This window comes from Mytilus galloprovincialis, chromosome 5 (assembly GCF_965363235.1).
Source record: "Mytilus galloprovincialis chromosome 5, xbMytGall1.hap1.1, whole genome shotgun sequence".
NCBI lineage: Eukaryota > Metazoa > Mollusca > Bivalvia > Mytilida > Mytilidae > Mytilus > Mytilus galloprovincialis.
Window position 1 is genome coordinate 98,022,677 of NC_134842.1, and position 288,358 is coordinate 98,311,034.

General features: G+C 32.5%; 9 protein-coding genes, 1 long non-coding RNA gene and 1 pseudogene across 11 annotated transcripts; 7 read left to right on the plus strand and 4 right to left on the minus strand.

The window, feature by feature from the left end:
- Positions 1-24,749: 24,749 nt before the first annotated feature.
- Positions 24,750-25,916, plus strand: LOC143074222 (uncharacterized). The gene has a single exon (XM_076249772.1). The coding sequence runs from the start codon at positions 24,825-24,827 to the stop codon at positions 25,914-25,916; it is 1,092 nt and encodes a 363-aa protein (XP_076105887.1). The 5' UTR covers positions 24,750-24,824.
- Positions 25,917-26,428: 512 nt separating this feature from the next.
- On the plus strand, positions 26,429-28,841 carry LOC143074223 (uncharacterized; annotated as a pseudogene).
- A 20,484-nt stretch (positions 28,842-49,325) lies between these two features.
- LOC143074876 (uncharacterized) lies at positions 49,326-68,917 on the minus strand. Its single transcript, XM_076250101.1, has 9 exons — positions 68,878-68,917; positions 65,884-66,016; positions 64,009-64,252; positions 63,497-63,564; positions 62,580-62,634; positions 56,290-56,369; positions 54,447-54,549; positions 52,268-52,376; positions 49,326-49,765 (listed from the first exon to the last, which is right to left on the minus strand). Exons 2-9 carry the CDS (start codon positions 65,997-65,999, stop codon positions 49,605-49,607), a joined length of 936 nt encoding a protein of 311 aa, XP_076106216.1. The 5' UTR covers positions 66,000-66,016; positions 68,878-68,917; the 3' UTR covers positions 49,326-49,604.
- Positions 68,918-88,419: 19,502 nt separating this feature from the next.
- LOC143076849 (E3 ubiquitin-protein ligase RNF10-like) lies at positions 88,420-122,359 on the minus strand. Of its 2 annotated transcripts, XM_076252743.1 has the most exons (18): positions 121,963-122,359; positions 109,357-109,517; positions 108,020-108,222; positions 107,535-107,625; positions 106,929-106,986; positions 106,072-106,198; positions 105,389-105,528; positions 104,725-104,840; positions 103,987-104,031; positions 103,261-103,383; positions 102,260-102,605; positions 100,394-100,527; positions 99,372-99,489; positions 94,845-94,958; positions 94,184-94,321; positions 93,684-93,745; positions 92,738-92,939; positions 88,420-88,966 (listed from the first exon to the last, which is right to left on the minus strand). In XM_076252743.1, the coding sequence occupies exons 1-18, from the start codon at positions 122,057-122,059 to the stop codon at positions 88,860-88,862; spliced, it is 2,382 nt and encodes a 793-aa protein (XP_076108858.1). In that variant the 5' UTR covers positions 122,060-122,359; the 3' UTR covers positions 88,420-88,859. The 2 variants fall into 2 exon arrangements, with proteins under 2 accessions (XP_076108858.1, XP_076108859.1); XM_076252744.1 differs by lacking the exons at positions 109,357-109,517; positions 121,963-122,359 and adding an exon at positions 108,902-109,022.
- A 21-nt stretch (positions 122,360-122,380) lies between these two features.
- On the plus strand, positions 122,381-132,903 carry LOC143076850 (uncharacterized). Its single transcript, XM_076252745.1, has 8 exons — positions 122,381-122,490; positions 126,270-126,440; positions 126,998-127,102; positions 128,271-128,394; positions 129,454-129,677; positions 130,352-130,398; positions 131,677-131,787; positions 132,344-132,903. The coding sequence occupies exons 2-8, from the start codon at positions 126,309-126,311 to the stop codon at positions 132,534-132,536; spliced, it is 936 nt and encodes a 311-aa protein (XP_076108860.1). The 5' UTR covers positions 122,381-122,490; positions 126,270-126,308; the 3' UTR covers positions 132,537-132,903.
- A 6,865-nt stretch (positions 132,904-139,768) lies between these two features.
- Positions 139,769-148,039, plus strand: LOC143076848 (nucleoside hydrolase-like). The gene is made up of 6 exons (XM_076252742.1): positions 139,769-139,879; positions 144,421-144,625; positions 145,446-145,620; positions 146,611-146,727; positions 147,061-147,203; positions 147,656-148,039. Exons 2-6 carry the CDS (start codon positions 144,443-144,445, stop codon positions 147,983-147,985), a joined length of 948 nt encoding a protein of 315 aa, XP_076108857.1. The 5' UTR covers positions 139,769-139,879; positions 144,421-144,442; the 3' UTR covers positions 147,986-148,039.
- A 12,021-nt stretch (positions 148,040-160,060) lies between these two features.
- LOC143074225 (nucleoside hydrolase-like) lies at positions 160,061-185,030 on the plus strand. Its single transcript, XM_076249773.1, has 4 exons — positions 160,061-160,238; positions 162,808-162,924; positions 164,652-164,788; positions 184,938-185,030. The coding sequence occupies exons 1-4, from the start codon at positions 160,112-160,114 to the stop codon at positions 185,028-185,030; spliced, it is 474 nt and encodes a 157-aa protein (XP_076105888.1). The 5' UTR covers positions 160,061-160,111.
- Positions 185,031-186,772: 1,742 nt separating this feature from the next.
- Positions 186,773-200,867, minus strand: LOC143076852 (uncharacterized). The gene is made up of 3 exons (XM_076252746.1): positions 200,642-200,867; positions 194,554-194,593; positions 186,773-191,017 (listed from the first exon to the last, which is right to left on the minus strand). The coding sequence occupies exons 1-3, from the start codon at positions 200,717-200,719 to the stop codon at positions 186,912-186,914; spliced, it is 4,224 nt and encodes a 1,407-aa protein (XP_076108861.1). The 5' UTR covers positions 200,720-200,867; the 3' UTR covers positions 186,773-186,911.
- Positions 200,868-205,026: 4,159 nt separating this feature from the next.
- Positions 205,027-212,960, minus strand: LOC143076853 (uncharacterized). The gene is made up of 5 exons (XR_012978808.1): positions 212,905-212,960; positions 209,426-209,480; positions 208,741-208,913; positions 205,911-206,332; positions 205,027-205,204 (listed from the first exon to the last, which is right to left on the minus strand). It is a non-coding gene; the product is annotated as an uncharacterized LOC143076853 (long non-coding RNA).
- An 18,937-nt stretch (positions 212,961-231,897) lies between these two features.
- On the plus strand, positions 231,898-236,416 carry LOC143074877 (nucleoside hydrolase-like). Its single transcript, XM_076250102.1, has 4 exons — positions 231,898-232,015; positions 234,351-234,467; positions 235,040-235,182; positions 236,017-236,416. The coding sequence occupies exons 2-4, from the start codon at positions 234,449-234,451 to the stop codon at positions 236,344-236,346; spliced, it is 492 nt and encodes a 163-aa protein (XP_076106217.1). The 5' UTR covers positions 231,898-232,015; positions 234,351-234,448; the 3' UTR covers positions 236,347-236,416.
- Positions 236,417-250,570: 14,154 nt separating this feature from the next.
- LOC143074878 (nucleoside hydrolase-like) lies at positions 250,571-256,476 on the plus strand. Its single transcript, XM_076250103.1, has 5 exons — positions 250,571-250,782; positions 251,314-251,485; positions 252,918-253,034; positions 255,604-255,740; positions 256,085-256,476. The coding sequence occupies exons 1-5, from the start codon at positions 250,603-250,605 to the stop codon at positions 256,412-256,414; spliced, it is 936 nt and encodes a 311-aa protein (XP_076106218.1). The 5' UTR covers positions 250,571-250,602; the 3' UTR covers positions 256,415-256,476.
- The last annotated feature ends 31,882 nt before the right edge of the window (positions 256,477-288,358 follow it).

Sequence of the window (288,358 nt, forward strand, 5' to 3'; positions counted from 1 at the left end):
ATCATTTCATATTTAATCTTATATTGTGAAGACCTACATCTGAATGTGCAATCTCTGTCGTGCAAGTCTTTGTCATATTTTAAACTAAATGCTAACTCAAAAACTGTAAAAAAGCAAACCAAAGTGAATTTAATCAATATATAATTGATGGTACGATAAATAGGATTAATCAATTTACATTGAAACACCTCACATTATTTTCGGAGACAACAAGACAAAATAGAAGAATCATCGGTTTCAGACATATTCAATTCTATGAGATCAAGACGTTTTTTTTAAAGTTTTTTTTTCAATCTGAAGTTAGTACAAACGCCATAGTTGATACCGTGTATTTGGTAATGAAGTTGGACAGGAATCTTCACAGACCAGTCTTATAATACCAAAGGACAAACTTCAATTCATTGCATTATAAAAACGTAAATGTATGACTTGGATGGAAGGTAGTCACATTGACACTCATACCTCATCTTCTAATATCTATGTGTAGGGTACTATTGATAAGGCCTTAGAACATCAACTAAAATTACCGGTTAACCGGTTAATCGGTCGAACGATTATACGAGTAACCGGTTATGCAAAAGTGTACGATCTGACAACACTACAGATAAGACGTTATTTTTGTAAGGGTTACGTCCCTTTAATGCATTGTTACAGACTTATTATCGTGACGTTACGTTACCGTAAGTTACATTCATCCATGATTATCACAAAGATGTAAAACAGGTTGGAGAAAAATGTAGAGAATTAAAGGACGTTAAGAGTATTTCGAAATTTAATTTTATTTATATTTTTACTAGTGTGGACACAGAATTCAATTTTTAGTATAAATATATATATATATATATATATACTATATATATATAAGTACGTCTGAGTCAGTGACAACTCTACAACAGATGTATCCATTGGATCGCCATCAATGATGGTGATAAATGGCTGTGTACATTATGTATATACAACTCGTCTAAACATCAACCCAACAATGTTATATATATATATATATTTACAAACATACAAAACATACCATTTGTTGGAAACAAAAGATTCCATTGAGGCCGGTTCAATATTCTCTTCAATTTCAAGTCATCAAGGGTGATGCGGTTTGCATTCAGTTCTGAAGGTAACTGGATTGGCGGAAATTCTTTTTCAAAGTAAGTGCGAACAGCTCTTGGAGAAACCCCTTTTAATAACAAAGCCAACCGTACATAATTCTCTTCTTCTTCTGAAAGTGGTGCCATCTTTTAAAATCTTTACTGTTGCACAATAGAAAACTATAACATCTTATCATTACAGCTCATGGCTTCCTAAAAATTGAAAATCTTTATATATAAATAATATATATACATTTATGATATTTCAAAAGAAAAAAAAAGAAAATTTCCCTTTTTATTCAACTTATATACATAAATATATAAATATATATATATATATAATTGGGAGACATACTGACAACACAGAAAGAAAACAACCAAAGTACAAACAACAGCATATAACATAAAACAAGGGTACTAGCAATGCAATACCTGAATGGAAATAGAACAAGGAAAGTTTAATTCCTACCTTCTGATGAAATATTTTTTGAGCATAAACAAGTTGCAGCAGTATTATGACATCAACGGTTTGTGACATCGCAGTTTCTGTGTTCTGGTAAAGTCTACTAGACTTATCCCTCGCTGATCCGCTGAAGAAGAATGACAATGGTTTAGCAAGGCCGATTTGTCAAGAGTAAAAGGAAATTGTGCTCAGAAATTGATGTGTTCTGAAATGGAAAAAAATGTTGTTTGTTTTTTAACATCACTTCACAATTAATAGGCTGATTTGAAAATTTTCACATACTTGCATTTGCTGAATCACTGAGATGAATAACTAGGCATAGTTTTAGTTATACACGAGTAATGTGCCCAGACTGTCACGAGACTTTGGCTCAATAATGGATGACTGGGAGTTAAATAGATTAGCTTCTGCATCTGACATGTCTGATAAATCCATATCATTGGAATGTGTTTTTTCCGAAATATATTAAAATGTATAAAATCGTCAATACCTCTCTCTCTCTCTCTATTTTCATATATATCTAGATTTTTTTGTGCATCCATGCAAGTGTGTCCACACCAGCCTAGTGTATATACATTTGTACATGTATATATTTATCAAAATTTCATAGACCTTATGTCTAGATATAGTCCATTCCTTCACATCAGCCTTTGAATACCATGTTTATATATTTATCCACAGAAAAACTTTTTCACTGCTATGAATATTGATGTAGGCGCGAAACAATTACATACAGTCATACTCCAGCGTAAGTTATACAATTATTTTAGTAAAACATTTACTACTTTTTAGCACACTTTTATACTGATGCAAATACATTGACATGTACTAATACAAATGTATTTATTGATTCAGTGGTGATGGTTATAAACACTGAAAACTTTTTAGTTTTGAATCAGGCCTCGACAATAACGCTTGTCCGATTGTCCGGCACAGGCACTTGTTTCTATCCATTGGAAGACCCACTATCAACGTATATTTACAGGCACTTGTTTCTATCCATTGGAAGACCCACTATCAACGTATATTTACAGGCACTTGTTTCTATCCATTGGAAGACCCACTATCAACGTTTATTTACAGGCACTTGTTTCTATCCATTGAAACACCCACTATCAACGTATATTTACAGGCACTTGTTTCTGTCCATTGGAAGACCCACTATCAACGTATATTTACTCGTAAATATACGTTGATAGTGGGTTTTCCAATGGATAAAAAAGTGCCTTTGTTGTCCGGTACCAGAGGGAAAAAATGTCGGACAAGTAAAAGCTATATCAAGCTTGTCCGACGGGACAAGTAAAATTATTCTGCAAAAATAAATTTAATCCAACTTTGATGAACAAAGCAGTTATCATGATTTTAAACAAAAAACTAGAAAAAGAAGATAAAAACAATAAATTTGACATGTTTACTTGCAAAAGGTGTAACACCACTAATTCGGGCCCGGCCAGAAAGTAGTACATATTTAACGCAAAATAGTTCCTACGCATGAGTGTATAAAATGTCGAATTTTAGGTATTTTTGGCATCAAAATGAAAGCTGAAGGACTGGTGATCATTGTAGAACACTTTTGGACTTTTAATTTTAAATATTAAAAAAACTGCACCAAATTTTAAAAAGAGGGTACATTTGGTCTGTTTGTCAGATCTGAAGTACCTGTTTTGGTACATCCGAAGTTCCGGGAACTAGTTTTTTCTTATATGTCATTAAAGGTAGGTTGATTTTTTCAGTAAAAGACACCATAAAGTGTTGCTTTGACATGCAAAGATTGCCACTTTATTTGAACTTAAAATGAAAGAGGTGTGCCTGGTTGAAATGGAGGAATTTAACATAGAAAGTAATGGGACCATGAATTAGTGGTGTACTTCCAAAACGATCATTTTAAACTGGTTCTTTGTCAGGTACTTTTTTATAGGTAAAAGGCATAGTATTCTTGGAAACCAGTTTTATTGATCCGAATCAGCGATGCGCTTTGTAGAAAAGGTAACTTTACAACACAGTTCGTCACCAGCTCGGAAACGATTCGGCTCCAAGTTTAATAGACAGTTTGGCACCGTAGAAGACATATTTAATAGACATGATTAAGGTAGCACTCCACAGTTAGAAAATAAAATTAAAAATGAACCACAAAATGTTTCATCCTCTCCTATTCCTGGATTTCTAATACATTAACCTTACTGTTTGTGTTGTACATGTGCATATGTATGTAATCAGTATCTTCCATAGATTTGATTTTCAAAAGTTAAAAGGGTGAACTATAATTCCTTTAATATGTACCCATGGCAATAATCTGCATTTATTTACAATAAAACATTACATAATACTAATGGTCATATAAACCCAATAGGAAGGCTATTTTCATCCTCAGCTATCCAGAAATGAATTTATTCCACACTAGCTCTCATCTTTGAAAAATCCACAGGGGCCAAAATGCGAAACTACACACCAGTTCGGAAATGATTCGGCTCCAAGTTTAATAGACAGTTTGGCACCGTAGAAGACCTATTTAATAGACATGATTAATAGACAGTTTGGCTTCGCAGGAGACATTACGGGACCAAGACAAATCAGTACCTCGTTTTCCTACCTTATTTTGTTGCTTTATAATAAATACCATACCAGTATTTTTTTAACAAAAATATTTTTTGAATAAAAATGAAGAAATTATTTACAATAAAATTCACAAAATCATATTTGATTATATGTAGAAAGAAACAATACTTGCAATACGGTGACCTATAGTTGTTAATTTCTGTGTCATTTGGTCTTTTGCAGAGAGTTGTCTCATTGGCAATCATACATCATCTTCTTTTTTTATTGATTGCATTTGAATAATCGTGTTTTCAACTTCAACAACCAGGATACAAATCCAATGAGTGTACATTGACAGGCCTTTCAGACGGTGCCTCATGTGCAGAGTCTGATGAGACTTTCGCATTGATGAAAACTAGAACCTAAGCTCAGTGACATGACTAGATTCAGTTGTTCTTGACTCATATTTTTAAAAAGTATTTCAAAAGATAGAAATCAAATTCTGTTCTATTGTTTTAATTCATATTGTTCCTTGAATCAACTTAAAATGCAAAAAATTCGTAAGGGTTCCACGGAACCCAGTGTCTCGCCTACTTTTGCTGTTAATCGCAGACTCAACAAAAATGAGGAAAAACATCAATAAAAATTTCCCTCTCGATACTGTCTTTTGATTGAAAGAAGCTTCCAAGTTTGGTAAAAAAATCCAGGATAGTTTATGAATCTAATAAATGTTTTATAAACTTTAACTGCAGACTGTATGTAATGTTAACTGGAAGAAAAACTAAGTCCATTTATAAGTAAAATACGGAAAAAGTGATTTTTTTTTTTACAAAATTTACTTCTGAATAATATCTTATGATCATAAACAAGCTTTTGTCTAAGTTTGATAGAAACCCAGGATAGTTTAAGAACATTATAAAAATTTTAAAAACTTAAACCACAGAGTGAATGTTTTGTTTCTGGCAAAAAAACTAAGTCCATTTATAAGTAAAATACGGAAAAGTGGAAATTTATTTTTACAAAATTTTCTTCTTGATACTATCTTATGATCATAAACAAGCTTCTGTCCAAGTTTGGTACAAATCAAGGATAGTTTATGAAAGTTATTAAAATTTTAAAAACTTTAACCACAGAGTGAATGTAATGTTTCCTTGCAGAAAAACTAAGTCCATTTATAAGTAAAATACGGAAAAGTGGAAATTTATTTTTACAAAATTTTCTTCTTGATACTATCTTATGATCATAAACAAGCTTCTGTCCAAGTTTGGTACAAATCAAGGATAGTTTATGAAAGTTATTAAAATTTTAAAAACTTTAACCACAGAGTGAATGTAATGTTTCCTCGCAGAAAAACTAAGTCCAATTATAATTAAAATACGGAAAAAATGGAATTTTATTTTTACAAAATTTACTTCTGGATAATTTCTAATGATCATAAACAAGCTTCTGTCCAAGTTTGGTAGAAATTCAGTATAGTTTAAGAAAGTTATTAAAATTTCAAAAACTTTAACCACAGAGTGAATATTTGTGGACGCCGCCGACGACGACGACGCCGACGACGACGGAATGTAGGATCGCTTAGTCTCGCTTTTTCGACTAAAGTCGAAGGCTCGACAAAAAGGTTATTATTAAGATTTTTTTTTTGACAAGTTACAATTTCATTCGGACAAGTAAGTTTTGGGTTGTACTTGTCCTACTGGACAAGTTGAAAAAAAAGTTATTGTAGAGGCCTATTAGACATGTATTTCTTCACCTGTTAACTAAAATAAGGTGGAAGTTTGTTCTTTTTTGAAGAGAGAGGCACTCAGGATGTTTTTATTTGTGCATGTAGTACTAGTGACATCTACTTATACTTGCTTTTTACTTAACTATTTATATCAGAAATTTGTATTTGAGTTTTATATACATGTGCATAGACATATTATATAATTAATTGACATGTCTACTTTTAGGACCTCCGATCAATGCAGTTAGGCATGTTTATTTTTGGTGTTCAAGAATTATATCTATGGATTGAGCTCTCTGTCTAAGTGTATTATTAAAGTGCTTTGCATTAAGCTCAGTTCATTGTTATGCCAATGCATTCATTCTGATATAAACAACTAAGGTAAGATCGTTGAAATTGTCACCACCAGGAATTATTGAAGCAGCATCCACAGAGCATGAATAGTTTAAGATAGATTTAATTATTTTATATACATTTGAAACAAACACTTTGCATCCAGATAGCCAAATAAAAAAAGTACATTGAAATATACCAAACGTTACTACCTGGAATATGATGCTAGGTGGTTTTGTCACCTTTTTAACCATTTGCACTATCTACTGAAGAAGCCTGCGTACAACTGGTCATTCATTCATACATATGGATTAAACGCATAAGGCTAACTAGACAATACCCGCGACATCGCAGTTCCTTGACTGAATTAAAGAACCTACACCTTAGTTTTAGCCTGGATTTTTAGAATTCGTATGGTCATTTGGTAAAGTCACGCTGATTATAAGGTGCACAGTTATTCCCTGTATAATGACGAAGTTCAGGTGTGATTATTACCCGTGTTTATAGCAAAACAAAATACACCGTTTGGTTGTGCGCCTGACATGTCTACTTTTAGGACCTCCGATCAATGCAGTTAGGCATGTTTATTTTTGGTGTTCAAGAATTATATCTATGGATTGAGCTCTCTGTCTAAGTGTATTATTAAAGTGCTTTGCATTAAGCTCAGTTCATTGTTATGCCAATGCATTCATTCTGATATAAACAACTAAGGTAAGATCGTTGAAATTGTCACCACCAGGAATTATTGAAGCAGCATCCACAGAGCATGAATAGTTTAAGATAGATTTAATTATTTTATATACATTTGAAACAAACACTTTGCATCCAGATAGCCAAATAAAAAAAGTACATTGAAATATACCAAACGTTACTACCTGGAATATGATGCTAGGTGGTTTTGTCACCTTTTTAACCATTTGCACTATCTACTGAAGAAGCCTGCGTACAACTGGTCATTCATTCATACATATGGATTAAACGCATAAGGCTAACTAGACAATACCCGCGACATCGCAGTTCCTTGACTGAATTAAAGAACCTACACCTTAGTTTTAGCCTGGATTTTTAGAATTCGTATGGTCATTTGGTAAAGTCACGCTGATTATAAGGTGCACAGTTATTCCCTGTATAATGACGAAGTTCAGGTGTGATTATTACCCGTGTTTATAGCAAAACAAAATACACCGTTTGGTTGTGCGCCTGACAGAGGCGGAATGTACAGATTATGTAACAGGGATCAGGTAATTTTGTGACATATACTATTCGGTATCGGATTCGACCCGCATTTTTTTAATTATTAGTAATATTAATTATGTGAAAAACAAAAGGGCGTGAATGGTGTAATTTTAAATCTGCACCATTGTTCTATATTATTTATATATAAATTTAAAACCTGTGGGCAGTACGTCGACTGAGCATGCGCGAAAGCGTATAAAATGCGGATTTAGGGGGCAGGGGACCCGGGCCCCCCTTTTGTGGGAAAAAAATTGGTTGATTATATAGGGAATCACTGAAGCATGACTGGAGCGGGCCCCCTCTTAGGCAGTCAGTGGACCCCACTTATGAAAATTTCTCGATTCGCCACAGTATAAGATACGGATCGATAACGGTCTCCAAATTTAGATATTGTCTCAAAAATTGGCATTTTCTGTGGAAAAAAAAATGTTTCAAAAACAAATTTAGGAAGTACAAAATATTACATTTATACGTCATATCAAAAATATTTCCGACTTTGTATGGTTTCAGAGGAGTTGCGGCTCAATGAAATATGTCTCTTCCTTTAGAAGTATAGAAGTGACAGTTCCTAAATTATCAATCATTGTTCAACTTTTATCATTCATTCGTTTTTTCTGAATTTGTGTTGATGTTAATTGACGGATTACAGCACTGTTTATTTTTATACCATGGCCACAACAAAACTGCATCCTACAAGTTTCATTTATATTTCTATCCACATAACAAAAACTTGAAACAAGAATAATTCTGCATAAACCTTATTCATATTTTTTATAGTCTAAACTATTTAGAGAAATTAAGAATCATAAACAAATAAACTGGATATACCATGTTATTAAAATTATTTCATTCTGGTAAATTTGTCTTTTATTATGTTTATATAACTTCAATCAAAGATTCAAAGATAAAGAAAATTTCAAAGAAAGAATTAAAATATATATGTAATATTACAGAAGTGTACTTTCTTGCTCATCTAGCCCCATGTGCATGCCAGGTATTATCATCACTTAAAACTATTAGACGTCTTCTAAGAAACAATATTGAACATGTAAAGGGAATCTTTTACTAATGATACTGGGATGATCCTTGATTACAGTGTTCCAAGTAAGAAATGCCCACCACAATGGACATAATTAATCATAATAATCATACGAGAAGAACATACATACAGGTTTTCATAAACCATCTTGCATATCAAAATCAAATACAATGTAGAAATGCAGCTTCCTCTACTAATTTTTAGTATTTTTTTTATCCAAAAGCAAGGTAGTGGAACTCATTTTAACAGAATTATTTGGTAATCCATATATTGTGTACATAAAAGTGTCTCCTCCAAGATAATCTTGAACATAAAACCCAAATATTGAATAAAAAAAAAAAAGACAAAAAAACACTTCACATTTTTAGTGTTTGGTACTTGTCTGATATTGAGGATGGCTGTCACTGTGGAACACTATGGAGGAGAAACGGTGTTTTTTTACCAGAAAACACCGTCAAACATTCAAAAATATTATCCACATTGATTTGTGTCCACATTTGTATATATAAAATATTTTATTAGTGATTTTATTTCCGGTTAATTACATCTTAAACTTCAGGGAGATGTTTATTGAAGCAGTCTTAGGATTATAACGTGCCCCAAGACAAACTTAGGACATATGAGCCAGTCCATGCGAAAAGGTACAAAAAGTCCTTTTGATAAACTTTACAGGACAAGTTATCAAAGTTTGTTATAATATTTTTGAAAAAAGGTTTTATCCGAAAAATATTACATTAATGTAAACATTCATAAGATTGTCAATTCTATCCCGAATTAGTCAATTAAAACAGCAAAAGACGTAGAAATATATGAACTTTTGGTATTTGAGCAAGTGTAAAATCATTTGTTCCCCGGACTAATGCTATACCGACCAGAAACTTAAAATTTACGACACTAAACAGACAAAAGTCGATGATTTTCTTCCGTTTTACCGGTTTAAGGAAAGTAAGACAACATTAAAACATGAGGGAAAATACAAAAACTATGACCTCTTGTGTTTTAGAAATTGAAATTTAAGTTAAGTTATTTAATATTATATAAATTGACTATAGTTGCACGGGATAAGTTAAGTTAAGTTAAGATATCTAATATTATATAAATTGACTGTAGTTGCACGGGATAAGTTAAGTTAAGTTAATTATTTAATATTATATAAATTGACTGTAGTTGCACGGGATAAGTTAAGTTATTTAATATTATATAAATTGACTGTAGTTGCACGGGATTCGAACTGTTACCCAGTCTGACTGCATTGATATCAGCATCGTAAGCGAGAGCGTTATCCCCACTGCTACCGGAGTTAATATTAGTAATTGGCAAATCAAGCCATTTAAACTGTACTTTGAAAATGATTTAAATATATGAAATAATTCATTAAAAATCATGATAAAACTAAAAAGGGGGGTCTCAACACTTGCAGGTGCGTGTAGCTCACAGCTTAAGGATATGAGGAAAAGTAAATGTGTTTTATAAATCACAAGTCTACTACCAAAGATTATGCACACTTTTTAGAATTTCGTAAAATTTTCGTTTTTGTACCTTTTCGCATGGACTGGCTCATATCTTAGTCCTATTGGGTAAACAAAAAAGTCGCAATTTAGAAAAGTCCTTAGAAATTGTCCTATCTATAATATTCCAAATTTCATACGTTGATAGTTTGTTTAATTCTAATATAAAACGTAATTATGTATTTTTGAATTATCAGTTGTGTCATAGAGTTTAAATGTACATTTATAGTATCAAAATTAATTATTACGTTTAATTTAAAACTCATAATTATTTTCTTATCATTATTTTTTTTTTTAAATCATAGTAATTGGTTAAATTTGATACACTATTTCAATCTTTTCATTTGCTATTTTCTTTTACGTCAATACTTAGGACAGCGCTTATGACATCCTAGCTAAGATAATCCTACGATAGCTTGGATGTGCATGATGAGACAGATGTCGTAAGTCTGTCCTAACTTTATCATAATTTCTGTGCGAAGAGTATCTAATAGAACCGATCTTAGGACAGTTTCGATAAACAGGCCACAGTTATCATAATGTTATTGTGTACACGGCCGACACTCGGCTAACCGAGAGTTTGGTCGGTTAATCTATATTGAGTATGCGGCTATATCGGCGGTTGGTCTGTTTATCGGGTTGGTTATACGTCTGTTAAGAGTAAAACTCACAATTTAATGTTAAACTCTTTTAAATATACAGATTTTTGCCATATTATGAGAACCACATCAAAAAAAGAAAAGTGTCTGACAAAATGATATCTATCATAGAACATTTTCCACCAGTAAAAAAAATGCATAACCTGCGCAGTTTTAAGTAAAACGAAAAGGCGTCTCGCAAGTATGTGGTTTTTATGCTTGTACGCATAGCAATATATTGGATAAAAAGCTAAAACACATTTTTATATATGATTTAAAGGACACAAAATAGTACTTTGGTTCTAAAAAAATAATTGTCATTGATAAATATTTCATAATTGTTATATAAGTTGAATAATACCACATTTTAATGAATCATATTAGGGGAATACAGTCTGTTAATGGGTTGGACAATTTAAATCGTGTCAGTTAAGAGTTATTTAGCCACGACAATAGTCTTACTACCTTTAGTTTATATTTTCACATTGAAAAAAATGAGATGTACTTGTGACGAAAAAATTACAATACGGTGCAACAGTATCCTTATAGAAAGAGAACTTTTATTTTAATTTTCTTCTTTGCATTTCATTGAAGGGTGTGTCACTTCAATATAGCGTTATATGGACTGATTGGCCGCTCGAATTCACACGAATTTATTATTTACGCCAAGTTATCAATCAGCCTTATTTTTTTTGTCTGTTCAAAGTCTGTAACATCTATGAATCTGTCATGTGTTGCAATGCAGCTGGTTAAATTTCATGCGTTTTCTTTGAAATACTAAGGCTTTTCTACCTCAGGAATAGATTACCTTATGCCGGCGTCACACATTGGCGTATAGACCGGCGTGCACCAAACGTACAGAGAAAATTGACAAAGTCGGTATACGTTAGTTGCATGCCATAGGAACGCTTAGCAATCGTTCAAAGCACGTTGCATAAGTTTGTAGTACGTCGAAATACAAAGGTAAAATTGAGAAAGGAAATGGGGAATGTTTCAAAGCGACAACAACCCGACCATAGAGCAGGCCAAGGCCACCAATGGGTCTTCAATGTAGAGAGAAACTCCCGCACCCGTAGGCGTCCTTCAGCTGGCCCCTTAAAAATATGTATACTAGATCACACAAGACTAACAAAGGCCAGAGGCTCCTGACTTGGGACAGGTGCAAAATTGCGGCGGGGATAAACATGTTTATGAGATAATCAACCATCCCCCTATTCCCCTAGCCAATGAAGGAAAGTAAATACGCTTGATGAACGCTACAATCCCAGGAAATTGTATGCAGCATAAAAAAACATACAACATACGCCAACATACGTTTCTAGTACGCCAAATACACGCTTAAAGCTCGTTTTGCACACGTTACAAATATGATTGACAGGTTAAATGCATCCAAAATTACTAGCGTATTGGCAGCGTAAATGATTTTGAACACGCCAGTGCTATACGCTGATGTGTGACGCCGGTATTAGTTGTGTTTCCTCAATGCTTTTCAACTTCGTATTTTATTTGGCCTTTTAAAAAAAAATTTCGTCTCTGATGAGTTTTTCGTAGACGAAACGCGTGTCTGGCGTAAATATAAGAAGTAAATATAAAATTTCAATCCTGGTATCTATGAGGAGTTTATTTCCGGTATGTATTGTCTTTTGAAATTAATATTACTTTGATATTACACTTTTTGAAACCATTTCTATCAATTTTCAGATTCCATTGTCTAAACTTATATTTCATTGTTCATGTGTTGTTTCCATATATTGTAGCCACTAATCTTGAGTCGATCCCTTTATTCAGATAACACCCCATATAGCAATTAAATTATGCTTGTAATGTCATTCATTACTCTTAACAGACCAATTAACAGACCGAATTTTATACATCCGACCCATTAACAGACCACATTTTTATCAAAAATTGATTTATGTCACCAAAATACAGTTTTTCGTGTAGATTTTTTACATATTGATGTTAATATGGTAAACAAACATAATGCCTGTCTTTTTTCGATGTTCAAAATATTGCATGCAAGTAAACTCAACCAACTTGTCATTTTTGTGTACATTTTGTGTGTGTAAAATGTGTATAAATTTACTGATGAGTAACTCGCCTTTTCATTTTATAGATCGTTTATTGAAGCTAGAAAAAAATAATTACACCACTGGATTCAGTACTCCAAATCGTTTTGTCAGACATGAATAGTTTTTATGATATGCATATAATTAAAAAGTTATACAATGAAACATACTGATCTTGCAATGATTTTCTCGATAACACCTGATTAACAGACTTTAGCCAACCCGATTAACAGACCAACCGCCGATATAGCCACATACTCAATATAGATTAACCGACCAAACTCTCGGTTAGCCGAGTGTCGGCCGTGGTGTAACAAATATATTTTTATTTAAATGAATAAATGACTTTTATTTACTCGCACTTAATGCCTGCACACAGTTTTCAGGATTTATGCTTGAATACTAGGATTTAAGACTAATGCCTAACATCGTTTGAATGTGACCTACCGAATTAGACTATTTACCGGATTTGTTATAACATGAGCAACACGACGGGTGCCACATGTGGAGAAGGATCTGCTTACCCTTCCGGAGCACCTGAGATCATCCTAGTTTTTGGTGGGGTTCGTGTTGCTTATTCTTTAGTTTTCTCTGTTGTGTCATGTGTGCTATTGTTTGTCTTTTTGACTTTCATTAATATATTTATCAAAGGTACCAGGATTATAATTTAGTAAGCCAGACGCACGTTTCGTCTACATAAGACTCATCAGTGACGCTCATTTCAAAATATTTATAAAGCCAAACAAGTACAAAATTGTAGAGCATTGAGGATCAAAAATTTCAAAAAGTTGTGCCAAATACGGCTAAGATAATATATGCCTTGGATAAGAAAATCCTTAATTTTTCGTTAAATTCAAAGTTTTGTAAACAGGAAAATTATAAAAATGACCACACTATTGATATTCATGTCAACACCGAAATGTTGACTCAGTGGTGTAGATAGTTATCAAAGGTACCAGGATTATAATTTAGTACGCCAGACGCGCGTTTCGTCTACATTAGACTCACCAGTAACGCTCAGTGGTGTAAATAGTTATCAAAACATAAAATATAACAATCAATCTCAATACAATAGTTGAATAATCAAATAATCTGTGTTAAGTACGCTTAAATAGTAATAAATATCAATAGATTGCCAAATATAAATATAACTGGAAATCTGTAGGTAAAATTCAAATACGTACTTTCGATAATTAAATACTCGATCTAAATGGATCCCCAATTTAGAAAAAGGCTTTGCTTTCAGAAAAATATCCGATCAGCTGGGCATTTGAGTTTTAGCTTCCCAAGTTTGTTTTCCCGGTTGACGTCAAAGCACGCCCATTTTCCCGTGAAACCAAATGACTCGTGGAATTTATGTCAATAGGAACTTAAAGTAACTAAAAGAGGGAAGAAAGATACCAAAGGGTCAGTCAATTTAAAATAATACACAGACTAATGTAATCGATTCATATCATTTAGCATACAATATTCAATCAACAATGAACACACATTTAACCGGTTTATTCATTAAAATATTTACCATTCAAGAAAACATAACTCAAAACATCGGTTTTTTTTTTTAAATACCGGACAACGATCACGTACCGAAATACAATCACAACATTAAAACGATTATCAATAGTATATATTCATATATTATATGTAAATCGTATCCCAAATCAATATGCAGTTATCAAACGTAAATTCATTTCAATATAGGATGTCATTGAAACGGAGGGTTATTCAAATAAATAATGTTGCAAAATTATGACCCCTATGGTAGGTACATACCCTTATACCCAATATCCGAAACCACACACCCCTCATCCCACCCGTGCTTAGGACAAATGGATTTTTTTTCAAATTAATTTAAAACATGATTTTTTTTTGCTTCCATAATTGTTTTTTCCCTCATTTTCGATGGAAGCACACCATTTTTACGCTTGCCTTCTATATTGAATAAATCCTTTTTCAAAACATTTTGAATCAAACATTTATTTATGGGCGGCCTTCATCGAAACCTTCAATGTTTCGTGTTACTGTCGAGTTGAGGCTTTGCAATATATGCACGGAACCATAATAACAAGCTGGAACCAAATGTATTGCACCTAGTTGATGTTCAACTAATCTTTTATCCAAACTAATCAAATTTAATGTAAATTTGGATTTTATTAGAACAATACTTACCCTCATAAATTCTGAGTGTACCCCAACTGCGTCATTAGGTCAGATGAAATAGTCCCGACTAAAAATAAACGTACTCTCACTAGTCCGGACATATACCCCTGTTTACCCATATTCTCCAGTTTAACTTCCTCAAGACACAAACGTGAGGAAAGAAGATGAAGGGGAGGTGGAAGGGACCTATAATTTTTTATGATTAGTATTTATCTAATAAAAATCCAAATTTACTTAAAAATTGCATTAACTATAGTTATAAATACGTTACTATCATAACTTCTGAATCTAAATCCCGTGTAACAGACGAAACAGGAGGAAAGTTCAATCTTTGTGATGAAACAATATGTCGAAGAGAGTATAAACTCTCGATAATAGTAGCCATAGATTGGAGGTAACGAGAAATAAAAGAGTTCTCATTTCTCCAGACATCTGCAGACAGTACCTCTTATCAAGATGCACTGTTAAACAGAGACCAGGATGTAGAGACACCCATAAAATCACGAGGTTCAACATTAAAACTATCTAAAAGTTCTGCCTTATTAAAATCATAAGCTAAAGATATGCATTTGCATATCCAAGTAGAAATAGTTTTGACAGACAGATCTAAGATTCCTTTGTTAATAGGAATATGAGTCTTGAGTTAGAAACAGAACGTAAACTCTTCGTTCTGTCCAGATCGATAGGAAGGCTTCTAACTAAACATTAAAGTACAGATATAGTTAAACTAGGGAGTGCAGAAATCACGACTTGTTCTGCATCCTTATCTAGAATCTGATTATTTACCAAAAAACGCAGGATCAGTTAAAAGAGTAACCGAATATTTATCCCTGTTCAATCGAAGGCAAGCATCAGAAATCAATAAGGCATGGATTTCATTCGTTCTCCATCCAGACGCCAAAGTAAAAAGAAATATAGAATGTCTGCTGGTTCAAAAGGAGAAAGTTTTATAAAGAATAAAACTAGTCCAAGGTACCACTTGGGAATTAATGTTTTTTTGTCTTAGTCTTTCAAGACTAAAACTATGAACCAAAAGAGAAATATGCTCATTGTTTCCAAAATGTAAGACACTAGGAATATTAATAGTTCTTGAAATAACTAAGCTATATCCATAAATAGTAGAGGGACATAATCCTTTGGATTCAAAATGAAAAACTAGAAAGTCTGCTTTTTGGTGTACGGAGACTTAAAAAGGATCAATTTCCCGCTCACTACACCAATCTGAAAAAATTGACAATTTTGCATAAAAGACAAGGATAAAGGAGTCCCTGACAGACTTTGTGAGATGCTTGGTTGCTCCTTCAGAAAAAATCTCTTTCTGAAGCTAACCCTTAGAAAAGCCAGGCTTGTAAATGAAGTTTTTCTGGATTTTGATAAAGAACCTTGCCAGAACTGATTTCATTTCCAATACATTGATATGCTCTTTCAAAAGATCTGAATTTCAGACTCCCGAGATAGTAAGCCCCTCCAGATATGATCCCCAAACCGCGGGTGAAGGCATCTGTGAATAATGTCTGATTGGGAACTTAAGGGGACGGAGATAGACCCCTCATTACATTTTCCCGTACTGACCACCATTGAAGATGTGGAAATAGATGCTGAGTGATTGGAATAAATGCTTCCCATTCTTGTGAACTGGAATCCAAAACTTTTGCAGATAAAATTGAAGCAGACTAAGTGCAGGCGTCCCAATGGAATTACATCTGCCAGAGAATTCAATAGACCCAAAAGTTGCAAGAATTGATGTACAGACTGATTAATCAGTCAGTAATAAATGTACTTTCTGACATAATTTGGAAATATTTCCTCTGGTGGGAGAACTAGGCCTAGATTGGTTAGGAAATGTTCTCCGATGAAAGCAAAGTCTTGAGAAGGAACAATCTCTTACTTTTACAAGAGATTATGAACCCTATTGACAGAAATCAATTGATGACCAAATCTGTCTGAACCCTCAATTTGATTTGGCAAAATTCATTGAGAATGGAATCGTCCAGGTAGTAATGAATTTGAATAGACAGGGAATGTTGTTGAGCTATAGCTTCCTGTATGATTTGGGTAAAAGCCAATGGGGCTCTAGACAGGCCAAAAGGGAGAGCCTTGAACTGGAATTTTTTTTTGTTTCAAACGAAGCGAAGATATTTCCTGTAAGTATGAGAAATGTGAATGTGGTAATTAGCAGATGAAAGATCCAGAGAAGCAGTCCACTTTCCTGGAAGGATTGAAGCCCTAATTGAACTCCCATTTTGAAATGGGAAACAATCAGAAAATTGTTCAGAATAGAAAGGTCTATGACCGTTCTCATTCCTTCCGTGTTGTTTGAAACCAGAAAAGACGGAAATAAAATTCCGGAGTTAGTGTTAAGAGCGACACATCATCTACTGCAGATTTTTGCAACATTGTGTCCACTTCTACTGATAGAAGTTGACACTTGACTGGTTCCTGAGTATGAGAAAAACTTATTGGAACTACAAACAGATGAGGTGGGTTCTTGAACTGTAGTGTTAATTCCCTCGAAGTTTTGACTGCACATAACAGTCTGAATTAATTTTCTTCTCCTGATTTAGGGAAAAACCTTACCTCCTCCTACTGGTATTGATTTTTGAAGAAACTGTTGTAAATTTCCCCCTGGGGAAGCGGTCAATAACGTATGAGGGGGAATAACCTGTGTTGGAGCCAGGTTTCTTTGGACCCTTAAAACAACCAGAATGCTAACCTGAGCTCTTACATGAGTTATGGGATTTTTTCTGAGGTTTGTCGTTGTTATTCTTCCTTTTCTTAGCAGAAGAAGGAGCCACCAGAAGCAGAAGTACTAGTAGATCTAGATGTTGCATTAACCGACATCTTGACATTGTTAACTTGTACACTAACTTTGACTAGAGGGGGATTTTTGCTGAGTTCCTCTAGAACCTGCTGTACGGATAAACCAAACATCTTGTCGGTAAGTGGAGGTTTCAGTGAATAATCTTTCACAGATTCATCAACAGAAATGATTTCACGAAACTCTGCTTTGTTAGATAGGGTACAATTAGCAATAGAACCCATCAAAAGCAACTGAGATGAACATAGAGCTTTATCCAAGAAGAAGGATTGTACTTCTGCTGGGACAACCGAATCTTCGCCGTTAAGCAAATGTCCGGTTAAGGTTGCAGCTAGAAAAATGTCCGGCTGTGCCAAAAACTTGAGAAGCACTTCAAATGAGATTCTCAGTTTTTCCCCAAACAGGTTGAGTAAGACGAAGAGTGTATACTTTTTATTCCAATTAAGATTAAAGAGATTTGTCACAATTAGGAACCATTCTACCCAGTGAAGTATCAAGGATATCAAAATCCTTGTACTTAACCTTATCAGAAAAGGAAGACATACCAAATCCAGAGATATTGTTATTAGCAACCTCTTCACAAGCAGAATAATCGATACTTAATAAATTGTAAAGTATAACCATATGGCCCCATTCAGGAAAAGAATTGTGAAAAATCACAGTATCCTGAGAAATTCTACAGGAAGCTTCAAAAGTTGAAAAAGGTCACTTCAGCTTAGAAGGAGAGGCGAAAGGGATATGTGCTTCATCCCTCATCAAGATATACAACTTATCCCTAAGATCCTTCAAGGTTGGAGAATCCTCAGTCTCCTTGGTGGGAGGTTGCTGATCTGACTTAGAAGGAGGCTAAGGGTCTTCGATCCTATCAACATCCTCATCAGTGAGGAAAGCCATTTCATGACCCTTAGGGGTAACAGAAAGCTTGTCATCCTCATTCTCGTCATATTCTCCAGATCCAGATCCAGAAGAAGAAGAAGAAGTTTATTTATAGTATATGTATGTTCATAGTATACAGAAAAAGCGGGAAAATGTATGTCCTGTCCCCAAGCACATATGAAAGAGGGTAGTAATGCCCTTTAACGTCAGGCGTCAAACAATAATTTCGGCTACCGTTAGCGTTAAATTAGTTAAATTTACTGTGTTTCGTCAAAATATCCGTATTGTGCTTGGTCAGAGGTATCAAATAATTATCGTTACGGTTATTTTTTGGAAAAAAATTAACGTGGTTCGTCAAAATCAGTCGATGTTTTTATCGTCTAAAAGAAAGTGTACATTTTATTGTCAAACACCAAAAATTACCGTTTACGTCATTAGGAAAAAACTTACATAATATCGTTATCGTCATGAAGATACCCTCATGAAAACTACATGTATATGTTATTTTAAACCGTCCTAAACGGAAGTCTAGTCTATTACTTTAAAGTCCAACCGATGACGTAAATATTATCCATCATTTTTCTCCCAAAATAACCCAAACGGAATAATCATACGCAAGGATGACAAATGCCACTATGCATGGTAACTATAGGACAAAAAGGCATAATGATTACTTAATTGTGGAAGGAAGAGAAGTCAGGTCATCTCGTTTAATAGTATACATATGAAAAGCAATAAAGCTATAAAAAAAGTTTACAAACAAATACACATTTCTCTGTTGAATCTGTAATAATTTACACGTGTGTCCGATGTTGCAGATGGAAATAGAATGTAAGAATATGGGTAAACAGGGTACATGTCCGGACCAGTGACAATACATTTATTATTTTTGTCGAGGATATTCGAATTCCATCTGACCAAATGACGCAGTCAGGGTACAATCAGAATTTATGATGGTAACATATTTATAGCTAACAAATTGGGGGTTTTGGTGGCCGATTGGTCTAAGTATTCGAACTACTGTATCACTAGCCTGTCAACACTTATGTTGGTAGTTCTAATCTCGCACGTGCCATTACAACGATAAGAGCACGTCATAGAAGGACGTTTCGACAGCATATAATGAGATAGGCTGAAGCAATTTACACAATGAAATAATCACATAGTATAATTACACAACAGCATCATATTAAAATGTTTGCAAATACCACAAGGGAAAACAACATCATCTAAGAATATCTAAATATTTGCACATTTGAAAATCAAATAAGGGAATACACTTCATATAGATATATTTGCACATCATCTAAGTATGTTTGCACATATGAAATGAAGTTTGCACGTGACATAATAACAAGTGCTCATCATGTAATGGTAAAAGCACTTCATTTCATGAAAATGAGCATAATAAATCAGGTTTGGTGTTTAATACACCATGTAGTCTATACCGGTGATCAAAAGTTATCATGTGTCACTTTTGATTCGAAAAACAAAATTATCATATACCTTGTTTTGTCTTACTGCTAGTACTCTCAAATACCGGATTTGTGACTTTTGTTTTGATGTCATTTCTTTCCTGCATACGATCAATTGCAACTGATTTTACACTTTTGAGTTTTATGTTCTGCTTTTATACCACTGTTTGATTAGAGGGAAGGGTAAAACACTCCCCCAAAACTGTAACCCAATCACAATTTGTATGTGCTTGTCACATGTCAGGCACCTGTAGTTCAATTGCTTTCGTTGTTTTAAGTCTGTAATATTTGTTTTCTACAAATTGTTTTTATTTTAAACCATGCAGTTAGATTGTTGTTGTTTTTTCGTTTGAATTGATTCCTATTTTTCATATCTCGACCTTGTACAGCCCACTGTAAGATATTGTTTTTTTTAATTGTGGATAACGCATCATAGATACCAGGATTGCAATTTTCTATTTACTCCAAACGCGTGTTTCGTATACAAAATATTTATCAGTGATACTCGAATATAAAAAATCTTAGAGGCCAAATAAAATACGAAGTTGAAGAGAATGCCGAACGTTCACTTATTACAATCGAATTTTAGAATAAACGAAAGATTAAACTATTATCGCATTCACAAATTCAAGATCACTATCCTCATATTGATTGACTTTCATTCAAGAATAAGTCATACTTTTGTTAACATTGGGATGTTTGGAGGAGGAGAAGGTAAATTTTAAATTTGTTATTTTGTAAAACGGCATATTTTTTTATATATAAAAAGTAAAATATGCTACACAGAAAAACAAGTGATCAGTATGGTTTCTTATCGACAACATATTTGTTGAATTTGGAGGTAGACTATTACAACAAATTGTCGGTATTTCTATGGGAATGAACTGTCCGGATCTCTTCTTATCTTCATATGAGTGGGAGTTCCTTCAGACACTCTTCAAAAAACAAGAAACACATCATTTAATTTCACATTAAGATAAATTGATAAAGTTTCTTTTTTCATTAACAATCCAAACTCTCCCTTCTACAGTGTTCTGGAAGATTCCGTGGTATATATATACACCTCGCCAACAGTTAAGCAACACCTGATAATTTTTCAGATTCGTTTCTTACTGAATTCATAACTATTCGAAATATCGATACAATGAATTAAATTTGTGTTTTTATAAGATAACATATAAAATATGAATTGAAAAGTCAAAGTTTGGACTGTTTTCATGATTGAATTTTTTACTATTTCATTTTGGGCAAATGGTTGTTAAATGGCAAAAAGAAATACAAGATAAAGTTTCAACTTGTACTGATATTTTTGAAAATTTGCTTATTCTTTGTTAAAACTCGAGAGTGACAGTTTGTGAATACATTAAAGTAACATTTAGGTTACTAGCGAGTGTATCCTTTACGCTTCCAGACAAGTTCGTTTACACGTCGTCTCATGCTTTGAACTAAGCGTCGTAATGTTCTAATTTGAATTCTTTGCCGTTCTTTAATCAAGACTGCTCGTAATTCCTGTTAGTTCGTATTAGCAGGAATCCTGTTGTTGATTTTGCGACCCATATCATACCAGACATGCTCAATGGGATTCATATCCGTGACATGGGTGACCAAGGAATAGTATCCGTTACCTCCTTGTGTAAATAATCTGAAACTATGCGTGACCTGTGTGGCTTAGCATTATCGTCAATGAATATTGGTCTAGTTGCAAGATTGTAATGTCAAAATGTGGCACATCGATATCCCGGGTATGTTATCGCGATAATTTTGACACGCCATAGTCCTATCAAGAACATAAAGGTTCATTTTCCAGTCTAATTAAAACTTCTCTAAACTGTCAAACCCTTACCACCAAATGCTGTAGTTCTAGGAATGTACTGTTTCCTGTATGCTGTATTCCGATGACGCCTTACGCGCATGCGCTAATCAATAAGATGTTTAAGGAATCCTCTCTCGTTAGACCAATGGACGTAACGCCACTGTCTCAAAGTCCTATTGTGGTGATCAAGTGACCACTGATGTCGTGCTTAACGATGCCTACGAATCAGCAATGGTCTTTTGACTGGTCTACGGGCACGTAAATGGTCACAATCTAGTCTGCGATTAACAGTTGCATTCCATTTCACGAAACTTACAAGGAGAAAACTTGTATATAGCTTTATAAAACCTGTTTTAAGGTACCTAGGAATAGAGTTTGTACCTGAATTCTTACCTGTCGATTAATAATAGATTAAAGAAATATATGGAATCAAAGCAGTATCAAATTTAATTTTAAAACAAAAAAAAACATTTAGGTGTTGCTTAACTTTTGGCGAGGTGTACATATACAAACACCAAAATTTGACTTATTCAGAATGATACTTGTCTAGTATTCTTTGAAGATCTCTGGAGTTCTGGGATTGACACTTTATTAACTTTAACCATGTTAATTACATCACACTATTGTGTTAATTTATTGGACATATCAATATTACATTTGGATTTCAAAACAGTTATTTTGAATAAAGAAATGTCTGACACCGGAAAAACAGATTGTTTACAGTTAATTCCACATTTCTATATAAGGAAAGACTTAAATATTTTTTCTGTCTAAGAAGACATGACATAAAAAAGTGTGGTGCACACTGAATAACCCACGTGGCGTGTTATTTTAAAGTGTGCACTGCATTTTTTATGTTATTTCGAATATACAGAAAAATATTACAGTCATTTCATAAAATTTAATTCTAAATTCCGTTTTAAACCGGTGTAAACAATGACAAAACATTGATGACGTCACGGTCACGTGACAATAGTATGTCTACGAGTTGATAAACAAAACAACGTCAGCCAATCAGAAGACGCGTTACATTTGGCCCGAGAACACAGTTATTTCGTAGTGCATTTCTTTTAAACAATAAATTCAAATTAAAAAAAATCGCACCTGCTCTTTCTCAAAAAGATTTTTACAGTGTAGTGTACCACCAGTGAGACAAATAATATCAAAATTATAGAAACTTCTACCAGCTCTTACTCACAATATTGACAATTCTGTGTTAAGGGAGTGTAAAATTCAGTTTGACAGCTTCAGACGTGAAAAAATTTGATCTTTTTGAAATGGACCAAATCACTACTTAACATAAAGATTCAGCACCCAAATTTTTTTAACATGTAATTACATCCCCCTGCTTAATATTTCATGCATTTAATATCAAGAAATAAATTGGGAAAATGTATTAAATAAAACATGCAAGTTATACACTGTTTACACTAGGGTCTATATTCGTAGACAACGAAAACCAAAGGACGATAACTGTGTCCTTGGACCTAATAGGACAGAAAGACTTGACCAATCTTTATTAAACTTTACATAACATAAGCTTAGGCAATTATAAGATAGTTTGCAAAGTTTCATGGCCATAAGGCATATATTAGAAAATTAGGGTTTATTTAGTATTGACATTTGGATATTTATTTTTGACGTATAAATTAAATATCTTCAACTGTCAAGATTTTGGCCTAAAATTAGAAATTTTGCAAAAATTTGCTTTTTAAATGCTCTTCAATATTATATATTAAGTATTAAAACCATCTGAACACTCATTTTATTTATCATATGTATTGTGATCATTCAAAAGTCAAATTTACATTAGCCTATGCCTGAAAATAGAGATTTTCCAATTCAGAGAAGCCTGATATAAATATGCATTTTTCTCAGCCAATTTGAAGTTTTTGAAGTTTTTTAAATCTAAATTATTCTTTCATATATATTAAATGCACTTTAAATGTATAGAAAAGTTACAAAAAGCTTACCACATTAGTATAAAATGGTCTTGGGCCATGTAGTACTGAGATTTATTTAGAGCCGATTTAGGCGGTAGCCCATATTGACATGTAAAAATGCACACAGAAGCTATCAGAAATAAAAATGTGTTACTTTTTGCTCATTTCTATGCTAAGGTGTTATGATACAAGAAGTCTAATTGCAAAAGGACTCTTGCATTTGAATTTTTTGAAAGACAATATGGTCTGATGGCCAGTTTTTTCACTTTTCAATGGAAAACTTGCATTTAGTTTTAGTCTCAATAGGCATAAATTTAGACCACTTACTATAATACAGAAAAAAATATGGTAGCCTATGAAAGGAGTAAGGTGTACTGAATATAGCAGACCTGCCAACTTTTGAAAATCTCCATGGGGGATTTAGTGCGCGACCAGATTTTTAAGGGACAATTTTTGCGGCGTTTCTGTGTGCACTGTTTTTTACTCTTAAAATAGTTTCATGTCTCTTCTTTTTTCTTTTGGTATACTGATGATGATCTAATAAGCCTTGATTTCTTTCTTTTTTTGCATGATTCTTGTACTTATTTTAAAATTGACAAAATAACTTAAGAATAGAAAAAAATGGCATTTAAAAATAAAGGATACTTAGTGAAAATCCCCCTTTTCCCCCTCCAAAAACCTTCTTATCTTTGGACCATGCCTCAAAAGCCCTAAACCTATATGTCCTAAAGTTAGAAGGATAAATACAGATTTTAATTAAGTCTATCAGTATTAATGAAAAAATGGATAAAAGTTGAGTTTTCTTTCTTTGTGTTCGGAGGTGCTCTTACCGGTGGAGGTTTATTCACAGTAAAAGAATACAAAATGGCGTCGATTTTAAATCAACAGACACATGTCGAATTTCAAAAATTAAATGGATTTCAAGATAAATTGTGTTTTCCCGCGTTTCGTTTAGTATAGCGGGAAAATATTGCATTGACGGGTACGGGTCGTATGCATATATAATAGGGTCACACGTAGTGACCAATGGGTATACTTTCTGGTAGTAAAGCATAGGGTCACTTTCTAGCTGTCGTGCAATGAGTTAACACTCAACTTAAGATGGACGCCGAAATTCGATCCGAAATACAAAATGAAGTCCAAGCTGCATTGCAAACCACCCAGACAACAATTTTGGATAGCAAGACCACCCTTCTAGATAACCGCCTAGAATGTTTCAACAAAAATTTCCAGTCTACTCAAAAGGCGTTAGCGGAATCCCAATTGGCAAAGCTAGACGAGACGTTGTCCGATAATTACAAGTTCAAGAAAAGGGGGAACGAGGAACAACACAAACATAACAGTAAAGTTTTGGTGAAGTTGAAGGAAGCTAACAGTGAATTAAATCAGGAACATCTCACAAAGGACAATATCGAGTCGGCTAAGGACAAGATAACAGAAGGTATGAGTTTAATAAGAGACAGACAGAAGTTAATAAAGCTAGCTGATTCATCAGAAGCAGGTTGGAGAGTTGTGGCAGAATATACCGCTTATCCGTTAGCTGAAAATTCAGAGGACGAGAAACGAATGTACAAAGCCCAAACAAGAGCGGAGGCGAAAATAAAGAAAGAAAAGTTAAAAAGAAAACCAGCTTCTAGTTCAACAGCTCCGTACACTATTCCAACAAGAACATCTCATATCGACAGACCAGGGAAATGTTTCAACTGCAACAAGACGGGTCACTGGAGAAGAGAATGTCCAGAGGTGACGAGAAATGCAAGTCAGAGTCTGAGTGGACCAAGTGATAAGATAAGTACTGTTTTTCTGTTTGATATTAAGGACAGTAATAGTAGATATAAATACAACAAAAATGCTTTGAGACAACCCCTTTGTTATGAAATGAACAACCAAAACAATGAAATTGACATCTCAAATGTAAACATTACATCGCCGGCAGGTAGATTGAGAACTCACATTACAAAATGGTTATCAATAGGCACAAATGAATATATTTTAGATGTTATAAAAAACGGATATAAGATACCGTTCATGGTAATACCAGGAAAGGTTGAACTTGAAAACAATAGGTCAGCGAAGGATAATCCTCAATTTGTTTTAGGGGAAATAAACAAATTATTACAGAAAAAATGCATAAGCGAGGTTAATTATATTCCACATGTCGTTAATCCTTTAACAGTGGCAGGAAAAAGATAAACTTCGATTAGTTCTTGATGCAAGACACATTAATCCGCATCTTTTCAAATTTCGTTATAAATATGAAGATGCTAGCACAGCTCGACAAATCTTTAATAAAGGTGACTTCTGTTTTTCATATGATTTGAAAAGAGCATATCATCACGTGGAAATTTGTTTTTCAGATAGAACATATTTAGGTTTTAAGTGGGAAAATAAGTACTACGTGTTTAATGTATTACCTTTTGGTCTGTCAACAAGTGGGTTCATTTTTTCCAAAGTCATGAGAGAACTTGTTAAGTATTGGAGAAATGACGGTTTTAAAATAGTAATGTATCTAGATGATGGTCTAGGTGGAGGTAAAACCTATTCTGAATGTTGGAAAGCAAGTAAAAAGATCAAGTCTGATCTTGCAAGTTTTGGTTTTGTCATAGCACACGAAAAATGTATTTGGGAACCGGCACAAAAATTTACGTGGCTCGGTTTTGATTGGAATTTGATTGATGGTTTAATACAATAAAGTGGAAAAAGAGTCGTAAAATTGAAGGACTGCTTCAACAGTTTGTTTTTGCAAATAGGATGCAATATGAACGTTTTGGTGAAAGTTCGATTTTTAGCTTCTATAGTACGTCAGATTATTTCTGCACAAGCAGTTATTGGGGATGAAGTTGGTTTGAGAACTCGGTTTTCATATGAATGCATATTAGCAAAAGCCAGTTGGAATTCTTTGGTGGTATTGAATAGGGAGGCAATTGCCGAGTTTGAGTTTTGGTTAAAAAATATAGACAAGCTCAATGAAAAGGGTTCTGAACTAAGTCAGTTGACGAAAGTTACATCTGAAAATGTGCAGATGTTTTGTGATGCCTCGGATGTAGGCTATGGTAGTCATTTGACCTTTGATTCGACAGACGAATCAGATGAACTAGATATGTTTGGTAGTTGGTCCATTTCTGAAACGAAACAGAGTTCAACTTGGAGAGAGTTAGAGGCGGTAGACAGAGTTTTTTAGAACTCTGTCAGTAGGATAGAGGGGAAATCTGTTAAAATATACACAGATAACAAAAATGTATCACACATCCTTAAAGTAGAAAGTAAAAAACCCTATTTACAAGAAAAAGCTATGTCTGTACATGATACATGTAGTAAATATTCAATTGACATGTCATGTGACTGGATTCCTAGAGAATCGAATACTAAAGCTGATAGATTAAGTAGACAGTCAGATTGTGATGACTGGGGTATCCAGTCATGGGTTTTTGAATATTTAAATGATCTATGGGGTATTTTCACATGTGACCGTTTTGCATGCGATTACAACACAAAATGCAAAATGTTCAATTCTAAGTTTTACTGTAAAGGTACATCAGGCATAGATGCCTTTAAACAGAACTGGACAAATGAAAACAATTGGTTAGTTCCTCCTCCTTCACTAATTACAAAGGTTATTAACAAATTGACAGTAGAACGTTGTGAAGGTACTTTAGTTGTACCGTAGTGGAGGTCAGCACCGTACTGGTGTATGTTAACACAAGACGCAAAATTTCAAAATTTTGTAGTTGATTACAAATATTTACATGGATATGAGCCAGTCCATGCGAAAAGGTACAAAAAGTCCTTTTGGTAAACTTTACAGGACACGTTATCAAAGTTTGTTATAGTATTTTTGAAAAACGATTTTATCCGAAAAAAAATTACATTAATGTAAACATTCATAAGATTGTCAATTCTATCCCGAATTTGTCAACTAAAACCGAAAAAGACGTAGAAATATCTGAATTTTTGGTATTTGAGCAAGTGTAAAATCATTTGTTCCCCGGACTAATGCTATACCGACCAGAAACTATAAAATATTATGACACTACAGAGACAAAAGTCAATAATTTCCGTCAGTTCTACAGGTTTAAAGAAAGAAAGACAACATTAAAACATGAGGGAAAATGCAAAAACTATGACATCTTGTGTTTTAGAAATTGAAATTTAAGTTAAGTTAAGTTATTTAATATTATATAAATCAACCTTAGTTGCACGGGATTCGAACCGTTGCCCGGTTTGTATGCATTGATGTCCGCATCGTAAGCGAGAGCCTTATCCCCACTGCTACCAGGTTTAACGTTATCAATTGGCAAATCAAGCCATTTAAACTGTACTTTGAAAATGATTGAAATATATGAAATAATTCACTAAAAATCTTGATAAAACTAGGGGGGGGGTACTCAACACTCGCAGGTGCGTATAGCTCACAGCTTGATGATATGAAGGAAAGTAAATGTGTTTTATAAATCACAAGTCTACTACCAATAATTATGCGCACTTTTTAGAATTTCGTAAATTTTTCGTTTTTGTACCTTTTCGCATGGACTGGCTCATATAATTTGATTAAGAAAGGAAGAGGCCAAAATGGTTTATTTGGCAAACAATCAAATAAAATTAGACTTGTTGCTTTGAGAATAAAATTTTGATTTGTTATTTTTATATTTACAATAGGTTTAAAGATTAATGAGCATGTAGAGACAGCTGTTTTGGAGAGTGGAGTTACACCAGACAGTCCTTTATACCAGCTATACCCTAAGATGTGCAAGTTACTGCTAGGAAGCAGAAGTGACAATACTATTAAATCTTATTTTTACGCATTTAGACGTTGGGAACAGTATATAACTAAGCTAGGTTTTGCTGCTTTGCCAGCCAAACCGATTCATATCGCACTTTATTTTACTCATTTGCTTGATCAAGGTTCGACTTTTCACCCTATTGACAATGCTAAGTACGGAATTAAATGGGCACACGAGATCAATGGTTTGACTGATCCTACAGAAAACTCATTTGTTTCATCCATACAGGAAGCTGCAAAACGTACGGCTTACAAAACAGTTACTAAAAAAGAACCGGTTACTACTGATATGTTGATACAACTTTGTGAAATATATTCAGATTCAGAAGATTTGTTGATTGTAAGGGATTTAACTATGACTTTATTAGGGTTTGCAGGTTTTCTAAGATATGATGAATTAAGCTCTTTACTGTTTAGCAATGTTAAAGTTAAAGATGATTTTCTAGTTTTGTATTTAAACAAAAGCAAGACTGACCAGTATAAGCAAGGAAATGAAGTGTTGATTTCCAAAGGTTTTTCAGTGGCTTGTCCTTTTAATATGTATTTGAAATATGTTCGGTTAGCAGGTTTTGTTGAGGGGTCAGAGATGTTTTTGTTCAGTCCTGTATTAAGATCAGGGAATACTTGTAAATTAATTTACAAAAATAAAAAAACTTAGTAACACGTCAGCTAGAGAACATTATTTCTAGACTTAAATCAGTCTCTGGTAAGATGTGACACGGGAGATGGAAAACTGAGAAAAGTAAAGATAGTTATATTGTGGACTCTATTGAAAAAAGGCTTAAAGTGTCACAAACTCTGGGACTGTAACGTTACTTTTTTCCTGATCCCCCGTTCTTTGTGTTTTTCTATCGAGCATGACGGGCTGTCGGCAAACTAAGATTATGTTTGCGTTGTTTATATGTATGTAGTTAATACTTGTGTTTTCCCGCGTTTCGTTTAGTATAGCGGGAAAATATTGTATTGACGGGTACGGGTCGTATGAATATATAATAGGGTCACACGTAGTGACCAATGGGTATACTTTCTGGTAGTAAAGCATAGGGTCACTTTCTAGCTGTCGTGCAACGAGTTAACACTCAACTTTAATTTCTGATGTACATGTATATACGTTGATTTTTTTTTTCTGCATTCAATTTGCCAGTACACACATGTTTGAGGTGTAGGTCAGAGCACCTGATCCTGGAGACGGGATTGTGCACTTGGCATCCACTGACACAGGTTTCTAGAGAATTTTGGTCGATTATATCGTTTTATCTCTAGTTGTTCCTGGCCGGCCTTGGCCGTCTATGAAGGGGTGCATTTAGTCGGAAGTTTGGTTTTGGTGTATTTAGGATAATACGTACATTTGAATTTTATGATGTTTGAATATGCATTGTAATTGTATTAATGATGATAATAATATTTGTAAATATCTATAATACAATCTGGAATTTCGGAGGTGCTCTTACCAGTGGAGGTTTATTCACAGTAGAAGAATACAAAATGGCGTTGATTTTAAATCAACAGACACATATGTCTGATTTCAAAAATTAAATGGATTTCAAGATAAACGATGTTTTTTAAGAGTTCAATACAGTTCTAATCTTTAAATTAATTACGATTTCGTTATGGAACTACGGTAAACGTTGCAAATTGTGCTCGTACATGTATGATAAATTGATTAAAAGTGAAAGGCCAACTGACTTTCTGTTTACAAATAATAATATTAATAATTTTGAGGATTGTTATGACCCATCAGGTAATCCAATTACTTGCAACAACAAATTATGACAACTGTTGTGACCGTTGATTAGCGTAGTATTGTAAACTTGTCATAATATGTCCCCAGGTAAAATTATAGATTATCAGAAAAACTTCAAAATCGGAAACCAAAAAATTTTTTCGGGTACATTTTGTGAAAATCGGGATTTTGACTTGTTTTAGAATCCCGATATCGGGATTGGGGTTGAGGGATGAAAATCAGGTGATACCGCGAAAATCGGGAAAATTGGCAGGTCTGATATAGTAAAGTGCTTTTTTTTTTACAGATTTAGTGAAGTATTTGTGATGAACTAAAGATTTGATGTACAAAGCTCTTCACATTTTACATAAATCAATTAAGCCGTTTAGCCAGGGCCATGAATACAAAATATGCTGCACTTTTTTCTGTGATAATCTACATTTCTCTATATTCAGAGTTCACAAATGGCTATTTGAATTTGATTTAAGCATAGAAACACAAATATCAGGAACAAAAAAGCTGTCAGATAGAAAGTCAGCATGCCTCTTAGGCATAAAATGTAAACTGCTTTAAAATGCTTATTATAGCCGTAGAATGACAAAATGGCACATTTTAACAGAATGTCTGTAAACCAAAGATGTAAATCCTTTACTTTGATTGAGTTTGAACAAGAATGTGTCCATAGTACACGAATGCCCCACTCCCACTATCATTTTTTTATTTTCAGTGGACCGTGAAATTGGGGTCAAAACTTTAATTTGGAATTAAAATTAGAAAGATCATATCATAGGGAACATGTGTACTAAGTTTCAAGTTGATGTAACTTTAACTTCATCAAAAACTACCTTGACCAAAAACTTTAACCTGAACTTTGCACTATCATTTTCTATGTTCAGTGGACCAAGAAATGGGGGTCAAAACTATAATTTGTCATTAAAATTAGAAAGATCATATCATGGGGAACATGTTTATAAAGTTTCAAGTTGATTGGACTTCAGCTTCATCAAAAACTACCTCGACCAAAAACTTTAACCTGAAGCGAACGGACGCACAGACGGACGAACAAACGAACGGACGAACGAACGAACGGACGAACGAACGAACGGACGAACGGAGGCACAGACCAGAAAACATAATGCCCCTCTACTATCGTAGGTGGGGCATAAAATTTGAAACCAGCAAATCATTCAGGAAAGTTGCAAAAGTACAGAATCTAGATTTCAGGAATCCATCTCTTAGGCCCGAGAACACAGTTATTCGTAGTGTATTTCTTTTAAACAATAAATTCAAATTAAAAAAATCGCACCTGCTCTTTCTCAAAAAGATTTTTACAGTGTAGTGTACTACCAGTGAGACAAATAATATCAAAATTATAGAAACTTCTACCAGCTCTTACTCAAAATATTGACAATTCTGTGTTAAGGGAGTGTAAAATTCAGTTTGACAGCTTCAGACGTGATGACATTTGACCTTTTTGAACTGGACCAAATCACTACTTAACATAAAGATTCAGCACCCAAATTTGTTTAACATGTAATAACATCCCCCTACTTAATATGTCATGCATTTAATATCAAGAAATAAATTGAGAAAGTGTATTAAATAAAACATGCAAGTTATACACTGTTTACACTAGGGACTTTATTCGTAGACAACGAAAACCAAAGGACGATAACTGTGTCCTTGGACCATTTAAAATTGAATTATTTGTAAATATTTCTTGAAAAAATTGTATCATAACAAGCATTGTATGAGTATTGCATGGCAATACATAGTCCCTAGTTACAAATGCATTGTAATGGAACGAAATTCTAACTTGATCTATAATTTTTCATGATGTAAACTACATAAAAAACAAACAAGCCTGCAAGCAAATTGTACAAAAGAAAAGGGAAAAAAATTCAAAATGTCATTTATCTAAATAAAATGTTTTTATAAATCTTTGGAAAAAATGAGTTATTTTCCTTTGAACAGAAATCTAGTAATTGATAAGTATTTCATCAAAAATGTAATTCTAGGGAAAGTTGAAAAATAAGTTATTTCCCTTTGAACAGACATTTAGTAATTAAAAAGTATTTCATCAAATATTTAATTCCAGGGAGAGAGCTTTAATTGAAATAGGCGGAAAGGTAGAAACAGGGAAATCGGACTTGACATGTAACTTGTGATTATTAAACAATACACCAAATATCAAATCAATATCTTCAAGCATGAAGAAAAAAAGTCTGGAAAACTGATTCACCGGTCTTTCGGCCGGACAGACGGACAGACAGACATAGTGCAACGCTAATCAAACTTGTTAAATTTATAAAGGTGATTTCTTGCCGTAACAAAACGTTGCGACAAATTAATACATAACATACAATATCTATACTATTAAACGAGAAGACCTCATTTTGTGTGTCGCTTCTCTTCCTTCCACAATAAATTAATCATCATGCCTCTGTGTACTTTAGGTAACATTCATAGTCGCATTTGTCATCCATTCTTATGATTATTCAGATTGAGTTATTTTGGGAGAAAAACTACTAAATAGGTGTCCGGATATTGTTTCCGTTATCAGACTGACTTTTAGTCACATATAAGACTTCCGGTTTTAAACAAGCACAAGAACAACAAATCAGTCAGGATCCTACTTCGTCAGAATTATCTCCCCATTACGCCAGTTCATTTTCACAATCGTAGAAATGGAAGCCATTGTAGGGATGACGCGCTACCAATTTTGCTCATAGAAACCGATAAATTTATCCACATTGCACCATTATGATCCTTATATGTCAGTTGTATTGTAAAAGACAAATGTATCAACTAGCTAATGATCATCAGTTAATGATCTTGTAATTACTTAATGCACAGCTGCATCACATCTGTTCATTGCCATAGCAACAAGTGTTATCAATCCAAAAAAGCCAACTGATTCGATGTTTTTTTAAATAAGTTTTTGTTAATTAGAAATTGACTTTTGCTTTTAAATATGTGTGAAAGTAAAATATTCATGGAAATATACCTTGTCCTGTTTTATGTGTGCCAATAATTATCTGTCCTATAACTGTGACTGTTGGAAATATTTATTGGCACTGAATAAAGGTCAATCTGTAGTCTAAATTAAACTAAGCATTTGACAATTTGTCTGCCAGATGATACATATTGGACTGATTGTGTGTTAAATATATTCATCAAGGTAACCAATGGAAAGCAATACTTCCTACTGGTATACGTGAATACATATATCTTTAAAATGACTGCTTTTGTCTTCTCACGATATTTAATTTAGATAATTGATTGTTAAATTTAACTTGATATCTATGTGTAATACGGTTTGAATATTGTCTTTAATAGATAAAAAATATTGGCAAATGTCTGAATGACCGGAATGACTTGTTTCGATTGTTGATGTAACAATGAAGGGGTTTATTCCTTATCAAGACAAAACATAATAAACTATCGTAATAAATAAAGGCAACAGTAGTATACCGCTGTTCAAAACTCGTAAATCTATGGACAAATACAAAATCGGGGTAACATAAAAATAAGCTCTTAAGGTTCATGAGGTTTGCCTGTACTCATAGTAAATTTTGAGGTGAACTTCGGCCATTTTAACCATAGGGTCCACATGAACCTTAATAACGGATACATAACATATATCATTCATACATTTACCAAAATGAGTAAAGTGTTGTAATGTATCCATCATCGCTTCGGAAACAGCAACTAAACAAACAAAAATAACAAAAGTGACCTCAAGATGTCAGTATCAAGTTTTACTGAACTTCCCATCGTATTTAATTTACAGTTGTAGGGAATTCTAATGTTCTCGCGAGAGCTACAATATAATGACTCAATGACGACCACAATAAATTATAATGTTCATATACATAATATATAAACAATCATATTAAAAAACAAATATATAGAAAAAAATAAACCACTGTACATGCATAGCAATTACAAAGTAAACCAATATGTAAAATTTGATTTATCGTTGCTAGATATTATTTTGTCACCGTAAGGGATCAATAGAAACCGTAGTTAACTCTTTGATCCTTTTTTTTTGCAAATTATACATCCTTCACTGCCCAATATGCTCACGAACGTATATTTTGATATATAAACCAGGTCAATAAAAGTTGTGGATAAATTAAATAGAACCAACAGAACAAAAATAGACACGAAATTCCTCGAGAAAAATAATAACACAGCCTCGACCCAAGACAACTAATCACTAAAGGGCTCATGCCTGGATAAGACACCTAAATGGATTTGTGATACATTTCAATTTCTAAAAGAAATTTTCTGGATTGGTAGTAAGTGATATTAAATAATTTCGTCTAAGACAGGATAAACATGTATATTGGGCCAAAAAAAAGGTAGGATAATAAACCGATTTTTCATGTTAAGAAGGTGTATTTGCGAAAAATACAGTTCGCGAGCCTTAAAAGACTGGTATCTTTCGCAAATATTTTTTGCAAATACCACGGCAGAGAGGGTAAAAAAGGCATACATATCCTTTTGGCAAATACCCTGTCGGCGTTAAAAAATTAACGATATTCATTTGATAACAGTAAATTGGTAAAAAAATCACTAGCTATCAACCAAACAAAATCCAGGATTCTTACATAAGGTGTAATTATACGAGAAATGGTGCACAAGAATAAAAAAAAACAGTTAGCTATATAAGAAACAAAAAGTAAAAACACCGAGTACTGAACTCCTTGAAAATATAAAACGGAAAGTCCCTAATCCTAAGCTCAAACACATGAAACAAATGGACAACAACTGTCATATTCCTGACTTGGTACAGGCATTTTTTTTATGTAGACAATGATTGATTAAAACTAGTTTTATAGCTAGCTTAAGCTCTCACTTTTTTTAACAGTCGCATCATAAGAGAATTGATATCTCGGATGCTTTGGTTAAAATAATGTACTGGCCCTATGAAAACCATATGGTTGTCCTCTATAAACTTGGCTGAGATCCAGACCACATTTTCAATTTTAAGAGATTTTAGACTGTTTTAATCTCAATCAAAGAAATGACATAATAACTGCACATGCCCTCATTAATTGATGAACGGGTAAGCGGAATGGTTATAATAAAGACTTAATATCTTGATATTTAGATTATTTTTGTTTTAATCAATTTGATTTATGCAATTGAATAAATACCTTTGTATATGGTATTGCCACAGACTAATATATATGTTAAACTGAACGCTCATATTAATTTTCTGATGAAGGTAAATCTCGTAAAGTGCTTCAATCGTATTAAATTCATAAAGTGTTGTTTTATTTTTTCACAGTTCCGAAGTAATCCAATGCGTAAATTTTGAAGTCCCTTGCTGAATCAGTAGAAATCGTAGTTGATTATATTTGAACCATACACTCGATACAGTGTTAATGACCAACACATACATTAGGTTCATGGATATCTATAAATAGTTCAGATTTTATAAAAAATGTGAATAAATTGACTATAAGATCTGTCATCAACAACATTTTTTTCGAGAAAAAAAATCTGAACTAAGACAATTCCTCATTATGGATTCAGACAAGGTAAACAAGTTATCAAAGGTACCAGGAATATAATTTAGTACGCCAGACGCGCGTTTCGTCTACATAAGACTCATCAGTGACGCTCATATCAAAATATTTATACATAATAAATATTTGATATGCCCGAGGAAGCTATAGAGGTGTCAGTAGTATTTTGGAAGATAATATTCAGACGTGGCAATAACTAAAAGAAATTCATTTCGACAAAAACAGGATGAAAATTAATATTCTATTAAACCAAAAAAAATGTAGTATAATGCAATAAATAGTGTACATAAGGACAAATACGCAACCGTTCTAACCATATAAAAAAAGTACTATTGTTTGCAAACAAAAAAATCATGCTGACCTCAGAATATCAATGGATGTAATTATTAAGCTTTTGTTAAACATGTTTAATTCAACTTTACATATACTTGTTAATAGATATCCCTATTTGATTTATGGCTCCCTTTTCATGTGAATAAACCTTGACATATGTTTCATTTTTGCAATGAATTAACTCTCTTTTAACAGACTATGTTTTTTAATATTTTTTTGCCCAAATTTAGTTTTTATTAATCTAGGTTCTTAAATTAACTCAGCTTTTGTCAACTTATTTTCGATGAAATTTTGACTCAAAGGAATGTGAGGTTCATATCTACATCATGTTCATACAGGTAACATATAGACAATAATGATTGCTGAGCATTATTATGTAACATACTTTAGATATGTGTTAATATTTGGTCGTTTTTTGACTGTATGAAAAGTTTTTTTTTATTGTTCACTCTACCACGCATTGTAAAGATATATATAAATTTATATAAGTTAATCAAAATACCAAAATGCATTTTTCTTGTACTATTAAGCAAAATGGTAAATGACCAAATGACTTTACTCAATTTAAAAGTCAACTATATAAGGATAAATTATTCATCAACGAAATATCACAAAACAGCTTATTGTTATAAGCTTTAAATAACAAGTCCATTTATATATTTATGTATCATTTTGCCAAATGCATGAATGACCAACATTTTTTAACATAGGTTCGTTATGTTTTAACTAGAGGTATGGCTTTACTTCCTACGAATGTCTTTTAAAGAAATTAAAATCGATGAATAAAAGGATATGTGAGTACTCTGCCTATGAGACAGCAACCAAACAAAAAAGCCATCATTATATCACAAAAGCTTATGGTTAAAGCGTTTGTTTGAACATTTAAATTGATTAACAGTTTTGAGGATTTCAATTGAAGTTGCTTGTGTAAAAATAGTTATTTTTCATTTTTTATAGATTATAGATTGATACATTTGTATTTTAAATAACAAATGTTTACTTCGACTCTATATATGCTCGTTAATAAAAACATCAGTATAATAGTATTACTCTAGAATGCTATATATGAAACCGAAAGTATACTCGCTGTTCATGTGAATACAAATTGTCCTGTTTCCTTATGGCAAAAATAAAATTAACCTTCTACCGATAATGTTAAAACTATTGATGGTATTTCGTTGTGTGTTTGGCTGTTTGAGCCATATGAGTGGAAATGCATATAAACATGAAAAACGCCATTTTTAAAACTCAATAAGCAAAACGGAAGTGATGAACACAAATTACAGATTTTTGACAAACGAAACGAATAAATAAAGTATAATCGTTACAACTGGCACTGCATAAATACATAGATTAAGTTGTGAGTATGAGTACCAATGAGAGAACTCTCCATCTAGGTCCCAATTTCTAAAAGTAAACCATTATACTAGTAAGTCAAAGTACAGTCTTCCACACGGATCATTTGCTCACACCGCACAGCAACCTATAAAGGGTCCCACAAATGACTTGAGTAAAACGTAAAAGCATTCAAACAGGAAAAAAACGATCTGATCCATATAAAAACACGTGAAACGAGAAACCCTCATAACTACTTCAACAAACTACAACCACTGAAAAACACCAGCGGGTTTAAAGTTTGTATTATGCTGGAGTTTTATTTAAATTTAGCTTTTGATAATTTGTCTGAAAAAACTTCTAATTCTTAGTGAAGGTGGTTATTTGGCGGAAGGTGTAGTAAATATTTTCATAAGGGTAACTAATTTAAAATCAATACTTATCATAATTCTAAATGGATACCTATTTCTTTGCCTTGGTCTTTTTCAACGACTTCCATTGTCGTCCCGGGATATTTAAATAATATTATCCATTGTAATATAGTTCAATTCGCTTTATAATTTAAAAAATGATCATAAAACGGTGTATACTAAGCGTTGTAAAAGGTAAATATCCAGATTTACCGTAAGTAAAATAACAAATGCAGTATTTAGAAAAATGTTAAAATGACCGCGTGACTCCGTTTAAAGATTAAATCGACTTTATAAGTGTAAATTGCTGATGAAGACAAAACCTGAAAAGACAGAGAATTAAAAAAAAGCTCTGAATAACGAGTCTATTATTTATATATCATTTAGCAAAATGTTGAGTGATCGAAATTTTTCAGCATGAGCCGCTTTAAAACAATTTAAAAATGTCTGTACCAAGTCCGGAATATAACAGTTGTTGTTCATTCGTTAGTTGTGTTTTATCATATGATTTTGACATTTGATTAATGACTTTCCGTTTTGAATGTTCCTCGTAATTCAGTTTTTTTGTGATTTTACTTTTTCCCAAGTTTAGCCTTTTATACTTTTTTTGTGAAAAGGAAAAAAAAAACAAATCGATGAAAAAAGGTACGGGATTAATCTGCCGTTTCCTAATAGACAACAACCAAACAAACACAATAAGCCATCAAGAGGGCACCTTAGGACTTACAGGGCATTTGATGAACATTAGAATTAATTGATTTACAGTTTTATCGAGTTCTACATAATGCCATTGTCAATGAAATGTTAAGGGAATGTATACACTCTACAGTTCAGCTGTGTAGTTTCGCATTTTGAGCCCTGTGGAAATTTTAAATATGAGAGCTAGTGTCCAATAAAATTCATTTTAGATAGGTGAGTATTAAAATAGCCTTCGTATTGGGTTTATATGACCATGAAGATTATATAATGTATGTAATATAGGCTGTTTTCTGTATAACAGTCCGTATTTGTATGTCCATACTATACATTGGTCTGGCAATTACTGTAATGGTTTTTTTTCCAACTTTTTGTCGCATGAACTTTGTGAATAGATTTTACGAAAAAAAATGAGGTGAAAGACACCCATTTTTGTTTATCAGTAGGAAGATAAATGTCAACAGTTTCTTCAAAGGTATCACTCAAAGGCATTAGAATTCTTGTTTGATTCAAAATTTTGGGGGATATGTGACATGTTCACCCCCTTTTTGCAATATTTTATGGTAAATAAATGCAGAATTTTGCCATGGATAAACATAAAAGAAATTATTTATCACTTTTTTTTTACTCTTGAAAATCAAATATATGGATGATACTAATTACATTCATATGAACATGTTCAGCACAAACAGTTAGGTTAACGCATTAGAAATCCAGGAATAGGAGATGATATAACATTTTGTACTAATTTGATTTTCTAACTGTGGAGTGCTACCGAATCCCGAGCTTAAAAACACCCGATCCCGGAAAATCATTAGATACGCTCGGATGAGTATATGGAGGGTTCTGTAGGATTTTTTAAATTAATGTTCTGTCTCAGAAATAACTGCAAGATTTGCATTTAACAGGACAAAATAAATAGTCTGCCAATCATTATGAAAGGTAATGAGGAAATAGTGTACAAGGGTGAAAATAATTACTCAAGGTAGAAACATAACAGAAGATATGTCAGTTGCAAAATTAAAATCCTACTCAATCTCCACAAATCAAATATTCGTCCTCTAAAACAGTGGCTAGTACAACATAGTTATTTTCCTCTTTTTTTAAAGATTGATAGTTTCCATAAAATGTTCAACGTCTTCATATAGGTTACCCAATAGAAGTTATCATTATTTTAATTGGATACCTTGCATTTCTTTGTGACTTCTTAATCAACGACTTTTCATTCATGTTATCCTTTGTCTAATGACTTTATATGTGTGCAATTTCATTTCTAAGTGAAAAACTTTAAAGAAAAATGGCTTGCATTAAAGCCTTTTAAGAATATCTAGATTTACCTCAAACAGAATAACGAATTCAATGTTGTAGTTCTTAGCAGATAGCTAAAATGACAATGGGACTACTTTTTATACCGTCGACACTATGTGGATAAATTAATTATCCAGAGACAAGACGATATATTACAAAACAATTAAAAACTAGTGCATTAAACCAGGTCTGTCTGAGTAACGAGTCATCTACATTTGTATATAACATTTGTCAAAATATGCATTTATTAGGAAGTACCTATATTTTTCAAAATAGGTTTCCCAAGTTTAATCTTCAAGTATGGTTTGTACACCCTAGCATATCTTTGAAAATAAATACAAATCGATGAAAAGGATTAGGGCATTGGAATGTCGTACCTGTAAGACAACAACCGTACAGAGAAAAAAAATCATTAGGATATGTTAAAAAGTTTATGCGAAGTAATCTACATGCTGATTTGTAATAAGCTTTTGTTAAATCATCTGTTTATGAATTAAGAAATCAGAAAAAGACTAGCTAGGGTGTCCATTTACAAATTTGACCCAAGATAATTTAACTATTTCTAATTCTTTTTTTTCTGTAATATGCCTCTTCATCTGTTTTTTTTTTATTATGCATCCTAGACTTCCATATATTCGGCTTTGACTTTCCTTATGAAGGTACACTCTGATAAGCGCGTCTGACGCGTGAAATCTAAAAAGTCTTATTCTCACTATTTGCAAATTTATACGAGACAAGTACAAACCAGTTATTTTAAGATTTTATAGATTCATATGTTTACCTTTTGTTTAATTCAACTCAATATACATGATATATGCACGTTAATAGATATACTCACTGGTAAACAAGAATTGTCCCGTGCTGGTATATGTAAAACCGAAAGTATACTCACTTTTGTATGTGAATGAACCTTGTCCTCTTTTTTTTACAATAAATTAAACTGTCCTTTAACCGCTACTGTTAAAAATATCTATTATGGCACTGCATAAAGTCTGTATTAATCTGTTTTCTTAACTAAACTCAACGTTTGACAACTTGTCTTCAATGACCTTCTTATTCGAAGAGAAGATAACTATTTCGCTGTCGTCATCAATGTTATTAATGAACATCAATACTAATATCATTAGTATAATTGGATACCTATTTACCTGCGTTAATCTAGGTCACTGACTTTTTTGTCGTCTCGAGATATTGAATTCATATGGTATGTTGAATTATAATTTTAGTTTTTGCTCGATCAACTGAGGGAAAATCAAGGTTACAGCTGATGTAATATGGGTAAAATTAAAGAAAACTTTCAAATATGCAACTTGCATCACCTAATTTTATTTTATATGATTTAACAGCAGTTCAGTATAAGTAGAATAATTGAGTAAGTTCAGTTTTACTTCAAGGCCGATTGTTGTTAAAGTTGGATTGTACTGTGTCTATATTATATTAATTATAATATTGGAAACTATTGTGTCTACAAACAGACAGAAACGAATAAAAAATAGATAAAAATAAAATCATTGAATTGTTTTTGCGATTAAGAATGTGTATAAACCTATATTACAGTAAGCGCCTATTTAGCACGGAACACCATAGAATATCCCAAAATACAACAGAACACACTTTGTATACCAATTTGATATATTAATATTTTAGACCTTGTTACTGTTGTTATTGTTATTTCTTTCTATAATTTGACGTTTGTTATTCAAATAAATTCAATTTTTCTATATACGGTTGTCTCACTATCACCTGTCCCAGAATTTACTCGGCTTTTGATCGGGTTCATAACAAATTAATTAGATATAAGAAGATGTGGTATGAGTGCCAATGGAACAACCTTCCAACCAAGTCACAATTTGTTAAAGTAAACCATTATAGGTCAATGTATGGTCTTCAACACGGAGCTCACAACGAACAGAAAGCTATAATGGGTCCATAAGTGACTATAGTGTAAAATCATCGAACTGGAAAACCAACGATCTAGTCTATATAAAAAACAGAAACAAGAAAAAATTATGAACCAAACAAACAAAAGACACTTAACATCAGGTCCCTGACTTCGGACAGGTGCAAACAAATGTAACGGGTTTGAAAAGTATGATTTGCCACTGATGAGTATTGTGTAGATAGAATACGCGATAGTTTACAATATAATTAAAAGCTGGTTTAGTTTAAATATATTTTATTATTTAAAAATGACAAATGGATTAGACACAAGTTTTTCAACTAAGTAATGTCTTCTCCAAATAGCTGGTTACTTTGATAAGTTACCTTTTCCTACGTTTGTTGGCTTCATTTTTTAAATAAAGGTTGAAATCATTCTTTTTATCTTTCAAATTTATGTTTAAAATGAAAATACTTTTAATTTTTCTTCCACATGTAAAAGAGTAAAACTTGAAAGGAGTAATATCTAATGAGACGTAATTATGTTTTTTAACTTTAAATCAATAAGACTTATCTAGCAGAAATACAATTGAGAATGGAAATGGGGAATGTGTCAAAGACACAACAACCCGACCATGGAGCAGAAAACAGGCGAAGGCCACCAATGAGTCTTCAATGCAGCGAGAAGCTGGCCCCTAAGGAACAAAGACTGGCGTCCAGAATATGAACCAGCACATAATAAATTGAATTATGTGAAAATGATAAATCTTTGAATTTTGTAAATCAGCCGTTATTGTCTTCTGGTGCTTTCTTCCTGATGAAAAATCCTCTGTCATGATGAGTCCATGCTATGACCACGATTTGTTCACTTCCGATGTTTCAAACAAATTCACAATTTATCATGTTTGCAATGCAACCCAACACTGAATCACTAGAAACAACGACTTTGATTGGCTGATCATGATTGTTTACATGGGAGAAAGTTCAAATTCCGACAATAATGGAATTTGATGGGACTGGCGTACAAGTGAGAGGTTTGGTGCTATAAAACCTGGTTGAATCCACCTTTTTCTACATACGAAAATACCAGCTCCAAGTCAGGAATATGACAGTTGCTATACATTCATTTGATGTGTATGCGCTTTTGATTTTGCCATTTGATGAGGGACTTTCCATTTTAAATTTTCCTCGGAGCTCAATATTTTTGTGATTTTACTTGTTTTTGTTTTGTTAAAAATGTAAAATCGGACAACGCGTATTAAAAGAATACAGCATGCCAGTTAGGAGAGAGCGGGTGAAAACGATCACATTTAAACGCTGTCAATGCTAGATCTATTTTTTAACCTTCAAATTAAAAAGACGACGGTAATACGTTGTGTAAAGTCATTATGACATTTGACTTAGTCTCGAGATCCCGATTTATAACGTGTGTACTGATTTTACGATAATTTCATGAATGAAAAAGAGCAACTTTACCTATTTCATAAAAGAAACACGAATTAAATAACATTCAACAATCGTACAAGATAACAATCAGTAAAATTTTCAATATTTAAGCACAACCGACACTTACTAACAAGTTTCAATATTTTGATGAAACGTCTCTAGAATTGCATGTTTAAAAATGCACTTTCTCCCTCGGCCTTATACGTTGTTTGATAAGTGAAACGATTGTCCTCTTAAATGCAAAAAAAAACATCTACAAGAACATATATTGAAACTTCAAAACCCCACTGCTATTGTTCATCTGTTCCAATAAATGTATTCCAATAGACAACATACCGCGGATTTTAAGAATGGTAGAGAAGGAATCAGTTTTATCTGCTTTGGCTTGATTTATCTGACGTCACAAAGATGGATATGCGCCATGACATAAAAGCAAGCACTTGCTTTAATCAAAGAGCTGATAGCTCTGAAGTGGAAGAAGGTGAATAAAAGGTAACTTGAATTACCATACATGTAAAAGCAGCCCCACTTACCCAGGCTGCTTTGTTCCATTATCGTTAAAATGTATTTTTTTTCTTCAAACAAGAAAAGGTCATAAGTACATGGATTTCCCATCCGTACAATCATTTTCTATGTTCAGTTGACTATGAAAATTAGGTAAAATCTTTAATTTGGCAGTAATTAAGAAGATCATATCAAGAGGAACACATGTGTTCTAAGTTTCAAGTTGATTGGATTTCAACTTCATCAAAAACTACCTCGACCATAAACTTTATAACCAGAAGCAGGACGGACGGACAGACTAGAAAACATATTGCCCATAAATGGAGCATAAAAATAGTAAGACTTGTTACATACCTGCCAACTTTTGAAAGTTCCCATATGAGTTTTTACTGCACAACAATTTTAAAGGTCTGGATTGTCTAGAAAAAGTGTCATATTTGTATGATGAACTTACATTCCTTTTCCTTAAGTCTGTTTGCATGATTCTAGTTATATATTAAATCGGTAGAAAAAATATACATGAAGCTAGCAGACCAGGGTTTATTTTCCAGATTAAGAATATTAGATGCTTGTTGAAATTTCCAATTTTGAATTATGCACAAAGATGGACCTTTAACAGGTTGGGAACAACACTCCAAATGAGGGTAACCTAACTGGAAGATCATCCCAACCCACTGTAAAAAATGAACACAAAATAGAATTTTTCAATAAAATGCTGAAAATAGGCTTTAAAGTATTAAAATGCATTGCAAAAAACAAATATTTCATTAAATAAATTTAAGTAGAATATTCCTATGTTATTCCTTTTCATATTGGATACAAATTTTATTGAGTCTACTGCAGACACTTTGTAGTCAAAGTGTTTCAACTGAGGTACTACACAGGCGTCAAAAGGCGTCATTATGGAGTAAAGGGGGTGGCGTCAAAAAGCGTCATTATGGAGGAAAGGGTTAAGTACTGAATGGTCAAAACATCATGTTTTTTTATCGACATAAATTTTGTCATAAATGTAACCAAATGATGTAGAAATTGTGTTTTTTCTTCAAATTTCCATCAAATTGTAATGTTTATAGTTCCATTATTGCCTCTCTATTTGAATAAAATAAAATAATAAGAAGAATCTGTTTCTTGTTTTGTTTTGTTTTGTTTTTGACAAATGATTGTTCACTGCTAGCAAATGAATCATTATATTTATATATCTTATCTGTATATATTTTTGTTCATGTCTTCATCTCCTTATCATTTGTAAATGTATAGACAAATAAGAAAGACATAAGCTCCACATGTATATTTGCAACATCGTAAATTAATTAAAAAAAAAACACTCTATTGTAAACAAAATTATGATATAAACTTCAATTTAATCCTTGAAAGGAGGTCTAGATTGCTAAAATAATTTATAAATTTTAATTTTTTTATTTGTCCAAAATCATTTAAATTCATTTAATCAACATCCTTTTATGATTATTTGATTAAAATATTAATCATTTATAGTCTTTTTACAATTTACATTTTTAAAAGCAAAATAACTGAAAACAGGATAAAACAAAGGGAAGTAACAAAGAAGTATTTCAATATTCCCAATACACATCGTTTTGATAACACAACGGCAGTTAGCCGGAGGTAAACATCGTTGATTACCAGTATGTTTGACACCCAAGCTGTCAAGTGAAGCCATATAATTATACATCTTCTTTGATGTTCAGGTAAAATTTAACACAGATGTCAATTACACCCGTACAGTAGAAAGAAATGATCAAATATGGCGTCTGAAAAATTTCATACACGGGAGTTTTTTCTCCTAAACGGGAGGTTCACATGTATGTTACGAAGGGCATCTAATTCACATGACAAAGGAAAACCATGAATAAAGACAACACTTTATATATCCTTTTTATTTATATAAAAACAAAATCTTCTTGTCTGCAGGATTGCAAATTCGTAACGTCAAGGGCGAACTTGTAAACAGGGCGAGTTGTCCCGATACCAAATTCACGCATGCGTAATACAAATATCTACAGTTAAAACATCCTGTTACAAGTAAACAAATAACGTTCATGTGGATGAGATGAAATCTAATAATTTACATAAATAAAAGGGTCATATTTACGATAGTGATTGTTTTACAATCATAATTTACAAATTAAATGATTCAGATGCCTAATCATGTGTAAAAATCGGTGTCAGGAATCTAAGTTGTTTTGAAATTGTAATACACGAAATGAATGCGGCAGACGGAGACTCAATGCCAATGGTCAGCCCCTTAAGTCTTCAGAAGACTTGACGTCTTCTTCCACTAAAAATTGTCTTATTCTTTGAACCAGGATAAAAAAAATAAGACTGCATGCATTCATTAATATTCGGATTATTTTCATATCTATATCGGATTCAAAATATCACTAAAGCATTTGACATAAGTTTGAAGTTTCTGGTTATTGTGTTCTTTTTTTTTTTGTGTTTGAGCGTAATACTATGTGAATCTTATGGGTGTTTGAGTAAGGGGTTGTTACACTTTATATATTATTTTGTCATAAGGGAATCAAGTGATGCAGATAAAGTAAGACAATATGTCTGCTTCATTAGAATTCTGACATAATTTTGTACACCATATTGAAACAATAAATGTTTTTTCAAGTAGCAGGATCAATGCTGTTGGAGGTAATGCGGAATATGAGATGTGTGTATCTCCCTAAAATTACCTATAGTATGAAGTATTAAAGGATGTGGTCAAATTCCAATGATATTAGAGAAAAATAAGTGGAAAATGTTATAATTGATAATATTAATAACAAATCATATCATTAAAAACATAATCATGATAGTAGATTTAGGACTGTCTTTCATCAGCTCTTTCGGTTCTTGGTTTCTTCTCTGCATTGGTTTCGTTTTCATTGCCTTTGCTTTGTTAACAACCAAATACAATCCATCAGAAGTTATGACATTGTCATGTTTTCGTTTCTTACTTTTATTTAAGAACTTACTTTTTTCTTGTCTGGTTTAGTTTTTTAAATATATCGTCAGCGATAATCTATTGTTTGTAGGAATTGACAGGAATCTAATCTTCTAAATGGTGCTGATTACAAATTGATGAACAGAAAGTCAACCGTGAGACAGTATGTTGACCAAATGTGGAGCATGCTGCGTGGAGCTTCTATGTGACAGCCACTTTCATCAATGGTTCATATATTCTGAGTTAATGTTTGTTCATAGGATGTTTGATGCCCAAACGTCTATTTGCTGCATTAACACACTCTCGAACTCTTGGTTTAATATTTCGATAACTGCGACTAATATAAATATAAATCCTTAAGTTGTGCACTTGCAATTTGTAAAGTTCATCAGCCCTTGCTATGCCGTCGTCATCTAAAATTGCGTTGATATTGGATTTGTCTTTCTTGTGTGCTGACACCAACCAGGAACATATATGTTTTTAGATACATTGTATATTGTTCCTAGCACCAACACGATTTTGCAAGTAATGCTGCACATTGACCTTCAAATGTTTTCTTCATAACCGCCGTTTTACTATTGGAAAAGCTTTTTCTATGGCATTGGTCAGCGCCTTTTCGTTGTCACTGCCAAACTCTATATTATCATGGAGTCACAAGTTCTAGTGAAGCAGAATCGTGGGGATAAAAAGCTATATAAGCATCCTTATGTAGCAGCATTCGTCCTGCGTAGATTTGGGCCTTCAATATATGCCATGTTCTAATTTGATGTGGTTTCGAAGGTAATCATACAACCGTTAAACATGGACAAGAGTCTTCAACATACGTAATAATCTAAATTAAGTTGGGTTTTAAAAGAACCAATACGTTTTTATTATTGACATTATACCACAACATATGAAATGTAATGTTCAAACTTTAAATGAGTCAGAAATGTTTAAAACAAATTTAAAAGAAGAAACAAATTAAAAATGTATGGCAAAGTTAATCGATTACAAAGAAATAAGTTCAATTGTAGAAAATGCCCTTACAATGATTTTTACATCATATCAGTTTTTGTTTTATTCTTAGTTACAAAAATCAATTGACATCAAAAAAATTCAATATTGATTAAGTCACTGGACCATGAAAATGAGGTCAGGAAACTATATATATCAAGCCATGCAGATCTCTATAATATAGTCCGCAAAAAGCTAAGCATCACCGTAATATAACTAGCAATATTTTGTGTATTTATAGCGAACAAAATATTAATGTTTGGTGTATTAATTGCCTTAGACATACCCTAAGAAAATGCATTACCACCAAAAAGTTTGAATTTCGTCAAACCTGCCAAGCAACTTTTTTAGTAAAGGGCATCTGCGCTTTTATAAATATACTGTTTCTGTACCTTTAATTCATTTTCTTACTGTCCTCGTACAGGTGAAATTTGACCTTCATCAAATCATTATGTAATATGGCATGTCGTAGGCTATCTGTAGTTGTACGTTTGGCAAGTAATTGGCATGTCAAATGCCAGTAGGAGAACTAGGAGCATAGGTAACCGTTTCAATGTTAATCCCACCGTCATTGTCAACCTTTTATGTCATATTGACACAGAAACTGTAAATGATAGACCAAAGTACAGAAGACCCCTACCTGTCGTGATGACAGACTGCTTATTTGTCATGCTAATGCAAACCCATTTACCCCTGCCCTACACTGGCCTCCCGGTGGTTGTGTTAAGTGTTGGAACATTGGTCCGTCGACTTCATAGATGCAACAGAAGAGCATGATGTGTTGTCAAGAGACCTGCCTTAATAGCCAGAAACTGTACAGTTAGGTTTCAATGGGATAATATCTATCGATGGTTGAACATTAGGATCTGGCAAAAAACTCATTGGTCAAATGAGTCCGTTTCTGTTACTAACATTAGACGCCATAATACGAATTTTGCGGAAAATAAAACAACCTATGACCAAAACAACATTTACTCAACGACTGAATTCCGTGTTGGTGGTGTTACGGTATGGGGTTGCTTCTTGTACCGTTGTTAGCTGCATATTCTGCAGGGTAACATAAACGGACAGACATACAGAGATTTGGTGCTTAGAAACATTGTAGTCCTTCATTTTCATAATCACCCTATTGCATCAACATGGTCAAGACCCTTGTTCAGGGACGACAACGCCAAGTCCACACAGGGCAAGGATTGTAACCGAGTCCAAAGAGCAAGAGCAGAAATCTCAATCGCAGAGATCCACCTTTACAAAATCTTGGCAATTTAAGAGTTGCAATTGTTGATGAATGGAATAAATTTCCTCAACTAAAGTTCAGAAGGCTTGTAGAGTGTGAGTATTGCTACATGAATGTTTTTTTTTTTCTTTTTCGAGGAATAATTGATATTTTAAAATGGAAAAAAAATCGATGCAATAAAAATAGGTGGGGCTTAACTTTTGACAGGCTTAATAAATGAACTGTTTATCTCTTCATTGTTCTAACATGTAAAGCTTTGTACAACTAGTTAATGCAGTCATTGCCACCATCTATGTATAAGCATACCTTTGTTTTACATTTAACAACATGCATTTGGACATAACATTTAATCTATTTACTAAACAACGAATTTAATAATCATAGTTTTCACATATTTTATTCAATTAATATGCAGAATCACATTTTTAAAAATTATAAATATCCTATGCAACATTCGTACTTTGCTTGATAATAAATTCCTTCGTTCCATTAGTCTGTTCATTTGATTTTGCTTCAAATAGAACACATTTGATGTAGATTCAAAGAGAACATGATTGATGTTACTTTAAAGAGAACACATATAATTGATGTGTCTGTGTAAATGTATATACAGTGAAAAGTGTCTAACACAACCACTATATCATAAAATATTGTGAATGTTCTTTGGTAATTTTTCACCTGCTTAAACATAACACAAGTCTTATTCTCAATCATACATGGGTTTAGTTCAGACATGTTCCCTCTATTATGATTTATTCCTCTTAGTCAAATGATGCAATATAATCCCAGTAGCTACGGAAACATTTAATGAGTCTACAAGAGGGTGCACATTGTGAGCAGGATGTACACATACATGATCATCACACAACAAAGATATTTTAAACTTCATTCCTTTTGCTTCATTTCCTACAAAAAAAATATATACTGAGTAATGAGTTTAGTGTAAAAAAAAAAATAATAAGAAGACATGTTATTTCAAAACTGTCAAATGAATGACAATATGTTATAGTGTAATTAATCAAATAAATATGGTACATCATGTCCTGCTTATATTATTGAATTTTCATACTCAGTGAACTGCATAATCTGGGTAAAAACCCTAATTTGGCATATATTTTGAAAAGTACAACTCATACAGAACGAAGCCATGAACAAAACCACTTTGTAAACGTAGAGCATGTAGAGTGTCTGTGTCAGAAATAAGGGAATTCAGTCATAAAGCTGATGATCTACCTTTAACATAGAACTTTATTCCCATTCATCCCCATAGTCAGAGAATCATGAAATCAGAACTAAAATCTGAATTTGCCATATATCTATTTTTCTAGATCATAAGGCCAACATTAAAAATATCTTTGTTTCCCCTCTCCCGACTGAGGTTGTTAGGGTATGCATGGTATGGGTAGGTAGGTAGGCAAATTAATTTATTTTATTTTTTTATATGGTTTTCTATATTGAATTTGTACAAAATTCAACAGGTAAGGCTCAAGTCAAGAAAAGTGGGGTATTCCCTGTATTCTAATTCAGTGTACACCACAGTTTTCTGGTGTTATAAAAAACAGTATACAGGGACTTTCTTTTTTTTTCCTATTCATTTAATTTAATGAAATCTACAAAAGCGCACATTCTACTTGTGATACTAATGCCTATTGATAGCAAGTGTTTTTTTAGTTAAAAAATCAAGCTTATTTCAAGTCTAATTTGATGTATAACTCACAACAAAACAATTCCTTTGTTCACCAATTCATACCTTGATCATTAATTATGAGATGACAAAAAGATACAAGTATGTTAATCACTTGGAAATTAAATTTAAATGAATAAAAATTTTCAATAGAAGTGAACATAATTCAGTTATGTTCAGTTACACCTGGATCATGCAGCTTGGTCAATTGATTCCCAAACAAAGATTTGTATGTTTTTTTTCGAGTTCTAGACGAAACAAGGCTTCCCTTTATATTCATGTTTTGTATTTCCTAAAATACTTTTAATAAGTATTTACGAATTCTACTGATGCAGGTATAACGTTAAAACGTGTCCTTTTGTAATTTTCATGCCATAAATTGAAAAAGGAAATCCCATTTAAACTGGTTTTTTTTACACCAGAAAACAGGGACGTTCCCTGAAAGCAGGGAATACATGTATCCCACATTTCCTGACTTGTGCCCAACCTGTTCAAAGACAAAGTAGATAGATTTTAAAGCACGAGTCAGACCATTTTTACTCAAAGTCTTAAAGATTTTATCCTTTAAACAGGAACAGAAGTTAGACACAAAGCAAATCAAGATGCACTAAGCGGATTGAAAGATGCTTCATTTTTTTGTTTATTTTCAAAAAAAGATCACCCTTGCAAACAAACAAATCGTGTGGGAAAGCATTTTGTTTGTTTTCCTTGATTCCGAATCATGTAGACGCTTCAATGCAAAAATACCTTGATTTAAAACGCTCGTTGACTACAGCATCAGAAAGGTATCCCCAAAACCCAACGATCGTTGACTTCAGCATCGGAAAGATATCACCAATAACCAACATAGCAAAACACAAAATAGTGGACAAGAATGGCCAATAAAATTTTTCAGGTAGCGGTGATTTTACCGGGTTAGTCATGTGAGGGGAAACAAACAATATTTTATTTTTGGCCTAAGAACCTGTTTATTATAAATATTAAGGTTGAAAGTTGACATTAAAGTCATATGAAACCTCAAATTAAAATAAAATATGCATCTGTTTTTTATAACTAAATGGATAGTTTTCATTATAAAACTTTTGTACATATACTTTTTTCTGAGGAAAATTCTTTAATTTGTCCACATTTAGAAGAAGTTTACTTATTTTTAATTGCTTGCTTCCAGGAAGCAATTCGCCGACATATTTTCCGTATGCATAGTGACCTGAGCGTAACCCTCCTCGTAAAAATCCGGTGAGCGCAATACGCATGAATCTGTCATTAAAATAAACAATTATCTGATTGTACATGTTAAGCACGTGCTCAATACCCATGCTTTTTGTTATTTATTTACTATAAGGTGACAATCGGTAAACTTCGGCTTCAAAACACGGCATTTAATGAGCAGCCATATTTGTTAAATCATAACAGACAGAGAGAAAAAAAATTGACGATTATACGATATATTTGCGTAAATAATGATAAAATCGTGCACAGAGGACTTATTTTGTGATATATACATGCATTGGTTCAAGAATTGGAAAAACATTATTTTTCACCACTCACTCGTTTCATATGACTTTAAACACAATTTCATTTTAACTTAGTACAATTTGAAAGAATGGACAGAATCACATATAGATTTGAAATCAAAATAACCCCTTATAATGTATGCAGGGAATAGAAAAACATTTAAAAAAAATTCCAGTTTATCTCTAAAACTATTATATAGCAAAACAAACCAATGATCAGTAATATTGGGTGTTTGACTTGGTATTGTTCTATAGGTATGCTTATGTTTTCCTCATCTAAACTTGCTCCAATAACTCTTCCTCCAAAATCTTTCCATTCCTACATTATATATAAAAAGACATAATACTGAGTGACACATCATGCTATAGGATTTCACTTACATTGCCTTCTTAATTTGTAGATCTAGCTTTGCAGATCATTTTTGCCGTCCACATACAATTATAATCATCTGTAATGTTTTTTCAAGATAATTTTCAACAATGCAACAAATAGGTAAACATTTTGCTATAAAAATCAAAACTCTGATCTAAGGACAATCACTACCGGTTTTCATATAAGTAAAATATAAATTGTTAATCATTGGAAGGATTGTGCCTGATATTCATATGACGAAATCATAATTTTTCAATCAGTTTAATTGAAGTCTGGAGCTGGCATGTCAGGTAACTGCTAGTAGTCTGTTGTTATTTATGTATAATTGTCATTTTGTTTATTTTCTTTGTTTACATCTTCTGACATCAGACTCGGACTTCTCTTGAATTGAATTTTAAATGAACGTATTGTTATGCGTTTACTTTTCTACATTGGCTAGAGGTATAGGGGGAGGGTTGAGATCTCATAAACATGTTTAACCCCGCCGCATTTTTGCGCCTGTCCCAAGTCAGGAGCCTCTGGTCTTTGTTAGTCTTGTATTATTTTAATTTTAGTGTCTTGTGTACAATTTGGAAATTAGTATGGCGTTCATTATCGCTGAACTAGTATATATTTGTTTAGGGGCCAGCTCGTTACATTGAAGACCTGTTGGTGACCTTCTGCTGTTGTTTTTTCTATGGTCGGGTTGTTGTCTCTTTGATACATTCCCCATTTCCATTCTCAATTTTATGTTAATCAGAACTCTTCCATAAAAACATACATGTGACCCAGGGAGAGTACTGTAAAATCTCAACAAGGGGAAACAGTCAGTGAAAATTAATATTTGATACCGCCTTTCCTGGGCATACATGTGATTTTTCCGATGGGAGTCAAAATCTCCCGTTAAAATTTGAAATCTTCTGCTTTTTGAAAATATCAACCTTGTAAAATTTTCAGAACACATTTTTGTTTACAAAATTGATAGGGACAGAGGAAAAGTCAGAGAAAAACAGAAGTTTCCTGTTGTGTCAAAAGGTAATATGAGGTCGTAAAATAGATAAATCAGCCTGAGGTGTTTAGGATTAAACTGTATATACAACCATAAATTAAAGATTATAGGCAATTACCTGGTGATCAACTAGCTAGTTTAAGACACAAGCCTGGTTGATTAAAAGTGAAATACTGACAAAGGATTAGATTGACTAATTGTACAAGTTGTATACTATAAACAAGGATTTATTTGATGCTGTTGAAACATGGAACATTTACTGAACCTCAAAGACAAATGAAATCATCTCAAATATGATATTTATGGCTTCTTTTCTATCCAAGCCAATGGAATACCTATATAAGTATAGTTGTCTTGGACTGTTCTAAAATTTTAGAATTTAACAAAATGCAAACCGTATTTTATCACCAAATACCCCAGCAGCAAAAAAGGAGACAAGGTATCTAGCCAAATTCAACGCTGCCTGGAGATCTGATTTCAAATGGTGCTGATCCAGTACCAAGGGTCAAGACCATGCTTACTACACTTCATGCAAAGCTGACTACGGTGGCCCTAATGACTTGACCAAACTTATGGAGACAGCTACCAACCAGCAAGCCTACAACTCTATAAATTTAACACCTTCTGTTACAAGCATGTTCAGTAGTGGTATCAAAGTTGACAATGTAGCTTAATCAGAGATACTTTTTGCCAACTATGTATGATGGCTAATCACTATATCTTGAATTATACATAATAAATGAATATTTGAAAACCCCTTATCTTCTATTTTTATCAAGTAAAAATGGATATGCAGGTGTTTAAAGGTATGGAATATTTGTTTTTTAAACAAACAAAAGAAGGAAGATATGCAGTTTTAACACACAAAAAACTTTGTGTACGTCAATAAAAGGGTTGATAAAAAATCTCCAGTTATGAGACCCAAACTCCAGCTGAAAATTTCCAAATTTCCAGTTGTGGCTTGAATGTCACATGTCTGCCTGGGTCCTATGTATATTATTTTTGACAGAGCTCTAACATGAACTTACCTTTATAAATTTTATTATAGATTCATCATTTCTAACTTGTGATATGTTCATAACTTCCATAGCACCAGAACTAGCTTTACTGACCATTGGTGTAAGAGAACATCTTTAAAAAAATAACACAGAAAATATAGCATGAATTTAAAGTACAATAACAATTTAATCACAATATGAAAAATAATTAAAATTAAAAAATCAAGTATCCATGAAAATATAATTCATATTCAATCTACATAAAATATGCAATCCACAAGAAACAATTTTAAGTATATTTAAATTAAATTAGGTTCATATACAGTCAGGGGCACTTAAACAAGTAACTTTTTTTCGTTACTTATGTAGGTAATTTTTGTTTTTAAAAAATATAAAATTACTTAATAGAGTTATTTTAATTTTCAATAGAAGCAGGGACTAAGTGTAGTTTTCATGAATTTTTACAGCATTTTATATTATAAATTTAAGAATTTGTAAGATTTGAGAGGAGAACAAACATAAACGGTTACTTTAAAAATAATGACAAAAATGTTACTTGAATAAGTTATTTTGTACATCTTTGAAAGAATTAGTAATAACACTTATTTAAGGAACATATGTAATTGTTTTGAGTTACAAATTATAAATAACTTCAAGTCTTAATTAATTCATAAGTTTCTATCTATTTATATCAGTCTATCTTCAAGATTTTGAAGGAAAACGATATTTTAATAGTCCCAAGAGAGCAACCTTTGACCAAGAAGCGTCGATATCAAAGATAAGTGCGTCAGAAAAGCAATTAGTGTTTCAGAAACATTAGATTTTATATTTCATGGGGAAAAAAAACAGATGACTGTAAAAATTTGTTAAAACTAGTAAAATTTGTATAATTGGTCACCTATAAAAATAATATTTAGAAAAGTTACTTATATAAGTAATTTTTAAAATAGCCTCATTTTCAACATTAAAATTTTAAAAGTTACTTGTTTAAATAATGCCCCTGACTGATATATATAGAAATCTTTTATTCAATATGCAAAACAAAGGCAGTCATTTCACTGATTTTCTTACTTTTTACAATAAATTCATTTTATAACATGAGGTATTCATTGTAGCAATTCATATTTCCATGTTAAAACAACTGAGAAAGCATTATAAAACTTTGAGCTATGCTTCTTCAAAAGACAAAAAAAACTTGGGAGAAATTTAAGAATAAGTCCCTATCATGAAGGTCATCAACCCTCAACTTAAATAACAGGGTTAAATCTACATTTGTTTTTAGTGAGGAGAATTCTAGAACTTAGCACCCTACACCTTTCCATCACAGGCTACATAATTTTATAAGAGAAAGTTATAATGGGATTCCACCGTTACTGATGAGTCTTTTGTAGACGAAACGCGCGTCTGGCGTAAATACAAAACTTTATCCTGGTATCTATGATGAGTTTATTTATCAATATTGGTGTTCTATTTTGATGGTCTAGACCTTGTTAATAATGGCCCTTCCATAGTTCAGAAATGTTATTGTGGTTTGCACGAACTCTCTGAAAATATAAAATAAGGGTTGAGACATTCAGAAAGAAGTTTGACTACAAGGTTTCATTACCCCAAATAACCCCTCTCAGGGACACCTTGGCTACTGGTCTGAGAGCTATATTAATTTGTCAGATAGAAACTCACTCAATCATAAATTTTAATATTTAACTTTATATGCTAGGAATTATTGTGATCATGTTAAGTTTGCCTGACCAAGCAATAATTTTAAACATTTGAGTAAACTGTAACATATATCAGTGATGACAGTAGCTTAACCAGTTCTTTTAGACCAGATAATCTGACAAACAAAAAAAATACAAACAAAACTGAATCTTACGTATGAACTGTTGGTAAGACAACATGTTCCACTCCAAGGAAATGACAGGACCTTAGTACTGCTCCTAAATTATGCACATCCTACAACAAAATCAAAGCACCAAAGGCGCTGTAGGCAGTTAAGTAAATGATTGTACAGGGCTGAACAATCCCTATGGAAATAAGATGTGCCAACACTTATACAACTGCTTACCAAATAACATTGACTTTTCATAAGTTGTCCCCTTTAAACAAACCCTAACACATAGATTGCTGGTTTCTTAAACTAACATAATTATAGTCAAAGTCAATAGATCATACATAAATTATGACCGAAGGGTAAGGACCAAATATCCTCTATGGAAATGAAACGTACTAATGTTTCTTCACCTACATGGCAATCATCATTGACTTACGACGATTGGTTTCCTTCATAGTAAAATAATCAAAAGCTTTATGAAATTTCAAAGTAACGTAAGTTTCCAAGTAAAAAGAGAATAATTTAGGGGGCAGGGTCAAATATCCTCAATAGAAATTGAAAGTGACAAAGTTTATACAACTGCACACCAAATATCATTGACCATTCACTAGTGGTTCCTCAATAACTCACCTAATCAAAAACTAATGCATGTAAACTAAGTTTCAGAGTCAATTGACTATGACAAATGGGGTGGGGCTAAATATTCTGGTAATCAGGTAATGAGATATACCTATGCTAAGACAACTGCGTACCAAATATCATTGACCTCCCATAAACTAGACCTAATCACACAATCACAAACTACATTTTTGTAATACATTGTTGATGCTGACCATGCTTACAAAACAACACTACTATATATCCCTGTATGCCTCTCTTTTTGACAAAAATTCCAACAAATTTGATACAAATATTTTGTCCATCTTTTTTAATATTTCTTTATTCTTATTTTCTTAAATAATTCAATGCTGCATTTACACATAATTCGATATCAATTTGAAACGTTTAACATGTTTAATGTCTACTTCAATACGCTTCAAAATCACTTCACTGTCCAAATGAGCTTATTTTTTAACTCAATCAATAATATTCATTTGTTGTAACTGCTGGCAAGTTTATAAATAATTCCTGTCAGAAAGCTGAATCAAAACTTGTTGTATTAGTTGACATGATTACACCTTGCAAAAACAATCTTCAAAATTGATCATGTATGTAGATTTACATGTAGGTATATGTAAATATTTTCATAACATCGTACATGTAGTAGTCTAGAGTTTCATTGTTGTTGTTGAACTAAAGGGGTGAATAGACAATCCAGTTGCTACAGAGAATCATGTATTGTACATATACATGTACATGTATGCCTTGCCTCTTCTTGTATTAGCCATTGCAAAAGATTGGAATCAAGCTGAAATAAAAACAAATACAAATAGGTATAATATTCATTATTGCTTTAAAATTTTTACATATACAATGTCACAGTGTAGATACTATTCTGTACGCTATCCGGAAGTCGCGATTTTCGAAGCGCTGATTTCCAACTGGCTAACAGGACGGTTTTGACTACGGTAACTTTTCTCATCATTTGTTTACTCCTATATCTACAAAGTACTTTGAACATCTTTTAGGTATATATAGCATCATAAATATGAGTAACTGTAACAAAAACATGCATTAGAATATAAAATATACGTGTGCATCACATCAACTTGGTAGAAAAAAGTTAAATTGATGGGCAATTTTGCTCTCGTAGTACAAAGCAAATAATCTTTTATTGCAAATATTTGTATCAGTTTACAGTTAAATATATACTGTTTCAATATTCTTTTCGTATTTAAGTAGAATATTTGTATTTCCCATAAAAAATATGTTTTCCTTGAGGATCCCAAAATAAATTACTGTACGATCAGTCTAGAACTGACTGTATTCTAGAAGCGATTTCAGATTTTTTCACTGTATGACCAGTCGTGATTTTGAAGAAAAAACAACAGCAATTTGAAGGTATATACGTGTAAATGTGATATTATGAACTATCCAGGGAACTATAACATGTAATTACTTTCATCAGACAATACAAATATATTTCTGATGAATTTTTTAGACGGCAAAATAATTGTAGTTTTGTTCCATCAGTCTAATTTAAAATCAAATGCCTAAAAAGTAATGCATGATTCGCTTGTGGACTTTGTAATAGTGTATTGTTACAGTTAACTGTTTAGCTATTACATTTTTAAAGATTATTTACACCGTCCGCCGTTGACCAAATGATGATAACATAAATCAAGCTTGTCTCTTTTAAAATAACCAAAAAATGGATAAAGACAGCTTTGCGCAAGGGGATAATTCATGTGATATAATTTTGGTTAGTTTACAGAAATAGAAGGTCCATAATGCATTAGTCGAGTAAAAATGGAGCAATTTCAGAAAACTTTAATGATTGGGTTAGGAGGTGTTGGAAATACCTGATGGGTGCCCCCATATAATGCAATGTTCAAGTCCGTACATGTATCTTATATAGAGTAACCCCATAAAAGGTTTTTACTAAAATTCGAAATAGACGGTGCACAATACAGTCATTATCATTTATGATAAGGAAACCGAATAAGATTAATTTATAGTTATATCAGTGACGGATTAAAAAAAGGGGGATCCGGAAGTTTGAAAGCCTTTTTTAACTATCAATGCATTTGTATGGGAACATATATTTGGAATCCCCTTTTCTCCTGGATTGGACCCCCTCTCCATTTAAAAATGGCCGGCACCCCCATTGTATATTAACTGTTTTATGAGAAGATGCGCTTACAAAACCGGCGAAACATATTGTACCGGTCCAACGGACGAACGGAAAGACGGACTTCTTTATCACTATAACCCCTCACTTGACAAAGTGGTGTACAATTGAGTGTCAAAGAGACAGCTCTACATCTTAAACAAAGTGAAGGAACTGTGATATATACAGTACGGCCTCGAATGTGTGTAAATACATGCATTTTTATGTAACAACTAAATCTGTGTTTTTGTACAATTTTAAGAATAACGGAGGACATTTCTGAAACTTATATACTAGTATACATCAAACCTTCCTCTTATGTTAGCAACATTTAAACATCCTTATACTTAATGTAGTAAGTCGAGTACAACCTATCAAGCTAAAACATGTTTCATAAGTTTTCAGGATGTGAATGTATTGAAATATATTTGTGTTATTTAGAAAAATGTCACCTTCTAATGTATCGTAAATAACTTTGAAATAACCACTAGAATACAGTGACATAAAGACTGATCATACAGTTTTAGAATATACAAGTGAGACTGATCGTACAGTGAGAAATTCAAACAAGTGTAATTTTCTTATTTCTGGCTTCAAAAATCTGGTTGAAACTTTTACCACCACTTGAAATATACTTCATTTAGTTAATTAAGTCAGGTTTTTACGTTAATTTGTACACTAAGAGGGTAAAAAGATTGTTTTTAGGTTCGCCGACTGATTTTTCTTAGTGATGCACTTGAAAATCTCTTGATTAAGGCAAAGATGCGAATAATGAATGTGCGGAATTTAATTCTTAACCATTTGAGAATATTGATTTCGGCTGAATTAATCATTAAGCAATATACAGATGATCAACTTACCGTTTAATTCAGTATACCCATCAAATTTAAAATGTGATCCAAAAAGTTCTCGCTTCGAAAATCGCGACTTCCGGATAGCGTACAGAATAGTATCTACACTGTGAATGTAGCATAAAGGCTTCCTGTCACGTCCACTTGTATTTTTGTCCATCTAATGAGTTAACTTTTTTCAACTGATTTTTATAGTACGTTCTCATGTTGTACTGTTATACCACTGTCCCAGGTTAGGGGAGGGTTGGGCTCCCGCTTACATGTTCAACCCCGCCACATTATTTACGTTTGTGCCTGTCCCAAGTCAGGAGCCTGTAATTCAGTGGTAATCGTTTTTTTATGTGTTACATATTTGTTTTTCGTTCATTTTTTTTTATATAAATAAGGCCGTTAGTTTTCTCGTTTGAATTGTTTTACATTGTCTTATTGGTACCTTTTATATGGGGTATGGGCTTTGCTCATTGTCGAAGGCTGCACGGTGACCTATAGTTTTTAATGTGTGTCATTTTGGTCTCTTGTGGACAGTTGTCTCATTGGCAATCATACCACATCTTCTTTTTTATATATTCATGTCTTAAATCTTTATGTATTAGTTTTGTCCATGTTCATGTTCATTGAGGCCCTTATAATTACATTTGTAATGTTTAAATTCTCTAGGGTCCCAAGTCAGGATCGTCTGGCCTTTGTTAGTCTTGCATGATTTTCAATTATAGATTCTTGTGTATAATTCTAACTTATGTTTAGTATGACATGAACTCCATAATCATTGAACTAGTAACTTTTGTTTAGGGGTCAATTGAAGCAAGCCTTCATGTTTAAGAGTTTCTCGCTGCATTGAAGACCATTTGGTGGCCTTCGGCTGTTCTCAGCTCTTTGGTCGTTTTGTTGTCTTTTTAGCACATTTCCCATTTTCATTCCAATTTTATTTGAATTTGTTAGTGAAATATCTTGATCACGGATTCGCTGTCATCCATTGCCAATGTTATAATAAAATAATATATCTGTTCTATAAATAATTGATGTAGGAATTAAGAAAAATACTGTTTGTAACTTGTTAAAAACGTAACTTCATAACGCACAACGTTACCTTCTACAGGCTTCTTTTCGTACCATGCAAGTTTTATTTCGCAGTAATTTCATAGAAAAGTGGTTTACCAGTATCAAGTTGCTGAAGGAAACGAAAAGTTATGATTCCTGAAAATTTCACGAATGCTCAAATATCCGGAAAATGAAAAGTGCTTGTAAATCCAAATCAATTAATGCTTGGGAAGCGTCAAAAATTTCGTACTTAATATTTTACAATTATATACTTTTGAAGTGAAATAATGCTGTCCATTAGCAAATTATTGATAAAGTAGTAATCTTAATATTTTTTAAGCGCCTTTGGCTATATCAAAGCACATGTAGCAGTCTGTAACACCAAAGCCTTAACTAAAACACGATTAAGGAAACCATCTTGAAATGACCTTGACATCGACAAAATCTATAAATACGTATTCAAATGAGGTCCCGATTAAAATTGCAAAGGCCCTGATCGAGTATAATGTTTGGGGGTTTCCACGATACATAGCAAGTACAGAGAGACACGATGACAAATAATAATAACATCAGCTTGCATTAAATAATTAAATAAAATACATATCTTCATACAATGTAGAAATAAAATAATCAAGTATTCTTACAAATTCAAGACTTATACAGAGAGGAAGTAAGACAATGCTTTTAAATATTTACCTTTATTGGGATGGAATCCACCAAATTCAACGGCGTCACTGATTGAAAATAGCCGCAAAATTATATCCATGCGCCATTTGGCAAATTTTAATGCCTTCATTACAAACATTTTCGGCAATGAAATTATTCTTACAATAACTCACTTACATCTTCACCAAAAGCACAGACGATAAAAAGCTATGCTTAACTTTTTAATTAGCACTTTTTCAAATGGGGAACATCAATTGTTTTGGGAAAATCAACGATCATTTAAGGTAATCTTCCTTATATTTATTGTTTTTCATAATAAAAAGTGTGAAAAAAATGTCTAATTAGTTATAAATAATCTACCAGACCTGCCAGATCAGAGAAATGGCACTTTTTAAAAAATTCCCAGGGGGGGACCAAAATCCAGGGTGCTCGCATAAGGCAGCTTAACTGCCTAAAAATATATGTCGTAATCTTTCAGTTTTTAAGTTAAGTTGTGTGTCTGTATCCACTTTTAATAATTACATTTTTCCCATTTAATTTTTGTCAATAGTTTTGTAACTTTGATTTACTGATTGATTGGCCTTTAACACCACTCTCACCACCATTGAGATATTTTGTAACGATCAAATTTGGTTGGTGGATGAAGCCAGAGTGCCCTAGAGAGAACCACAGACCTTTGGTAGGAAAACTGACAATCCTATTTAATAAAGATGGAGTCAAGTGCACCTGCTTTGTTCAGGATACCAGCTTACAACCTCAGTGTTTACAGGTTAGTAATACAGAAGATGAACTACTTCCACCAAACCAAGAGGCCCCTTTAAAACTTTATGAATGAAAAAAATATAAAGTTGAAATTGTCTTTGAAAGAGATAAGAACACAGTCTATGTTGGTAAAACTTTTTGTGTGTCTATTGATCCGTCACTAAGAAACATCATTATAAATCAGTAAACACACTCAACAAATACTAGTGAAAGAAGCTTTTTTAATTTTGAGATCTTCAACATACCTTTACTCTATAGGGCAGTAACCAAACAGGAAAATTGTTATTCATATCTTCTTTCCTGAAAAAATCAAAGAAGGTTTAATGACAAAGGTTTTTCATATCTATCAATCTTTGAAGTTTCTATAGTATTAACATGATTAAAAAGTAATCTAATAAAAATGCTTAAGCATTTAGTGCTGAACATGCTGAAAGCAAACAGTTTCATAGCAGATCTGGTCAAACCAAAGATAATACATTCTACTTGGTAAACACAAATTATTTCTGTCCTGAACAAAAATTGATAAGTTGAGAGTCAGGACTATGTATTCAGGCAGAATCAAATGTTTATGCAATACATGTATAGGAAAGATGTACTGACATAAGAGGTCTCTAAACACATTAACTCCAAATGGAGCTTTTGTTAGTAGAAGCCATATTTATTATATGTGCTTCAGCTGGGGGAAAATGTAAAAGCATAAAAATAAAGTAAATATGCCAATACACATAATTAACAGCGTTTGGTGATGTTTCATAGCCTGACTGGTTTCGGTCCAAAACTCTAGCTACTGGATACCGAATCTATATAAATAGGGTGTAAACATTAATCCACCATACTGCCTCTGATAAAGGTCTTTTTTGGACCGAAACCGGTCAGGCTATGAAACATCACCAGACACTGTAAATTATGTGTATTGGCATATCTACTATATTTTTATGCAGAATTAAATGTTTATTTGTTGACTTTGAAATTGTCAGTAAGCAAACATGCTGATCTTTATATTCCAGAGGATTTTTTCTGATAATTTTTTTATGCTATAATATCATTAACATTTTTTCTGTACATATAATAATAATGTTGCCTTTAAATGTGTGTCTAATACCTCTCTCAACCTTACAAAAAGCTTTTCTTTATATCACAACATAATTACTGTTATCCATACCTCGTGTTGACATACTTTAGGAAGTCTAGTTCTGGAACTATTAGAGGACTGGCATCTAAACATATTCCCTGAAAGAATAATGTAAACATTTGACATATCATTTTTTTTAATAAAAATCATGTTTACATAATTATAATACTGTGAACTGCCAAAGCATAAAAATGTCTGTTATATTCGTTTTTTGTAACCACCATGAGTTTTTTAGTTGGGCACCAAATGTAACCAGAGACTTATGTTTCTTATTTAAAAAGAATATCACATTCTTTTCCGCTGGGTCTTCAATCCCCAACCTCTGTTTAACAAGGCATCGCTCTTACTAAATGAAACCAGAATGTGTCCATAGTACATGGATGCCCCACTTGCACTATCATTTTCTATGTTTTAAGTTGATTGGATTTCAACTTCATCAAAAACTACCTTGACTAAAAACTCTAACCTGAAGCAGGACAGACAGACGGACAGACAAACAATCTGGAAAACACCAGGCCCCTAGTTGGGGCATAAACAAATACCTGATGAGGCTTGTCCTCTGACAACCTATCTAACATCTGTTTGTTTACAAATTCTTTTCTCTCCACCAGACCCTCAGCACTTAGTGATACATTGATAAATGACTGGTTCCCGGTCTCCTGATTTGGTGTATTCTTCACAAATAAGGTGAACAGTTTTCTTCTCCTTGCCGACAGTGCTAGTTCTATTGGATGTATCCCGAATATAATCTCTCCTTTAATAGGAAACGGTAACTTTTTCTTCTTTCTGAAAAATAAATATATCGAACATTTTTTACTTTTAAGAAAAATAAATGTGCAATGTCACATGTAAACATTTATTCTATTTAAAAAATCAAGTTAAAATGCATGTAATGAGCGAACAAGTACTGCTAATTACAGTCTAACAAATAAGAAAAATATGTTCCAAACAGCCATCTACATTAATTCTAATTAACAATTTGTTATATAATGCTGAAGATGCCTTACCTATTCAACCTCACCAGTGTCACTGTGGGATCATCTGGAGAAGCAATACTCAATACAGGTCTCGTAGTCAAAATGTATTTAAGAGTCTCATTCATGTATATAAACAATTGAAAAAAGGAATCAGGCTGAAATTATTTTTTTAAATGACAGATTTTTACTGTTCTAGTCCAGTCAAACTAAGTTTTAACCACAAACTAATTGCAACAGAAAATGTTTAGTTCTAAGCTATAGCATTAAGCCCTAAATATACACAGAAAAAAAGTCCCATCAAATCTAACTTCAGGAAAACTCAAAATCAGCATTTTAAATTTCCTGCGTATGGAAATTAACATTTGAAGGGGAGATAACTCCGCAAAAATGAATCTTTTTTAGTCTGTTTTTGGTTGATTTTGGATGTAAAGTATGATACTTTGATGGGGTTATAAGTTCGTATTTGATATTATCATATAATCGTAAACTTATGTTATGTACAAAACCTTTTTATTTTTCCTCAAGTTTTATTTTATGGGATTTTTTTCCGTAAAATTGAGAATGGAAATGGGGACTGTGTCAAAGAGACAACAACCCGACCATAGAAAAAACAACAGCAGAAGGTCACCAACAGGTCTGTGTATATTTGAGGTATAATGCTAAAGATTAAAACTTAAAAAATCTTCTGTTGCAATTACTTTTAGGTTAGGGTCAAATTTATGCTAGATTGACTGGACTGTGTGGATTCATTTATGTTCGTGGGTTGAGGAAAAATTTTCATTTTTACATGGATATTTGATTTCAGGGTTTTGCCAAAGTCTGCATACATTTCTTTATAACATTTGAGCTGCGTCGAATAGAAATCGGCCTAATGCTCATAGGCATATCAATGCATTTGTAAACTTATTTCGGGTTGAAGAAAAACTCTAGATGCAAAGTTTTATACTGTTTGAAAATTGAGTTGCCCCACAAAATAGATCAAAAGTAATCTTTTATTACGTATTCGAATGTTCAAAATCAATCAAAGAGATATACATGTACAGGTTTTTGTTGCATGAGGTCGATTTCTATCTGACGCAGCTCATTTGTTATTGGTCATTGAAATGTGTGGTTCCTAGGTAACCATGATATCCTGGAATGTTGGTGTCCAACGAATAATAATATCTCCACAGAAGTCATGATAGAATGGTGATTACTGAATACTTTTTAACTCAAGCTTGGGGGTTTAAAAGTTTTACTATAACTAGATTTCATAAAAATGGCTTAAAGACTGTTTAAATGGCTGATCTAAAAACTTAGAGATTTGCAAACTTTCTCAATCATACATCAAAGTCTTGTAAATGGATTTAAATGTATAGCATTGTGGTATTTTTAACCTATCTTCCAAGTTATTTTTTTTTCTGTTTTCATATTGAATCTATACAATCATCATGATCATACTTATGATAATTTGTTTTCACACTACTGGTTGCCTGTCTTAGCTGGATCCTACTTGGAATGAATGTTCTTTTACACGCTATACAGAATGATTCTCTCAACAGGGACCTCATAGTCATAAACTCTTAATCCAAATCTAGAAAAAAATAAAAGAAAGTCATTCATCATGTTCATTGAAGCTAATAATACATGTAATTCAGTCATTTGTCATTGGTTCATATCTGTTATATTTGTTTTTGTAAATTGTTAAAAATGTATAGGCCGTTTGTTTTCTAATTTGGATTGGTTCATATTTTTCATGACTGGACCTTTTGAAGCAAAATATACAGTCATGACCGACCGGTATCCATGGGCTTTTCACAATGTTAGTGACTGTACAGTTGCCTTTAAACTGATTACATTTGCTTTATTTAACATGTTTAAACTTTGGTGTATATATATTTTTTGGATCCTCTATCATTGGCAATCATACCTCATCTCCTTAATTTTATAAAGAATTCTAGCAAAAATATCTCCTTAGACATGACATGACATTGTATGAGGCCCACAGAAAAAAAAAGCTTTTTATAGAAATATCTTGACAATTTAGTAGAATTTAAAATACAACTTGCATTTCTTTTCAATCTCCAATACACATGATACACAAGCACTTTTCTCCAAAAAGTTGTACCGATATACTAAGTACAGTCAAACCTACTCAAGAGACCACCTGTATCAAGCAAAAACCTGTGAACATACACCTAAGGCCACACCAATTTGATTCCTTGTTCGACAGACCCGCCCGCAAGTATATTTTTCAAAACAGAATTTTTTTATTTTTATTATATTCCCGCTTCCCGCATCCGGAAATGTAATTACGTCCATTTCCCGCACTGTTTTTTTTTGTAAATATTATAAAAAGATATCAACATTTGTTTTTAAAATCACAGTCTAACCTGTATATAACGATTTCAAACATAAAAGCACCCCACCACACTGTGTAAATATCTGTGAGCATATTTGTTTCAGCATGAAACCTATTTATCCAAAGTGGGAGTGCTCCAATATAAATTTATAACAGCGGAATACTTGTAAAGAACAAAATATTGGTTTCTTTCCCCCTTACTTATATTCCCTATCAAAAAATGTTCGTTGTTAGAATAAATAAAGTACATTTATAGAACTTCTGAAGGATTTGCCTTCAACTGCAATTATATTGTATGCTGGCGAAACAAAACTATCCATAGCCGCTGCATGTTTATGCACCTGTCCTGATTGATTCAGGGGCCTGTCGTTCAGCAGTTATTGTTGTTGATGTTGTTCATTGGTATTTTCCCGTTTGGATATATAAATTAGATCGTTGGTTTTCCTGTTCGAATTGTGTACGCTAATAATTTTGGGGTCCTTTATAGCTTGCTGTTTGGTCTGTATCAAAGCCCTGTGTTAAAGGCCGTACTTTGACCTGTGTTTGTTATTATCAGGTTGAGAACAACCCTCCCTCAGACAAGGGGTCATTTTACTGATGTAGAAAAGAAAATAGAAATACCAAGGATTTGTATAGTTCTTCTATACAAAACCTTTGAAAACTTAGAATTTTGTACTCAAAAAGAGGAGAGTTTCATCATATTTTAAACAACTTTTTCTAAAAGAGGGGTCCATTATTTTGAATAATATTAAACTGTTAAAGTAAATGTGTTAATTTAACATGGTTTAAGTCCAGGAATATTACAAAATTCTTGGACATGTTTTGACCATTTAATACCAGATAGATATATAGTTCTTTGAGAAAATATGAGCCCTTTTGTACAAACAAATATATTATTACTTATATTGATCCCTCATAAAACATGTAAAAGGGATATTTATAACATTAAGGGGTTGCCCCAAAACTGATTACGACTTGGAGGGAGAATTGTCTCATTGTCAGTCACACATACATGTACATAGACCAGATTTAATTATTTCTTGGTGAACAGGGAAAAAATACTTCAGAAATTAAAGAAATGTCAAAGTACAAGTGATAAATCAAGTTTTAATATTGTCAAAACCTACTATTTTATGTTTACAAAAAAAATTATAATCGCTCGCCTTTACTTTTCAAGCTTCGCCTCAAAAATTTGCAAATTAAATATTTTTTTATTAAAATTTTCAAATCGCTCGCTCGCCCCAAATTTTGGAGTCCAAAAATCCGTAGAACAAGAAATTAAATTGGTGTGGCCTAATTGCTCTTTATTCGGCCATTCCGGATAAGTTCTAAAATTACACAACTTTTTCATTAGTTGAAGCTATCTGGGACCCTGTTTAAACAATGCACCATGCATGATACAGTGTACTTTTTAATAAGACCTGTTTAAACTACCGTAAATACTTCAAACAAAATATTTGTTTTACTTCAATTTTAATTTCGAAAAAGTGGATCATACTCTATCAAAGTTTTTTCATGGTGGGTTTCTAAAGTTTTTCCTCCATCAGCTCACTACTGATGACCTATATTTTCCGCGGCATGACCCAAACAGGAAGTTCTGTAAATGACTGCTTTTCCCAGATTGGACTAAACAGCGATATAAAGGTGTATTATAAGACCACCAATTGTAGATCCCTCTGTAAAATATTTCATATAGATATTAAAAGAGACCACCTGTCTTAAGAGTTTTTTGCTCTCACTTAAGTGGTCTCTTAAAACAGGTTTGACTGTAATTTGATTTTACCTTTTAATAGAGACAAATTATAATGCCTGTGGTCCCCCCTTGCAAAGTTACTCATGCAAAATTATTGATACATGTCGTTTTACACATTAGTACAAGACTTGAATTTAGTAGTTGATATAGAGCTAAATTCATGGTCAATATATAGACTTAAAAGTCTTTATAAACATGATAAATGTCACACTCCAAACGTTGCTTAGTTTGACCCCCTCCCCCTTTTCAAAATCGTTGAACAGCATCTAGAAATCATAAAAGACATGTGCCTTTGACAATTCCTTGTCAAAACAGAGCCATTTACAGTTAAACTAATCACTTTTATGATTGTAATAACGGCTGGTTTAAATGTGGCATCTATCTGCATCGCTCTTTTAAACACATGTGCTGTTCATTTTTTTGTAAACAAGGGATACCATTGGTAGGGGGAGTGAAACTATTAATAAATTGTTAACGATTCAAAAGATTTTGGTCATAATTAATGGGGAATTTGATTTATATGTGATTATTTGGTTATTTTTTAGTGATTATTTGATTACCACGCCAATTATTTCATGATTATGATTTTTTGAAAATCTTGGACTGGATTTTTTATTATTTGATTTATATCTTGTTTTACAAAATAATTAACTGATTATATGATTATCTGGGCAAAACATGCATTTTTTATTATGTGCCAGCAGGCGCGTAGCTCCCTATACGCCAACACGCAGTTGCGTGCACATCAATTCGGCATGCAAAAAAAAAATGCAAAATAAAAATTTATAAATTAAAAATTTAAAGGATACACATACGAGTATTCAAATGATGTAATGTCATTAAATAGCGGCATTTGGTTTCAAAATTAAAGTTTTATTGCAGATGACAAAAACGGACAGTAACTTGAATCTAATTTAAGCACTCTTAGCTAATGTTTTTCGTCGCTTTTTACCTACATGATCAATCTGTACTTTTTTAAAGTTCCAATTAAATAAAATAAGACTTAAATGGGCACTGGCTGGCAAATTCATGTTCACCGATTTGACTCAAATTCTCATATTCGGCTTAAAGAATACTTAAATGAATTTCCAAATTAAAAAAATCTAAAATAAACAATGTATGATAGATATTTTGTATCAGCATTTCATCATCTAATTAACCGTAGAGGTGACCTTCAGTAGATTGCCGACGGTTATATCAGTCCCGTGGTAAACATAAACATAGATAAGATTTACATAGAAAGAGAACTCGTGCAATTGGATTTTTGTCGGTCTGTTTGATTTCATATCATAGGTTAAAACAATATGTTAATATTCGATTTAATTTGTATAGGAATAAGGTTTTGTATATCGAATCAATCAGACTTTTAAATTCTCGACAATGACAAGATTTAGGCAGTGCGATCGAGTTTACAAAAAAAAAAGTTTTCTTCAGAAGTTCAAAAGTGAAAGTTTAGAATATATATATCTCCTCTTGATAAGCAACAACTGTCATGTTACATGAACTTTCTGCTGATTTTTCAAATCAATGCAGAAACAGTTTGCAAGCATACTAAACAAAATCAAGAATATATTTTTTTTAAATTTACATGATAAGAGGTCCTGGGTACGATATATATGTGTGTCTGCTATGTCGGTATAGGTGACATGACTATAATTATCAAATATTAAATCAGTTTGTTTTTCTGATTTGTTACTTTTTCTTTTTTTGTTTGCCTTAAATAGGAGAACTGCCTACATGAATCTACGGTTCTGACAGGGGCGGTTTGTTGGCTTTAAACAGGAGACAACTGCCTGCATGACTCTACACAATTAACGGGAGGCAGCCATTTATAAAAGGGGGCTCCCAACCCAGGATAAAGGGAGAGTTCCAACTATATGTCCCTATTCAAATGATTATGCATTGATTGTCAAAAAGGGGTGTTACAACCCCTGGACCCTCCTTTTGTATCGACCACTGCCCGAGTCACTGCCTGACTTTAATGTCTCTGGACCAGGACCTATAGGGGACAGGGCCTCGACAAAGTTTTCAAATTGATATGCAAGTTTGAAAGTAATGAAACTTTATAGAAATTATCGCAAGGAGTTTCTTATCAAAGAAACCCGGCCATAACAATTGTTTGACGCTATCGTCAGCGGAAAAGCAATAAAATTAATATGGCTTGTCTTTCACGACTTTTGTCGCAGGCAAGACAATAATATTGCTAGAAAGGATACAATGACGAGACAAAAAGCTTAAACTAAGATCGAAACGAAGAACATTTCACTTATTTTAACTATATTTTGACCATTAAAAAATAGGTATATTAAAGGACCAAATGCAAATGACCAAAAAGTGACTTGGATAACCGCCCACAACACAGCAAACCAACGAAACAAAAACTAATTAAGAACATTTAGAAGTCCATGTCAGACTGAACCAATAAAAGATTACTATAAGATATCACATGCTCTAGATCGAGTCTGAAATGTTGTAAATACGTATACATTAAGACCTGTTGGTGACCCTCTGCTGTTGTTTTTTATTTGGTCGGGTTGTTGTCTCTTTGACACATTCCCCATTTCCATTCTCAATTTTAAATTTTACATTAAGTAGAAATTATAACCAAAGATCTACTATCAACATCAAATACTTCACACAACATATGACATAAGACTTTCTCAGTTAATCACCAGAAACTAGGCTTTCAGTGCATGCCACACTACTGAATGCACTAGATCGCAAGAAATGAAAACGAGATTCATGAATGGTGGAGGGATTTTTTAGCAGCACAGAATTTTGAATGTTTAAAGTGTTACATTGCACCCAAAGTCTTAAACTTACATTTTATTAGTTACCTTACACACTTTGAACTGTAATATAGACCATATAAACTGTAAATAATAATTTTATGTCCATGTAACTGTCTCAACCGCGCGTCGTGGCGTGAGTGTTGGCTACGGCTTGTCTACCCTGTGCCTCTTTATAATCATCTAGATTTTACTATTATCACCGCTTGTGCATCATTTTAGTGATATTATAAACTTTTTATTAATTTACCAGAACTTTTTATGCCAGCCTAGTAAATCCAATATGGCGACCCACTAAGTCCGTGCAGAAATTTGGCGCCATTTTTTCATTGAACATTTGTACAATCATCTCATACTTGAACATTTCATTGCCATACTAGTCTTCATATCGCTTATATATTATAATCTGCAATTTACTAATGACAACAAACAAACTTAGAAAATACATTGCAAGGCAGCAACCTACAGTACAAGGTATCCAAAGAAGAACTCCTATCTTGTTATCTGATAGCAAAGGAACAAGGCTTGAAAGAGAAATCCAATCGGACAACTCAATCCATGACAAAATTGTCTTTAAATGCAAACCAGGGGCCTCTACACAACAGTGTGTTGATTGGTTAAAAGAAAATTTTAAAACCGAGATCAAAAACTTTGGAGATATTCATCTATATTTATGGGCAGCTACATGCAACCTGACTACTAAACACCGAGGTGGCTCTATATCTCTAACATCTTCAAATAATAGTTCAATAGATCTAGTACTAAAACTGTACAGAGACATTATAAGCTTCATTGAAAAATTTCCATCCTGCCGGGTTACCTTCCTGAATATCCCAGTATACTCCATATACAAATACAACGAAAGTCTAAAGGTACCCAATCCTGAGGATGTAATTGAACAAGACCATAACTTACTCCATCAGATCCACATTCTCAACGCTGAGATTAACAAACTAAATCGATCATTGAGAGTCACATCTCCAGACTTTAATGTAAACCTATGTGTTAACCCTAAACACACTACACGTAGAGGACAAGGAATTGCTTCCAAATTATCCTATAACTTTGAACTTTATCAGGACGGGATTCATCCCAGATATTTACTAAATACAGTTTGGTTACATAAACTAGTACTACAAATAAGATTTGATTGCTGGTTTGTTTAAATTCTACCTTAAAGTACTCTATAAAGAAATATATTGTGGTCAGTGTGGATGTTCCCACGCTACACCAATACCAACCTACTTACAGAGATCCAAGACATACTGTAGACAACTCTTAAGTAAGTGTATATAGGATACCTAATTTTACAACATTTTACCAATTTTATCAATTTTATCCAAGTCTGTGGTAAGTGTGGATGTTACCACGCTATACCAAATCCAATCGTAACTGATTTGCTATTAATAAAATTTAAGTAGTCCCATTAGTCATCAGTGGTAAGTGTGGATGTATCCACGCTAAACCAAAACAGATTCATCAATATAATCCGCCGCCCTAGTAACTTTCAAACAAAAACAAAAAGCTGTATCAAGATCTCACTTAAAGCTGATTTATTACTAAGCTTCTCTATACCAGGAATTAAATTGTGCGCTACACAACACTGGTAAGTGTGGATGTCACCACGCTATACCAATACCTATTTTACCTGATTTGTCAATAAAATTTATGTGCCCGTAGTAGCTTTTCCGAAAAAGCAGCAACAATATTTCACTTACAGCATAATTCATACTAATTTACCATATATATACCAATACTTGTGCATTGCATAACACTGGTAAGTGTGGATGTCACCACGCTATACCAACTCCATCTCATCTATCTGATTTATCAATAAAATTTGTATCCATAGTAGCTTTCTTAAAAAGCTGTATCAACATTCATATAAAACTGAACTTATTCTATACCAGAAATATAACTTTGCGTTACATAATACTGGTAAGTGTGGATGTCACCACGCTATACCAATTCCATCTCATCTCTCTGATTTATCAATAAAATTTGTATCCGTAGTAGCTTTCCAAAAAAGCGGTATCAAGATTTCATTTAAAACAGAACTTTTTCTATACCAGAAAAATAACTCTGCGTTACATAATACTGGTAAGTGTGGATGTCACCACGCTATTCCAATTCCACCTCATCTATCTGATTTATCAATAAAATTTGTATCCGTAGTAGCTTTCCAAAAAAAGCGGTATCAAGATTTCATTTAAAACAGAACTAACCAAGCTAAACCTATACCAATTTATATATAATTAACACTGAAACTATAACTCATACAGCATCATTACATGGTAAGTGTGGATGTTACCACGCTATACCAGATATAATTAATCAAAGGAGGTAATTTTAACATCATCTTCGTGAAAGATAGAATACTTCTGTGGCTCCCCTCGAAACAATTATAGGACACATTAACTCAAACTGCATCAGGTATTAGACTCAGGTGTTGTGGTAAGTGTGGACGTCACCACGCTATACCAAAGATACACATATAATCCAGGAAATCTTCAGCTAGCCTCTCATTCTAGCTAAAACACAGCTGACTCAATATTTACAGACCTTCTTATTGTGGACATTGTTAATATCTCTAGTGGTAAGTGTGGATGTCACCACGCTATACCAAATACGGGAATATATAGTCTAAACGCTAAGCTTCTTATTTCAAACACATCTGGCTGTAATTACACTTAACTCCTCTCTTGTGGATATCAGTATTACGTTAAGTGGTAAGTGTGGACGTCACCACGCTATACCAAAATATTCACCAAAATATTCATCTTTTCACAGATATTATTCTAGAGGTCCGACCTGTTGTGGAATTAGGCGAAATTTTCTTGTCTATTACAAAATAAAAATAAATAAATAAAAATCAATTAACAGCAGCTCTAAACAACGTGGTAAGTGTGGATGCTCCCACGCTATACCAATATCTTACCTTCGATACAACCCAACTTCAACTTTGTTCAGAAACAAATATTCTCCTTGGTAAGTGTGGATGTCACCACGCTATTCCATCATCTCAAGCTTCATCTGATAAAAACATATATCTAAAATCAATCATTCTATTATGGCAAGTTTACGACCAACTAGAGACCGGATACCTACACAAGTCTTCACTCCATCTAAAGTCAACGTCTCAGTAAAATCCTACTTATTGAATGAGCAAAAAGCCATCGGGAAAATAGTGGACGCCACCATACGACCAACGGATGTAGACTTACAATATAAACATGGTAACATTATCTTGGAATTCTCTGCAGCAACCTATCTGCATTTCAGCAAAACTCTACTTCAACATCTTGAGGCACATACTGATCTCACATGCAGCATACATGATAAACAGGACAAATCTGGTAAGGTGGTAGAACAATCTATTGCAGTTAAATGCAATCAAAACTTGCGTCAACATTACAGAATCAACCTATATAATACCACCTGCAGAGTGGAAGTGAATGGACGTAACCACCACATGTTTTTTGATGAATTACAGGCTATATCCAAACAAATGGACAGCATCAAAGACTACTCATCTGTCAATAAGAAAATTAGGGAAGAATGTATTAAATTGCAACAAACATCTGCAAAGAAAATAAATAAAACATCTCCTCCTGCTATCCTGAACAACAGTGCATCCGAAGATCAATCTGTGACTACCAACACATTCTCTAAAGAGCTGACTGTGGCTAACAAAAACCACCAAGACACAGTTAACAAAGGCACTGACAGATCAGTTCCAGACAATATTTGTCCTAAATGTAACCGAACACTACTTTCACGAGGCGTCTTCTGCATTAAAGGCAGCCATTGGATTCACTATGCCTGTGAAAAGCTAAAAAAATCAGAAATTGAAGAACTGGAAAAAGAGTCGAACAACATCCAGTACACATGCACCATATGTAATGCAAGAGACTCTATACCAGCTGATGGAAATATACCAACTAAGCAAACACAAAAAGTCAAGAAACTTATGCCAGTTGTCATTCCAGATGTAGCATCACCACTTTCTTGTGTCTCCGCTGCCAGGGCTATCTTAAATGAGGAAACAGTCATCAGAGATCAAATAGAGGACCTGCCTCAACCAACTGAACAGTCACATCTGTCACTTACAAACAGAGTCCCAATAACAGGCACAAGAAATGACATTTCCTTATCTGACAAAGAATTACGGCATAAGGAAGGCAAACTGCGTAAAATGGAAGAGGAATTAAAAAAGGAAAAAGTGACTATTAATGATGCACTGAAAGACCAGGCACACCTAAAAACATACTCCCTCAGTCTGGAGGCCAAAGTAAAAGAACTGGAAAGCTCAAATAAGATACTGAGGATGAAAATTGTAGGTACACAACATTCAGGCTCGACTGAAACCATGAACAAACAACCTCCACCTATCTTTCAAGAAAATCAACCAGTGTATACTCCTCAACACACAAATAGTATGGATACTTATATCTCATCATTGGAAAATAACATCATCAAAGATAGAATAACCCATATTGAAAATACTCGTCAGTTATATAGACAAATGCACGACATGGAACTGCAGTCCATTCAACAGAGGCTCAGAACTCTAGAACTGACATTATCACAATCAGCTAGGCCACACTATCAGCCATATCATACAAGCCACTTCCAGTACCCAATTCCACAGGGCCCTGCCTACATGGCTAGACCACCTACATATCCCCATCAGTGCAGACCAATGAACACCAATTGGCCAGGTCAACCACAACACATGCCAGTTTACCTTCCAAACATGCATGGATTACCTCCACATCCTTCCAATATTCCGCCTCCATCTTATTTCCATCATCAAACAATGGTCAACAACCAGCATAACCGTCAGCCAGCCCAGCAAACATTCACAGGAGCAAACCTGCACTTCAGGCATGACAACAAACACAATCAAACCGTAAATACCGATATTAATTCCACAACAGGGCCTCAAGCAACCAATACTGTCAATCATCCGCATAAATCTGTCACAACTACACCTCCGACAGAAAATGCAACTTCAAACATGGCAACATCTCCAACTATTTTAAATTCTACAGCTACATCTGTACGTCTTAACACAGTAAATGAAATCAAAATATCACAACAAGAACTCCAAACAGAACCTGAGAAAGTCAGCAGTACGTTACACAAGGATCAAGACTGCACAAACAAAGTTAAGAAATCTATACCTGACAAAGAAGTTCCAAAGGTTGATAGAAATCAAATATCACTGGAAGTTATTGAGCCCAGCTCAAACACTGAGGATTATCCAACAAATAAGCCGGACACTTTTTTAGGACTTTGCCAGAACATCCAGAGGATCACATAGCACATGATGCCTCTACTTCAACTCTACTTAGAATATCCTCCTTCAATTGTAAAAATGTATATGTAGGACTCTAAAGTGCGATGGTACTCTAACGTGCGATGGTCACGCTAAAGTGCGATGGTCTACGCTAAACTACGACGGTGTCTCACGCTAAAGTGCGATGTTGGTATAGCACGCTAAAGCGCGATGGAACAAAAGAGAAAGGTTCAAGGGCACTAATGTCAAAAACAAGTCTTTTTGCAAAATCTAGTTTGCAATGATTTAACATATAATGCAATAGGCTTTTACTTTACCGGTAGTCTTATATGTGACTGTTTCTAAATTTAGAAGACTGACCTAGTAATCATTGCTAAAAAGGTTATTTAGGTGTCACAAAATACTATATTTCATTGAAATGATTTTTTAACAATTCGGGCGTATTGGATTGATTGTTGGTTGCTTAACGTCCAGTGACAAATATTTAATGCATGTTCAGGACGAGGGGCGTATTAAATAATTGGTGTAGCTTGCCGTTTACGCAGCCTATTAATGTGAACATCCCCTTGTCAGTTGCAAATACAAAATTCGGTCATTGTCGGAATAAATTAAATTTATTTGTACAAGCTTTGATTTAAATACGAGAGAAGGGGGTTGTTGTTCGAGCTTTCCAGTTTTTCGTAGCGAGTGTTATGTTTTAATACAATGTACACACTGAAGTTTTAATGGACAAGTTATGATTTACGCTTGAAAACGTGTACCTTTATTTTACCGACGTTTATACTCTGCAATAAAATCGACAATATTTTAACGTAAACCAAGGATTTGTATAAACGAAAACATTAATATGCATCTGTTTGCTTCCATTATTTATTTCATTTTCCGGCATGTTCATTTTTAGTCTGTTTCCCGGCTGTTATTGAAATATTCCGAAGGCATACTGAATGTTTTACGGAGGGGACCAACCTAGTTCATTTTTGGTTTGTATAAACGACTGTTAACGTCATAATCCAACTACGTTTCGTACGTCTATATTTTCCCGGACCATCGCACTTTAGCGTATGAAAGCATCGTACTTTAGCATAGACCATCGCACTTTAGCGTGACCATTGTACTTTAGCGTCCCCATCGCACTTTAGAGTCCTACATATATAACTCCCAAGCTTGTATAAAAGACATTTTAGATTTTACCGATTTTATATGTATTCAGGAACATTGGCTATTCAAGTTTGAACAGGACAATATTGGAGAGCTCTTTAACAAAACATCTTGGACATGCAAGTCAGTTGACGAAAACAACCCTATACCTCCAACACAAAAACCTAGAGGATATGGTGGAGTAGCCATACTTTGGAAACAACATCTAGATCATCTTGTAGAAAAAATTAATGATGGCTCAGAGAGAATTATATGTATAAAGATAAATGTAAAACCAAAGCCGATCCTGTTAATCTGTGCTTATATGCCATGTAGAGGGTCAAAACAGGCAAACGAACAGTTCAAAGAATGTCTCGACCAGCTCCACGAGATAATTCTCAAATACTCCGACACATGTACACCTGTCCTATGTGGAGATTGGAACTGTGATCTGATGAAAACAACTAATAAATCAGCACGGATAAAGGAACTCGAAGACTTCATAAGTTCTAAAAAGCTAATGTTTAAACCAACCCCATTAACATTTATTCATCCAAATGGCAATGAAACATCAACAATTGACTATATCTTTGTACACGACAGCCTAGCCGAAAAAGTCTACAACACCATTAGACTGGATATGTTGTCAAACAACACCTCTGACCACTATCCTCTTTTAACGGAAATTGAAACCGAGATTGTTAGCAAGAAAAAACAAGACCAACCAGTAGTGTCAAATAAAATCAAATGGGATAAAATAGATTTACAACAATACCAAGATAGTTTAAACAAATGCCTTCAAGAAAATCCCATAGACTACTTGAATGATTCGACCGCAATAACAAGACTTATGGAAACCATAGTTACAGCTCAAAAAAATATAGTACCACCATCTAAAATTTCAACTCAACGAAACAGACATATCTGGAATGATGAAATTGAACACTCACTGAAAATGAATAAATCATCACTTGATAAATGGAAACTGGAAGGAAAACCAACGGCTGGTGAAACTATGCAAGAAAGGAAAAAAACTAAAAAGCAACTGCGCAAAGCGCGAAGACAAGAAATTGCGCGACAACGAGATGAATCGCTACAGAAGATCATGAACGCTAAGCAAAGAGATAGCAAAATATTCCATAAACTTGTAAATGCACAAAGGAAAACCAAAAAATCTTCCATATCAGATCTGACTGTAGAAGACAAAACCTACTCTTCTCGGGAAGAAATACTAAAAGGTTGGAACGAGCATTTCAGCAAGCTCGCAACACCTGAGTCTAATACCACAAACTCCGATCATACCAACAAAGAATTTGACATAGACATTATCGAAGAAATCTGCAAACAAAATGCTGTACCATTAACTTTCACAGCTGAAGAAATTGACAAAGCCATAAACCAACTGAATACCAACAAGGCACCTGATATATACGGTATTACAGCAGAACATATCAAATATGGTGGAGATACATTACTGCAGGCAATAACATCTATAATCAACAACATCTGCTCCTCTGCAACCATACCAGACTGCATAAAACATGGAATCTTAACACCAATATTCAAAAACAAAGGACTACCAAATGAGGCAAAAAATTATAGAGGAATCACTGTACTCCCAATTATTGGAAAAATCCTGGAAATACTACTGAGGAAATTGCTAAGAGACATCATTGATATTCTCCAAAACCGATTACAAAGAGGTTTCACTCCTGGGGTATCTCCTCTATACAGTGCCCTCATCCTCCTAGAATCCATAGCAGAATCAATGGACCAAAAGATGCCTGTTTTTGTTGCTCTGCTAGACGCCAAATCAGCATTTGATGTTGTCAATCTTAACAGCTTACATCGTAAACTCTTTCTATCAGGAGTAGGTGGGACCCTCTGGCTACTTATCCGCCAACTGAGTACATACGCCACAACCTCTATTAAATGGAACGGTCTAATGTCAAAACCATTCCCTGTACAACAAGGAGTAAGACAAGGTGGGATATTAAGCACTGAACTGTACAAAGTTTACATCAATGATGTATTGGACCAATTAGAAAACAGCGGCCTTGGTACCTACATCGGAAATATATACTGTGGATCCCCGACTTGCGCAGATGATGTTGCTCTCATTGCCAATTCTCCTAATGACCTCCAAACAATGATAAGCACGGTTGAGAATTACAGCATGCAAGAGAAATACTCACTCCAACCAACCAAAAGTGTCATATTAAAACACGAACCACCTTCAAAAGATTCAGGCTTCAACTTCAAAATTAATAATATAAAAATGAATGAGCCAGATTCAGCTGTGCATATTGGCATAAAACACAGCTCTGATTTAAAAAAAAACTATCAGCATTCACGTTGATGAAAACATCTCAAAGGCAAGACGAACTATGTATAGCCTGATGGGGGCTGGTCTGCATGGAAAGAACGGGCTAAACCCACTAACTTGTCTTCACATTTTCAACGTTTATGTTCTTCCAGTTCTTATCTATGGAATTGACATTCTTCTTCCAGACAATAAACATTTAGAGCCACTAGAAGTATTCTATCGAAAATCAATTAAACAAATCTTGTCGCTTCCCAACAACACTACGGATGCAGCAATTTATACTATAGCAGGAGTTATACCACTCCAAGGCATTATACACAAAGCAGCCTTAAACATATACAACAAGATTTGTGGTATGGAATCATCTCTCGAAAAAGATCTGGCAGAAAGACAACTCTCGATATCTGGATTTAACTCCAAAAACTGGTTTTCTAAAATACGTTGCTTACTTGCACAATACAATCTACAATCAGCTCATGAACTTATACAGAACCCAGTCAGCAGATACAAATGGAAAGCAAGTGTTAAGAAGGCAGTGGACAACGTTTGGCATGAACAACTCAGGACAAAAGTATCATTATTCAGCTCTCTTCGCAATTTATCTGCAAATAATACTCTATGGCACAATACTCATCCATGTCTTGCAAGTGTTGGTACCTCTGCACAAGATATTAGCCGCCTACAACCAAAATTAAAGCTATTAACAGGAACTTATTACCTGCAAAGCAATAAGGCTGCATTTAACCAAAACTCAATAGATCCAACGTGTCTTCTCTGCAATGAAAATTCAGAAACTGTTGAACATTTTATTCTAGACTGTAAACCTCTGAATAACACTCGTATACCATACTTGCATGAATTAGACTGCTTTCTTCGTAGCATTAAAAACTGTGATAAATGCTTTAACCTAACCAGCTTAGTAATAAATAAACAGCTTATTTTAGATCCAAGTAGATTATTATGCGCATGTGGCTGTAGATGCAAATGTATGGACAACTGCTTCAAAGTAGAGTATATAAATAGAAAACTGTGCTATGCTTTACATACCAAAAGAAATGAACTTTTGAAAGCTCTACCGTCAAACAAACGAAAGGGCCATTGAATGTAGCCAACATTCACCCCACGGGCGTAGATTTTTGCTTTTCTTGAATACCGAACACCCCTGTAAATATAGTCCTGTAAATATATATTGTGAACTTTTAAACCGATTCTGAAAAGAAGTGCTCCTTTAAAGGAGGGAATTCCTTATACAGATACAGATACAGAGATAGCAATAGTATAATTCGTATATCAACATTTCACAATCTTTATGTTAACTTTTTTTCAAAGTTCTCCATCATTTATTTTCCTCTCCTTTTTAATACTTTGGTATGAACAAATACCCATAATTTCCTTGCTTTGAAGACGTTTAACTAAACCAATGGTTTGGTATAGCTCTGATTTAGTAAACTAAAGCTTAAAAGATACTAAACGTTTGAGTACTAGTATCAATTAACTACAATTTATAATTGAAACCACTTTTATTTTGTTCATATCAGTATAAGCTCCAATCAACGGTAACTTGTTTGTTTGAGGTGTTCGAAAAGTAGAAATTTGAAATAATTTTAAATAATATTGAACTCATTAAAACAGACCAGCCTCTACAACATATGGGAGAAGTTGCATTTGACCCCAAGAATAGTGAATTTCAATTTGTATCTACTATACCGACCTCCTCGTCCCGTTTCTACAAAATAATCACAGGTTTGAGCATTTGTATTGAGTTGAAATATCTTCCTTAACATTTTGTAGGTCAATATTATGTATGGAGGAAGATTGGATATATATGGAAAGAAACAACCTTTCCGTTTTCAAAAATATTTAGAATGTATGAATGAAATGGTATGTTTTCCTAAAGATTATTAGAACTTGTACGCTACAGGTTAACAATATCACTCTTACAGTATGTTATCTTCTACAAAGCAGGTTCATTTTCATATCAAATCAATATGATATTGAATAAAATGGAGAATGGAAAGAGAGAATGCTATATTTGCTGATAGAAATGAGACACACGTCCATCCGTCAAACCATTTTTAAATGTCAATCTCTTTTAAGGTTAGAGAATATGTGCACCATTCGTGGGGGTAACCTGTTGTACAGATACATTTCTGTCCACGACTCCTTACCTTCTATGCCCTTCTTATCAAGTAGCAGGCAAAGCTTCATGCATTCTCTCTGTTTATTGCTTAATTAGATATATGTAACTTGTTCTCATCTTAAATATATAGCTTGCTGTTCGGTGTTAGCCAAGGCTCTGTGTTGAAGATCGTACTTTAATCTATAATGGTTTATTTTTATAAACTGTAACTTTGATGGAGAGTTGTCTCATTTGCACTCATATCATATCTTATTATATCTAGTAAGTTCATTAAGCAACCAATATTCTTCAATCTGAACTTTAATTGTTTTAAGTGTCAGATCGAGACCTTTATAACTTACTAGGGGTATGGGTTTTGCTCATTGTTGAATGTCGTATAGTGATCTGTAGTAAACTTCTAGGTCATTTGGTATCTGGTCGAGAGTTGTCTCATTGGTAATCTTGCGTCCTACATTTAAGTTTGCCCTCCGAAAATTCTTTCTTTTATCCTACTGGTTACAGTTCAACTCTATTGATATGTATCAAATTATCAAAATATGCCACTGCACCACAAGCTAATGATATGCTGATAATTGTTTCCAGAATGAAATGGAATGTTTAGAAAGGATTCTTGTTGAGTTAAGTAAATGGTTTGGTAGAAGAAATATTAAGAAGCATCATTCGGTATGAATATCATCTTGTATGATGACTTGATTATTTCCATCTTAGCTAGCAAAGTGTTACGATCTAGCCCCCTTAGAAGGCAAAGAGGGAATAAGTCCCAACAACTTTGAAGAGAAGAATTCAAAATAAAAGCAAGGCTGCATTCACCTATTTCAATAAAATTGTAAAGTTGTAGTTTTTTAAAGTCTGAAAGGACACACTAAAATTTTCGCAATCAAAAAGGACCTTCTTTTTATCAATGTCAACAACCATGTATGGTTTTGGTGAAATTCATCAAATACAAAATTGACAGGTCTGAGGATCTGACTTCTATCAATTCTAATTCTAAGATAAAGTTTCAGTACATCGTGTTGCAGGAAAGCTGTGAAAATGTCAAATTTTTCATGTCAGAATAAAGTACCATGATTATGTAATGACAAAATTGGATTTTTGACTAATTTGTAAAAGTATAAAGAAAGTTTTCTACTATCTTAATGAATTATTAAAATTTTCATGAGAATTGATAAAGCAAATTTAAGTTATGGTGTGAAGTGTTGACATACAGACGGATGTCTCACTATTTTTAATGTATAATAACTTTGATAAGTGTTTGGTATGTCTGTAAATTTTAACTTCTGTTCTCAAAACTATGAACAACAAAAAATTTTATTTTGAAAAATATTTCCTTACACCACGACTGTATACCTTACAACAAAATTATTTTAATTTACCTGTGTGCATATTTTTTCCCCCCAAGGTTATGGTTGTCTCATTGTGTCATAGATCAAATTTATTCATTCAATGTATGTTCACTTGTTTTTGTTTATATGTCTCTTGATTGAGTAAATCCATTTCAATTGATAATTTTATAGTGTCTCTCATCTATTTTGTGTTTCAGGTAAGAGTGAAGGTTTGTATTTTAAACCTGCTGCAATTGTTTGCACCTTTCCTAGTCAAGAACCTGATGTTCAGTGATTGTCATTGTTGATGTGATTCATAGGTGTTTCTTGTCTTTTATATCGATTAGATCGGTGATTTTTCTGTTTGAATGGTTAAACACTTTTCATTTTTGGCACCCTTTATAGCTTGCTGTTCAGTGTGAGCCAAAGGCTCCGTGTTAAAGACCTACTTTGACCTACAATGGTTTACTTTTACACATAGTGACTTGGATGGAGAGTTGTCTCATTGGCACTCATACCACATCTTCTTTTATATATTTAGAGGTTTGCCATAGTACGAAAATAACAACCTATTTGCTAGGATCTACACAGAAATATTACTTTAATTGGGATACAAGTATTGCCTGAAATCTATGATGGTATAATTCTGTGTTTGAATTTTCAAACAAGGAAAACAACAAATGATAAGCTCAAACTTTTAATACTCAGGGATGCCTATACAGAACAATTGGAATAACAAAACAAATATTACAGGCAATAATACCATGCCAATAAATAACCAAACAATGCTTACAAATATACAAAATAACATTGCTTCATAGATACGAATTATTGCTATGATAGATATTCACTACAAATATCTTTTAAAACAATCGATGAAAGAATGTTTAATGCCATTCTATATTTGACTTGACATTTTGTAAGTTGTATAAATTAATAATCATTTGTGGAGTTGATAGATCAGTCCAAATTAACAGAAGAAACATTTCATCGTTTCAAACTCCGATATTTTTCTTCCATTTTTGCAAGCAATCATTTTGTATTAATTATCATATCTATGTCACCCAACAAATTTACCCAAATTACAATTAAAATAATGTATTCTCTGATCTATTTCTTGTTTTTTTTTTACATGTAGTTAAAAAAATAAATCATTCTATATTTGCCAAAAATACTTATCACAAATGCAAGTTACAACATGTGCCTTCAAAAAAGAAAAATAGAGTTCTCTTAAAGGAAATAAAATACTGGTTTCACTATGATTAACTGCTGCACCCAATTTGGCAGCATATGTACAGTGAAGCTAGATATTTCAAAATATACAAACTGCACCCAATTTGGCAGTTGTATAACAACTTTTAAATAAACTCATTATAAATCTAAGCTTTATTCTCACTGAAATGCTAGTAGTTATTACATAAATTTTCAAAGCACTCTTCAACATTTTTTTGTTTTATATTTTTGAGATGACAAACTGTTCCTGGACTATTATCAAGTTAGTAACAAGGTGGCTTGGTAGTATTTCCTGGCCCATAAGGGATAATGAGAGCCTTTTTAGAATTTTCACCACTTTCTAACACTGCAAAAAATTCTACATTCACAGTTAACTGAAGTACTTTCATTTTACTATTCAGAAATGAATTTAAATATGTATCATGACCGTTTACTTTTTTTACTATTTTCAAAAACCTAAGGCCACTAGTACTTTTAAGTCTTTTATGGTGCAGTGAATACAAAATTAAAAAAAATTCTCAAAAAATCATTTTCATCTGTATGTAAAATTATTTCATATTTTTCTACACCTGATTCATCCCTCAGGTTGGGAAAGTATGTTCAGTTGATACTGTATTTTTTGTCCAATCACACTGTTTAGATACATTTACCTAAGTAGGGTACACAAAAGAGCAACCTAAATTCTGGAATGCAAATACTACCTTGCCACCAACAGATGTCAGATTTATTTGTTTTAATTACTTTACATAAAGTAAAAATAAACAAACACTATGCATAGCATGAACGTACATCCATTTCATATTTATCACTTGTAAACAATTCACAATATATAATGCAATGATGAATTCAATTCAATTTGATCACAATGTATAAATATTTAGTATTAAAATTATGCACCAATCACAAATTCTATAACAAAAACTACAAATGTAAGCAATAGGATATGATAATGGTCACATCAGTATAATGTTCAGACACACAATTAAGATAATTAAAATATTATGTGTACTGAAATTGAATGGACCTTTTAATGAATGAGTATAATTTTTTCTCTTTCAAATAACTTTCTATTGTTTAAATCATTTCAATTATTTGTATGTATTTCTTAAATCGTTTCAATTATTTCTATGTCTCAATTTAAAATGTATCTATTGCAATTAAACACAAAAATAAGACCAGAATAATTTTTTTTGATATAATGTCATTTATTTTGCAATATGTTATAAGAAAAGTATATGAATGGAAACATCTATTTTTTAAGATTTAAGTGATTCACTACCCTTTCAACATACCAGTATCATTTGATTTCTTCATTTAATACTGTCATGAAAAACATTAAGTACAGGGATTGTGAGGGGACAATGTTCCTATATATTGATGGAATGAATAGGAAGAGGGTCTAACTTAACGTGACAATGATATTAATTGCATTATATAAAACGGATGGTTTTTTATACCACATAAATATTCTATGTTTTGACAGATGAAAGATCTCTCTGAGGGAAACTTATTTCATACAATTACTATAGGATTTTAACCAGGTGCTCCGCAGGGCGCAGCTTTATACGACCGCAGAGGTCGAACCCTGAACAGTTGGGGCAAGTATGGACAAAACATTCAAGCATGATACAGCTCTGAATTTGGATTGTGATCAAATTTTTGACATTACATGGTTTTTTTTTACACAAAACAAATGCCAAGATTTTACAAATCAATTAAAGATTTCTTCTTCAAACTTTTTAAATCTAAAATTAAATAGTTGACACAGCATAGGTTTCTGACACAGAATGAATGTGGTCTAATGAACTTAAAAGGTTTTTTTTGCCTTTCAGCAAATCACTATGCTGTTGAATATTAATCCTCTCAAAAAAATGTTTGAAGAAATTTTCTTTTTATTTATGAAATCTGAAATGAGAAAAATTTAACCCCCCCCCCCTCTTTTTTTTCACATCCCCGTTTCCCTTTTTCAAAACTGATATCAATTCAAATTTCTAATGGAGTTTGCAACAATAACTACTCATTTAAATACATCATAAAATATTAAGATGTAAAAAAACTGCTTGTTATCACTGAATGGTAAAGATTATTTAAATTTATCAGTTGGTAGTAAAAAGTGAATACATTGTATATTGTATATAACAAAGATTTAAGTTGATTCTGGACAAAGAAAGATAACTCCAATTAAAAAAAATTCTTGCTATTGCACAAATAGGATATTTCTTGCTTACTATTCTGGACAAAGAAAGATAACTCTAATTAAAAAAAAATTTGCTATTTCACAATATTGTGCAATTAGATATTTCTTGCCATTGCACAATACTGTGCAATTGAAAAGACTTGCTATTGCACAATACTTAATATAATAATTTTAGATCCTGATTTGGACCAACTTGAAAACTGGGCCCATAATCAAAAATCTAAGTACATGTTTAGATTCAGCATATCAAAGAGGCCCAAGAATTCAATTTTTGTTAAAATCAAACTTAGTTTAATTTTGGACCCTTTGGACTTTAATGTAGAATTTGAAATTTGAAAACAGGACCAAAAATGAAGAATCTACATACACAGTTAGATTTGGCATATCAAAGAACCCCAAGGATTCAATTTTTGATGAAATCAAACAAAGTTTAATTTTGGACCCTTTGGACCTTAATGTAGACCAATTTGAAAACTGGACCAAAAAAACTTCAATAATCAAGAATCAAGTACATTTTTAGATTCAACATATCAAAGAACCCAACCGATTCATTTTTTGTCAAAATCAAACTAAGTTTAATTTTGGACCCTTTGGACCTTTTAATGTAGACCAATTTGAAAACGGGACCAAAAGTTGAGAATCTACATATACAGTTAGATTCGGCATATCAAAGAACCCCAATTATTCAATTTTGATGAAATCAAACAAAGTTTAATTTTGGACCCTTTGGGCCCCTTTTTCCTAAACTGTTGGGACCAAAACTCCCAAAATCAATACCAACCTTCCTTTTATGGTCATAAGCCTTGTGTTTAAATTTCATAGATTTGTATTTACTTATACTAACATTATAGTGCGAAAACCAAGAAAAATGCTTATTTGGGTCCCTTTTTGGACCCTAATTCCTAATCTGTTGGGTCCTAAACTCCCAAAATAAATACCAACCTTCCTTTTGTGGTCATAAACATTGTGTTTAAATTTCATAGATTTCCATTTACTTAACCTAAGGTTATTGTGCAAAAACCAAGAAAAATGCTTATTTGGGCCCTTTATTGGCCCCTTATTCCTAAACTATTGAAACCAAAACTCCCAAAATCAATCCCAATCTTTCTTTTGTGGTCATAAACCTTGTGTCATAATTTCATAGATTTCTATTAACTTAAACTAAAGTTATGGTGCGAAAACCAAGAAAATGCTTATTTGGGCCCTTTTTGGCCCCTTATTCCTAAAATGTTGGGACCAAAACTCCCAAAATCAATACCAACCTTCCTTTTATGGTCATAAACCTTGTGTTAAAATTTCATAGATTTCTATTCACTTTTACTAAAGTTAGAGTGCGAAAACTAAAAGTATTCGGACGCCGGACGACGACGACGACGCAGACGCCAACGTGATAGCAATATACGACGAAAATTTTTTCAAAATTTGCGGTCGTATAAAAATTCCTCATATGTTCAATTTTTGTTTATTTATTTTTCAATTTTTACAAGCAAACTCAAATGAAATAGTTTTCAATCATGTGACAGCAATAATTTGTTCTCTGATACAATTTATAGTGTTTTCCTATATGAACAGAATTGGTTTGCTTGGTTTGCTATTATCAAACAAAAATAAGAAAGTATGAATACTATGACATTTCAAAACTGAAAATTCTTCAACAGAAAGTAGAATAAAAGGCCTTCAATGTCCAAGCTGGTCAGTCGTATCGCCACCAACATGCAGAAAAAACTTGTTTAGTCAGTATAAAAATATCATGTGACATTAAGCTGCAAAATAACTTCTGTAAGCAATTAATCTTTTGATGACCATTCTAAAGAATACTGATTATTTTTTCTTCAGCTAGGTTGAACTATAGAGTATCCTGAATGATCAAAAGTATCTATTTCCCTCCTCGAGCCATAGATGTTGTAAACAAGAGAAGTTTCTGCTGTTTCTTTTTCTTCTTTCCACCAGACTTTTCTGTTGTTTCTACAGGTAAGACATCATCTGGCAAAAAAAGAAATGATTGCGTTATTATTAATCAACAATAAACAATACCAGTGTACTGTGCTGTTGTCTGTAAATAGTTTTAACTTGAAGCTGGTCCAAAATTAAACAAGTGTGCAGTAGGATGAATAAAATTGAGAATGGAAATGGGGAATGTGTCAAAGAGACAACAACCCAACCATTGAAAAGACAACAGCAGAAGGTCACCAATGGGTCTTCAATGTAGGGAGAAATTCCCACACCCTTGTTAAAGAACTGAATGTCCTATGATATAACATTTTTACTTACTTTCAAAATTTTTATTTACTTACAAAATCAAAAGAAAATGCAACCAGTCATACTTAATCAGTTTGGGAATGTCTCTCATCATATCTGATCAGTCCATATGAATATAATAACAAAATGTCTACATAGTGTATTGCATTAAGCATTCTTTATTAAAAATAAATCACATTATCAGTTCAGATTTCGTATGATTCAGAGAAAAATAAAAAATGTAAAAAAACAAATTACACACAAGATAACCTCAAAGATTGAGTTTTGAAAAATGACCATGTCTCTACAATATGTTAAGCTATGAAATGTAAAACTAGAGGCTCTAAAGAGCCTGTGTCGCTCACCTTGGTCTATGTGAATATTAAAGGAAGCAGATGGATTCTTGACAAAATTGTGTTTTGGTGATGGTGATGTGTTTGTACATCTTACTTTACTGAACATTCTTGCTGCTTAAAATTATCTCTATCTATAATGAACTTGGCCCATTAGTTTCAGCGGAAAATGTTAGTAAAAATTTACAAATTTTATGAAAATTGTAAAAAATTGACTATAAAGAACAATAACTCCTAAGGGGGTCAATTGACCATTTCGGTCAAGTTGACTTATTTGTAAATCTTACTTTGCTGAACATTATTGTTGTTTACAGTTTATCTCTATCAATAATAATATTCAAGATAATAACCAAAAACAGCAAAATTTCCTTAAAACTAACAATTCAGGGTCAGCAACCCAACAACGGGTTGTTCGATTCATCTAAAAATTGCTTTGGGTTTTGAGTTATAAGCCAAAAACTGCATTTTACCCCATGTTCTATTTTTAGCCATGGCGGCCATCTTGGTTGGATGGACGGGTCACCGGACACATTTTTCAAACTACTAACCCAAAAGATGATTGTGGCCAAGTTTGGATTAATTTGGCCAAGTAGTTTTAGAGGAGAAGATTTTTGTAAAAGATTACTAAGATTTACGAAAAATGGTTAAAAATTGACTATAAAGGGCAATAACTCCAAAAGGGGTCAACTGACCATTGCAGTCATGTTGACTTATTTGTAAATCTTACTTTGGTGAACATTATTGCTGTTTATAGTTTATCTCTTGTCTATTATAATATTCAAGATAATAACCAAAAAGGGCAATATTTCCTTAAAATTACTAATTCAGGTCCAGCAACCCAACAACGGGTTGTCCGATTCATCTGAAAATTTCAGGGCAGATAGATCTTGAACTGATAAACAATTTTACCCCTGTCAGATTTGCTCTAAATGCTTTGGGTTTTGAGTTATAAGCCAAAAACTGCATTTTACCCCATGTTCTATTTTTAGCCATGGGCGCCATCTTGGTTTGATGGCCGGGTCACCGGACACATTTTTCAAACTACTAATCCAAAAGATGATTGTGGCCAAGTTTGGATTAATTTGGCCCAGTAGTTTCAGAGGAGATTTTTGTAAAATATTACTAAGATTTACGAAAAATGGTTAAAAATTGACTATAAAGGGCAATAACTCCTAAAGGGGTCAACTGACCATTTCAGTCATGTTGACTTATTTGTAAATCTTACTTTGGTGAACATTATTGCTGTTTACTGTTTATCTCTATCTATAATAATATTCAAGATAATAACCAAAAACAGCAAAATTTCCTTAAAATTACTAATTCAGGGGCAGCAACCCAACAACGGGTTATCGGATTCATCTGAAAATTTCAGGGCAGATAGATCTTCACCTGTTTAACAATTTTACCCCATGTCAGATTTGCTCTAAATGCTTTGGTTTTTGAGTTATAAGCCAAAAACTACATTTTACCCCTATGTTCTATTTTTAGCCATGGCGGCCATCTTGGATGGTTGGCCAGGTCACCGGACACATTTTTTAAACTAGATACCCCAATGATGATTGTGGCCAAGTTTGGTTTAATTTGGCCCAGTAGTTTCAGAGGAGAAGATTTTTGTAAAAGTTAACGACGACGACGGACGACAGACGCCGGACGCCGGACGCCAAGTGATGAGAAAAGCTCACTTGGCCTTTTAGGCCAGGTGAGCTAAAAAAATGATGGTTGGTTGATTTATTCCCTGTTGAAGCATATAATTATTACAAAGTCTGTGTTGTATCTAAAAATAAATAACCTTCATTGCCAAGAATAAAGTTTATGTAAGATTTATTACTAATGGCAGATTTTACAATAAGAAGGAAATATTGTTTTTTTGTATCCATCAAAAAAGCAATTGCTGAAACTGTGAAACAGACTGTGTAATGGAGTAATGCATTATGTTATTGAATAAAATGTGTCTTTCTGAGTAAATAAAAATAAAAATTGCTCTGTGTTTGTGTTTTTTGTTAGAATTAGAGGATTTTCAATTTCAAAATATTGGACATGGAATAGACATCATGACCTACTTTACTGACATCCAGCTTATTTGGAGTGGAATTTTGAAGTATTATTTATAAGTGGAGCCTAATAACATGGACTTCTATTTTAATAAAAAGTCTTCTTTTGTGTTTTAATCATAACTTTAAGGCAGATTTTTATTGGTAAAGGCTAAAAAAGGTAATTTAATAATATTGTTGCTAACGTCACGTCTTTTCCGTCCATTGTGGTATGTCACGATCGCAATTTTCTTAATGGTTCTCAGACAGCCCATTGTAGTTATTTTTATCCCGGGTTTTATAAATAATTGAAAATAGCAATCATATTAAATTTGGATGACGTAAGGGGTTCAAAGGACTTGAGGAATCAATATCATTGGCTGTTTTATTTTTTGCGAACGTTACTGCTCGACGTTTCCGTCCAAATCAGTGTCACGTGAGCAACATATATTTATATCTGTAACTCTCCTGTATAGGAGTTACGATATCGCCCTTTGCAGAAATAGATTTGGAGTCAGTTCCTTCACATGATGGGGAAGCAAAGAAGGTAAGTTGTATGTAATATCGTTACAAGAGGACCTTAAATGTATTCCGTCCACCAAAAAGACGTTCGCAACAAAATGTAATGTCATGATAGTAGATGTTGCTAATGTTACTATTACGAATTGGTTTCTTGTGTATTCATTTGATATAAAGTACACCTGCCAATGACATTCTGTATATTTAGAAATTCTAAACCAGACTGTACAATTTTATTACTCCAGGCGTATATTAAACATCACTGTGTGCATACATTTTAACTTTTAAAGAGGTTGTTGCTCATGTGACATGTCCAAATGTCGCTAACGTTACTCATTTTTTGGTTTCTTGTGAATGCATTTGATATAAAGTACACCTGCAAATGACATTCTGTATATTTAGAAATTCTAAACCAGACTGTACAATTTTATTACTCCAGGCATATATTAAACATCACTGTGTGCATACATTTTAACTTTTAAAGATGTTGTTGCTCATGTGACATGTCCAAATGTCCCTAACGTTACTCATTTTTGTCTCTGTCACGTTAGCAACATGAAAGTAGGAGACAGAACATAATACTGTAAAATCTGCCATATTCAAAATAAATTTACCTTTAGACTTGGCCATGTGTGAATCTAATGCTGTTTGTATGGCATCACCAAATGATTCCCTGAACATAGGTATGGGCACCTTGTCTTCATTATCACTCTCATCACTATCCTTAGACCTAGACACACTGCTGGGTATAGGAGCCTCAGCTTTAGTTTTAGCCTTGGGCCAAGTGGGAGTCTTAGACTGGCCAGCTTTTAGCATCTACAAAAAGTTTAGAGTTGAGTATGAATGAAATCTTAGCAGATAAATTCTTTGAAGTAATGTTAGAGAAATATCTGTTGTTAATATGTGTACCTTCAGTTCTATCTTGTTTACATTGATTTGGTACTTTGTGTCTGTCTTTTATTATATAATTGTTGAGTTTTGAGTTGATCTTACTAGTTAAGCCCTTTCCAATTGATTTGTAGTTTGTTTTTAAGTTATAAATGCTGTTACACCACTAACCACTAAGCAAGGTTAAGGTTGAGTTTGGACACTCACAAACATGTTTAACCATGTCATAATCTGTAAGTGCCCAGTCAAGAACCTGTAGTTATTATCTTTGATTGTTTTGGGTCAGATTTGTTTTGTTGTTAGTTGTTATATCATGCATGAAGCAGTGTGTTTTCTCACTTCAATTGTTTGTAATTTACGTCATTTAGGCACTTTTAATAGCTCACATTACAACAATTGGTTTTGCGCATTGTTACATCCACTATATATGGTCTCTGGAAGATAATTCTCATTAGCAATCATACCACATCTCCTTATTCCATTTTGATTTAGATCATCATATTTTGTATCAATACAATGTTCTTAGAAAATCCTTATTTCAATGTCTGATGTCTGTTTATTTGATGACTTTGTACTGCCAGTCCTTCAAGCAACTCTGAAGATTAAGAAGCCCTTTGATTATTTTGATTTATTGATACTTTCAAAAAAATAATTTGTCAATAAAAGATTTACCTGAGCAAATGAAAAATTTGATGTTTGAAGTCCATCAATATCCTCTTCACCAGCAGGATCAGCTGAAATAAGGAAGAAAAGTTCTTATGAATACAAATATATGTTACATAGAAGATAACTTCCTGTTTTTAACAGTTTACTAGAAAATACCAAACATGACAGATGAAGTAACAAGTTAGAGGCTCTATATAGCCTTTAAATAGTAACTTATCTGAAAAGCCACTCTCTAACAGTGTTTCAAATTTAATTCTGGACTAAAATCTTAATTTTGTTGATTTTGTATTGCTGAACATTTTCTCTGTATATATCTCTTTCTAGACTACTATAGTTTTTACTCCCCCCCCAAAAAAAAAAACAACAAAAAAACAATGGGAATACCAGTCAATTTAGGGCAAAGTTGTTGATCTTTTTGTTGATCTTACTGATAATTTCACTGTTTTAACATTAAGTTAACCATGCTAATTCTACATCACAATTTAAACAAAACACTAGTTACTCACCTAGTGGTGATCCTACAGGGGTGTTTATGGATGACATGCTATATGAACTATCATCACTTTTGCCAGCAGGTGAACTTGGTCTGTTTATTGACATTGCTGTTGGCATGAACTGGCTCTGTACAATTAAGGAATCAGTTCCTGAAATTAATTACCATTTCATTATTCATACAATATAATCAAATAAATTTCATGATTAAATATACTTGAAAGTGCTTACTCATTGATCTTGTTTTCACTAACTATTAGTTAGCGGTGATGAATTCACTGCCTGGCATGATTTACTTATCAGTGCATCCAATGCTCTGTTTGGCATTCATTTGATTCCTTATAGGTTTTTTCTCAAGGTTAATGTATTCAAAATGTATTTATTTTAAGTTTTGGACAGTTAAACACATGTTGCCTCTTATTCTACAAACCTTAATGTTCTACAAATGGCAGTCATTGTTATTCAAGGATTATCACATGATGTTATTTATTGAAAGTAAGTCTATTTTGTTAATTATAGTAAAAGCAATCTATTAACATATTGAGAAACATGTAAAGTTGATCTTTCTTTTTCAAAACAGATAATTGTACCTTGTCTGCTTGACCCAATAGCAGTTCCTATGAATATGATAAATACATTAGTTTATGTTTAATTTAACTACTTTAATTCAATTACCATAGATATTGTATTTAGCCATCTTTTTATTTTCTTCATCTTGTACTTTCCTGGTCCATCTTTTCTCTTCTCTGCTTTTCTTCTGACGTAAACGTCTTCTCTTTTCAATTTCATCTACACGTAAACAAATCAATAATTTTACTTTCATTGCTTTTTTGTTTTACTTTGAAAACTACAAGACCTAGATCTGCTTTTATTTTAAACCAGGTGCTCCGCAGGGCGCAGCTTTATACGACCGCAGAGGTCGAACCCTGAACAGTTGGGGCAAGTATGGACAAAACATTCAAGCGTGATACAGCTCTGAATTTGGATTGTGATCAAATTTTTGACATTACATGGTTTTTTTTTACACAAAACAAATGTCAAGATTTTACAAATCAATTAAAAATTTCTTCTTCAAACTTTTTAAATCTAAAATTAAATAGTTGACACAGCATAGGTTTCTGACACAGAATGAATGTGGTTTAATGAACTTAAAAGTTTTTTTTGCCTTTGAGCAATTCACTATGCTGTTGAATATTAATCCTGTCAAAAAAATGTTTGAAGAAATTTTCTTTTTATTTATGAAATCTGAAATGACAAAAATTAAACCCCCCCTCCTTTTTTTCACATCCCCGTTTCCCTTTTTCCAAAACTGATATCAATTCAAATTTCTAATGGAGTTTGCAACAATAACTACTCTTTTAAATACATCATAAAATATTAAAATGTAAAATAAAGTGCTTGTTATCACTGAATGGTAAAGATTGGTTGGTAGTAAAAGTGAATATACATTGTTTATTGTATAAAACAATAAAAAAAACTTCATCAGCAACATTTTATATTGGCAAATTTCCAATGAAGTTATTTACATAAAGTTATTGGCAAATAAAAATAGAAAATGACATCATAGTCATGTCTGGCAAATGTCCAACATACATTATCTAAAAACATTTTAGATAAGATAAGGAAAAAAAGCTTCATCAGCAACATTTTATATTGGCAAATTTCCAATGAAGTTATTTACATAAAGTTATTGGCAAATGAAAATATAAAATGACATCATAGTCATGTCTGGCAAATTTTCAACATATATTATCAACTACTATTCTATACAAAGAAAGATAACTCCAATTGAAAATTAATTGCTATTGCACAATATTGTGCAATTAGATATTTCTTGCTATTGTGCAATACTGTGCAATTGAAAATTTCTTGCTATTGCACAATACTTGATATGGAATCCTGATTTGGACCAACTTGAAAACTGGGCCCATAATCAAAAATCAAAGTACATATTTAGATAAAGCATATCAAATAAGCCCAAGAATTTAATTTTTGTTAAAATCAAACTTAGTTTAATTTTGGACCCTTTGGACCTTAATGTAGACCAATTTGAAAACTGGACCAAAAATTAAGAATCTACATACACAGTTAGATTTGGCATATCAAAGAACCCATTTATTCAATTTTTGATGAAATCAAACAAAGTTTAATTTTGGACCCCCATTTGGACCAACTTGAAAACTAGGCCAATAATTAAAAATCTAAGTACATTTTTAAATTCAGCATATCAAAGAACCCCAAGGATTCAATTTTTGTTAAAATCAAACTAAGTTTAATTTTGGACCCTTTGGACCTTAATGTAGACCAATTTGAAAACGGGACCAAAAATTAAGAATCTACATACATAGTTAGATTCGGCATATCAAAGAACCCCAATTATTCAATTTTTGATGAAATCACACAAAGTGCAATTTTGGACCCTTTGGGCCCCTTATTCCTAAACTGTTAGGACCAAAACTCCCAAAATCAAACCCAACCTTCCTTTTATGGTCATAAACCTTGTGTTTAAATTTCATAGATTTCTATTTACTTATACTAAAGTTATGGTGCAAAAACCAAAAATAATGCTTATTTGGGCCCCTTTTTGGCCCCTAATTCATAAACTGTTGTGACCTCAACTCCAACCAGATGCTCTGCAGGGCGTAGCTTTATATGACTGCAGAGGTTGAACCCTGAACGGTTGGGGCAAGTATGGACACAACATTCAAGCTGGATTCAGCTCTAAATTTGGATTGTGATTAAATAGTTGACACAGCATAGGTTTCTGACACAGAATGAATGTGGTCTAATGAACTTAAAAAAAATATGTTTGCCTTTGAACAATTCACTATGCTGTTGAATATTAATCCTCTCAAAAAAAATGTTTGAAGAAATTTTCTTTTTATTGATGAAATCTGAAATGAAAAAAATTGACCCCCCAATTTTTTTTTCACATCCCCCTTTCCCTTATTTCAAAACTGATCTCAATTCAAATTTCTAATGTAGTTTGCAACAATAACTACTTATTTAAATACATCATAAAATATTAAAATGTAAAAAAAGTGCTTGTTATTACTGAATGGTAAAGATTATTTTAATGAACTTAAAATTTTTGTTTTCTCTTAGAGCAATTCACTATGCTGTTGAATATTAATCCTCTCAAAAAAATGTTTGAAGAAATTTTCTTTTTTATTTATGAAATTTCCCCCTTTCCCTTATTCCAAAACTAATCTCAATTAAAATTTCTAATGGAGTTTGCAACAATAACTACTCATTTAAATACATCATAAAATATTAAGATGTAAAAAAAAACTGCTTGTTATCATGAATGGTAAAGATTATTTTAATTTATCAGTTGGTAGTAAAAAGTGAATATACATTGTATATTGTATATAACAAAGATTTAAGTTGATTCTGGACAAAGAAAGATAACTCCAATTAAAAAAAAATCTTGCTATTGCACAATATTTTGCAATTAGATATTTCTTGCTTACTATTCTGGACAAAGAAAGATAACTCTAATTAAAAAAAAATTTGCTATTTCACAATATTGTGCAATTAGATATTTCTTGCCATTGCGCAATACTGTGCAATTGAAAAGACTTGCTATTGCACAATACTTAATATAATAATTTTAGATCCTGATTTGGACCAACTTGAAAACTGGGCCCATAATAAAAAATCTAAGTACATTTTTGGATTCAGCATATCAAAGAACCCCAAGATTTCAATTTTTGTTAAAATCAGACTAAGTTTAATTTTGGACCCTTTGGACTTTAATGTAGAATTTGAAATTTGAAAACAGGACCAAAAATGAAGAATCTACATACACAGTTAGATTTGGTATATCAAAGAACCCCATTTATTCAATATTTGATGAAATCAAACAAAGTTTAATTTTGGACCCCGATTTGGACCAACTTGAAAACTGGGCCAATAATCAAGAATCTAAGTACATTTTTAGATTCAGCATATCAAAGAACCTAACTGATTCATTTTTTGTCAAAATCAAACTAAGTTTAATTTTGGACCCTTTGGACCTTAATGTAGACCAATTTGAAAACGGGACCAAAAGTTAAGAATCTACATACACAGTCATGACAGTTAGATTCGGCATATCAAAGAACCCCAATTATTCAATTTGGATGAAATCAAACAAAGTTTAATTTTGGACCCTTTGGGCCCCTTATTCTGTTGTGACCAAAACTCCCAAAATCAATACCAACCTTCCTTTTATGGTCATAAACCTTGTGTTTAAATTTCATAGATTTCTATTTACTTATACTAACGTTATGGTGCGAAAACCAAGAAAAATGCTTATTTGGGTCCCTTTTTGGCCCCTAATTCCTAAACTGTTGGGACCTAAACTCCCAAAATCAATACCAACCTTCCTTTTGTAGTCATTAACATTGTGTTTAAATTTCATTGATTTCTATTTACTTAAACTAAAGTTATTGTGCGAAAACCAAGAATAATGCTAATTTGGGCCCTTTTTTGGCCCCTAATTCCTAAACTGTTGAAACCAAAACTCCCAAAATCAATCCCAACCGTTCTTTTGTGGTCATAAACCTTGTGTCAAAATTTCATAGATTTCTATTAACTTAAACTAAAGTTATAGTGCGAAAACCAAGAAAATGCTTATTTGGGCCCTTTTTGGCCCCTAATTCCTAAAATGTTGGGACCAAAACTCCCAAAATCAATACCAATCTTCCTTTTGTGGTCATAAACCTTGTGTTAAAATTTCATAGATTTCCATTCACTTTTACTAAAGTTAGAGTGCGAAAACTAAAAGTATTCGGACGCAGGACGACGACGACGACGACGCCGACGCCAACGTGATAGCAATATACGACGAAAAATTTTTCAAATTTTGCGGTCGTATAAAAATGTTAATATATCAAATTTAAAACATTTTCTTCACAAGTTTTATTTTCTGTAGATTTGTAATTAACTTTATTAAAAGTCCACCTTGTAAATAAACAAAAAGATTTGGACAAAAAGTACTATAAAATGTGAATTTATTTATATCTGAGAATACTGGTTTTTGTGGACTGAGGAACAATCCTTATCTTGTAGATATGAATTATTGTGTTTTTGAAACCAATTCTGAATACAAACCATTAGGAAATTTGTTTTGTTTAAAGAGATTTTGGCTGTGTTCATTGTTACAAATCTATTGGAAAACCCTGTAAATTGCTGACAAGGACCAAACACAGTACTTACCAGTGAAATATTTCAGTGTCTCTTTTGACAACACAGGCGGCTTTAATGTCAATTCAGCTACTTCAAATTCACATGTCAATGGTAAGTGTCCTAGGTAACGTAACCTCTTTCTCAATTCCTAAAAAAAATAAAGAAAATCTAAATTCCCTGTCATCTTAAAAGTTTTTTGCAATTAGTATAAATTAAAATGAAAACATCAGCCAAATCATTGTCTCTGTACAGTATTGTTCGTTGCAGTTAGTCTTTAAAAAGAGTCATTCAAGAAACAAAGTGCACAAGGGAATATGTAGGCATGTGCTTAAAAAACTTAATCAATCCAGTGTATCCCAAACTCTGTCTGACCGAAGAAATGTCAGACAAAAAAATCATTCAGTCAGACAGAAATTTAAAACAAGAATGTGTCCATAGTACACGGATGCCCCACTCGCACTATCATTTTCTATGTTCAGTGGACCTTGAAATTGGGGTCAAAATTATAATTTGGAATTATAATTAGAAAGATCATATCATAGGGAACATGTGTACTAAGTTTCAAGTTGATGTAACTTTAACTTCATCAAAAACTACCATGACCAAAAACTTTAACCTGAACTTCGCACTATCATTTTCTATGTTCAGTGGACCATGAAATTGGGGTCAAAACTATAATTTGGCATTAAAATTAGAAAGATCATATCATGGGGAACATGTGTACTAAGTTTCAAGTTGATTGGACTTCAACTTCTTCAAAAACTACCTTGACCAAAAACTTTAACCTGAAGCGGGACAGACGGACGAACGAACGAACGAACAGACGGACGGACGCACAGACCAGAAAACATAATGCCCCTCTACTATCGTAGGTGGGGCATAAAAATTTCTGTTGAACATATAGCAGAAAATGTCAAATTTCTTTTTCGGTCAGACAAACCATAATACAGTTTGGCACAGACTGCAATCTTTTGAATCTCAAACAAAAACCTACTGTCTAGAATACTTATTAAACTAAAGCTCCCATCTCAATGCATTCCCCATGTGCTTACCTCAGACATAAATATGTTTTCCATCTGTACTATATTAGCAGTGATAGTCTCTGGACAGTTAGACAGGGAACCATACTCCTTCACTAGACACCTGGCATTCAAGGCATGCAGGTAGATATGCTGTCCATCTGAAGCTGAAAGTTAAAAAATATACAATTTTGTTTCTAATCATAAACTCTGATTTCAATATTCTACAGTTGTGCAACATTAAAACCAACAAGGTACAAAACGTTCGGATGCACAACAAGAAAATATTATGTCCCTTCACTTTAGGCAGGTCTTAATAGAAATATTCTACAGTCAGCTTCCTATATTAAGTAGATTGTATAATGAGGGGGGTTAGGAGGGGCCCTGATCCCAAAATCCCGGGCTTAAAAACACGAAATCCCGAAGTCCCTTAATTCGAAAAATAGAATACCGGATCCCGAAAGGGTCAATCCCGAAATCCCGAGCTTAAAAACACCCGATCCGGGAGTCCAGATAAAGGTCCTATCCCCCCCTATAATACAGCAGGTTGACAATGATTCACTTTTTAATATTGTAAAATCCTGTATCTTTTAATAAATAGAAATCTTTTTAAAATCTTAGAACATTTTTCTGTGCACTGTGAATTACACAATTTTCAAATCATGTTAATAATAGACAAGAGTGCACACGCTGAAATGTCTCGCCTTCTATACTAATCATTGATATTATGTTGATAGTCCTAAGTATAAAGCTAAGCTTTATTACAACTGTCACATAAACTTAACATTAACCAAGATAACTAAACAAAGACCAATGAACCTTGAAAAAGAGGTCCAGGTCAGATGAACCATGCCAGGCAGACAGGTACAGCTAACAATGCTTCTATACAACATATATAGTTGACACATTACTTATAGTTTAAGAAAAATAGACCAAAACACAAAAACTTAACACTGTGCAATGGACCGTGAAGTTAAATAAAACCTGCTCGACTGACATAAAGATCATAAAATATTTCCATACACCAAATATAGTTGACCTATGGCATATAGCATTAGATAAAAAGACCAAAACTCAAAAACTTAACTTTGACCACTGAACCATGAAAATGAGGTCAAGGTCACATGACATCTGCCCGCTAGACATGTACACTTAACAATCATTCCATACAACAAATATAGTAGACCTATTGCATATGGTATGAGAAAAACAGACCAAAACACAAAAATTTAACTATAACCACTGAACCATGAAAGTGAGGTCAAGGTCAGATGACACCTGCCAGTTGGACATGTACACCTTACAGTCCTTCCATACACCGAATATACTAGCCCTATTGCTTATAGTATCTGAGATATGGACTTGACCACCAAAACTTAACCTTGTTCACTGATCCATGAAATGAGGTCGAGGTCAAGTGAAAACTGTCTGACAGACATGAGGACCTTGCAAGGTACGCACATATCAAATATAGTTATCCTATTACTTATAATAAGAGAGAATTCAACATTACAAAATTTGAACTTTTTTTTCAAGTGGTCACTGAACCATGAAAATGAGGTCAAGGACATTGGACATGTGACTGACAGAAACTTCGTAACATGAAGCATCTATATACAAAGTATGAAGCATCCAGGTCTTCCACCTTCTAAAATATAAAGCTTTTAAGAAGTGAGCTAACGCCGCCGCCGTAGCCGCCGCCGGATCACTATCCCTATGTCGAGCTTTCTGCAACAAAAGTTGCAGGCTCGACAAAAAACAAAAGGTATGAATTCATGACACATAATCAGTACATGCACAACAAAAAAAAAACCAACACAATTCGCAAAGGAACAGCTGTTCTTCATCTTAAAGTCACTGCAAGTTTAAGACTAGCACCCTTTGTGAGATAAAACTTACCTTGGTAAAAATAGAAAGCATTGTCATTGAACTGTCTCTTTTTACTTTGCTGGTCTTCAGTAACCACTGGCATCTCTAGATATTCAGCTGCTTCCTCAACTGGTAAGGAATCAGGTAGAACATCAACAGGTGGTGACTGTCTTGGGTCCTGAGGGGAACCACAGACGGCTGACAAGTCTTCAGGTTCAGGTTTACTGGCAATCGCCACTGCTTCTGAAGGAGGACTAGGAGTTCTTTCTTTATCTGGTACAGTAACTTCAGCCTCAGAAGGGCTTAAGCTTCTGTCTTGTGATACATCCATACTGTCTTCTTCATCATCAGAGAAGGCAGATGCATAGTTTTTTGCCTGAAAAATTAAATATATGTATTGAATATTCCTTGTAAATAATTCATTTTTCCATTTGATACCTGAACAAAATACTACAATCTATCTATTTTCATCAAATTATTTGAAAACGTTTTCTTTCTGGTGAATTAAGGTATCCAGAACATAAATGAGCATAAAAGACACCTGTATAGACTATAGTGGTTATTAATGGATATAATCAACCTCTTTAGAACTCTGGTAGATAATTTGGTTATCATACCACTTCTCCTTAATCAACCTCTTTAGAACTCTGGTAGATAATTTGGTTATTATACCACTTCTCCTTAATCAACCTCTTTAGAACTCTGGTAGATAATTTGGTTATCATACCACTTCTCCTTATTTTTACATCATAACTGTAGACCAGCTAATATTATACTTAGCAGATATTATGACGCATCAATATCAGAAAATCAAAAACAAGTTTTATCTACAGTAGTAAATATCTTTGGAATCATTTAGACATATTTCTATATTAGTTTTTGCTACTAGAAGACTTAAAATATGTGTAAAACAATATAATGTGAATGCCATATGATTAAGAAAGTGATACTTAAAATTGGCCTTTAATTTTTTGAATTCTCTTCAACAGTTTTAAGTATTGTAGCCATGGTAGATATAATAGAGTATTTACCTTAGTAGATGGTAGCATTTTAGGTACAGACACAGCAGACTCTGGTATTTCTTCAGTTGAAGATTCTGATTCTGATCTACTGCTGCTATTGTTGCTTGAACCATCTGTTTTCTGCTGTCTTGTCTGTAATAAATTATATGAACTAGATATTTTCAGGTAAGGTTGTAATTGTATGTTGGAAGGTACTTCTTTTAAAATTCAAGTGTCATTTATGGGTGGAGATTATGTATGGAAATTATCCTCAACAATTGTAAGAAAAAAATAATTAATGTTTTATTCATTGCAGATCTGCTAAAATAAGTGACCTCCTCAAAATTTTAATTTTGAAACGGCCCTTAGCAGATGTGTTGATTTTAAATTTGTTGAAACTTCCTACCATAAGCATAAGGGGCATTTTTTTTATATGGTTTACCTTTTTCTTGGACATTAATATTATCATAGCAAAGCTGTAACAATATATCCTTTGTCTGACGTATCTTTTTTGTCTTTCTTAATCTTACATTTATATATCATACATGAATTGTTTTACACTAGTAATTTTTGAGGCCCTTAATAGCTTTCTTTTTTGTGTGAGCCAAGGCTCTGTGTTGAAGGCACACTTTGACCTCTAATGGTTTACTTTACAAATTTTGACTTGGATGGAGAGTTGTCTCATTGGCACTCATACCACATCTTTTTATATTATTATATCTATGTAATATCTATTAGAAACAACAACAAACTTACCTTCAATAAATGTAGTGCAGAATCTATAAAAGCAACTTCTGATGTCTGAAAATTAAACAAGATCAAATGAATTATAACCATGTATAAACCTATCCCAATTATTTTTCAAATTTTGCTCAAACTGGAGCTAGGGCCTGTCTTAAACTTCCAATAAAATGAGACATTTTTTGCTCTACACTACTGTATATTCATTTATTTTTGTGGGTATCAATTTTCGTTGAGGAAAACTTGCATTTTCATGGATATTTGATTTCGTGTCAAACATATTACATACAAAGTCTATAGTACATTGTAGTATATTATATATAAAATTTGTAATTTGTTGATCATTTAATTTTGTGGTTCACCTGTACCCACAAAAATTGGTATCCAACAAATAAGGAGTCCACAGTATGTTGAAGGCCCCACCGTGACTTAAACAGAAAGAACATCAAAAAAAGCTATTTACTTAGCTTATAATGTGTATTTACTGTGTCTGTTCTGATTTTGTATCATAAATATCCGTTTTTTTCCTTCATTATGCACATTCAGCAAAGACGTATATATCTCATAGAAGAAATAATATATGCGTATTTTGTTGGCAAAACTAATTTAGAAGAATTTTTTCATTGGTCTTTTTTCATGGATGATTTTGTTTGGAAAAAAATTAACCTAATTTTTTCTTGGAACACCTTATGAAGTTCAGCAACTATTTTCAGAACAACAATAACATAAATCCATTTAATAACTGATGTTTACCTCTGCATCTTTAAGTTTATTCTGTAATGTCAATCTCTCTGGTTCTACAACAAACTTTTGAATATCTTCCTCTGACATAGATAACAACTTCAGGAAGTTTGTTTTGTTTACATTATCTAAAATAAGAATTAAACAAAATAAAATTCCAATAACTAAAAATGTCATCTCCTCTGACCAAAATTAGCACTCAATTCACTTTGGATAATCATTAAATTCCTGTTTGGTTAATATAGACAAATTTACATATGGATGTAAATTTTCAGCCATTGCTTAAAGTCACAGTTCCCTTAAAATATTTTATTGCAAAATAAACATTTTATCATTTGATGTCATAATTTTTCGGATGTAGATATATTCTAACTTAAATTCAGCAAAAAATATAACATGTCTATTTTCAGAAGTGGAAAGCATTTATGCATGACCAAATAATCTGTGCAAAAATTACAACCCAGTTTTATAATATCCTGCAGATATTCTACACAACAGAGTGTTCATTAAACAATAACTTCACCATATGAAAAAGCCCTCTGAAAAACTGAAACCTAAGATCAATACCAACATCAATGCTCAGATCCTCTCACATGAGCTAACCCCTGCTAATATTAATATATACTGTTAATTTGTATCTGAATGAATGACATGTCATATGAAGCTTAATTATCACCTGTGTAACTATGTATTTGTCCTTCCTTCTTCTCCCACAGAGCTTTGGGCAAGGCATAAGTCATTCCTTTCTCTCTCCTCATCAGTGTCATTGTAATTGTCTCCCCTGTATTGTATTTATGAACTTCCTGTGTTACAACACTACAAAGAATACACTGTATGTTCACAACAGTTGTCAAACAAGTTCAAAATGTTCCCTTCATCTTTTCAATTCTTGTACAAAACAATAGCTTTATCCTCTTTCTTCTGATATTCAAAAACTTGAACTCTGCATATAAACTTTTAAGTCAGTTTGACCAAAGGTTAAGTCTACTGATGTTAAATCCATAGTTCCACGAACTTGTCATTTTTGTCCAGCTTTAAGAAGATTAAATTCTATTGACATATGATGTGATTTCAGTCTCATTGACAAAATTAAGCAAGGAAATGACATCAAATTTGATTATTTTTTTTAAAACCTTTGTTATAAAATGACAATAAGTGTGCTCAGTTGATACATTTTTCAATTTTTCTGAATCTTTGGACTCTCAAATATTGAAACTGATGAGTTGCAACAGATTTGGATGAGACAGAACTCATGGACTTGCCTTTAGTAAGAACCCTTAACTCAATGATGCTTTTGTTAAGTATATTGACATAAAGTGAGTGGTGATGTCATGCATGATCTTAAATAGTTAAGCCTACCTTTTCAAATCCTTATCATGGATAGCTTCATAACATATGGGACATTTCCTCCAAGTTTTCTCTCCTAATGCCAGATAGTGGAGAATACATGGCCAACAGTAAATATGGCCACATCTGGTCATTTTGGCTGAAATTAGTCAAATAATTTTTTTTATAAAATATATGAACAAATAGTTACAAAAATATTAGACACTCAAAAGTATTAATCTTATAAAATTCATGTTTACATGTTTATAGTTTAATCACATTTCTCAACTACTCAGTAACCATGATTACTCAGATCAAGTATATGTATGTAACCTGTTGGTGACCTTCTGCTGTTGTCTGTTCTATGGTCGGGTTGTTGTCTCTTTGATACATTCCCCATTTCCATTCTCAATTTTATTGCTATTGCTCATATCTTCTAAAAATTTTATACTTTAATGAAGATCTGATTTTAAACTAGGTCTAGGTCCACTTAATATTGGAACAGTCTTTAACTTCCTCAGGTACACTGATTGAAAAGTGTTTAAAGCCAAATATATAAAATATTTTAATGCATTTCATTGTGGAGTTCAACTTAATTTAAAATATCTAATTTTCATACCAAGGCCACACAAATAAGAAATTGAAGTATCAGATGTTTATTAGTCATCATGCCTATTTGATTAAAAAAAAACTTCTTCAAATCAGGACAATAAAAGAATTTGAGTAGGCAGCTTTTTTCTGGGTAGCGTTTTGGCAAACAAACCTATTATTTATTATGGCCCAATTTTGTCACAGCTAGAACAATTGACTACTGATCTGAAATACCTCGGATTTAGCACTTGTAAGGAAGATAATCACACATATTACACATCAGTATTTCTCTTTCTTACCTGCTAATGGTTTGTCCAAACATATAGGACAAGATGATATTTCATGACTGTTTACTTTCTGAAAAGAACAGATATTTAGTTAAAAGCAGTTGTTAATGGAAGTGCAATGTGTCTATTTGTAACTTAAAATATTTAGAGAAATGTATTATCTTAAATAATGTACTTTACTCTAGCCATATATTATATCTTGCATTCTCCAGATAAATTATATGGAAATAAAAAAAAAGGAATAATTTACAGCCAATTTGGAGACAAATAAATTTGATCAAGCTTTAGTTTTTTTTTGTAGTTTTGATTGTTTGTGTTATTTTTGTTGTTGTGTGCATTTTTCAGTAATTGTCAGTTAGTGATTGTCTTGACAATTAACCACAAATCCTATACCAAAAGACTTTTGGAAAAGAAACCGCAGTCATGACAGTACAAGCCATATTGTTTTAATAAAATTTGATGACACCCCTAATTTTTGATAGTGTAAGTAAATTTTTTTCATCTTTTGTTTGTTTTCACCACTGTGCAATTTAGCAGTATAAATATATATTTCTTCATCAATCTTCCAAATAACACAGAGTTTTCAGTCAACTCAAAATGGAAAGTAGAAGTACTTACAATGAGTTCCACATTATCCCAATCCACTAATTTATCTGGATCAATGTTATGTATGGCATAATCCCCAGCTTCTTTTACAATAAACTGATAGCTGTTAAATAAAAATAATTAATGAAAATTCTATAACATTTCTGTAATAAAATACGTTGAATTTTTTTTCCCTTGGTTTCATTAATTTAAATTTGTATATGTATACAGTACCTAACATGCCTCTGACTGATTTATGTGGGCTGTCCTGATGCTTTTTAAATTTCCTGTGCTGTTTATAAGTTTTATCAATTTCATTTGATAATTTAGTCCGAATATTGGAGGCACACAAATGAAATAATAGTAGGTGGTTGCATTTTTTATTTTATTTAATCATGATAATTGGTGGTTAAGGTCTAAAAAAAAGGTGCCTCCTGTGCATTTAATTCTGGAACAGGATTTATTTCAACAATACATTCCTATGAATATAATTATCTAAATTGGAAAACTACACTTACTTTGCTTGTAGAAACTGTTCCTTGTTATAGCTAATTCTTCCACCAGTCCTTCTCCTGACATTGCCCCTTCCCCCTGCACTCCAGTGAGGGGGTTCTTCATAAGAATCATTCCGAGCATAGGAGAAATTGAGTAAATGGTTTAAATTAACCTTTTTTCCTTTTAATAGAGGTGAACCATAATCAACAGGGTACTCCTCGTTCACCTGTCAAAAATACAAAAATAATCATTCAGTTTTTTTTTCAATTTGAAAATTTTAATTGATTGTGGTATCTCTGGATTGATTGTTTGATTAATTAGCAATTAAAATCATTTTCAAAACTATTGCCCTATCTACAACAGGTCAGTTTTAGTTGTCAGAGGAAGCAGAGTGCCTGGAAAAAACATAACCTTTGGTCAGAAACCTGACAATCCTAGTTAATTAATATTGGAGTAGAGTGCACAGGCAAAGTGCGGGATTCAAACTCACAACCTCAGTGTTTACTGGCTAGTGAAACAGTAGATCAACTACTAAGACCACTCAGCCACAGAGGCAGGTCCCTGTATTTCTTGAAGTGTTGCTACATTGATCTTACAATATTTACCTGCAGAATATATGTGTTCTATTCAAAATTAAGATATTTAGAAATGTTCATTTTTTAAAATAATTTACATACTGTCAAATTATGTATACATACTATGCCCTATAAATTATAGTTCATTTCGTAAAATTGTACTTCCGACATACTTGTTTAAATCAAAATCTAAAGTCATAGTACTTTTATTATGTAGACTGCAAACAATTTTAAAAGCATCTTTACCAACAGTGAAGTATTGAAAATAAAAATTATAAACTAACCCAGTAAAAGTTTATGTTCAAGTACTTCAAAAAATATAATTCTTACCCAATAACAGTTCATGTACTAAGAAGCCACCACAATAAATAATACTGTTATAATAATAGTTTGCAAAATTTAGAATTTTCAACCAAAAAGTCATCCCTGTTCCTTCTAATCCTCTTTCTTTCAAATCAAACTTTGAAATTTTTCAAAGGAAGTTGCAATATGTTGTGCAATATATAACTGTTTACATTAATAACATAGTTACTTCCCTTTTCCTATTCAAATTTTAAAGGTCAAAGTATGTGTTCAGATTATTTTTGAAGTATTTTAAACTATTGATTAAATTTCTCTGAATAACTGAAGATTAACTGTTAAATTTTAAAATACTAGACACATATCAGGTTGAAAATCTGTTTAAAATAATTTATGTTTCTTATACTAACAAGGTATTAATAATGAGAAATTAAACAAACTATAATCAAGCAAAAGTGTAAATATAATGAATTAAATTGAATTACGTCTTCTCTTGGATATCCTCCTCCTCCCCTGGGTCTAGGTCTCTTATCCACAGCATATTTATTTTTCTGTGGTGTTGGACGTCGTGGACTTGATTCTTGATAATATGATTTACTGCTATTAGTTTCTCTCCTTTTTGCATATTTATTTTGATTTCCATTGTCTGTAAATATATTTTTAATATCTATTAGTAACTTTATAGCTGAAATTAACCTTTCTTCATTCTATTTTTAGTTTTGATATTTTAGCTACTTTTAAGCACCGCATTTAGGCTATTTCATGGCGGCCAGTTTTTATTGGGGGGGGGGGGGGGGGGGGGAAGCTGGAGTGCCCAGTATATGCATCAGGCCCAGGATTTAAACAAGCATTCTGTGAGTATTGCATGGCAAAATATAGTACCCTACAAGTTCAACATTCATTGTAATGGAACGAAATTCTAACTTGATCTATAACTTGTCATGTTGTTAACTACAAATGTACATAAAATAACAATGAAACCTACCAATAAACTGTTCAAACAATTTACTTAGAAAGAAAAAAAATCAAAAATGTCATTTATCTTAATTCAATGTCTTTTACTAATCTTTTTGAAAATAAGTTTTTTCCTATGAACAGTACATTGTAATCTAGTAATTAAGGTGGATCGGGACTATTCAAATGCGCATAATTTCACACATGAAGTACCATACACAAAAAGTTTGTGACTTAAAATCACTATTATTTTTTTAAAATATTTTGATTGATTTAAAATGTTAAATCATTGTACTTTTGTCACTAAAAAAATATTATCGTTATTATGCGTATCTGTCATTTTCTGTGAAAGACTCAAAATGACATTATACCCAATTTCACTATTTTCTGCCAAATTTTGGGTTTTCAGGCAAAATATATTTCTACATGTAATGCAGTACGAGCTAAGGCCAGGTTTTTTTAATTTGTTGGTTTAAGGATCTGCAAACCCTTTTTTGCCGATTTTCAGAATAAAAATAAAATTTACTTTTCATGCTTTTTTAATTCCCGCCAACCCTAACAAATACATTATCCCAGAAAAATAAATAAAATATTCTTTTTTATATACACTAAGTTAACAGAATTGATAACACTTTCTTTTGTGAAAAAATAAAACTTCCAATTTACGTATCTAAAAACATGAAAAATAGAAAATTCAATCATAACTGACCTTGAAATGTCGTTTGCGCAAATAATTTTGCAGAACAAAACCTGTTTTTAAAACCCATTACACCATAAGTTCGTTTCCCGTATTAGTCATCACTCCGTAAGATGCAACAAGTTAAAAGTACTAAATAAATGTAAACAAATCATTTAGAATTTTCTTGTTTCAAATATAATAAAAAAAATTCGTCCATTTGAATATAAAAACAGGAATGCAAGACAACTGATGACCCCGATATTCTTCTTTTTCCAGTGGATGAGTCTATTACGTTTCTGACATGTGCATTGAAAAAAGTCATTTTTGTACAACGTTTTTGCAATTTTTTCTTTAACAGTTTTCGTGCTTGAAGATCATAATTCACCAAGTTTCCTGAAATTGATTAAGAGCTACACAGTTCTGGGTTTTTTTCTTTCTTGTTAGTGAAATGACGATTTAATTTTGTCCGTGGACACAACCCCCCTTTTCCACAGAAAATTTTAGACGATGTCATGCGATGTTTAGGACAGCTGAGCAATAATATTTCATCCAACTTAAATTTAAGAAATGATGACAAATTAGCATATCAAAAATATTGTTAGAAAGGGAAATATAGTTTTTTTGCATATTTTTCTTTCTTAAAGGATTTTTTTCCCCCGACCAACCCAACTTTTTCATAGGGAAAATCCGTAAAACAACAAATTAAAAAAGCGTGGCCTAATGTTAATTTTTCATAAAATGTATTGGTTTGCGAGTTTCAGTTAATTTCATGCATCTATTAGTGAACAAATATCGAAGGTACAATACAGAAATTTGACATATATGCCATTGAAACATGCATGTATTTATGTGACATAACAACAATAGCTTGTACTGCATTACATGTAACAGTATTGTCCATACCAATTTTCAACAAATTAAGTCGTCTAGGAGGCCTCCAGAATTTTATGAAAACTTGGTGTTCACCCCAAGAACCAGTTTGGCCACAACATAACAATTTCATGTTTATTTACAATTTACACAGTGTGTATATGTTAAGTATGTTCCCATAGTTTAGGACTTAATTCATTATAGAGGGTCATAATACACCTTATCGCTATTTGTCCGCCATTGCTGGATTATCACACACTTTCCCGTAAAATGTTGACTTCATAAAACAAAATATCTGACGCCACAATGGAAAAGTGATTGTTGTTGACGTCAAAAGTTCAAGCGGCCGGGTCAGCCAGGATTAGCGATAAGGTGTATGGGGGTACCTTCATGCTAATAACAGTAAAAATTCTTTTTTTTTTTTTTATCTTTTATTTGTTTTTCAATAGTCAGGATTTTACACACCCCATTACACTACCACCTGACAATGGTATCAAGGGGTAAATACAGAAGAAGAAGAAAATAGCAATATACAAAATGAATCTCTGACTAATTTATTTTTAACAATATTTTAGGTTACATATAAATTGTATTTGATTTATCTCTCCTCTCTCTCTCTCTGACTTACTCACATACAACACTAATACTTTCACTCATCTGTTTTGCTACAATATGTATCATGACTTACTTTTTAATACAATTTTTTTAAAGAAATGTAATTTGCTCATAATTTATAAATTATTTCTTTTCTCTGAACTAAACATAGATAATATGAAAACAACACTTAGTTAAATATTACATGTAAAGGAGACCAAAATTTTTCACAAACTTGGACTTTATCATTTTTCTTTGCAATATGGTTTTCAAGAAATTGGTATTTCTTTATTTTATTCTTTAACTCAATGATATTTGGTTTTGTTTCATTTAATTTACATTTATATATATAATTTTTTGTAATTATGATTAGCAGATTCAATAATAAACTTTCTTGTTTGCATCCAAGAAACACATTCTCTTTGTTGAGATCAAAATTTACAAAAAAAAGTTTCACAATATTGGAAAAAGACTGCCACAATTGAAAAGTTATTGGGCATTCAAAAAACAGGTGTTCAATGGTTTCTTCTCCAAGTTTACAAAAAGTACATAACTTGGTATCTTTTAATTTGATTTTATACAAAAAGGTATTAGTTGCTATAATTCTATGCAAAAATTTATATTGAAAGGTTCTTAAATAAGCATCTCTACAAGACTTTTTTGTTATCATGAAATACTCTGACCATTCTGTAGTATCAATAACTAACAGTTCTTCCCATTTCAAAAATTTGATTGTTGGTAGTTGAATAACTTCATCTACTAAGTTTTTATATACAAATTTGGCTTTCACATTACACATGATTTTTTTTAAGAAAGTATCACTAGTGTTAGACTTATCTATATCTTGATTTAGACAGTTTTCTTTAAGGCATTTTTTCATAATGTTAGGGATTTTTGATATCAAACCATAATATTTAACAAAATTGTAGGTTTGTACTTTTTCTTGAAATTGCTCAAATTTATAAAAAATCATATTTTCACGATTAATAAGGTCACTTACTGACTGCACACCCCCCTTTTCCCATTGAATGTAATATGGGAAATCATCCAAAGAAGAAAAGTTCAAAATATCTAAGGATAAAATGTCACTGACAGAAATCTCAGTAATAGGTTTTGCAACGGAAAAGCATAGTAAAACATCCTTCCAGAAAGAGTTTTTACATCTTTTAGAAATCTCAATCAGCTTTTCTTTCTGAAGATTTAAAACCCTTTCACCCCCATACTGCCTAAGGTCTGCCAGTAACAACTGCTGCCAGCCACCACTAGGGTTTGCCAGCAGTCTTTTTATCCAACTAATTTTCAAATAGATATTAAATGAATGAAGATGTACCATATTAAGTCCACCTTGTGAAATATCACCAATAAGTGTGTTTCTCTTGATTCTGTCTGGTTTTCCATTCCATATGAAATCATAAAATAATGAAGTGAGCTCTGTTAACCTGGAGTGTGATAGGTTTGGTAATGCAGTCAATAAATGGACCAACTTTGAAAGAGCAAGTGATTTAATTACTGTAATTTTTCCTAATAATGTGAGTTTTCGATGTTGCCAGCTCTTCAGAATTGCAGAGACCTCTTTAATTTTCTTAGCAAAATTAATTTCTGTGATACAGCTTAAATCTAAAGAAAATTCAATCCCCAAAAGTTTAAAATTTGAATGTGACCAATGAAGTTTTAAGTCGGGACATAAAATAAGATCAGAATATTTTTTACTTCCAACCCATAGTGCTTTTGTCTTTGAAGCATTTATTTTCAAACCTGAAATTTTATAAAAAGATTCAAAACATGAAAGTGTTTCCCTCAACGATATTTCCCTTCCATCTAACATAAGGAATGTGTCATCTGCGTACATGCTTAAAAGAGATTCATTATCATTGATGGTAATTCCCCTTATGTCAGGATTACCTTTTAATTTCAAAGATAATAATTCAACCCCAATTATAAATAAATAAGGAGAAAGAGGATCTCCTTGTCTGCAACCTCTTTCTAAATGAAAAAACTTAGACATGTGTCCATTATTTATAACACAACTTGATGCCCCTGAGTATAAAGTTTCAAACCATCTACATAAAGAAGGCCCAAAATTAAAGCTTTTCAAAGAATTTTTTAAAAATAACCATTCCAAGGAATCAAATGCCTTTTCAAAATCAACAAGTAATAAAAGACCTGTCTTGTTATTTTCCTCAAGATAGTGCATCAAATCATATAAGAGGCGTGTGTTCTCACCCATAAATCTGTCTTTAATGAAACCTTTTTGTGTGTCACTTATGATAAATGGTAAAACGGGTTTAAGTCTATTAGCTATAACAGCAGAAGCTATTTTCATATCAGTATTCAGTAGACTAATAGGACGCCAATTACTAATATACTGTCTGTCTTTTCCCTCTTTAGGAATGCAAGTTATTATACTTTGATACTGAAAATCAGAAAATTTACCCCCCGCATATCCAAAGTGAAGAGATCGAAAGACAAAAGGGCCAATATCTTTCCAAAAAAATTTATAAAAATCTACAGAATACCCATCAGAACCAGGACTTTTACCATTTGTCATAAATTTTAAAGATTCAGCACATTCTTTAAAAGTTAAATTTCCTTCACAAAGATCACTTTGTTCTTCTGTAAGCTTAATGTTATGATTAAAAAATGATGTATCATTGCAATCTAATTTTTTGCTTGAGTACAAATTTTTATAAAAATTTTGTTGTTCCATCAGAATTTTTGATTGCTCTGAAATATGCTGACCTTTATCATCAATAAGTTCTGTTATGGTTTTCTTAATAAAATTTTTCTTTTCTAATTTACAAAAATAATTTGTACACTTTTCACCATTCTCATGCCAGTTAGCTCGGGATCTAAGCAGCAAGCCTTCAACTTTCTTTTGTCTACAATTTTCTAGTTCAAGTTTTTTTTCAAATAAAGATTTTTGAACCTCATCATTTGGAGAAAGATTCATAATACTTTCAAAATATAAAATATCATTTTCAAGTTTGAGAGTGACATTTTTTTCCTCTCTGGATTTATTAATGCTGTAATTTATGGACAAGGATCTAATCTTCATTTTTAATATTTCAAAAAATATTTGATCATTACATGACAACTCAACAGAAAGAAGATTTTCCATATCACCTGACAGATGGTATTCCAAAATAGTATCCTTAATACATGATTTAACCTTTTTTATATAATCTGCATCTCTAAGTAACTGAGAGTTAAATTTCCAATAACTTTTGCCCCGTTTCTCTAAACAAGCTGAGAAGGTGAAAAGAATTGCCGAATGGTCTGTTCTATAACCAGGAATGATAATGGTATTCTTCATAAGTGAAAAAAGGTCTTCTGAAATTAAAAAATAATCAAGGCGACTTTGTTTTATTGGTGAGGACTGACGCCAGGTATATTTCCTATCTTCTGGATAGCATGTACGCCAAGGATCAAGTAGTTCAAAAACATCAATGATTTCATCAATTTTTTTACGGGAGTTAGGGTTTCTATTATGTTTGATATTATATGTATCCATACATTTATCTAATACAACATTCCAGTCACCACATAATAAAACACTTGTGTTTTTAAAGATTAAAATATTCTGCATTATTGTGTCAAAGAATGAAGGTTCATCTGTATTATAACCATACAAACATGCAAAACTTAATCTTTGTGAAAAAATTGTTATATCTAAAATAATGTAACGACCATTATCATCAATAATAGAATTATGCACAACAAAATCCAGACCCTTTTTAAACATAACAGAGACACCTGCACTTTTACTGTCTTTATGACTGAAAAAGCACTTATTTCCCCATTCATCCTCCCAGTATTTTTCAATGTCTTTATTGCTATGAGTTTCCTGAAAACACACTATGGAAGTATTTTTACTCCTAGCCCAATCAAAAACATCTGCCCTCTTTTTGGAGTTTGAAAAAAGACCCCTCACATTCATTGATAATATCGTTACATTATTATCCATGATTATATCTGAAGTGATGATTTATAAAACATATAAGCAAGTTCATAAGTACAAATATACAATTGTAACAAATAAGACATACACAAACATACACACATACAAACATAAGATGTTGCATATTATTTTCTTCATTCAACATTGAATGTATAAACTAATTTACAGTATGGCATTATATAGTTATGAATAAATCTAGCAAAGGAATTGATGTTTTAAGGGGAGATAAGATTATATTAATTTCATAATAAATGTTAGAGTTATTTCCCCTATACTCTACAGTGACAGTATAATTTATATAAATAAAAAAAAAAAAAAAAAAAAAAAATATTAAAAAAATCTCATACTATTTACTATATATACAGGATTTTGTAATTTGGAATTGACATGACACACTTTAGTATTTATATCTATCTATTTATACTTATAAAAACTGTACATTTTCCAAAAAATATTAACAGGTGTAACAGACTAATATGATAACTAATTAATTTCCATCTTTTAATTTCTTTTTAATTTTTTCTTCTACATTGTCAAATAGATCAAATCTTATTCTGCTACTAGTTTCAGTTTTGGCATACACATTACAGTTATAAAACCATACATTTTCAAATTTTTCAGTGTTTTTAAGTCTTGCCATTAGTCCAAGATTGCGTTGTGATATGTCATCATGCAATTTCACTTCATTTTTCAGGGATCTTTTTTGTCGCATTATCCGTATTTTGGTTTCAGTATTCTTTACCTTAACAATGACAGGCTTCTGATAACCATCTTTCCCAGGTATTCTGTGGATGGCTAGTACATCACTGGGCTCAATATCTACTTTACAGTCACTCTTTAAAGTTTCAATAAAGGCTTTTCTCAAATTCTCACCCCTTTTTTCAGGAAAGTTTAGCATTCTTATATTATGTTTTCGACTGTATTGTTCATTATAATTGGCTAACTTCAATGCATCAATAGATCTGTTATTATTGTCACCAACCTTTTCCACTAAGTTTTCAATAACTCTATCTTTTGCCCTGATTCTTTCCCTCAGATCCTCATTCTCAATCATCAATGTATCTAACTTATCATCAAGTTTTCCAGTTGCCTCCCTTATTTTACACTCAAACTTACTGGTGATCTTCTCTTCAAAATGATCTAATAATTTCTGGACAATGTTACTAACTAAAGTTTTTAAGTCCTTTTGTTGTACCAAATTAACCATAGCATTAGTAAGGTCAGACTTTGTAACTGTGCCCTGAAGAGAGTAAAAATTCTTGCCCAATTACGTTAACAGTAATTTTTTGGTGAATGACAGCAAAATGTATACTTTCTTTTAAAATAAAAATAAATCAACTGATTTTTACGAATCACGTTAGTATTTTCCAAAAATGACAATAGCAATAACACCTAATCGCTATTTATTCCATTCCGGATAAGTTCTAAAATAACACAACTTTTTCAGCCAGTTGAAGCTATTGGGGACCCTGTTTAAACAATGCACCATGCATGATACTTTTTAATGAGACCTGTTTAAACTATCGTAAATACTTCAAACAAAATATTTTTTACTTCAATTTTAATTTCGAAAAAAGTGGATCATACTATATCAAAGTTTCTTGATGATCACTTTCTAAAGTTTTTTCTCCCTCAGCTCACTACTGATGACCTCCATTTTTTGGCCGGTGACCCAAACAGGAAGTTGTATAAATGACTGTTTTTCCCGGAATGGACTAAATAGCGATAAGGTGTATTATTTCAGACCTCTGACCATGCTGACGAATCAAGAGAAGGAAATTTTGACAAATCATGGTAAAATTTGAACCTATTTGACCCAATGGTAGCCTTAAATGACTTTTTGACACTGCACATTAAGGGCATACGATACAGTTACAGGGGAGGTAATGACGTTGCTAACGTAAAACGTTATTTTAGCGACGTCAAAATTTGACATATCGGGAAAAGATGCATTTTTCGACTGATTTTATTTGAAAACGAATGCATGGACCCCTATTTTTTAAAATGACATTTTGTTTCATTTTGCAGGAAGATTATTATGTGGACCAAATTTTATAAAACTGTAAATAGTGCATTTTTTTTTAATTTTGATAAATATATGGACCATAATTTGGTATTCGGCCTTTGGTTTCTTTTTGTATCCTTTTTTATAAGTTCTAAAACTTTAACTTTTATTCTGTGGGTTGTGTTGGTGTTAGAATAGTATTAAAGGAACAATTGAGTTTTTCAAGAAAAAAATAATACATTTTGATTCACCGTTTACATGACAGGAAACCAAACAGGAAACCAATCTTTATTTTCTTTATTTTGTACAATATATTTCAAAAGACATAAATGAACACCATTACTAGTGTTACTTGCTTCATGTTAATATTTAAAATTTATTTTCAATGTTTAATTAAAGTTTTTTTTAAACGCGACAGGAAACCATAAGAAACCGAAAGCATTTTTTTAGTTTTATTTTATTGCAAAATCTGCTTAAAATAGTCTGAACAGTATACTTTTTCTTAAAATCCATCTTAAATGTAACAGTATTATAAAACTCCTAAATATGTGCTTGTTTTGAAAACAATTAGTACAATTTATTCAGAAATTTCCATATTTTCTTCATTGATACAGGATACCATAATCGTTGTATCTTGATGTTTTAGCCAAAAAAATGTATTTATATTTGGTTTTGAAATTCCAGTTATATACAATTTATTCCAACTCATTGGCAATGTAAAATTCTTTAAATCCAGTAAAGAAAAAAACTTTTAACTTGGAATTAAAATCTTTAAAATAGGCACCATGTGATATTTGTGACCTGTACACCATGTACATGGTTTCCACATTTTAACCTACTTTAGGCCAGGGTTTTTTAATTTGTTGGTTTACGGATTTTACCAATGAAAAAGTCGGTTGTCGGTCGGCAAAAAAAAGAAAAAAAATATCTTTCAAGACATAAAAATATTCAAAATCAATATATATTTTACCTTTCTAACAATATGTTTGTTATGCTATTTTGTCATCATTTCTTAGATTTTAATTCGATGAAATCAGCTGTCATAAACATCGCATGACATTCTAATAATTTCCCGTAAACAAAAAGTGGATGAGGATTGCACGGATATCGTCATTTCACAAACATGAAAAACAGATTCGCATAGCTCTTAATCAATTCCCGATAACTTGGTGGGCTTGGTGAATTACGATCTTCAAGCACGAAAACTGATAAAGAAGAAAAAATGTAAAAACGTCGTACGAAAATAAGTTTCAACACACATGTCAACAAACGTAATGGACTCATCCACTGGAAAAACGAGAATATCGGATTAATCTGTTGTCATGCATTCCCGTTTTTTTGGCCAAATGGACGATATTTTTTTATGATCTATGAAGCAAGAAAATTTCAAATGATTTGTTAATATTTTAGTACTTTAACTTGACGTCTTCTACCTGTCCACATTTGGACAAGTCTATTTCTATCAGATGATGCATCTTACGGACTGATGACAAATACGGTAAACGAATTGATTGTGTAATTGGTTTTAAACACAGGTTTCGTTTCGCAAAATTATTTGCGCAAACCACATTTCAAGGTCAGTTATAATTGATTTGTCTATTTTTAGAAACGTAAACTGGAAGTTTTATTTTTTTCACTACAGAAAGTGTTATCAATTTTGATAGTGATTAATGCATTTCATTTCATAAAAAACGAGTATTTTAATTATTTTTTAGGGATAATGCATTTGTTACGGTCGGCGGGAATAAAAAACATGAAAAGTGAATTTTATTTTTATTCTGGAAATCGGCAAAATCGGATCGGCGGATCCATTAACCAACAAATTAAAAAATTCTGGCCTTAGTGGGCTAAAATCAATAAAGTACTTCCTTTCAAGACATGCATGGAAAAGTTTACTTCTCCTTTGACAAGTTTATTGCGTTTCTGAAAAGTGTTTGCAGAACATGAATAAAAAAAAAATAACTAAAAATTGTGACAAAGATACCAACTTTGTACACTCCAAGTGTAACGGTATATTAACATGTATTTTTTATTAAGTTATCTTTATTCACCTAAAATATCCAGTAATATTTACTGCTGAAGCAAAATCAATCCAACGAGCATCGGCACAATGATAAGATACGTAATGTCGATTGAATTTTCCAAGGACCCTTTACATTGTTATCAGGAAACAAAGTGTGTCATAACGTCTGTCAAATCTGAAATCGATTTTGTCAAGTCATTGGGCATATATTTTCACACAAGATCGTATGTAACATTATGCACATAGGAAAAACAATAGACCCCCGGTGCAATCTCTTTGAAAATTGTATTTTCCTTTTTTAAACAAGACAAAACAAGTCTACAGATTATGTTTGCTAACATCCCGTTGGAAACAAAAACAATGTTTAGACCTAGTATTTCATACATCCGGCCGTAAGGGCGTGATCACATGTTAGTCACATGTTTCACGTATGACCGGAAATGATTAGAACTTAACGACAAAAACAATTTTAATAAAAAAAAGGAAATAACTGGACTTCTGTTTTGTTTGAAATGTAACGCATAACGATAACGTCATTTTCTAACTTAATTATTACGAAGAACAAAACTAGAATGTAAATCATCTCTGATTTACCTGTTTGAACATCTCGCAAGAGTTCATATTTGCATATTGTTATAAAGAATTCTATTACAACAAAGCAGATTACATCATCTAAAATTTGCGTTACGAAATTGGAAACCAAAGTAACGCTAGTGTTCTTACACCTGCTACAGAAATACTTATATAGTTCTCGGCATTTTCTTCTGACTATTCTTATTGGTCGATGTTCTTTATTATTTGAAAGCAAAAGTTACGAATTTGCCGGTGACGATTATCTATAAATCAGTCAGCGTTATGCACTTCGGAAGCGAAAAGTAACGCAAGAAACGACACAAAATTACTGTCGTATAATTTTTGAAATTTGTTAATTTCAATTTTCAATTTTTTTTTCTAGAGAAGAGTAGCATACACTTGTATGTTGATAAAAATAAAGGCATCTTTAGATGTAGTTACAACTTTTCTTACAGTAATACACATTTTTATCACTTTTCTATCGTTATAGGAAACGAGCCCAATAGCAAATTATGGTCCATATACAGCAAAAAATGACGTTTTTTCTCAATTCATCACCATTTGATAAATATGAATTATTTCTGAATAAAAAATGCATAAATTTTTAAGATACTCATAAAATACAGAAATTACAAATTATCTAACAAAAAACAACTTGTTTATCTTTAAAAACAAAAAAGTTATGGCTTTCTGTCGAAAGCGAAAATACGGCCACAAATCCGAAATTTGAGCAAATATACAAAATTTCGACCTCGTTTAACTCAAAAAGTAGCACATGACGGTATATTTTTTATTACATATTTGATTTAATCAGGTTAAAAATAGTCTATATGCAAATTTTCATCAACTTGTAAATACAGGATCAAAACAGTATCGTATGCCTTTAAAGGGCATTACTACCCTCATTATACACCTTATCGCTATTTGTCCGCCATTGCTGGAAATCACACAGGTTCCCGTAAAATTTTGACGTCATAAAACAAAATATTTGACGCCACAATGGAAAAGTGATTGTTGTTGACGTCAAAAGTTCAAGCGGCAGGGTCAGCCGGGATTAGCGATAAGGTGTATAGCCTATAGGTTGAAAAATACAGCTGAGGTTTTGATGTTATTGAAGTGCCCTATATTTTGACTTTAATGGAATCTTCAGATTTATAGTATGTTTCTGGCCATAGCTTTCTCTACAACTAAGGCAATATTGGTTTAATTTTATTTAAAGAGAAGCAACATCAGATGACCGAGAGCACCCCCATAGCTAGTCCAAATAATTATGACGTCTTGAAAGGCTATTATATTTTTTTTCTTTGACGCCTTACTTCGTTGATGTAAGGCGTCAAAGAAAAAAATTATCATAGCCTTTCAAGACGTCATTATTATTTGGACTACCCCATAGCTACCTCTTTGACTTTGAGTTCAAAACTATAAAGATTCTCACCAGCTTTTTTAGATTCTGGACCATTTTGTTTTTGTGGAGCAGAAGAAGGACGATTGTTTGATTTCTTTTCCATTGTTATAGCACTCTCCTCTAACATCAATCTCTGTTACACCGAGGTTTGACCCACAGGCCTTTCCTTTTGGAATTTGACAGAAATAGATTTTCACAGACACCATTTTTACAGCTCCATGATTGCACAATTCAAGAGAAAAAAACAAAATTCTTATAGAATTTTGATCTATGAAATGTAAATATTTTGAGAGTTAGTGAAATTTAAATAAACAACTTGGGGAACACGAGCCCCCAAAAGCTTTGATGCGCTTTGAATTACGCAGTTCAGCGATCTTTGATCGCTTAGAAATCGTACAAATGGCGACCATCAATCGCCAAGTAACCCGGATGAGACAGTTACCTCGCGTGTTTTATCTCAGGTGCGAGAACCGGAAATGGCGGAAATTTTGAACACAGATTTTTAGTATTTCATTGTTTTGTTGATATTATGATGTTTATTTAGTTGGAGACAAGTATGTAAGCTTTGACACCAGGCAATTTCTAATAATATAAAGACATGATCGGCAGCACACAAGAAAAGTTTTTGAATATAAACCATTTTTTCTGAAATAAATACAAATCAATATTATGATATATGGTAGGGGGTCTCATCGGTTGGGGGGGGGGGGGGGGGGGGTCTCATCCCGGATCCTGCTTACTGTTTTGTTAGATTCCTGTATCCCGCTTACACTATGTACGTAAGCAATTCTCATTATTTTGGTAATTTCCCGTGTCATGCTAGATTTTATTTCCCGTTTTCATGGCACAATAATTTGACTTTCACGTATCACGCTTACAAAAAATCGTCAATCCCACGTCACACTTTGACCCCAATGAGACCCAAATAATACTTAAGAAATAATTCATGGGGGCTGGAATATATCGTGATTTTACCACAGGTTGGCCCTTTATCACAGGGGTACTACTTGTACAAGTGTATTTTATTTACTTGAAGAAGTAAAAAAAAATATACACATATAAGTGAATAAATAATGTTTGAATAATCTCCCCTTAATTTTCTAAAAAATTTACTTGTATAAGTAAATTTTTCTTACAATCCCACAAAAATCCTCAAGTTTTGAGATGTAAAATCATGCCTTTAATGATTTTTCCCAGGTTTGCTCAAATTTTTCCATTAAAGTTCAATGTTTCATCTCATTAGTTCATCAAAGAAACTGATTGAGCAAAGATCTTGTATATTTGCGCAAGGCAATCAAAAATTGCTCCTTTGGGGCTTGTAAATGAGCAGTGTTATGAAGATAACAGACAAATGGGATTTTCATTGTCCATGAAATTACACTTAAATGATTAGTAAAGACATCTGTAAAGGGTACACAATTTAAAATTCTATTAGAGCAAAGAAATCTTAAGAATTCAAGAAAAGAAGAAAGGATGATTTTTTTACTTATACAAGTAAAAAATTCTGAATGCCTAAGGGACATAACTAAGCCAATTTTTTTTTTACCTATACAAGTAAATAAAATTCACTTGTATAAGTATCCTACAAATTTACTTATATGTGTATATTTTTTTTTACTTTTTCAAGTAAATAAAATACACTTGTACAAGTAGTACCCCTGACTGTTTATGAAAAATATTTTACCCTGAGCGATAGCGAGGGGTAAAATATCGGCATAAAGGGCCAACCCTTGGTAAAATCAAGATATATTCAAGCCCCCATTAATTATTTCGATTCTAATAGGAAAAATACGACAATTCTTTTGGATCGAAGCGCTCTAGGTGATGACATTTATTGCCGTTCCCGTAATTTTACGCACTATTAAATTGTCGTAAAAAAACGGAGCAAACTGAATAAATGATGATGCTTAAACTATTTACAATAATAAATTTAGATAAGTTTGGATGAACCTACATCATTGTACATGATTATTGTACTTACATGTCTCGTATGTATACAAAAGTGGCTAATATAACACATTTTAGCATCAGTTGTTTACAATTCCTTGTTGTGATGATTTTTGGTTTCACAAGCATGTACTTTCCCGTAAAATGCTTATATTCTGACGTCATTGTTCTATGCCGTCGGATAGCTAAATCATAAAAAAAATATATGACTTGGGAGTACAATCGGAACAGCCCTAACAATATATTCATATTTTACCACAGGTGTGTACTCAAAGCATTTGAAGGACGTCATGTTAGAATGATTGATAGTCATTGATAGGAGACAGGTTCTATCTGAAGTCCAAATAGTTATGATTTCTTGACAGGCTATTTAGAATATTAAAAATAATTTATGATGGTGTCACATCAACAATGATCAAAGTATTTAAAAAAATTGACAAATGATTGAAGAAAAGTATTTAAAAAAGACTTATAGAAAGGAGAACATAGAAAAGCTAGACAACTCAGTTAACTGGCTCCACTATCAATTGCCCTAGTTTTCCACCAACTCCCCTAGTAAAAGAAAATTGGCCACTTCACCATGTTCACGGCACTTGTGAGTAAGTAGTCCAAATAATTATGACGTCTAGCAGGGCTAGAAAAGAAGGCGTCCCAGAAAAAAATTAAAATAGCCTTGCCAGATTTCACAATTATTTGGACTAGTGAGTATGGTAACAAATAATAATTATGACATCTTGAATCAGAAATGCTATTTTAATGTTTTGCTGCAACACCTGCCTACATCTTCAGGTTCATACTACATGTACTATCTAACAAAATTAAAGAAATTAATATTATCCGACATATCCTGAACTCGCATGTTGTAGTAAAATCCCTACGATTAGAATTTGAATGATAAGTACATTACACTTATATCTGAGGGTTATGGAAGTTACCAAAATATAGTTGATTAATTGCTCAATGTCCAGTGACAAATAGTTCATACATGTTCAGAATAAAACTAAAATTAGACTGGATTTCTTTAATTCTTTTTCATAAGTGGGCGAGGTGGCAGGACAAAATTTGTCAGGATTTTACTATATATGATAATTGGGGCAAGTTGGATGACCTCACGATCTCCTAAAGGTTACTCAAGTTGCCAGGAAGGTTTTGCATCATCCATATTTGTAATTAATTATTTAATTTTCAACTGCAATGTCATAAGTCTCAACATGCTCAATTTAGACAAAAAAATGTTCACCTTTTGTTCAATCCAATTTCTATGGTCATGATGGTCCAATGTACCATAAATTATTTTCATAAATATATCAGTCAGAGATATAACTCTATAGGGCTATTACAGAAAATAACTTGCGTGTGTTATTACAGATACTTTTACTTAAATTTTCTAAATCTGTAATAACATACGTTTGTTATTTGTAAAATTATTTAATCTATAGTGGACTCTAGGGAACTCTTGAGACTTTGGGCAGAAAATAAATGCATAGCCTTGATAATTAATTTTTAAATTGAATTAATACATTTTTGATTAACCATGGTAAATTAATGAGACAAGGCTTAGGGAATTAACTTAGCTGTGATAACAAGGCATAGTTATTAAAGGAATGTAACTTATTATAAAAGGCACTTGGGAATTACTGAGAAACTTGCGCAGAACCTCATTACATGCTCTGGTCATTATTTCTTACAATAAATTAAAATACATTGTAATTAAGCATGATTTATGTCTGAACAAATGCTTTGAAGTGATATAGAGAAGCTGTGATAACACCCTTTAGTTATTACAGGCATATTTTTTCTGTAATAACATATAGGTGTACTATTCAAAATTGGAATACTATATATGAACTGTTACATCTTTCAATAGTTAAGTATACACAAAGACAATAGTAATATCAATAGAACTTGTATAAATTTTAACTAAACTTATGATGTATATTGTCCCTTTGAAACATGTAACATACGTATGTTATCACAGTTCTTTGATTTTTTAGTCCACAATAACAAATGTATGTTATTTTCCTGTAATAACTCTATAGAGTTATATTCCTGACTGTATATAAGCTATTGATAATACAATAAATTTACATTTTTCAATGGGTATTTTGCTGAATTGTCTTCTAATAGCCCTTGATCTTTTCTGAAATATCTTCTTATGACCCCATATTATTGTCACCATGTTGTTGAAGTTCTTAGAGTGCTGTTAGAAAATGTTTAATGGTATGACTCCAGTTAACCCTCCTATTTATTCTTTCTTAGGAGCATATATATGTCAGATAGAACATACATTGTTATATGGTTGATTACAATATATTATTTGTAATTTCTATAAACTAAAGAAGTGTATTATTTTATTTATATTTCTTTTTCACTTTTCCTTCCTTTCACAGAAAAAACATCAGTACTGAATCATTAGTCAATATCTCATTATGGAAGACAGCAGATTAGAAAATTGTGATGAGTTTGACGAAGCCTTTCCCATGAAGACTGGGTTCTGTCAACTGATAACAGAAGAACAGTTTGAGGATCAAGCACAGACTGAAACAGAAAAGGCTTTACAGGTTTGTTGTTGGTAACAAAAGTCTTGATTAATTATGATATTAATATAAAATGGCACTAGGTACCATATTCATTATTTTAAGGATTCAATCATCATTTTAATGTTCTTTCGTCTTAGGACATGGATGAAGGTTGTCTTTATTGACAGTGACAAGTGTATAATAGTTCTTGTGATGGAATCCGGGTCCATTTGCCCTGACTCTCATTCGCCCTAGTACCTGTTCGCCCTGACATGAAGGTAACAGAATGTCAACTTAAACCTAAAAAATGGTGATTTTCTCTCACCCCCACAAGTTTATAGCCTTAATTTTGTCTGATTTTAGTTCTAATTTCTGTTTGAAGTTTGACTTAATTAAATAAAAAATCTGAATTAACAAATAACATAAATCATACAAGACTGAAGTTTCAAAAAAATTTAGTCACAGTCCTACATTTAATATTCATGAACTGAAAATGAGAAGGAGTTTTGTTATAGCTCAAGAATAGATTTTAAGATTTATTAGATCATTAGAATTTAACCTGCTCTTCAATTGTAATGCACAAATAACTTTCTTTGTAGCAATTGATGGAACATTTAGACACCAATCCTGAACTGATACAAGAATTGATGAAGAAAAGAAAGAGAGAAGAGGAAGAAGAAGGTGGATTTATGTCCTATATGAAAGTAAGTACAATCATGACAATACTAACTATACTTGTACAGTAATTGCCTTCCCAGAATTTATAGTATGGTGATCAGTGCTTTATCTACAAGAAATTGATAGGTGCCAGGTTCAGAAAACTGGGGGTCCTGTCGATCCTGATCAAACACTTTTGATAGTTTGGAGTGCAGTGGTGGTCTAGCGACTCATTTCACAAAAATCTTACAATTAAAATTGATAGTAAGTTATACTAAAATGTGTATGACTTACAAACTTTTATTTTTTTCTCTTAAAAGGAGTAGGTCCAGTAAGACCCCTTTTTGGCCCCAAAATATAGCAGTTTTATAAAGTTGTTAAAATGTAAACTTTTAGTTATTTATTGGACAGTAGAATGCTTCTGCTACATAAATATGGGCTGTTTTTGACATAACAATGCACATATATCAGGTACTAGCACCATAAAGTCATGCTAAATTACTGAAATCTTCACAATTCTAGCATTTTGGTTAAATTTTAGACGGTTTTCGTGTAAAATGAAAGTGGCCGCATTCGTGTTCATTCTTTATATTGAAATGCAAGTTGTATTTTATGATAATACATAACATAAATAAAGGTTGAGGATGAACACGGATGCGGCCACTTTCATTTTTGACAAAAACCATCTGAAAAGTGACATTTTTTGGCATATTTGGTAGATTTTTCATATTTGAACTTGAATCGGATCGTTTTTAATGACTAAATCAGATAAAATCTTTCACATAAACTAATTGATTCAAACGAAATAGACACTTAAGTGTTTAAAAAGTGGTCAAAATCTTTCGTCAGATGAACCTGAAATTTGAGGCCAAAATCGATCCTTACCGGACCTACTCCTTTTTGTGAAAAGAGCCGTTGATGTCCTGCTAAGTGTTTGTGAAAGTTCCTAATTATACAAAAAGTAAAATCACAAATGTATACCAATATTTGATATGGAACTATATCATGTATATGACTATTGGCCTAATCTTATTTATACCTTCATATAAAAAAATATTTGATAGCAATGATTTCTGAAAATTCAGGCCAATCAAATTTCTCTTTATTAATATACAATTTATACATTGAACTGCAAGAAATAATCTTGAAACAATTAGCAAGAGTTAACTAAATTACCATATTTATATGCATGAAATGTGGTTCTTTTTTTTTTAGCTAAAGATGTTGAGTATGATGGGTAGAGATATAGATGCTAGATATGCAGTAACAGAGAATGAATGTGAAGAGAAAATAAGTCAGCTAAAGGATGGAATGTCCAAAGCATTCATGTATTCATTAGGTATATATATATATTTGGTAGATATAAAACAGTCAAACATGCATTATAGATGCCACTGAAAAGGAAAAATCTGTCTTGTATCCTTGTATTGTGCGACTGTAGTAATATTATTGTATACGTTTTGACCAACTTCAACCTTTATGTTTTTAAAATGTAATAGACAACTTACGAGTTCGATGCATTTCCGTCAAAAACTCTGGATTTAGTGAATGTCATTTGTGCGTTTAGGGGCGTCGTCACATCCATTCCAATGTTGAAAAAGTGGTTGGAAAACTATAATTCTATATTGTACAACTTATTCGGCAAATTGAATTCTTAAAATTGAAAATCAGCACTTCTGTCATTAGGGAAGTGTCATTAAGTACCTAAAGAACAACCATTATTTCTAGTTTATCCTGCACAATGACGATCACTAAGACGCTTGATGAACGTAAATAGTGCAGGGATACAGGCGATCCCCTATATCTGGTAAATGACGTCATAAAGGCACGTATAATTGAAGAGTTTTTTCCGGTGACCGATGAACTTCAAAATGGTCTATTGTTGTTACTAATGTTTGTGGTCCATGAATGCCTTATTTAACAATGACATTAATAAGTGTAGTAAATACAAAATTTTTCTTCAGGAAAATGCAGGATATTGCAATTAATTATTTCTACCCTCTGCACCTTCAAGTACTATACTATACAATATAGGTTATGTAATAAATATAATGTGAACACCTCAAATTGAGCTAACCTTAACAGAACAATATTATAATGAAACAATATAATGGTAGTTTATAATGTGATTATTTTTCCATGCTGTTTTATGATAAAGTAAAAAATGTCATAGCTATGCTTAGAAATTAAGGGACCAAATTTACTTCAGGCTTTTATTTTCTATCCGAGTGGTGTTTGTGTCACCCATACAAAGACATTGATTTTTCTTTTCTGTATATATTATTTGAAAACAGCAGGCAACACATGTCATCTTTTGACGAATCACACATTTGATATTTCTTGAACTAGTGGCACTAAATAGAAACATTTGTTTTATCTTGCATCAAATTTTTTACAGAATCCAAAGGAAGACGGTATTCAGAGAGGTTGGCTGCCAAAAAACAGAAGAAATCTTCATCATCATCAAACGATGAAAATGTGGCTCTGTCCATTCCTGTTGCTCCACCTCTACCTCCTCCACCAGGGTCAAAAGTTGAAAAGGTCGTCAGAAAGACAAGTCAGTCAGATAAAGAAAAATTCACTCCGACAAAGTTGAGAACTCCATTAAAAGATAGAAATCAGGTATAAAATGGGGGATAACCTAGCTAGTCAAATAAAAAAAAGTAAAATCATGCAAGAATAGACAAGATCTGTATTAACATGATTAAGACTTGTTAGAACTATTATGAATAAACACATTGAGGAAAACTTTAAAAAAGTTCTAAAAAGGGTCAAACTGCAATAAAGTTTGTAATACCTCTTCAGTTTTCTCAGCCTTTCTGCCATTGTATTATTGATTTCGTATTTTATTTCCTAACCATAATATAGAATATTCTATTCAATTTGATAAACATGATTGAAATATATTTGTTGTTTTTATCCATGCAAAAATACTAAAATTATGAAAGTAAAATATTGAATTGTTAATCAAGAAAAAAATTAATACAAACTTTACAGGCTTAGATTTAAAAAAAATTTACCTTGCACACTTGCAAATTGATGTTGTTTTTTGATATAATGTAAATTTCGGAAATTATTGCAAAGTTTTTATTATTGCAAAAAATACAACAGTGGTATAATCACAATAATTTAAACTCGCATTTTGAATTATTTTACATGTATATGAATTAAACAGGATTGTTCTCAATATCACAACAATTAAATCGCATTGTGGTCAAAAATGACAAAATCACAATAATAAATGCATGCAATATTTCTGAATTTAAAGTATATGTATTTCAATAATTATTTTGTAGATAGACACACCTCAAAGCTTGAGAGTAAGAAAAGAAGACAAAAGAGGGTAAAATTTAATATTGATACTTTAGTGAAGAAGAAAAAAGGTTGATTGGTTCCATTTCTTACATATAAATCAGTTATTTTAACTTTCTTGTCTATTGACCATTTTGGACTACAACAGTGCACTGAAATAAGATTCTGACGGATGATTCATTCTATTGCAATGTAATATTTTCATTTTCCATTCGAAATAATTTTAGACATGGTTACCTCTTTCTTTCCAGCACAATGGCAATGCTACATAACATGATAGAATTTGGCATTACTGTGACCATTGAATGACTATAATTTAATTAAGAATTGAATGCTGCTTTTTGTAAATTTATTGGGGTGTAAAAGCGTTGACCGAAGTACATTTTGTATGAAGCGCGGAATATTTTTTCTGTCTATTCGAAATAACATAAAAAATGTGGTGCATACTGTTAAATAACCCGCTACATGCGTTATTCAATGTGCACCAAATTTTTTATGTTATTTCTTCATAGACAGAAAAAATATTACAGTCATTCCTTAAGTGGATCCAATCATTTTCGTGGGTACTAATTTTTGTTGATTGAATGAACTTTGTATTTTCGTGGAAATTTTGATTTCGTGGTTTTACTAAAGACTGCATACAAGCGTACACAAAATTTGTATTTCGTTGAATTTTTCAATTCATGGTTCACCTGTAACCATGAAATTAATGAAAATTAGTATCCCATGAATATTAATGAATCCACAGTATAACTGATTGAAAGCACAGAAAATGCAAAACAAGGGAGGTAAAAAAAATCTATTGAATCTTTTACCATGCATGTGGTATTTAACACTTGTTGCTGAGCATAGGTATAATTGTTTTTTTTTGTGTTTTATAGTTGCTGTCTAATTGATGTAAACCAGATATCCGAAATAAAATATTCTATAATTACTTATCTAAATTCTTTTATAGATTAATATTATTGCTCAGGGCTGTTACAGAAAATACTATGTCCCTCAATTGACGTCACTATTTTTAAAACTCCCCCACCCACAGAAATAAAAACAAATTAAAACAACACACCCTTTGCATTTTGGTTTATCAAATACAACCAACCACATAAGATTAAATGAAATTGACTTCCCTGGGCGTGGGAACATAGTATTTTATGGAACATCCCTCAGTGTTAAGAAATACATGAAAGATAGAACACTAAAATTGAACTTTTCTCACTACAGGTCTATAGCCTCGATGGGTACATGGCAGTCCATTGGATCATTAAGTAGTCTTCATGAAGAACACTAAAATTAAACTTTCTCACTACAGGTCTATAGCCTCGATGGGTACATGGCAGTCCATTGGATCATTAAGTAGTCTTCATGAAGAACTCCTGTCCATCAATCCAAATAAATTGTTGAGACCAAGTATACATCCAAGGTAGGATTAATGTGTTGGATGAAATTAAAATATTGTGCCTGAAATTCTAAAGTGACAGCATTTATCAAATTGAACAGCAGGGATTTCCCTGAAATACTTAACAGTATAACAAATTTCACAAAATAAGTCTTCTTGATCATGTTGATATTATTAATTGGTACAAAGAACTTGTGCATGAAATATTTCGTATCTTTTATTTATTTTTGAATATGCTGAAATAGCCTCAACCTGAAATTTTACAGAATTATTACATGCTGAACTGTTACAGATAAGTGTACACACAATGCAAAATATGGAAAATAATTTCATAGTATACTTTTCTATATATTAGTTATAACAAATTATAATTTTCAAATTTAGACAATTGATAATAAATAATATTGTTACTTGACTACATGTAATTAAAAATATTCTAGCCTTAATGGTAAACTACATTTAATACTACCTCTTAAAATGAATACCTGTTAGTGTTATTTTTCAAAAAACAGACTTTATATTATGGGCTATTATTGTTATTTTTCAAGAAACAGACTTTATATTATGGGCTATTTTTTAGGTCACCAGGTGGCACTCCAAAAAAGAAGCGAAGATCACGAGGGAGTCCCTCTAGTACATGTAACGGCTACAGTACAGCAACCCCTCTATACAAAGCATTAATCAATGGTATGCATCAGAAATTCAGGAATGTGCGTTCTCCAAGTCCGGCCGTGTATGATAGCGACGTATCTGGAGGGGGGTTTACTCCATGATGTGTTTTATAAATATTAATAATTATGTTGAATTGAATCTCACTATTAAATGTTAGTACATGAAGTACTCTAAATTCAGAAATTATTGCGTGCAATTATTATTGCGATTTTGTCAATTGGAACTAAAATGTGATTTTATTTTTTGGGATATATTGTGAAAAATCCTGTTTAATTCATATAAAAAAATTTTAATATGCGAGTTAAAATTTCTGATTATAACCCAGTCGCATTTTTCGCAATGATAAAAACATCGCAATAATTTCTGAATTTACAGTAAATCGGTCTGGAAGTCATTTTGCTAATGTTGAGTCTCGTTTCTGATCTAGACACTACTTTATTATTAATAAAAGATTTTGTTTATAGATGATAGTGAAAATCTGTATCACATTTATTTTTAATTGCAGAAAGAGAATGAGATGTTATCCTTTGAAATAGATAAATAAGAAACTTTTTGAAGTGTAAATATGTTCTTAATAATATTTTGGACTTAAAACTAAATATTTGAGAATTTAAATTGCAATTCCTTAACAAAACATTCAAGACAGTGCATCTAACGAAAGTAATATAATATAAGCCTAATAGTGGTTTTTTTTGCAATAGAAGACAGATTAATTTTTCTCAATAGAATTGTAACTGGTTGTGAGATTTTTATAAATATGAAATGTTGACAAGAATATAATTTTTGTTGTCAAAGGAATACTATTTTTTAGTTTTGTTTTATTCTAGAAGAATTGTATATTTGTAATAAGTAATATTTTTATTTGTATATTATAATTAATATTAATTCTGTTTTCTTGTAAAGATAATTCATTAGCAATATTTTTATAAATTTATAATGTTTTCATTTCATTTCATTTCATCTATATATAAAAGCATTTATTACATCAGGGTATGTGCATACTGATATTCTGTTTTTATCTTTTGTAATATTCTAAAATAATTGAATACTAACAACACATACATAGCTTTATATTTTGTGTAGACTGTATTTGATAAAGTACAAATAAAAGATTAAACATTTCCTTGCTTGACTCAATTGTGCCTTCCACAATATAAACAGAGGAAATATATATCAAGTTATTATTTCAACTTGGAATTATTTCTAATTATGGAATTTGCATAATTTATTGTGGTTCTGTCATTATAAATTGATAGTTTATAGATACCAGAACTAAAAAGAGTTCAAGAAAAACAAGTCTGATTGTTTGGTTTTTGAGATGCAATTTATTGAAAATTTGATTCTTCATACATTTGATTTAATACAAAAACTTAAAAAAAAAAAAAAAAAAAAAAGGATTTAAAAAAAATTCAAACATTTAAAAACTACTAGTACCTGCAATACAATAATGAAACAAACAGTAGTTGTAATTGTGCAAAATTTTGATTGACAGTAAATGGATAAAGCTAGAGGATTCTGAATACTGGTATTTAACAATAAATAAAAACATTATTTATTTAGATATGACAAAGCTGTTTTCTCTTAGTTCTGTATACATTGTTTTATATAATCTTCACCTATGGGCCAGGTGTGCTATTGCTATGAATTGGCATCCATTGCTGTTGTCCATTGTCTGTCGTTATCTTATACAAAAATCTTCTCTTTAACAACTGGGCCAATTTTAACTGCATTATCTGTGATCTTTAGGATATCTAGTATAAACGTTGAGCTTTTTGTTCCTGTCAATCAACCATAAGGGTATGCATAGTCTTATTAAATCATAAAGCTAGGCTTTTTTTTTGCCTTTTTATGTTGAAACACTTTTATAGATAAGTAGAAACTTAAACAGCAAAAAAGATCATCAATACACATTCAACAAAATGACATTATGAACAAAACCATTAAATGACCTCTAACAGGAGTAATTCCCTTCATAAGAATTATTTTCCTTTTTTGTAGCTTTTTGTTATAACCTAGGTGTGCACTTCAGATTTCAGTCGGGGCTAGAAGTAGTAGGAGATCTTCTGTTATATAAGCTAGAAATAACAGGTCGTCCATCTACTAGTATACAAGATTTCATTTTTTAATTCAACAGCTTATTAAGGTCGGTGCTAAGACATTCTCCATGTTTGATCCCATATTGGATGGCAAAAGTTGTTTAACTTCATTATACCATAATCCCCTTTGCCTAGATATGGCTCTCTGGTCTAATATATATGGCAGGGTCCACAGCTGTAAATTGACTCACGACCAAGAAGATCATCTGTAAGCTTGAAAGACCTGCTACATCGAAAGGCAGATTTTGCATCTATGAATGTGACATGACCTGATGCAGTGGTACTGTCACATCCACAGCTTCTTGTATATGCGCATATATTATACAGGATCAAATAACAGAAGAGTGGTGAACTTTTATAGTGTGAATTTTCTATGCAATCTGTTTCATAAGATGTCAATAAGTGCTCTCAGGTTAGTTCAGAGTAGGAATTACAGGGAATTTCCTATAAGCAGCATATATCTCGATAGTCTTTTCTTTTAAAGATTGGATGGCGAGTATATGCCATTTTCAGGAGTTCAGGGATATTTTTTTACCTCACCAAAGCTAGCTATAATTTGTTAGAAATACATGAGGTCTGATCCATTCTTAAGCTGATCAGCTACTAGCCCAAATACGTTTGGTGATTTATTTCTATAATGTTGTTGGTAGTTCTATGTATGTATTCTAGTGGAATTATTTTTTTTATTGATATTGGTATTCCCTAATTCCTAGATTCAGTTGTATATAATTGAGGGTTTATATACCTTAAGTTGTCTTTAAGACTGTTCACTGTTTAGTGCATTATGTGAAGCTAGATTATTGTATTATATGAAGTTTGATAATCATATGAATGTATCTAGCAAGTTGATTGTGAGTGATAGTGTTTCCCATATAAGAGGGGGAGGACAGGGGTAAGGGAGACGGGGAGAAAGGGGGTGGGAGAAAGGAGAAAGGGGGTAGGAGAAAGGAGAGGAAGGCTGGGAGAAAGGAGAAAAAGTTGGAGAAAGGAGAAAAAATAAAATATCTCTCCTTTTAAAAAATGATCTAATATTTCAAGAAAAAATATCTCAAAAGGAGATTTTATTCTAATGGTAGAAAGGAGAAAGGAGAAGAGGGTGGGAGAAGGGAGAAGGGTACCCCCTGTCCTCCCCCTCATATAAATGCTGATGTTAATTTTGGATTTAAAAATATTTGAGTTAGCTTTTCTCTCTTCAGCCCTCCGGAACTTTTCGGCTAGCTAGCTAGTTCTTTCTGCCCGGAACTTTCCAACATCGGAACAAAAGAGCATTTACACTTTCAAATGTAAAGAGTATAATTTCAACCTATACAGTGGCGGATCCAGGGGGGGGGGGGGTTCCGGGGGTGCGCACCCCCCCTTTATTTTTGCCGATCAATGCATTTGTATCGGGACATATGTTTTGCACCCCCCCCCCCTTTTGCCCTGGGTTAGCACCCCCCCTTTCGAAAATTCCTGCATCCGCCCCTGCTATACCTGTAGATCTATTTTAATACTATCGTGCGTTTTCTCTAACTGGATTTTCTTTAACCGAAACAGACGAATTATGAGTTGAAGAGCATGTGTTACGATTTTCTTAAGTTAAGTTTTAACTTATTTTTACTTAATATTGTCACCTTATCCCCCCTTCCCCCAATTTTTCGAAAATTAAATGAAAAGTAAAATCACAAAAATACTGAACTCCGCGGAAAATTCAAAGTCTTTTTTAAAGTCCCTAATCAAATGACGAAATCAAAAGCTCAAACACAGCAAACGAATGGAAAACAACTGTCATATTCCTGACTTGGTGCAAGCATTTTCTTATGTTTACAATGATGGATTAAACATGACTTTAAAGCAATCCAAACCTCAACTTGTATGCCAGTCGCATCAAATTCCATTATATTGACATCGATGTGTGAACAAAATAAACATATATATATATAATAGTTAAAATAGGGGTACAGCAGTCAACATTGTGTTATAATTTTAATCACTATAAAAACAAATAAATTATACGCAAAAAAAGAAGCACACAAAGACATATAGACAAGCATATCAGCAAAAACGCCATTTCCAAAAAAGATTGTGATGAAATATTCTAAAAAGCTCAACATATATACATATATATCAACGTTGACCTTTGCACTTTTAAACGCCTACATACGATACATTTTTTACTAGGAAAACACAAAGAGTAACATTATTATTATCGAGATTATAATAGAAGCACAACATGTCTATAAATGTGGCGTCATTACAGCAGATTTCAGTCAGTATGTAGCTAATCAGTGTATATAAAGTGCGAATCCAGCTAGTTCATTTTTACTGTTATATGCGGGTATGTCTATTGTAGAATAAAGGATCATGGAAAACTGTATTTGTTTACGTTTTGAAAATATCAAGTTAAAGGATTTTAAGTTAAGTTTTAACATATTTTCATTGTGATATGTCTTTATAATATACAAACATAGCATTAAACTTCAAATAAGTGTTATAAAAGCATCATAATATAGCATATCGATTATTGAAAGCGATCCATTTTAACTATAAATGCGATGAATTATCACTGTTAGTGCAGTCATTATTAATGTAGAATTTTCAAAGATGCGAGGAATTTTTATTGTAGAATTATGTGATAAATGCACTTGCAACAAATGAAAAAAAACTTAGTTGATGACTTTAGGATTTATGATACATGTATTTTCCAATTGAAATACAAACTCCTCATTCATTCTTCATCAAATATATAGCTTTTCAAACTTGTAACAAAAGCGATTCTCAAAATGTCATATTGTATTCTTCAGATTACGTTTCTCCTTGATTTTAACTTATATAGTGAATCACTGGAGCGTGACAGCAGCGGGCCCTCTTAAGCAGTCAGTGGGCCCCTACTAGATCCGCGAATGGATACTACCACAGAGGTAAAACCATGCACATTTGGGTTATTGTACACGAAATGCATGCTACAATTCATTTTTGTTGATTTTAAACCCTTTGGAACTCTATGTGGGCTATTTCAGCAACTAGGCAAAAAATCCCCAAACTTGATACATGGTCAGATTCAGCATGTCAACGAATTCCAAATATCTATATTAAAGGACTTTTGTCTATAAATTTGGACCCCACAAAATTGAAAAAGGGACCAAAAATATGAAAAAATGCATGCATCGGATACTTTTGTTATTGAAGGCATGACTGTAACAATAGGATGAATATACAAACATATCTTTTTCTGGGGTCTCATTGGGGGGTTCTGATCCCGGATCCCGCTTACTGTTTCGGCAGATTCCTGTATTCCGCTTATTGTTTTGTCAGATTCCCGTATCCCGCTTATACTATGCAGTTCTAATTTTTTGTAATTATCCGTGTCCCGCTAGACTTCATTTCCCGTTTTTCTCTACACAATCATTTGACTTTCACCTGTCACGCTTGCAAAAAATCGGCAATCCGGCGTGACGCTTATACCCAAATGCGACCCACTATTTTACTCTATTTTGACTCATATAAAGCCCATTATAAATATATTAAAAAAGTAGCGTAGATTTTTTCATCCCTTTTTATCCCGTCTCGTTTCGTTTTTGAGCCATATAGATGTCGTATGTGACAATGAGACAACTCTCCATCCGAGTCATAATTTATAAAAGTAGACCATTATACGTCAAAATACGGTCTTCAACATGGAGTCTTGGCTCACACCGAACAGCAAGTTATAAAGGGCTCCAGTGTAAAACCTTTTAAACGGGAAAACAAAGATGCAATCTATATCAAGGTGTACGTAATTAGTGGTGAAGTGTCATGGAAATGGATAAAAAAAAATAAGGATAAAGATCTCTATACGCTTTATAAGAAACTAAATGGAATACATTTGAAATAAATGTTATTTCTATTGAATTTAGTAGAGTGTTTTAAAACCAAACTTTTATCCGTAAGTTAAATTTTATCAAATCTTTCTCTTACTTTATCTATTATTTGAGCAAGTCGGCTAAATTAAGGCTTTACAGCTAATTTCCTAATGCATGTAAAGCAAAACTTTGGTTGGCTTGCTTGCTTTGTTTGTATAATTGTTTATACAAACTTTGTAAATAAGATTGACATTTTTAAACAATATGAATAGGCATAGTTTAACCTGTATTTTTAATATTTGAATTAAATTGGGTGTTATCATAATGATTATCCAATAAAAAAAGCAAGCAAATCAACTAAAGTCTTGCTCTACATGCTTAAAGAAATGAGCTGTAATAGATAAAAAAAATAATAATTATACAGTGAAAATGCACCGCATATACAATACTAATGATTCGCTCCACAGTTAAAATGAAAGAATAGTATCACTATTCGACAGTAAACATGACTAGCATTACGAAATCATCATAGTGGAATTTAGTTAAATATGAAGAAACTGAATGACAAAACATATTCTACGTTATACAACTTTAATAATTGTATTAAAATGAATATTTTTTACTGCAACAACATCTCACCTGTTAGTTATAAAGCACCTGCACGATCTGTTCGTGAAATGTCCTAAAAATTCACCTCTTTTGGTATATATTTCACAGTTGGATGGCTTTAGGCGCGATAAATCCCGCTCGCATCTCTTACTTTGTTTTATTAGTATTATGTATTTCTGAACATATACATTTTAACTATTTTTCTTCATTTTCTTCAAAAATTAAAAAAAGTTCGTCTGTTTATTTATCATTCTACATTAGACATTTATGGCATATACAGTAAAAATGATATTTTAGGATCCGCACTTTACATACACTGCTAATGGTAATATCTTTGGTTAGCTTGCTTGTTAGCTGAACCGTGAAGTCATTGTTAGGTAAGGTATACTACCCTCCTTTTAAAGTAGCTTAGTCCTACAGAGAGATAGATTTTTTATCTGTTGGGCTAGTCTTCTATTAAAGGAGGGAAGTTTACCTTACCTAACAATGACTTCACGGTTCAGCTAACAAGCAAGCTAACCAAAGATATTACCATTAGCTACATACTGACTGAAATCTGCTGTAAGTATATTTTGCATCCTGTTCTGTATACAATTATTGATTATCAGGTCGTACCTGGCCAAGATGTCCATGCTAAAAAAAAAATCCTTTTTTTACCCCATCCCCTTCCCCTCCCGAAAATCAAAGGATCAACCCCTTACAATATAATCTTTGTCTAATGACTGGAACATTGACGGGTTATAGATCTATAGTTTTTAAAAGATGTATTGAACGATAATGTATTATTTGTATTCACTCTTCAGTCAGTGCGTACTGAACATGCTGAAGTCTCCGAATAGGTTGATCACAGTGGATGATTGACGAACCTGTGATTGGATACTGACAATCCACATGTGATATACTGTGTATTCTGTTAGGGTAAAGTATGTATTTCATATGATGTATCAAAATATATATTGCTATACTACTTATTGTGATGACATTATGCATATCTCACTATGTTTATATTGTCGAAAACAACTCAAAAGAAATGACATGTAAACTGCTATTGATATATTTAGTAACCAGTGCTCAATTTTCAAATTCAGTTTACTACCTATATCTATTTAAAAAGAAAAAATGCCGTTTTAAAAGATTTTGTAAAGTACAGTAGTAATTTGGTAGAAAGAATAAATCGATAGTCACCACAAAAAGTAAGAGTTATAACTAGGTCGAGTATTAAATAAATGTTGTGTACAATAAAGTTATGGTGCGTCATGAGTGCTACTAGATACTATAGATAGATGCATGTATTAAATCAACACTGCTTTTCTGATAATTTTACATCGAATAACATTTGGGTTATAGTTATTCAAGATAAAAGGTATGAATTTGACAGAATACATGTGCAGATACAATAAATTACAATGACACAGATATAGCACTAGAATGATTTACATGATTACTATATAGATAATATAAAAAGAAGGTGACGTACTGAGTCCCCTTCTTTTTAACTATTTTATAAATGATCTAGTAGGTAATCTTGATAACAAACATACGGATCCAGTTGCTATTGGGGATACCTCTTTGAACATTCTTTTATATGCAGATGATATTGTTTTACTATCTGAAAGCAAAGAGGGTCTACAAAAATCTCTTGATATTTTACATGAATATTGTTCAACATGGAAACTACAAGTTAATACTGATAAATCAAAAATTATGATATTTAATTCTAATGGCAAGACATTGTTAAACCATTTTACTTATGATAATGCATATCTTGAAACAGTAACAAATTATTGTTACTTGGGTATTGTTTTAAAGTATAATGGCAATTTTTGCCTTGCTGTGAATACTCTAATGGAAAAAGCCAGGAAGGCATACTATAAAATAAAGAAAACTATAGGTCTCAACAACCCATGTAGACTTCTTGAAAAATTGTTTGATTGTTTAGTTACTCCCATTCTTACATATTGTAGTGAAATTTGGGGGGTGGAATCACATTTTAAAGACTCTGATCCATTTGAAAAACTTCATGTTAAATTTATCAAAGACATATTAGGGGTTCACTGTAAGGCATCTAATGATGGATGTCGAGCTGAACTTAATAGAATTCCCTTGAAAAATAAAATATTATATTCAATATTCAACTACCTGAACCATATAGTTTCTTCGGAAAATTCTTTGGCATATGATATATTCACTAAATCTGTAGATTCAAACCCTTGGGTCATAAAGGTCAAGAGTTTTTTGAATGAACTTGGAATGTCTTATATCATCAATAACTTTAATTATGTTAAAGGTAATTTAAATTCTATTAAACAAAGAATTAATGACCAATGTTTGCAAGTTCAAAATGCAAAATATTTGAATCCAAAAAGTTAGACTTTTTCAAAAGTGTCTACATAATGGGCAGAAGACCACCCTATGTTGATATATTAAAAAACAGAAGTGACAGAGCTGCAATATGTAAGATCCGTATAAGCGCTCATACACTGATGATTGAAAGAGGGAGACATCTAAATATTCCCAGAAATGAGAGATACTGCTCTGTATGTAATTCTGGTCAAATTGAAAATGAAAAACATTTTCTTTTACATTGTGAAAAATACTCAACTAAGAGGGACATATTTTACCATAAAGTTTCAAATATAATCGTTGATCCTACAAAATTTCAAAAACATGAAAATAATATAATCTTTTTATTAAATAATAATTCATACACAATCCTAAAATTAACTTCCTCTTTCATCTCAGACAGTTTGAACCTGCGTAAAGCAGAACAAACTCTATAAAATTGCTAATAATCATTGTTCATAATATTACATATTAATATTGTCATTATTTGCAATACTTAATATGTTTGACCAACTATGTAATTGATATATTTTTTTTTAATCATTTACTGTTGATGATATTGATATCGTTCGATGATATTGTTCTAAATATGCCTATTGATATTCTATGCATTATAACTATTTGTATACCAGTTGTATGGGCCATTGCCAATTATTGTAATTAATTGTGTTTGTGCCAATAAAATATTTGTATTTGTATTTATTTGTATTTGATAATAATTTAAAAAATAAAATGATGAAAATTGTGTTAATATGAATAAACTATATTAGAAAATGAATGAAATCTTAATCTAGACGAGATTTTCACTCTAGTCTAATACCTTAGGATGACCCACAAAATGTACATATATTGGAGATTGTTTAAAAGTTGTTAGTCAAGTAGAACAGTTGAATCATGTATTATGACATTAAGGTCAGGGTACAGTAATAAGGAAATACTGAGATGTATAATTGCGAACTTCTATGGCATTTGGTCTGAATGCTCGAGTCTGCGAAAGGAGTGTTGTCTCACATTGGTATAAAAAGTTCATAAATTTGTCTTAAAATGATCAAATCTCAAATGTTAAATAGTGCGTAGAATGTGTCCCATACTGACCCATGCTTGTGGTGTATGACCTTATATTTTACAACTATAGGTTGTTTGCCTGTGTGAGAGCTTTCACATGGTTATTATTACTTCTTCTTATATTTATATATATAATATGAGGCAGGCATTACCTGTAAATGGGGACGAAGTCTGTATGAATTATTTTTTTGTAACTTAAATATTTGTTAAAAAAATAAAACGGAAATACCGTAACGTTTCCGATTTTGGTTCTGTTGTTAGGGATTTTAGTTGTGACGTTATTTAAATTATGACGTCATATGCAATGTAAACAAAGAAACGCTTTCATCAGGTAACGTTTTTTCATAACAAAGAATTATTTTAAAAAATGAAATTGGTATTGCGTTCCTTCCTATTTATACTAGACTGATAAATATATATTTTACTCAAAGATTCATAACGAGACCGGAAAAAGGAAGTATATTGTAGATTTCTGCGCCGGTCCGGGATTTCAAAAAGGCGACAAAAAAAGATTTGAACGATTTTGAGTTCATTAGTACAATGAAAAATTCGGGAAATTTTCCCGAATTTTTTTATTTATTGAATTTTCTACTGTTATTGGCCGGGACTTCGTCCCCATAATATGAGGCAGGCATAACCTGTGAATGGGGACGAAGTCTGTATGTATTATTTTTTTAATTCAATCACGTTGATAAAAGAAACCGAAATACCGTACGTAACGTTCCCGATTTTGATTCTGTTGTTAGGGAATTAGCTGTGACGTTGTTTAAATTATGACGTCATATTCAATGTAAACAAAAGAAACGCTTCCATCAGGTAACGTTTTTTTCAAATCAAACAATTATTAAAAATGAAATTGTATTGAGTTCCAATCTTATATTTTACTAGACTGATACATATAATTTTCTTTTCAAAGTCTCATGCAAACAAGACAGATTTCTGCGCAAATGCGGGGAAAACCGGAACAGGAACTAGATCTGAAAAAAAAAAGTTAACGATTTTGAGTTCATTAGTAGAATGAAAAATTCGGGAAATTTTCCCGATTTTTTTTTTTTTTTTTTATTGATTTTTCTACCGTAATTGGGGACTTCGTCCCCATATAAAATAAATGTTGTTTATGTAATTTCGGTAATTTGATAAAAATCTGTGACAAAGATTATTGTAACTGAAACTTACTGCATTCCAAACTTCTAAACCAATCATGTTTGATTCTAGAAAAAAGAAGACATAAGCATGTTAAGGGAAAACTTAAAGAATGAGTGGTCCTCATGATTATGACGTTGGACGACAGTATTTTAAAAAAATCATTGGAGATACTCAATACACCTTATCGCTATTTGTCCGCCATTGCTAGAAATCACACAGGTTCCCGTAAAATTTTGACGTCATAAAACAAAATATCTGACGCCACAATGGAAAAGTGATTGTTGTTGACGTCAAAAGTTCAAGCGGCCGGGTCAGCCGTGAGTAGCGATAAGGTGTATTGACAGGGAGGCTTCAAAATAAAAGTTTTTTTTAAGTAACCTCTAAACGTCATTATTGTTTGGATTTTCTTTTGCGTATCGTACTGAGAGATGGGGGGGATGATGGTTTGGAAATTTTTATTGTATCTATATCTATATCTAGGTCTTTTTAATTATGTATTTGACGTTTAAAAGCTTAATTTAATATTAGAAATCGTCGATTATTACAAGAAACAGGTACATATATGTAGTTATATGCAGTCACATTTCTATAGACATAACATTTGTGAAATAAGTGTATTTAAGGCTCGAAAACTTGTCTTACATAAAAATACAACACAATATAAATCTTTCAGTTTGGAAGGCAATGAAACCATATCACCACTTTTTGAATTAATATAACTACCGGATTGCACGTTATGCGCTAACACTTTTAGGAAGTACTTATATTTATAGAAATTTATTCACAAGCACACGATTGAATAATTAAATTTCCCAATAATATATACCACATATGTAATAGAATAATAAGGACAATGATGTTGTACTAGTATACATTACTTTCTTATTATCTAAATCTCCGATTAGGATAATATAAACTTAAATCAAGATGGCGACGATGAAGATGATAATAGATGTGGACACTGGTGTAGACGACGCTTCAGCCATAATGTTAGCACTGTCCAGACCGGAAGTAGAGGTGGTGGCAATAACTTGTGTTAATGGCAATGTTGCAATTGATGACGTATGCCGCAATACTCTCAGAGTTTTGAAAGTGTGCAACAGACTCGATGTAAGTACATGTATATCATAAAAAGAAATGTTCTATTTCTTGGTCCTATGCCAATGGAAATTCTTTATTTTCACTGCGTTTAACGCTCGATGGGGGACTTTGGCGGGACTCTTAATTGCTATGTAATGAGTAGCAAGTATAATCTGATAGAAAACGCACAATGGACGTAGGCGCTCTGGAAGGGGAAGCAATTCTTGTTTAAATAACATTACCACCCTTCATGTGTTCAAAGATGATAAACGATTCAGGCCTAGTTGGTCTCTTTCACGTTTACCCAAAATTGCTACATAATTATTTTTTTTTAGTTTTGTTTAGCTCTATGTAAAAGTTACTTATATAATTGTGCTAGATATCGTGGGTACTATCCCTGGCCAAGTCAATTCAGGTTTCATATTCATATAACACATTTAAATTGTCCTCATCCTGATATGCGTTATATTTGCCACTGGTTGATAAGAACCAACGTATCATCATCCATAATATCCATTATATCTTTTTCTTTATATACCTCTGAGCAACCATGCGATTCATGAGAATCAACCGAATAGTCTTAATCAAGATTATTGAAAAAAAACAGCTTTCGATAATTAAAATTGTACATTGTAACCATATCAGCATTTATCAAATCCTTTCTCAATATTCCAAGATGATTAATTTATGAATAAATTGTTGCTCTTTAACTTGATTTCATTTTTTGGCCAATTAAACTTTTTGATTCGAGTATCACTGATTAGTCTTTTGTAGACTAGACGCCCATCTGGTGTAATAAAATATTTGATCATCTTTGATGAGGTTATACTTATATCATATTTGCTCGTAGATACCAGTTTACAAAGGAGCAGAGAAATCTATTTTGGGCGAAGGAGAACGAGCTTCACATTACCATGGCAACGATGGACTAGGCGATGCGCAGAATCACGAACCTGTAGATATTACCATGATTAAAACGGAACATGCCGTAAATGCTCTATTACAATTGGTTAACGAGAATCCAGGTACGTACGTATAGAGGCAAACAAGAGAATATATAGGATATATACAAGGATTGCAATTGACACATTGACTCATATGCTTCTCGTGGTTCATTATAAAAAAAGAAGTTGTGGTATGATTATAAATGAGACAACTCTCCACAAGGGACCAAATGACACAGAAGTTAACAACTATAGGTCACCGTACGACCTTCAACAATAAGCAAGCAATAAGTTTATGACAATTTTTAATATTCTATATAATGACAAATATATACAACGTAAACCCAAAAATTGTCAAGACCCATGCAGATGAAGGGATGAAAATAAGGTGCAAACATCCATCCTGTGAGTAAAAATCTGTTAAAGTCTCACAAAGTCAGGTACAAAAGTGGTACAGTAGGACAAATTAACGAACGGACGAACGAACGAATCACGTTATGTGTATCCTCCGCTTTAGCAGGCGAGCTAGAGTCACTTGTCTCACAATGTCATTATGTAAAAACTTACTATTCTCTAGATTACGACGATAAACCAATGGTCATACCAAACTACAATCTTAATATCGCCCCAGACCTAATTAATTTTCAAAAGAAATAAACATGCACTGCTGAAATCGAAGACATTTTGTGAAGGGTTTTATACAGAAAAACAAATGTAGAACGTTGAACATATTTGTTTTCTCTGTAGGCTATTGTTATGTATGTTTTAATCAACCTTTTTCATAGCCACTTGCTATCTTCGGATCTTCTCTAAAATGTTTTCTTCGAAACAAAAACCATTACTGTCATTATTGTGTGTTTAAAAGAATGCACCTATTTTGACATATGATGTTAGTAAAAACCTTCACTATATTATAACTTATAATTTCTAGTACTTGAAATCACCAGGTGTAGGATTTTCACACCTTCGATACCGTATGGTAATGTTGTAAGGCACAATTGGACAGATGAATTCAAGGGAACTAAGAAGAAAGATTACTCATTAATTAAAACTTGCAATTTCTGATTTTAGGAGAAATAACATTAGTGGCTTTGGCGCCGTTAACAAACATTGCACTAGCCCTTAGACTGGACCCTGATTTCGGCAGCAAGTTAAAAGAAGTCTTCATTATGGGAGGAAATATAGAAGGTATACATTATGTTAAGTGTAAATCATTACATAATTAATGCAGTATTTCAGATCAGACAAAAAAAAGAGCGATAAGTAAAATTCAATGAATCAGAAACCCCAAAACAACAAAGAAATATGCCAACATGCACCTGTTTATACAACGGACTCTTAATCGTCTTTCGTGTTTATATATTGAAGACAAGATCGAGCAAATATATGTCAAACTGCTCTTTGAATCTTTGAATCTTCTAACAAGATTTATATAATAAACACATACTCGTTAACACCAGAAGCGGATAATTACAACCTCCTCGACACGTGGTTATTAAGATCACTTTTTATTATTTTAAGGAAAAGGAGGAGATAGACTTGGAGCTGAATTTAATTTCTTTGCTGATCCAGAAGCGGCCTATGTCACATTACAAGAGCTCCATTGTCAAACTACGATTGTTTCCTGGGAACTGTGTAAATCTGTAGGTGCAGGTGTTTCTTGGGTAAGTTATATATTTGTGATTTTGAGGGTCAACTTTTACACGACAAGTTTTGTTTTACGTTAACACATCATAAGGTAGTATAAAATCTATAAATCGCCTCCCTGAAAGTGATTTATACAATGTAAAGAATACGTTTTATATTTGATCTATATACAACTTTGAATTTAATAATAGCTTTTCGGATAGCTTTTCGGATATATTTGGTACTCATTCCAAAACAATTCTATTACAAAGAATAAGCACCCTCGTAAGTTTGATAATCTTATTTATAATATTGGATAATGATTATCTATGAATTGTATTTATGTTCTTAAAACTTCTGGAATCCCTCCTATGTTTTAGTTTATAATTCAACATTTATTTTTATTTATTTAAATGGAATTAAATCATTATGATTTCTTAAGAAATTTGATGAAATGGAAAACAATTTCATGGCTGGTTTCATTTCACAGGATTGGTATAATCAATGGGTTGAGGTGGACACTAATAAAGCACGTTTCTTTAAAAATATCTGCCGTATGACAGCTGAACGGAACAGAAATATCATCAAAACAGAAGACTTTTCGTTGTGTGACCTATTAGCTATGGCATTAGCTATTGATAATAATATAATAACGGAGTATTTACATGTATGGTCAACTGTGGAATTGGGTGGAGTTCATACCAGGGGTCAGCTAATTTCTGACTGGAGAAATAAAACCAAAAATCCTCCAAACGTCAGAATAGTAAAGAAATTTAGTATCGAAAAAGCTAAAGAATACTATATGTCCATGGTTCTGTAACCAATGTAAGTCTGTAGTTTATACTCTTTGAATAAAGTTTAGACTGTCAAACAATGGTAATTTTTTTTAAAATGTCTACATTAAATGAAAGACAACCATAATAATTGATCAACAGCATCATTTTTCATGTCACAAGTAATATGATTGGTACCTAAAGCAGGACCTTCTCTAATTTTGTTGTGTCTTGGTTTAGTACATTTCGTTAACGTATGGTTTCTTATTGCTTCCTTGGTATCTTACATTTTTCAAAGAACATGTTGGTTTTTGGTTTGTAGTTTTGGTTTCATATTGGTTCCAAAGTTTCTAAGTATTTATACAACCCGGAATTTCTTAGAGTTGTGGCTTTGATCGTTCAAATCGTAGGTAAATCCAGGACAAGGTCTTCGGACAGTGATTCTTATATATTTTTCAATTTTATTTCATCCTGTTTCTTTACATACAATTTGCTGTCATTGAATTGAACTTTTTTTTAATCCAGAAATACTATTAGTTTATCGACGAGTTTATCAAATCTCGTAATTTAATTAAGAACATACAATCAAGATTAAAACATATAAGGCGTAGTGCACCTGGTATCAAATATGTTTACTTCTAAACAAAGAACTCACGAAAAGCCAAAGCTCAAATGCATATGGCCATCTCTATATATCTTGGCATTTTCATGTCCCACTGCTATTCAACGAATGTTTCTAGCGATTTATTTCATATCGCAATGAGCTAGTAAACAAAGTATGCTGGAAATAAAAGCACAAGATATGTTCATTGAATAGCCTGGTTCAATAGACACAATACCTAATATATAATAAAACCAAGTCAGCCTATATTAACTTTTTAAAATGTTGTAACCTCTGTTTTGACGACGGCCACAATGACACTGAGGAATGAATTTCAACTCTTTTAAGTTTTCATCAACTCTTAAACAAAACATGTCTATCATATTTCAAACTCAAATTTAAATTTGGGGACATTTTCTCCATAAAACATAACATAGAAAACGTTCCAAAACAGAGGATTTCAATTTAAGTTTAAAACGTATATACTGTAAATTCTGAAATTATTTTGTGTATTTATTATGTCGATTTTGATGTTAAGAATAGACAAAAATACGACATCGATAATTCAATTGAGGAAAATCTGCATAAAGTTATGTGTATCTGATATCAAAATGCGAGTTTCTTTTTATTTTGCGATACTCATCAAGTCGTATTAATCTCATTAATTAAAACCTCGCAATAATTTCTGAATTTACAGTAACAGGTACCGCTTCAGTATATATAACATGTATAACACACTTTTTCAATTAGCTATTATACAAATAAAGGAAAATAACAGAGGCAACCGAAAAAGGGGCATATAATAATGCTTCTTACCATTCATTGAAATGCTCAATTTTCGTTGTCGAACAGTGAAGCTTAATCTTACAGGAATTTACAATCTTATTATTTAAAAAAAACAGTATTGTAATGACTCCACTAAACATTTAATGTTCTAACAAACATACATAGAAAAGGATACTATGACAATGCCATGGCAAAAACTAACAGTTTATAAAACACGAAAGACTGAGAACATATAAGAAAGCTAGTACAATTGAAGCATGAAGTATACTTTTAAAGCATGATTGATTAAACAAATCTGACAAACATTTTCCGTTTGCCATAAACTAGCACCAAGTCTACCTCGCCAAAATAACGCTTAATTGAGTTTTAAATATAATACAAGATTCATGCACTTCAGTGATATGATACTAATGGTAACATAATCTGATGGAATTGCTCCTTATTTCAAGAACGCTCCCTTATTTCTAGTTCGGATACATTGTTTCCATGTTAATTTAATGCGTTTAACACACATGCATTGCCTAGAATTAACAAATTATTCTAGATGCATTATGCAACAAAATGTCGATAAAATTGAACCCCACGATCATTTTGTCTTTTGGAACACCCCCTTTTTGTGAGGTTCTTGTTGCTCAGTCTTGATTTTTCTGTGTAGTGTTTTCTTGACTGTTTCCTTGATTGTTTGTTCGTCTTTTTTCGTTTTTTCCATGCTTTTGTCGGTCTTTCTTTGACGTGGGAATTTTGATTGTCCCGACTCTTTTTGACATGAAATACATATAAAAAAAATGTCGCATCGAAATACACTTCTTAGTATCTTTTTCGTCACGGTTTAAAATTACGGTATTTATAAGACAAAAAATGCACTAAATAACAAAACAGAGACAAAATGAATGATAGGTTTATGCAATAAGTTTTGATAGATAAATTTCAAAATGAATTTCCCTTCAACAATTGTTTCCGATAATGAATCTTTTAAGCATCAGAATCTGAACGAAAAGGACCATCGAATAGGTGTCATGTTAAATGATATATATCTAAAGTTGTTCCCATATTGCCTAAATAGCATTGAGTACACTATAAAGCTGTACCAATTCTACTAGCTACTATGACGAAAAATATTCTTTCTAAATCTCCTCTCTAAGCTTATAAATAAATAAAATAACGATTTTTTTAAGACTCAGTCCTAGTATCATCTGCTCTGTCTCAAACTCTCCAACTTCAAAATATTTTGCTTTTTAAAAAAAACGATTTATTTAATTTGTCATGTGTTGATACTCATTTGGATATATTTGATATCGGTAGTTTTTAATTGTAGTCAGATTGATAATTCCTCTTCTATGCATTGATAGCGTCTTTGATTTTCTCCCAGAAAATGAAATTTCCGTGCACATCATTTGGGTATTCGATATATGTTTTTTTCTGAATAATTTCATATAATACTAAAGGTAGCTCCTCAGGTTGCAGTTGCTCGTAAAACACAAGAAAAATTAGACTTTTGTCTTTCTTTCTGTGAATACTTTCCATTCTTGCCATATTATATTCAAACATGCAATAGTCGGATTCGATAAAAGACCTCGTTATGATGCAGATTGTTTTTCGACTGCTTTGGATGGCTTGGGTGATATTGTCAGTTATGGCTGCGCCCGGTAGAAAGTCTCGATGATGTATACATAGTTTCAAATGTCCATCTTGTTCTAGATTATCAATACAGTCTTTCGTTACAAACGTTCGAATTTCGTCGGAGTAAGATATAAAAGCATCGTAGACGTATTGTCCACGATTGTCCATGTTATTTTGAGAGGCATATCTCAATTTTGCTGTATAAAATAAATAGCGGAGTTTCCACCTGTGTCTATAAATGAGAGATGCTATCAATAATGATATGAAGCCAAATAAAGTGAATGACACGCCAACTATCAAATATGAGTAATTCATGCAGTCTGTTTGAAGATGATGTATTAAGTCCTCAAACGAATTTGACATTGGCATGCTCCCGTTTTCTAGAACGCATTTGTATTTATTAAAATTTACAAAATGTTCACGAACATTAATCATCCATTCCAAGTAAGGGAGTAAAGAGCAGCCACAGTTTAGGGGATTTCCACCCAGATTTATTTTTAAATTATTATTTTCTTTAAGAATTTGATCTATATTCGCTATTGAATCATCATCTAAATAAACTATTGAATTATTTGAAAGATTTAGCATCTCTAAATGAATTATATGTTTCAAGTGAAAGTTGATATGTTTAAGGAAATTATAACTTAAGTCAATGACTTTCAAGTGCGGTTGGTCATTGAATAATTCAGAATTTAGTTTATAAATTGAATTATTTGAGAGCGAGATAAATTCAAGTCTATTGTATTTGGTCATCATATAGGTATTGTTCGCTAAATAGTTTCCAAGTTTGTTTCCATCGATTTTAAGGGTTGTCACGTATGTAAGATTAAGCAATAGCTGACTAAAACCCACATTACTGAAAGCTAGACTTCGAAGATTAGGTGGGGCCCGTATACTACGTTGTTTTGGGAAAACTAGCACGTCGTTATTCTTGGTACAATACAATTCACGAATTTGTGTATTGTAGAGTGCATTATTTATTTTGTCCCATGGAAATGTATGAACTGCTGGCATTAATCCTTCAGTGATATCTATATCCAATTCTAAAACTGTCAGTCTTCCGAGTTTCATAAATGCTCCTAACCCATCGATCCGTAGAATGTTGCACTTGCTGATATAGACATTGGTCAGATATGGTGTATACTTGAATGTATCATTATGGAGGGAAACGGTATCACAAATACTAAAATTGAGTGTTCGGAGATTTTGAAGTGAGGAAAACCCCTTTCCAAATAACTGCATATTATGATTCACACAGCTAACATCTAATACTAATACTTCTAACAGGATTAAATCTGCAATTGTCTCATCTGGGAAAATTTTATTAATTGTTCCAAAATTATTGTTTCGAACAGAGAGCTGTTTCAAGGATTTTAAAGGCTGAAAGCTTCCCTTCGGAAGTTGTTTCTTATTGTAATACAAACCATTCTTTTCGAGAGCGAGATGTACGAGGTTATTTAGCCCATAAAATGTTTGTTCATTTATTGATGATACATGGCAATATGATATATCAAGTTCTCTAAGATTCTTCATACCGCCAAAGGTTTTATTTGGTATACGATTGATAATATTGTTCCCGAGTTTAAGAGTTTGCAGGTGTCGAAGACCAGTGAACGTCTGCTTGGTATATAATATCAATATGTTGAATGATAAATCTAACGTAATAAGATTTGTCATGTTTTCGAATGTATTATCTGGTATTTGCATCAGGAAGTTGTGTTGTAAATAAAGGTGAATAGTATTGTCTGGCAAACGTGGAATACTTGTTAGGTTTCTATAAGAACAGTCTACATACAGTTCTTCTTGGTCGGTAAAGTTTGCACAGGGGAATATCAGATCAGATTTCACGGACTCTGTTTTGATTGTATGTATTAAGAAACATAACACTGACCAAAACTTTAGAATTACTATGAAGTTCATTTCGATCTTTCTTCATGCACTTGCCTGTAAAAAATATTAAATTATTTATAATGCCATATTGTTTAACACAATCAGCCTGACATAAACAACAAAAAAATCGAACAATTCAATTCTTGTTGATACGTTAAGCTATACTAATTTCATCGAAAATGGTTGTTTGACAAACGACTTCGTCAACGACGCTTCCACTTCCAAAAGCATTTTCAGATTAGTTTATTGAAGCTTTTAAATTCTCTTTCAAAGTTGATGAAGTTTGTTGACAGCCCTTATAAACAAATTGATATCTGAATACTTTTGTTTTATAGACTTGTGGAAAGAAATCATCGACATATTTCAAGTTCATGATTTTGCATTTAAAATTCAGTATCCTAATTACAATCCAAAATCACGGGATGGATATATCAGGTTCCAATTTTAGATATCGAAGATCGCGGTTATAAATTCAGCCAATATATATATATATATATATATATACATTTATAAATCACAGTTAACAATTATTTAAGTAAGTTTATCTAACTCCCATATTCTAAGATAATTAATTAAGAGATAGAACCGTCCGGTCTATCTAAATGAGTTTTAAAAGACCACATAATTATTTAAATAAAACCAATTACCAATAACAATTCAATTTCCGGAGAATTTAAACAATACAGCTTAATACTGACCTTTAGTAGGATAATTTATATTCAAAGCTATATCATCATCTTCTTCTCTGTGTTTTGTCCAGATATAATGTGTAAAAGTAAATTGCATCACAGGATTTCAGTTTACTTTATTGACGTTTTTACTTCCTTTATAGAAAAAAAAAACACTTTGCAATTGTTATTGTAACTTCCTTATTCATAATTCCGATTTATAGATTCATCGCATTTTATTCATAAATATAAATAGTGTGACAATATAATTCTATATTACATTTTCACTGCTTGTTTTAGATAATAACATTTAACATAAAATTGAGAATGAAAATGGGGAATGTGCCAAAGAGACAACAACCCGACCATAGAAAGAAAAAACAACAGCAGAAGGTCACCAACAGGTCTTCAATGTAGCGAGAAATTCCCGCACCCGGAGGCGTCTTTCAACTGGCCCTTAAACAAATATATACTTGTTCAGTGATAATGAACGCCAAACTAATTTCAAAATTGTACACAAGAAACTAAAATTAAAATAATACAAGACTAACAAAGGCCAGAGGCTCCTGACTTGGGACAGGCGCAAAATGCGGCGGGGTTAAACATGTTTGTGAGATCTCAACCCTCTCCCTATACCTCTAGCCAATGTAGAAAAGTAAATGCATAACAATACGCACATTAAAATTCAGTTCAAGAGAAGTCCGAGTCTGATGTCAGAAGATGTAACCAAAGAAAATAAACAAAATGACAATAATACATAAATAACAACAGACTACTAGCAGTTAACTGACATGCCAGCTCCAGACTTCAATTAAACTGACTGAAAGGTTATGATTTCATCATATGAACATCAGGCACAATCCTTCCCGTTAGGAGTTTAGTACATACCAGTTTTACTGCGGTATATGTGCATTTCGACTATTTATGTTTCTTCAGTGAAGCACGCTGCCAAAATTTTTAAATCCAAATCCTAATAATACTTAAAAGGTGATAAAACAGAAAGCAACCAAACCCGTATAAGGTATCAGAGATATGTAAGATAACCTGTGTTTTAAATGTTAATGAAAATTAATGTCTACATTGACCATATTTAACTGCAATATAAACCTATTTCAAGTAAGTGTATCTAGCATACTTTCCTTTTTCGTTACAGAAAAAGGCTTTAAACGAGTTACAGCAAATAAAATTACAATGCGATTTTTCGAAAGACCATTTTATCAAATACAAAAACTTTTTCTTTATAAGATTGTGTGGAAGTGTAGTGTACAGAGTAGACAAATAATAACTGTCAACAGAATTGTAAGGACCATTGAAAGCATGTATTTTATCTAAAACCTCTGAAGAATTTTTAACACTCCAAAAATAATTAATACCATTATTTTCATAAGCTTTATTACAAAGTTAATAACCAGTTCTGCAAACAAATGTTTGCACATGTCCTAAGTCAGGAATCTGATGTACAGTAGTTGTCGTTTGTTTTTGTAATTTATACGTGTTTCTCGTCTCTCGTTTTTTTTAATTTTATATAGATTAGACCGTTGGTTTTCCCGTTTGAATGGTTTTACACTAGTAATTTTGGGGCCCTTTATATAGCCTGTTGTTTGGTGTGAGCCAAGGCTCCGTGTTGAAGGCCTATAATGGTTTATTTTTTTTTAAATTGTTATTTTGATTGAGAGTTGTCTCATTGGCACTCACACCATATCTTCCTTTATCTAAGGTGAAGGAGTCTATTCCTTCAGAATCAGGGTTCACAAGAATTAGTGTCTTATTTGTAAAACTGAACTAAACAGCGAAAATTTAAATAGAATTGATAAAATATATGTTTTTACTCATTTTCAATTTTTCAATTGTTAATATCGACACTTTGTAACACTACCGATTACATTCAATATTTAAGAATTTCATTTTCAATTTAGATTATCTGTTAACAATATCAACGTGTATTGATGTTTCTGTTCTCCTTAATACATTAAAAAAGAAATGGGACACTTAACCTTTCGATTGAATGTTGAACATATGCATAACCATAATATCATTTTAACCCTCATTTTCGAAAAAAAAGATTAAGTAAATCTTATTTGAACCCTACAGACAAATAAGTACAGGTTAAATATCCACAGATACAACAGATAGCCGTATATTTTAATACGCAAGACTATCGTTTCGTGTACATTAGACTCGTAAGTGGCGCTCGGATTTAGCAGTTTGGTAGGTCAAACTAATTACGACAACCTAAAGTAGATCAAAATGCGTAAACTCTCAACGGTTTGTACTCTTATAGGTTTACAGAAAATGTATTAGAGTATATAGCAAGAAACAGGATATCCACTTTGTTTGCTAGCTAAAACAGGAAATTATTTATTACCTCATCATACGTTAAGAATGCAATGAACATATGAAATATGAAAAAAGTATATTTTGAAACTTACATCCTATTCTTATTCATATACTAATATCTATCTGCTGTAACGGTAAAATACGTCCAGAGATATTTCATGAGATAAAAAATAATCAACTATGCATGAAATAGCTTGATAAATTCTTCCTAATGCGAAGAGTAACTCTATACTGTTTAAACAATTGAAGAAGCCTTAATATTGCAAGGTAATCATCAAGTTATAACTAGACACAACAGTGGCGGATCCAGAAATTTTCTTAAAGGGGAGGGGGGGGGGCACTGACTGCCCTAAGAGGGGGCCCGCTCTAGTCATGCTTATTTTTTCCCACAAGGGGGGGGGGGGGGGTGGATTCCGGCCCCGGCCCCCCTGGATTCGCCTTTGCACAAGAACTGATGCGCTTCATGAATTGATACATGCTCATCAACATATGTCTAATTATTTGTTGTAAGGGGGGACTCGGTGGCCCAGTGTTCTAAGTAGTCGAACTACTGTATCAATAGCCTGTCAACACTGAGGTTGTGAGTTCGATTCCCGCACGTGGCAGGTAAGCTCGACTCTAATCTGAATTGACTAGAATTGTCAGTTTTTCTACCGAAGTTTGGTGGTTCTCTCCGGGCACACCGGCTTCTTAAAATCTTTAACCAATAAAAATGACCGCCATGAAATAGCACAATAGTGTTGAAAGTGGCGTTAAACACCAATCAATCAATCAATATGTTAGGGGTTATCCCTCCATACAGTTATGTCAATAGTAATATAACTTCAAATTAAAGCAAAAAGATAAAAACAGATAAACTGTCTTAATTCTTAAAAAAATGCGAATGTCTATTTTGTACTTTCACGTTGTATCATTGAGAGTGGATGCATGTACAAGCAATTAAAGCCGTTTCAAAATATACATTTCAGTTTTACGTACCTTTTTTGTGAAGAAAATGAGTTTAAATTGAAAAAATAAATCTAAATCAAAGGATAATAGAAAGTTGCAAAAGAAGATCTACATGTGGTCTATAAAGTCTATCATCAGAATTTTTTGATGTTTGAATTTTGTCATACATATTCTATTTTAATTGCATTTAGTTCAAAACTGCAAAATTGCCAACAAAGCCTTATTTCCAAATCGTGTCATAAGATATCAGCCAAGACTTATCAGCAAAAAGACCTTTTGCTACGAGGTAGATTTTACAAAGATTCAGTTGTAGGTATACACTTAAATATCTTTTTGGTTAGTAATTGGCTAATATCTATGTTGACAACAACAAAAAACTACGCGTAGAACGGCAATAATAAATCAAATATAACCATTTCGACCTGTTTATGACGTCATTACGACATCACAAAGTGCCTTTTCTGCAAGGTTTATCACGCCTGTTCTTTTATTAATTAAATCAACATAATTTGAAAGGCTTGAATAATTTTGACAATTTAAGGGTCAAATTATCATGCCTCAATCTTTCATATGTACATTACTATTCCATTGCCTACCTTTGGTTTTAGTGAACACATGCGTACACAAGATGAATTATTATCTTTGTTCTTTTTCTTATCACCAAAATATGTTGTGTAAGACTGTAAAATTAAATATTATATTAAACATTTTATATAATATATAACACTTAAGAGTAGGACAAATATTAAAAGGTATCAGCTGCAACTCATATATATAAAGCTTTTTATGAAAATAATTGAATGAAAAAGAGAGGCGAAGAGTACAAAAGGGATATGCAAACTCAAAAGACGAAAACAATCTGACAATACCATGGCAAAAAGACGAAAACAATCTGACAATACCATGGCAAAAAGACGAAAACGACGAAAAGACAAACCACAGTATACAAAACACAACACAGCAAACTTAAGACTGAGCAACAAGAACCCACTAAAAACCGGAGAAGAATCTCTCCATCTTCGAATCTGATTTGGCCTTCAAACTGTTTTGATTTTAGCGTCACCGATGAGTCGTATGTAAATGAAACGCCCGTAGAAATGTGCAAATCATGAACCTAGTATCTTCCGAGTTTTGATTATACTCATCTGTATGAATAGAGCTAAGCAGCATATGCTGCTGCTACATTTGTCTATCTTGTAAATCTTAATATTAACCGTTATGACGTAGACGCTTTATTTTATGTGTAAGAAACCATACTTCTTCTTTGCCAGTACTTTTAATTGTTCAATATGTTGAATGAAAATTAGCATTTCTTGTTATTTTTTACTAAAAGAGGGGCGAAAGATACCGGTGGGACAACATAGAACACTGAAGACAACAGGAACCCCACACTAACTGGGGTGATCTTAGAGATCTACGAAGATTTATATTTATTCAACAGCTTGAACATTTTTGAGCGTGAACTGTGTCCGTTACACATTCGTCTCAGAATTTATCAAACAGAATAAACAAATATTCAATCAGCAATTTGACAGTAATTTCAAATTAAAGCAAGAAGATAAAAACAGATAAAGTGTCTTAATTCTTAAAAAAATGCGAATGTCTATTTTGTATTTTCACGTTGTATCATTGAGGGGGGGGGGGGTCCCCATAGTAGCAAAACAGTGAATTGATTTGGTGAAAAACAGATAACAAGGAATTGAAATATGAAAATAAATCTGTCCAGGACCAATCCAGTAGATGACTCGTAGATCTTAGTATATAACTTGTGGTATGGACCTAGAAAATTGTAATTTGTGTAAACAAGACGTTTCGGCCGTTGAGGCAGTTCTGCCTTGGTTGTGTTTTTTTCCGTAACTTGTACAATAAGTTATAGCATGAATGTTGAATTTTTCTGAACGAAATTACTAGTTTCTGTTTTTGATATACGGATATTTTTAATCTAGGGCATTTGAGGGTCAGGGTTCTCTTTCATGTAAATGAAAAGAGAGGGAGTAGCACTTATAATATAAATGCTAAAAGAAAAAGATGTTGTATAATTCTCAAAGCCATAATTCAAACCCATACCACTTAGTAATGTAAAACAATTCAAAGGAGAAAACTAACTGCCTAATTTATCCACAAAATAGTGAACGAGAAACTTAGTTACACAGTAACAAACTACAACCACTGAATTCAGGCTCCTGACTTGGAAATAGGCACATACAGAATGTGACTGCGTCAACTTAAGCATGCTAGTTGGTGTCCAATCCTCCTCTAATCAGGGACAGTGGTGTAATAGTACAGCATAAAGATTATTATGTGGTCATTGAATAAAAAAAATCTATAGGGTGTACCAATGCTTTTTTTTTATAACAAAATCCATACTATAAGTTATTGTACAAGTAATAAGTGAATTATAATTTGTACAAAATGCTACATGTTTACAGACAACGGAATTTATTACAAAGGATAATAATAATATATACTGGAATGGTCCTGGGTCCAATTTATTTTAATATGTTTATGTGATGTATGTTACTGAAATTCTTCTACAAATACAGGGCCATCCGATATTACCAGTAGAAAGACCCCAATAGATATACATTGTAAGAAGATGTGGTAAGCGTGCCAATGAGACTATTATCCATTCAAATCACAATTTTCAATTATCTTCAATTTCTACGGAAGATTGGTTGTCAAAATGCTAACATTCCAATTTTCAATAACAGTTTACACCAAATAGATTCTCACAATAACAGATAACAAAATAGATAATAGTCCTATAACATCTAACAAAGAATAAGACAATAACAGCTAACAGTAAATATATTTTCAGAATAACAGATAACAAAGAATTAAAATGCCCCATAACAGCATAACAGTTAAACCCCTTGCCCCCCCCCCCCCTCATTGAGAGTGGATGCATGTACAAGCAATTAAAGCCGTTTCAAAATATACATTTCAGTTTTACGTACCGTATTTTTTGTTTATTTATACAGTTAAATTACTGTTAATTGTTTTATTTTGATAAAAAAATATACTAACGGTAATTACACAACTGCCCTAAATGTCTTATAGAAAACTATTATAACGTATAAATGAACAATGTAACTTACAAAACTGAATATCAATAACATTGAAGATAAACAATACCTAACTTGACTTTAGGTAATCATATGGGCCCTATCGTACACGTTTTGCATTTACCTGACTGTCCATATTTATATTAACATTTACATTTATTGTTGATAGATATGTTTTAACATAAAGACATAATTGAAAATATGGCGACGAAACTGATTATAGACGTGGATACTGGCGTTGATGATTCAAAAGCATTAATGCTTGCTCTTTCGAGATCTGACGTAGACATTTTTGCTATCACGTGCGTAAATGGTAATGTTGATATTGACAACGTATGTAGAAATACCCTGAGGGTCCTGAAAGTTTGTGATCGACTAGATGTAAGTATGAGGGCACTTCAATGAGTGCTTTGGAACGGATTGTTTACGATTTTTGTATAAAAGTCGCAGGCTAGTTGTTCATTAATTCCTGCCGGTTGTTTTACAAAGAGCCTCCCCGGAAGGAACAGTTATATATATTTTTTTTCACAAGAATCCGTTTGTTAAGGAAAATAACACTTTATAGGCTTTGTGCGATCGAAGACCTCTTTTGGTTTTATCTTCATCAAGGAACGCCCTAACCCCCAAAAATGTATGTATACATGGATAATTGCCGATAATCTATATATGAACAAACTGATAATGTTGTACGGTAACCTATAGATGATGGATGTATACTAATTGATAATTTAGTCTTAGATGCATGATTTTTTAAAATTATTTGTTAGTGGCTTTGAACTAGCTGTCAGTAACTACGAGTACTTTCAGATCTGTACTGAGTGTCTTTTTTTTGTTGGGATAAACAAGTTCCCGGCCACGTCCACGCTGTGTTTTTGTAAGATGTATTTCTATTTGTATCCATCTAATGAGTTCAGCCTTTTTCAACTGATTTTGATAGTTCGTTCTGATGTTGTACTGTTACACCACTTTCCCAGGTTAGGGGGAGGGTTGGGATCCCGCTAAAACTCCACCACATGCCTGTCCCAAGTCAGGAGCCTGTTATACAGTGGTTGTCGTTTGTTGACGTGTTACATATTTGTTTTCCGTTCCTTTTTTTGTACAAAAATTAGGCCGTTAGTTTTCTCGTTTCAATCATTTTACATTTGTCATTTCATGACCTTTTATAGCTGACTATGCTGTATGGGCTTTGTTCATTGTTGAAGGCCGTATGGTGATCTATAATTGTTAATTCCTGGTTTCATGTGCTCTCTTGACAATCATACCACAACTTCTTTTTTATATAACCGAAACTATGGAATAAGTCCCCTTTATTGTATAGAATAATAAAAAAAAAACAACCACTATTTATGCTGCCCATGAATTTGACCAAAAATATAAAAATATTCATAACACAACTACTACAATTCAAATAAATCCACTGATCAAATTCATCATTCTTCGATCAATCATACAATTTTGTAAAATTTATGATTTATAAAAAAATGTTAGTGAATGTATATTTTTCTTCAAAGATTGACATGTCTCTAATTCATTCAGAACATGCAGTGAAGGCTATCTTGAAAATTACTGACGAGAACCCTGGTACATATTGCATCTAACAGTACGAAAATGTGGAAAAAAAAGTAAAGTCACAAAAATACTGAACTCCGAGGAAATTTTAAAACGGAAATCCTTAATCAAATGACAAAATCAAAAGATAAAACACATCAAACGAATGGATAAAAAACTGTCATATTCCTGACTTGGTTCAGGCATTTTCTTATAAAGAGGAGGATTAAACCTTGTTTTATAGCTATCTAAACCTCTCACTTGTATGACAGTTGCATCAAATTCCATTATATTGACAACGATGCGTGATCAAAACCAACAGACATATTAGGTAAAAATTAGGGGTACAGCAGTCAACATTGTGTTATAATCTTAACTATAAAACCATATAAGCCACATTCAGGAACGTACTATTGTTTTTTTACTGTTGATGTAAACCATAAGCATAATATGAATAAAGGATATTTGCTCCTCTTGTTTTTGAATTTTTGTCAGATATAAGAAATCCTCTGGATTTATCCCTGTATTGCCATTAAAACATTTTGCCCGCTAACCCCTACTTTTATTTAATTTTATTACATATAGTATAAAAAGGTGTATTTGAAAATTTTATAATACCCTTGTTATTGTTTCATGGAGTTTGAAACAAAAAAATGGCCAAAGTTAAAAGTATGAAAAATCTAGGGAGAATCATTTCCCGGCATCGAAAACAAGCACACGGACCTTTCATTTTTTTCTTCCTTTTTACGTTCCTTATTTATACTATAATTTTAGAAAAGTCATTTAAAAAGCTTGTTATTTTGAAGCAGAGTAGCTAACATCCTTAATACATGTTCCCTCTTGTAATTTTAATGTTTTTATTCTTCGAATAAATATGATAACGGTAAAATATAACACACTCAGAAAATTGATTATGTTAAACTTTTATCAAATCTAAATTAGTAAATATTCGATGTGTTGAGTACTAATATCATATACGATTGTTTGCATGTTATTTTTAAACATGATTTTTAGTAACCATGGCTAAATATGCAGCAGGGTTATACCATATGTATTGATCTAATATTACCTTAGAAGTAAATCCGAGAAAATGAAACATATCATAAAAGTAGTTACCTTGCTATCAGATATTCCGCCAAACCTAGACTTATATAAATCTTGTTTATCTAATATGTGTATGCTCTATCATATCAAACATGTTTGTTGTAAGTTTGAGAGCTTTTTCGAATCAATATTATTTTGCAATTATAAGAAAAGATATTCCTCCAAACGGAGACTAATTTCAATCTGGTTTATCAAATAATTGTATGTTCTATCATATCAAACGTGTTTGTTGTTATTACACTACATGTAAGTTTGAAAGCTTTTTCGAATCTATTCATGCAAAATTCAATTATATTTTTTAGGGGAAATTACCCTGATAGCTCTTGCGCCGTTAACAAATATTTCCTTGGCTTTACGTTTTGATCCAGACTTTGGCGGAAAGTTAAAAGAGGTATTCATAATGGGAGGAAACATTGAAGGTGAGTGCTTACTGCTAAATGAAAATACAATTTTATAAATTTTGTACATCCGAATCGCTTTACTAGCATGTCTAGATTTATCTTCAAAATGAAGGTTCAAAACACGTTTTTGAAAGCAAAAGATGTATTAACCCTGAACAAATTATGAGGAGCTATATTACCAAAAGTGATCTTAACAGTATACATTCATTCTTCTAATGCTAGCTATGCCTGAGTGGGTTTGGGTAAGCTATAAATGCAGTATATCATTTTGTGTGAGGTAACGGTCTCAATAAAATCTATTGCTTTCAGAAATTTTGGTAATATTTCAGTTATGCTTCGATTCATGCCAGCAATAATCTTGTAATGAGATCTGTAAAATCATGGAACGATTTATCCGATTATTTATGAGTAAAAATATATATAAGTCTAAGCCAAATAAACTTCTCTCAATGTAAATATTTTTTTAAAGTAGACAAGAGTCATTCATAAAGTAATGTTTCATTATATTCAAACTTATAATGTTTTGTATACTACTGTTTTTTTGTGTCGTTTTTCCTGTTTGCTATGTCGTTGATTGATTGTTTCTGACAGAAATTCTGCCAAAAGATAAAATTGATCAGTTTGGAGCATCTATATGCAGCTCGTCGACATTTGTTTAGGAAAAAATCCCCAAAAATGGGCAAAAGTCGATTTAACATTTTTACGTTCAGGTATGTTTTGGTTGACTATTTTGTCTTTAAAACAGATAAAGTAAACATAAACATAATAAAATATGTTTTGCAACTTTCGAAATTAATTTTGATATGATTTCCCTCTGCACACCATGCTTCTTAAAAAAGGCACTTCAGTTCAGATCAAATGTTTTGAAGTTCAAAATATAAAACGTAAATAGTAAGCATGATGAGATACTGTTATGACTTAATCAAGACCGAAAAACACATACAATGATAGGTAAGATCTAAATTGACAATACTATTGATATCGGGTTCAGCGACAAGCGTACAGTGAAAGTCATAGAATGTAAGATATAAGGATTACAAATCTGCGGCGGCGTACACTATTTGTATAAAGCTAGCTTTATGTTTAGGACAGATGTAGCCCTGTATTTTTCATACCTCGTGCAATACGTAATTTGATAACTGTATTTAGTTTATTGGTTCATTGAATTGTCTACATGCTTGTTAGACACGGATTACATGTCCTAGACCTCATTTGAAGGATAAGTGATCAAGGTTAAAGTTACCTGATTAGGTCCATTTCTAAAAACAGTAGGAAGGGGGATCAGACATGTATATGGTGTTTGAAATGATGATTAGGTGTACATGTCAGTATGGCATCTTTCATGTCCCATTTTTGACATTTTCATAATTCATAGGTCTTAGTAAGTGTCGGTTTTAAGCTATTTCTAAGATACTAAAAGCAATAGGTCTACCATATTTTGTGTATGAAATGATTGTAAGGTGTGTATCATCTGACCTCGACTTCATTTTCATAGTTTCTCAAAGATAAGTGTTCATTGCTTGGTCTGTTTCTTGTAAACTATTATTCAACTATATGTAGTGTATGTAATGATTGTAAAGTGTACACATTTTTTAGATTTGGTTTTAAGACATTGACCTCACTCTCATGGATCAATGATAATGTTTATGATATACTCATTTTATTCTTTAAAACTGTAACAATAAAATCAATCACGAAAAGCATGCGACACATTTGAACGTGTGCACTTCTTTTTCATCTTATAGGACGAGGAAATATAAATTTATGTGCAGAATTCAACTTCTACGCGGACCCGGAAGCAGCATATATCACAATACAAGAGCTGAAGTGTCCAATAAACATATTGTCTATGGAAGCAGCAGAGGCAAATGGAATAGAATGGGTAAGTAATATTGACAATGTATGGATTCAAAAGTTCACATTATGCCCCTTTCACATACGCGGATTTTCTTACAAGTCCCAAACTCGTAGTCATACTATACATCTGTACGTAAATAGCTGGTATCCGTTAATAACTCGTTACAAATTGCAATAATTCGCAGATACTCTAAATGATCCTTGAACGAAGCGGCACATTTTTCTTGTCCAAGAATTATTTTTTTCGTTAATATCTCCTTCCAGTCGTAAGTATTTGAAACCGCTCGTTAACTACTCGCAACAAAATTTGACCACCCGTAAACGGCTAACAAAAAACCGTAAAAGATGGATTCATTTGTTTCAATTGTTTTAATGATTTGCTACGGTAAGTCGACTTTGTTTTCGGATTATTTACGGTTTATTAGAGGTAACCGGTGAGATCACGAACCGACGAATAATGACTAACGAACGTATTAGGAGCAGTGATTTTTATATTGGGTAAAGTTTATTAAAATCGAATAATCGACTAAAATACCCCTTTACACCCCACAGAGCCCCTTTATGAGAAAGCAACGATACAATACGAGCTTTCAAGTATAAGGATGGATATATACAAGACTATGTATTTTTAAATTATATACCGGAAGTGTACGGATCAAAACGGAACAGTACGTATAAATGTATACCTGTGGTGTTCACCTTCTATACTTTTGATAGTCACGTGGAATGATAGCATGATTTAATCATGTGGACAATCTATTAATTAACCACGGTGCATGTGTTTGAAAGAAAAACATATAGAAGATATTGAATATAAATCTGTTCAAAAATAAACATTTTAACTAGTAGGGACCGACCATTTAAATTTATGCGGCGCGACAAATTATTTTTTTCTAAAATTTAACACAAATTTTAGTGGTAATTATCCAAGATAAGATTTTCTTCCTTAGAATTCAAAATCAAATATATTATTTCCGAAAGAACCCCCCCCCCCTCCCCCGGGGCCACCTTTTCATGTTAATCTCAAACTTCTTGCAAGGGACTGTAAATTTGCAACCAATATAATAAAAAAAAATCAGTTAGACACCTCAGCCCCATTTCCCCCCGTCTTTTTCCTATTATATATGATTTTATATCGCAATTAAAGCGGGTATCGATCATCTATCTTTGAAGAGGGTATAAGGATTCTGAGGGGACCGGCCGGGTAGATTTGGTCTGTCAGATTATTTATTTTAGAAAAAAAAAAATCAACTGCTGCAGCAAGATTATTTATAACACAAAGTCATGTATCGTTTTACTGTATAATAGAATTTGGAAGCCAGTTTGTTTTAGGTGGGAGTCAGCAGATTTATTACTATTATTTTCCTGACCAACAAATTTATTTACGTGACCTGCCAGCTCAGATCCTAGAATCAAAGGGTCGTCTACTAACCCCCATTTAGTATGCGGTGTTGCTGGTATTATTTAGTATATTTGGTCCGGGAAAAAAGAATAGAACGCCGAAAAAATATTTGGAACTTAATACGCTGGAATTATAAAATTATATTATTATATCTTATTTGGTTCCTGACTTAGGACAGGTTCAAACAATTTAGTTTAAATATATTTATGTATAGTTGATTGGGAAACAAGTTTATATTGAATTTAATCCCTTTCCACTTTGCGGGTGTGAGTGCTGCCTTGTAGCGGCATAAGCCTACTCTTTTTTGAAATCTACAAGGGTGTCTTATACGTGCAAGAGATATGGCTCTCTCTTAATGGCTCTCTCAAACGATTACAGCGGGATATAACACTAAAAATACCAGAGACTGTCAACGACAACATCCAATTCTACAAAAAAAAATTCAAAAATCCAAAAAAAAAAATCAGATATAACAATGGTTCCCGACTTGCACATAACAGGCACATACACTTGTGGAGAGGTTTAATCAACTGTTTGATACCTCAACCCTTCCCTTATGAATCTCGATTATTGTATTAAAGAATCAGTACAAAAACTCAATTAACTAAATGAAGGTATATTATATAGCACACAAAAACACAATTACAAACAAAGCAATAATAACTATACCGTATCAACGAAATTCAATGCTCGTAGCTAATAAATTTTGAAATATTGAAATATTATACTGATACAGCTGGTTATATGAAATAATTGTACCTGAACCTATACCTTAGAGTTGATTGCAAAGAACGGCTGTACATGGATCTATGTCGGACATATTTTCTCATTTTGATTTTTGACTTTTTCGAGTTCCTATATATTTACCAAATTATCTTTAGTTGTTTATATTTGACATTTATGCGTTTACCTCAATGAGATTGTCTGTTAAGTTATTATAGTTTTGTCGTTGGATAGCTGTCTTGATGACATATATGCAAAATCCCATGTATCTGTATTTGAAAAATATATATATAATGGCAATTACAAATTAAGTCACAATTACCTTAAACTTTACGTATTAAAAAGCTTAGAATGATGTGAAAACACTCATTGGACTCATCGAAGTATACACTTACACTATAGTAACATCGATCCATATTGAAATATAAATAACAGATGTCATCCACAGTTACTGTAATCGAACGATATAGCAAGACAAGAAAGGACATAAAGAGTTCAACGCACAGTTTTAGACAATCGATAACTGTCTATACCATATATCGAGTAGTAAATCGGTTCGATTATAGACAATTTAAAAATCAATTCTGCTAATAGTGCATATTTTTTTTTGGATTTATTTCATTAAATGCCCTCGTGTATTCTCTAGTTTTGCAGACATTATTGAGGCAACGTTTTACCTGTAAGGTTTCACTTTATTTGCTATAATTTCATGTGTAAAGTATATTCAGCCGATACACGTAACTAGTGTCAAGCTATCCAGCAATTATCATTCTGCAATTCTCTTTATAAAAATCTATCCTGCAATTCGTCATCCTACAATTGCGTTTGGAAAACTACTTGAGCGACAATTTTTTTTTTAAATCATAATTTTTGACTTTTTTGTTAGAAAACAAGATTTATCGATATCACAAACTAGTCAAAACATTTACTAAATTTTATCATCGGTATAAAGACATCATTCGTAAATATAGCTCAACATGCAGACTTCTTATACGTTCAGGTATTTCACATCCAATTTTTTATGGAAATATTCTTTATAAAGCACAAAGGTGTCAGTATTCACCTTAGAAACTTAAAAAACCTTTGAATAGACTTATTAAGAAGGGATGTAATTACGATACTGTTGTCAAGTCATTAAAGATTGCATATTTTGGCGTTAATATTGAGTCACTGATAAGGTCTTTGCGTCGGAACTATATTCTAAAAACAGTTGTTGGCATGACACGGGTTATGTTCTTCTCATATATGTTATGATGGTATGATACTAAACCCCTAACGGGAAGGATTGTGCCTGATGTACATATGATGAAATCATAATCTTTCAGTCAGTTTAATTGAAGTCTGGAGCTGGCATGTCAGTTAACTGCTAGTAGTCTGTTGTTATTTATGTATTATTGTCATTTTGTTTATTTTCTTTGGTTACATCTTCAGACATCAGACTCGGACTTCTCTTGAACTGAATTTTAATGTGCGTATTGTTATGCGTTTACTTTTCTACATTGGTTAGAGGTATAGGGGGAGGGTTGAGATCTCACAAACATGTTTAACCCCGCCGCATTTTTGCGCCTGTCCCAAGTCAGGATCCTCTGGCCTTTGTTAGTCTTGTATTATTTTGATTTTAGTTTCTTGTGTACAATTTGGAAATTAGTATGGCGTTCATTATCACTGAACTAGTATATATATTTGTTTAGGGGCCAGCTGAAGGACGCCTCCGGGTGCGGGAATTTCTCGCTACATTGAAGACCTGTTGGTGACCTTCTGCTGTTGTTTTTTATTTGGTCGGGTTGTTGTCTCTTTGACACATTCCCCATTTCCATTCTCAATTTTGAAACATTCTCAATCTCAAACATTGAAAATAAAGGTAATACTTTTAACCAATCAGAAGACAGTAAATACACCAAATTTATTTATTTGTTAATAAAACTAAAGATGTACACGTTAAGCCTTTCCAAAAAGGTTCGGATAGCTTCGCATTATCATAAAGAATGTACATATGAATGAAGCAAACATTAACACGGTGGTTTGAAGCACCAAGAAACCACCGTGTTAATTTTTGAACCGTCCATTCTTCTGTTCGTTCTTCCATCCATCCTTCCATTTGTCCTCCCGTCCGTTCCAAAAGTATTTTCACATATTATAAGCAATTTTTTATTGTTTTGCTTGTAGGTTTTTGGATCTATCGTAAATTACATAATATATAAATAAAAGAAGAATGTGTCGGAGGACACGAATGCCCCCGCTCAAGTTTGCTTATAATATGTAAAAATACTTTTGGAATGGACGGGAGGTCAAATGGAAGGACGGATGGAAGAAAGAACAGAAGGACGGACGGTCAAGTGTATCACGTAATTTCCTTATTCGCCTAGCGGTAAGGGCATACAAAGGGGAGACTATACCAAGAGGGAACAAAAACCATACGTCGAAGGAAAACAGACAACACAAAAAATTATTACCAAAAGAAAAAAAACGAGCAGAAAAACAGCAGTCCACAATAAATTAAAATCTAAAGATTTGAAAACACAAATTTCCCAAAATACCGCGGGTGAACAAACAAGTCCACAAAATAAGTAACAAACAACTAAAGATTTTGCAACACAAACTTCATCAAATTATTTTTTAATTTCTAAACTTATACTTGAATAATATATAAGAATTATTTTTAAATTTTATTTGAGGTAGTTAAATATAATACTTTTAATATATGCACTTGTATACAAAAACAGACTTGTCGTCAATTTTGTTTATTACAAACAGTTTCGTGAAGTCACTATTAAAAGTCATAGCACCAGAACGGGCGTCAACAAGTCCATGGTTCTTGTTCGGTACTTCTGCCGAGATTGTCCAGTCCGGCGAGAGTCGATTGATATTTCCTTTTCTGTTATGAGTGAAGTAAATATTTCCCCGTTGGTCTGCAGAAATTCATCTTATTCTCGCTCCATCAATTGTATAAACGAGTGTTCCATCTGATTTTATACAGTATAGGTTATAATCAGTCTTGACTGTTATGTGCCGTGTTACTTCATCGTACAAAATACGCCAACAGATCAGGTATCTTGAAATGTATATTTTGCAAAATGGAGCCATCAGTCTTCAGTGTTTTGACTCTAGAAAATCCTCCTATGACAATTTTATCTTTAACAGCAGTTATGCTATAACAATTAAATTCAACATCAACTTTCATATCCACTGTGAAGTTTGTAGTGTTAACGAACTGTACTGATGTCTCCTCAGGTATTGTAACAACTGCTGTATCTGTTTCCGGTATCACAGCGACACTACAAGGTATGCTAGAAAATCTTATTTCCGTCTGAAAATCTTTGCAATCTCTGTAGACAAAGAGTTTAGGATGTTGATATTGATAGTTGCTAAGCAGTAACCTGTTGTCCCTAGTAACGGCCACACCATAAAATTCGTACTTAACCCCGGACTTTAGAGTTATTTCGCTTTCCTTCTCGAATCCTACAATCTGTTTTGATTTATCTATAAAGCTTTGTGCTTGCTGTAATTTCTTTGCATTATCATTCCACTGGATTTCACATGGTCTGGTCGTAGTTACTACCTTCCCAAATGGTTCCAGTGACATATATTGACTTTCTTCTAATGTTATGTTAATTTCTTGTATTTTGGATATCATATCTCGAACATTGCCCTCGAACCTTTGTAGGGTAATTGCCTGTTGATGTAAAGTTACAAAAAGTGGATTGTCTGTACCATTTTCCTCCAGAAAGCAAACTCTGTTTTCATTTTCTTTCAATCTTGTCGATAACTTAGTTATTTCTTTCCTTTCTTCGTTGATAGCAGCCTCATGTTTCGTCTGAAGAGACGTTAATTCGGTTATCAATTCATTTTCTAAATCATCATTTTTTTCCGCAGGTATTTGCGCTTTTGTTGTACCCAACTGTTGGAGTATATCTGCCATCTGTTTTGTCAGTGAGTTAATGTTTGCGTCCCTGTTATTGTTCACTGCTCTAACACCTTAGTAAGATGAATAATATTTTGACTAATATCGGTCAATAATGCAGAGCTTTTCACATCTTTTGATGCAAGTTCTAACGACATAAAATTTTGACATGTTTAATGGTTACTAGAAACGCATATTCCACAACACAAAACATCGTGGTGTATACAGAAATAATCTATAAGCATTTCCGGGTGATCATCGCAATTATTCCCTTTGGTAGACATGGTAGAGGTTGTTAATAGATTGATATTATGTGATCCTTTATACGGACGTGTGAGTCTGCGCAGTCGTTACATATATATTATATATATATGGCCTTTTTAACTTTTTTGGATTCGCGCGTCACTGATGAGTCTTTTGTAGACGAAACGCGCGTCTGGCGTATATACTAAATTTAGTCCTGATATCTATGATGAGTTTATTTGCCAATCGGTTCTAGTTTACCTTCTGCATAGCAAAATCAATAATGCATGCGGAGCATTTTATATATTTTCAATTACCGTCTGAATAGTTTCATGTTGAACGTTCAGTATGTGTTTGCTGGATTTTACTTAGTTCTTGTGGTGTTCAACCATAAGTTGGTCAAACAACTGTCAATGAACAACCACCGTCGATAGATTGCCATAGTCTGTTTTGTCAGCGGGATAATAATTACTGACCTATTTACTGTATATTTACGCAACGAAAGTAACCGTTTAAATGTCTAGGCTTTAATCACAATTAGATATGGAGAAACCTGCTTGTAAAAAAATATATAAGATGTGGTATGATTGACAATGAGAAAAAAATCCATAAAACACTGCATGCCTAATTGATACATACATGAACTAAAAATACTGGTGTTATATACTTCGATTTAAAAATTACTGCCCTTGGATGGTGTAAACTGCCCCCAAAAAAACGTGTATGGTGTAATGGTGTATGGCATATGGTGCAATGGTGTAAGCTGTATGGTGCTATGGTGTATGGTGTAAGGGGAATGGTGTAATGGTGTCTTGGGCATGGTGTGATTGTGTAACGTGCAATCGGGAATGGTGTGAATGATGGTGTATGACATTTCATTGGTTGAAAACGAAGTTCTTTTTATTTATTTTTTTCGTATTGTAAACATAAACAATAATAATAATCTTAATATTTGAAATTTGATTGCATTATAGGTAATTTCGGATCGTGTAGATAGAATTGGGAAGGGTGTATGGTGTAATGAGTAAGGTGTATGGTGCAAAGGTGTAACGTGTATGATGTAATGGTACAAGGTGAACGATTTGGGACATAGGACACAACATTCAAGCTTGATACATCTCTGAATTTGGATTGTGATTAAATATTTGACACAGCATAGATTTCCGACACAGAATGCATGTGGTCTAATGAACTTATTTTTTTTAATTTACCTATTATGGTCAAATATCAAAAATCGAAATACATGGCTTGATTCAGCATATCAAAGAATCCAAATAATTTAATTTTAACCCATTTGACCTCAATGCGGACCAATTTGATAACAACCCAAAAACAAAAATCTTAATACATGGTAAGATTAAGCACATAAATTCAATTCTGTTGAAATCAAACCAAGTTAAATTTTGGATCCCAATTTGAACGAATTTGAAAACATAATCAAAAATATAAATACATGTTTAGATTCAGCATATCAAAGAACCCCAATAATTCAATTTTTGTTAAAATCAAACAAAATTAAAATTTGGACCTTTTCTACCTTAATGTAGACCAATTTGAAAACAGGACAACAAATTTAAAATTTAAAATCACAGTTAGATTCGGCATATCAAAGAACCTCAATAACTCGATTTTTTATGAAATCAAACAAAGTCTAAATTTGAACCCTTTGACCTCAATGTTGACCAATTTGATAACCGGGCCAAACAATCAAAAATCTAGATACCTGGTTTGATTTAGCGTATAAAAAAAAATGTATGCATTTTTGTTGAAATCAAACAAAGTTTAATTTTGGACCCCAATTTGAACCAATTTGAAACTGGGCCATAATTAAAAATATAATAACATGTTTAGATTCAGCATATCAATGAACCGAAAGAATTCAATTTTGTTAGAATCAAACTAAGTTTAATTTTGGACCCTTTGAACCTTAATGTAGACCAATTTGAAAACAGGACTCAAAATTATAAAATCTAAATACACGGCTAGATTCCGCATATTAAAGAACCTGAAAAATTTCATTTTGGACCCTTTGGACCTCATGTAGACCAATAAAAAGGGCCTAAATTCCAAAAACTTAATACATGGTTGAATTCAGCATATAAAAGAACCCCAAGAATTCAAGAATAAAACCTCATTGAAATTGAAATCTATAGTGCAACAAGTTATCTTATTGACCCCAAATTGAAATACATATGCACGATGTATTACAATTGCTCGAGTCTATTTCCGGTTACTGATTAACCCAGACACCCTCCATTTGCTCATCTGAATGCCTGTTATGCAGTAGTTTTCGTTTTTTGTAGTATATCATGTATATCATATTTGTTTTTCGTTCATTGTTTTTTGCATAAATGACTTAAAATTAGGCCGTTAGATTTCTCGTTTGAATTGCTTCTCATATGTCATTTCATGACCTTTTATAGCTTATTACGCGTTATGGATTTTGCTCATTGTTGGAGGTCGTTTGGTTACCTATACATGCTATAGTTGTTTACTTATACATATGTCTTTATGGCTCTGTTGGAGAGTTGTCTCATTTTCAATTATTTAACTGTGAAATCTTTTAAGTTTCATATACTATTCCCTATATTTTAGCACCTCATTGTTTTTTATTCTTCATATTTTTTCTCCATTTTCGCTATTCTTTATTCTTTTGTATTATTTTTGTCTCTCTATTTTTTAGAACTATTATCCATAAGTATCTCAGTTGGCACAACTTTTTGGAAATTCGGGTCCTTAATTCTCTCCAACTTTGTACTTGTTTGGCTTTATAACTATTTTGATCCGAGCGTCACTGATGAGTCTTATGTAGACGAAACGCGCGTCTGGCATAAAAATTATAATCCTGATACCTTTGATAACTACAAAATGTTTTAGTTCTGGTTTTGAGTTTTGAGCTTTTTTCCTGATTGCCAAATCAATACAGCTTGATTCAAAAGACCCCCACCTGAGATTATTGATAAGTATAATACATGAAACATGTACATGTATATCGTGTAAAGTAGTAGAAAGTCTACTTGAAATGTGGATGTCTTTTTTGGAATTTACACAGAAAGCTGACTTCAAACATTCAAAAACTATGTCAATTTCAGTTTTCCTATCACCAACTTTCCGTTTCTCAGTTATTAACGGGCCACATTGGTATTTCCCTAGATTTGCTACAATTCTCGTTAATTTCTTTTCTTTCTTTCTTACTTATTACATAAATTTTTTTAAGTTGACTAAAACCAGTCAGTAAACTGTTTGCCCTTCCTCAGATGTCAGTATAATGGCAATCTCTTAGTTATAATAGTAAATTGTTAAATCGGCAAAATTGACAAAAAAGGAAGGGACATGTACATGATGTAGCAAGTCTAATATTACCCATAAACATACGATTCCCATATAAACATAAAGACTTTGATTAGACGATTTAGTCGACCTTTCTAGTGATTAAAATGAATATAACATGATGTGTGGACAAAATCAAAGTTTTGAAAAGTTTAACTTGAAATTTTAATTATTGTAATTGAAGATTTTTTAGCAGATCTTTATTTTATACTTTTTAATCAAAATCCTCTAATGACGGATACCGCAATTGGAGATCAACTTCATTAGGATATTTTTAATGCGGTCTCTATATAAATAAGCTTACATTATTATTCCCGATAGTATATAAGCTACCTTAAATAATAACAACAATTATCAGGTAAAGCATAAACACCAGAGATTTAACCTCTATTTGACCATCTAACCTGTAAGTATAGATTTATACATATTATTTTAGTTAGATTGTGTATTGAGATCAGCTGCGAATGATCATTTAACAGCACAAGGAATTTTATGATTGTTTATGTAAAAGAATGATAGCTGCTTTAGTTGTTTCACACTAAAACGTTTTGTCAAACAACTTGATGAGATAAACAATATTAAATCAAGACATTTGTTTTTTTTAACTGTTATTACAATTTATTTTATTATTTTTAATTTTAATAACTTTAAATAAAAGGTAATCGTTCAAGATGATAGTTACATTGATGATGTTTATGAATGTATCTATTATAATATTACTGTATTTTTATTTGCTTATATCAATATATTTCGCTAATCAAATTGCAATTGATTAGTATATATCCAGATACAATATGTCATGCCTCAATTTTCACGAGACTAGTACACATGTTTGTTCAGGGGTCAGTTGAAGTACGCCTTCGGGTGCGGGATTTTCTCGCTGTGTTAAAGACCCATTGAATTGGTCGGGTCGTTGTGTCATTGACACATTCCCCATTTCCATTCCCAAATTTATATTGAGGACAAGAAAAAATGAAGATAGATAATATATATAATTAGAAGGTTCAGTAATAGTGGTTATACGGGTTGAAAGTCGTTGAACTTGGACTCCCAATGCGAAATGAGGGATACCTGGATATAGTCTGAAGTTTAAGCAACCTACGAACATCACTACGGGTTGTTACATGTGTTCTTAACGAGCGGGAAGCGTGAAACTCTCTTTGCACGAGCCATCAGAATAGACACAAGCTTCTTAATACAGATGAAAACCGTAAGAAAAGACTAGATAAGATTTAACCGAGTTATTTAATCTCTGTACAGTCCTCGTTTCCTTTCCATATACTAAAATAGTAAGTGTAGTGATACGAAGTAAGTGAAGAATGGATGCGAGCTTTACGCTGGAGATTGCGAGTTATTATGGCCTCAGAACAGAGGGAAATGGAAAAAAAAACATTATAAAGAAAAGATTTGTATAGATGATAACATATATAATATTCAACTTGTTGTAACCATTATGTCATTATAATTTGATTGACCACTATAGAATATCTGTGATTCCGATGAAAACATATATATTCTATTTGTCATCGCTACAAACCAGTAAAGTCTGAAATGGCCTATTACCGTACGTATACTCGACTGTACTGATTTTTACTCGATCAGTCTGATTAGGTCTGACGTATACTTGATATTACTCGACCCCAATCTTAACGTATCAAAATTATAAGCCTAATACCTTTGATAACTATTGACACTATTAGGTCGATGGCACTACTGGTGGACGTTTCGTCCCCAAGGGTATCACTAGCCCAGTTGTCAGCACTTCAGTGTTGGCATAAAATTAATTTAATGGTAATGCTTTGGTCCTCAATGCTCTTCAACTTTATACTTGTTTGGCTTTTTAAGTTTTTTGATCGAGCGTCACTGATAAGTCTTTTTTTAGATAAAGCACGCGTCTGACTTATTAACCTGGTACCTTTGATATTAACCCGACAGTACTGATTTGTACTGGACCCTTATCTTTGCTGATGCAAATATTCTGAACTATAACTCGACCCGTCTGAAACAGTCTTAACCCATTCTCGCCATGTAAATAAAAGCAACAGTAGTATACCGATATTCGAAATTCAAAAATCGATTGAGAAAAAAAAAATCCCGGCCACAAACTTAAACTGAGGGAGACGCATCAAATATAAGAGGAAAACTGCGACACAACAGAAACACAACATTAGAATGTTACTTACACAGAAACGAATTAAAATATAACAATGGTCACTTTCCTGACTTTGTACCGGACATTGTAAGAACAAAATAGTGGGTTGAACATTGTTTTGTGGCATGCCAACCTCCCAAGGTAATGGAAATGTTAAACATAACATTAAAATGACAACATTATATGACAGGACTACAATACACATAAATGGGAGAACATAAAGGACACAGAAACACACGAATAACAGCTAACAAAAGGTATCGGGTATACAATTTAATACGCCAGACGTGTACTCGACCAATACTTGACAGTTCTCGACCTTTTTTCAGTCTAAACCATTGTAAAGACGTAGGATAATCGGATTGTCAGTTGGCCAACATTCATAGAAACACAAGTAAAAAAATAATATTTTACTAAAACAAAACTAAACAAAATCAAACAAAACTAAACATAATTATAACATGTAAATGAATACAAATAAACAAAATAAACAACTGAAATGTTAGTTAGTATAAATTGAAACTAATCAGAAAATGTCTTATCACATCTGCTATCATACACTCTGTTTGCGGTCAAGATCTAGGACGTCGCTTGGAACGAACATCAAATACTTTCAGATTGAATTATTCTAAACTTTTACCTTATTAAACTTTTCACTATTTAATATTGACTTGTATACCCTTATATCATTAATAAGATGTATGGCTCACTATATACTCACTTATAAAATATATTTCACTAATTGCATAACTTCTAAATCAAACACGGACTTCCGGTAAAACTAACACCAACTTCCGGTGAATAAACCACAGCTTCTATAAACACAAATACGTAATTTCTGCACATAACATATATATATTGGCCGTAGTATGATACGTTAAACTAAACCTCACAACTGGTATTTGGGATGATCCGTGTCAATAAATGGGACGTTCGTTGTCTGACCATTTAAACGTTTTTGCCACTCCAAAACTGAGCATTAAAACTGCTAGTCCAAATAATTATGACGTCTTGATAGGCTATTATAATTTTTTTCTTCGAAATAAGGCGTCAAAGAAAAAAATTATAATAGCCTTTCAAGACGTCATAATTATTAGGACTATAAAACTGCATGGACCAACCCCTGAGCTTATTCATTTTATTGTCCTGTGAATCTCCATGTCCTGAATATATAAGTGAACTGCAGCAGACAGAACGTCTGTTCACATCAAAATCTAGGTGTGCTCTGCATAACCACTTTACCTGTATGAAAAACCATGTGCTACTTGTCACATGATTTTACCTGGCGCGTAAATCAATGAGTGGGGTGCCAATCAGGGTGCAATCTATACATACCTTTATAAACCATGAAAATAAGATAGTGAGCTGCCTTTCATGAATTACAAGTTATGAACAATAAGCAAATAATTAATAAAAGATAAAAATCAGATAATGAAGTTCGTCACAACCATATGTCTGAACAATTTTCGACAAGTTAGAACTACACTTGACAAATTACCTCTACTTTGTTTTATTTCATAATTTTGACTGTATAAATCACTTCCCTTTTTAACTGAAATTACCAGGCAAAAAAAGATAAAGATTAATATAAAATCAGGAATTTTACATCCTTATCCTTAAAAAATGTGCATGATTGCCTTCTATTTGTTATTTCCGCCGTTTATAAAGCATCCGTATTACACAGAGACAAAAGTCCACTCTGTGTAGTATTTCTATCTGTATTTATCTGATTAGTAAAGCCTTTTTAAACTGATTTCAATAGTTCTTCCTTATATTGTACTGTCACTCCACTGCCCCAGGTACGGGAAAGGGTTGGGATCCTCTAACATGTTTAAACCCGCCACATTCTCTCTGTATGTGTCTGTCCCGAGTCAGAAACCTGTAATTCAGCGTTTGTCGTTTGTTTATGTATTACATATTTTTTTTTACGTTCATTTTTTTATACATGAATTAATAAGGCCGCAAGTTTTCTTGTTTGATAAATGATATTTGTTTAATCCAACTAGAAAATATTCCCTTTGACCATCGTGTTTTATTTTCATTGTCAAGGTGATATAAATTTTTGATTACTGCGCACCACCCAAAATTATCCTAGGTCCTGTCCAAACCTCATGTCTTAGCTTTTTAAGAGACCAGAAAGTCTGAAAGACTTATTTTTCTCTAAAAAAAAAGCTCTTTTTCTGCAGGATGAAGCAAGTCGTTTGGTAACTTCCACACACATACTGAATACTCAAACATTAACTTGACACTCCGTTAGATCTTTGTACACTATATTGTGCAATATGTTTTACAAAACCCAGAATGGTGTATATCTTTTTTCAGTGTCGATATGACCTGTAGTATGTTGGCGAAAGAAAACTGCAAGTCAACAAATGCATGAATGGTCACGAAGTGATTACAAATTGGAAAGCCAAAGCTGATCTCATCAACCTTATCATCATTATCATAGACCACAACGATGATTGGTCTATTGTCGACAGACTTACTTGGAAGTTTGTTCTTTATAAGATAGTTTAAGGCAGTTCCCAAAAAGGTTTTGATGAAAAACACAGAATGAGTCCCTACTATCATTTGTCTCCAATGACTCACACCTTAGTACAGGACACGTACAGTTTTTTTGTGAATCCTCCTCCAAAAATCAGTATTGAAGAAAACAATTACTAGTGTATTGATTCGTGATAATTTATATAACGATCAATATTATAATTACAGTTTGACTACCACATGTCAAGATAAGAATCATTTTACATCTTACTGAAATATTTAACATTTTTTTATGATTTTATATTTTTTGGGTGATACTCTACCCTTTTTAAAAGACTTGTTATACATATATAAACGTATGTATAATTGTTCCTAAATTTATTAATTTAATACATAGATACTGCAAAAAGGTCTACGTTTGTAAAGAGTAGGTCATGATGGTTCACACTAGGTCGAGTATGGTTAAGACTTGGTCAGGAATGGTTAAGACGCGTCAAGTATGGTTCAGACTTGGTCGGGAGTAAATAAGACTACCCGGACATGGTTCAGATTCTTATAAAATGGTTAAGTACTAGATGAGTAAAGGACGAGTAGAAGTGAAGACTGGGAAGTATGGTTCAGACAACAGTTGAGATATTTCAAGTATATTTTAGACCAATTCAGACTGGTCGCGTAAAAATCAGTACAGTGGAGTACATATTATATAGTCCATATCAGACTTTTACTGGTTTGTAGTGGATAAACACAATGTCATAATTTTTTTATTTACCACTTTCGGTATTTGTGTTATACAATGTTATTTATGACATCATATATATTTCACGTGACGTAAGAACAATGTCATCATTATCTGGTTGACCACCGTTGAATATATGTAATCCAGATGACAACTTATAAATTCCTCTTATCGTAATCACTGTATCGCCAAGTTATAACTACGGGGTGTTCTAGCACATAAACTACTTTTAAATCTTAATCTCAAATTCGTCTTGTAACTGGTCGTCTTTAAAACCTACAGAGGCGACTGTCATACAAGTGAGACGTTAAGCTATCAATAAAAGAATAAGAACATGTTGGTATCAAGCTAAAGTCAGGAATATTTACGTTGTTATTCATTCATGTGATTGTTTGAGCTTTTGATATTCCTATTTGATTAGGGACATTCCTTTTTTGAACTTTCTTTCAGTTCATTTTTTTATTCTGTGATTTTGTCTTTTATAACTTGTCTTGTTTTGAAAGGGTTCGGATTTTAAATTTTCGAGTTCAGTGAGCTCTTTTTTTTTTCGTATAGTCATTATTTTTTCTTCTTCATAACAAGAGAAGAACAAGTCAGTAACATTCTGCATGATGCTTGAAACATGCTGAATATTTTAATACATGCATATTACTTTGTCTCAAGGAAATTTCCTATCATGATTTTCTTGATGCTTACAAGGAAGCTATTAAATCAAGAGTTCCAAATGGTGAAGTTGACATCATCTCTTAGTAAATTTTTCGGACGCCATCACGAGTTGGTTGACCGTTATGGACTAACCAATTCAAAAATGATATCGGATATGTTCCTTTACAGTCCCCTTCCCTTTCATACATGTGACCTACCGAATTAGACTATTTAACGGATTTGTTTTCTCATAAGCAACACGACGGGTGCTACATGTGTAGTAGGATCTGCTTGCCCTTCCGGAGCACCTGAGTTTTTGGTGGGATTCGTGTTGTTTATTCTTTAGTTTTTTATGTTGTGTTATGTGTACTATTGTTTATCTGTTTGTCATTTTCATTTTTAGCCATGGCGTTGTCAGTTTATTGTCGATTTTATGAGTTTGACTGCCCTCTGGTATCTTTCGTCCCTCTTTGGTAAAATACTCATTGTTATACCTAAAGCTAAGAACCCTGCTTTTCATATCGATTACCTCTAGCAACGTTGCTCGTTGGAATTCTAAATAAAGGCAACAGTAGTATACCACTGTTAGAAAGTTATAAATCTATTTGGAGAAAGCAAATCCGGGTTACAAACTGAAACCAAAGGAAACACATCAACTATAAGAGGAAAACAATGAAACAACAGAAACACGAAAGTGCAATAAAAACCAGAAGACAATGTTAACAATTTTGGCATGTCAAGTTTGCTCCATCATATGTGGTTCATGTACTGCCGATGCTGTCATGTGAAGAGAATGATACGGATAAAGATATGTTATTGGTTTAAATTACAGGTCTGTTATCAAATATGACAAACATGATTAACACTAGCATTACACAAACATACATATATATCTATCCACATTTATATACAGTGTATCTAAAATTTTTGTAACCCTCCATTATCAATAAGACAATATGTTACCTAAACATGTAAACATATGAAAAATCTAATAGCTGCTGAGGAGGTATTACTATGCAGTTATGTTACTCAATAAAACCTTTCTAGAATTGTACATCTCACTCAAGATTTTTAAAATAATTATAGTTATATTATTTTAACCACAACTATACAAAAATGCTTGCTTTATAAGAATGATTAGTCAATCTTAACTTATGAAGAAATCAATTCAATAAGTTCACAAAATAATTGTTTGCTTATTGTATTTCGATTTTTTGCATTTATTTTCAGATGATATAGAATAAATCATCATATTAATATGAATAAAGTTTTTTTTACATAAATTGCTAGACGCAATTTACAAAAAGCAGACGAACAGAGGCTTAGCATGTGTTTTTCTTCTTCTTTTAGAGTCACCCTTATTTTGGATTATAAAACCCTAAATATACATATATAAACAGTTTACTGTACATTTCTACACGTATTATCTTGTACATTATTTAAATACATAATTGATTGTTTTGGTGTCTGCTTAGCTAACATTATTCTGATATATAATTGGTGAACCACGAGCATATTCTTTAATTAATCTGAATGGAAACATTTGACCTACTAAACATTGCAATATATAACTGTACCAATTAATATAAATTTCCATATACAAGAATAAACCATTGACACAGAGACGTGTCTCGCATATTGACATGAAATTATAAAAAGACAATCTGATGGACAGCAACTTTGCTTGTTAATTAAAACATTGGATCTTAATCTTGTTTACAGGAACTGAAAGTGATCGACAAAACTAAGATGAACATGCAATAGTGTATTTTTATAGAAAATATCGTTGTTTTTGTAGGTAGTCCTGTCAACATAACTTGAGCATATAAACTTAACATTAAAAAAAGCTAATTAATTCACTAATCTACGCTTCAGGCCGGGGCCTCAAAATAGTCTTCAAACAAATATGTATGGACAGTAATGCAACTTCGTACAAAATATCATGGATCTATCACAAGTAGATCATATCGAACCAACATAAGCAGAAACCTTAACATTGATCATTTCTAATTCATTCGAAGTCACTGGACCATGTTATAGGGCGAATGGCCTCAAAAAAGTGGTCAAACTGAAATTTACTAACAGTAATGCGACTTCATACAACATATCATTGATCTATTAAAAGAAGATATCATCAAACTAACTTCAGAACAAATCTTAAGATTGCAAATTGCTAATTATTATAAAGTCAATGGACCATATCATAGGGGACAGGGCCTCATTAAAGTCTTCAGAATGATATATAATGATAGTAATGCAACTTCATACAACATATCATTGACCTAACACAAGTACAAAAAAAATGTAGTTACTATCAAACCGACTTTAGCAGAAAAAATAACAGGTGTTGACGACATCAACGTCGCCGTTGCTTGAAAAGCAATCTATATATTATAGTTCGTTCTTATGTTGTACTGTTATACCACTGTCCCAGGTAAGGGGGAGGGTTGGAATCGCGCTAACATGTTTAACCCCGCCACATTATGTATGTATGTGCCTGTCCCAAGTCAGGAGCCCGTAATTCAGTGGTTGTTGTTTGATTATATGTTACATATTTGTTTTTGTTTATTTTTTTGTCGAGCCTGCAACTTTTGTTGCAGAAAGCTCGACATAGGGATAGTGATCCGGCGGCGGCGTTAGCTCACTTCTTAAAAGCTTTATATTTTAGAAGGTGGAAGACCTGGATCCTTCATACTTTGTATATAGATGCTTCATGTTACGAAGTTTCTATCAGTCACATGTTCAATGTCCATGACCTCATTTTCATGGTTCAGTGACCACTTGAAAAAAAGTTCAAATTTTTTGTAATGTTGAATTCTCTCTTGTTACATGTGTTATAAGTAATAGGATAACTATATTTGATATGTGCGTACCTTGCAAGGTCCTCATGTCTGTCAGACAGTTTTCACTTGACCTCGACCTCATTTCATGGATCAGTGAACAAGGTTAAGTTTTGGTGGTCAAGTCCATATCTCAGATACTATAAGCAATAGGGATAGTATATTCGGTGTATGGAAGGACATGTATGGTGTACATGTCTAACTGGCAGGTGTCATCTGACCTTGACCTCATTTTCAAGGTTCAGTGGTTATAGTTAAATTTTTGTGTTTTGGTCTGTTTTTCTCATACTATATGCAGTAGGTCTACTATATTTGTTGTATGGAATGATTGTAAGGTGAACATGTCTAGCGGGCAGATGTCATGTGACCTTGACCTCATTTTTATGTTCAGTGGTCAAAGTAAAGTTTTTGAGTTTTGGTCTTTTTATCTAATACTATATGCCATAGGTCAACTATATTTGGTGTATGGAAATATTTTATGATCTTTATGTCAGTCGCGCAGGTTTTATTTGACCGTGACCTCATTTTCACGGTTCATTGCACAGTGTTAAGTTTGTGTTTGGTCTATTTTTCTTAAACTATAAGTAATGGGTCAACTATATATGTTGTATAGAAGCATTGTTAGCTGTACATGTCTGCCTGGCACGGTTCATCTGACCTTGACCTCATTTTTAAGGTTCATTGGTCTTTGTTTAGTTATCTTGGTTAATGTTAAGTTTATGTGACAGTTGTAATAAAGCTTACATTTGTAGCTTTATACTTAGGACTATCAACATAAGTATAGAAGGCAAGACATTTCAGCGTGTGCACTCTTGTTTTATATAGATAAAGCCGTTAGTTTTCTCCTTTGAATTGTTTTACATTGTCATTTCGGGGCTGAAATATAACTGACTATGCGGAATTGGCTTTGCTCATTGTTGAAGGCCGTACGGTGACCTATATTTGGTAATGTCTATGTCATTTTGGTCTCTTGTAGACAGTTGTCTTATTGGTAATCATACAACATCTTCTTTTTTATATATGTCTCGCTTTCATCGCAGAAGAGACAAAAACAGAGACAACAGCCAATAATTGCACATTCAAAATAAAATAGATAATTCATTAGCACTACATTCGGCATGGTTATTTTTTTGCATATAGAACATACATTGGAGAAATTGAGCACTACTTATAAATATTAATTGCATAACACATAATTTCATAATTACATATACATTTAATTACAAAACACAACGTACAACACAACTAAAACAATAATAAAAAGGTTTCAAAAAATATAGAAAAAAGTAGGATGACTTTTTTTGTCGAGACAACCGATAATACCAGACAGTGTATTAACTGAACTGTAATAAAAAATTGCATATATATAGATATTGTGCATACGATTTTCCTTCAGTTTGATAATTTTCATGCTATGAAACTATTTCCTCCAAAACATGACAATGATGAACGGTTTTTGTAAAATATATTACAAAAATATGATTTAAATGGCATTCTATATAATATAAATGGATATGTATTCTAGAAGTCAGAAAAAACAACATGGTAACTTTGTAATAAGTCTAAACATAGACGACAAATATGCACATTGCAGCTATATCAATAAAATAAAACATGTTCATTTATAAATAGTATTACCTGTATTATTTCCCAACTAATGTAAATTCCACATATCAGAATTAAGAAAGTATTCGTATTTGTATTTGTTTTCATTTCAGATTTTTAAAAATTGTATTTATGGTAAAGGAACAGTAAATGGCTTCAACTTTGTCACATATATTGATAAAATGAGACATCCAACCTTAACTTGAACTAAAAATCGAAGATAAAAAATAATGCATTGATATATTTTCTTTTTCGGAAATATTACTGATTGAATTCTTTCAAAATACTAGTAGGTAAAGTATAGAATGTATAGTTTGACAAAACAAAGTTGTATGCAAAACTTTAGCATAATCTGTAAGGAAATTCATTCCTTGTCAAATGTACTTTAAACAAGTTTCAACAAATGCATCATGGGACTGCCTTTACCATACACAAGAAAGATTGTTTTAAATAATATTTTCTCAAGAAACAATATCACAATCAAAATTAGTGCAACATTACTACGTACACGGCCAATCGACTCAAGGCTCTGTTTAGTTATACATTCATGACAGACAATGTAGTCAAAGCTTGGGTGAGATACAAGGGGGACATTCAAAATTCAAATTTATCCTTAGAACATGGAAAAAATCCAACGTTTTCTTATCGGTACAATGAATGTTATTCTATTTAAACAAACAAAGACTTAAAAATAGTGGAAAAGTGTTTGGTGTAGTGATCAATTACAATGATTTAAAAAAAATATTTGAACAAAGGCATCAAATTTTAAGACAGGTTAAAATCTTATCCAACATCATAACACCTTGAACAAATTAGTTGGTGCTGAATATAGTTGTTAACAATATAATTCAGTATTCAAGTAGTTGTTGAGAAAGACAATATACATTGTTTAAATGAGATTTTTAAAAATACTTGTTTTGAAAATAATGGATAAGGAATGCTAGTTCAGAAACTCAAATTTTCTACATAATAATAAGACACTTTTAAACAAACAGTCTGAATGTAACAGTAAACAATTAAGCCTTTCTCTTTTTATCGTTTACACATGACGCCATACGACTTTTTCATTTCTTTGTCGTAAATAGTTCTCGATGATGTATATCCTTATTTCTAATAGTTTGTTTTACACCAGCTCCTTTTCCTAATATTTAACTATGGTAGTCTCCTAGATCTTCCCTAACACTAAACTGCCAGATGTGATTCCCCACTATCATTTCATACATTAGCCTACTTAACAATCCATCCTTTGTATTTAAGTCAATCTGCTATCTTCTCATTCCCTCCTCGACCCGAAATGAAAGAGATGTTTGTCCTATATCACCTGTCGCATCAACTCTTTTGCTATAAGTAATTGCACTATCTTTTCATTTTCTAACATACGAGAAAGTGTTAAAGGTGTGTCTCCATTAGCATCCACCTTGTCAACATCACATCCTTTTTCAATAAGTAATTGTACTATCTTCTCATTTCCTACGCAACAAGAAATTGTCAAGGGCGTCTCCCCATCAGCATTTACCTTGTTAACATCAACCTCTTTGTCTATAAGGAATTTTACTATCTTCTCATTTTCTGCCATGCAACAAATCGTCAGAGGTGTCTCTTCATTAAGCATCAGCCTTGTTAATATCACATCCCTTGTCTAAAAATATCTGTACTATCTGCTCATTTCCTTTTTTACAACCAATTATCAGAGGTGTTTGCCATTTTTCACAAATCGTGTTAGCCTCACTTCCGTTGTATATAAGTAACTGCACTAACTCCTCCTTCCCTCCCTTACAAGCAGTTATCAGAGGTGTCTGCCCCTTACCATCAACCTGGTTAACCTCACTTCCTTTGTTTATAAGTAACTGTACTATCTTCTCATTTCCTCAACTACAAGCAGCTAACAGAGGTGTCTGTATCATACAATCAACACATCCTCTGTCAATAAGAAACTGTATTTTTTTCTCATTTCCTCCACTACAAGCAACATGTAGAGGTGTGTGCCCCTTACCGTCAACCTGGTTAACATCACGTCCTCTGTCAATAAGAAACTGTATTATTTCCTCATTCTTTCTCTTACACGCAGTTATCAGAGCTGTCACCCCCTAGAGCACAGCTGGGTTAACCTCGCCTCCTTTATCTTCAAGAAATTGTACTATCTTCTCAGTTCCTTCACTACTTGCAGTTATCAGAGGCGTCTGCCCCTTACCATCAACCTGGTTAACATCACTTCCTCTGTCTATAAGTAACTGTATTATCTTCTCATTTCCTGAGTTGCAGGCACACGTCAGAGGTGTATATCCATAACTACCAACCTGGTTAACATCACTTCCTTTGTCTATAAGTAACTGTACTATCTTCTCATTTCTTCCACTACAGGCAGCAGTCAGAGATGTACATCCCCTACCATCAACCTGGTTAACATCACTTCCTTTGTCTATAAGTAACTGTACTATCCTCTTATTTCCTTCACTACAAGCAGTTATCAGAGGTGAACATCCCCTACCATCAACCTGGTTAACATCACTTCCTTTGTCTATAAGTAACTGTACTATGTTCTCATTTCCTCTTTCACAGGCAGCAGTCAGAGGTGAACATCCACTACCATCAACCTGGTTAACATCACTTCCTTTGTCTATAAGTAACTGTACTATGTTCTCATTTCCTCTTTCACAGGCAGCAGTCAGAGGTGTACGTCCCCAATCATCAACCTGGTTAACATCACTTCCTTTGTCTATAAGTAACTGTACTGTCTTCATATGTTCTTTACTACAAGCAGCTGTCAAAGGTGTATATCTATAAGTTCTAACCTGTTTAACATCACTTCCTTTGTCTATAAGTAACTGTACTATCTTCTCATCTCCTCTTTCACAGGCAGCATTCAGAGGTGTACATCCCCTACCATCAACCTGGTTAACATCACTTCCTTTGTCTATAAGTAACTGTACTATCTTCTCATGTCCTCTTTCACAGGCAGCATTCAGAGGTGTACATCCCGTACCATCAACCTGGTTAACATCACTTCCTTTGTCTATAAGTAACTGTACTATCTTCTCATGTCCTCTTTCACAGGCAGCATTCAGAGGTGTACATCCCCTACCATCAACCTGGTTAACATCACTTCCTTTGTCTATAAGTAACTGTACTATCTTCTCAATTCCTACACTACAGACAGCAGTCAGAGGTGTACATCCACTACCATCAACCTGGTTAACATCACTTCCATTGTCTATAAGTAACTGTATTATCTTCTCAATTCCTCTATGACAGGCAGCAGTCAGAGGTGTATATCCCCTACCATCAACCTGGTTAACATCACTTCCATTGTCTATAAGTAACTGTACTATCTTCTCATGTCCTCTATGACAGGCAGCAGTCAGAGGTGTACGTCCCCTACCATCAACCTGGTTAACATCACTTACTTTGTCTATAAGTAACTGTACTATCTTCTCAATTCCTCTTTTACAGGCAGCAGTCAGAGGTGTAAATCCCCTACCATCAACCTGGTTAACATCACTTCCTTTGTCTATAAGTAACTGTACTATCTTCTCATTTCCTTCACTACAAGCAGCTGTCAAAGGTGTACATTCATAATTTCCAACCTGTTTAACATCACTTCCTTTGTCTATAAGTAACTGTACTATCTTCTCATTTCCTTCACTACAAGCAGCTGTCAAAGGTGTACATCCCCCACTATCAACCTGGTTAACATCACTTCCCTTGTCTATAAGTAACTGTACTATCTTCTCATTTCCTTCACTACAAGCAGCTGTCAAAGGTGTATATTGATAACTACCAACCTGGTTAACATCACTTCTTTTGTCTATAAGTAATTGTACTATCTTCTCATGTCCTCCCTTACAGGCAGCAGTCAGAGGTGTACATCCCCTACCATCAACCTGGTTAACATCACTTCCTTTGTCTATAAGTAACTGTATTATCTTCTCATTTCCTCCCTTACAGGCAGCCGTCAGAGGTGTACGTCCCCAATCATCAACCTGGTTAACATCAATTCCTTTGTCTATAAGTAACTGTATTATCTTCTCATTTCCTCCCTTACAGGCAGCAGTCAGAGGTTTATATTCATAACCATCAACCTGGTTAACATCACTTCCCTTGTCTATAAGTAACTGTACTATCTTCTCATTTCCTCTATGACAGGCAGCAGTCAGAGGTGTATATTCGCTACCATCAACCTGGTTAACATCACTTCCTTTGTCTATAAGTAACTGTACTATCTTCTCAATTCCTCCCTTACAGGCAGCAGTCAGAGGTGAACCTTCCCCACCATCAACCTGGTTAACATCACTTCCTTTGTCTATAAGTAACTGTATTATCTTCTCAATTCCTCTTTTACAGGCAGCAGTCAGAGGTGAACATCCCCGACCATCAACCTGGTTAACATCACTTCCTTTGTCTATAAGTAACTGTACTATCTTCTCATTTTCTTCACTACAAACAGCTGTCAAAGGTGTATATCCATAAGTTCCAACCTGGTTAACATCACTTCCTTTGTCTATAAGTAACTGTACTATCTTCTCATTTTCTTCACTACAAACAGCTGTCAAAGGTGTATATCCATAAGTTCCAACCTGGTTAACATCACTTCCTTTGTCTTTAAGTAACTGTACTATCTTCTCAATTCCTCTTTCACAGGCAGCAGTCAGAGGTGTACATCCCCTACCATCAACCTGGTTAACATCACTTCCTTTGTCTATAAGTAACTGTACTATCTTCTCATTTCCTCCCTTACAGGCAGCAGTCAGAGGTGAATGACTCGAATCACAACGCTTTCTATCAACACTTTTAGAAATAAAGTATTGAACTATATCATAATATCCTCGGAGGCATGATAGTATAAAAGGGTTATCATCATCCTCATAATTATCGTCATTATCATCCTCATAATCATCCTCATAATCAGAATCAAAACAATCATTCTGATAATCATCGTCTGAACAATCTTCAAATTCCATTGTTTCAATTGAATCGGCATTTCTAACGTTAAATCGATTTAAAAACGTGTCGTCGATCGACTTTAATGTTTTGAGGAAAGAAGTTCTATATACTTCATACTTCATTTGAGTATTACAGAAACATTGGTTCATCTTTCCAAGTAGGATATCGCATTTAATTCTCTCAAAATATTCCTGTTCATGCTTCTTTGATATCATTATAGTAAATTTGCCATGTTGTTCATTAATAGATTCTAGCTGTGTTCGTTGATTGAACACTCGGATATCTGAATAACGCAATATACATCTGACCATTGCATCTTCGTTACCAAAATAGCAGCACATAAAATCAAACATTTGGTCATGAATTACCCTATATTTGCGTCCTATTTTCATTACGTAAGTTCCAATCATGCTGTCTAAAATGGTTTTGATCTTAATTTTCGATGTACCTCGATTGATTAGACAGATCTCAAATATGTTTTCCCAGACCAATTTGTTTTTGGCACTATCTTCATTATATATATCAAATAACGATTCCTTCATGATGCCATTATAAATAACACATAAAAATAGTGAGCAATATTTGTATGGATCAAATACTCTTAACTTGTCCCATTCCTTTTGGTATGTTTCAAAAGGACATTCTAAAAAATTAGTCAGCTTGAAAGTTTTGCTTTTTGAATAAAGATAACACATCAGTGGTGTAAAATATACATTTGTATCTTTTAACAACTTAATATTAGTTTCGGATAAATATTGTTTACATATTGTTAATCTATCCTCCCTTGAATAATCTACAGATAAATTACAGATATTGCATTTGAAAACAGTACATGATTCTTTGAATTTTTCATCATTGAAAATATCTAATCGACACGTTGCAGCTATTTTTGTTTCCCCCTTTTTCAAAATTCTTTTCAGCTTTTCTTCATTATTCATCCAATATTCAATACCAGACCTACTAACCGTGAATCGTCCACATATGTCATCTAAAACAAACATCTGCTTTCTGTCCTCTTTATATTGATGCAGTATATCCTGTATTCCAGAACATGGAATTATATTATAATCATTTTCTTTCTGTAGTTTCAAAGCGACATAATGCAACAACATGCTCTTACCAATGCCAGGTTCACCAACTATTAAGACACTATGCTCTGATCCAATGATCTTTGAAATCCTGTGTACCACAGGAGTATCAACGAAAGTAACTTCTTGTTCTTTCCAAAACTCAATCTCGCCTTTCTGGGAATCTTAAAAAGGCAAAGTTAAATTTTTAATCATTTTTAAATAAATCTCGAATATATTAATAATAGTTATCAAAGGTACCAGGATTATAATTTAATAAATACAGCTAAGGTGATCTATTGCTGGGATAAGAAAATTTAGTTTGGTCCACAGGTTAAAATAACCATATAATTGATATTCATGTCAACACTGAAGTGCTGACTACTTGACTGGTGATACTGGTGATAACCTCGGGGACGACACGTCCACCAGCAGTGGCATTGACCCAGTGGTGTAAATAGTTATCAAAGGTACCAGGATTATAATTTGATACGTCAGACGCACGTTTCATCTACATAAGACTCATCAGTGACGCTCAAAACAAAATATTTGTAAAGCCAAACAAGTACAAAGAGTTGAAGAGCATTCAGGACCCGAAATTACGAAATTCCAACTAGAGGCTCTAAAGAGCCTGTGTCGCTCACCTTGGTATATGTGAATATTAAACAATGGACACAGATGGATTCATGACAAAATTGTGTTTTGGTGATGGTGATGTGTTTGTAGATCTTACTTTACTAAACATTCTTGCTGCTTACAATTATCTCTATCTATAACAGTACTTTCTGTGGAAAATGTTATTGAAAATCTTCAAATTTTAAGAAAATTGTTAAAAATTGACTATGAAGGGCAATAACTCCTTAGGGGGTCAATTGACTATTTTGGTCATGTTGACCTATTTTTAGTACTTACTTTGCTGTACATTATTGCTGTTTACAGTTTATCTCTCTCTATAATAATATTCAAGATAATAACAAAAAAACAGCAAAATTTCCTCAAAATTACCAATTCAGGGGCAGCAACCTAACAACCGATTATCCAATTCATCTGAAAATACCAGGGCAGATAGATCGTCATCTGATGAACAATTTTACCCCATGTCAGATTTGCTCTAAATGCTTTGGTTTTTGAGTTATAAGCCAAAAACTGCATTTTACCCCCATGTTCTATTTTTAGCCATGGCGGCCATCTTGGTTTGTTGGCCGAGTTACCGGACACATTTTTTTTTACTAGATACCCCAATGATGATTATGGCTACGTTTGGTTAAATTTGGCCCAGTAGTTTCAGAGGAGAATATTTTTCTTAAAGATTACTAAGATTTACGAAAAATGGTAAAAAAATTGACTATTAAGGGCAATAACTCCTAAAGTGGTCAACTGACCAATTTGGTCATGTTGACTTCTTTGTAGATCTTACTTTGCTGAACATTATTGCTGTTTACAGTTTATCTCTATCTATAATAATATTCAAGATAATAACCAAAAACAGCAAAATTTCCTTAAAATTACCATTTCAGGGGCAACAACCCAACAACGGAATGTCCGATTCATCTGAAAATTTTAGAGCAGATAGATCGTGATCTGATGAACAATTTTACTCATTGTCAGATTTGCTCTTAATGCTTTGGTTTTTGAGTTATAAGCCAAAAACTGCATTTTACCCCCATGTTCTATTTTTAGCCATGGCGGCCATCTTGGTTTGTTGGCAGAGTTACCGGACACATTTTTTTAACTAGATACCCCAATGATGATTATGGCTAAGTTTGGTTAAATTGGGCCCACTAGTTTCAGAGGAGAAGATTTTTCTAAAAGATTACTAAGATTTACGAAAAATGGTTAAAAATTGACTATAAAGGGCAATAACTCCTAAAGTGGTCAACTGACCAAAATACTTATTTGTAGATCTTACTTTGCTTAACATTATTGCTGTTTACAGTTTATCTCTATCTATAATAATATTCAAGATAATAACCAAAAACAGCAAAATTTCCTTAAAATTACCATTTCAGGGGCAGCAACCCAACAACGGAATGTCCGATTCATCTGGAAATTTCAGGGCAGATAGATCTTGACCTGATGAACAATTTTACCCCCGTCAGATTTGCTCTTAATGCTTTGGTTTTTTAATTATAAGCCAAAAACTACATTTTACCCCTATGTTCTATTTTTAGCCATGGTGGCCATCTTGGTTGGTTGGCCGGGTCACCGGACACATTTTTTAAACAAGATACCACAATGATGATTATGGCCAAGTTTGGTTAAATTTGGCCCAGTGGTTTCAGAGGAGAAGATTTTTGTAAAAGTTAACGCAGGACGACGACGACGGACGACGGACGTCAAGTGATGAGAAAAGCTCACTTGGACTTTCGGCCAGGTGAGCTAAAAAGTTGTGCCAAATACGGCTAATGTAATCTATTCATGGGATAGAAAATCCTTCGTTATAGACGTCTCCTTATTACTCGTTTTCCAATGGAATTTATATTTAAGTTTTATAAGGCCAACTAAAATTAATTAGTAGATTTTCATCCAAATTTTTGAAAAAATTGGGGCGGGTGGAAGGATTTTATTTTTTAAATTTTATTTCATATGATACCCTCGTCACGAGTTCTTCATACCGCGGGGTATATGCTAGTGGAAAACAAGCTTATATAATGTTTATACATGCTGTATAAGGAATTCTACACTATTTTTAAATTCTTAAATAAAAATCCCTGATTGGCAACCACTGTTATACATGTACATGTAATTGCCGCTTTAGAAACCTATTTATAGTAAACATCAAAAAGAAGAGAAATGCTCTCTTCAGTTTGACTATACCTACACCAAATTTATTTTGCTTTCTAAGCAATGGTTTGTAGTCCCCATAAAATCAATAAAATGTATTGGTACAATTGTATGCAACACAAGTACAAACTGTATTATGAGTACAAAATAAAATGTAAACGCAGTGTTGAAAGTAATTATGATGTAAAACATGAACTTAACCAAAAAGTAGTTGTTGTTTAATGACTAAATTGAAGGTATTGGGACAGTTACAGAGGGTGTTTGTTGTTGGTCAACAAAATAACAACAGCCAAGGGCTTGTTATAATTAAAATGCGTGTTTGTCGACTTTTTTTTCTCAATATACGGTCATAAATCAAATAAGTTCGTGCTTGAGTCAATTTGTTTAATCCAGTCATGTTTTTTTTTACCAATTTGTTCTACGATTCTTGCGCTTTGGATATCATTCACAGTCCACATTTCCTGACACAAAGTTATTGTATAGATAAAGAAAAAAACACGGTTTTCGATTCACTTGTGACTACCGCAATTTGCGTTCCAGCGTAACACGAATATTTCATGCTCTTCTCGTTATCAATCACTATTCTCGGAAGATGATGTTGTCATCATAGAGCAGCAGAATATGTCGACTTAATCATTTTCGTTTGATTACTCGAAGAAATACAAAAACGAAATTTGAAACAGGAAGTTTTGAATGAAACGAAATTATCGATAGTTCCCGGTAACGGACATGAACAAAATCCGGAAATCGTATTTTTGTTAAATAAAAAAAATCGGGGCGGGACGATTTCAGAGGGGCGGGCGGGGATGAAAATCTAGCAATTAATTTTAATTGGCCTAAAATATACATTTGTCATACACGTAAACAAACTAAAGTGGTCTTGATTACTTATATCCTATATTTAAACAAAAGTCTTGTTTTTAGATGTTTTACTTACTGTTTAGTGAATCATATTTTTCTTCTTTAACTAACAACCTCTGTAAAGTAACAAATACCTTCCTATATATATATGCTATTCATACAATAAACGACTAAACTACAGGCACTAAGAGCCTAAAATACATGTCACTGAACTAGATAAATTTGAATATTCAAAACTGACAACCTCTCCAACATTACAGACTAGAAGATAATTCATGACTACCATTTTCCATTGTTTGTTGATGAACAATTTGTCTGTTTTCAGTGTCTAAGGGAGCTACCATTTGATTTTTAGGGGGGAAGGGGGGGGGGCTTGGATGAAATTTGAAAACTAGAGGCTCTAAAGAGCCTGTGTTGCTCACCTTGGTCTTGTGCATATAAAACAATGGACACGGATAAATTCATGACATAATTGTGTTTTGGTGATAGTGATGTGTTTGTAGATCTTACTTTACTGAACATTCTTGTTGCTACAATTATCTCTATCTATAATGAACTTGGCCAGTAATTACAGTGGAAAATATTTTCTAAAAATTTACAAAAATTTATGAAAAATGTTAAAAATTAACTATCAAGGGCAATAATTCCTTAAGGGGTCAATTGACTATTTTGGTCATGTAAACTTATTTGTAGATCTTATTTTGCTGAACGTTATTGCTGCATACAGTTTATCTCTATCTATAATAATATTCAAGATAATAACAAAAAACGGCAAAATTTCCTTAAAATTACCAATTCAGGACAGTAACCTAACAACGGGTTGTCCGATCCATGTGAAAACATCAGGGCAGATAGATCTTGACCTGATAAACAATTAAACCCTGTCAGATTTTCTCTTAATGCTTCGGTTTTTGAGTTATAAGCCAAAAACTGCATTTTACCTCTATGTTCTATTATTAGCCGTGGCAGCCATTTTGGTTGATTGGCCAGGTCACGCCACATATTTTTTAAACAAGTTACCCCAATGATGCTTGTGGCCAAGTTTAGTTTAATTTGGCCCAGTAGTTTCAGAGAAGAAGATTTTTGTAAAAGATTACTAAGATTTACGAAAAAATGGTTAAAAATGGACTATAAAGGGCAATAACTCCTTCAGGGGTCAACTGACCATTTTGGTCATTCTGACTTATTTGTAAATCTTACTTTGCTGAACATTATTGCTGTTTAGAGTTTATCTCTATCTATAATAATATTCAAGATAATAACCAAAAACAGCAAAATTTCCTTAAAATTACCAATTCAGGGGCAGCAACCCAATAACAGGTTGTCCGATTCATCTGAAAATTTCAGGACAAATAGATCTTGACCTGATAAACACTTTTACCGCATGTCAGATTTGCTCTAAATGCTTTGGTTTTTGAGTTATAAGCAAAATACTGCATTTTACCCCTATGTTTTATTTTTAGCCATGGCGGCCATCTTGGTTGGTTGGCCGGGTCACGCCACACATTTTTTAAACTAGATATCCCAAAGATGATTGTGGCCAAGTTTGGATTAATTTGGCCCAGTAGTTTCAGAGGAGAAGATTTTTGTAAAAGATTACGTAGATTTACGAAAAATGGTTAAAAATTGACTATAAAGGGCAATAACTCATAAAGTGGTCAACTGACCATTTTGGTCATGTTGACTTATTTGTAGATCTTACTTTGCTGAACATTATTGCTGTTTACAGTTTATCTCTATCTATAATAATATTCAAGATAATAACCACAAACAGCAAAATTTCCTTGAAATTACCATTTCAGGGGCAGTTACCCAACAACAGAATGTCCGATTCATCTGAAAATTTCAGGGCAGATAGATCTTGACCTGATGAACAATTTTACCCTTTGTCAGATTTGCTCTGAATGCTTTGGTTTTTAAGTTATAAGCCAAAAACTGCATTTTACCCCTTTTTTCTATTTTTAGCCATGGCCACCATCTTGGTTGGTTGGCTGGGTCATCGGACACATTTTTTAAACTACATACCCAAATGATGATTATGGCCAAGTTTGGTTAAATTTGGCCCAGTAGTTTCAGAAAAGAAGATTTTTCTAAAAGATTACTAAGATTTACGAAAAATGGTTAAAAATTGACTATAAAGGGCAATAACTCCTAAAGTGGTCAACTGACCATTTTGGTCATGTTGACTTATTTGTAGATCTTACTTTGCTGAACATTATTGCTGTATACAGTTTATCTCTATCTATAATAGTATTCAAGATAATAACCAAAAACAGCAAAATTTCCTTAAAATTACCATTTCAGGGGCAGCAACCCAACAACGGGTTGTTCGATTCATCCGAAAATTTCAGAGCAGATAGATCTTGATAAATAATTTTACTTCTGTCAGATTTGCTCTAAATGCTTTGGTTTTTGAGTTATAAGCCAAAAACTGCATTTTCCCCCTTGGTTCTATTTTTAGCCATGGCAGCCATCTTGGTTGGTTGGCCGGGTCATGCCACACATTTTTTAAACTAGATACCCCAATGATGATTGTGGCCAAGTTTGGATTAATTTGTCCCAGTAGTTTCAGAGGAGAAGATTTTTGTAAAAGATAACTAAGATTTACGAAAAATGGTTAAAAATGGACTAAAAAGGGCAATAACTCCTAAAGTGGTCAACTGACCATTTCGGTCACGTTGACGTATTTGTAAATCTTACTTTGCTAAACAATATTGCTGTTAACAGTTTATCTCTATCTATAATAATATTCAAGATAATAACCATAAACAGCAAAATTTTCTTAAAATTATCAATTCAGGGGCAGCAACCCAACAACGGGTTGTCCGATTCATCTGCAAATTTCAGGGCAGATAGATCTTGACCTGATGAACAATTTTACACCATGACAGATTTGCTCTAAAAGCTTTGGTTTTTGAGTTATAAGCCAAAAACTGCATTTTACCCCTATGTTCTATTTTTAGCCATAGTGGCCATCTTGGTTGGTTGGCCGGGTCACGCCACACATTTATTAAACTAGATACCCCAATGATGATTGTGGCTAAGTTTGGTTTAATTTGGCCCAGTAGTTTCAGAGGAGAAGATTTTTGTAAAAGTTAACGACGACGGACAACGGACGACGGACGACGGACCCAAGTGATGGGAAAAGCTCACTTGGCCCTTCGGGCCAGGTGAGCTAAAAATGGTTCATAAGAGGGCAATAGATAATAATAAAATGTCAACCGACAATTTCTACCATCATTAAAAATGCCTCTATCTTGTCATATTGCTCATTTATTCTGTTTACAGTTTTTGTTAATCTATATTTTTGGTCATAAATGCAAAACCTTGTAAAAGTCGTCATATTAAAAAAAAAATTCCAAAGGAGTCTACCAAGGATTTTGGTTCAAATGTTCATTACCAACTTTAAGATTTTAGAAATCAAAGTTCTAAAACAACTTAGATATCAGGCTTACAATTTTGTATGCAATTTGTGCAATATATCTATAAAAAGACTGATCAGTGGCGCTAGAAGTCAAAAACTTCAAACTAGATACAAAGTTGAAGAGCATTGAGGGTCCAAAATTCTGTTACGTTTTTTCAGATACAGTCAAAGTAATATATTTATGGGGTAGAACATTCTTAGTATTTCGACAAATTAAAGGTTTATGACTGACTACTTCTCTTGAACTAAATTGTAATGTGTGTATTGTTATGCGTTTACTTTTCTACATTGGCTAGAGGTATAGGGGAGGGTTGAGATCTCATAAACATGCTTAACCCCGCCGCAATTTTGCGTCTGTCCCAAGTCTGGAGCCTCTGGCATTTGTTAGTCTTGTATGATTTTTAATTTTAGTTTTTTGTGTATAATTCGGAGTTTAGTATAACGTCCATTATCACTGTACTAGTATATATATTTTTAAGGGGTCAGCTATAGGACGCCTCCGGGTGCGGGAGTTTCTCGCTACATTGAAGAACCATTGGTGGCCTTCAGCTGTTGTCTGCTCTATGGTCGGGTTGTTGTCGCTTTGACACATTCCCCATTTCCTTTTTCAATTTTATTTGAAGACTAACACATAATGCACATTAGAAAATATATTCAGGTATATTATCAGAAACATATCAATGTTTAATCCGTGAAAAGAAAACTAAAAATTTAGTTTTCGAGTTAAATTGGTATTCTTTAACATGTTTAAGTTTCAATTTAAATAACCTATGATTTTTCATGCATCTAAGCATACGGTCTTTTTAAGCAACATTCATGTATAAATAAAAATGTGATATTCCATTTTGAATAAGAATTCTAAAGGCACAACCAACCTTCAAAACAAAAATCTACGTATATATTAAAGTTTGTAGAAAAAGATGCAAGTACGAAATGGCAGCGAAATCGCTGATTTAATAAATAAGCGGCTATACATGGATTAAGGTAATTGAAATAAAAAAAAACATCAATAGAGATACGATCACAGCGAACGACTCAGAAAATGTTGCACGGTCTGAAAGGGCTAAGAGGAAAGTCACAGAGCTCCAGATAAGAATTCACAAATTGGGTTTTTTACCCACCATTTTCTTTTATAATTGGGTAATAAAGTTTTTAATTGCATTATCAATTCCAATTCACCCCTCATGTTAATATCAAATTGGGTTTTTCACCACCAAGCTCCTTAATGTATTGGGTTTTTTCATCAACCCAATATTGAATATTTAGGCAATATCAACCCCAGATTTTTTTTCCATCCTAAATATGTTTCTTTCTTTGTTTAGCTGTTTTATTTGCATGATTTGGTTTAGGGTTAGGGTTATTTGCTAGCTGTTTTATTTGGTTTATTCACTGAGAAGCAATTGTAGGTTTAATTTGTGTTCCGTTTCAAACCTTTTGCCAGTTTTGTATTTTCTCATATAAACTGTAAAAAAACGAATATATGTATTCACAGGCACTCGTCTTATACCTTTATATAATAAATTCTGAGACCAGTGACTGTGTGTGTATTTATTAATTAACTCTAAAATGAAAAAAAAATAGTACATAAACTCTAATTATACTTGAATGTTTTGTTTTATTCCAATTTTCATAAATCTGGGTTTAGTCGTCTTTTATTAGAACTTTTGGTTTCTAATGCTTTATCATGTCATAATTGATTTGGCCTTTCACTTTTTCCAACTGATTTCGTTTTTGAGGAAACCCTGCTTTTATTAGCAATGTTCTCGTTAAGGTACGCACACACGCCTGTGTGTTCCATGGACGCTTCCTAAAAACACTGGCTGAGTCTTGTTATAATCATAACTTTCCCTAAGCTTTTCATGCTTCTATTCAATATTTTTACCGGACATTCACTTTCGTTTTAATTCAATGTATGTTACATGTATGATAAATCCCGAGCAATGCAAAAAAAAAATACGACTTCATGACACACGCTAATTGGATAAACGCCGAGAAGATCAAAATGTTTTCAAAAACATGTGTACGGTCGGGCTGAGGCTATTGAATGATTGAGCAACGGAAAACTCTAACAGGGGCCCATTTCAGCTACTTGATGCAGGGATCTATTTTTAAAATGAAAGGAAATTTCCAATTATAAATATCATATAAAATAAGTTTACGCGACGACTGTAAACAGATAAGGGTAAATAACGCAAATGGTAGTCAATAAAAGGGTTGAGAACTCATGGTTTTGGAATATCATTGGGTTTTCCTTTGAATTAATTGGGTTATTGAACCCTGCAATGGGCAATTGCATTGGGTTTTTTATTATTTGTATTGCGTGATCACGCAAATACGCAGCTTATCTGGAGCTCTGCGGAAAGTTGCAATCCAAGAAAAACAACTAACAATAAGGAACAAAAAAAACCTCTTTTGTGGTTATTTTTTGTTTTGATTTTCAATAATAAAACTGAAATATTGAAATTTAAAAAAGAAAATTTATTGCTATTAGATTTATTTTGGAATATGATGGAATGAGTTACATTTCTGCATTAAAATCAGAAAAAAACTTAATGATTTAATAGCATTATCAGCATAGATGTTATCAAGGTCATAGACCTGTATAAACTTCATTCTATGTCTCATTTTATGTGCCAGCCAGCAGTGGAAATATTGTGTTAATTGGTGGTTTCATCTTAATCATTTTATAATTTCACTAAAAAGGTCATACTGTAGACGACAGGATTAAAGTTTTACTTACTTTGGCAATTTCCTCCATGTCTTTCTTCAACTGAGTTACTGTATTGAAGAGAGTATCAAAATTCTCTAGTACATTCATGATCCTGATAGAATTATGATCTGTTTTACCTGCTACTTGGTTGGTATATTCAGCTAAAACTTGTGTTTGCTTTCGAATATCATTGACTAATTCCAGACCAAGAGTTGTACCACTCAAAAAATGTTGACCTAACAAAAATAGTTTGGTAATAGAATAAACATTATGGTTTGCTTTACGCCTGCAAGACTACATAAACATGAAACATGGTTTTATCAGTTTCTAAATCATGTAGATTGATTCAGTTCAAATTATTAAATACCACTGTCAACTGTAAGTTTTCTCATTGCCATTTACTATACCACAATTGTAAACCTCAAAGAAACAAGAGCAAACCAGCCAGGATACTTTAATGAATTTATATGATAAATGAAACTGCAGCTAGAATGTTATAAACAATGGGGTATCAGGATTATAAAAGTCTCTCTATTAAACTGATGAATTTATCTATTGAATAAAAAAAAACATGTCCAAATGTTCGTTTTATCTGTTTATCCTATGTATACCATTGTTATAACACACGTTGCACATCTATAAATATAGGCAATACAATTTTTCAGAGGAACTGCTATTTGAGCTAAAACTGTACCACTTTTGCTATGAAGTTTCGTAAAACATTATATTCTAGATTAGGGTCTTCATATTCTAGATTAGGGTCTTCATATTCCTCTCTATTTTTGGCAAAAGACAATATATATGTGTGCAGCATATTTCCAACGTTTATATTCCCTGAACTTTGTAGAGTTTAAAACTTTTACTAAAATACTGAACTAACCCTCCCTTCACTTCAATAAAATTGAGAATGGAAATGGGGAATGTGTCAAAGAGACAACAACCCTCTCCCTAAAGATGTGTGGTTACCAAAATAGCTATATTTACAATGTGCAACTTGCAGCTCTCCAAGTCTTTGCAGTTTACAATACCAATGATAAATGTATTGATTGATTGCTTGGTGTTAGCTTTTCGCCTCTTCAACTCAAAAAGTGTACATCGCCGCAAATATGGTTTTAGGATGACATCATTAGGCCATACCAATTTGATAAATAGTTCTTCGGACATTTGTTATTAAAAAATGGGACAAGCGAGCGAAATTTTTTTGTTTTTAAAAATTCTTGAAAATTAGTTTTTGACAGGCGAGTGGTCTGCAAGAGGAGCGAGCGGTATCTTTTTTTTAAAAGTGATACATGCTATGTTTATCAAACAGAATAAGAAGGAAAAGCACTGATGTTATGATGCATAAGGCCTGTTATCCAATTTGAATACATTATTCTGACTCTTAACAAACAACTGTAGACTCTTTGATCTTGCAGCATGCAAATATTTGAAAACCAGATGCTCCGCAGGGCGCAGCTTTATATGACCGCAGAGGTTGAACCCTGAACGGTTGGGGCAAGTATGGACACAACATTCAAGCTGGATTCAGCTCTAAATTTGGATTGTGATTAAACAGTTGACACAGCATCGGTTTCTGACACAATGAATTTGGTCTAATGAACTTAAAAATTTGTGTTTGCCTTTGAGCAATTCACTATGCTGTTGAATATTAATCCTCTCAAAAAAACGTTTGAAGAAATTTTCTTTTTATTTATGAAATCTGAAATGAGAAAAATTAAACCCCTAACCCCCCCCCAATTTTTTTTTACATCCCCCTTTCCCTTATTCCAAAACTGATCTCAATTCTAATTTCTAATGGAGTTTGCAACAATAACTACTCATTTAAATACATCATAAAATATTAAATTGTAAAAAAAGTTCTTGTTATCACTGAATGGTAAAGATTGTTTTAATTTATCAGTTGGTAGTAAAAGTGAATATACATTGTATATTGTATAAAACAATGATTTAAGTTGATTCAACTACTATTTTGGACAAAGAAAGATAACTCCAATTGAAAATTTCTTGCTATTGCGCAATATTGTGCAATTAGATATTTCTTGCTATTGCCCAATACTGTGCAATTGAAAATACTTGCTATAGCACAATACTGTGCAATTGAAGATTTCTTGCTATTGCACAATACTGTGCAATTGAAAATTTCTGCTATTGCACAATACTGTGCAATTGAAGATTTCTTGCTATGGCTGAATGCTGTGCAATTGAAAATTTCTTGCTATTGCACAATACTTAATAAAATAATTTTGGATCCTGATTTGGACCAACTTGAAAACTGGGCCCATAATCAAAAATCTAAGTACATGTTTAGATTCAGCATATCAAAGAAGCCCAAGAATTAAATTTTGTTAAAATCAAACTTAGTTTTATGTTTAATTTTGGACCCTTTGGACCTTAATGTAGACCAATTTGAAAACGGGACCAAAAATTAGGAATCTACATACACAGTTAGATTCAGCATATCAAAGAACCCTAATTATTCAATTTTTGATGAAATCAAACAAAGTTTAATTTTGGACCCTTTGGGCCCCTTATTCTGTTGGGACCAAAACTCCCAAAATCAATACCAACCTTCCTTTTATGGTCATAAACCTTGTGTTTAAATTTCATAGATTTCTATTTACTTATACTAACGTTATGGTGCGAAAACCAAGAAAAATGCTTATTTGGGTCCCTTTTTGGCCCCTAATTCCTAAACTGTTGGGATATAACTCCCAAAATCAATACCAACCTTCCTTTTGTAGTCATTAACATTGTGTTTAAATTTCATTGATTTCTATTTACTTAAACTAAAGTTATTGTGCGAAAACCAAGAATAATGCTTATTTGGGCCTTTTTTTGGCCCCTAATTCCTAAACTGTTGAAACCAAAACTCCCAAAATCAATCCCAACCGTTCTTTTGTGGTCATAAACCTTGTGTCAAAATTTCATAGATTTCTATTAACTTAAACTCAAGTTATAGTGCGAAAACCAAGAAAATGCTTATTTGGGCCCTTTTTGGCCCCTAATTCCTAAAATGTTGGGACCAAAACTCCCAAAATCAATACCAACCTTCCTTTTGTGGTCATAAACCTTGTGTTAAAATTTCATAGATTTCCATTCACTTTTTCTAAAGTTAGAGTGCGAAAACTAAAAGTATTCGGACGACGACGACGACAACCCTAACGTGATAGCAATATACGACGAAAATTTTTTCAAATTTTGCGGTCCTATAATTATCAAATGATTATTAAATTGATAAATTCAGTTTGTAACTTTTTGGTGAGAAGCCCTTTTGACAATGTTTGAGGTTTAATTAAATTCCACCAAGGGCTGTTCCAAAAATAAATGTAGGGGAGGCACATTTTTTTTGATTGGATATTTCATTTAAATTTTCAAGCAATCTTTCTTAAATAACCACCACCCATCAAATTTTAATACAGGTGCCTTCAAGTTCCTCCCCCCATACAATTTATTCTGGAAAGGTTCTTAACAAAACATTAGATTTTCTCATGGTTGACGAATGTTTGGTTGCCTATAATTGCTTGCATCTACTTCTTTTGAATTTTGGTGGATAGTTGTCTTATTGGCAATTAACCACATATCCTTATTGTTATATTAAGAGCTGTACTTGGAACAGAAGGATATGTGTTCTCATCAAAACTAACTTCTTAGTACTGTGAATTGTAAGATGCACTCTGGGAATGAATAAATTTTAATATCAGATAGATTTTTTTTTGATAGTAGGATTTTGACATATTTCACAGTAAATTGCAGGCTTATTGAAATTACTCTGACGTCCAACGGCTTTTTGCCAGACAATCCCCAGCCCCAGCTTGTCTGGCAAAACAGCCGTTAGACGTCTGAGTAATCTGGGACTATATAGGTGATGCCTACGGCTGTTGTTGAATTTGTATGTGTTTGATATCATCAAACGAAGTATTGACAGACTTTACCCTTTTGTCTTCATAAAATATATCTTCGAATGTAAATGATGACGAACAACGGATGGCAGCCGTTTATTCAATGATTACTTGTCCTCGGAATTGACCCGAACCACAACTGATGGCTTGACATTTTGATTTTTATATTTCCTTTCACTTTTTATTGATTGATCACATGTGACTTTGAACCCAGATTAGATTATATGCAAAAACAAAGCGTCAGTGAGAAAACAAAATCAAGGCAAGACCATGAAGACTAATTTCAGAGCGGCATGCGGACCAAAAAAATACGGAAGCGGTAGTTTTTGTTGTTGTTGAAAACTTGATTTTTCAAAAACAGGAGCAGGAAAATCCAAAGAACTATTAATGAAATTTGTGTGGCCTTACAGTGCAGTTACAAATTTTTTTATTTCCTACAAGTATGAAATATTTTCAACAAAACATTCAGAAAACTAATTTGTTGGTCCATTGAAAACTAATAATTATTGTTCTTACCATTTATCATGTTTATTTCCCATTTTTTTAATTCCCCTATTATTTGATGCTCTTCAGTGGAAATCAGACTGAGGTTCTTAACTAGCTTTTCCATCAGCTGGAATGAATCAGAATACTTTACAGCGTCCCACTCAGTGAAATCACAATGAGCCCATGGATTTCTTATATTTCTTCGTACCTAATGTGATAGAAAATGTATACTTTATGTATAACTTGTATTCAAAGATTTACATAAAGAAGTTGTTGGCAGAATAAACATTTTAAAGAGCACTTATTTTCACAAAAACTGGTCATTACATATTTCTTAACGTGAAATTTCTTGTTGAAAAAAATATGTGTTCTTTCAAATGCTAACTGATCATTGTGTGTAGTGATAGATTCGACAGCTGTACCAGATAACAATTAAATAAAAATAAGTAATGACGTACATAATAATTTTTGAATATCAATGTCCGGTTACCGATCTTCATGATCTTACAATATTTTAAACAGTTGATTTTATTTTTAATTTATTCAATATTTCTCGCCTCACAAATCATGATTGGTTCAAGAAGAATGTGTCCGGTTCAAATTATGCATTGCTTTTGTTTTTATTTGTTTAGTGATTTGAATCAATGTTTTATATAACTTTGTGAATGTAGATTCTGTAGTAATAACAAACACAGATTAATAGCCATTTGAGCATAAAAGCTTATGTTTTACACAACTTTGTAATTGAAGGTTTTCTCGACAAAATGTATTAAATTGTGATTTAGAATTTAAGAACATGTGTTTTACAAGGGAATATCATGACTATGAATCACTGGAATAGAAGACACATTTAAAATGATGAGTTTTTGAGGCAAAAACGGTAAGATACCAGTCTACACAGATATTGTACATACATTTTCAGCATCAGACTTTACCACTGGGGGGAACTTGTCAATGTTGATGATTAATCCCAGCACAGCGGAGGAATCGCAAGTGTCATCAAAGTATATATAGTGTGCCATATGTGTCTGTAAAAATAGCTTGGATAAATCAACAACACTCTTGATTGTGTAGTCGTACTTTGCTTTTTGATTACCAAACGTTGCTTTGTTGTTGTTGACAGATTCATAATTCAGGTAGGCTTTTGTTGGTGGATATTGCTTTAATTGGGAAGGATACGTTTGCGTATCAATCTTATGTTTGAGAGTTAATTCATTATAAAGTACTGTTAAAAATGGAACAACATATTTCCGCAGTATTGGTGTTATTACGCTGTGAAGACATATTCCAAGAATCAGCCATCTTTTCTGGTTATCATCTAAATCTGCTGGATTTGCTGTAAATAAGGATTAAAATATTATTGCATTTTAAAATCTTCAAATGCAGAAATAAATTTATCAAACAGGTCAATGGCGAATTGAATGCACACCAAACTGACTACACTGCCTGCATGCTGAACTATTGCATATCAATAATGAATAAAGCTAATTAATATATACTTCGCATTATCAGTATCAAATATTCAATGACATTACATTTAGGGTGATTATCCATTGCATTTATTTGTTTGTATACTAAGGGCTAATGTGTTGTACATTGTTGAAGTCAGACTAGTTTTAGTTTACTCGACGTTGAAAATGAAACAATAAAAAATAGGATTTTTTTAATTGCAAATAATAGAACAGTCACTATCCACCGGGGTTCATCTGACATTTTTATAAGCTTCTCTATGTTATCATATGACCTATAAAATTAGTGAAATCAAAACCGTCAGCTTAAAAATCCTCCAATAGTACCAATTGTAAAATAAATTGTGCAAGAAATTAAATCCACCAACCTAAGCCTTTGTTTATGTCTAAAACTCTAAACTATAAACGAAACAAAATAAAGATATAATGCAATGGTTAATTGGGCAGTCCTTTTGCGCCAATTACTGTTTTTCAGGGGTATCATTTGCGCCAAATTTTGTTTTCCAAATGTTTCAATTGCGCCAATTTTCGGAACTCATTTGCGCCAATTTACCTGTACACATATCTAACAAAGTAGCATATGTTCAGAAATATTAAAATAGAAGTTTTTGCTGATTATGTTTTAGCCAAAAATGTTAATGACACAGTGCTTTATTCCGACCATCCGTATGGGATGAAACTCTATCTTCCGCAAGACGTACCAGTCATGGAGCAGAAGCATTCCACAGGAATTATTATCAACTGCTTTATGCATTTCATCCTTCACTGTTTTGTCTTTTTGGACAAAAAACGTTCGTCGTTAGTTACTCAAGTTATCTCCCTTACTCCAAGAACATGAAGAAAGGACACACGAAAGAGAAACTACTTTTTGCGGGTCTATCATGAATCCAACAAGCACGCCTGTGCTGTCTTAAAACCTCATAGAAATTATCTCCAGTTTGAAATCAAAGCATTCTGTACATCGTTCTGTGTGCAGCTTGACTTTAAAACACTTTTTTTGTTTTAGACACGTAGGAGAAGGCATTTCGTGTTTATGATATCCACAGAAAGAAAAACCCCTCACATCAAAATTATCAACAAATAAACAAATAAACATCTATGTTTTATTTTTGGCGCAAATGATACCATGTAATTTTAAAACAGGTGGCGCAAACGTAGCATTAGAGAAAAAAAGTTGTGGCGCAAAAGGACGCATTTTTGGCGCAAACGGATCTCTCCCGTTAATTGCAAATGAGCTTAAGCATATGTCTGTCATATTTTTTTTTTTTTATTATTGGTTTTCAGTAGAAAGATTTTTTTACTCGTTTAAGGTGGTATGGGAGTCTAAAATAAAAATGATAGAATTTATTCATACTTTGCCAAAACGTTGTATCTATTGATACATGTTGAAAAATATAATAAAAATGATAGGTCACCGCGCATTTTCTCAAGCTACAGGACGGGACAAAATGACACATTTTGTATGGATTATACAGGAAAAAACACCATTTTGTGATTAGAAACTAAACAAAATGATAGAATTGTTAAATACTTCAGGAAAAGATAGCGTTCAGACACTGCTTTGAGAATATCAAAAGAAAAGATAGGGTCACCGCACGTTTTTTCCGGCTTAAATACAAAATAGGAAAATTCCATACAGAATCCTTCAGAAAATGCGCTTTTTTAGAGTGACCTCCCCTTAAAATGCCAATTTTTAAAAAAGATAAAAACAACCACAAATAATTAACATTTGCAAAAATATCAATATTTAGAAGTTATATTCTTATAAATTGGTACTTTTAAATGAAAATGTACATTAAACATCTGCATTCCTGCATCAAATTTTGCTAACTTGATGGAAAATCTGGACCTTTGATTCTCTGTTTTTTACAATCCAAGATGGAGGAAGACACCCATACCACCTTAAAGTGTTTAAATGTTGCGTTTTCAACTAACCCTTGTATATATATTGGAGTCAGGATATGAAACATGCGCTATTGAATCTGTTATATCCTTTACTTTTAGGCCAGTTAAGTAGATATCTCAATCTTTGAATAAATCAGCTAGAAAGTACTATTTATATATGGAAATGTGATGGTTAAGGCTAATGCCCATATAAGATTCGATTTAAAAGTCTGCCTTATAAAAACCAAGGAACAAGTCCGTGAGGAGAAGAGCAATAGTGTTTCCTTTAGGAATACAGATTGTCTACTTAAAAAAGGTCCTCAAACGTAAAAATTTCAATAAATTTCAGTGTCAATGGGCTTCAGATGATTATAAGCTAAGCTACAGATACCTGTGTTTCGTGGTACTTTTGAAGCTATCCTGTCGATTTCGTCTTGTAATTCCTGTGGTATTGAACGCTTTATGCCTCCTGATGTTGAAGCTTGTTCCTCCATGTTGTGCAGCACCAACGCCTTTAGATATGTCACACCATGGTTAAGTATATCGTCTTTCGTTTCTCTAACTCTGTTTTAAAACAAGTTAGACAGCTATACTTTTATTGTCAATTCATTCTAGAATAACAAAAAGAGACTATAGTTCGTAATTTATCACTACGAAGGCTCTGGTCTGTAATAAAAGTTTACTTTTTAAATATAAAAGGTTTTCTCACGTTTTATTTGAATCGTGCACTGATGATGTTCATTCTTACATATTGTGGACATAAAGACTTTATTCAAGAAGTGTTACTGATCATCGAAAGCAAATACTGACTCCTTGAATTAGTTTTAAAAAGCATATTATATTTTTACATCAATTTGAATTGCAATCATAACACACAAAGTTCCTCTTTTTCAACATTTGTACTTTTTAATCAATTTCAAAAACAAAGTTTAATTAAATCACAAACTCTTTTCAGGAAATGATTGTTAATACCGGGATCAATTTGGAATAAGTATTATATCCATATGTCACAATCTGAACCAGTATCATATATATATGATTGGGACAATTGAAAATAGCATACAGTTTATACTTACATGTACAATTCGATTTAAGTTGAAACTCTAGCACTTAATAAAAATTCTGAATGTTCTGAAAAAAGAAATTGTGAATGTTTTACCAAACTTATTTTTTCTAATAATAATTTGAAGCAGACGGGCGCGTAAGGTTGTCGAAAAACCTTGAGAATAATTTACGATATCCCATAAACAGCTGGTTAATAAATATACAAACATTTACTGTAAAATATATCGCATCAAAATTTAACTTAGAAAATTTCAACTAAAACATAATTTAGATTTTTTCCAGGGATTATAAAATGATCTATAGAAAACAAAATGCATTTAACGTTTATATATCTAGTGGATGCCAAGCCTTACAAAAGAGGGGCGAAAGGTATCAGAGGAACTGTCAAACTCGATAGATTGATTTAAAATGAACTGACAACGCCTCATGTGGCTAAAAATAAAAAGACAAACAGACAAATAATTACACAGGACACAACATAGACAAGAGTGCACACGCTGAAATGTCTCGCCTTCTTTACTAATCATTGATATTATGTTGATAGTCCTAAATATAAAGATTTATTACAACTGTCACATAAACTTAACATTAACCAAGAAAACTAAACATTGACCAATGAACCATGAAAATGAGGTCAAGGTCAGATAAACCATGGCAGACAGGCATGTACAGTTACCAATTCTTCCATACAACAAATATAGTTGGCCTATTGCTTATAGTTTAAGACAAACAGACCAAAACACAAAAACGTAACACTGAGCAATGAACCGTGAAAATGAGGTCAAGGTCAAAGTTAAGACTGACATATAGATCATAAAATATTTCAATACACCAAATATAACCGTGAAAATAAGGTCAAGGTCAGATGACACCTGCCAGCTAGACAAGTACACCTTACAAACATTCCATACACAGTGGCAGATCCAGAAATTTTCATAAGTGGGGGCCCACTGACTGACCTAAGAGGGGGCCCGCTCCAGTCACGCTTCAGTGATTCCCTATATAAGCAACCAAATTTTTTCCCAAAAAGCCTCTGATACACCAAATTTAGTAGACCTATAGCATACAGTATAAGAAAAACAGACCAAAACACAAAAACTATAACCACTGAACCATGAAAATGAGGTCAAGGACAGATGACACCTGCCAGTTGGACATGTACACCTTCCAGTCCTTCCATACACTGAATATACTAGTCTAAGAGTGATTGCTTATAGATATAGTATCTGAGATATGGACTTGACCACCAAAACTTAACCTTGTTCACTGATCCATGAAATGAGGTTGAGGTCAAGTGAAAACTGTCTGACAGGCATAAGGACCTTGCAAGGTACGCACATACCAAATATAGTTATCCTATTACTTATAATAAGAAAGAATTTAAAATTACAAAAAATCATAATTTTTTTTTCAAGTAGTCACTGAACCATGAAAATGAGGTCAAGGACATTGGACATATGACTGACAGACACTTCGTAAAATGAGGCATCTATATATACAAAGTATGAAGCATCCAGGTCTTCTACCTTCTAAAATATAAAGCTTTTAAGAAATGAGCTTACACGCCGGATCACTATCCCTACGTCGAGCTTTCTGCAACTAAAGTCGCAGGCTCAACAAAAAGTAACTTTTAGGCTTAGCGACATGAACCCCACAAAAAACTGGGGCTGATAGAAGGTGCTCCGTAAGGCAGCAACCATTTGATTTTCGGGGAAGGGGGGGGGGGGGGGCTATGTTTTTGTTTTGGAAAAAAATGATTCTGAGAAAAAAAAATAGTTTGTTTCACCCTCAGCTGCCACTATTTGTAATGCTAAAATTGAAAGAAAAAAATTGTTTTCGACTTGTCGCGAAAAAAATAGATTGTTTTTCGCCACAGTCAAAAAACAAAGTTTGTACAGAAAAAAACCCATAGCCCCCCCCCCCCCCCCAGAAAATCAAATGGTTGCTGCCTAAGGGTGAGTAGATCATGTTCAACATGTAGCACCCGTCGTTCTACTTATGGTATTACAAATCTGGTAAATAGTCTAATTCGGAATATCACATTCGTGAAAAGGGAACGGTATTGTAGTTACTTAAAACTTTCCCAACTGGACAGATAAGTCTGTACAAAAAGTAGATTTTGAGGTGGAAATACCGCCATTTTTGTTCGTTATAGTGCCTAACAAGATTTTGTGAGGTAGACGAAATTGACTTTAAAACGATCGTATTGACTTTTGATGTGCAGAAATAGGCAGATCGGACATATTTTGACTTTAGTTACTTATTTCTTAAGTTTGGGATTAATTGTAATCAACATATTCCAATGAGACTGAAAAATGCTTTTTTTTATTATGATAAATAATAATTTTACCTGCCGTAGTCGTGCGTAAAATATATTTCGGTATTTCTCTTACGAAAATGACTTGTTTAATGGAACAAAACGTATTATTTGTAAACTTTCTCTTTACTCTTCACAATAGGCTTTTAAAAAATAACCTTTCCAACTGCATATTCCGAAAATTTTGTGAAAATCGAATAAGTGGCAATTCTTACCTTTCATACCTTAACTTTCATTGATAAAACATAATATTGACTCGTCCAGTGTCCAGTTTGAAGGTCATTTTAGTTACCGGTCACATTCATGCACGTTCTAATTAATCAATAGTCATGTATGAAAAGCATAAACAAGTTTGAAGGTAAACTAATAACAACTTAATCCAATCAAATTGCCTACGATTCAATAACAATGACCAGTCCACATCATAAAAATGTATAGGGGTAAACTGGGTAGGGAGAAAATGTCAGATATATTAAGTTCATTATTTTGCAATAACGAGTAAAAATTTGTTAACCAATAGATTTGTTATAATTTCATAATCATGTCGTTATGTATTGGTATAGTTTTTGGATCTTTCATTAGCGTATTTAAGGCTGTAGAAAGTTTGGCCTTCAAAAGTCAACATAATCATTGACTTTATAAAGAAAATTCGCCTTTTTAAAACATTGAATGTTTCACAAATAATACGCGACAACAAAGCAAAATCATTTCTTAAAACACTGCAAAAAAAATAATTCTGATTGATGCAGTGGTATTGTCATAAATTGCACTGGAGTGAACAGTGGTACATCAAACGTCGAATTCCCTCACACAATGTTATCACACACTATAGTTATTAAGAACCTTAATTAAAACGAGTACTACACTGTATTCATGGTACTGTTTAATTGACCAGAGTCATAATAATGATCCTGAATAATCCTGAATGTATCAGCGGGGTTAATGCCATTTAGAAACAATCCTTCTTTAAAATTTACTTTCGGTTTCAATATGTATATATATACAAGGAATACATTTCCTTTGTATTTACTATGCAAATTGGGCTACCGTTGAAAACAAAAGCGTTTGGTCACAAAGATGAAAGTAAATAGAACATGCTATGGAAGATGTGTCAGTTTAGATAGTATGTTGTCTGATAATTCTATTATTTTAAACGTAAATAAAAAAACATACCTGATAATGGCTGATTGAAATAAGTGTTGTTGTAGCCATCAAAAAATGTATGGAAAGCTTAAAGCGTCAGCATTTATTTCCTGGGTGTAAATGGATTTGTTTTTATAATTTAAAAACCAGTAATTACTTGGCTGAAATTTGTCTGTTAATTTGACTGGATAGCCTTAAGGTATAAAATATAAATAAATTTGTAAGTGAGTGAAACCTGCTCACACTGTTATAAATTTGTAAGTGAGTGAAACCTGCTCACACTGTTATGTTATATCTTTATTATTTGATTTCGATTGTTTGAATTAGACGTAAAATTTTTATGGTTATGATTATAAAAAACATATTCATAGTGCTTCTTGTACTGTACAAAATCATAAAGGGGCGATACAATTTTCTAATGACATTGATAAATATCTTCGAAAAGAAATAGAAAAAAAGGCTTTATTGGGTCCTTTTCATTCGAACCCATTTTCTCACGAAATCATCATTTCACCTCTGAACAGCGTTCCAAAAATGGATACTGCGGAAAGACGTGTTATTTTAGATGTTAGTACTCATGGAGGTGGAGGTGTCAATGGTGGTATAAACAAGGATTTATATTTAGGTGAAGAAGTTCATTTAAAGTATCCAAACGTTGATGCTTTGGTTGAAATCATTAAGAGCAAGGGTCCTGGTTGCCTTTGTTTCAAACGGGATTTGAGTCGTGCTTACCGCCAAATAAATATAGATCCACACGATGTTCATTTAGTAGGTTACCGCTGGAGAGATCATTTGTATTTTTTGACCGTGTGTTATCTATGGGTCTATGTTCAGCAGCGCAAATTTGCCAACGTTTCACCAATGCAGTCGCATATATATATATAGATTAAAGGGTTTTGACATTATTAACTATCTTGACGATTTCGCGGGTGCAGAAACGTCTGAAAACGCCTTTAAAGCTTTTAAGGAGCTTGAAAATTTATTTCTGTCTTGTGGTATAGAGGAATCTACTCATAAGGCCTTCTCACCATCCCATAGAATGGAATTTTTAGGTATTATTTGCGATACAGTCAAGTTAACGTTAGAAATCCCTGACGATAAATTAAAGGATATTCGAAGTATTCTTGGATCATGGGAGGGTAGACAATCAGCAAAACTTAGGGATATCCAGTCATTTATAGGGAAATTGAACTTTTTAGCAACATGTGTGCGTCCTGGAAGGGTCTTCATGTCTCGATTACTTAACTGGCTACGTGAGGTATATGACAGAAAGGGTTACATTTCCATTCCGTCAAACATTAACAAAGATATCGTATGGTGGCAGAAGTTCGTCCCGTTATGTAATGGGATCTCTATGATGTCGTTGGAAGAGTGGTCAAAACCGGATGAAATTTTCTCCTCTGATTCATGTATTACTGGTTGTGGTGGATGGTTCAGCGGTCGATTTTTTAACAGAATCTTTCCAAAGTTTATTTTAGAATATAAGCTTCACATTAATTGTCTGGAGTTATTAGCAATTGTAATTTGTTTAAAACTCTGGGGTCAATTTTTCAAGGGCCGAAAAATACGAATATTGTGTGATAATCAAGTGTCAGTTACAGTGATAAACACAGGAAGATCCCGAAATGAGTACTTACAAATGTGTCTGAGAGAAATATGTTACTTATGTGCACTATCAGAATTCGAGGTACGAGCATGTCATGTGCCCGGAAGTGATAATAGAATCAGTGATTATTTGTCTCGTTGGCATTTGTCTGATTTGCATCGAACTCAATTTTTTTAACTCTGTTTCCTCGAATTTAGAGGAATTTGAAGTTGAGGACAGCCTATTTTCTTTTAGTCACAGTTGGTGATTTATATATACATATATATACATAATTCCTTTATTCAGATGTTCAGTTTAAACAGTTAGAGAAAGATGTTAAAAAGTCTACTAAGTCTGCGTTTGCAGTAGGAACTAAGAAAAATTTAGTTTCACAATGGAGAGCCTTTTTGCTCTTTTGTTTTTATTTTGATGTTGCTCCTATTCCTGTCACTTTTAAAACGATTAACTGTTATGCGCAATTTTTAAGTCGATCATTCAAATCGACTGATTCTATCAGGAATTATATCAATGGTGTTAAAATTATGCATTTTTATTTAGATCTTCCATTTCCCCCTTTAGATAATTTTGAATTTAAGTTGTTAATGGCGGGAATTTCTAGAGTCACACAACACTGTCCTAGACAAGCTAGGCCTATTACTCCCGATTTGCTAAAAGAGATGCTTAAATTTTTAGACCTTGATAATTGTACAGATATTGTGTATTGGTGTTTATTTTTATTCGCCTTTTTTCTTATGTTTCGTAAGTCTAATTTAGTGCCAGATTCTGTAGATTCTTTTGATTGTAAAAGGCAACTTACTAGAGGCAAAGTTTTTATGCATGAAAGAGTAGCTATTGTGGTGTTTGAATGGACTAAAACTATACAATGTGGTGAACGAATTTTAAAAATACCTTTGGTCAAAATAGATGATTCTATTTTATGTCCCGTTACTGCATACAATAGAATGTGCCGCATGATTCCTGCTCCTGAAGAATCTCCTGCTTTTGTTATCAAGAGAAATGCTAGTCTTAAAACAGTAACTTACAAACAGTTTCAATCTAAACTTAAGCGTATCATTTCATCGACTGGACGAGATCCTCGCCTTTACTCTACACATTCTTTTAGACGGGGAGGTGCGTCATTTGCCTTTCAGGCTAGAGTCCCTAGTGAACTGATACAGCTGCACGGTGACTGGGCAAGTGATGCCTATAAGCTATATTTGAATTTTACTATGCAGGAGAAAATATCTGTTGCAGAGTCAATGGCCAAACTTTTATAATATTTTTTCAGACATAACCAACAAACATGTACTGGTGTTATCCGATTCAATCTGTAAACATTTATCTGGCATTTCTAACATGGACCTTCAAGCTTACAGTGGTGCTCGTATTTCCACTATTAAGAAGAAACTGGATCAAGGTGAAATGAACTTAAGTAACTATTCTTTCTGTCTTATTCATGTTGGAACTAACGATGTAAGAGACTTTTCTGTAGATCGTATCATTGCTGATTTTAGAGAGTTATTTGTAAAATTTAAAACTTTGTCTCCGCATATCAAGCTTTATATATCTTCTATTTTACCAAGACCTGTAGATTTTGATTTAACTGGTTTTAAATGTGCTAATATTAATAGGCAATTACTTTCTGTATGTTCTAAATATAACATTATTTTTATAAAATCATCATTCTTGTAAGAGGGCGTCCTATTAGGTCTCTTTTTGCCTTTAAGGACGGAGGGTTGCATCTTAATGAAGCTGGTCTATACGAGCTTCGCAGATGCTTTCAACATGTTATGAGTCATATATAATCTGTATCATCTACCTTTTGTTTTATGATAATCATCTAAATTTTTGTTTGTATGCTTTGTATATTGTTAGGAGGTCATCGTTGTTAATCTTATAAGGGAGCAATTTATCCCTTAGGATTTTGATCTTACAAAGGAGTGTACTATTCTTTGGGATCATAAGCTTACTTGAAGTTAGTGCACTTACAGGGAAGTTCGTCATATTCTCTGGGTGTGTCGTATAAAGGAAGTTTTTTATTCCTTTTATATTCAACTGGAACCTACAAGGAAGTGTCTCATTCCTTGGGTTTCAATTCTTCTATTTGCGTGTGTGTACAATTTGTTTTTGTTAATCTTTTTTGGCGGGTTGTTTGGCGCATTTTGTTATTTCTTTTAGGCCCGCTTTATTTAGATTATTCGTATGTGTATCTTTTGTATTGTATTATATGAATATTTTGTGTGTAAATTATACTTATTTATGTATCTTATATGTTAATTCAAGCTGCCAAAATTAACCTATTACTGGTTTATATCTTCTTTATTTGAAAGCCCCCGTAATTGGTTTGTTTTTATAATTTAAAAACCAGTAATTACTTGGCTGAAATTCGTCTGTTAATTTGACTGGATAGCCTTAAGGTATACAATATAAATGTAAGTGAGTGAAACCTGCTCACACTGTTATGTTATATCTTTATTATTTGATTTCGATTGTTTGAATTAGACGTAAAATTTTTACCCACCCACCCAAACCCATTTTACAAAATTGAAGTGTGCTTTTGAATGTGCAGTTGTGAAGATGGCGCATTTTGTTATTTCTTTTAGGCCCGCTTTATTTAGATTATTCGTATTTGTATCTTTTGTATTGTATTGTATGAATATTTTGTGTGTAAATTATACTTATTTATGTATCTTATATGTTAATTCAAGCTGCCAAAATTAAACTATTACTGGTTTATATCTTCTTTATTTGAAAGCCCCCGTAATTTACAAATCTTTTTGAGTCAAACTCCGGCATGCAAAGTATTACTAAGCGAATGTATATCAGGTCAATTTTGCCTGGATGAGTTGCAACTTTAATATCTTATTATAATCTGTATGTATGACTGGGGATTTAAAATACGTATATTTTTTTAGATCATGTCAAAAATTGTGACTGCTCGTTAGAGTCCTATTTTCTTTTTAAAAAATAAGCAATTTAATTGGTTCGTTTTCAATTATTGCTACTTTTGGTGGTGTAGGGATTGTTCCGTCGTCAAATGTCAATGGAGTCAGGAGCCTAGTTATGTATTTTGAAGGTTATTACTCTAGGTGGCACGGTAGTATTTGCATTCCAAAATTTAGGTTGCTCTTTTGTGTACCCTACTTAGGTAAATGTATCTAAACAGTGTGATTGGACAAAAAATACAGTATCAACTGAACATACTTTCCCAAACTGAGGGATGAATCAGGTGTAGAAAAATATGAAATAATTTTACATACAGATGAAAATGAATTTTTGAGAATTTTTTTAAATTTTGTATTCACTGCACCATAAAAGACCTAAAATTACTAGTGGCCTTAGGTTTCTAAAAATAGCAAAAAAAGTAAACGGTCATGATACATATTCAAATTCATTTCTGAATAGTAAAATGAAAGTAATTCAGTTAAGTGTGAATGTAGATTTTTTTGCAGTGTTAGAAAGTGGTGAAAATTCTAAAAAGGCTATCATTATCCCTATGGGCCAGGAAATACTACCGTGCCACCTTAAGGGGGGATATATATTTTTACACTAAATCAATGAAGGAACTTTTTTTACCTATGCAATTTGTAAGTTTATCAATAAAAAGTTGATTAAGGGCAACTATGATAAAACAAGCCTTAAATTCCACCCCTGAGAGTAAAAATTGCTGATTCAGCAAATTTTGCCTGATCTGTAGGTAATAATGTAAAAATTTTCATAGAAAGTAGAACTTCATTATTTTTATGTAACTTGCAATACATTTTTAATTATAAATGCTCGCTTTAACTTTTCGCAGTGTCTGACACATGTGCAACCACTGAAATTTGAGACGCGACATTCTACGGTTTCATGTTCGTCCTATTATTTTCACCGAAATAAATTAATTGCATAATTTCTTATTTTTTTCAACATAAGTACAGTTATACTAGCTTTCTTAAGGTTTAATTAGTAGTTCTGATGTTACATGACACCAGTAGGAGCTTTTGGGGAACCAGTAAGTGGTTAAGGGGTCCTTACTTATTCATTTAGCTCTCATATTGGTATGAAATAGAGATAGAAATAGGGGTTTCTGTACATTGAATAGACATTATTTTTGACAAAGAATGTATTTATGATGCTATATCAGCAAGATTAAATGGTTTATTCATTTTCCATGCAAATACCATTAGTTGTTAAGATTTTCTGACAGTGAAAAGCACAATAAATGCAAATTGATTATGTAAGGGGACATAATTTAACTTAATGCATACATGAGAAATAGACAAACAGTCAACTTAGAGATGTATTCTAGTACATGTATTGTCAAACAGGTTACGGAATAATAGTTAACTGCAATCTAAAGACTCTTGTTGTATTGCCCTCATAATCTGAAAATGTTTAAAGTAATGTAAGGCATGCTGTAAAATGTGGAATGGACTTTAATATCAGTTTTCATGATTTGGTGATTAAACTGTTTCTTTTACTCAGATTAACCATAAACAGAGTTGGCAATCCAATAATTCCTCCTAAATCACCATGTTTGACTTCTGTGTTGATTTGAAACATCATATATTTGGGTTTTGTTCACTTCTTAAGTAAAAATGGTAAGATGAAAAAAAGTGAAAATCTGCCAGATGGGGTAGGGATGTAATGTTTCATTTTTTTTTATAAGAAATGAGTGCAGACTAGTATTCTTTATTGTAATATGTTCCAAAGTAAGAAGTCTATGCATCATAGGTGTCATGACTGGTTTCAAGTTTGTTATGTCTTGGTTAAGGTGGCACGGTAGTATTTGCATTCCAAAATTTAGGTTGCTCTTTTGTGTACCCTACTTAGGTAAATGTATCTAAACAGTGTGATTGGACAAAAAATACAGTATCAACTGAACATACTTTCCCAAACTGAGGGATGAATCAGGTGTAGAAAAATATGAAATAATTTTACATACAGATGAAAATGAATTTTTGAGAATTTTTTTAAATTTTGTATTCACTGCACCATAAAAGACCTAAAATTACTAGTGGCCTTAGGTTTCTAAAAATAGCAAAAAAAGTAAACGGTCATGATACATATTCAAATTCATTTCTGAATAGTAAAATGAAAGTAATTCAGTTAAGTGTGAATGTAGATTTTTTTGCAGTGTTAGAAAGTGGTGAAAATTCTAAAAAGGCTATCATTATCCCTATGGGCCAGGAAATACTACCGTGCCACCTCTAACTGCATGAACTGTAAGTTGTTGAAACCAGATATAAAAATAACTTCGCTTTAAACATCGATTAAATGTGTTTGTATGTTCTTTCGTCTTCAACCTATCATGTATTCAATTATCTTAGGTACGGAGTGGGCGTTACAGACGAACGTTCACCTAACCTGACCTAATCAGTTGATTAAATTTTAACGCATAACGTTAGCTTTGGCATGCCGTATAACTATACCTAAAAACGAAGTTTTCCCCTAGTGTACCTCTCTAATCAAGAATATCCTATCAATGGTAGTAACTACGTAGCGTAGAAAATGTACAATTATTACAATATTTACCTTTCAATGGGGACCTTTAATGTATATACTTAATAAGTTTTCGATCGATCAATATTTAAATCATAGTAAATAAACGTATGATAAATATTTTGTTGTTATTGAGAAATAAATTGCGTCTTCGATCTTCAATTAAAATTATAGGTAGAAACTATAATATTCATTTTAGTAAGTACGTTATTGATTTACTTAGGAAACATCATTGTAATTAATTCTGATCGAAATCCAAAACAAGAGTCCAATGTATAATGGCATGGTTTAAAACTTTGGTGTATACTAGAATTACTACAATGTGGAATTAGATTGGTTGATTGATTTTTGCTTGCTTTAGATCCATTGGCAAATATTTCATAAAATTGAGACAACAATTAAGTCAACCCGACCATGGAAGTATTATATTATATTCAATATAATACTTCCATGACCCGACCAAAGAGCAGATAATTAACAGCCAGTGGCGGATCCAGAACTTTTCATAAGGGGGGGGGGGGGGGGGCGCTGACTGGCCTAAGGGGGGGCCCTCTCCAGTCATGCTTCAGTGATTCCCTATATAATCAACCAACTTTTTCCCACGAAAGGGGGGGCCCGGGCCCCCAGGGCCCCCCCATGGATCCGCCTATGTTAACTGCTCTTGAAAGTACAGCATTTTCTCGGATTCAACTGACTGTGCTATCTATTACTTTTGACATTTCGTTTTATTAACATTAATTGAACACATTGTAAAATTGTATTTTATTTGTTTTTCAGCTTTTTACCTTTTGTTAGATTGGCTTGAGAATAAATTGTCAGCACCTGATATTCTTATTGCTTGAGCCCAGTCGTGGTTATACTTAATGGTCAGGCCATTACAATGGGGCGACAGAGGACGATCGACCTCGAAATTTTCCGGTACTAAGTGGCAAGTTTTGGAGTATTACACACAATCTTGTATTAATTTTGTACTTAATATCGGCCTAATAATTTAAAGAATTATATATCAGAAAATCAATTCTTAAGCGGCACCCTCATCAAATGAGGGGAAATGCTTTAAATTAAATTAATTCTTAACTTGTTTACTTTTTTTTTCTATTTCTCTCCGCTTCGTTAGTACCCAATTTCCGGTGGCGATGATACACAGTGTGTACTTTGGCCTTAAAGACATTATGGCCACAGACCACAATTAATTCCTCTATCAGTTCTTTATAACCTTTTGCATCATTTAAAAAATTGCACCATGCACTTTTGTCCAATTTTTTGTGTGTGTAATGTATAGTCCTAGTCCAAATATATATTCAAAATTCAGAAAGATTGACGCAATCACTTTTACAAATTTAGCCAATACACATCCATATCCCTATTGACAAGTCAAGAGATGTTCCGAAAACTGTAAATATTACCTTTTTGCACTTGGCCTAATCACTCATTCCAAATCAAAATCAGTTAAAATACAACATCCAAAAATTTATTTTACCTCTCTTCTTTCATTTCCACCAAAAAAATCTAAGAAATAAGTGAGGAAGGGAAAGAAAAAAAATTAAGGAAAAATACACTCTAATTAAAAGGAACTAAATTCAGAATGTTCTGAAAAAAGAAATTGTGAATGTTTTACCAAACTTATTTTTTCTAATAATATAATAATAATTTGAAGCAGACCGGCGCGTAAGGTAGTCGAAAAACCTTGAGAATAATTTACGATATCCCATAAACAGCTGGTTAATAAATATACAAACATTTACTGTAAAATATATCGCATCAAAATTTAACTTAGAAAATTTCAACTAAAACATAATTTAAATTTTTTCCAGAGATTATAAAATGATCTATAGAAAACAAAATGCATTTAACGTTTATATATCTAGTGGATGTCAAGCCTTACAAAAGAGGGGCGAAAGGTAATAGAGGGACTGACAAACTCATAGATTGATTTAAAATGAACTGACAACGCCTCATGTGGCTAAAAATAAAAAGACAAACAGACAAATAATTACACAGGACACAACATAGACAAGAGTGCACACGCTGAAATGTCTCGCCTTCTTTACTAATCATTTATATTATGTTGACAGTCCTAAATATAAAGATTTATTACAACTGTCACATAAACTTAACATTAACCAAGAAAACTAAACATTGACCAATGAACCATGAAAATGAGGTCAAGGTCAGATAAACCATGGCAGGCAGGCATGTACAGTTAACAATTCTTCCATACAACAAATATAGTTGGCCTATTGCTTATAGTTTAATACAAACAGATCAAAACACAAAAACGTTACACTGAGCAATGAACCGTGAAAATGAGGTCAAGGTCAAAGTTAAGACTGACATTTAGATCATAAAATATTTCAATACACCAAATATAGTTGATTTATTGCACATAGTATTAGAAAAACTGACCAAACCTCAAAAACTTAACTTTGACCACTGAACCATGAAAATGAGGTCAAGGTCAGATGACACATGCCAGGTAGACATGTACACCTTACAAACATTCCACAGTGGCGGATCCAGAAATTTTCATGAGTGGGGGCCCACTGACTGACCTAAGAGGGGGCCCGCTCCAGTCACGCTTCAGTGATTCCCTATATAAGCAACCAAATTTTTTCCCAGAAAAAGGCGGGGCCCGGCCCCCCTGCCCCCTAAATCCGCCTCTGATACACCAAATATAGTAGACCCATGAAAATGAGGTCAAGGACAGATGACACCTTCCATACACTGAATATACTAGTCTAAGAGTGATTGCTTATAGTATCTGAGATATGGACTTGACCACCAAAACTTAACCTTGTTCACTGATCCATGAAATGAGGTTGAGGTCAAGTGAAAACTGTCTGACAGGCATAAGGACCTTGCAAGGTACGCACATACCAAATATAGTTATCCTATTAGATAAGTCTGTACAAAGAGTAAATTTTGAGGTGGAAATACCGCCATTTTTGTTCGTTCTAAGTTATGAAGAACCTTAATTAAAACGAGTACTACACTGTAGTCATGGTAGTGTTTAATTGACCAGAGTCACAATAATGTTCCTGAATGATCCTGAGTGTATCAGCGGGTTTAATGCCATTTAGAAACAATCCTTCTTTAAAATGTACTTAAAATTTACTTTCGGTTTCAATATGTATATATACTGTAAGGAATACATTTCCTTTGTATTTACTATGCAAATTGGGCTACCGTTGAAAACAAAAGCGTTTGGTCACAAAGATGAAAGTAAATAGAACATGCTATGGAAGATGTGTCAGTTTAGATAGTATGTTGTCTGATAATTCTGTTATTTTAAACGTAAATGAAAAAAAACATACCTGATAATGGCTGATTGAAATAAGTGTTGTTGTATCCATCAAAAAAATGTATGGAAAGCTTTAAGCGTCAACATTTATTTCCTGGGTGTAAATGTACAAAGCTTGTCAAACTCCATGCAATGCATTACTAAGCGTTATCGCTGGAGATGCGTAGCATCATGTCACTACTGTTTTGGAATTTGAAAAGCGTGTGTGTGTGTAAATATATCGTTTTATTGTTAAAGGTGGTTAATTAAGGGTAGCGTAAATTCTTTGGAAATCATTCATATTAAGAAATCACATGTATAAGAATCGTTAAAAATGAAATAAAAACGTCAATACTTTCAAAATGCTGTTAAGGGTCTATTTTTATCAGGTAAGCTCAAACATATACATTTGAAGCCCAGGGATGTGTTTATACTCTGAAACACTAAGAGCTACATGACTAAAAGAATCAAAACGAATGTATATCAGGTCAATTTTGCCTGGATGAGTTGCAACCTTAATATCTTATTATAATCTGTTTGTATGACTGGGAATTTAAAATACGTATATTTTTTTAGATCATGTCAAAAATTGTGACTGCTCGTTAGAGTCCTATTTTCTTTTTAAAAAATAAGCAATTTAATTGGTTCGTTTTCAATTATTGATACTTTTGGTGGTGTAGGGATTGTTCTGTCGTCAAATGTCAATGGAGTCAGGAGCCTAGTTATGTACTTTGAAGGTTATTTCTCTAACTGTAAGTTGTTGAAACCAGATATAAAAATAACTTCGCTTTAAACATCGATTAAATGTGTTTGTATGTTCTTTCGTCTTCAACCTATCATGTATTCAATTATTTTAGGTACGAAGTGGGCGTTACAGACGAACGTTCACCTAACCTGACCTAATCAGTTGATTAAATTTTAACGCATAACGTTAGCTTTGGCATGCCGTATAACTATACCTAAAAACGAAGTTTTCCCCTAGTGTACCTCTCTAATCAAGAATATCCTATCAATGGTAGTAACTACGTAGCGTAGCAACTGTACAATTATTACAATATTTACCTTTCAATGGGGACCTTTAATGTATATACTTAATAAGTTTTCGATCGATCAATATTTAAATCATAGTAAATAAACGTATGATAAATATTTTGTTGTTATTGAGAAATAAATTGCGTCTTCGATCTTCAATTAAAATTATAGGTAGAAACTACAATATTCATTTTAGTAAGTATGTTATTGAATTACTTAGGAAACATCATTGTAATTAATTCTGATCAAAATCCAAAAACAAGAGTCCAATGTATAATGGCATGGTTTAAAACTTTGGTGTATACTAGAATTACTACAATGTGGAATAGATTGGTTGATTGAGTTTTGCTTGCTTTAGATCCATTGGCAAATATTTCATAAAATTGAGAATGGAAATGGGAAATATGTCAAAGAGACAACAAGTCAACCCGACCAAAGAGCAGATAATTAACAGCCGAAGGCCACCAATGGGTATTCAACGCAGGAAGAAAATCCAGCACCCGGAGGTGGGCCTAATGCATATCCCGGATTGTAACAAATAAAAAATCAAAGTACTGAAGTACTAAATATCGGATGGCCGCAAGTTCTTGTGGATGGTCCGACAAGCACTTGTCTCAGAAAAGAAAACACATCTCTTTACCTGAAAGTGAGGTTAATAGATATAGGAAATGTTCAGACATAATTTTTTCTGGGACAAGTTCGTGCGTGGATGATAAATTAATGACAGGGAATTCGTCCTCACCGTAATGACTATTATATTGTAGTGATACAATTCAGTACACTCTGGTTTATTGTTATATATTTATTTATATTAATACTTGTATATTACAGTTACATGTATATATAATTTTCATGGATTTGTATATCATTCTATTTTACTATATTAATAATAGTGGAGTGCAAGTGCATGGTGGACATGTCAATCTTCTGTAATAATTCAATTTTTCTAATAGAATGGATTTGAGTAAGCATTCGTATTTTCCCGCAAAAAATATTTAATCATCCATTCAGAGTTATCGTTCCTTGAAAAAGAAAACGTTCTTGAGATATTCTTCCGCATGCGTGTGCATATCTCGTATAATGTCTTTAAGGCCAAAGTACAGGAAATGGGATGTGTCACAGATTTTGACAAAATTTTGCCTACAACACTATGAACATATAGTCCCAATAGTTATGACATATTGAAAAGGCTCTATTTTTATTGTTTTGCTTTGACGTCTTACTGCGACAAGGAGTCAAAGCAAACAATTAAAACAGCATTTTGTTGCAAGAGCAGACTTAATAAATATTCGGACTACATGGACATGTACAACATGTACAATGTATGGGGAAACGTAAGTATATCTTGAGCTTTAGACCAGATGTGGGTTATTTAAAAAAATGTCAAATTTTCAGTATACCCATGCTAACATTTTATTTCTAATATAAATTTCAGTTGTAATGGTTTAAATGAAAGCTTGTCGGATTTGTGATTTAGAACACTAATAATAAGCACACCTTACATCTATTTTGATAAGATTGAAATGCATTAGTCCGATTTTGGGGGTATTTTTGTGCGTACAGTGTCAAAAAAACACATTTCAAATGTTTTTTTCCCGATTTTCTGATCGCCTTGATATCTGCAAAAGGGACTTTTTAAGAACGTTAATTATTACTCTAACGAAAAATCGTAGCTTCTTTATGATTGTATGTAACATATTATCTACAAACTAAATTGAATCAGCGTACGGGAGGTTCATGTCTATCCTGTTACCACTACTTAAATCAGCCGTTAAATTATTCTCCCTATGAATATTGAATCAGTCAGTGTTGATCTCAAAAGTGCCATCAAGTTAAAACGCCTCGTTTTTTGATCGAACTACAGTGTAGAGAAAAAAAATTTCAAGACATTTTTGTGCATTTCATGTCTATGCTGTTACCAACAATTTTGATTAATTACACCAACAGTATACTTGTAAAAAGTGCAATAACGTGTTGGAAACCAAATTCACCAAAGGGAGTAGTTATTTCACAACAGCAATCAAAAACGAAGAAATTTGTCTATCCTGTTATGTCTTTCCTGTTATTATGGTTGCTATGTTTACAGTAACATGATCATAGACAATTGTAGACAAAAACTTCGTTCAATATTTTATCTTAACATATAGGTGCAAAAAGTTTTATATATTTCGTTGTTTGAACTCATCTTAAGGTTATAACGTCTTAATCTTCCCAATTAAGCATTTGCAGGTGCAATACTGATATCGGTAACAGGATAGACAATCAAAGTACTGAAGTACTGAACATCGGATGACCGCAGGTTCTTGTGGATGGTCAAAAGCGCATGTCACAGAAACTGATCACATCTCAATACCTGAAACTTGGGTTAATTTACAGAGATATTTTTTTCTGATAGAAGTTCGTGCTTGGATGATGAATAAATGACAGGAAATTCAACCTCACCGTAATAACTATTATATTGTAGTGCAAGAAATCAGTATACCTTGGACTAGTATACTTATATAATAATAGTCGTAGAGAATACACTGGTTTGTTGTTATATAAATTATTAACATTACGATTGCATGTTTATATAATTTTCATCTATTTGTATATGATAATTCTATTCTACTATTATTATAGTGCAGTGCAAGTGCATGGTGGATACTCTTCTGTAAAAAAAATCAAAGCCTTAAAGGCTGTAAAAGCAATTGCTGTCATGTTAATGTTTTGGGGACTTTTATTTTTCATCTACATATATAAGAATTAAACCTGACAGGACATGGTTGTCTAGTGAAAAGCAAGAAGGTTTTGACTTTATATCAATTAAAGACTTAAGCAGGAAATCATTTTTAATATGTTTTATATTTCACAAGGAGACAACAAGTTTACCAGGCTAAATTAAAGTTGGGGGTAATTATGGATTATCCCGTGGTAGTGTTTGTAACTCGGCAATAATTACTTTTATTTAATATTTAATTTTAACAATTTTTTATAATTAATTTAAATTAACCATTCAGTTAAAACATTTCACCTTTCGAGACGCTAATGTTGAAAAATGGGACAGAAATAAAATAACTTACAAGACATAAACATGTAAAAAATAAATATATATTTCAGCTTACTAAAAATATTTTCATAGTGTTACTTTGACATCATTTCTTAAAACTAAGTCCCCCTCAAATTGTTCATTTGATATGTGTCATCCTCATGCGATACGAGAAGTTTTCATGTCGCTAAATAGTCTTCTTGTCGCTTAATTTATTCTTCTTGTCCGTTCTTAACGCTTCTTGTCGCAATTAGTGAGACCGCTATTTTTAGATTACAGGTGGGCATTTACACTACACGTATAACCTGTGTAGTGATTTTTATTTTACGATAAATTTATGAATGAACGATAATTGTATGAATGAACAAGAGCACCTGACCTCTTTCTGAAACACCAATTAAACATATAAAATCGTATTTATTAAGATATAATTCAGTCAAATTTTCACCACTAAATCAACAACTGAAATGATTCCATATTTTGTTGAAACATCGTACAACCGGAGAACAGAAATCGCAGGTATGAAAATGCACTTTTTTCACTGGTGTTGAAAACCCAAAACTAATTTGACTAAAATTTATGAATGACGGAAATTTAAGCGATAACAATACATCGGAGTGACCTCAAGGTCATCCTCTGTAAAAAGGTAACAGGATAGACTTTATATAGTGATATATCAGAAACGTACGTTCCTGTTACCAATGAAATAAAGAGAAAAGTAAACTAACTTATGTGGGATTTACTTGATGTTTGGTTTATTTGAAAGGGTGAAAAAATGCCGAGCAATATGAATTGCTATCTTAGACTTGCATTACTGGTGGTAATTTTTACAACCTTTGAAAACCAATTTTTAGAGGCATTTTTCAGTATAACCTGGAAAATTGGAAAACTAATCTATTATATTACAGAATGAATATATATAGAAGTTTATTCTCTTGAAAACCATCTAATTGGCTACGTAAAACAAGCTTAACATTTTATCTAAACCTTTTCTTAATAACCCAAAATTTCTTTTGAAAATGGTAACAGGATAGACAAAATATTGTACCACCGATCAAAAAATGTTTCAAGATATTCTTGTATGACATCATTAAGATTGCATCTTTTAATATGTTGTTCTTAAAGTACTGGGGCCTGGTTTTCGAAAGTATCATAAAATATGTCATAGGATATATCTTACTAATAGGACATATTTTATGATCATCTTATGACTATCATATGATATGTCATAGGATGTAAATCAAAGCTGTTTTAAGAGAGTCATAGCTATGATGCTCTTATGGCTGTCATAAGTGAACATTATTTTCTATTAATTTAAATAATGGTTAAAAAGTGATAAATATAAAAAGGGAAATGGAAAGTATGAACACAATAATTATTACCATTCTTAATATTTACGAATATTTTATTTTTTTATTATAATAATGATTGAACATAAAATTTTATACAAAAAGGAATTGAAATATGAGTTGATAATTGGTTTAAATTTAGTTTGTAATATAATATACTAAATCTTGAACTTCGCTTTCGTGTATTATCATACATGCATTGTTATTTAACTGTGAATACTTTTTATATTCGGTACATCGAGTACCCGCTTAACGAATTGCCCGTGCACATACGTTGATATAGTACTATTAAATATACTAGAAACGAAATAATATGTATATTTATTATACAAAACCATGAGTTAGAAAAAAATTCCAAATTGTGTGTCGCAGGAGATTAAAATTTTAATTCACGTAGTTGAGAAAAATAAAATCTTTACCATTTAGCTAACCGAGAAACAGAACAAATATTTATATTGCAATTAACATGAAATTATACATGAAAAGTAATTAAAATTATAGTTGACAATCATAAGACCACCATAAGTCATGTCGACAAAAGTTATGACAAATCGTAACTTGGGACACTTTCGAAAACATATCTTACGACTATGACATGTCCTAAGACCATCATAAGACATGACTCAGTCATAAGATACTTTCGAAAACCAGGCCCCTGTTTGTTTTGATTTGCTTATGTAATGGGTTGTTTCGAATAAGTAACTTTTAATATTTTTTCAATTTCAAAATTCGACATTTTTTGAAATTGACCCAAATAATCATGACGTCGGATTAAAGTTTTTTGTCAGTTTAAATTCTAATTTGATTTAACTCGTAATGACAAAAATTTTGAAATAGCCTGCTTCAAAACAAAAGTTTGAAATATCATTCCAATAAATGTATTGATAATATATACCTATTTACAAATAACAGTATAACGGTATTTACTTAAGAACAAATGAAGTACACAATATTCACTTACATATTTTTAGCTCACCTGGCCGAAAGGCCAAGTGAGCTTTTCTCATCACTTGGCGTCCGGCGTCCGTCGTCGTCGTCCGTCGTTGTCCGTCGTCGTCGTCCTGCGTTAACTTTTACAAAAATCTTCTCCTCTGAAACTACTGGGCCAAATTTAACCAAACTTGGCCACAATCATCATTGGGGTATCTAGTTTAAAAAATGTGTCCGGTGACCCGGCCAACCAACCAAGATGACCGCCATGGCTAAAAATAGAACATAGGGGTAAAATGCAGTTTTTGGCTTATAACTCAAAAACCAAACCATTTAGAGCAAATCTGACAGGGGGTAATATTGTTCATCATTTCAAGATCTATTTGCCCTGAAATTTTCAGATGAATCGGACAGTCCGTTGTTGGGTTGCTGCCCCTGAAATGGTAATTTTAAGGAAATTTTGCTCTTTTTTGTTATTATCTTGAATATTATTATAGATAGAGATAAACTGTGAACAGCAATAATGTTCAGCAAAGTAAGATCTACAAATAAGTCAACATGACCAAAATGGTCAGTTGACTACTTTAGGAGTTATTGCCCTTTATAATCAATTTTTAACCATTTTTCGTAAATCTTAGTAATCTTTTAGAAAATTCTTCTTCTCTGAAACTACTGGGCCAAATTTAACCAAACTTAGCCATAATTATTATTGGGTTATCTAGTTAACAAAATGTGTCCGGTAACTCGGACAACAAACCAAGATGGCCGCCATGGCTAAAAATAGAACATGGGGGTAAAATGCAGTTTTTGGCTTATAACTCAAAAACCAAAGCATTAAGAGCAAATCTGACAGGAAGTAAAATTGTTGATCAGGTCACGATCTATCTGCCCTGGAATTTTCAGATGAATCGGATAATCGGTTGTTAGGTTGCTGCCACTAAATTGGTAATTTTGAGGACATTTTGCTGTTTTTTTGTTATTATCTTGAATATTATTATAGATAGAGATAAACTGTAAACAGCAATAATGTACAAAGTAAGAACTAAAAATAAGTCAGTATGACCAAATTATTCAATTGACCCCCTAAGGAGTTATTGCCCTTCATAGTCAATTTTTAACAATTTTCTTAAAATTTGAAGATTTTCAATAATATTTTCCACAGAAAGTACTGTTATAGATACAGATAATTGTAAGCAGCAAGAATGTTTAGTAAAGTAAGATCTACAAACAGATCACCATCACCAAAACACAATTTTGTCATGAATCCATCTGTGTCCATTGTTTAATATTCACATAGACCAAGGTGAGCGACACAGGCTTTTTAGAGCCTCTAGTTTTTATAGTAGGTACATGTATATTTATATAAAAATTTATGCACAAGCACACATTTGAATAAATAAATTTATGCATTTATATACCTCAAATGTGATAGAATAATAAGGACAAAATATATACATAACTTTCTTACTATCTAAATCTCCAGTTAGGATAACTTAAATCAAGTTGGCGATTAAGATGATAATAGATGTGGACACTGGTGTAGATGACGCTTCAGCCATAATGTTGGCACTGTCCAGGCCGGAAGTAGAGGTCGTGGCAATAACTTGTGTTAATGGCAATGTCACCATTGATGATGTATGCCGGAATACTCTCAGAGTTCTGAAAGTTTGCAACAGACTCGATGTAAGTACGTGTATATATCATAAAAAAAGAAAATGAAAGGTTCCGTTTCTCTGACCCGTGACCTCTTCTTAATGTATTACCGATTTTTTCCCTACCTTCGTTTCTGTTCTTTTCGCACTAAATAAAACATTGGTTTTTGAATCGAAAGTGAAAATATTTGCTTTCACTGCGCACAAATGGGAGTTGGGGGAAGGGGGGGGGGGATACATGTGACGATGACAAAGATAAGCCGAACAAAACCACTATAAACGGATGTGCTCCGAAATGGTAAGTTATTCTTGTTAATTACAGTAGCCCCAAAAGTGTTATTCAAGGAAAATACATGACATTTTAGGATCAGTCATATTTGGTCTCTTGAAGTTTAAAAAAAAAATGACTCCATATTTAGTTATATATTGTTTTGTTTATTTGTTTTTTTGTTTGAGCTCTACGTTAAGGTTACTAGTCGTATAACTCAGTCGTGGATTTATAAAACAAAAGGTTCTTGGAAGTACTATGTATAGGTAGGTATATAGAAGATATCTTTTCAGTAGAGTTTAAAAAAAAAATCAAATCTGATTAAAACAAGTCCGAAGCCCAAACGGACCAACCTGAAACAACAGTTTATAAAGGTGCAGAGAAATCTATTTTGGGCGAAGGAGAACGAGCTTCACATTACCATGGCAACGATGGACTCGGGGATGCGCCGAATCACGAACCTGTAGATGGTACTTTAATTAAAAAGAAACATGCCGTAAATGCTTTATTACGATTGGTAAACGAAAATCCAGGTAACTACATATGCACAAGCAAACAAGAGAACATAGAACAGGATTGATTTTGCATGACAGAATGGCTCATATGCTTCTCGTGATTAATTAGTTTAATGTCATTTTCAATATTTGATTTAATGACAAATATATACAACGTTAACTCTAAAATTGTCAAGACCCATTCAGATAAAGGAATGAAAATGAGGTGCAGACGTCCATTCTGTGAGTGAAATTCTGTTAAAGTATCACAAAGTCAGGTACAAAAGTGGTACAGAAGGACAAATTAACGAACCGACGAACGAATCACGTTATATGTATGTCCTCTACTTCAGCAGGCGAGCTAGAGTAACATATCATTATGTAAAAACTTACTATTCTCTAGATTACGACGATAATTAAACCAATGGTCATACCAAATGACAACCTTTACATCGCCCGACCTAATTATTTTTTAAACGAAGTAAACATGCACTGCTTAAATCGACGACCTTTTATGATGGGTTTAATATAGTAGAACATATGTAGAACGTTGAACAAATTTGATTTCACTGTAGGCCATGGTTATGTTTGTTTTAATCGACCTATGGATCACATTACCAATTGTTGTCTACGGATCTCCTTAAATGTTTTCTTCGAAACAAATAATACTTATGTCATCATTGTGTGTTTAAAAGAATGCACCTTACTTGACATATGCTGTAAGTAAAAGCCTGCACTATATTATAAAATTGAGAATGGAAATGGATAATGTGTCAAAGAGACAACAACCCGACCAAATAAAAAACAACAGCAGAGGGTCACCAACAGGTCTTTAAATGTAGCGAGAAATTCCCGCACCCGGAGGCGTCCTTCAGCTGGCCCCTAAACAAATATATACTAGTCCAGTGATAATGAACGCCATACTAATATTTCCAAATTATACACAAGAAACTAAAATTAAAATAATACAAGACTAACAAAGGCCAGAGGCTCCTGACTTGGGACAGGCGCAAAAATGCGGCGGGGTTAAACATGTTTGTGAGATCTCAACCCTCCCCCTATACCTCTAACCAATGTAGTAAAGTAAAAGCATAACAATACGCACATTAAAATTCAGTTCAAGAGAAATCCGAGTCTGATGTCAGAAGATGTAACCAAAGAAAATAATCAAAATGACAATATTACATAAATAACAACAGACTACTAGCAGTTAACTGACATGCCAGCTCCAGACTTCAATTAAACTGACTGAAAGATTATGATTTCATCATATGAACATCAGGCACAATCCTTCCCGTTAGGGGTTTAGTATCATACCATCATAACATATATGAGAAGAACATAACCCGTGTCATGCCAACAACTGTTTTTTAAAAAAAATAATGTGTTTAGTTCCGATGCAAAGACCTTATCAGTGACTCAATATTAACGCCAAAATATGCAATCTTTAATGACTTGACAACAGTATCGTAATTATATCCCTTCTTAATAAGTCTATTCAAAGGTTTTGTAAGTTTCTGAGGTGAATACTGACACCTTTGTGCTTTATAAAGAATATTACCATAAAAAATTGGATGTGAAATACCTGAACGTATTAGAAGTCTGCATGTTGAGCTATATTTACGAATGACGTCTTTATAGCGATGATAAAATTTAGTAAATGTTTTGACTAGTTTGTGATATCGAAATCCCTGGTGTAATAATTTTTCTGTAATACATAAATTTCTCTCGTTAAAATCTAAAACATTGTTACATACACGAGCGAATCGTACAAGTTGAGATATATAAACACCGTAAGATGGTGACAAGGGAACGTCACCATCTAAAAACGGATAATTAACGATAGGAAATGAAATATCATCCCTTTTATCATAAATTTTAGTATTCAGCTTTCCATAAGTGATATAGATATCAAGATCGAGAAAAGGGCAGTGGTCATTGTTAGTATTAGCTTGATTTAAAGTAAGTTCAACAGGATAAATTTCATTAATATACATACTGAAGTCGTCATTATTGAGAGCCAAAATATCATCCAAATATCTAAAAGTATTATTAAATTTGTTTATCAGATGTTGTTTCGATGGGTCTTTGCTTATTTTTGTCATAAATTGTAACTCATAACAATACAAAAACAGGTCCGCAATAAGTGGTGCACAGTTAGTCCCCATTGAAATTCCGATAATCTGACGATATACGGAATCCCCAAAGCGAACAATATAACTTCTAACTACTAGTACTTGAAATCACCAGGTGTAGGAATTTCACTACTTCGCTACCGTAAGGGAATGTTGTAAGACCCATTTCGACAGAAGAATTCAAGTGCACTAAGAAGAAAGATTACTTTTTAATTAAAACATGCAATTTTTTATTTTAGGAGGAATAACATTAGTGGCTTTGGCACCGTTGACAAACATTGCACTCACCCTTAGACTAGACCCTGATTTCGGCAGCAAGTTAAAAGAAGTCTTCATTATGGGAGGAAATATAGAAGGTATATACTATGTTAAGTAAAACACTACATTGGGGATCTCATTGGGGTTCTGATCCCGGATCCCGCTTACTGTTTTGTCAGATTCCCGTATCCCGCTTACACTATGTACGTAAGCAATCCTCATTTTTTTGTAATTCCAATGTCCCGCTAGACTTCATTTCCCATTTTCACGGCACAATAATTTGACCTTCATGTGTCACGCTTAGCAAAAATTGCCAATCCCGCGTCACGCTTAGACCCCAAATGAGACCGACTACATTAATGCAGTATTTCAGACCAGACGGAAAAAAGAGACGATAAGTAAAGTTCAATGAGTCAGAAACCCAAAAAGGCAAAAGAAATATGCTAACATGTGCCTGTTCATCCAACGGACTTTTAATCGTCTGCCGTCTTTATATATTGTAAATAACATCAAGCAAATATATGGCAAACGGCTCTTTGAATCCCCTAACTTAATTCAATAATAAACAAATAATCCTTATCACCAGAAGCGGATGATTAGAAACTCCCCGACACATGGTTATAAAAATCCGTTTTCATTCTTTTTGATGATTAATTTAATATATTTACAGTAAAAGGAGGAGATAGACTTGGAGCAGAATTCAATTTCTTTGCTGATCTAGAAGCTGCTTACGTCACATTGCAAGAGCTCCATTTTAAGACTACGATTGTTTCCTGGGAACTGTGTAAATCTGTAGGTGCAGGTGTTTCTTGGGTAAGTTATATATTTCTGATTATTAAGAGGCAATTTTTACTTGACAAGTTTTGTTATTACACCAACTCATCATAAGGTGGTCTAAAATCTCACGAACCGCTTTCCTGAAAGTGATGTATACAGCGTAAATAATAGTTTTTATATTTGATCTATATACAATTTTCCATTTAATACATGTTTTTCTGATATATTTGTTGTTAATTCTGAATTCCATTGCTTAGAAAAGGCATCCACATCACCTCATAATTTTGATAAGATTATCTAGATTTAGATATTTACTGGTAAAACCTGGTACCTCTGATTACTATTAACACCACTGGATCGATGCCACTGCTGTTGAACGTTTCTTCCCCGAGGGTACCACCATCCCAGTAGTTAGCACTTACCGTTGACATGAATATGAATTATGTGATAATTTTTATAAATTTCCTGTTTACAAAATAAGATTTTTTTCGAAATACCAAGGATTTTCTTATCCTAGGCATGGATTACTTTAGCCGTAATAACTTTTTTAGAATTTTTGGACCTAAATGCTCTTCAACTTTGTACTTCTTTGGTTTTATAATTGTTTTGATCTGAGCGTCTCTGATGAGTCTTATGTAGACGAAACGCGCGTCTGGCGTCTTAAATTATAAGCCTGGTACCTTTGTTAACTATATTAACTATTTACGATATTTTATTTATGATTGTACTTACACATTCTTGAATCCCTCTTTGTTTTTAGTTTATAATACAACATTTATTTTTATTTATTGAAATGGAATTAAATTATTATGATGTTTTAAGAAATATGATGATATAGAAATGAATTTCATGTTTGGTATTAATTTACAGACTTGGTTTGATCAATGGGTTGAAGTGGACACCAATAAAGCACGTTTCTTTAAAAATATCTGCCGCATGACAGCTGAACGGAACAGAAATATCATCAAAACACAAGACTTTTCTTTGTGTGACCTATTAGCTATGGCTTTAGCTATTGATAATAGTATAATAACAGAGTATTTACATGTGTGGTCAACTGTGGAATTGGGCGGAGTTCATACCAGAGGTCAGCTAATTTCTGACTGGAGAAATAAAACAAAAAATCCTCCAAATGTCAGGATAGTTAAGAAATTTAGTATCGAGAAGGCTACAGAATACTATATGTCCATGGTTCTTTAACCAATGATAGTCTGTAGTTTATATCATATGAATAAAGTGTAGACCTTAATAAAAATAGTACTAGATCAAATGTCCACATTTGCACTCGTTGTATTGAAGACCCATTGGTTACTCTCCGCTGTTGTTTGCTCTTTGGTCGGGTTGTTGTCTCTTTTACACATTACCCTTTGCCGTTCTCAAATTTACTGTAAATTCGTATATGGGAACAATATTTCATAAACACTACTAGTTACTCTATTGTATCCAACGTAGCCAAGTTGCTCACGTTATGTCGTAGACTCAAACAACATCCTTAGGCAAAATTGGCATAGATGGCTTTGGCTCATTCGCCTAATTGGGTACTTTTTTGGTTTAAAGCTCTGCAACGTTTTCGGTCATTATATATCCTTGACTTTCAAATATTCGGCTATGAGGATTTCGGATGAAGGTTAATCTGGAAATGCGCTTTGGACGCATCAAATTTATAACGTGTTGTGTTCGGTTTTTAAGCAATAAGCATTTATAGAAATGACCAGAGTTCTCATTAAACGACATATGCCTTCTTAGTTGTTAAAATTTAACGAAGGAACTAAATAATAGTGCGAGATACACGTTATTGAGGAAATCTGTCATCATGTACCCTCAAGAAGTTTGACGAGTCAAACATATTTAATGTTTCCATTATGAAAGACCGACATTCTACAACAGGACAACCACATCTTACACCAATCTTGTCCAATGGACATGCTATCTTAGTTTTAGTTCGAATACTATATATAATATTTCCATATTACTTGCAATTGAATTAAATGTTTTTGAAATCAATGAAGTGCGTACAATAAACTTACTATTTTAGACATTAGATGCATGATTCGAAAACATGTGGATAAAGTTCATGCCAATATCAGTTTGTCCTTCAAGAACACCTGAGATCCCCTTTTTCATGTTTTTTGGAGGGGTTCGTGTTGCTTTGTCTTCAGTTTTGTGTATAGTGAATGGTTAACTATGGTTTGTTGGGTTGTCGGTTGTCGTTTTTTTGTGATTTTGTCGGTCTTTCGTCGACTTTTGAGTTTTAAATATCCCGCCTTTTTTTAATTTAAAATGTACAGATACAAGCGGTACATATTTATGTATATTACAATAAGGGAAACTAGACATTTGAACTAAAATAAAAATAAAACCAGAAAGAAGAACCAAAGCATGATTATATCAATGCAATATGTTTTTCACTAAAGAATAAACAGTAAAGTACAAAAAGATGATGGAGAAATCATTAATAATCAAAAAGATATTTATTCTCAAAGAGGTTACATTTTTTCTACCAAGAGTTGTACTAAAAAAAATTGTTACAGATAAGATTAAGAATTTTGATACTGTTTTTGATGAATACAATGTTAACAAATTAACAAATGAGGAGTCAGATAATCTAGAGGGTCCAATCTGTCTATATGAGGCATCTAATGTTTAAAAAACAATGAAAAATGATAAAAGTCCAGGATCATCAGGTTTTACAGCTGAAATTTTCAAAGTTTTTTGGGGAAAAATTGGTCAATTTGTTGTAAGATCCATACATTATGCTTTTGAAAAAGGTCAACTCACCATTACACAGAGACGAGGTATAATTACATGTCTACCTAAAGGAGACAAACCACGACAGTTTCTTAAAAACTGGAGGCCAATTACTCTTCTAAATACTTCTTACAAAATTGCATCAGGGGTTATTGCTAATCGATTTAAACAAGTTTTGGGAAATTTGATTGATCCTGATCAAACTGGCTTTGTTCTGGGTCGATTTATAGGAGAAAACACAAGACTGTTATATGACTTGATGCAAATTGCAGAAGAAAAAAACCTACCAGGACTTCTCCTATTTGTCGACTTCGAAAAAGCTTTCGATTCATTATCATGGGATTTTCTACAAGAAGTATTATTTGTTTTCAATTTTGGACAATCTATTCGTAATTGGGTGAGAATTTTCTACTCTAATATTAAAACAGCTGTAAACCAAGGGGGTAATTTATCAGATTTTTTAACATTGAACGGGGTTGTAGACAAGGCGATCAGCTTTCTCCTTATTTGTTTATATTGTGTGCTGACATATTAGCTATTAAGCTTCGCGACAATAAGAAAATAAAAGGGTTAAAATCTGTTAGTATTGAAAATGAATTGTCTCAATTTGCTGATGATACTGCTATTATTTTAGATGGATCTGAAGAATCTCTAATGGAAAGCATGAAAGACCGTAATTATTTTTGGGAAATTTCATGTTTAAAAATTAACTACAGTAAAACCCATGTTGTATGGATTGGCAGTATGAAATACCGTCAGAATGAAATTTGTACTAGCTTAAACTTATCATGTGGTAAACGTTATTGTTCGTACCTTGGAATAGACTTTGATGTAGATTTATCAAAGATGACACGATTACTTTATGATAAAAAAATATTGGAGATTGAATCTCTTTTAAAGCAATGGAGCAAGAGAAACTTAACTCCAATTGGGCGTATTACAGTGGTTAAAACATTGGCATTACCAAAGCTTATCCATCTGTTTTCATCATTGCCAAATCCAGACTCCAGATTTATTCAAAAACTTGATAACTTGTTTTATAGTATTGTTTGGCAAAAACCAGTTGGTAAAGTTAAGAGAGAAACATTAGTGAAGGATTATTTTGAAGGGGGTCTAAAAATGATTAGTTTGAAACCTTTCATAAAATCATTGAAATGTACATGGGTTATAAGGTTGACCAATAATAAAAAAATACAGGAAACTCTTGCTTTCTATGGGATTGATTTTGATTTATTAGAAAATACAGGTGTTAAAAACATAGAAAAAGTATGAATGTATGCACAAATCCATTTTGGAAAGATGTTTTGAGTGCCTGGAAAGAAGTTGTTGCATTAAATATTGAATATACACGGAAATATTATTTGAATATGCCTTTATGGTTTAATGAGAAAATTAAAATAGAAAATGATGTTGTTTTCTACAAAGACTGGTATGACAAAGGTGTACACGTTGTAAATGATTTATTAGATGAAGCTGGAGAATTTTTTTCTCTGACTAAATTCCAGGACGTGTATCACATACGTACAGACTTTCTGAAATATTACGGCTTAAAAAATTGTGTTAAACAGTATTCACAACATTTTGTTAAAAATGCTGCATCTCCAATTAAGAATTGTTACCCAAGCATTCCTAATAATATCAAGATTTATTTTAAACATAAAAAAGGTTCTAAAGATATGTACGTCATATTGAGAAAAAATCTTACGGAACCAAAAAATAAAAAGAAAATTATGGAAAAGTTTGGTATTACTAATGATGAAATGAAACTCATTTATACACTTCCATTTAAAACTACTACAAATAGTAGAGCACAGTGGTTCCAATACAGGATAAACCACTTAGTTTTGACTACTAATTATTTCCTGGAAAAGATAAACTTGTATAAAGCCCTCTTTGTACTTTTTGTAATATACAACCAGAAACCATTATACACCTATGTGGGAATGTGAAGAAGTACAAATTTTGTTAGAAAATTTCGATACATGGACTTTATCTACAGCACACATAACACTAAACTATAATTGTATGACTTTTGTATTTGGTATTTTTGATGTTATAAATTGTATTGTACATGTTGTACAAAATAAGATATTGCTCTGTATTAAATATTATATTTATTCAAGTCGATGTTTGAAAAAAGTTCAATCACTTCAGACACTCTACACATAAGTTAAATGCTCTGTACTGTGCTGAAAAAACTGTAGCCATTTACAAACAAAACCAAGAACAGTTTGAGAGAGAATGGAACAGCTGGCACTTTCTGTGTTTATATCTTATATTTCTCTATCAATTTTTTTTTCTTCTTCAAAATTTTACTATAGAAATAAAACAAAACATTGACAAATTCGTTTGCAGCAGAAAACTCAAACTGTTCTTAAGAATTAGTAATTGTAAGAATTGTTAAAATTAACTTAATTATAATTATCTGACATTGTATTATCTGCATTGTGAAGAATAATGTATATACCTTTGTATATTATAATGATTATGCATTATGTGTTTTGATAGAATAAAATAAATATAAAAAAAAACCCAGTAAGAAGTTCTTTCAATCATTGATTGTTTCAGATATTGAAATCGATTTTGTTTTAGACATCTTGATTAGAGTGAAATGGTATATCAACAAAACGTCGTTTTAGATGCTTTATTGTATTCTTGATATCATGGCATTGCATTTTTTATAATTGATAGTCACTACAAGTCGCTATTGAAAGAGATCACAAGACCTGTGTTTTTAAACTGTTTGTATTATAATCTAAAGTTTTTCATACATTATCAAATAGTCTAAATAATTCAAATTCAATGAAAAAGAATATTCTTTCTAAATGTGCACAATCACCAGGAATAAATTTATTCACAAATTTGATAAGACCTTGATAGTCCTAGTATCTCTCCCGCTCTGTCTCAAAACTATAATTTGCTGTTTAAAAAAACTTCCTTTTTATTTTGTGTTCCTCATGTTCCTATGATACACATATAGAGATATAGTTTTCAATTGTAACCAGACGAATATAATTTCGATTCTATATATTGATAGCGTCTTTGATTTTCTCCCAGAAAATAATATTTCCGTGAACATCATTTGGATATTCAATATACGATTTTTTCTGAATAATTTCATATAGTTCTAGAGGTAACTCATCAGGTTGCAATTGCTCGTAAAACACCAGAAAAATAAGACTTTTGTCTTTCTTTCTGTGAGTGCTTTCAATCTTGCCATATTATATTCAAACATGCAATAGTAAGATTCAATGAAAGATCTAGTTATGATGCAGATTGTTTTTCTGCTACTTTGGATGGCTTGGATGATATTGTCATTTATGGCTGCGCCCGGTAGAAAGTCTCGATGATGTATACATAGTTTAAAATGTCCTTCTTGTTCAAGATTATCAATACAGTCTTCCGTTACAAACGTTCTAATTTCGTCGGAGTAAGATATAAAAGCATCGTAGACGTATTGTCCACGATTTTCTATGTTATTTTGAGAGACATATCTCAATTTTGCTGTATAAAATAAATAGCGGAGTTTCCATCTGTGTCTGTAAATGAGAGCTGCTATTAATAATGATATGAAGCCAAATAAAGCGAACGACACACCAACTATCAAATGTGAGTTGTTCATACAGTCTGTTTGAAGATGGAGTATAAAGTCCCCAAAAGAATTTGACATTGACATGCTCCCGTTTACTAGAATGCATCTAAGTTGATTAAAATTTACAAAATGTTTACGAACATTACTCATCCATTCCAAGTAAGGGAGTAAAGAGCAGCCACAGTTTAGGGGATTTCCACCCAGGTTCATTTTAAGATTATTATTTTTTTTAAGAATTTGTTCTATATTCGCTATTGAATCATCATCTAAATAAACTATTAATAAGATTTAGCATCTCTAAATGAATCATATGTTTCAAGTGAAAGTTGATATGTTTAAGGAAATTATAACTTAAGTCAATGACTTTCAAGTGCGGTTGGTCATTGAATAATTTAGAATTTACTTTATAAATTGAATTGTTTGAAAGAGATATGAACTCAAGTCTACTTGTTGTCGTTATCATATAAGTGTTGTTCGCTAGATAATTTCCGAGTTGGTTCCCATCGATTTGTAATCTTGTCACGTATGTAAGATTCAGCAATATTTGACGGAAACCACAATTACTAAAAGCTAGACTTCGAAGACTAGGTGGTGCCCTTATACTATGCTTTATAGGGAAAACCACCACATCTCGGTTTTTTGTAAAATATAATTCATTAATTGGTGTACCGAAGAGTTCATCATTTATTTGTTCCCATGGAAATGTAGAATGTAATTCTGGCATACCGACAATATAACTATCTTTAAATTCCTCATTGGACGTCTGCGTCTGTTTTACAATCCATGATTCCTCCATTCTTTCTTCAGTGATATCTACATCTAATTCTAAAACTTCCAATCTTTTGAGCTTGGAAAATGCTTTTGACCCATCGATCCGTAGAATAGCGCACTTGTTAATGTAGACATTCGTCAAATGTGGTGTATGCTTGAATGTATCATGTTTGAGATACACGTAACCACATATACTAAAATTTAGTGTACGGAGATTGTTAAGTGTCGAAAATCCCTTTCCAAATAACTGCCGATGAGGATCTCTACAGCTGACATCTAACTCCAATACTTCTAACATTATTAAATCTGCAATTGTTTCATCTGGGAAAATTTTAGTCCTTGATTCCAAATTATTGTGTTGTATAGAAAGCTGTTTCAACGATCCTAATGCCTTAAAGCTTCCTTTTGGAAGTTGTTTTGTATTGTAGTTCAAAATGTTGTTATTTAGTTTAAGATGTAAGAGGTTCACCAGCCCAGAAAACGTTTTTTCATTCAGTGATGAAAAATAACAAAACGATATAGATGTGTAAGGCTAAACATATTTTCAAAGGTTTTATTTGGTATTTGATAGATAATATTGTTCCCGAGTTTAAGAATTTGCAGGTTTCGAAGACCAGTGAATGTCTGCTTGGTATATAACATCAATCTATTGAATGATAAATCTAACGTTATAAGATTTGTCATGTTTTCGAAGGCATTATCTGGTATTTGCATCAGATAGTTGTTTTGTAAATAAAGGTGAACAGTATTATTTGGTAAAGGTGGAATGTTTGTTAGGTTTCTATGAGAACAGTCTATATATAACTCTGCTTGATTAGTAAAATTTGCACAAGGGAAGATCAAATCAGGTTTGACTGACTCTGTTCTGATTATGTCTATCAAGAAACATAAAATTACGATGTTTTTCATTGCGATCTCGCTTCACTTGCCTGTAAAAGACGTATTAAAGATTATTAAAAAAATGCAGTACTATCACCATAGATACCAGAATTAAATTTTGTATTTAGGACAGACACGCGTTTCGTCTGGAAAAAGACTCATCAGTGACGCTCGAATCCCAAAAACTAGTTAAAAGGCCAAATAAAGTACGAAATTGCAGAGCATTGAGGGCCAAAGTTCATAAAAGTTTGAACAAATAAGGTAATCTAAATCTGAGGTAGAAAAGCCTTAATATTATAATCAAATTGACTCAAATAACAACAAAAATCGACCAATTCTGAAATGCAACTTCAGTTCTTGTGGATGATGTTGGGCTGGTTTTGCAATACTAATTTCATCTAAAGTGACCGTTTGATTAATAACTTCGCCAAAGGCGTTGCCATTACGAATATAATTTATTGATTGGTCAATAAATGCTTTTATATTCAAATTCAAAGTTGAAAAAGTTTGTTGCAGCGCTAATGAACAATTTTTTTACAGATTTTTGAGACTTCATGATAATGCATTTATCAGTGGAATAAATTACTTTTGGAGTGTCAAGAACTCGTTGGAAGTACTTGATAAATTGCATGCTTATATTGGTGATTTTGAATCTGTTCAAAGTTTTGATTTTTCTACCCTGTATACCACATTGCCTCACATTCTCATTAAGAAAAAAATCACACACCTAATTAAATGGGCATTAAAAAAATCAGAATGTGAATATGTATGTTCAAACTCTTTTAGGTCATTTTTGAGTAGCAATAAACAAAAAAACTATGTCAATTGGACATGCTTTGATACTATATATGCCCTTGAATTTTTACTAGATAACATTTTTGTTCGCTTTGGGGATTCCGTATATCGTCAGATTATCGGAATTCCAATGGGGACTAACTGTGCACCATTTATTGCGGACCTGTTTTTGTATTGTTATGAGTTACAATTTATGACAAAAATAAGCAAAGACCCATCTAAACAACATCTGATAAACAAATTTAATAATATTTTTAGATATTTGGATGATATTTTGGCTCTCAATAATGACGACTTCAGTATGTATATTAATGAAATTTATCCTGTTGAACTTACTTTAAATAAAGCTAATACTAACAATGACCACTGCCCTTTTCTCGATCTTGATATCTATATCACTAATGGAAAGCTGAATACTAAAAGTTATGATAAAAGGGATGATTTTTCATTTCCTATCGTTAATTATCCGTTTTTAGATGGTGACGTTCCCTTGTCACCATCTTACGGTGTTTATATATCTCAACTTGTACGATTCGCTCGTGTATGTAACAATGTTTTAGATTTTAACGAGAGACATTTATGTATTACTGAAAAATTATTACACCAGGGTTTTCGATATCACAAACTAGTCAAAACATTTACTAAATTTTATCATCGGTATAAAGACATCATTCGTAAATATAGCTCAACCTGCAGACTTCTAACACGTTCAGGTATTGCACATCCAATTTTTTATGGAAATATTCTGTATAAAGCACAAAGGTGTCAGTATTCACCTCAGAAACTTACAAAACCTTTGAATAGACTTATTAAGAAGGGATATAATTACGATACTGTTGTCAAGTCATTAAAGATTGCATATTTTGGCGTTAATATTGAGTCACTGATAAGGTCTTTGCATCGGAACTAAACACATTTATTCTAAAAACAGTTGTTGGCATGACACGGGTTATGTTCTTCTCATATATGTTATGATGGTATGATACTAAACCCCTAACGGGAAGGATTGTGCCTGATGTTCATATGATGAAATCATAATCTTTCAGTCAGTTTAATTGAAGTCTGGAGCTGGCATGTCAGTTAACTGCTAGTAATCTGTTGTTATTTATGTATTATTGTCATTTTGTTTATTTTCTTTGGTTACATCTTCTGACATCAGACTCGGACTTCTCTTAAACTGAATTTTAATGTGCGTTTTTTATGCGTTTACTTTCCTACATTGGTTAGAGGTATAGGGGGAGGGTTGAGATCTCACAAACATGTTTAACCCCGCCGCATTTTTGCGCCTGTCCCAAGTCAGGAGCCTCTGGCCTTTGTTAGTCTTGTATTATTTTAATTTTAGTTTCTTGTGTACAATTTGGAAATTAGTATGGCGTTCATTATCACTGGACTAGTATATATTTGTTTAGGGGCCAGCTGAAGGACGCCTTCGGGTGCGGGAATTTCTCGCTACATTGAAGACCTGTTGGTGATCCTCTGCTGTTGTATTTCATTTGGTCGGGTTGTTGTCTCTTTGGCACATTCCCCATTTCCATTCTCAATTTTATTTAAAATTCAGTGTCCTAATTTCAATAACAAAAAAAGATCACAGGATCGATATCTTAGGTTCACATTTAAATATTAAAAAATATCAGTTATATCATTCAGTCAGTGAACATTCTTTAATTCCTGGTCAAGTTAGTTATATAACTTCCAGATCCCAAGATATTGCATTTAGGGATAGGTTTTTCCTAATTTGTAAGTGATGTAAATTTCGTCGGATTATCAATCGATTATGAGCTTTACAAAACTACTTATATTAAACCAATTACAATTTTATCAGCACAGCTAAACACTGACCTTTATTATACTTATGTATATTCAAATCTCTATATTAATCAACTTTTTATTGGTTTTTCCCTAGATATTATGTAGAAAAGTAGAAATTGCATTAAGAAATTATCAATTTTGATAAATTGGAGTTTTTACTTCCTTTATAAATCGAAACACTTTAAACTGTTATTGCAACTTCCTCGTCCATACTTTCGACGTATAGATGCTTCAACGTATCACAGCATTTTTAAATACGAAAAGTATGACAATTATATGACTGTTAATTCAGAAATTATTATAAAAAAGAAGATGTCGGATGATTGCCAATGAGACAAATATCCACAAAAGATCAAACTGACACAGACATTAACAACTATAGGTCACCGTACGGCCTTCAACAATGAGCAAAGCCCATACCGCATAGTCAGCTATAAAAGGCCCCGATAAGACAATGTATACAATTCAAACGTGAAAACAAACGGCCTTATTTATGTAAAAAAAAAAAGGACGAAAATCAAATATGTAACACATAAACAAACGACAACCACTGTTTTGCCTGCATCTATCATTAAGATATTGTCCTTTTAGACTAAATGTGATTTATATTTTCGCGATATTGAAAAAAATCCAGTTTAATTCATACAAAAAAATTCAAAATGCGAGTTTAGATTATTGCGATAATACTCCTGTCACATTTTCGCAATAATTTATAAATTTACAGAACGGTTAGACTTCTTGTTCTTTAATTTAACACATTTACCATACAAATTTTAAAACTGTAGGCTATATGAAAATCGACTATTTATGTTACTTAAGTGAAGTTTGAAAAAAGTAAAATCACGAAAGTACTAAACTCTGAGGAAACTTCAATACAGAAAGTCCTTTATATTCTATAATTGATACCAAAATCTTAAATATCTTAATCCTGATTTAGTGTAAAACTGAATCCAATTATGTGTTTTGATGTGTGTAAGTTTATTTTACGTTTGCTAGATGTATATGGGGAGCTGACATACTACATGTACTACACAATATGTTTAAACCCGCATAATTTGTTTAGCCTGTTCCATGTCAAGAACCCTATGCCTTTATTAGTCTTGTGTGATTTTTTTTGTAGATATTTGATCATTTGTATGTCGTGGAGTTTACTGCGTATTCATTTTGCTAAACTAGCAGTACATCATTGCTAAGAGGATAAATGAGGCCCGCTTCCGGATGCATGATTTTTTAGCTGCGTTAAAGACTCATCGGTGGTCTTTTTTACTGTTTGGTCGGGTTGTTGTCTCTTTGACATATTTTCGTTTTCCATTCTCTATTCTATTTTGATAAATGATTTTCCCAAAGTTTTCAATAGATTTTCTGGATTTGTCAATTGTCGGTTTTAATTTCTCTTTCCGAATATATGACATTTGTTTACAGTATAGTAAACAAATTGATATCTTAATACTTTGTTCGTTAATGTTTTTTGAACTCGTTCCCGTAATATTTCACGATCTTGCACTTATTTCCGTATTTCGAATTTCAATAAAAAATCACAGGACAGATATTTTAGGTTCAAATTTAAAACATTAAAGATAAACATTTCTTTTTTTTTTTTTTTTTTTTTTTTTTAAGATTTTTTTTAAGATAAACATTTCAGTCAATGTATTTTTTATCAAATATATAATGAGTTTTTACATAGTCATCTAACTCCCTGACCTTAAGACATCGGATTTAGTCTTAAGATCTTCATAGTAATGTAAATTTGTTCGGATTATCTATTCATTGTAATTTCAATTTGATCAATACAACTGAGCACTTACCTTTATTATTATTATCACATGTATCATTCACATTCAAAGTTATATGAAGAATATATCGGCGTTTTTCAAGACATTATGCATATTGAGGTGATTTTTACATTTACTGTTCTTGAACTTCCTTGTTGGTGAAAAAACATTGAAATTGTAATTATAACTTCCTCATCCATACGTTCGACTAATAAATCTTTGATCCGTTATCATTTCATTTATACTTATCAATAGTATGCCAGTCATAATTCTACTTTACATTTTGACTGCTTGTTATTAGATGACAACATTTAACATACCAATTCTACAAAAGAACTTGTGCATATCAATGTTTCTTCAGTGAATGTCGATTCAACAATACTTTAAATCCTTTGATGTTATATTTGTTATTTGCTATTCTCATCGGATTTTATTTAATGCTTAGTTTCTGTGTGTGTTACATTTTAATGTTGTGTCGTCATTCCCTCTTATATTTAATCCGTTTCCCTCGGTTTTGGTTTGCGACTCGGATTTGTTTTTTTTTCTATCGATTTATAAGTTTTGAACATCGGTATACTACTGTTGCCTTTATTTATAAAAGTGACTATAACATGTATTGTTATAAGTATTTACAAAATTTCCATTGCTGATAACGACACAATCGATTTAGTGGGATATTTTCGATTTATTATCAATTCAATTTCTCTACTAACAATATCAACGTGTTTTGATGGCTCTGTTACCCCTTGTATATATAAAAAGAAATGGGAGGCTTGACCTTTTGATCATTAGCGCGAAACTAGTGTCATATGTCAGGATTGTAAGTTGGTGGTTATCTCCTGACATTCCTGGCAATCCGGCTTCCTCCACCAATAATAAATGCTCGCCGTAAAATAGCACAATAGTGTTAGATATGGCATTAAACACCAATCAATCAATCAATCAATCAATCAATCAATCAATCAATCAATCAATCAATTAATTAATTAATTAATTAATTAATTAATCAATTATTTAATTAATCAATCAATCAATTAATTTGTTGTAGGTGTTATCACTCCATATAATTATGTAATTATAGATATATCTTCAAATTAAAGCAAAATAACAAGAACAAACAAACTGTCTTTATTTGTAAAAACATACAAATGTCTGTTTTGTATTGTAACGTTGTTTAATTGATAGTTGAGACATGTACAAGCAACTAAAACCCTTTAAAATTATAAAGTGCAATGTTTCGTACCGTATTTTTGGTGAAGGAAAGAAGTTTAAATAAATAAATAAACAACAACAAATCTATAGAGATTATAGCTAAGACCGCTTGTTGAACTGTAGTTATCTTTTATTTGATTGAATGATCTTTTAGTTGCCTATGTAATGTTTACGCAACCGCATAAAGGTAATAATACAAATTGATCAGACAAAATAATATATATATATTAAATTTTCATCAGTTTGGGCCACATTGCCATTTCACTAAATGCAACTGACCAGTTTATGGTCATTTGAAACACGACAGATGTCACCAATAAATGTGAACTGGTCAACTTCATGGATTACCCAGTGGTCTTTTCCAGTCGACATTGGTGTTAGTTAATTGTTTAGTCAATGTATTTACTGGTAACTTGTATTATTGTATGTGTTATTCTATAAATATTAAAAAAATATCATGGTTTACTATTATATTAAATGTATTTACGAATTTGCGAAACGTTGGTGCGTCATCCTCTTATTACCAAAATCGCAGATTATAGAATATTAATTCAAGGAATGAAACTGTACAGAGTAGGAAAATCATGTAGTTATAGTTGCCATTTGAAATTATTTTAGATTGTGTGATTAAGGGGGTACCTAACACTTTCACTAAAATTAATTTGGCTCGTTTAATTTTATTTAAATTTTGACAAAGTATTTACTTTGACCCTTTAACAAAAATATAAAAATTTCAAAAATTTTAAACCAACCGTTTTGTCAGAAAAAATACAATGGTTATATAGCAGTTTGACAAACACCAATTTTGATCATTAAGAAGCTTAATATTCCCTATACAACACAACGTAATTAAAACGTTTAGCTGACTTTACAGAGTTATCTCCCTGTAGTGTTAGGTACTACCTTAAATATCAGCAAAGACTTATAAGCAAAAGAACATTTTTCTACGAGATAGATTTTACGAAGATGCAGATATGGTTGAAATTACTTTTTGGTTAGACATTTGCTCGTATTTTTTTTTTAACAAAACACAACACTACACGTATAACAGAAATACTAATTCAAATATAACAATTTGGACATGTTTAACACGTCATTGTGAGATCATAATAGGCCGTTCTGCAAGGTATAATAATCTTGGCTTTTTTTAATGATTTTATAAGATTGAATAGTTTTGGCAATATAAGGGTTAAATTATAGCTCTTTTCAAGCCTTATCATTTATCATTATTGCAATGCAAATCTTGATTTTTAATCTTTGTTCTTTTCTACATCACCAAAATAATTAGAATAAACATTTTATCTAAATGATTGAAAGAAAAAAGAGATGAAAAAAATACCAAACTGATATTCAAACTCATAAATCGAAACAAAGTGACAATGCTATGGCAAAAAAAAACCAACGAAAATGGCGAAAAACCAAACAACTGTATACCAAACACAACACAACAATCTTAATATGAGTGACATGAACCCGCACACTATTTTCTATAAAGAATGGACTAGACAGAATGAATTGTATTTATTGAGCATCTGTAGCGTGTCACCGTGACACATTCGTCTCGGAAATTATCAAATAGAAAAAAACCAAATATGCAATCAGCCACTTAACAATTACGAGATACGATTTGTAAGCACGTTTGAAAATGTACGACAACTACAACGCATAGTTAAGTTATTTAAATGTATAAATAAACAACTTAACTAACAAAACTGAATATCAATAACATTGAAGATAAACAATACCTAACTTGATATTAGGTAATCATATTGGCCTAAACGTATACGTTTGGCATTTACCTGACCGTCCATACGTATATTATCATATATACATTTTTAGTTTATAGATATGTTTTAACATAACTACATACTTGAAAAAATGGCGACGAAACTGATTATAGACGTGGATACTGGCGTTGATGATTCAAAAGCATTAATGCTTGCTCTTTCGAGATCTGACGTAGAAATTTTGGCTATTACGTGCGTAAATGGTAATGTTGATATTGACAACGTATGCAGAAATACTCTGAGGGTTCTGAAAGTTTGTGATCGACTAGATGTAAGTATGTTTTCACTTCAACTAGTGTTCTGGAACGGGTTGTTTCCTTTTTTTTTTATATAAAAGTCGCAGGCTAGTTGTTCATTAATTGCTGCCGGTGGTTTTACACAGAACCCCCCGGAAGGAACAGTTATATTTTTTATTTTCACAAGACTTCATTTGTTAAGGAAAGTAACACTTTATAGATTATGTGCGATCGAAGACCTCTTCTAGTATTATCTTCTTCAAGGAACGCCCAAACCTCAAAGCATGTATGTATTCATCATGTTCATGGATAATTGCCGATAATCTATATAAGAAAAAAACGAAACTATGAAATGAGTCCTCTGTATTGTATAGAAATGAAAAAAAAGGTACAATATTTTCCCCGCCCTTGAATTTGACAAAAAATCTAAACAATATTCAGAACACAACTACTACAATTCAAATAAATCCATTTATCAAATTCATCATTCTTCGATAAATCATACAATTTTGTAAAATTTATGACTTATAAAAAAATGATAGTGAATGTATTTTTTTTCTTCAAAGATACCGGTTTATAAGGGAGCATGTAGGTCAATGGTAGGCAACAGAAAGCGTGCAGATGCACATGGCAGTGACGGACAAGGTGACCTGATGAATCCGATACCTGTTGACATGTCTCTAATTCAATCAGAACATGCAGTGAATGCTATCTTGAGAATTACTGATGAGAACCCTGGTATATATTACCGCTTTACAGTACGAAAATATTGGAATATCAGCCACATTTAGGAACGTACTATTGTTCTTGACTGTTAATATAAACAAGAAACAGATATTAATCAAGGGTGTTTACTCCGCTTGTTCTTTTTACTTTTTGTCAGATATTCAAAATCTATATGGCCATTAAATAAAATTGCCCGCTAACCCCTACTTTTTTTCTTAATTTTCTTAAATATAGTTTAAAAAGCCGTATTCTAAAATCTTATAAAATCCTTGTTGTTTTTTCATGGTTTTTTGAGACAAACAACAGGACAATATTAAAAGTTTGAAAAATATAGAGAGAATCATTTCCCGCCAAACTTTCATTGCTTATATCGCAAAAACAAGCACACTGACCTTTAACCTTTTTTCCGCTTTTTTTAGTTCCCTTATTACTATACTATAATTTTAAAACAGACATTTAAAATGCTTGTTATTTTGAGGCAGAGAAGCGAACATCCTTAATACATGTTTCCCCTTGAAATTTTAATGTTTTTATCGTTCTAATAAATATGATACAGATAAAATATGTTATACTCAGCAAATTAATTATGTTCAACTTTTATTAATTAGTTCTATTCGATGTTTTGAGTACTAATATTATTTACGATTGTTTGTTTGTTATTATTAAACATAACTTATAGTACATGTAGTAACCATTGGTATATCACATAAAATTGAGAATGGAAAACAGTCAATGGAGAATGGATTCAAAGACAGCTCGCTCCGAGCGGGGTTCGGAAAAACAACATCACGTATCGTATACGGAGCAGCAGTGAATATGCAACGATAAATTCTTTTTTCCCCAAAAATGTAGTAGAATTGGCAAATAACTCGTTCTGTAAAATTTCTACTTGAAAAGTTTTTCGAATTCGTATGAAACGTGTCTATATAGCAATAAAACTAGGAATGGAAATTGGATATGTGTCAAAAAGACAGAAACCCGATCAAAGAGCTGAAAACAGTCAAAGGTCACCAATCGGCAGTAAACGAACATGGAAAATCCCGCACCCGGAGGTGGCCTTCAGCTAGCCCCTTCATATAAATGTGTACTAGTTCAGTGAAAATGGACGTCATACTTAACTCTAAATACATATAAATAAACTAAAATTGAAAACAACATACAAGACTAACAAAGGCCAGCGGCTCTTAACTAACGACAGGAGCAAAAATGAGTTGGAATTATACCCTATGCATTGATAAAATATTATCTTAGATGTATACCCGAGAACATGCCTGCGTTAAATGTCATTTTGCAATTAAGAAAAGTACAAACCTTGCTATCAGATATTCTTCTAGACCAAGACAAATACAAATCTGTTTTGTTTGTTGTTATTACACTACATGTAAGTTTGAAAGCTTTTTCAAATCCATCCAGAATTCATTTTTGTCTTGAATTATATTTTAAGGGGAAATTACCCTAATAGCTCTTGCGCCGTTAACACATATTGCCTTGGCTTTACGTCTTGATCCAGACTTTGGCGGAAAGTTAAAAGAGGTATTCATAATGGGAGGGAACATTGAAGGTAAGTGCATATACTGCTAAATGAAAATAAATTTATAATGATTTTGTACATCCGAATTGGTTTTTTTTTCTGGATTTACCTTCAAAATGAAGGCTCTAAATGATTTACCTTCAAAATGAAGGCTCTAAATCCGTTTTTTGAAAAGCAAATGATATATTAACCCTTAACAAAATATCAAGAGCTCTATGACCAAAAGTGACAATAAAGTATACCTTAACTCCTCTCATGTCAGCTTTGCCTGAGTGGGTTTTGGTAATGTTGCAATGCAATATACGATACCGTATCGATATTCAAATAGAAGCATTGTGATCTCTCCATAGATCCGATAAAACATAATTTTATGTGAAGTTACGCTCTGAATAAAATCTGTTGCTTTCAAATTTTTAGGTTATCTTTAAGTTATGCTTCGATTCGTTCTAGCAATAATCTCGCAATAAGACTTGTAAAAGCATGGAACGTAAGAATTTATACAGTTTAAGCTACAGAAACTTTGGAAATGTCAATTACTTTTGAAAGTAGACAAAGAGTCATTCATAGAGTAATGTTTCATTCAATTCACACTACTAGTGTTTTGTATACTATTGTTTGTCGTTTTTCTTATTTCCCGTTTTGCTTTGTCGTTGTTTGTTTGTTTCCGAGCGAAATTCTGCCGAAAAATAAAATTGATCCTTTTAAAAATCTATGTGCAGCTCTGCCCGGCGACTTTTTTTGGGGGAAAAAGTCTTTAAAATGAGCAAAGTCGATTACACCTTTTAATGTTCAGGCGTGTTTTGGTTGATTTTTTTGTCTTGAAAACTCATAAAGTAAACATAAACATGTGTTTTGCAACTTTCGAAATTACTGTTTGATTTCTGTATGCACACCTTGCTTCTTAAAAAAAGTCAATTTAGATCTTATTTTTGAAGTTCACAATACACAAAGTAAGTGGTACAGTCCTTGGATGGTGTCAACTTCCCACTAACACCATCCACCATAACACCATACAACATACATCATTACACCATACACCTTGTACCATTACACCATACACGTTACACCTTTGCACCATACACCTTACACATTACACCATACACCATTACCTATTCTATCTACACGATCCAAAATTATCCATAATGCAATTCAATTTCAAATGTTAAGATTATTATTATTGTTTATGTTTACTATTTGAAAAAAATAAAAAAATAAAAAGAACTTCGTTTTCAACTAACGAAATGTCGTACACCATCACTCACACCATTCCCGATCACACGTTACACAATCACACCATTCCTCATACATCATTACACCATTCCCCTTACACCATACACCATAGCAGCATACACCTTACACCATTACACCATTGCACCATACACCTTACACCATTACACCATACACGTTTTTTTGGGAAGTTTACACCATCCAAGGGCTGTAAACAACAATAAAAAATCTCTACGATGATACATTGTTATGACTTAATCAAGACAGTCGGAACGCATTGAAAAAAAGGTAAGGTCAAAATTGGCAATACTATTGACATTAATATTGGATTCAGTGACAAGCATGCAGTGAAAGTCACGTGGATTACAATTCTGCAGCGGCGACGTCGACGGCGTAAACTTATTGTGTAAAACTTATGATTAAGAAACACGTAGACCTGGAGGCTTAATACCTTGTGTAATACGTAATATGATAACTTCATTTGGTAATTAGGATCCTTGAAAGGTCTACATGCTCGTAGATATATGAAGATGTGGTATGAGTGCCAATGAGAAAACTCTCCATCCAAGTCACAATTTGTAATTTTTTTTTAAAGTAAATCATCATAGGTCAAAGTACGGTCTTCAACACGGAACATTTCTTTACACCGAACAGCAAGTTACAAGGGATTCCAAAATGACTGGTGTAAAACTATTCAAATAGGAAAATATAGAAAAAAACGAGAAACACTTATGTAACACATCAACAAACGGCAACCACTAAACATCGGGTTTCTGATTAAGGATAGGTGCAAACCTATGCAGTGGGTTTAAACGTTGTAATAGGTACCAAACTTCGACCTTACCTGAAACAATAGTGTAACATCACCACATAGAAAGGCACACTTTAAGAAACCAATCGAAATTACTGAACTAAATCAAAAGACATAGTAATATAATGTTAGACAAGGATTACATGTCCTGGACCTCATGTGAAGGATAAGTGATCGGGGTTAAATTTAAAGATTATGTCCGTTTCACGGATTTGGAAAGCATAATTCATTGGTCTTTGTAAGAGTCAGTAATATGCTCCATTTCTAAGATACTTTAAGCAATAGGTCTGCCAAGTATCATCTGACCTTGACCTCATTTTCATGGGTTTTCAAAGATAAGTTTTAATTGCTTTGACTGTTTATTGTATACTGTTATTCAACTACAATGTATATGTTGTCTATGTAATGAATGTAAAGTGTACATATTGTCTAGATTGTCTACATTGACCTCATTGTCATGTTTCATTGATAATGTTTATGTTGTACTAATTTTATTCTTTAAAATCAACACCATAAAATTCATCACGTTTTCAACGTGTGCATTTCTGTTTCATATTATAGGACGAGGAAATATAAATTTAGGTGCAGAATTCAACTTCTACGCGGACCCGGAAGCAGCATATATTACATTACAAGAGCTTAAGTGTCCAGTAAACCTATTGTCTATGGAAGCAGCAGAAGCAAATGGACAAGAATGGGTAAGTATAAAATTGAAAATGTATGGCTTGACAAGTTCACATTATGCCCCTTTCACATACACGGATTTTTCTTACAAGTCCCAAACTTGTAGTCAGTCACATACATCCATACGTAACTAGCTGGTATCCCTTAATAACTCGTTACAAATCGCAATAATTCGCAGATACTCGTAATGATCCTTGAAAGAAGAGTCATATTTTTCTTGTCCAAGAATTATTTTTTTTTCGTACCGTCTTTGAATATCAATAAATAAATGTATATCTAAAAATTGTGTTTTGCAAACAAAATCCGTTATGAAGTATCAATTACTTATACCGGTATTATTTTTACCTCTCAATTGTAGGAATGGTATGACAGATGGGTGAATATGGATACCAAAAAGAGCCGATTTATTAAAGCTTTCTCCAGCAAGACAAGTCATTATTGCAAGACACTCATAAAACACCCAAAATATTCACCGTACGATCTCCTGACAATGGCAACGGCTATTGACCAAACAGTTATAACTGAGTCTGTTGAAAAATGGTGTACCGTTGAGATTGGAGGTGATCATACACGAGGCCAGCTAGTCATTGATTGGGCTGGTAAAATGGGAAATAAGCCGAATGTAAAGATTATCAAGAAAGTCAACACAGATAAAGCAAAATCATATTTCATGTCCATGGTTATGTGAAATATATCATGAATATATACATTTCATATATATTTCATGAAATAAAAGTATCACAAAGTAAATAGATTTAGTTTTGTTCTTTTTATTTTAACTAATCTCTATATTGTATTAAGTTATGCCTTTCTGATTTGTTGTTTATATGTAGAAAATCTAAGGCAATACAAATTCCGTAATAGTTACGAAAATTGAGATTTCGAATCGATAACGACATTATAGTTTTTCGAAGGAAAACTACGGAAACGGAATTTTTATGACATTAAAACTGAAGTCTGATTATACGACATGGTTTCTTAATTGGATTCTGAAGATATATTTGTTCTAATGCAACAATAAAAAATAACACTTTCTAAAAAGCACAATGGACCTGTTATTTTATAAAGGAATATGTCGTCTATGGTGATATATAACTCATAAATGAAATGCCAAGGATTGTTTTCAAAATTTGTTTTATTTGATTTACAGACATCGCCGTAAAAGTGACAGACCGTGTAAGACCTTTAAATATTGAGTTATAATTACAGTTTTAAAATCAGACATTTTACATTTGCACGAACTCACAGGATGTATACTGTGAAGTGGGAACATGACAGAATGGAAATGCTTGGAGTAACAAACTGCCACTACACTTTTATAATATTAAATGAAAGATATCGTAACTTGGTATTAGTACAATTGTTTTGGAGTCAGGAATATGACAGATCTTGTCCATTCGTTTTTGATGCGTTTTGTTATTTGATTTTGCCATGTGATTATGGATTTTCCCAATTGATCTTCCTCTAAGTTCAGTATTTTTGTGATTTTACTTTTTTCTAAACATTCAGTAATGATTGTTTATTTATCCCAGTATATTTAAGATGATTGATGAAGATAAACTCGTCTAGGACAAAAAGAGAATAATATCTAAGGGAATTCAAATTCAGCTAAAGTTTCGAATAGATAACGACAGAATAGTTTTTCGAATGAAAGCTTTAGAAACGGACTTTTTATGAGACATTCAAATTTAAATCTTATTATACGACATGGTTTTTATATTTTATTTTGAAGATATACGTTTTCAATTCAACAATGACAAATACACTTTACAAATAAAATAATGGACCTGTTTCTTTTATAAAGGTATGGTGATATTCATTAAATAAATGCCAATGATTATTTTTCGGAATCTAATGATTTAGTTTTCAGACATCGCCATAAACTCGAGAGACCTTGATTGAGATTGAGTAGTAAATTCTTTTACAGTTTTAAAATCTGACATTTTACATTTGTCTGAACTTTCAAAAGATTTAGTGTTCAATGTATAAAGCACTAATTAATATATATTCCATAAAGGAGCACTACACATGTTATCTAACTTCTTTGTAAACAAAGAAACTAGTATAGAAAACTATTCAGGCGAAGACATGAATTATATCCGGATTGTTGAAAATTTGTGTACTAACATAATTAACCATAAAAGATGTTCTATACTAATGTTAACGAGGCCGGGAAAAGGTACCGGTATTTGATGTATCTATTAACAAATGTAAATATGTTAATAAAACTTAGTTTTAATGAAAAAAAAAGTGTTTAATGTATACTGTAGAGAGGGAACATGACAGTATGAAATTGTTTGGTAAAACCAACGGCTCCTACACTTAAGATACTTATTGAAAGATATCGTTTTATTACCAATCTGTATTTGAAACATTTATTAGTAATTGCTTTTAGATCTTCACTATTGGTTTCTTCAAAGACCGAATATCACGTGACTCTTCTTTTCTCCCTCCCTAAAAAAAAACAAACAAACCCCAATTTAATCTCTTACTTAAGAAATTTAGTATTAAATAAATATATACAAATGTTTGCGCTACAAGTTTGCGAACATAAGATCAACGAATCCAACTCAAATAGCGAAAATGTTCATGAGGCTTTCTTCCCTGAATTTTGGAATGTCAACTTCAACGAAAAATTTGGAAAGTAAAACACTTAACGTTTTCAGTTGTAAGTTAACATATAACATGTTAAATTAAGATACACTCATCATAGAGAAAAATGTCTAAGGCAAGCAAATTTCGTAATAGTTTCGAAAATTCCGATTTCGAATAGATTACGGGAAAAAAGTTTTTTGAAAGGACAGCTAAGGAAACGGACCGTTTTAAGACATTAAACCTTAAATCTTAGTATACAACACTTTACAAATATCATAATGCACATTTTTAATAAAGGTAATATGTTTTCTATGGTGATATACAACTCATAAAACAAATGCCAAGGATTGTTCTCAAAATCTGTTTATTTGATTTTCAGACACGCCGTAAAAATGACAGCCATTGTAAGACCTTGTAAGATTGAGATATAATTACAGTTTTTAAACCTGACAGTTTACATTTGTCTGAATTCATATAATGTATACTGTGAAGTAGGAACATGACAGAATGGAATTGTTTGGTGTAACAAACTGATCCTACACTTAAGCTATTTAATGAACGATATCGTTACATGGTTTTATTACAAATGTTTTCGAAATATTCATTGCTGATTGTTTATAGATCTTCCATATTGGTATCGTCCGAGACTGAAATTCCTCAGACAACCCTTTTCCGACCTAAAATTGAAGCCCTAACTGAACAGACATTAATGGATATCTTTAAACTCACACAACATGAATAGGAATTAATTATGAAAATGTTTACAATACTTGCGCTACAAATTTGCGTACGTAAGATCAAAGAATCCAATTCCAATGACAAACATGTTCATGAGGCTTTCTTCCCTGAATTCTGAAATGTCAACTTCAAAGAAATGTTTGGAAAGAAAAACACTTAATGTTTTTAGTTGTAATTTAACATATAACATGTTTAATGTAGATAAACTCATCAAAGAGAAAAAGAGAAAACGATATAAGACAATTCAATTTCCGTAATACTTTTGAAAATTCCGATTTCTAATAGATTACGGGAAAATAGGTTTTCAAAAGACAGTTACGGAAACGGACCTTTTAAGACATTAACATTAAATCTTATTAAACAACACTTTACAAATAGGATATTAGACGTTTACCTTTCATGAAGGTAATATGTTGTCTAAGTGTTATATTACTCATAAAAAATGACAAGGATTGTTTTTGAAATCTGTTTTTTTTATTTTCAGACCTAGCCGTAAAAGTGACAGACTTTGCATGATTGGGTAATGTTGGGTAATGTTTACAGATTTTCAATCTGACATTTTACACTTACCGAACTCTTATAATGTATACTGTGAAGTGGGAACATGACAGAATGGAATTGTTTGGTGTAACAAACTGCTACTACACTTTTAAAATATTTAATGAAGGATATCGTTGCTTTTTTTTTTATCACAACTGTTTTCGAAGCGCTCATCTTAGATTGTTTATAAGTCTTCAATATTGGTATATTCAGGGCTGAAATTCCTGAAACACACCTTTTCCCATAAACATATTTAAATCTGAGGAAATTGAAATTCCATTATTGTTTCGAACATCAAGACTTCGAATCGATTACGACTAGTTTTTCGAGGAAAAGCTACAGAAACGAACTTTTAATGATGCAACAATGAAAAATAACACGTCAAAATCTTTTTATCAATGAAATATGTTGTCTCCGGTGATATTATAAAAAATACCATGGATTGTTTTTTAAAATCTCTTTATTTGATTTTTAGACACGCCGTAAAAGAGACAGTCATTGTTAGACCTTGTACGATTATAATAACAGTTTTTAAATTTGACATTTTACATTAGTCTGAACTCTTATAATGTATACTGTGTAGTGGGAACATGGCAGTATGGAATTGTTTGATGTAGCAAACTGCTATTCAACTTAAAACATTTAATGAAATATATCGTAACTTTGATTTATTACAAATGTTTTCGAAACATTTTGTACCGATTGTTTATAAATCTAAACTTTTGGTATCTTCAGGAATTAAAATTCCCGAGTCACTCCAATTCTCGCTCAAAAAATTGAAACAATTGAAGCTCTAACCAAAGAATTTTAGTCTGTAATAGATACTTGTAAATGCAACATCATGACCAGCATCTAATTTTGAAAACAAAAATGTTTACAAATGCTAGCGATACAATTTTGCGTAGGTAAGATCAGAATTCAATTCCAATAAAAAAAATGTTCACGAGGCTTTCCTCCCTGAATTCTGGAATGTCAACTAGAAACGACTTGTAGTTTTCAGTTGTAAGTTTTACATTTAACATGTTTAGTGAAGATACACTCACCATAGATAAAAGGAGAAAACAATAAAGGCAATTGATAATCTATAACAGTTTCGAAAATTGAGATTTCGAATCGATAATGACAAAATTAATATGGATTTTGAAGAAAAGCTTTGGAAAAGGACTTTTTATGACATTTGATTTTAAATCTTATTATACGAAATGGTTTCTAAATTTGATTCTGAAGATATACCTGTTACAATGCAAAAATGAAAGATAAAACTTTACCAATAGCATAATTGACCTGTTCTTTTTATAAAGGTAATATGATGTTTATGGTGATATATTACACATAAAAGAAATGCCAAGGATTGTTTTCAAAATCTGTTTATTTGATTTTTTCAGACATCGCCGTCAAAGTGACAGACCTTTTAAGACTTTGTAAAATTAATTTATAATTACATTTTGTTTTTAAATCTGACATTTTACACTTGTCCGAACTCTCATAATGTATACTGTGAACAGGGAACTTGATAGAAGGAAATTGTTTGGTGTAACACACGGCTCCTACACCTAAAATATTTAATGAAAAATATCGTAACTAGTTGTTATTAAAAATGTATTTGAAAAGCTAATACTAACAATGACCACTGCCCTTTCCTCGATCTTGATATCTATATCATTAACGGGAAGCTTAATACAAACAATTATGATAAAAGAGATGATTTTTCATTTCCTATTGTTAATTATCCATTTTTAGATGGTGACGTTCCCTTGTCACCATCTTTTGGTGTTTATATATCTCAACTTGAACGATTCGCTCGTGTATGTAACAACGTGTTAGATTTTAGCGAGAGAAATTTATGTATTACTGAAAAATTATTACACCAGGGTTTTCGATATCACCATCTGGTCAAAACATTTACTAAATTTTATCACCGGTATAAGGAAATAATTCGTAAAATTAATATAACTCAACATTCAGACACCTTATACCTTCAAGTATTTTACATCCATTTTTTTATGTTAATATTCTTTACAAAGCACAAAAATGTCATTATTCACATCAAAAGCTTGCAAAACCTTTAAGCAGACTTATTAAGAAGGGATATAGTTACGATACTGTTGTCCGGTCATTAAAGATTGCATATTCTGGTTTTAATATTGATTCACGTATAGGGTCTTTGCATCGGAACTAAACACATTTTTTATTTAAAAGAAACATGTTGTTGGCATGACACGGGTTACGTTCTTCTCATATATTTTATGATAGTATGATACTAAACCCCGAACGGGAGGGATTGTGCTTGATATTCATATGATGAAGACATAATCTTTCAATCAGTTTAATTGAGGTCTGGATCTGCTAGTAGTCTGTTGTTATTTTTGTATTATTGTCATTTTATTTATTTTCTTTTGTTACATCTTTTGACATCGGACTCGAACTTCTCTTGAACTGAATTTTAATGTGCGTATTGTTATGCGTTTGCTTTTCTACATTGGCTAGAGGTATAGGGGGAGGGTTGAGATCTCATAAACATGTTTAACCCCGCCGCAATTTTGCGCCTGTCCCAAGTCAGGAGCCTCTGGCCTTTGTTAGTCTTGTATGATTTTTAATTTTAGTTTCTTGTGTATATTTGACGTCCATTATCACTGTACTAGTAAACATATTTTTAGGGGCCAACTGAAGGACACCTACGGGTGCGGGAATTCTCGCTACATTGAAGACCCATTGGTGGCCTTCGGCTGTTGTTTGCTCTATGGTCGTGTTGTTGTCGCTTTGACACATTCCCCATTTCCTTTCTCAATTTTATTACTGATTGTTTATAGATATTTAATATTGGTATCTTCATTGACTGAAATTCCTCAGTCTCTCCCTTACTAAACCCAAAAATTTAAGCTTCTGAAGCTCTAACTGAAGAAATTAAGTCTTTAATGAATACTTTTCAACTCAAAATATCATGAACAGCGGTTAATATTTGAAAAAATGAAAAAAAACGTGGATAAATCATATATATTTCAAGCATTTTGTTTTATCAGAGAGCAAAAAAGATTTTTTTTTTTTACTTTTGATTTTAATTAGAATATGTGTAGCATTAAGTTTCTCAAAGTTTTGTATATAGACAGTATCATACGTTAAATAGGCAACCTGTTTAATGAAGATATACTCGTCATACATATAATGAGAAAAAATTAAGGCAATTTATATTCTGTATTAGTTTCGAAAATTGAGATTTGGAATCGATAATGACAAAATTAATATGAATTTTGAAGAAAAGCTTTGGAAAAGGACTTTTTATGACATTTGATTTTAAATCTTATTATACGAAATGGTTTCTAAATTTGATTCTGAAGATATACCTGTTACAATGCAAAAATGAAAGATAAAACTTTACCAATAGCATAATTGACCTGTTCTTTTTATAAAGGTAATATGATGTTTATGGTGATATATTACACATAAAAGAAATGCCAAGGATTGTTTTCAAAATCTGTTTATTTGATTTTTTCAGACATCGCCGTCAAAGTGACAGACCTTTTAAGACTTTGTAAAATTAATTTATAATTACATTTTGTTTTTAAATCTGACATTTTACACTTGTCCGAACTCTCATAATGTATACTGTGAACAGGGAACTTGATAGAAGGAAATTGTTTGGTGTAACACACGGCTCCTACACCTAAAATATTTAATGAAAAATATCGTAACTAGTTGTTATTAAAAATGTATTTGAAAAGCTAATACTAACAATGACCACTGCCCTTTCCTCGATCTTGATATCTATATCATTAACGGGAAGCTTAATACAAACAATTATGATAAAAGAGATGATTTTTCATTTCCTATTGTTAATTATCCATTTTTAGATGGTGACGTTCCCTTGTCACCATCTTTTGGTGTTTATATATCTCAACTTGAACGATTCGCTCGTGTATGTAACAACGTGTTAGATTTTAGCGAGAGAAATTTATGTATTACTGAAAAATTATTACACCAGGGTTTTCGATATCACCATCTGGTCAAAACATTTACTAAATTTTATCACCGGTATAAGGAAATAATTCGTAAAATTAATATAACTCAACATTCAGACACCTTATACCTTCAAGTATTTTACATCCATTTTTTTATGTTAATATTCTTTACAAAGCACAAAAATGTCATTATTCACATCAAAAGCTTGCAAAACCTTTAAGCAGACTTATTAAGAAGGGATATAGTTACGATACTGTTGTCCGGTCATTAAAGATTGCATATTCTGGCTTTAATATTGATTCACGTATAGGGTCTTTGCATCGGAACTAAACACATTTTTTATTTAAAAGAAACATGTTGTTGGCATGACACGGGTTACGTTCTTCTCATATATTTTATGATAGTATGATACTAAACCCCGAACGGGAGGGATTGTGCTTGATATTCATATGATGAAGACATAATCTTTCAATCAGTTTAATTGAGGTCTGGATCTGCTAGTAGTCTGTTGTTATTTTTGTATTATTGTCATTTTATTTATTTTCTTTTGTTACATCTTTTGACATCGGACTCGAACTTCTCTTGAACTGAATTTTAATGTGCGTATTGTTATGCGTTTGCTTTTCTACATTGGCTAGAGGTATAGGGGGAGGGTTGAGATCTCATAAACATGTTTAACCCCGCCGCAATTTTGCGCCTGTCCCAAGTCAGGAGCCTCTGGCCTTTGTTAGTCTTGTATGATTTTTAATTTTAGTTTCTTGTGTATATTTGACGTCCATTATCACTGTACTAGTAAACATATTTTTAGGGGCCAACTGAAGGACACCTACGGGTGCGGGAATTCTCGCTACATTGAAGACCCATTGGTGGCCTTCGGCTGTTGTTTGCTCTATGGTCGTGTTGTTGTCGCTTTGACACATTCCCCATTTCCTTTCTCAATTTTATTACTGATTGTTTATAGATATTTAATATTGGTATCTTCATTGACTGAAATTCCTCAGTCTCTCCCTTACTAAACCCAAAAATTTAAGCTTCTGAAGCTCTAACTGAAGAAATTAAGTCTTTAATGAATACTTTTCAACTCAAAATATCATGAACAGCGGTTAATATTTGAAAAAATGAAAAAAAACGTGGATAAATCATATATATTTCAAGCATTTTGTTTTATCAGAGAGCAAAAAACATTTTTTTTTTTTACTTTTGATTTTAATTAGAATATGTGTAGCATTAAGTTTCTCAAAGTTTTGTATATAGACAGTATCATACGTTAAATAGGCAACCTGTTTAATGAAGATATACTCGTCATACATATAATGAGAAAAAATTAAGGCAATTTATATTCTGTATTAGTTTCGAAAATTGAGATTTGGAATCGATAATGACAAAATTAATATGGATTTTGAAGAAAAGCTTTGGAAAAGGACTTTTTATGACATTTGATTTTAAATCTTATTATACGAAATGGTTTCTAAATTTGATTCTGAAGATATACCTGTTACAATGCAAAAATGAAAGATAAAACTTTACCAATAGCATAATTGACCTGTTCTTTTTATAAAGGTAATATGATGTTTATGGTGATATATTACACATAAAAGAAATGCCAAGGATTGTTTTCAAAATCTGTTTATTTGATTTTTTCAGACATCGCCGTCAAAGTGACAGACCTTTTAAGACTTTGTAAAATTAATTTATAATTACATTTTGTTTTTAAATCTGACATTTTACACTTGTCCGAACTCTCATAATGTATACTGTGAACAGGGAACTTGATAGAAGGAAATTGTTTGGTGTAACACACGGCTCCTACACCTAAAATATTTAATGAAAAATATCGTAACTAGTTGTTATTAAAAATGTATTTGAAAAGCTAATACTAACAATGACCACTGCCCTTTCCTCGATCTTGATATCTATATCATTAACGGGAAGCTTAATACAAACAATTATGATAAAAGAGATGATTTTTCATTTCCTATTGTTAATTATCCATTTTTAGATGGTGACGTTCCCTTGTCACCATCTTTTGGTGTTTATATATCTCAACTTGAACGATTCGCTCGTGTATGTAACAACGTGTTAGATTTTAGCGAGAGAAATTTATGTATTACTGAAAAATTATTACACCAGGGTTTTCGATATCACCATCTGGTCAAAACATTTACTAAATTTTATCACCGGTATAAGGAAATAATTCGTAAAATTAATATAACTCAACATTCAGACACCTTATACCTTCAAGTATTTTACATCCATTTTTTTATGTTAATATTCTTTACAAAGCACAAAAATGTCATTATTCACATCAAAAGCTTGCAAAACCTTTAAGCAGACTTATTAAGAAGGGATATAGTTACGATACTGTTGTCCGGTCATTAAAGATTGCATATTCTGGCTTTAATATTGATTCACGTATAGGGTCTTTGCATCGGAACTAAACACATTTTTTATTTAAAAGAAACATGTTGTTGGCATGACACGGGTTACGTTCTTCTCATATATTTTATGATAGTATGATACTAAACCCCGAACGGGAGGGATTGTGCTTGATATTCATATGATGAAGACATAATCTTTCAATCAGTTTAATTGAGGTCTGGATCTGCTAGTAGTCTGTTGTTATTTTTGTATTATTGTCATTTTATTTATTTTCTTTTGTTACATCTTTTGACATCGGACTCGAACTTCTCTTGAACTGAATTTTAATGTGCGTATTGTTATGCGTTTGCTTTTCTACATTGGCTAGAGGTATAGGGGGAGGGTTGAGATCTCATAAACATGTTTAACCCCGCCGCAATTTTGCGCCTGTCCCAAGTCAGGAGCCTCTGGCCTTTGTTAGTATTGTATGATTTTTAATTTTAGTTTCTTGTGTATATTTGACGTCCATTATCACTGTACTAGTAAACATATTTTTAGGGGCCAACTGAAGGACACCTACGGGTGCGGGAATTCTCGCTACATTGAAGACCCATTGGTGGCCTTCGGCTGTTGTTTGCTCTATGGTCGTGTTGTTGTCGCTTTGACACATTCCCCATTTCCTTTCTCAATTTTATTACTGATTGTTTATAGATATTTAATATTGGTATCTTCATTGACTGAAATTCCTCAGTCTCTCCCTTACTAAACCCAAAAATTTAAGCTTCTGAAGCTCTAACTGAAGAAATTAAGTCTTTAATGAATACTTTTCAACTCAAAATATCATGAACAGCGGTTAATATTTGAAAAAATGAAAAAAAACGTGGATAAATCATATATATTTCAAGCATTTTGTTTTATCAGAGAGCAAAAAAGATTTTTTTTTTTACTTTTGATTTTAATTAGAATATGTGTAGCATTAAGTTTCTCAAAGTTTTGTATATAGACAGTATCATACGTTAAATAGGCAACCTGTTTAATGAAGATATACTCGTCATACATATAATGAGAAAAAATTAAGGCAATTTATATTCTGTATTAGTTTCGAAAATTGAGATTTGGAATCTATTACGACAGAATAGTTTTTTGAAGGAAAGCTTAAGCAACGAACGCTTTACGACATTTAAGCTAACTTTTTTTTTATACAACGTTGTTTCTAAATGTGATTCTGAAGATATTCTTGTGACAAATGACAGTTTACAAATAGCATAGTGAACTTTTTCTTTTTATAGAGGTAATATGGTGTTTACGGTGATATTTTACTCATAAACGAAATGCCAAAGATTGTTTTCGAAATCTGTTCATTTGTTTTTCAGACGTACCCGTGAAATTGACAGACCTTGTATCACCTTGTAAGATTGATAAATAAATGCAATTTTTAGATCTGACATTTTACACTTGTCCGAGCTCTTATGATGTATACTGTGAAGTGGGAACATGACAGTATGGAAATGTTTGGTGTAACAATGAATGATATCGTATCTTTGTTTTAATAAAAATATTTCGAAATTTCAGTACTGATTGTTTATCGATCTTCAGTATTGGTGTCTCTAGAAAATGAAATTCCTTAGACACCCTCTCCTCCCCAAAATAATATTTAAATCTAAGAAAATTGACATCCGTTATTGCTTTGAAAATTAACGACATAATAGTTTTCGAAGGAAAGCATTGGAAACAGATTTATTCATGACATTGAAAATTAAATCTTATTATATTTTCAAATTTGGTTCTGGAGATATACCTGTTACATTGCAACAATAACAAATACAAATACACTTTGTAAATATTATAATAAACATGCTCTTTTATGAAGGTATATGATCTCTATGATGATATATTACTTATAAATGAAATGCCAAGGATTATTTTATGTTTATTTTATTTTAAGACATCGCTCTTAACTTGACAGACCTTGTATTATGAGTATTTAATTCTTTTAACAGTTTCAAAATCTGACATTTTACATTTGCACGAACTCACATAATGTATACTGTGAAGTGGAAACATGACAGTATGGAATTGTTTGAAGTAACACACAACTCATACACTTTTGAAATATTTAATGAAAGAGATAGTAACTTTGTGTTATTACACATGTATTCGAAACATTCAGTACTGACTGTTTGTAAATCTTCAATATTGGTATTTTAAGACATTGTAAATCCTGAGACACCACTTTTCCCATCCTAAAAAAATAATCAATCGAAGCTCTTTACTGGATACTTCTAAACTAACACATGATGAACAGTGGCTTTTATCAAAGAAGGAAATGTTTACAAATGTTTGCGCTACAATTTCGCAAACGTTATACTAACGACAAATGTGGAAGGGGAAATGTATCCTATATTTGTAACTGTCTTATCGTTGGATAAAGAAGTATTCGAATGTAAACTTGAATATAAAATTGAAGTCATATCTTTTAATATATGAAGACAGCAATCAAGAGTTGTTTGAAAATAAACTCATCATAGATACCAGGACTAAATTTTGTATATACGCCAGACGCGCGTTTCGTCTACACAAGACTCATCAGTTACGCTCGAATCCAAAAAAGGTTAAAAAGGCCAAATAAAGTACGAAGGTTATAGAATATTAGTGTTCTAGGTGACAACTGTTGTGTTATTAATGCAGGGCAGGAAAGGAGCAAGCCACAAATAACCTAGAAGATCAGATAATATGATTCCTAGTAATTGCCCTAGTAGGTTCATGTAGCTTTGCTCTAGTTTTTTATGTGATGTTGTGTAGAATCGGATTTTTTCTTTTTGTCGTTTATAATGTTTTTAATCATTATCTTATTTGGTTCTTTAGCTTTGATTACTATGATTTTGTATCTATTTTGTATGATTTCCGTAACAACATCGCAAGAAGCTTCAAATGGTGTTAAAACATTAAGTCAAAGAAAGTTAGTCGATTATAGAGATAAAAACCAAGACAAACAGGCAAACACGTGATGGAAATCTCGACTTTTAAAAATCGTGGATCCAAGCGAATGCGATTCTCGTTCATTTCAAGTCTAATATTTTGTATGACAAAGCATGATGTTATTCACATGTATTTCATTTTGTTCTGTTATTTATTTTTCTGTATGTAATTGGGAAGACGTTGTAAGTTGAATTTACTGATGCGTGATCTTTTTGTCACTGTTATATGGAAAATTCAATGTTTTGAAAATATATGGTTGACCAACACATATTTATTTAAGCAAGGTAAACGTATACGATTTCTGGTGACATGTACTATGAATATAATAGCAATAAATCGATTTCAATACCCGTCATGTGCATTAAATATTCCAGATCAAAGCTACTAAACCATTGAGAAATGAAAATAAAATATTCTTGAAAGGCTTGAATTTCAGATCTTGCAGTTTTAGGGGTCAAGTAATGGCTCATATCATAACCCATTCGTTAGCTTTATCAAATGATAGCAGTATATAAATATAAAAAAAAACATGGAGATAGGATTGATACGTCGATGAGACAAACACCATAAGTCATCTCGTTACTCTATAATCGAAAGTAAACGTATAAAAAGATGTAATATAAACCAGTCAAAGACAAAATATTATTTCACTGCAATTTATTTTTAAACGTGCAAGTAAGTTCTACAAATTGAAAACATTCCTTTTTTCCACTTTTACTGAGATTTGATATACCGATATTTACTTCCATATTTTGTTTATGTGTTATATGGAGAACTACTTAATTGTTTGTACCTGGCAACAAAATTATTTTTAAATTGCAATTACATTAGAATACCAGCATGACTGTCAATAAATCACTTCACTGACACTCATTATACTCATCCACTCAATAATATTTGTTTACCCAACTATTATTAATTGATTGCTTGTGGTGACTCAAAATTTTCTATATATATCCTGTTATTCGTACCGCATCTAGAATGCAAAATCATTTCGTTTTTCCGGTCTTCGATTTGCAACCGGATGCAGTCTCACACTGGTGAAGTCTACCATATCTGTAGTTGTTTACAAATCTTGTGATGTATCAAAATAGCCATGATAAATCCGCAACAAAATCATCATAAACAGTTTTACGGAGTAATTTTTCCACATTTCGAAGTCCATTTTCTTGTGCATAATCAAAAGCTGTCTTGCCAAATACATCTTGGAGTTGAATGTATGCCCCTTCTGCAAGTAAAAAAGTTACAAATCTTATTATGTCATCCTCATCTGCCTTTGCTTGACAAACATGCATAAGAACGGTTGTCTTTGTAGCGTCCTTATAATTAAAACAGCGTTCAGCATTGATCATTATCATTGCATCATCAAAATGACCATCTGATATGCAATTCCAGATATAATGTTTCCTTTCTGAAAGTCTTTTTCTTGAATGCAGGTTTTGTTTTTTCAGCTTCTTTATCATTCTTTGAGCTACGGTAAAGAATTTCATATTTTAAAATACCAGTTGACAAAAGGAAGCTCTAAAATAAATGGTTAGAATAACTCAAATGAAAATTGTTTATAAAGCATTACCATTTCCTTATTTGAATTTTCTTCACACGTTTATTAATTTGCCCATATCAAGTTGCAGACCATAAGTTATTAAATTGAGGTTACACCTACTCAGCTATGACTAATATAAGAATTTAATAATGTTCATCAAGGATATCTGTTTTAGTAATATCATGTCCTAAGAATGCTACAGGTTATTAAATGTCAAATTGGTGGTAATTAATCAAACCTTCGTCATGACAATTTTTCACTGATGTGTGATAATAACAAATGACTAAGATATATTATATGTGCATCTAACTACACTAAAATTTCCTATGAAGAGGTGAAGAATGAAATACAATTGAAAACTGTCTACAAAAATTCCAGACGAAAGTTAACATTTCTAAGCTGTATATAGAGTTCTTTAATTTCTTACCATTTCCACTGTATACATTGTTAATATCAGACAATTAAAAAAAAAAGAATATACAGGAATTATATTATTTGTACAAACAAAAAGTTTTATAATGGTTGCTCCATGTGCAGAACTAAAAAGAAGGAGTGTATATTGAGGGGGCCATCGGAGATCAAAAGTCAATAGAATACAAGCAAAACCACTAAGTAAAGAGTGACATCCTAATACCTTATCAACAAAAGACTTATAAAAAAGAAGATGTGGTATGATTGCCAATGAGACAACTGTCAACAAGAGACCAAAATGACACAGACATTAACAACTGTAGGTCACCGTACGGCCTTAGCTTGTTATAAGAGAACAGATTATTTCCTCTACATTATCTTATTTGTAGATCTTGTCTTGCTTGTCATTTTTGTCTGTTTATGTTGCTATCTATTTATTATTTTTTTTAAGAAATACGGCAAAAACGTAAAATATTGTAAAATTCATCTTCAAAGGGCAATAACTCTCATAAGGACTAGCAGTGATTTGTTATTTTTATCAATATTCAATTACTCTGTCAAAAGTGTCTGCATTTATTTGCCAACATCTTCATACTGAACCTAATGAAGTTCTACCATGTATAGAGCACTTTAATAATTTACACAAATTATGATTTTCACAATAATAAGAGAGTAAAAATGCTGATGAAGTACTAGAATAAAATGTTTGACTAAAAAAAAAATAATATAAAAAGAACAATCCGATTTGTATATATTTTTTTTCATATCAATCAATATATATGTAACTGCTAGTATTTGTAAGCTGTCAGTTGATTTGTAAATTTATTTTCAATGGTTAATTTTTCCTTAAAAAAACTATATCTATCTTGAAAATTGGTTAAAAACTACTATAAAAGTCCAGACGATCTTATTGTTTAATTAACGTAAAGAAGTACAATGAACATCGCTCCTTTCCCATTCTATTTGAACATGTTGAACATCGGTAAACAGCTAATGGATTAATGTATACTGACTACGTTATCTTCACAAAACCTCATAGACAGAATGATAGGTAGCCTGGTTTTCAACTTTGTATTTGTTTTGCTTTTTAACTATTTTGATCTGAGCGTCACTGGTGAGTCTTATGTAGACGAAACGCGCGTCTGGCGTTTAAAATGATAATCCTGGTACTTTTGATAACTATTTATAGATGTTCGAATATTCATCTTTCTAAATATCATAACTATAGTAAAGAAATTAAATTAACGGTACCAATTTTCTTGCACCAGATGCGCATTTCGACAATACATGTCTCTTCAGTGATGCTCGTGGCCTAAATATTTGAGTAAAGGATGATCTTAAACACTATTGCAATGACGTATATTTGACTAGGGGCATCATTAAGATATTGATTCAGAAATATTCTAAAAATCTATTGCAAAATGTTCAATATCAGTTATTTCAATTCAGTAGTAATATATTTTGAAGATTTTTCATCGGCCTACACTGTTACTAATCTTCATCTTCAATTTCAAAATGACATTTACCTTCTTCAAACTCATGTGCATATACACTCTTGATCTTAGAAAGCTTAAGAATTAAAACCGAATGATTACAAGAATCGACGAAGCGTACACGTTTTATTTGTATATTTATAATATTTTCTCCATTGGTTAAAATCTTTTAAAATTAATAAAGAAATGATACAAGATGTATCTGCTTGTGATTTCCTGATTGAAATTCCAATGTATACAGTGAACAGTCGAATCAGATATCAACAAGTGTACATGTTGTTACAACAATAGTTTATTTTGTCTTGATTAAACTCTATAATTTTTGAAAAATTAAAATAAATCAGTTGTTTTCCCAAAAATTGTCAAACCGAAAGAAAAACGATTAATTTCGTTATCGTTATAAAACATTTTTTTTTACATTTACCGACGACCTGTAGCTTTGTAAGTTCTCCGTGACTCGACGACCCGTAGCTTTGAATTCTCTGTGACTGACCAATACTATTGATCGTATTTGAGAAAAAAATAGATTCATATTTTTCGAATTTTTACAAAAGATGTTACGATTTCATTTAAGATTCTCCTACGCTCATCTGTTTTAATTTAAATCAATTTCAATATACTAAAGTTTTGTTTAATTACTTTGGATTACTTTGATGCGCATGTTTAAGTTATAGATAATGCATATTTAAAGGTTTTTCTTGTCGTAGAACACACCGAGGGTCAGGATTGATCAAATGAAAGACCGACCATAGGGAGGCCTTTTTTTTTTAGCAATCCTGACACCACGAGGTGTGTTCTACGACAAGAAAAACCTTAAAATATGCATTATCTGACTTATATACCGTAAAAAAAATACAATCTTTTTATAAAGATTTGCAAAATTTAGTATCCTATTTTACTGACAACACTAAAGTGGGATATTCCTTTCTAATACATCCAGGTTTTAATACGCCATACGGCTCATTTAGAATGTGAAATAAAACTCACAAATGAATCTAGATATAAACCTTTTAAAAAATATTATCCATACACAATACAAATATTACTGTAACTGCATGAAGTAAGACACACATGTTTTGTTACCATCCGATAACGGTGTATGACAAATACAAGACACGTTGTAAGTAGTTTATTGTACCACTTAGTTTATGGAAAAGGAGGAGGGGTATGTTTTGTTTTCTATTTGTAATGCCATTTCTATCGCGGAAAAGTGGTTATTTTTTTAACAATTTTAATTGAATCGAATGAAAAATTCAGAAATATTGTCTTTTGAAAAGCAATACATTTTATTAACAGATAATCAGGATATAATTATGTACCCTCCGCACCTGACCCTTTTCTAAGTTACGTTAATGTTATGAAATAGAATATTAGATTATCTTATTAGTTGATCATTTGATAGAGTAAAAAGTATACATAAATTTAAAAAAGTTAAGAACTGACACGAAGACGAATATAAATACATGTACGGCACAGTATGATTTCCTATTCAGCGTTTATCGTCCTGAACATGCATGAAATATTTGCCACTGGACGTTAAGCAAGCAACCAAAAATCAATCAACCTATTCATTGTGACTATAAGATTTTCAAAATCTAACACACGAATATGTTAAATCTGGCTTTTTATTTATGAAAGTCTATATTAAAATTCATCTCACATATATGATAATGTTTCTTTATTGTAGCGATTAATTAACAAAACTACTCGTTATTTGTTTCTAAAATTAAAATGCGGGCAATGAAGGTTTCTTTGACATCTATCATCGATTGAACTTTAAAAAATAAATTTCCAAATCGGCAATAAAAAACTATCAGACAAATAAAATTTTGAAGTAAATTATAGATTGCATTTTTATCAAGGAAAATAATGACCTCACACAGGTCATTTTTTTATGCCTTTGAGCATATTTCATTGAAACATGGTATCGTCCGGGTTGATTCTGAAAAAAGAATGACCTGTCGTTCTGAAAGAAAATAACTCCATATAGGTATATAAACTGTTTTTATTCTGTTTTATTGTTTTTGTTATGTTTTGTTATTGTTACACAACTATTGTCTCCCAGATTTTCAATTTTACCATTTAAATTCACCAAATTAATACATAGAATGCAATTTGAAAATCCTATTTGAAGAAGAAAAGGTGTGTACATGTTGTAGCAGGCAGACATTTCTTTTCTAGCTTTTTAGACACGACTAAAAACAGGATATATTTCCAGACTGTCCTAAAATGTAAATCCTATATTTACAGCTATACAATTTCCCTCACATGTTCGCCATCTTCAATCCATGCCGCTGTACATTGATAAGAAGGCGGTAATATATAGACATATACGGAGTTAAAGACCGTACATTGACTTATAGCTGTTAACTTTGACGTCAGTTAGTTTCCGGTGGCGTGTAGATTAATTGTCACAAATACCACAAGTTCATACTGTTATATTCACACTTAACATGTTCAAAATTAAATACGTTAGATACACATGTTACACATATTTGATGTATGCCTTTTTGTGCTTCTTCGTTACATTTGTTGTTTTTATAGTGATATTAAGGTGATAACACAATATTGACTGCTGTACCCCTATTTTTGACATTTTTACTCTTTGAGTATGTTTGTTTTGTTCATGCATCGTTGACAATGTAATGGAATTTGATGCGACTGTCATACAAGTGAGAGGTTTAGCTAGCTATAAAACCAGGTTCAATCCACCATTTTCTACATTAGAAAATGCCTGTACCAAGTCAGGAATATGACAGTTGTTATCCATTTGTTTGATGTGTTTGGACTTTTGATTTTGCCTTTTGATTTTGGATTTTCCTTTTTAAATTTTCCTCGGAGTTCAGTATTTTTGTGTTTTTACTTTTAACGATACATTTTTTAAAACCTGATATTTGTACACTTTTTCCAACGTCTACAGACCAATGTAGCTAAGACAATTACTGTTTATTTCAGACCTCATTTTAACCTTTTGATAAGAAAAAGATAAACTATGATTTTCACTTTGTTTTGATTTAAAAAGGTAATAATGATTTCATTAAATATAACCATGTTTGTCCTTTCAGAACACACTCATAGCAAACGTACGATATAACGGTTATCACTTTTTGAGTCTGATATTCCTTCCGTACAGCAAGCTTAAGTAATCGATTATAACCACTTTTATGTTGATATTAAGACAAAAAAAAATAATATGAAAATAAAAGATTTTGCAAACAACTAGCAAAATTGTTAAGAAAATTTGTTCGGGTTACTATTTGAGTTAAACTTTGAGTTAGTTTTCGAATTCAAGTCATGCTTAGAATTAAAGTTCTAGTTAGCATTGAGTTTCGAGTTGGACTTCGAGTTTGAGTCATAGTTAAAAGCAGAGTACTAGTTACAACTTTGAATTTGAGTCACTTCTTGAGGTAGAGTTTGAGCAAGGTTCGAATTTAAGTCTCATTTAGATTTATTAAGATTTCGAGTTGAAATTCGAGCTATTTTATATGTTTTTTTGAGTTCGTAATTAAATTTTCTATCACGGAACAAAGGCTTTTGCTCGGGCTTCCGAAAAGAGGGCTCCGTGGTATGCGTACTAAATAAACAATGTTGCAGTATACAAAATGCGACATAGGAGTTGAAATAAAGTTAGATGTGGTGTGATTGCCAATGAGTCAACTATCTACCAGAGTTTAAATGCAGTGGATGTAAGAAATCATATATAGGCAACCGTATAGCCTTCAACACTCCGTATAGTCAGCTACAAAAGGCCACCATGCACTATGTGAAAAAAAATCAAACGAAATAACTAACGGTCTATTTTACAAAAAAAAACAAATATGACACATATGTATTCAACGACAACAAATGAACTTCATGCTCCTGACTTGGGGGCAGGTACATAAAGAAAGTGCACGTGGCGGAGTTTAACATGTATGTGAGCAAACATTGGACTGTAACAGTAGTGTAACAGCAAAACACAAGAAAAAAATGTAAACTAGACAAAGTGCTGACCCCGCACTCCACCCATTTAACCACGTATACCCCAAAAAATTACAAAAATCAACTTTCTCCCAAAAGAGCACAATGCATATTAATAAAAATTTATTCCTAACCACATGCAGCACACATTCAATATATGTACAAACAGACAGTAAAGAGAAAATTTCCTAGGATTCAAACTGTTGGAGGAGTTATTCGGAATAACTTTATACCCATAATGGGACGGAAAGACAGACGGACGGACAGAGGTTAAACACTATACCCCAACTTTCAGTTGCAGTACAGTTGCGGTGGCTTAAAAACAGTTTCAATTGGCTGACGCAATAGATCGGTATGACTGGGTAATATAAATCCATCGGGGTGATCTTGGGTTTCACAGAAAGGTAAGAAGAGCCTGCTGAACGTGTGGTAACCGTCGTGTTATTCGCGAAATTACAAACTTAGTGATTTGGTTTCATTTGGAAGTTCACATTCGATTAAAAGATGAAGGTATTATGGTTACGACAACTGGAACATGTTCGTCGTCACATGTGAAAGAGATATTCCCAAAAGTTTATTTTTCAATTACTGCGAGGTAGATCAGAGAATTCAATTGATTAAAAGTAAAAGATTGATATGCGTATATATGTTCAAATGATCATTAACGCTAAAAACAAAATCGGAGAATTCTTATTTTATAGCATTGATGCTTTGTCGCTTAGTCCGAGCTCTCCCCCCTACCCAGATTTTCCTCTAAATTTAAGTGTGAGTTGATTTGAAAAGAGGGACGAAAGATACCAAAGGGACAGTCAAACTCATAAATCTAAAACAAACTGACAACGTCATGGCTAAAACCGAAAAGGACAAACAAACAACAGCACACACGACACAACATTGAAAACTAAAGAATAAACAACACGAATCTACCAAAAAACTAGGAGTGATCTCAGGTGCTCTGGAAGGGTAAGCAGATCCTGCTCCACATGTGGCACCCGTCGTGTTGCTTATGTGATAACAAATCCGGTAAATAGTCTAATTCGGTAGGTCACATTCATGAAAGGGAAGGGGATTGTAGTTACGACGTAAGGAACATATCCGTTATCATTTGTGAAACGGTTATTCCATAACGGTCAACCAACTCGTGATGGCGTATGTAAAATTTACGAAGGGATGATTTCAACTTCACCATTTGGAACTCTTGGTTTTATAGCTTCCTTGTGTGCAGCAACCCTCTATCAAGAAAATCATGATAGGAAATGCAAGCACGGGAATATCGTATCAGTGCGGAGATATATACCCCGTATGCAGGTGCTGCTGGAATGTTGCTACTTAGAAATGGAAAGTTCATAATTGGAAAGCTGAAATCATCTCTTTTGTCGTAAAGTTTTGTTTTCCACCGACCCTCATTGTCAATTTCTAGATGTAAGTCAAGATATGAGGCCGACTTAACTGTATCTGTAGTATCCTATATCTCTAGCTCGATTGGATAGATGCGTTCCACATAGTCACCGAGTTTTGAATTATTTAGTGAAAGAACATCATCTATGTAGCGAAAAGTAGAGTTAAAGTATATTGCTAACTTCTTATCTTTCTTCCTAAAAAATTCCTGAAGTGTCTCATTTGTTAACAAAAAAGTATTAGTCTTTTGTTTTGTGTCGAGCATGCGACATCAATGTAGCGGCAGTGAGACACAACAACGTCGTTAAAAGTGGCGTCATTTTGGGACCTTTTTTAGCTTACTATGGGGTATGGGTTTTTTTTCTCATTGATGAAAACCATACACGTTTGTTTTAGTTAAATAAAACCAAGTCTTGACATGATAAATTTATTGCCTCCATGAAGTGTTTTAAAACTTGTATAGGTGTTTTTCCTTAATATCAAGAAAAAGCATCTACAAAAAAACATTTATTTTTTATTTTTTGACCGATGAATGTACAGCCGATCAATATTACGCTTTTACACTGAAAACAGCAATATCAGGCAAGACACATCGTTCCGTGGACTATTTTACAAGTTTAGTATAACACTGCTTCTATTTGAGAACTTTGGATCAAATAACAGTAATACCAAGTGGGAATATCCTAATTATGTCATAAATACTATAAAATTTTAAGGATTTTATTTTGTTATTATTGTCTGCAGCCGTTCCCCTTTTTCATACCAAAGAACTCTGAACAACCACTCGAACTTTAATTTGAACTTTAACTTTGGCGATACCCATCAAAACCACATTAAAAAAACGACATATTGAAATCAGTTAAAAAATAGATATTTTTTCGCATAGTGCATGGTGGCCTTTTGTAGCAGACTATACGGAGTTTTGAAGGTTGAAGGTTGCCTATATATGAATTCTTACATCCACTGCATTTAAACTCTGGTGGATAGTTGTCTCATTGGCAATCACACCATATCTTACTTTATTTCAACTCCTATGTCGCGTTTTGTATACTGCAACATTGTTTCTTGAGTACGCATATCACTGAGCTCTCTTTTCGGAAGCCCGAGCAAAAGCATTTGTTCCGCGATAGAAAATTTAATTACGAACTCAAAAAAACATATAAAATAGCTAGAATTTCAACTCGAAATCTTCATTAATTTAAATGAGACTTAAATTCGAATCCCACTCAAACTCTACCTCAAGAAGTGACTCAAATTCAAAGTTGTAACTAGAACTCTGCCTTTAAATGTGACTCAAACTCGAAGTCCAACGCGAAACTCAATGCTAACTAGAATTTTAATTCTAAGCATGACTTGAATTCGAAAACTAACTCAAAGTTTAACTCAAACAGTAATCCGAGCTTTAATTTGAACACTAATTAGATGGATGGCCACACGCATACAAGGCATACACAATATGGAAATATATCTTAAAATAGAACAGTTTTTTCCCGAATTGGTGACGTGGTTTTACCTCATCGAGTAATGGAATTACCACATCAAAGAATATGACAAGAACACATCAAATAATGAAACCAAACACATCAAGTAGTGTAAAGTTGTCAAATTTTGAAACATCATATGGTTATGTTAAAACCATATAAAGAATAGACAAATCATCATAATGAAATAACAAAACCACATCATGTAATGAAACAACTACATTAAGTTAAGTCACATACATATCAAGTAATGTCAAAACCACATTGACTACTTACATAACCATATTAAATAATGGTGAAAACACATCGAGTAATGACAAAACCATATTGAGTAATGACAAAACTGTATCAAGTCAATACGAAACCATATCGTATAATATCGAAATAATTAAGTAATGACTATTCCATATTGAGTTATATTAAAACATCATTACGTAATGTCAAACCCATATTAAGTAAAGACAAAATATCATTAAGTAATAATAAAACAACATAAAGTAATATCAGAGTTTCACATAAGACAGCTGTGACGTTCCATAAATACCTATGAAATTCCTGACTTGGTACAAACATTTTTTCAGGTTGAAAATGGTGGTTTCAGACCTAGTTTTATAACTAGCTTAACCTCTCACTTGTATGAAAGTCGATTTAATGTGGCAATCATAATAAAAATGGGACTCAACCAAAAGATGCTAGCAGTAAAGTTATGTGCTATAAATTGTCTCGTACTGATTGATTTGAAAACTTCTTTTTTATTATAATATGTTTTACCAAGTTAGATAACAAACGTAATACCCTGATTTTAAAAAGCAAGTCGAACAAGCATGTTGTATATGCAGGATATGACAACATGATACTTGCGAGTACTAGAGTATTCGACTAAATCTTTAACGGCCAGTGAAAAGTTTTGATTTTTGGTTATTACCTTTCATTTACTTAATAAAAGTATTCTGACATGATTTGACATTTTAACGAAAAACAACTACGTTTTGTTACAGTCAAACTGTATGACTACAAAAAATCAAGGTCGGTACCTTTGGCTCCTCTTTTGTAGTTTTGTCTGCAGTTTGTCTCGTGTGATGTAGAAAATATGTCAAAATTACCAAACTTTCAAAACCTGAAAATTACGGACGTTAAAATTCAGAAGTAGAATGCGTTGTCGAAATATCTTTAAGTGTATGATAAACTGTAAAGTACAATAACAAACAATAACATACTGATAATTTAAGGTGTAATATGGTTTATTATCACATATTTGTTACGAAAACGTTGGGTTTTGCATATCTAATAACCTCAAAATTGCTCGCAGCAAAAAAGAGTATATTGGTTATTGTGCCCTGATTCCAAATTACGTCACGTGACGTTATTACAGCCTTGACGACTATTGAAAACACTTTTGTGATGAAGTGTTTACGATTTGCTTTATCTAAACTGTAGATTTGATGTATACCACAGCTATTTATTTCGGAAAACAGGTTTCTCACGGGAATTGAACACGCTTACTTTTATAATATATAACATTTTGTTAAATTTTTTTCATTTACAATTGGTTGCTAGAGGAAAAATGCCATTTAAAGATAAACATGATGAAGAGGTTAAAAACTAAAGTACTAGTTTCAAATCAAAACCGTTTTAAATCACATTAACATTATAAAGTAATACATTTTTTAACGAAACTCTAAAAAGCTTTTCATCATGTTCATGGTATGCATGAATTTTTGAAATTTTTTTACGTAAACTATTGAAATCATATTATATTTAATGTTATCAATATTAATTATCAATTTCGGAAATTAATCATTTTTATTTCAAGTTGACGATATGTATCCACATTTTGTGCTTTATTTGATTTATCTATTTACCGTTATAAAAAATATAAATGTTGTGACCTTTTATACGTTAATATGTGTTACGGGTTTTGAGACATGTTGAAGTTCGTACGATGACCTTAAGCTATTTAAAAGAATGACGTCATTTGTCTCTGGTGGACAATTGTCTTGAAGAAATCACCTTTTTTTTCTCAATAAATGACATTTTTTGCTAATATAACATTTGACTGGAGGTGATTAGAAGTATTTCAAAACGTTATCCTTGTACTGACCAGTTGATACTCCATATTTAATCAAATTGTGGTTCGTTTTATGACAGTTCTTTATTAGTCAACATCCGATAATAACGTCAAAGTTTCTTTCTTTTCGCGGAGTTTCCCATTGGTACGTCATGAAGAAAAACCACCACGAATAATGAAATCTCAGACAACACTTTTTTTGGGGCAAATTAAGGAAATAAAAGATTGTTGTTATTAACATTTTGTTTGAAATCATTAGAGTAGCAGATTCAACCCTTAATCTTGTAAAAACGATATAAATCCAATCTCGACAGTTGACTTTTAAATATTTAAAAACGTTAGGCGATCTCGTATCTTATATATATATATATATTAAAAATTGACTGTATCGAACGGATTGATATTGGATTAGAATCGATACAGTGGTAGAAATATATTAACTGGCGCTTCTGACAAGATATTGCTTAAACATCGTTCGTTGGAGATGAACAGTAAACAGAGTGTACATATAGTAGGGATGTCAATGAGTGCTCGAGTACTCGAGTATCGCTAGGTAGTATCGAGTATCGATTACCAAAATGACACTCGACTGATCAGTTTCCTGTTAAAGAAAAAAAGGTTGTTTTTTAACGGTTCACAAATACTGTTATTTGAGAAATCGTTTTTCTATAGATATTAGTGAGTTACTTGATTATATTACTACCATTTTACATGATTATTGCATGTAGCAAATGAGCTAATAATTATGGTATAAAATTTATTTGACAATAATCTAGTCCTATAGGGTTTTGCGGTAAGAAAACGACCCACAATACACATGATACACAACATGGTATAATTTTGTGTTCCGTTTTGTAAATGTTTTACCGAGCGATTACTTCAGTATCGCTCGTTAAATTCAACGAGTAATCGATTAATAAAAATATTCACCGAGTTGACATCCCTAATATATAGTACTATGTTTTCAAATGACTACAACCATCTTCCTTTAATCATCATTTAGGCAAACGTTAAACAATACACAACACAGAAATGAATCATCCTACAGTGTAAATTAAACGGAAAAGTGAATTTTAAAGGGAGCAACAGAGACAACAGCTAGAAGATCCAGATGTTTTTGCGAAACACTTCTGTTTTCGATAAATGGGGATGAGAGCTGACAAAGCCAATTTCAAGCAATCTATTTTGTGTTAATTGTATCTTTTTATTCTTATTCGCATTCTTTAGCTTTGATCGCTTTGCAACACAAATTAGACAATAAGAAGAAATAAAAGTACTTGATACACATGAGTCATGTGCTAACTTAACCTATATTCAAAAGGTAAAACAAATGGTTTGTTATATTGATAGGGAGTGTCTGGTAACCCGTTTTGTTCAAAAGGTTTAAGAACTCAGAAAGCTGCAAGGAAACTAAGTCGCGATGAAAAGATAAATTAAATTAATAATGATTTTATGTATAAAATAAAAATCATGCCAGTGACCCAAAAGAACGAATCTATGTATATTGGCTTTTGTTTTTGAAGTAGTTCAGAATTTCTTTTAAACCGTCGCTATCCTTCTTTAGTCGATGTTTTACTCTCAGTTTTAGTTTGTAACCCGGATTTATTTTCGATTAATCGATTCATGACTATAGAACAGGGGTCAAGTACTGTTGCCTTTATCTATATGGAAAAAGTATCAAATACATTTGATAAATATATTTACATAAAAATAGAGAGAACAATTATATGACTTTTTGTCTTATGTTTGACATTCCTATGTATGTGTCGAATCAATTCTACGGAAGGGTTTCCTGAATACATAATTTACACAACAGCCGTATGGTCAAACTTGACACGTTCTAAATTAACTTAGGTATTGAAAAGTTATGCTCTCGGTAAAAAATCCAGAAGCACTATAACAGCAACATTTACGGAAAATACAACTATGCCGACACATCCTATATATAATGAAGACTTCCTAGGATCTGTTGCGCTCTGAAGTCTTCTTTTATATGATGATAATGTTTTCTTATCTATCTTTAATTGATTAGCCAGAACCTTGTTGCTTGCATTTTTTGGTGCGTCAAGACAATTGCATGTACATGTGCTATTACATGTTCCTGCGCATGGTTCTGTATTAGATATGGACATGGAGGATAGAGTTGTCATGAATTTCAATGTCATGGTTGATGATTTTGTAGATGATAATGCAAATGAGGTATCAGATATTACAGTGTCATCAATCGTTATTCTAGACGGCAAATCATCAAAAGTGGTTGTCATGTTATCAGGTCTTGTTGTCTGGGGCAACTCGGTTGTTTCATCATACATGGTCAGTGAGTCTGTTGATGTATAGGTTAATGGCCGTGTCAATTTCCCGTTAGTTAAAGTCGAGAGGTAATTGCCTGTTGTTATTTGTGGAGGTTTTGTTACAGAGGCTGTAGTGCTTTCCAGTAGTGAAGTTGTCTGGTCAGATGTCGTAGATATATCTTCTAAGAAAGAAAATAAACAAACAATTTTAATCTGATAACTTTGCTATAAACTTGTACGAATTAGATTACACTTATAAGTTACAACTGGACTGCATTAAGAGAATAAACAAATATGTTTTTCAATATAACAGAACTATTACCAACCCAATGGGAGACTAGCTAGCTATAATATCAGATCTGCAACAAAATTTGCCTTGTTCTTGTAATTAGTTTTTAAAAAATTTCATAAAGTAAAGTAAATACGTATACGCGCGTTTTGTCTACATAAGACTCGTCCTGACGCTCAGATCAAAACAGTAATAGCCAAACAAGTACAAGGTTGAAGTGTAATCTGTCTTTCAATTCAGAACGGATAATACTCGTTGAAGTGTAGAGAAGTCAGATGGCTTATTATCATTGTTATATTTTGGATACCCGTACAGACATTTAAAAGAATTCAGTAACCACATTTTATTCACAACGTCCTATAGTACGTCACTATAACTTTGACGCAAGACATATTTTATTTATATCCTTGTTAATAAAAAGCTTGGAAATATATCAAAGGTGTTTTCTTGCAGACCTTGCTATAAAAAACTGTTTCCTAGGACAATTATAAAATGCATGTATCCCATTTCCATAGCGATTGGTTTATGACGTTTTATATGCACTGATGCAAAATTAAATTAACCATATTTTTAACGTTCTGGCTTCAAAGGAATTTTACTTTCTTTTGGGTCATAAAATTCACAGCAATTCTAACCATTTGTTTACATTAACTTGTCTGGAAATGCTTTAGTTTGTGCGTTATCGTTCAAGTAAATCAAGAAAGTGCGTCGGACATACGGACATACGAAATAGTTCGAGGTTTATTTTGTATTTATTTTCATATGGTGAAATTCTTTATTCATAGCAGAAGAAGGTGTCCTGTCCACGCGTCCGGTAATGTTCATTCTCATGTCAATGTATTGTCCCCACCTTTCATTTTTATCTTTAATCTGGATTCAAATTCAAAATGGATTTAAAGAGATTGAAATATCGAAACACGTGCTGCCCCTAAATGACAATCATTCTAGAGATATTTTATCGATCAATTTAATCTTATGTGATTTATAATCGGTCATTGATTTATGTGTAGTTCTAAGCTTATCCTGTTTATGAATTTCAACAATAATTATTTTCACTGTGAAAAAGGTAAGTTTTCATTGTCTCATAGAACCAAATCATGTTTCCTGTAAGATGCATATCAACTATATACAATCACTTAAAATATAATCAAATTAAACAATTACTTTTCATACCTTGTGTAAAGAATTGCCATTGTCCTGAACCATACTTTGTACAAATTCCAACATTTAAGATCGGCCACAAATTGATAGTAGAAGTCCATGGGAGCAACCCATACCAGTCCGAATTTCTATATACTCCCACGGTGATAGCATGATTATTCCAAATGATAACAAAGTCAGTATAACTATTACATTGCAAATATGAATTAGTGCTTACAGATATTATTGGCGAAGAATTTTCTCTTCCAAACCGGATGTACGAAATGAATATTAATTTCGATAAATCGCCGATACCAATCTCATATAAATTATCAGAGTCCGTGGTTCCAGATATTAAGCCAATATAAGCATTATTACAAGTTTTTACTTTAAAGTGTATATATCTGTCGCTTATGGATTTGGTGAGGTTTTGAACTATTATATAATCTCTACTGCCTGGTGTATAAACGGAGATTTCTGCACCTAAAATGAGAAACAAACAACTAAAATAATTGGAAAAATAAATTTACGGTTTTCCCTTCAGAGATTGAATGATGATCTCCAACAACGCAAATTACATGTTCTAAGGTGATCAAATATAAATCTATCTTTCACAGATAGCCCTCTTAGTTTGGTCATAGATTTTTTTTAAATTGTTTGTTTTATATGTTTTTTTTTAAATGCTCTTTTGTATCCTCTTTTATTTGACTTTTATTTTTTAAGTTTTCTTTGGATGGAATGTTACACGATTTTTCTGATTCATCATTAGTAGATGTATTAAACGAGTTTCCTTTTTTTCTTCTTCTTTTTTAAAAATATTTTCATATTTTTTGAAATTCTAACCCAATCCCCTTGAGGAAAGCGTATCTCATTTACGATGATACCACATGTTCTTTTGTGAGATTGCTGTTTTATTAGCAATGATGATATAAGAGGGTAGTAATGTCCTTTACCGTCAGATGTCAAACGGTAACTTTCAGCAATCGTAAGCGTCATATTAGTTAAAAATTTACCATGATACGTCAAAATATCCTTATCGTGACTCGTAAGTGGTCTCCAATAATTATCTTTAGTGTCATTTTTTTTTGAAAAAAAAACCAATCAACGTGATGCGTCAAAATTCGTCAAAAAAAAGTGTACATATTATCGTCATGTACCAAAAATTACCGTTAACGTCATTTGCCAAGAATGTCTACCGTTATTCGACATGAAGTATCCTCATGTAAGTACACTTTCCTATATACAAATAACCTTTCTAATTGACTGATTCACGCACGAAAACCATAAGAGAAGTAAAATGAAAGACAGACTATTAATTAAAATTATCATTATGATTCTGTATGGCAAACAGTATTGCTGAAATGAACACTTTACTTTGATGGCAAGAACTGACTTGATTATGCAAAAATTTTCATTTGCTTCTGTAAACTAAGAGATCAAATCAAAATTTAAATAGGAAGACCTATTATCATGATTATTGAAACAATCATATACATAATTTTATAATCAGCAAACTGATCAATAGTGCATTTTACGACCACATTCACTCAATGACACGAGGAAGCGTTTACAAATATATTTTGCAGCATCTAGTTGTTATAGGTGGTGTAAGTTTAAAAGATGAAATAATCAAAATATTATTTTTACATCCTTCGATCTTCTGTTTTAGTTAAACTGATCATAGTTTTACAGGTTTTGATCTAGGCACATGTTTGAAATGTTTAAAGGATAACAAACCATTTATCACAATCATTGTTTGAAGTAAGACTTATTTCTTTCTGTTAAACTCTATATTTAAATGTTGTCAATGTCAAACTCTTGATGTTGATATGTCAAAATTTGATATATTTGTGAGGTTTCCTTTCGCTACTGTGATGAGTTTTTTTTTCGCCAATTTTTCCGATAGTAATCACTCCCCACCCCCTCCCCCCAAAAAAAATCCAACAATTCAGTTGCTTACGTATGATATTCATAACAAGTTATAGTTAAAGATCGGTTGGTCATTTGGAATGACGAAATTCTATCTGGTAAAAGTAATCATAATGATTTCAAAAGATACAGAAGAAAAGTGAAACATAGTTTGAAATTACAGTAAATTTCACAAAAGCAGATCGGTAAACGACGAGAAATAATTTAAGGAACACATATTGACAAAGTAAACGATAGCGACTCTAATAGTTTGGAAGGACAAATAGATCCGTTTTGCTAAAATAGTAAGATTACAAAAATACTGAACTTAGAGGAAAATCAATTCGGAAAGTCCATAATCACATTGCAAAATCAAATAACAAAACGCATCAAAAACGAATGGACAAGAACTGGCATATTCCTGACTTGGTACAGGCATTCTCAAATGTAGAAAATGGTGGATTAAACCTGGTTTTATAGCGCTAACCCTCTCACTTTGATGACAGTCTCGTCAAATTCCGTTATATGTACATTGATGCGTAAACTAAACAAACACAATAAATAAAATAGTCAAAATATGGGTACATCAGTCATCATCGTATAACAATTTTAAAAGGGACAATTTAACAGAACATAAAAACATCTATCTACAAACACATTCATTGATTTGTGTGTCTGACGTCAGAAAATTTTATTTATACGTCACATAAATTTGTCCTTCAATGTGCATGCAAACAATTTTAAAATTTACGTAGGCAATGTTAGCATGTAGGGTTAATAAATCAAAGGTATGTAAGAATAAATATCAGAAATAGACCGAGATTGAAAATATAACAATTTAAAAAGGAACAAAATTTACATAGGCAATGTAAGCATATAGGGTTAAAAAATCAAAAGTATGTAAGAATAAATTTCAGAAATAGACCGAGATTAAAAATAGTCCAAAAGTTATATACAGAATTTATAAGAATCCACAAATAGTAAATTCCACTACGCGATTGAATGATTTTGACGTTTATGGTTCAATGTATTTTGTAATTCATAATAGAAATATATCATAATGACATAAACTAGAACAATATCATACTGACGCGATCTTTTAAAGTACAGAGTCACGTTTTAAGAATCAAAGAAATACCAAAGGTCGCATATACAAAGCACGACACCAAAAATTGAAAGACAATACAAACACATTGACGAGATGGACAAGTACAGAGCCATGTCAAATGGATATCACATAAAACCATTCAACAGTAAAAGTAATATTAATAATAGAACAAAGACAAATGAAAGTACTATAAAACACGTTGTTAAGATGATAAACAACATCAGTACGCAAAATCTATGCATCAAGATCATCGTGTATTATTTGTGAAGTTGATACGGAATATTTATCAACAAGGTCTTGGTACCTTCCGATGAACTTTTGTAGAAGAAGGACGAGACGTTCTTTGACATACCCCTGGTTCACTAACTTTCTATT

Bases quoted from the DNA above. Each gene is read 5' to 3' on its own strand.
- LOC143074222 (XM_076249772.1), top strand. From the start codon at position 24,825: ATGGACGCCGAAATTCGATCCGAAATACAAAATGAAGTCCAAGCTGCA.
- LOC143074876 (XM_076250101.1), bottom strand. From the start codon at position 65,999: ATGACTATGAGGTCCCTGTTGAGAGAATCATTCTGTATAGCGTGTAAA. The intron at 64,253-65,883 runs GTATGATCATGA...TTTATTTTTCAG, and splicing joins GTGAAAACAAATTATCATAA to AAAGAAGAAAAAGTTACCGT. The intron at 54,550-56,289 runs GTAAGATTCAGT...ATTTTTTTAAAG, and splicing joins GTCTTACCAACAGTTCATAC to ATGTTCTCTTACACCAATGG.
- LOC143076849 (XM_076252743.1), bottom strand. From the start codon at position 122,059: ATGTTAGAGGAGAGTGCTATAACAATGGAAAAGAAATCAAACAATCGT. The intron at 108,223-109,356 runs GTAATTCAATTT...TATTTTTGACAG, and splicing joins GAGGATATCCAAGAGAAGAC to GTGAACGAGGAGTACCCTGT. The intron at 106,199-106,928 runs GTAAGAAAGAGA...GACTAATTTCAG, and splicing joins TTTGGACAAACCATTAGCAG to CCAAAATGACCAGATGTGGC.
- LOC143076850 (XM_076252745.1), top strand. From the start codon at position 126,309: ATGGAAGACAGCAGATTAGAAAATTGTGATGAGTTTGACGAAGCCTTT. The intron at 128,395-129,453 runs GTATATATATAT...AATTTTTTACAG, and splicing joins AGCATTCATGTATTCATTAG to AATCCAAAGGAAGACGGTAT. The intron at 131,788-132,343 runs GTAGGATTAATG...GCTATTTTTTAG, and splicing joins AGACCAAGTATACATCCAAG to GTCACCAGGTGGCACTCCAA.
- LOC143076848 (XM_076252742.1), top strand. From the start codon at position 144,443: ATGGCGACGATGAAGATGATAATAGATGTGGACACTGGTGTAGACGAC. The intron at 144,626-145,445 runs GTAAGTACATGT...ATTTGCTCGTAG, and splicing joins AAGTGTGCAACAGACTCGAT to ATACCAGTTTACAAAGGAGC. The intron at 145,621-146,610 runs GTACGTACGTAT...TTCTGATTTTAG, and splicing joins ATTGGTTAACGAGAATCCAG to GAGAAATAACATTAGTGGCT.
- LOC143074225 (XM_076249773.1), top strand. From the start codon at position 160,112: ATGCTTGCTCTTTCGAGATCTGACGTAGACATTTTTGCTATCACGTGC. The intron at 160,239-162,807 runs GTATGAGGGCAC...TATATTTTTTAG, and splicing joins TTGTGATCGACTAGATGTAA to GGGAAATTACCCTGATAGCT. The intron at 164,789-184,937 runs GTAAGTAATATT...TTTTCATTTCAG, and splicing joins AGGCAAATGGAATAGAATGG to ATTTTTAAAAATTGTATTTA.
- LOC143076852 (XM_076252746.1), bottom strand. From the start codon at position 200,719: ATGAATGTACTAGAGAATTTTGATACTCTCTTCAATACAGTAACTCAG. The intron at 194,594-200,641 runs GTAAGTAAAACT...GTTACTTTACAG, and splicing joins ACATGGAGGAAATTGCCAAA to AGGTTGTTAGTTAAAGAAGA. The intron at 191,018-194,553 runs GTAAGTAAAACA...TGCCTTTTTAAG, and splicing joins AAAATATGATTCACTAAACA to ATTCCCAGAAAGGCGAGATT.
- LOC143074877 (XM_076250102.1), top strand. The intron at 235,183-236,016 runs GTAAGTTATATA...ATTAATTTACAG, and splicing joins TAGGTGCAGGTGTTTCTTGG to ACTTGGTTTGATCAATGGGT.
- LOC143074878 (XM_076250103.1), top strand. From the start codon at position 250,603: ATGGCGACGAAACTGATTATAGACGTGGATACTGGCGTTGATGATTCA. The intron at 253,035-255,603 runs GTAAGTGCATAT...TTCATATTATAG, and splicing joins AATGGGAGGGAACATTGAAG to GACGAGGAAATATAAATTTA. The intron at 255,741-256,084 runs GTAAGTATAAAA...TCTCAATTGTAG, and splicing joins AAGCAAATGGACAAGAATGG to GAATGGTATGACAGATGGGT.